The sequence below is a fragment of the Melozone crissalis genome, unplaced genomic scaffold (assembly GCF_028551555.1).
Source record: "Melozone crissalis strain CALT ecotype California unplaced genomic scaffold, PUWL_Pcris_2 ptg000068l_1, whole genome shotgun sequence".
Taxonomy (NCBI): Eukaryota; Metazoa; Chordata; class Aves; order Passeriformes; family Passerellidae; genus Melozone; species Melozone crissalis.
The window spans coordinates 11,232,641-11,448,014 of NW_026535846.1; the positions used below are offsets into that span (position 1 = coordinate 11,232,641).

At 39.9% G+C, this 215,374-nt stretch overlaps 3 protein-coding genes across 6 annotated transcripts; 2 read left to right on the top strand and 1 right to left on the bottom strand.

Moving 5' to 3' along the window:
* Positions 1-4,694: 4,694 nt before the first annotated feature.
* CHRDL1 (chordin like 1) lies at positions 4,695-42,693 on the top strand. 2 transcript variants are annotated; one of them, XM_054289663.1, is made up of 12 exons: positions 4,695-4,754; positions 7,564-7,709; positions 9,423-9,535; positions 13,434-13,527; positions 27,923-28,068; positions 28,823-28,916; positions 30,980-31,047; positions 32,133-32,307; positions 35,562-35,756; positions 37,454-37,621; positions 38,727-38,816; positions 40,088-42,693. In XM_054289663.1, the coding sequence occupies exons 2-12, from the start codon at positions 7,613-7,615 to the stop codon at positions 40,216-40,218; spliced, it is 1,371 nt and encodes a 456-aa protein (XP_054145638.1). In that variant the 5' UTR covers positions 4,695-4,754; positions 7,564-7,612; the 3' UTR covers positions 40,219-42,693. The 2 variants fall into 2 exon arrangements, with proteins under 2 accessions (XP_054145638.1, XP_054145639.1); XM_054289664.1 differs by having other exon boundaries at positions 37,457-37,621.
* A 35,004-nt stretch (positions 42,694-77,697) lies between these two features.
* On the top strand, positions 77,698-173,666 carry AMMECR1 (AMMECR nuclear protein 1). 2 transcript variants are annotated; one of them, XM_054289740.1, is made up of 7 exons: positions 77,698-77,869; positions 102,348-102,873; positions 135,753-135,863; positions 158,778-158,892; positions 165,488-165,578; positions 167,222-167,318; positions 170,454-173,666. In XM_054289740.1, the coding sequence occupies exons 1-7, from the start codon at positions 77,698-77,700 to the stop codon at positions 170,566-170,568; spliced, it is 1,227 nt and encodes a 408-aa protein (XP_054145715.1). In that variant the 3' UTR covers positions 170,569-173,666. The 2 variants fall into 2 exon arrangements, with proteins under 2 accessions (XP_054145715.1, XP_054145716.1); XM_054289741.1 differs by lacking the exons at positions 77,698-77,869; positions 135,753-135,863 and having other exon boundaries at positions 102,458-102,873.
* Positions 173,667-181,110: 7,444 nt separating this feature from the next.
* Positions 181,111-212,402, bottom strand: TMEM164 (transmembrane protein 164). Of its 2 annotated transcripts, none has more exons than XM_054289614.1 (7): positions 212,329-212,402; positions 211,576-212,130; positions 199,380-199,429; positions 197,780-197,846; positions 191,891-191,969; positions 182,615-182,715; positions 181,111-182,206 (listed from the first exon to the last, which is right to left on the bottom strand). In XM_054289614.1, the coding sequence occupies exons 2-7, from the start codon at positions 211,939-211,941 to the stop codon at positions 182,000-182,002; spliced, it is 870 nt and encodes a 289-aa protein (XP_054145589.1). In that variant the 5' UTR covers positions 211,942-212,130; positions 212,329-212,402; the 3' UTR covers positions 181,111-181,999. The 2 variants fall into 2 exon arrangements, with proteins under 2 accessions (XP_054145589.1, XP_054145588.1); XM_054289613.1 differs by lacking the exon at positions 212,329-212,402 and adding an exon at positions 212,260-212,311.
* Between the last annotated feature and the right edge of the window lie 2,972 nt (positions 212,403-215,374).

Here is a 215,374-nt window from a genome sequence, read left to right on the forward strand (position 1 = left end):
GGAAGTGAAAAGACAATGAAGGTGAAGCTGATCCCAGAACTCAGAATCCAGAACTAATCACTATAATCACTTATACAGATTCTTGATGTTGCTTTTCAATTGCTGAAAATAGTCTGATTTATGGATTTACACTTTTCTGGAAGCATTAATTGTGCTTCCTGCCCACAAAACACTGCCCATACAGGAATTATAGATGAAAGTTTGAACTGAAGATTTGAATTTGCTATTCATGTATCTCATGAATGTACCAAAGAACTCTATATTCCTACAAATTGTCTTGATGTTTTTTGACATGACAGATATGAGAGAGAATTACAGCATCATAATTACAGCTGCACACACACTGTGATGGTAATAGGTACCTTATAAATATCTGGGATAGATTAGATTAGATTAGATTAGATTAGAAACATTTGCAGATGAACACTTTGAGGAAATGATGAGCACATGCAAAATTCAGGAGGGCCTCATCTCTGAGTACATATATTTATTCTACACATTGGGATTCTCAACACCCCACCTAGCAAAGTGTCATTTACTCTAGGATGGAATGAAATACCCTGTGGTTGCCTTCTCCTGCATTTTCATTGCTGCTGGCAGGTTTTGTGAGTCTCTTCTCACTTGTGTATTTGGAAGTTAAATTTAAAGAGATATGTTTTATTTGCATTTTTTGACAGAACAATGAAAAACTTTCAGCTACTCTTCAGTCCCATCTGAATATATCCACAGCAAGGTAATGAGGAATTGGGCTGCAGTTTGACATTTTATGTAATGCCTGAATTGAAATCTCAGGCTCACTACATCTCTGTCTCACTGGCAAATAAATAAATTAATTTCTAGTGCTAGAGGACTGACAGCACACTGTGGATGAAGTCCATGCTACAGAAAAAACAGGAGGGTGGAGAATGCTCATGACCATCCTATGCCATAATCACAAAATCATGCACATCTGAAGCCCTTTTTGTTGGACAGTACATGTGAAGCCTGCTTGGTGAACATCCAGATTGTATTCCCAGTATGATAACTGGGGGGGCTGATCCAAACCACAAAAAGTAATTTAGAGATTTTTATAAAACCCTGGGAATAATTTTTAGCATATTAAGATACATTTTCCAAAGGACTTCACTGAATTTATGGGAATGCAGATATCAATGGATGCTCATCATTACACTAAGAATTTCCTTTCATACATTTTTAGAGTGAAAATTTGACCACAGATAAACAGAAGAAAAAAAATAGGGATATTGTGTCATGTGTCTAATATCTCTCAGAGCTCCATGTCTGTTGCAATTAAGAAAACTCCACATGGTGTGTAAACATGTTAGCATTGGCATGAATCTTTTAGCCTGTTTTTTTTTCCCCTCACAAGAACTGAGAAATAATAGCAGGATACCTTTATGCTGCTCAGTCACTGTGAGGCACAGCACAGGGACATGGACTTCTACTGGCAGTGTCACACTATTTATCTGCTTAATTTCCATTATCTTTAATGAGAATTGCATGGATAAATCTCTGTGCTTATAAAAACTTAGGGCATCCTTCAATCTTGATTGCTCGCTAGCAGGAGCAATTCTTTCCTGCCTGGACACCAGAATGCAGAGCATATTCAAGCAGTGAGTTCTGCTTGGCAGCATGAGGGGCAACCACAGTGGATGTAAAGCTTCTCCAGAGCTCTCTGTGTCACACATGTACAGCAGCCCTGAACTCCACAAGCTGCAGTAGGAGCCCACTGTGAGCACGAGCACAGAGCAAGGGCCTTGCTAAGTTGTGAGTGCTGTGTCAGCCCTGCCATGGGGCTGTGTTAGATGTGAGACAAGGCAAAGCATAACAGGCTGTGGTGACACACAAGGAGTAGTGGCTTGTGCTTGTCCTTCTTGGTGAGACTTGGCCAGAGCTGGGAGAAAAGGAACAGCCTGGGCATACGTGAAGCACTGCCAGGATCCAGGGGCACTGGCAACCTTGCCAGCTCAGAAGGGTCACTCACCAAGAGGCCACCTGTGAACATTCTGTTCATGCACAGTGTCCAGCATGTGCCACATTCTCCTGTGGCCTTACAACCACAACCCTTGCTGCAGCACAGTGCCATGGGAAGATGAAGGACAAGAAACAGATGCAGCCACTGTATGTGACCAAGAGAGATGTTCAGGCTGCACCTTCAGTCAAAAGTCCTCAGGGGTGTCCCAGCAACTGATGAACAGCTTGAGCAGCAGGACCAGGACTGGGAGTCAGACCAGAGCAGCCTGCCCTTGGAAGTCTGGGTTTCCACCAAGTTGCCAGTTCAGTGAGTCCCAAAACCTCAGTTGAGACAAAGGTTCTTTCAGCCAGTTCTCTACAACCTAAATCTGCCAGAATGGATAAAGAACTCCAGTTGAAATATCTTTATGTTCAACAAAGGTCTTGCACCTGAATTAGTATCTCCAGAGACCATCAGACAGCACCATTTTCTGAAACAGTCTTACAAAATGCAGTAGAAAGTGCTGGCATCTATAGCAACTTTCCCAAAGCACTCTTCAGGCCAAATAAGGAATTTATTTTCAAAGAATCCCTCTGCAAAAGAATTCAGGTCACACAGTCTATAGAAAATATTTTGCTTCTAATTACTACTACACTGACTAGGCATAAAGAGTACTGCAACAATTACTGTTGTCTTTGCACACACTGGACTTTGTATTAGCACAGAGAAGAAAATACATGGAGAAAAAATACATAGAGAACACTGACAGAGTTGGGTGGATTGTTCTGGAGGATGTCTCTGCAGTAAAACTGAGCTCTGCCCAGGCCCAAAGCTGCATTTACTAAAGTCATGTAGCTGCTATCAACCCAAACTATTAAACCTGTCTACAAAGACGTGTGGATTCCCACTCACCCAGATTTGCAATAGGGTCAGTTCAGTCACACATTTGAGTGTCTGTGTTATTCAGAGGCAATTTATCTCACAGGCTGAGCCTGTATGGTCTAACCCACCACAACACCTAAAGGAAAAACATTCCTACAGCCCCACAATTTGGAAGCACACACATGTGCTTAACTCTGCTCCATGAGCATGGATATCCCTGTGTGGGACTGGAGCTTGCACACAGCAGGTTCTCTGTTTTCATGTGCAAGTTACAATCAATACTTCTGATTCAGAGTTACCATTTCTTTCTCCGTTTCCCCATCCCTGTTTCCTACAGTGGCTGTCCCTAAACTATCAGTCTGCAGCCATAGGCATCACATTGGGAACTAAGAGCTTTAAGCAGTGGTTTTTCCTCAGGAACATGGGTTACTGCCTTTGCACAGCAAGACAGAGTGGCAGTGACACAGAAGTAGGCATGGAGCAGTGTTTTCAAAATGCTTAGCTCCAGAACTTTCTCTTTTCATTATTTAATATTAGAAGTAATAGAGTTGCATTTGACTGACACACAGCCTTGGCTGCTCTTAAAGTCACACTACAAAAGCCTTAGCAAGTCATCTATTCTTTCCTCATGCTAGTATAAGGTTTTACCATACACTGCACCTTCAGTGTTTTGTCCAGCTAAGGTACAATGGAAGAAACAAAAGTTCTGCTCAATTTTCAGCCTTCTGAAAATATCTACTAAGCCTGAGAGGTGTACGACCTCCCAGCAGTGCTTCCCAAACACCCTGGTCCCAAACTAGGGGAAATAGGTTGTAATTTGTTTCTCCACATGATGTCTTTTCATACCTCACCCTTTTTCTCAGATCATTTGTCAAGAGTTCACTGATCTCTTCTTATTAGTTACAGGGACTACAAGAAGACAGAAAAAGAATGTTTGACCAAGCATATAATGAGTCATGGGTTTAATTTAGTTCCACCAGAATCTCAATGTGACCTTGAAACCTTCTAACACAATAAATCAGACCAGAGGGTATCAGCAGAAGGTGTCTGGCAGATCCCAGTGGATACTAACTCCGTGGGGTCTGCTTCGGGGGGCATCCCGACTAGGAGAAGCCCATTAAAGAGCCGTCTCGGTGTGGAGCCTGCTCTCCACGAAAGCCACCCGTGGGGCTCTGCTCCCGCGGAGGAAAAGCGGACACGGTCACCCAACCCGAGCTCGTCGGAAGGCACCGGAGCATGGCCCCACCGCCGGGCGCGGGTCCCGCGGGCCGCGGCTGCTCCGCGGGCGGGAGGGCAGCCCAAAGGGCGGGCGGGCTTCGAGCCCCGCGTCCGGGGTCGCCCCTGTCCGCGGCCCCCCGTGGCGGAGCGGCTCCACCCCGGCCGTGTCAGTCACGCCGCTGTGCCGGGCCGGGCCGGGCGGCGGGCGCGGGGCGCGGGCGAGGAGGGGGCCGGGGCGGGGGCGGACCTGCTCACCCCGCCTCCCGCCGCCGCTCGCTGCCGCCGGGGCTGCGGGGCAGGACCCGCCGCCGAGCATCCTCCGGCCGCGGGGCCTCGCTGTGCTCCTCGCCGGGGCGGCAGGCGGTGGCAGGTGCCCCAGCCCGGGACCTTCCGGAGCGCCCACCCCGCAGCTCGGGCGTAGCGGATCCCTCCCTCTCCGCTCCCGTCCATCACTCGGGGGGTCGAGGGCTGGCGGCGGCAGGACCCCCTCCGCCCCCTGCTTGCCCCCCCCACTACCCAATCGAAGGGGCCACCTAAAAGCCGCGGGAGAAGATTATGGCAACGTGAGCGAGCAGCGGAGCCGCCTGGCCGGACCCCCCGTACCCGCGGAGCGGAGCGCGGAGCCGCGCGGTCGCCCCAGCCCGAGCGCTGTTCGCGGCGGTGTCCGAGCGGAGCGGAGCGGCCTCCAGCCCTGCCCCAGGTTTGTGAGCTTTGCTGTCCGAACGAGGCCCCGGGAAGGCGCGGTCCCGCTGCCGGAGCTACTGCCGAGGCCGCGGCACGGACAGCCCAGCGCGGGGACTCGACGTCTCCCGGGCGCTCCGTCTGTCCCGTTCCGCCGGTCCATGTCCCGCCGCCCCCTCGGGGCAGCGCCGGCACCTGGCCCGGCCCCGGGCAGGGGCAGCCCCGAGCCGAGCTCCCCTCCCGGCCCCGGGCGGGGCGGCGGGCGCTCCCCGGGCCGGCGACCACGGGGCGGCTGCTCTGTCAGAGCCGCGAGAGCGGAGCCCGCGGGGAGCCCCCGCCTGCGGCCACCTCCCGACGGCAGCGGGCGGACGCGCCGCGGGGATAAAGGCTCGGGAGGAGCGGAGGGACAGGGTTCAGAGTTCGCCTTGCGGGTGATGGAGGGAGCGCGGCCGTCGGGGCTGAGCTGTCTCCGCCGCTGCATCACCGCAGCCCCGGCCAGCTGCCCTCGGCACTGCCATTTTTGGATTTTGCGGGGTTTTTTCTCTAATCGTAAAACGTGGCGAGGCCGGATACCGCCTCTTGTAGTTAACAAGCCGGGCTCTTTGGAGGGAGAGGCGTTAAACAGAGCCCCTTCTGCTTTATTTCACTAAGTAATTAAAGTCATCCACGCTAAGTAAGGTGTGGATGACTTTAATTGTTTCTACAATGCAGAAAATACACCAATAATTAACAGGTTAATACTAACTGAGATTATTTAAATCCAGGAATATTTTTAGGACATTGCCTTTGGGGAAATAAAGGGAGTGTCCCAATAGTGAAAAGTATGTGTTTATATTTGGAGTAACAACAATGCAGAAATTAAAGAGAATTAAGAAAGACATCAAAAGTCTCCATCCCATTTCTGTTATTAACTCCTCCATCTCACATTACTGTGCAGCATTTCTAAAAACAAGCAGTCCAAGTTTTGTAATGTTCTTCCCTTTTCAAGACCTGACATTTAAAATGGGTCGATTTCTGAGCCTTTCTATTCCAGCTAACCAACCTAGCTAACAGATAAGGTGCTGTACGAAGGATAATTGTGCACCATTTATAATTATTGTCTGCTTAAGCAATCCCTAAGAAAGCTGAAATATTTAAACATTCACATTTCTGCTAGTCACAGTGATGTGCTACTGTTGTTCTGAATGCATGCATGATGTCCTGGGACTAAATTATGAGGTTTTAATGTTAAACAGGTTTTTAAAAGCATGTTTGGCTTCAAAAATGTCCTGTGTGATTTGAATATTGGAAAGAGAAAAATTACTTAAACCCTTCTTCTGAAATTGAAACATTATTCTCAACTTGCAAAATAAATGGAAAGTTATGTTTTGTTACTGAATAGGGACTTGCTTTAAAGAAGGGGTTTCTTTAAACATTTTCAGAGGCAATTTGCATTGTTTTGATTGAGCTTAACTGAGCACAGAGTAGTGGCACAGGTTTAGTTAGTTAAGGAAGATGTCCATTGTGGTTGTGGTTTGGGAATACAGAGAATTTTTGAACAATGAAGGTAATGAAGCCGCTGATAAAATCAGATCACACACCCTTTGTTACAGTATCCTAGGTCTCAACAGTCTTAACAGGAAGATCTTCATTTTGATGGCTTTTTAACTTACTGTTTAATTTCTTTTAAGTTATCCACCACTTTACTTATGCCTATGTAAATTATTATTTTTGCCTTGATTATCTGTAAGTTTGAACATATTTATATACAGTTCTGTTATTTACATGAAATCTGAAGAGGCCATATTAGTTTACAAAACAGACTGCTCATTTTTCCAATAGTGACTTTTTTTGGGGTTTTTAAGCTTCTGTAAAACTAATAGTGAATCCATATCAAGGCTTTTAAAATCATACCCAAATCTTTCCAACATTCTAAGTTATGGACAAGTGCACTCTGGGAAGATAACACTTTTGCAATGAATGTTTATAAGCATTGGAGCAGCAAAATAGTAGAATCTTAAGTTGGCTGGATTAAAAAAAAAATCTGCTTTAGTTAATTAGTTAATTATTTCCTTAAAATAATTCACTTGTTAAACCCTAGAAAAAGATAAACAGAATGGCACATGCAGCAAGTACAATACCAGCTCTGCACCACACAGAGAAGAATAAATTAAGCTTTGCTCCACATGCAGGATTTTGACATTAAAGATCCACAGGAATGAAGATGCCAAGTCATTCCCCCACTCTGCTCTCAGCTATCAAGGCAGCAGAAGGGTTAACTCTAGAAAAATTAATTCTACACAGTACCAGAACAATAGTGGTGGGGAGAGGGGCGAAGGGGAGAGCTGAATAGTGCTGGAAGCCTATTAGATGTGGTCAGGAGAACTCCCACTGCTGCAGCAGGGCCAGTGGCTCACCCTGAACAGGGATTTCCACAGGACCTGTACTCCAGGGACAACAAGGTTAACTTTAGGATGAAGCAAACATGTTGCAATTGACACCAAAGGTATCTCTAAAAGTGATGCTCTACAAGAACATAGCCCAAACCTGTTTCCTGGGAAAGAGAACTTTTGGGAATTTAGATTGCTTCCTTGCCAGATTGCTTTGAAATAAAATAAGGACATTTTTAGAAGGAATATCCAGTTTTCAGCTTTCATGAATAGGAATGTGGCCCTTTTTCCAAAAATTAAATTACCTGAAGGCAAAGCTGTTTCCATGAAAGGAAGATGCATGATAGAGATTTTTTTTTTTTTTTTTTTTTGTTCTGGCAGTTTAAGAATTCTGTGTGCTGGATGAAATAATTGAGTATCTTATAAGATTTTACTTTAATTAATATTTTTTCCCAACAGCTCAACATTCTCTTCTTGGAGGCTCTTTCTTTTCCTGTTGACGATAAAGATGGAAAGAAAGTGGATATTGGAGAATTTTCATTTTATCTTTTTTGGTGTGCTCTGTCTCCTTTTCATAGATGGAGGTAAACTAGAACAAGTAAAACGTAAGTAGACTTCAAACAAAGCTGTCACATTCACCTAAATTGGACATTTTCCTCCTATTTTCAGACTTGGTTCAGAAAAGAATGTCCCAAACCTTCTAACATTCTTCCTCCTTCTAATCCTGTATTTAGTGGAATCAGGCCACAGCTACACTTGGGGTACATTTTCCTGAAGCTGTACAGGTTATAGTGCATCATAAAGAACATAACACATCAGTTGGAAAATCTGTTTTATTTCAAATATCCTGAGTCAAGAGTGTGCTTAATTCTATTTAGTAACCTCTATAAACATATGACAGATTATCTGGATCTGTCCCATGTGTAAGACTATGGTGCTGAAGTTTTCAGCTAGTGTAAAGCTAGTCCAAGATTGTTCTGTTGTGTTGTAAAAACAACCTCAAATGAACTGGATTAGATTCTCAACATCCATTGAGAAAATTAAGAGTCTCTCTCTTAAAAAGCTGTCAAAAACTTGATGAGAAGAATTGAAAAGAATACAAACAAAATAAAGGGAGCATTTCTGTAAAGCCTGTCATCTGTGGGAGATGTTAACATATTTAAGAAATCATGGCAAGCAGGAATAGCTACCCAAATAAACCTAGGAGTTATTGACTGCTTCAGCCTTGTTAGTAGGTCTCTGGCATGCTCTCCCTACCTGCACAGGTTGGGTTTTGGCCTCCTTCTTACAAAAGACATTATTTGCCCTTAAAAATTTTTAGCCTCAGTATTAGCAGGTTCTGCTTCCAAGGAAGATGGGAGAAAAAAAAAGAGAATGAGTTTCAGAAAGGCCCTCTGCCCCACTGAACTCACAGAAAAACCATGTGCAGGAACCTTGTTCAAAGAAAGAACAGTGAGAAATTGCCAAACTCCAGCTGTCTGCTTTTTCACATCCTGTGTTCCATTTGTTATGCTCCTGTGTGAAGGGAAAACAGATCAGAGCTTCTACTAACAGTCCCTAGCTCTGGCTACTTTCTTCTAGCCCAGTGAATGTGAAGACTGTCCCTGGCTTGGATTAGCACATGGAAGATGGGTATGTTTTTAAGATATCCCGAAGTATCATCTATACTGTGGGTAATGAATTAAACTGTACTTGGATATCATTAAGATAACAGAAAGGAATTTCCACATGGAAGCACATGAGAAACACCCTTTTATTGTAGAGATCTGAGGTTTCAGTGTGAAACCATAGTGTGACAGGAAGGGATAGGACAATAATGTCTGACCTGTATGTGGATTTCTGCAAGTCTGTAACTGCAAGATCAGAAGTGCTTAGTGAACAAAAGATTTAAAATATTTTGAAAGCTGATGCATGAATTATTTCAGCATCTCTCTGTGGTACAACCTGGGATTTTCCTCAGTTGGACCAATTGCTTTGGTTTTGCAATGAAGAGATTTAGTTTCCTATAAGCCTGTTTGAGTGATCAGGCACTTAAATTTTCTTACCTAAACATGTGAAAGGATAAACTCACCTGTACAAAAGCCATTTAATCATCATTTCAGGAGTTGCAATTTTGGAAAAAAAAATGGGAGGCCATGCCATTTATTTTTGTTTGGAAGTTAAGTAAAAACAGCATGTGGAATTAAGGGTCTTTCTGTTCTGTAATTCTTCAGGAAAAGAAAAAGTAGTTTACAGAAAACTGCACATCTAAATATACTTCATAAAAATGGAATGGAAATTTTCATTCATAGCTCTTTCAATTTTTTACTGTTTTACAGATTCAGATACATACTGTGTGTTTCAAGATAAGAAATACCATGTAGGAGAAAGATGGCATCCTTATCTAGAACCGTATGGCCTTGTTTACTGCGTTAATTGTCTTTGCTCAGAGGTAGGACTGCTGAATTATTGATCCTACAACTCCTGCTTGCTTCATTGACTAGAATCCTTTCTCATGCAGCTAACATTTGACAAAGCCCAAACCTATTTTCACTAGTGGGTCGTGGTCAGGCTGCAGGAAATAGAGGCAGGTGGTCCTAGTGAAAGGAAAATATTAACAGAGAAGGCCAATACTGGCAAAAAATCCTTGCATAGCATAGACAAAACAACTCCTTAATTAGCAAGAAGCTTTGTGGATGCTGGGCATTACATCTCAACTGATCAGGCCCCACTACCTAAATATAATCCTTGCAGTTCCACCAATGTGGATGATTATGCTGAACCTGAATTTAGTACTTTGATCTATGTACACTGCCAACATCTTCCAGTCAAAGAATCTGCTGCCCTAAAGTGCTGAAGGAACAGGCTTAGATATCACTGTTAGTAAAAGTCAGTCAAAGAATGAGATAATGAAACATGAGAAAAGGTTGTGGGGAGCAGAGAGAATTGGATAGAACATGAAAGGGCTCCCATCAGTTGATGGCTGATGCAAAAACACAGCAGTCAGAGATCCCCACAGTATGTCAGATTCAGCTGGGAGGAGGCACAGAAATGAGGGCAGTTTATGTCCCTTAGAGTACTTTAAAATAAACAGTAAGGGATCTTAATCACTAACACATGAGACACTCCAGATGCTGAGTTCTGTCTGCTATATTTAATGAAGAATAAAGTATTCCTCGCTCTTTTCCCTCCCTGCAAGTGTAAAATATTGGGCCCCTGTGCAGCATTTGCTCTGAGGGAATCTGCTACTACAATTCAGTAGAGATGCACAAACAGTAGTCCCACAAGTTTAGCTGCAGAATGCAGCTGTGAGAGAAAAAACACTGTAGTAGGAAGGAAAGGAAAGTGTTTGTTTAGAGCAAAAAGGAGTTTCCACTCAACTTTTGCTGATGTATATGCCAAGTTGAAAACTCCCTCAGAGTTTGTGTGGAGTGAAACACTCATTAAATCACTGGAAGAATGTGTCATGGGTGGGGAAAAAATTAACTGTAAATCCTTGAGATCTGGATACAAATAAATGCTCAATGGTTTTTAGAGAGATGTTGGACAGTTTGGAGGGATGGGAAAGTGCCTGGTCAGCTCCTCTAGACAACAACATTGCTGGGACCCAGACACACCCACATACTATGAGACACCGAAAAACAGAGTCTGTTTTATTTTTTAACTTGGGTGTGGAAGACAAAGTGATAGTTCAGGGCAGCAGATTTAGTAAAGAAGGAAACTGCTTATGGTACTTTCCAGTACATGCAACTCAGAAGTGGACTGGACTTTATTCCCTTGTTTGCTATGTTTTACCTTTGGTGTGCCATGAGCATGCAAAATGTAACCTGGGATAATTTCAGCACTGAGGATGCTGAGGGATCTCTCAGATGTGACTCTTGTTGTCTAGAAGGAAGATGATTGCAAATAACAACTGTAGCATCCAACCACTCATTTGAGTTTTGTCCTGGCCAAAATCATGCCCTCAGAGCACTGATCTACCATGAAAGCTCCTGAAGCTTCATCAGTTTCATGAAGTTTCCTTCAGGAAACCCTCAACAATTTATAATTTTAGCAAAATAAAGGCATTAGAAAACATATTATGACATAGCACAAGCACAGGGCATAAACCTGACATATGACAGTGTAAAAGATGAAAGTGAAGTGTGCCACAGACAGCAAGTCAGAGAGATCTAAGTCAGAGATATGATTCCCTGGCAGGATCTGTAGAGAGTCTGATGCAGCAACTGATCCCCTTACACTGCAGAGAAAAGCAAAAAAATCCCCAGGGGTCTTTATGTCCAGTGTATCAAAATGTCTTTGCTGGCCACAGACACCGTGATCCACGTGATGTCTGCACAAAACAAGTCACATCAGCCAGGCAGCAGACAGAGATCTCTGCTCTGTCTCTAAACAGTCTGTCTGTCCATCCCCCCAGCACACACACTTCTGATGTTTAAGAAAAAGGCAAGGCAAATTAACTAAACAGAGGCCAAGTTATACAGCCTGGCACTAAAAAAAAAAGCTTTCCTGTTTTTGTGTGTGTATAGTATTGTATTTTTACAAGTTATAATTTACATACTTAAGCCAGAATAAAACTAAACATAATTCAGTGTTCTCACCCTGTTCCCCCTTCCTTTTACAACCCCTCCTCCCCTCCAGTTCATAGTGGAGCCTGTTGACTGTTACTGTCAAGTAAAATAGAGCACTCACAATTTGTCAGATCATTATTTTACTCCCTAAAATACAGTTTTTTAAAGCAGTTTTTTGCTGTGTTCACAGTCATATCTGCAGATCTCAGGCTGAATGACTGCTCTCCACCCTCAGCACTGCTAGCCCAGCTTTGGGAGAGAGATCATCCAACACTGTCTGGTACCTGATGCAGAAATGTGACCTTGGCCCTGGCTTAGAGAGACTGACCAGCACTTGGGTCGTGCTGTGGTGCTGGGGCTGTTCTCCCAGCTACCACTGTGAGTGCAGGTGTAAGATCAGTCTCACTAAGCACAGGATCAGGTAAAATGGCTCTGTCCTGAGGCACACAGTGGAGTCTGGCTGGCAGTGTGGAGCAGCAAAGTTGGCCTGCAGAATTTTATCACAGCTGACCATGCACAGCAAGTAAACATTCACCTCAGGAGATTCCACAGGACTTAAAATGAAAAAGAGTGAGGTCACAGAACAGGACAAGCCAGCAACATGGAGACAGGTCAGCAGGCAGTGCCAGCCCCTCTTCCACAGCAGTGCTTCACAGGCTCCCACGTCTGCTGGGCAAGCAGCTGTGCAGAGCAGGGATAGTCCCTGTTCTGTCAAGATCCTACAGTCTAAAATTTGCTCCTCTTCTACAAAATCAGTATATTTCATTTCAGTTCTTATTGGAAACAGATGGTGATAATCATGTTTAGTGTCTCTTTCCAAAGCAGATGCACAACTGTAGTTTGTGGCTAGCAATGATCTAACAGTAGGATTCCAGCCTGTGGTCTGCAGATATTTGTCAATGAATTATTTTGAAAGGGATGAATAGAAAAGCCTATACATCTGCTGTCTAGGGAACTCTGCACATCCACTGAAAACATTTCAGTGCTCCAGAAGGCATATGAAAATAAAGTAGGTTTAGTCCTGACACCACCTAAAACTACAGTCATAACTTAGTATCAATGTCCATGCTGAAAGATCTTTCTTGTTATAAATATGAGCAACTCAGAGGTAAATTAAGAGGATGAATTATAGATGGGAAATGGGAATTTGAAATGGATAGTCTTTTCTGGTTACAGACACTGGAGAATGAAAATTCCCTCTGTTTTAATTATAAATCAAACTTAGATGTGGTCAAATAGAATATTATGTTAATGACATGAATAATGAACCCTATTCCCAAGACTTAACTCATGTTTCTTAGAAAATGGCTACTTACCATCTGGGTTTTTTTGTCTACTGGGAAAGCAATAAAAGGAAAACAAAAGACTCTCCACAGTTTTCAGGAACAATTACAGATGCTATTGTCTCTTGTGGTCTTGAACTAACCCTCAGTAGGGGATATCTCAGAGATCTACCATTTATCCATGTCTTAGTTTTGGAAATGTAACTCCTAAGCATAATCTGCTCAAAAGAAAAAGACAAATGGAAAGAAAAAGAGAAATGGAGATCATTGCTGTCTATTTTTAGATACTTCCTCCAATTTTCAGGTTTTTAAGGATTTTTGACCTCCAGCATAAATTCAAAGGCAGTGGAAGTATCTGGGCATATCTCAGTGTGAGTGAAACCAGAATGTTGTAAAAAGGCTTTTAAAAAAAAAGTTTGGATGTAGAATAGAGAACACAGAAATTTGTAAGACAGTGCATTTCATTAAAATACTATGTACTATGTTCCATCTGCAGAATGGAAATGTTTTGTGCAGCAGAATAAGATGCCCAAGTCTACACTGTGCTTCCCCTGTGCATGTACCACAGCTGTGCTGCCCACGATGCCCAGGTAATTCATATTAGTGATAAATAGTCCTTTCTGAAATAGTTATTTAAAATGCTGAGTAACAGCAAAATTAAATATTTGTGCTGGAAAACCTTTGTGAAGTAAACATCCTCCGGTATCCATTCAGGTCATGAGAGGCTTGTCCTACAGTAAGTTACAGTATTTCCCATGGTGATTTTTATTTAGGAAATTAGAAGTATAGATTTTTGAAGGGATCAGGTAAGCTACCAAGTCCAATCCCTTACAATCCAGGCAGAAAGCAGCAGTCCTTTCAATGACTGTCCATTCCAGACTCCTTATCTCTAAACTCCATCACAATAAAACACCATCTCACAATTCCTAGGTTTCTGGTTTTGGTGCTTTTCATAAGAGCAGACCAAAATATATGGTTATTTGCAATGGCTGTCTGTTAACAAGCAAGTCAAAATTGCTTTGGCAAGTGTGCATTTGTATAGTGTCACTGTACAACCAGTCTGGCAACGTTTACCTTTTACATCTCAGGTCCAGGCATAGCTTCATAATTAGTAGAGACTGTTGTAAATCATAGAAGCAGTGCTGTGGAAGTTTATGACTATATAAATCCAATTGGATACTGTATAGTAAATTCTCCAGACTGTACATTTATTATATGCTCATTATTAAGAGCCACTGTATGAAAGAGACTAAGCAGGATCTTTCACAAGCCTGTTGCAGCATTCCCGACATGGCCTAATGGCTGGGAGATTGACCGGGGCTTTTCCCTAAATGCCTGTCTTAGTGGCACCCCACATTTCCAATTATAAAAGAGTATTCATGCAGCATCATAGAAAGGGGTTTTATTTGGCTTTCTCCAGAGTTAATTTGTCTGAGGAAAGCAGCTGTTCCCTGAGCACAGCCTGTCAGCAGGAGGCAGTAAGTGCACAAAGCCAGAGGGATGTGAGTGCACAAGAAGGTTCCTGTTCAGGTGGGATTGATGTGTTCACTGCACTTACTGGATAATAAATGGTATCCACACATCAGTTTTGGGTTGGATTCATCTGCCCTGACAATTGTTTACTCTCTCTATCAGATATGTGTATCAATATTTTGATCTAGGTATCCAGAATCCTTTTTTTTTAACCAGTGACAAGGAAGAACCATTTTGAGCTTATAACTCATCTGATGCTGTGATGCTGCTTTTGTGTCTAAGGATGAGATTGAGCCCATTCAACTTTAAATACAAGTCTTTGGAGTTGGAATGTCCAGTGGAATTTTCTTAAAACATCCATTGGAGTTTTCTCTATAATGGTCTACTATGTAGGAAAGAAAATTTCTAAGGCAAAATGCTTTCTTTGGCAAACTAGAACTTAGTAAAATAGTAAGGTGCTGGGAACACAAATCCCTCTTTTGTTTCCAGATCAAAAGAAGGACTGGTGTGCTGGTGTGCCCAAAATCTGGTCAGTTTTTCCAGCTAATCTAGGCTTCAGTTGGGAAGACAATAATCTAGATACCCTTTACAGCTGTTGGAAACATGAGGGTGATTCATCCTGTCACCCAGAATGAGAAGACTTTTTCCCAGGGAGACGCCTGTCACTCTCCACTGATTATTGAGGGAACACAGGAAAACTGGATGCTTACTTTTTGACAGCTTAAGTTAAATCACAAAAGTCCTATTCAATAATTGGCATTTTCAATCAGGAACTTTTTCTATTATTTTTTAGTATCTCTGTATTGTGTTTACTATAGAAACATAAATGCTTCTAGATTGATTGGTTTTGCTTGGCAATGAAATGTTTTGGCTTTTTTCTGTTCATCAGCTTGTAAATGTCATGATACCTATGAAGATTTTAAAACATGCCACAATGATCTAGTAAGGAAAAGTAAGGCCCCGTGTAAACTCTCATTTCCATTTTATCAAGTTTAGTTCTTCCTATTCATAGTCTTCAGCTGGAATTTTGTCCTCCATGTTTAAACTGATAAGTATGGAAAATTATTAGAATGAGTCTTTCTTGAATTGTGATCTATTATCTTCTCTTAGCTGTTCATAAAATCTGTTTTTAATCAATCTGCTATAAATGATGGGCCATTACATGCTAGCTGTGCACTATCTCATTAAAAATGTGAGTCCCACTAAGGTCTGTTTTTCCCCTGATTTAATCTGTAACAATGTTAGGTAAAAGAGAACCAGGAGTCTCCTGTGATTTCAGGGGTTATTTACATTCTGCTTTCTGCAGTGATTATGTGTATAATATTTGGTACTCTATCTTCAGTGGTAATTGTTCATGCCTGATCGAATAGGTATCTCAAGCATTCTTGCAGATCTTGTGCCAACTTTCCATTCCTATGTGTCCAGCATACAATGTCTTTTGTGCAACATCCCATGATATGCAGGAAATTCACTTCTCTGGTTTTCCTGGTTATTTTTTAATGAAATGTGTGAGAACTCTGGCCATTGGCCATCCATGTGAGTTTCTCTCATAAATGCTCATTATATTCTGTCACATATGGTTCCCCTCCATTTCTCAAGCTGCATTAGAGAAATGAGTAATGCTAGTCAGAGGGACCTGGGGCTCTTCTCTTGCCTCTCTGCAGGCCTTGTAGAGTGTAACTGCACAAATCACTGTCTCCTTATTTAATGAAGCAGAGGTAATGCCATGAGGCAGCATCTTGCATTGGACATTGAACTACTTAGCTACCTAAGTGAAGGAGCTGTTGAAAGGATTCCTTTGAGAAAAGTTGGCACTGCTCTCCCCCTGGAATTAATGTCTTCTGCATCCATAGTGACACTGGTCTCACTGACACAAAGAGATGCAGTGTTTGTATCCTGTCTCCCTGGCACCAGACATCATGAGTCTTAAGTAGTTTTCAGACATATGTTATGAAGGATCTTCTGCTTCCATCAGTGGTTCACCAGCTTCTACCACAGATTCCCTGCTAACCTTTCTTTTTAAAAATGTATTCTTTCTAGCATTGGCAAAATCCACACCTTGTTTCCTATACAGATCTAGGTGTTCCTTCCTTTTGCAGCTCTGAAAAGTATTTTACCATCTGAACTATATTCTTCTTATAATCACACATATGTAACCAAAAATCTAGGGTCACAGGAATTGAGGCTCTTTTTACACAACAGTGAGACTCAAAGGACATCACATGCTTCTGAGCTTGATCTCCTTCCTTCCACCTCAGGATGCTCCAGACATCAGAGGAGAGGGGATCTGTAGTCAGGGAGAGAATTCACCATCATTCTCAGATCTAGATCAGCTCATGACCTAAAGTGGACTTCGGAGCTTCTGCCTCCTGCCACGAAAATAAACTTCATGTCCAAGTTCTTTGGGCATTTAGCTGTGGCTGTCTTTTATGGCACTTCTATGGACAGTGCCTTCAAAGCTGGAGCATTTATTGTGGATTGTATCATTTCTACATTCAACAATTATAAATCAAAGTATTTGGAGTCTAGCTGAAGATCAAATATGTAAACCTAAGAAAAGCTTACATCAGAAGCAAAAATTCACAATTGCAGGATTCAGAAAAGGTTTCTACATTCCACTTGCTGGTTTGATTTCTCAGCAGATAAGGCTGCATGCTGATGTATGAATCAGCCCATCTGGCTCCAGTGTTTTCTAAGCTTGCTGCCCTGACTAAACACACTGCCTTCCAAGAACATTCATATTGCTAACATGTTTAAGTTTAAGCTCCTTTGGTACTATGGTTTTTCTTTATGAAATTCAAACCACTTTTCTGATGTACTTTTGTTCTTCTTTAGATACAGAAATGCAGGGTGTCACCTATATCCATAGCAGGTCTAAAGATGTACCAGATATGGTATCTCACAACAGTGGGCTGAGAACATCACCTGAAAATGAGTGAGGCTCTGTCTGCATGGTAGACAGCAGCATGACCCAGTAATACCTGAATCTTTGAAATGGCTATTTTAGATCCTGGGACAGTGCAGAACTCACTGCAAAACTTGCTGAAGAAGCAGGAAAAATGTGCCTGCCATGAGCTCAGTGCTACCTTCAGCAGTGCCTGAGCTGGTCCAGGCAACAGCCTACACTCTGCAGTATAGACAGACTCAGCATTGCAAGGTGCAGGGCATGTTGACCTGACAGACATTTTGTAAGTAAATACAGAACATGTGTGTAGTGCAGCACATCTTGCACTGAATTACAACCAAAATCTTCAACCCTTTCTGTTGGAATGCCCTGGTGGAGTGATTTTTCCATTGCAGAATACACACACATTAAACCATTTGGTGAAGAAGCTTTGGGTTCTCCCCACCTCATACACCAGAGCTCTCAGGCTTTTAGTTCTAACCTTCTTACCCTTCCATTCATGAACATTTTTGGCATGGAGGAAGGGATACTGTGCCCAGCTCTTCCATCCTCTATGCAACTCTGCTTGCTACCACCTACCCTTCTCATATCAGCAAGTGAGAGTCCTAACACTGGGTAGTTGTCAGATAGTTAAAGTTAACTTTTATTTGGAAGTAAATTTGTTTTAGAAATATAATGCTATAGGCATTCCAGGGAGACGTCTTTTTCTTATTGATATGTGCTTAGATAATTTTATTTGGTTTGTGATTTGCCTTTGTCACTACCTTCCTCAAGGAATGTTTGCTATCACAGCCAGATTGAGGTTATTGCTCATTTCCATTCTGCTTTTTTGACCATAATTTTTTAAAAAAAATCTATCTTTATATCAGCATCCAAAATGTATGTGAAAAAATACATATCTTCCCACATGGATGACAGAACTTCAATTCTTTGGACTGACATGATAGGATAGTATAAGCTGCTCAGAATTTTTCCAAGATAACTTCCAAGACCTTCAAAGAGACTTCAGAGAGGATTCAGAATGCACCAAAGCTTCATTTAATTTGTTTCCTCAGTGGTAGAGAGATTGGTGGATTCATATAATATTTTAACTTGAGAGCAGGAATTAAACTAGAGCAACCTAGAAAGTGTTTTATGAGCCCTTCAGAGTTTCTGGGCAATTGATAGGCAATTTTTTATGCAACTATAAAAGAAAACACAGGAAATTAATCTGCAGAAAATATATTAAAATGATGTGAAGAGCTTGACTATAGCCCTAGAAAGCTAAAACACAAGCAACAGCCTTTTGAATGTTTAAAGTGAAACTACATCTTTGCCTTGAATCTGGATGGAAGTTCATAGTGTCTAGATAGGGTGCTACTAGCTCCTTCAAGCAATGAATTTCATACACTTTCTACAGTCTGACCATATTAAAGACTAGCTGTGGTGATTAACTCCAAATTACCCTGGAGTTTTTAGAGCTTAACCTGGTCCTTAAAGTTATTTTAATGTAAAGCACTTTGTGGCTTAATATCCTTGACACCTGCACCTCCAAGAGGCACATATGGATTTTATTTAGAGCTGGTGTTTGCAGGTTTTGGATAGTGAACAACTTTTCAATCCACATTTATTGTCTGCCTCCACCACTACTTAACAGACAACATCATTGCACGGCTTTGGCTGTTTTTTAAAGGAACCTGAACACATCACTTTAATTTGTAATATTACAAATTTACAAAACAGATTTGTAATAATTTGGATTGTGATGCATGACTGAGGGAAAAGGCTAAATGCACATGGACTGAGGCTTGATCCACTTTCCACTGTAGTCAATCGACAGATTTCTATTAACTTTGTTTTTGGGCTCAGTCTTCTCTGAGAACAGATGCAGTTACTGATGATGATATGGTCCTTCTCTCTAGAAATCCTAAGGAATATGGTAGAAATATGAGGCAGAAGATGAAAGGGGAAACTGCCTTTTTGCTGTGCCACACAGAGTAGGTGTTTGGGCCAGGTTCCAAATCTATTTAGTTCAATGGACTTCAGATCAGACCTTGAGGTGACACGTTCGTGTAGAGTGGAAACAAAAGCAGAGGGAAGAAATTAGGCAAAAGAATTTTTAGTAGGAAAGAAATCCATTTGGTCTCATAGGCTGTGCTACAATTCCCCAAGCACCTCCAGCCACAAAGATTGTTTAAAATAATCCTAGCTGACCCCTAGAAGCTAACCCTGCACTGAAACAGTGTAACAGGTTTTCTCTGCCTGAGGTTCCTATATTTTCATGAGATGATCAATCAGGACTTAGTTCTGGTGATGAAGTAGCTCTAGAATATTTGTGTTTTACCCTACTTTTTTACCCTACTCGTGTGTAAAAAAGTCTCCTTTCAGCAGTTGGTGGTTTTGACCTTGAAACAGTCAATTTGCAGTAGCAGTTTATTCCCCCATGTGCTGCTGCTCTCTGGGCTCAGTTTAGATATCCAGCCCTGATCTGCTCTAGGGGCAAGTCTGGGGTACAGAACTGAGTTAAAGGTGCTGACAGGTTTCCTGCCTTTCCAAGGCAAAGGGATGCAAGAAGCTTTTACAGATACTGAGGAAAGTTTGGTAGATTGGAAAATTTCTGGGAAAAATGGAGCACATTTTATCCCAGGTCACCATGAAACTTGTGTTCCACAATGTCCCTCACTGCCTGTAAGACAGAGATTCCCTATGTACTCTGTTCTTTAGCACCTCTGCATTTGGCCCCTCTCACCAAGTAGCCCCAGCACAGCACCTCATACCCAAGTGGCCAAAATATGGTCATGGAACATTTCCTGCACTGAAGGTCATTTTGGGATGTGAACCACAGTGGCAGAATGAGGAAATCCATGTTCCCAGTTATCTGCTTCTTTGCACTGGCCTTTCTGGTACAAATGGGTACAGCAGACAAACCTTAATTGGATCTCTGAGTACAAAGCAAACCTACTGTTCTTACTGTACCTTACTTTCACTGGAACTGCAGGAAAATAGGCAAGTGCTCTGTGTTATATAAAGTACTACTATTTCTGCATGAAATGCACTGCATAAACACAGAAGAATATAATTTATGTGATCTTTTTTCCATATACACATAAGGATCTTTTTTTTAAAGAATATTTTAAAAATACAGTTTGGTTTGCACACATAGCATCAAGGTTAGTTCAATCAACAGAGTTTTTCCAGATTTATTCAACATAACTATGATGAAAATCTCACTGTCATTCTCCTAGCAAGCTGCATAATCTCTGCAGGATGCTTCCCTCACCTCTTTTAAGTCTTAGGCTGCTCTGTTTTGAATTTGTAAGGGTCAGATTATAAACACATATTTATTCCTCCTTTCCAAATATGTCTCATACTGAATAGCTGTTCCTTATATACAATAACCATATTCTGTTGTCTTGTGTGGAGGAGAGGGAACAGCCTAACATAGAGGATTTTTGCCTGGAGGCAGGCTTCTTTATCTTTTACTTCGAATGTTACTAGCACTTAGATTTCTCCAGGACTGGAAGAGCTTTGGCTGAGGAAGGACTCATTACCACTTTTTCAGAGCTCTGATTCCTTAGGTGGAAGTAGGCTAATTCAGACATTGTTAATCTGAGCAGCTCAACAACTGTTCACATCTTTGCATGCTTATCTAGCTGTCAAAGTGGCTGTTCCAGCAACCAGAAGAGGCACACAGCATTTTAAAAGCTGGGGAGAGGAGTTTAGCTCTGATCCTCTCACAAAGTGAATTTTGAAGTCCTTCCATTTACTCTGTGTTTTCCTCTTGTACGTCAGGGTGGCAGAGGATCCAAGCATGTTTCAACTGTCTGTGTAGTCAAAAGTAACTAGAAAAGTAAATTCATAGAGTCATAGAATGGCTTGGGTTAGAAGGAACCTTAAAGGTCTTCCAACCCCTGCCATGGGCAGGAACACCTTCCACTAGACCAGGCTGCACAAAGATCTGTCCAGCCTGACCTTGAACAGTCCCAGGGATGGGGCAGCCACAGCTTCTCTGGGCAGCCTGTGCCAGGGCTTTATCACCTCCACAGGAATTAATTTCTTCCTAATACCTAATCTAAACCAACTCTCCTTCAGTTTGAATCCACTTGCCATTCAGATTCTGCACATGAATAAGTTATCTCATTACTGTTATTCCAGACTGCTTCAGTATTTTGGGGCCTCCTAGAATTAATGTTTTGCAGTGGAGCATGAAGCCTATTTTGTGAGCCTTTAATGCTGCTATGAAAACCACTAAGAGACTTAGTACACAAAAATCATCCCTATATCTTTCTATGTGTACATTACCCTATAGAATAGGTTTTTTTTCTAGGGAAAAGACCTGGACTCCATGAAAGAGGAAAATTAACTATATTTTTTTAACAAAGAGACCTAGGGGTATGTGCAACTCTTACCTGAGCCAAGAGTTTTCCAAAAGCACATGTCAGGTAATGAAAGTACTGCCCACTTGTCTTGGGCAGTGTGTGTGCCTGAGCTGATTCAGGTTTCACAGAATTTTCAATATGCAAAATAGGAAGAAGTACTTTGATACTCAAGTCTGTTCCTCTCTGGCTTTAGAAATGCTTGTGGTCTGCACATTTCCAAGGATTGTGTTTTATTTCATAATTGCTCTTTATGTGTGGCTTCTGGTAATGGGTAACCTATAATTCTTAGGCAAATTTTAAGTTACAAGGAAAGTAATGCAGCCTTGCATGATGCTGTTACAACTTGAGGGGTACAGAAAGCAGCATGTGAGATCACTGGTCAGCTGGTGTCCAAGGACAGTTTCCTGCACCAGGATACAGCCCAGAGAGCTCTAGAGTCCCTGGTGAAACTAAACTGACACTTCCAATTGTGTACATTAAGTAGCAGAACTCACTGGGAATACTAGGAAATGTGCAGAAGAGATGTCAGTGTAAACAGTTGTCCCAGAGTTACAGCAGAATCCAATTGCTTCTCTACTGAATATGGTTCCAAAACAATCCTCAGTCTCTTGGTCTGTACACGCTTATGCTCTGTGTTGATTCAGAAAACATGTTTCATAAAATCCTCTCTGTATTCAAATTCGTAATCTATCATCTGTCTGCTTTAAAGAAAACCCAACAGACTATCTGCAAAACAGTTCCCAGTATGGTAAGTTTCTTAAGGCATTAGACCTTGTGATTAATTTCATATTGTTTAGCACTAGATTGTTTTTATAAGGGTGGTTAATAAAATAGACAAACTGTAAAACCCAAGCCAGGCTGGGCACTCAGCCTTTCTGCTGGACACTAAAAGCATATCTTTTTCATTAAATGACACTAGGTGATTCTGAATGTTGCAGTTTAAAAATAGTTTCTAAGTCAGCAAGCCAAGAGTCTGTAGGATTTTTAAAAAATGTTCTTTGCCAGATGTTCTGATACTAAAATAAGCAATAGTGAGAGTGTTAAGTACTAACACAAACGGACAGAATATAGGAGAAAGCACCTAATAGAATGCAATAAAACCCCACAGACCCTTGCTGAGGTGCTGAGCAGGGTCCCAGCAGACCCTGCTGAGGGTTAGGAGTGGCATGAGCTTTGCTTGTGCCTTCATTGGCCAATGAGTGCAGTCTCCATTTCAGGAGGACACTCACTTCAACCTGCAGGTCAGTACAGCCAAGCACAGTGACCGTCACAAAGCCAAGATGTCTCCTTGTCCCCAATGGCAAGGAGTGCCCAAAAGCAGCTGATTTTTTTGTCTTTCAGATGTCACCCATAAACACTTTACTGATTACCATGCCATGACTGTACTGATTCTAAGGTGGTTTTCCCAGTTTGTTAGGGAGTGTCCTAAATCGTTCATTAGTAATTTTACCTGTAACTCTTGTCTTTATCCAGAAGGATCCAAGTTCAGCACTTAATTGATTGTAGTAAGGCCTGGATCCTAAAGCCATTCCTCAAATAAGTCATCTCCCATTTCCCAAAAGGTTAGATTGCTCATAGCTGGTTACTGCTTTTTACTCTGCACATAAATACTTTTGCAGAAATTACCAATGTTTTAAACATCAGGAACTGCCCATGGAATTTGCCTAAGCCATTCAAGGGATTAGTAGCAAATAACTGTTGCTCTTCTGCTTTATATCCAAGTAAGGGTAAAGCATCTCAGGACCAAGTTTTTATAACAATCCAGGAAGGAATAGAATTGTAAACATAAAAAGCTGAAAGATGGTGTTTCCAAAACTGACTGTGAGCCATGTGATACACAATCTGTTTTTCCCAGAAGACTGGAAGGTCGGGTATGTGTACATTTTTGACTCTTCCCTCAAACCTTAGCCCTTGGACACCTCAAGTATGGGCAGAGCATCAGGAACCCAGACAGGCTTCCATGAAAAAATATGTGATTAGAACAGATTCCATTGAACCAGAAAATTTCCATAAAATTTCGGTGGTTTATGAAATTCATATCTAACACTGTTTTGTCAGACTATCAGGAAAGCACTGGTGCTGCAGTTCACTCTGAGGTAGCATCCTTTCATGGCAAAATTTTTGCCATAGTGTTTCTTTGCATGTTCTGTCAAATGAACCACAGTTCATGAAATCTGTGAACTATACCTGTATGCACTTCTAGTTCATAGTTGACTTTCACATCAAGTTTTACATCAGGTCTGAGTTGATACAAATCCTGTTTGTATTGATCAACAGTCAGCATTCAAGCACATATGTTGGCTGAATCCTGAAGGAAACCTTTCTATTGCCTTCATCAAGCCTGGAATTTACCCTGTGTGTATGGGGCATCAGTGAAAAACAGGCCAGGCAGACAAGCTGGACAGAACCCCATGTTTGGAAAAGAGGAATGTTTGGATATAAGGATTCAGGCATAGCTACTGTATTCTCCAGTTGCTTTTTAAAAAAGAATTGTTTTGAATATAATCCATTTTTGATACAGTTGTATTCTGTTGTCTGTTTGTAACATCTGAAGGATTTCTTCAGCCAGATTTAACCTCTAAAGTTACTTACAGGATAAATTGAAATCTATATCAGGTCATGTGAAGCCCAGGTTGTACATCTTGGCTCCTGCCATTACCTCATGCTAATGATGGTGATAAATCACTGCTGTCCATATTGCAGACTCATGGTCTTATCTTGATCACACTAAAATTGTAGGGAAATATAAGCATGGCCTCTCAACTTCTATACAGAAGTCTGAGCCCTTACAGAATAAATGCCAACCACAGAAACAGAGATATTTCCTTTACAATGATGCTATAACATCTTTACCCTATACATTGTACGTTGCTTCCACTGACATGCTAAGAATGCCAGGAAAAACCTTTAGATGGAACCAGTTAATTAAAAGGATTCACACAGATGGTTTGCCTGGTACTTTACAGAGGCAGCTAATTAAAGCAATGTTAGTCAGCACCATTAAAATGCCAGATAAAGCTTTGGGAACAGTCCTGATTAGCAAGCAAGGTTTACAAATAGAGCTTTGAGCAATGCAGCATATTTGCAGTTAATTAATCTGATTCTAACCTGTCTTTTCTAAGGCACAGAATAAGGTATGCTGATATCAGTATTAATGACCAAATTTTTCAAAGCTCAAACCTGGCACTTATTAAAACAATCCACAATGACTCTAATTTCACATTCTACAGGAGAATATGAAATCATGGGGGAATCTGAACTCCTCTAATTAGCCATGATTTAAAAAGCATTAGAAAAGAAACCAAGTCTGAGTTAAGAAAATCAGTCACACACCAGCAAAGTTAGACACAAAAAAATAAACAAATCTTCCTTGCAGCTCCAGGCAAATGCTGTGTTTGGAGAGGATCAGTTGTGCTCTTCAATATGCCATCTCCAATATATGACTGTATATATATTTTTTGCAATAACAAGTAATATGGTCTTGATCTGAAGACTTTTTAAGACCTCACTCTGTGCAATAATGAAATATGTCCAGTCACTTATTGTGCTAAAAGATGACCACATGGACAGGCCTGTGCATAGGACTTAAATCATGGTCTTATGTCCTGAATGGAGACTGACTTCTCTTACAATTATTTAATCAAATAAGACTTCAATTCCCTGAAAGGAGGTTGTAGTGAGGTGGGTGTCAATCTCAACTCCCAGGTAACAAGTGACAGGATGAGAGGAAATAGCCTCAAGTTGCATCAGGGCAAGTTTACATTAGGTATGTTTAGAATGTTTTGACAGACAGGGTTGTCAAGCACTGGAACAGACTGCCCAGGGAAGTGGTGGCATCCTCATCCTTGGAAGTGTTCAAAAAACATGTGGTTATGGCATTTGAGGACATGGTTTAGTGGTGATCATGGCGGTGGTACTAAGTTGAAAGTTGGACTTGATAATCTTAATGGTCCTTTCCAACCTTCATGATCCTGTGATTCTCTGGTTTAAAATAGCCATAGAAATTCATCCCAAATTCCAGACAGGCAGATGTAGATGTGTTTTGGGCTGCATGTAATGATTTAGCTGTCACAGGCCCACCTCTGTGATCAATTAAAAGAAATACAGATGAAAACAACTACCTAGTGCAGCTCTCTCTGCCACCATTTTCCAAGCAATAGGTTTCACCATCCTCCTTCCTTATTTTGAAGCCACAGTTTAAGGGCATTTGGTGATTTCCTACAGAACTGAGTGATGTGGCATATAACAAGATAAATCTGCAGTAAAATTTACTCCCTTCATCCAACACTCTGAAAAGTCATGGTGAGTCATTCAGGTGTTGGTCTTAGCAAATGTCAGACCACAAGCAGAACACACACTGCTTTTGGACAGGCATCCCACATGGGCACAGCAATGTCCTGCAGAGGCTCTGTGAACAGGGCCTTGTCTCCAGTCAAGGACCATCTGTGTTATCCTTTCATTTCTCCTCCCATTTTAATTTCTTTCCAGTCTTCTGCTCTTCCAGTTGCTCAAGGGGCAAGGGGATAACTAAAGGTTTGTCAGCCTTTCCTCCTGCTTTCCATGAGATGACTCTCAGAAAACCCAGGAAAGAGATTTAAGTTTTGGGAGGCATCCCAGTCCTGAAAAGTGCCTTTTAATCCATGTTTTCCAATATTTGGGCATAAATAGTAGCTGAATTTGTCAATTGAATTTTTTCCTGATGACTTTTGAAGGATTTCTTAATTAGAGCATACATCTTGCCATTCCAGACTGTGCATTACTAGCAAACCATACAGTAAGTCCAAAAGCAATGCATTTCTGTGCCAAACGCAGATGTTGTCAGGACTTTGTACTCTTTATAAGATTTTGGAAAGGTGTCATTTGACACTCTTGATTGCTTTGATATAATGATGAATCCAGTGTTTCACCTGTGGAAGTACAAATACCAAATGTGTCAGGCAGTGAAAGGTCAGGCAAGGAACCCTGACTAGCTGACTTCTGCCAGTCTCCTACAGAATGGACTTTGCTGACCCCATACACTCTCAAATACAGTAGTACATGTATGTTCCACAGACAGATTTCACATTACACATTTAAAGTGCTAATATTTGATGGATCAATGTTATTAATACATGCTTTTATGGAAAACTAAATGTGTTTAATGGCAGTGCATACCAGCAGAAAACTGCCTTTTCACTTGAGCTCACAGCAGAAAATTGTACATTCTGTGGTGTCATGGTTTCACAGAAAAATATCTCCAGGTTTATCTGATAGGTAATGAAAGGGACTGCAGGAAAACCTGAATATTCAGGTTTCTTTTACATGAAAGCCCAAACCCACTGATTGAAATTTCAGCTGCATTCCTAGAAATCTGCTGTGATTTGGGCTCCAGAGAACAAACACTCCACTGTTACTTCCACAGAGCCCCTGTTTGAAACGTCTTTTCCCATGCTGAGATGCTAAATTCATGTGAATATAAATATGTAGTGCCAAGTTCACTGCCCAAGCAGTATCAAGTAACTTACATTTCATGGTTAAAGTGTACTCCCTTTGCACAGTTTATCAACTGCTAAGAGCTAAACAATCTAGGGGATGTTTTAGCATAAGGTATGGATAGCTTTATGTCTTAGAAAAACATTTAACCCATGTGGTGCAGAACTCAATATGATCCTGAGCTGAAGCAGGAGGTTTCAGAGTTGAATTGATGCTGCCATATTGTGCACTTTGTCATATGCATCAAATTCTGCAAAGTTCTCTCATCTGTACATCTGACATTAAAATGAGAGTGCATTAGTGCGTGTCAGAGAAAAATCAACTTTTGGTTAGCTTTTGGCATCTGCTTTGACAAGTTTTGCCCGTTTTGAAAACAGCAGCAACAATGAATTGTGAAAGCCACTAGAAACAAATAGTACATGGCTCTCTCTTGGCAGTCCCATCATCATTACTGCTGCTCCTCTACCAAAAGGTTTGTGCCTGTGGATGGCCGGGAATGATCCATGCCCTGTGGCACACCTGAGACAGGGCCATTAGTGCTGGCCTTGCAGTTGGTTGTCAGCATCCTAGGATTAACTGGGACAGTCACCTCAAAGTGTCATTTACCAAGGTTCAGCAAGATAGTAGCATATCACTTGTACTTGGCAGTATCACAAAACTTGTTCTTCCACAATAAAGAGAAATGAGGGAGAAGGGAAGTTTTTCCTCTCCTGTATTTATGACATTGTGAATTTTCAAGAACATTTGCATGAAATGTTCCTTTCCCCTTGCTTCCAGAAGACTCCCTTTTCTCAGTAAGCAGCAAAATCACCGGGAAATCCTGTGAATACAATGGCACCACCTACCACCATGGAGAAATGTTTGTGGCTGAGGGCCTTTTCCAAAACAGGCAAGCAAACCAGTGTGCCCAGTGCAGCTGCTCAGTAAGTAACATGATTTGACAGATCCTGCTCTGTCTATGCTCCAGTTCTCCTTTGTAGAAGACATGACACTGAAATATAAGCAATGCATAGCAAAGGCTGGGAATTGAGAATTAATGATGAAACTCATGAGAGTGCTCAGAGCTGGTGAGAGTGTGCAGTACCTGGTAAATAAATGCCAGATGAAATCTTAAACACAGTGCACAATGCATACCCTGCATCTGCTATGACTGAGCTCACAGTGCACAGGCAGCAGGTAAAATACTGCTGCTTAGCATATATAGAATATTTCCCTTCAACCTAACTGGAAAATATAGCACTAAACCAATGACTGATTTAATTTAGACTGAGCTGATATGTAAAGAGCCCCAAGGCTGGGAGGGGACAGCATTGAGCTGGCACTGGGCCACAGAGCCATTCCTGAGATCTCACAATTCAAATCTAGTATATTTGAGCAGTCACCCAGTGACTCTTCAGAGCATGTCTGAACCAAAACATCCCTCTCAATTCAACCAGCTCTTCAGTATCAACTACTGGCAGCTCTCTGTTTCCTCTCATAACATCATAATCATATTCTTCATGAACTAATAATTGCATAGGCCAAGTACTGAACAGACTGTTCTAATCTAATATTCTGCTTTTTGCATAGAGTGTTATTTATGTAAACACAGATTTAAGCATGTCCGTAAAAAAAAGAATATACAGTACCAGACAATCAACAATTCCTTCTAAATTCCCTTTTGTATTTTACTGCCAGGAAGGAAATGTGTACTGTGGATTGAAGACTTGCCCCAAGTTAACTTGCTCTTTCCCAGTTTCTGTTCCAGAGTCCTGCTGTCCAGTTTGCAGAGGTACGTTCAAGCCCCGTCACAGGAGGACAGGCTCTGAACTTAGTCTTCCCCTTTCAGAGCCTTGTCTGTGCCCCAGCACTGTCAGTCAGGACACTTTCTCCAAGTTTCTCATTTAATTACAATCCAAGGCATGTTGGGAAATTACTCTGTGAGTGCCAGCAAGGTAACATTGCTATCTTTGTTTTCCTAAATTGAAACAAGGTGAGAATGCTCTGATGATAAAGTTGCATCCCCCCAATGAGGTAAATTAAGGCTTTAAATGATGTATTGAAGTAGCTGCCATTACTCTGTCTAGAGAAGCTTTGTAATAAAAAGATGAGTTTCTATTTGACAAGTTAGCAGACCTACTCAAGTTGTGGAAGACACGAGAATTTAAATTCAGAGGCAAAGGCAATTATTTGAATTTAAATTAGGTATCAGACAATACTCAAGTGACTTCAGTATTTTACTAGCAATTGCAATTTAGATCTTGTGGACACTTGATTCTAGGGGCCTTCCCAGCCTCTCTGAATGTCTAAACCTAACTGTCTGTCTAAAAGCCCAAAATGTCTGAGAATTTCTAAATGTATTTTATCTCACTATTAGTATTATGGCACTTGAACCACCACTTTCAGGGTATCCAAGCATCTATGGCCTGTTCTCAAAGCTGCAGATAAGCACTTACAGGTACCTATGCTTTTCAGAAGTGCCACTCAAAATATCAATGATGCCAGGATGCTTTGAATATCTCCCCTGCTTGCACCTTTGTGCTGCTTCATTCTTTTGATATTCTGCTTGTTTGAACTCAGTGCTATTGCATGGTAAAAATAAGGAGTATTATCTAGTTAGTTGTATACCTTTCCCTATGGTGCAAGAGCTGTGAAACACAAACCAGCATAGTCCCACAGCACCTGACGTGAGGAGTTGGCTGAGTGCACAAACTGAACCAAAAGCTCTGAGCAGTGGAGGGCTGAGCCAGCAGGAAGGTACTTGAGAGTGCATCAGTGCTAATAAAGCAGCAGGATGCAGAGAGAACTGTGTGCAGTTTGAAGGAATGAGTCTTGCACAGAAGCTGTGTAGTCCTGTCAGTGCAGCAGGGTGACAAAGCTGCTTCCTCTGGGGACCATGCAGTGGTGATTAACTTAGGTGTGGCACCATGGAGGAGCTGAGCTGATCTCTCAGGAGGGCAGTGATCTGTGCTGCATGAGCACATCACCTCAAACAGAACAAGGATGAGGGTCTCTCTGCAGTTCTCCTTGCACAGAGATTGTTCCTCATTCTTTGCTGCTTTGCCATGTTACTCCGCAGTATCTTTTCAAATCTTGAAACTTTTTGCCAGGCAAAATGCTTGTGAAGCCACCTGATCTCAAACAAGCAAAGTGATAGTTCTGTTCCCAGGAAGAAATACAGTGATATACTGGTTTAATTGTAATACACTGACAGTTAATTAAAGAAAATCCTTGTTAATTGTCTGATGTCAGTTACCAGGTAGTTATTTGAGCTGTATCTGAAACCAGCCTCTTCCAGTTACAAAAATCAATCTGACTTTCAAAGTATCAAACATAGCTATGCAGTAAACTGGCCTTACACTGGAGAAATCAGTCACATCATTCACAGTCACTAATGAGAAACCAGTTCATTAGCATTTCCATAGCAGGGCTGAGATTACATCAGATTATGCACTAGAGGCGACCCACTGTCTGCAGTGATCCAGGGCTTTTAAAATGTATTCTCCTGTCTACTGCTCTTATTTAAAAATGGTAAATGATCTCATAATCTACCTTGTCCTTTTCAATATGGCAGAAGCTCTTTTATCTCACTGCTGTGTTTTCTATGACATGCAAACCTAAACAAAATATTTGCAAAGATCCAGCACAGCTCACGGGGATGAAACTGTGAGTCAGTTTCTGCTCCCTGCATGGCCAAGTATATTACTATCAAAATATGCTGATTTTTGTATTCATTCCTTGCTACCCACTAGAACCTAATACAGCTGTAAAGCCAGGTGAGACTTTTCCCCTCTGTATCTCCCAAGGTGTTGCACAGTTACTCTTCTAATGGATACTGTTCTGCTTCATGTACAGGAGATGGAGAATTATCATGGGAACATTCTGATGGAGACATATTCCGGCAGCCAGCCAACAGGGAAGCTGTAAGTGGGACATACAGTTTAAAGACAGACTTTCTTGCTGTGCTGGGCATGGCAGTACATTGGGGAAAAATCAGAAAAGGATGATAAAGGGTCTGAATATCTACTGCTTCATTCTGGGCTCTGTGAATCTAGCCCAAAACAAGTTTCTTTCACTCAACCTGAATTCTTGAATAATGCTGAATTAGAGCAAGAGCTCCTGAAGTCTCTGGATTTATTTTTTTTCTGTATATGCTCTATAAGAATAAAATTTGACAGCATTGGTTTGCTATGCAAGAATTGCTTTTAAATAATAATTGCAAATACTTGCTTCCAGTTCACATACACACATATATTTACTATAGGGCTTCACTGTCTTTGGTGATAAAAGTATCCATTAACAACTTACTGCTCAAGAGATGATTTTTATAACATTTGGAGAGAATCTGTAGGGCTTTTAAGCATTAGGTGCACTACTTAAATACACGAACCAGCAGATCTTTGGGTGAGTGAGAAGAATCATGTCTATAAAATAAGTGTAGCCATGATATTTTCTGAAAAATCCTTTCCTTAGGATTTTTTCTCCTGAGAAGCTGAGATGCCTCAGGAACAAAATGTAAACAATGATTATCTGCTGCTGTGGAATGCAACCGATGGATCTGTGATTGGTCTCATGCGGTTGTTTCTAATTAATGGCCAATCACAGTCCAGCTGTCCAGACTCTCTGGTCAGTCACAAGCCTTTGTTATCATTCTTTTTCTATTCTTAGCTAGCCTTCTGAAGAAATCATTTCTTCTAATCTTTTAGCATAGTTTTAATATAATATATATCATAAAATAATAAATCAAGCCTTCTGAAACATGGAGTCAGATCCTCGTCTCTTCCCTCATCCTAAGACCCCTGCGAACACAGTCACAAATAAGGGCTGTAATATGAAACCTTCAGGCTCATGGGCATTTAGGAAAATGCTTCTCTGAAAAGAAGCAGTGTTTTTAGAAAACATGCTATGCACTACTACACCTACTTTTATCCAGCAGTACTCGTTCCCTACTCGTGCCCCTTGTTCATTGCAATGAGACATTGACTCTCCTCTCTCTCTCTGTCCCCAGAGACACTCCTACCCCCGCTCCCATTACGAGCAGGCAGGCAGCTCAGGCAGGCAGGCAGTGAACATGCCCCGGTTCCCCAGTGCCAGGAGCAACCGCGGGGTCCTGCCCGACCCCCAGCAGGCCTCGGGAACCATCGTCCAGATCGTCATCAACAACAAGCACCGGCACGGCCGAGGTAAGGACAGGCACTTCTGCCAGGATTGCTCTGGCTCAGGATCAGCCACCTAGAGCTCAAAAAGACCTCTCAAAATATACAGCAGGATCTTGAAAATTCGCACTGGTATTGAGAGATCCCATGCAAATGAGGGAGGCAAAAGCAATAAGCTATGGAGGATATGAAATTCCTTCTTGACTGAGATCAGGTCTGCCTATATGTACAACATTGCATTTCGCTCTGCAAAAGTAGTGTTGCTCTCTGAGTTGCTTTGTGGGATTGTGCCCCATAATTCTGAGAGCTCATGTGGTGGCTGCCAGGGAAGTGAGTGCTTTGTGTCACAAAGGACACCACAATGCCTTTAGATTCACTAACTTGTTCACACAGTGACTTGTCCTGGAAGAAATTGTGACTATTTTCTTTACACTCTCTCCTATTTTGTAACTTTTACAGCTGCAAACAGCTTATATTTCAACTGCCCTGCAAATCTCAGACCATAAAGCTTTGCCACAGTATCAGGCCTCCAAGACTTAGCAAATTATTCTCACGAAAGACAGTCTCATGTCTTCCCCCACCTTAACAAGTTTCCTGAGACAGTGGGATACAAGGGATATCTCCCTACTCTGTGACTAACACAAGAGGCAGAGTAGGCAGTTAGCCTGTACTGGATGCCCAAGCTGTAGAGAGGCAAATTTAACCAATGTAATGATTCTCAGTGTAAAGAATCTTTTAGTGCCTCCTTCTAATAGAATATAGGACATGCTACATTTTGGGGACAGCAGAATTCTAAGCCCATGTGACAAACCATATTCAATTCATGCTCCTCATGCACTAGAGGAAGGACAAAAATAAAGGGAAAATACCAGTTCACCAGTAAGTGGGACAGCAGGTTTTGTACACTAAAAAGGTTGGAATGCTCAGTTCCCACAGGGGGTGTACCTCTGTGAACAGAGGTCTGCAGGAACAGGCCTAGGAAGCTATAAAAGAAATAGCTGTAAAAACACATGCTCAGAAGAGCATCTATCCATAAATACCAGTCAGCATAGTTAGAAACTACCACAAAGAGTTAAAATCCCTTGTATTAGGGCCAACTAATCTTTTAAGGTATTAACTAACAGAAGGAATGTTGGCTATAGGATCTTTATTATCCACCTGAACAAGCATGAAAAAGCATTCAGATCATGCCAGTGTTTTATGGTGAATCTAGGAGCAGGAATCTCCACACAGTGCAATGTCTTTGACATGTAATTTGCACATGAAGACATCATCAAAGCAGTTTCTAACTGACTTGTTTCAGCAAATAAAGGACATACAGACGAGCAGCATATTTCTGGATGCAGTCTAACTTCAGACACTCACTGCCTGGAGAATGTCTGAGAGATCCCCATGATGGAAACAGGAATGCTGACCATGTGTTTTCTTTTGTTCCTGTGCAATTAACAAGTGTTTTAGTAATTAATGCACATGTCCCTTGAGACACATTTCAACAAGTTAAAGAACAAACTCACAGCTCTTCTGACATGCAAATACTGTGTGCTTGTGAGGATACAGATTTCTCATTCTGAGCATGAAGAGCACTAAAAACAGGAGAACTAGAAGTTATTTGCCAGTATTTGGCTTCTACTAGAGTCTTCATCTCCTGCCTCAGAGTATTTATTTAATTGTTCTGTGTCAAAAACCCCTTAAAAGACAGAGAGTATGTATCCATACAATGTCATATATTATCCCTTCATCTGTCAGGGACAGCTCAGAAGTATTTACGTCCATAAAGGATCTGGAGAACTCTGGCTGGGGGGAAAAGAAGTCCATGGAAGCATACAAATTAGCAATAGTATGGTATTTAAGCATGTAAGAAACCTGCTGAGCAGCTGAGTACTTACCAGTTTTTTCATTTCTAGTTCTTTCTCCCATGTTCTTAGTTTACAGATAAAACTTCACTTTTATTTGAGAAACAAAACTGTTTCCTATCTCTAAAAAAAATCCCATGTCTTAAAAAAATAGTTAAAAAGTAGCAAATTGCCAGCAAAATGATAGCATAAGCTCATGAAAGACATTGCAAAAAACACTCCCCATAAATCTCAGTAACTCACTAAAATATATAAACCAGTTGGTTACATCTGTTACCAGTTAGATATAAATTTCAGATTACAGATAAAATTTAAATTGCTTTTGAAAGTTACGGGCAAAATAGGAACATATTTTACAAATAAAAAACATTAATAAAAATGATGGCATATTAGAAGAATTGGAAATATTTACAACATATCCCAGCTCACTTTTGTTGCTTTTAGAAATCAGGCAGTGCCCTTTCTTTCACCTTGTTAGGATTAGTTTGCATTTTTCTTTGTGTTTATAAAATATTTAAAAAGAAAGAAGTAGGATTTATAGGACAAATGGAAACATGGTGTAAAGTGATTTAATTCCCATCAACTGCTGGGTGACCCAAAGTGGCTTCTACCAGCATGGATTTTTCCACTCTCTTTGTGTCAGCTGTATTTCTCTGAATCCCAGGGGCTCTGATGAATAAATATTCTGAAGTTCTTAGAAGCTTTTGGAATGAAATTTCAGTCCCTAATGAATCTTTTCAAGTTTTCTTGTGATTCCAAAAGCCAAATGAATTTATATTCCTATCGACATACATATTTCCACAAAGGAATTAAACTCCATTTTGCAAGTATTCTGTGTTTTTTTTCTGTGTGCTACATAGCAGAATTCTCATGTACTAGCAATAAAAGGCCCAGGTATCACTAATCCAGCCAGCTGATAGCATTGCTCTCACTGCAAAGGCTGTGTTCAGCAAATGGCTGGAGCTGTGCAGAGGACTCAAATGACATGAACCTGTTATCTCCAAATTCAATTCAAATGCAGCCAAAGCCACTGTAGCAAGCTGTGTCCTGTGTGTGGACTGAGAATACAAGGGGAAGAAGTGAGTTTTCTAAGCTGGTTAATGCATAACTGAAATGCATGAACTGGGGTGGAGGGAGCTAGTCAGACACTTGACCTTCACTGTTTTCCTCAAAACTTAATGGACTTCAGCAGAGTTGGCATCAAGGAAAAACTGCTCAGAAGAGGGTGACCACAGGCTCAGACTCATTTTAAATAAAGGAACTACAAGTTAAAATTAAAAAGCAGAGAAATGGACCTGAGATGCTAACAGATGATGTATAGAAAGACTACTTTAAACAATGAGCATGAATTAAATGAATATTTATAGACAGGTAGGAAGTGAACGTACCTTTTCCACTTGAACTTTTTCTTTCTCTTTTGTTCTGTAGTTTGTGTTTCAAATGGCAAAACATACTCACATGGTGAATCTTGGCATCCCAATCTCCGGGCCTTTGGAGTCGTAGAGTGTGTGTTGTGCACCTGCAACATCACCAAACAAGAATGTAAGAAAATTCACTGTCCAGAACAATATCCCTGCAAATACCCTCAGAAAGTAGAAGGAAAATGCTGTAAAGTCTGTCCAGGTAAAACAAAGTTGATCACAGACCACCTTTTTGCTGTGCATGTTAAAGGGCTTGGCTCAAGCCTCCTGACCACAAGCTCTGATGTGAACAGCAGCAGCAGCTGTGCCATGTTCCAGTGTGTGTGCAGGGGCCTCAGTGTGAGACAGGCAGAGCTGCCTGGCCACCTCTCCTCTTGCTGCTGCTCCTCACACAGGGGACATGCTGCTGGCACATGTCCTTAGCAGTCACTGCCTTTCTCTCTGCTGTTAACACAACTTCCTGATGCTCATTTCCAAAGAGAGTATTACAGAAATGTATACAGAAAGTTCATTACTGCCAAAAGACTCCCATCCTTCCCCCACTACAGTGCCAACAGAACCTTCAAATATTTTCCAGCTTCTAAAATCCACATGGAGATAACATCCTTTCTGCTTTTTAAAATGTACCAGAAGGATTCATAACTCTGATTGGTGTCAGTTACATAACTTAATCCTTAAAATAAATACTAACTTATCACAGCTTTAGTATTGTGTCTATGCTGCACTAATGATAAAACTTATGTAGACATTACTAAAATAAATGCTTACAGCTAGTGAAAAATCTCCTAAAAGGATTCTGCTGATGGTTTTGCCAAATGAAAAGCCACGTTTCATGCAATACAAATGGTAAAGGACTGTCCAGCTCCCTTATGTGCCTTTAAACAGTTCCCTTATGTACCCATTTCTGTGTTCTGGTGATGCACTGGGCAAGAATGCTCTGAGGGAATGAGCTGCTCAGCCACTGTAGAAACATTTGTAGAATGCACACTTCCCATCTTCTCCTGCTAGTCTTGCTTAGTGGGAAAAAACCACGATGCAGTGGCAGTAGGCAGCCAGGAGGTGTGTATCTGGGTCTTTTGGATACTTGTGAAGCAGAGATCCACAGATTTCATTGGAAGAACAGCCAACAAAGCCTGGATAGCAGGCTTCAATAGAAAAATTCATGGCAAAAAGGAGGTTACTGCCTTGGTTTTTGAGATCCTATGTACCCATTTTTAAGAAACCTGAACCTTTTCCTACAGTCTGTCTTGTACCTGTGGAGATGTATTAATTGTTAGGTGTTTCCACAAAAAGTGGTCTGAGCCTCTAAGTTGCATCATCTCTCTTATATTCCTGCCCAACTTTCAATTGCAAACAGAATAATTACAATTTCTACTCAGTCTCTACAACTTTACCAGGTGGGCAAGGGATAATGTGTGCTGTGGCTGGCTAAGGCTTGCACTGACCACGTGGCTGCTGCCAAGCAAAATGCAAACCTCATAGATTCTTTTCCTCAGCAAAACATTAATTTGAGTCTCTTCACTCTAACCAACCACCAATTTTCATTTAGTTCTTTTACTACCCTGAGATTTCTTACATAATTTCAAAATATGCTTGAAAAGTAGACAACAGGTTCAAGACTTGTGAGGAGTCTCCCAGACCACATTGTTGTACACAGCTCATTCCCTTAGGAAACTGGATTACAAGTATAAATACTGTCTTACCACCATGAACAGGCTACCAGAACGTGGCAGAACACTGTTAAGTGTCTGTGTTAACAGCTGGAGATGGATTTGTGTGGCCATACAAATGAACATTCTACTTTCAAACTAACCATTCTTGGCTATTGATGCCAAGTAAATTCTGGAGGACTTGATTATAGCTGTAGTATGTGCTCTGTCCTTTTTGTTTTTTAAACAGAAGATGTGCCAAGCCAAACCTTTGACAACAAAGATTACTTCTGTGGGAAAGAGACATTTCCTGTCTATGAATCCATTTTCACAGAGGAAGGAGAAACCATCAGGAAAATTGCAATAGAGATTGAAAAGCCACCTCAAATAGAAATACATGTGTGGACAATTAAAAAAGGTGAGTTGAGAAAGTTCTTTTTTTAAACAGTGTATCATCTTCCATTAAAATCCCAGGACAGTTTACAGATTTTAAGCATTTTGCTGTTCTTTTGGCTCTTTAGGATATCACTATTACACAACTTCCAACATACTCAAATATTTCTGTATAAAACTGATTAGAAACACACAAAGCTGTACTTCTGCTAACTCCTACCCTTCATTGGGAGCAAAAGCACAATGACAAATAGGTTTTCAGTATTACTCTGTGTAATTTATTGCAGGTAAAGGGATAGTAGGGTTTGAAACAAGTGCCTAGAGGCTCTTACGTAGGATGGACCAAAAAGCTTTCCATTGAAATTCGTCTGCCCTGTCTGCCATGTGATGATACACCCATGATGGTGCATATAGAATATGGGCAAAAGATGTGTTAAGGATGGAAACAATATCTTTTACTAGACTAACTGGTAAAATTAGAACAAAATAGAGAAGATTCAGAAGCCCAAGCACTACTGCAAATCATAAACTTTCAGTGTAATAAAAATTATCTCCACCTTCATAAAAATCATCCCTATCTACTTTAAGCAAAAAGCATATGATCCTCATGGGGAGCCCTCACACAGTGCACCCTTTTGCATGGAAATGATGCATCTCTAGATGCTTTAAGGAGAAAACCAAGGCCAAAGTGGGAGCAGAAAAGAAATCACAAAACACTGGGTGCTTCACAACTACCTTGTGTGTTAAAAAGCCACAAAGCCTAATAATGATTTGACAGTCATGTTGCCTGCTGGCTCAAAATGGTATCTGACTGCAGAATTTTTTATGCTGTTTTTTTCCAAGACACTGGGACTTTTGGCATCTGTTGTAATCTTGCATTTACTCATAATTAGGAAGGATTCGATGTTTTGGAAAAGAATTGGCTAATTCTCACACCCTTCACAAACTCGCTGCAATCCCAGCTTCACAGGAGAATAGTTTTACAGGGGAATAGCAAAAAAACAGAGGGATGGAGAAACAGAATTTAAAAAAGAATAGACTGAAAATTTTATAAAAAGGCAGGACAGCACTCCAGGTTTAGAACAATGGGCACATTCCAGTAACATGCACTTCTCATTTCTTTGCTGAAGGAATTCTGCATCACTTCTATGTTGAAAAATTGTCCAAGAGAGAATTTGAAGGACTTCCTTACTTCAAGTTGATAACAAGGACAACCCTTAGTAAGTAAAATTCTGACCTACTGAGGTTTCTACTCTCCATATAATTATAGCCATGAAAAACATTCTCTGTTACTCATCCCAGTCAAAGGGATGTACTGAGTTTTCCTCTAGTATATGATCACAGCATTTGATAAGTTGAGATTTAAGTAATCGAAGTATAGCAATTTAAAATATAGATACATATAACAGTAGTTCATGTACTTGCTGTCTTAGTCTCTTGTGTTTTGATAAAGTACAATATAGGATCTTTTCTGCCCATGCTAGAGTAAGTCTGAAATATTACTAATGTCAGCACAGCTGCAGAATTTGGATTTATTTATGTAACATGTCAAGTTACCCCAGTGTTTTAGAAAGTAATTTAGAAGGGAAAAAAATCAGATATTTTTAAAGGGGTTCTACATGCACTTATGTTGTGTTTGAAAGATTACTTTCCTATGTTCTTAACAACACCTTCATTATTAAAATATGTTTTGTGAAAGGACATGTACTACTTTACCACTCTTGATTCAATTTGTTTTTTTTATTTCATCCAGTTTGGGATTGTGACAGTAGTTAACAATTAGTAATTCAACTAATTTGCTAACTGAAATAGGATGCAGATATTTTTAATTCCTAGTTCTTTCATATTACAACTTGAAATTTTTTTGTATAACTTTTTCCCTAGTTAAAAAGTCTTTTCCCCAGAAATAATATATTCTTAATTGTTACAAACCTATTGAGATACAGATATGTTTTCATATAAAAAATTCCCTAGTTTTTTGTTGTCAGCCTTCCATAAGCTTGTAATTGTTATCTGCAAGGTATTCTAGTAGCCAGTATTATTCTAGTTACCAGGACAGCATGCATTTCTGTTACCACTATCATTAATGTGTAGAAATATTATTTTCCATCACACTTTGTATTAGGCACAGGTAGGAGGAGTTCACAGCACATGAAACATTTAGCTGTGTTGCTTCCCAGCTTTTAAATACTTTGGTTTACCAGGGTATCTAGTGTCATGAAATGGTTGAATAAATAGAGCCAACTTACAGGACTAGTTAATTAAAGAAAATAGTAATATTCTGATCCATATTTACTTTTTTAACAAAGTTATTTTGCATGGAATATGTTACATGGTTGTAAGATGCTTCGAATATTTTCCATGGGAGGATTGGACATTCCCTCTTTGACCATTGTGAATCAGTTGGTTTGCAGAGTGCTTGTAAATGTCTTCTGAGTCCCTGTGCCCTTTTCTAAGTCAATATCTGTCTCCTTTGTGTTTTTGTTTTCAGGCCAGTGGAAAATATTTAGCGAGGGAGAAGCTCAGATCAGCCAAATGTGTGAAAGCAGAGTGTGCAGGACTGAGCTCGAGGATTTGGTAAAGGTTTTGTACCTTGAAAAGTCTGAAAAGGGTCACTGTTAAGGGAGACAGCACTGAAGGGAAAAACACAAGAAAACTTCTGAAAACTTGGATCTGCAGCTGGACTGCAGGCTTATTTTGCTTAAGTCAGCAGTTGCCCTAAACCCCAAAACTATAATGCAGTAATTATTCACATCATGCACAGCAAATTTGCTGCTTTATGTGTAGTGGTCTGTGTCAACTGTTCAAATATCTCCTCCAAAAGACTAGAAGGCTCTGTGTTACTGGTGGGGGAAGGAGAAAGAAAGACTGTGCTTTCCTAGAGTTGCATTTCTTTACAAGTTAAAAAGAGAAAACAGAACATTTTTACTATTATTATTTGGCAAGTTATTCAAACTAATGAAAAGAAGGACACCTAATAAATGTGCAGGAGTTATGGAGAGCATTATATCCTGTCCTGATATACCATATCCTGTCCTGATATGGTATAATTCTCCTGAATTTATACCATTTCTGGTGTTGAAATGACTCATGCATTTCTTGTAGTAGTGGAGGAAAAATAGGAGTGATACAATGTTCATGTTGGAGACATAAAAACCAGATTTAAACTAACAGACTCCTTAGCAGCCTGCCTTTGGGATGATGTCTTGTAGTTGAGCAAACAAAGTCCATAAACTGAACAGCAGGTGTTAGTGGCAATCAATATATTTTTGTAGCAATTGGAGCAAATGTTGACTTTCAAGTGGTTTTCACTGTTTCTTCCACCCACTTCTCTAAAAGTGTTAGCTCCCTATAATAACCCTAATAACTTCATTCTTCTGGGCCCTATTTACACATGCTCTTGGCTGGTAAACCACTTTCTAAAGAGATGTGGCAGAAGGTGGTGAAGTACTTGCAGTATTTTCAAAACACCTAAACCATTAAAACGCATGATTAATAATGCCTTAAAAGTTGTGACAGAACTTAATTTATTTGTTCTGAGTTGTTGCAAACATAATCTTCATTTTTCTGAGGGTGACGTCTCAATTCTCATGTGTCAAGAATAGTTCTCTCCCATGACAAACAACAAACAGCTATAGGTTTGTAGAGCACAACAAGCAGCTGCTTGTTGTGACAACTGTTATCTTCTCAAATCTGAGAGATTCTGTTAAATTTAGTATAGCACATCTACAGTGTGTTTAAGAGAAGTGACTTTCATCTGCAGAGTAATTATAACAATTTGAAAACTATTTTCACCAAAATCCTGCACTGCCCTGTGGCTGCAATATTGGATTAAATCCCAAGATGCAAGTGACTCTGCCTGCTTTTGCTCCCATTTTCTACTCCACAAGCACAGGAATAGTGCTGTTCAAACACAAGCTAGGAAACAAAGCTTTATGGAAATGGCCTGAGCCAGGGGCTGGAGCTTCACAGGGAGTGAAATCAACAGTGACAGGAAGGATTTTGAGGTTTGTCATTCTGCCAGTGACAGCACTCAAGGGTGTCCACATTCCTAAAGGGATGAAATTGTGGGAAAGATTGGTGCTGAATGCCAAAAGCCCATTCAGGCAGAGCTTCACCATGGTGAGGGGATCCTTGGCTGGGGCAGCAGACCCTGGCAGCCTCCATCAGCAGTGCAGGCCTCAGGACCAGGCTTCTCCATGGCACCCAGGGCCTGGCCATGCTGTGTGTGTGAGTGGGATGCAGAGCTTCTCAACAAAGAGGAGCAAGTGAGAAGAATAGACATGAAGGTGAAGGAAAGGCTGAAGAGAATTAGGAGAAAACATCCAGGGTGATGTCAGGACCACCCTGCTGCCCCTAGGGCTGGACAGAGAGCAGATGAGATTTGGGCATACAGGCCATTTGAAAGTGCAGCAAGTTGAAATGCAGGAACACCTGGCTAAGAGAAATCCTCTATCACTGTTCATGAAAAGAAGAACTAAGTGAACTGTCCTGCCACCTTTCCAGGGGACTGATACTTCCACAAGTCCTGTCCTGGTGTTGGAAAGGGGTGTAGCATATCTAAATAAAGGCCCTAAGACCTCACTGCACCAGAGCTGCAGTGTAACTGTAGAAGAAGCAGTTTGGCATGAGAAGCACTGATTGCACATGGCAACTACTGGGTTGAAATGTGCTGCAGGACTGTAAAATGTTGTTATAAATCTTTAGGAAGAGGTTCTGAGGAATTGTAGTGTTCTGGTGAGAAGACCAGCAGTTGATTTCTCACCTAACAGGCATTGTCTGTTTGTAGCAGTAGCTGGTGGCAAAAGACTAAGTGGAAAGTGTACAGTGTTTGTAATTTTTTTATAAGGATGGCAACCTGCTTTTTTGGATTTGTGACAGGACTGGTGGAATCGAGATTGTGTATTTATTTTATAATAAACACTTCTTAAGAAAAGCAAAAAACAATCATAAGCATCATTTAGTAAAATGCAGTGTTGTGTTTTTCCGGTTTCTGGTCACTAAAGAGAACAAAATACACAGTGTCATGTTTTGCATTCTCTTCATGAGATGTATGTCTGTTACAGTACTTATTTATGTACTTGTTGTATCACTTTGACCTGGTTTGATAAATTAATAAACTCTGAAGTTGATAATAAAATAAAATGGTTTGCCTAGGGTGCTGTTTGTTCAAGGTGTTTGGTTTCAGCTCCCTGTTTGCAGGTGGCTGCTGGCACCTCAAGGTCTGAAGCCATGTGCCCAGCTGGGTGCTGTGCATGACTGCCTGCTGTGAAATCAATACTGAGATATGGAAGATGCAGACTGGAAAATACCCAATTTAATTCAGCTTCCACCTACCCAGCTGGATTAAAGCATTGACACCCATATATGGAAAACAACCTAAGAAGAAATCAAGCATAGCCAACTGAGAGAACAGTACAGGACTTACTGCTTTCTGGGCAAAACATATTCTGAAGCTCATAATAATTGAGGGAATGTTGATGGAATCAATATGTGCTAATGCCTAAAAATGAGATGTTTTTCAGAAAAATAAAGGAAAAAAATGTACATGGCTAGCAGTGTTAACTAAACTGGAGAATGTCAGCCTTGGCAAAGATGAGTGTTCAAAGTTAATCACTTTAAATCAGTGGGTACATCAAATCTGAAATCCAGAATATCTCTGAAAATTTCTAATGAAACTCATTGTTGTTATTTCATCACACCCTACAGGTGTATATTCATTTTGGCCATCTTTTCACTTTAGAAGAAGTCTGTTAGGAGAATGCTTTCCATGAGAACACACTCCAGGCACATGGGCCTGCTCTGTGTCCTAACTCCATCAGGGGCATTCACCTTCCTACTAGCTGAAGACTGAAAGTCATCAACTGTCAGGGTTGCACAGCTGCATCCCCATTGAATGTATTCTCTTGATTTCATAACATCCAAATGCTTTTTAGCAGCACACTAAATTTTATTGCTCACTTCACTTCTATCCCCTTCTCACGTACCAGGGTCATCTCTGGCTCCACATGACTCCACAGGTCAGGAGGGGCTGGATATGGAGGCAGGGACCCTATTCACTGCTGTGTTCTTCTGAATACTGTGAAATATACCCACACAAGTACAAGAGAAACAATGTGTCAGCCTAACTAACACTCTCCTCTTCCTACAGTATTCATTTAAAAAAAGGTCAAAGCATTTCACAATTCAGATGATGACTCCTTCCAAAATAATTGATAGCACATGAAGTATTTGCGTAATGTTGGTGTGCTCTAGTGCCTATTGTGTTATCCATCTAAGATAAAAGCCAAGATTTTAGTGATTTATTGAGGGAGGGGTGAAAATTGACAAAGTTAATTCTTATTTCCATTTATTACTTCTGTCAGAGGTTTAAAAAATGTCTCCATCTTTTGATCTGAGGTTTTGGACTGTTTTACTTTTTGGGTAAAGTATGTCTGCAGCTACATGAGTATATGAGTATGAACCCACAACCCTCCCTTCTCACATAACACCAACCCAACCATGAGCAAGAATGCAAAGCATCCAAAGCAAAAACAAGTAATTGATCTTAACCCTGCAAAACAGTTTTTAATGTAGACCCACTGGATGATAGTTCATTCAGTAAATGCAGTGAGCCTGATTGCACTACCACTTAAAGTGAAAAAAATCCCAGTCTGTCCTCAAGTGACCTCAGCTCAAGAGACAGAGACAGTACATCACACAAAGCATAACATGTGGCTAACTACTACAAACAACACCCATAGCTAGTTATCTCTCCACCAAGATCAAACCTATCTCCTATAGATTTACATTCCTCTTTCTCTCTGCTTTGTTCCAGGATCACACCACCACAAAATTAGGTGTGTTAAGGCCACAAAAAATTAAAACTGTATTCTATTCCCACTGATGGAAACAGCAAAAATCCCAGTCTCTTTTAAAAGGGGTCATACAGACACATACTGTAGTGGCATTAAACCCACTGCAGTGTACTCTAGAAATTCATGTGTACCAAAGTTACATTTTATACTTTTCACAGATTCCCAGTCACTTCATGTTCCCTGGACAGAACTGCTGTTCTAGCCTGATTCTCCCCAGCTCAGTTCTCTCCTCTGCCAACAGCTAGGATGGGACAATGAATTTGAGTTCTAATTATAGAGGTATAAATAGAAGTCTAGTGATGCTTAAGGTTTATATACTGGGGTATTTTTGTTCCACATCTCTAAAAGGGAAGAGCCAGACTTCCCAGCTAACACATCCAGCTTGACATTAACATGGCATTTATTTTCATTTCCTGTACTGAAGTGTTGGGCAGTGTGGCCAGCTTTTATGCTGCTAAATGCAGTTTGTGGTAGCTGCAGCTCAACAGAGACTGAAATAGTTTCTACACAAACTTTTCTTAGTGTACTTAGGGTGGAATGGGAAGTGTTCTAGAAACATCAAACAAGAATAGTGAGCTCTTGGGCCAGCTTTTTCCTTAGTGAAATAAAAAGACATTATGTAGAAGTATTTATAGTTATGGCTGCATAGCTATCCATAACCTAATAGACAACAGTCACCAACTAATCAATCTTCACAAAGGTCTTTCTAGAAAAAGGAAGATTAGACTTTAAATGTGGTTATTTAGTTAACCAAAAAAATATTCATGGAGACACATATACTACTCCAAGTGATGATATGTTCCACAAAGCTGAGTTTTCATATCTGAGATCATGTTTTCAATTCTGTGCTATTAGAAAATATTTCCTTGCTTTGAGTGCCATGTTATAAATCCACATAAGCCAAGTCTCACAAAATCTTTGGGTTTAGATTTAGCCAGGCAGTGGCATCCTTTCAAAAATGGTTCAATGACAACATTAAAAAGCATTGGGGGATGTTTACAATCAGAACTGATTATCCACTAAGTTTAACTTCATTTATATTAATGCAAACCAGGTGTAAAATTATGTAGCCAAATCCTACCAGTAGCCCTTCTCACTCACTTCACACTATGTAAATTATGATAAGAAAGTAAAAAAAGAATAAAAAGAACAAAAAAAGAGTGATTTTGAGCTTCAGCAAATGTGCCAGAATTCTGGAAAGAAAACTCCTGCTGCTTTTTTGTTTGAAAGACTAAGTTTATAAATTATGGATTATTTTCACAAACAAAACAAAAAGAAAAGTAGGTTTTCTTATTAATTTGGCCTACAGTCTCTTTTATTTTGCAATCATAAGCAACTGAAAGATTCTATTGATAATAATGGTCAAAGCCCACAGAGACTTAAGAACTTACACCAGCTTTTTCCACCCTGATTTTTCTTCTTACTTCAAAGTCAGACATCTTTTAGAGACCTTTATAAACTGATGAGTCCCTGCTGAAGAGACTGGGCTCTTCCCATGACATCAGCCTATAACAAGCTCCCAATGTCTTTATAGTCTGCATGTGTTGGGAATTATTTACCCCATGTAAATGATGTCCATGATGAGATCACTCTTATTAAGACAAAACTATCATAACCACTGTGCTCATGATGATTGCAGCTCACATTAATGCATTGAGTGTCTAGGAAAATATACTTTTCAAGCAAGAAGTTAAGCAAACCCCAGAGAAATAAGGAGCAGAGAAACTCCTGACAGCTGCAAAAATGCATTTGAATACTGAACATTGCAATCTGCAGGTCTTTTTCCTGGCCTCTCCACCAAGCAGTGCATTTCTTAAGAGACTTTTTTTTTTTTTTTTGCTGTGATTAAAATATTGAAAGGAGCTTCTGCTACAGCAGTACCTCCAGAATAAAGCTCCAGCAAAATCTATCTGCTGGAAGACTTTCAAAGCCAAGAATTCACTAAAAGGCAAATGGGGTTTCCAATTCTTAGATTACACAGCTCAAATATAGCAGAAACTCACTGCCTGTCACTGTTCCCTTAAAATACATTTCTCCATAAATCTACATAATAGTCTTGAAGGATTTTGTGAAGTTCAAGTAGAAAAAGATACATCAAGTAGTATTTCAAAGGAAATTATTAGATAAAATTCTGTGCAAATCTGTCTATTCACACATTAGAGGGACATCTGACCCAACAAAGGAAGGAGCACTTCAATCTGGACAGATGGCACAAAAAATTAGGGAAAATATTACATTGTCTGTTGTAACTGTAAAGGAGAAAGACTTTTCTCATCTTCTCGTTCTCATTTTAAAAATTGCAGTTTTCAGAGACATTGCAAATCATTAATTGCTCTCCCGAAGCTGTTGAACAACTTGTGAAATCTTAATAGATTTCCAAACAGAGGTTCCCAGGAGACTGCTTAGCCCAGAGGATCAGTAAAGAGAGTAGAGCAGTTGTCACTTTGAGTTTTACTTCAGGGCAGTGGGCTGAACCCAGCAGACTAACTTTTATTTCCATCTCAGAAATCACATCCAAAGACCTTGCTTGTACAAAAAGATTGCTCTGGTCTAGTACCTGAAAGGGAGTCAAGATGAACCCCAGGATCTCTTCTGGGGCTGCCTCCAGCAGCCTTAAAGCCACTGCTACTGTTCTACCATATGTTGCCAAACATATTTTAACAAAAAAAAAAAAAAGTCAAAACCATAGACTGCTCCCTGGCATCAAAATAACCTGATTTCTATCAGATGTCACCTCTCTACCAGCTTCCCTCCAGTCCCAGAGCTAGGGACATCTATTCCACTGTGAAAAAAATCTGGTAAATCAAGATTTTGTGACCCAAAAAAGCACAAGAGCCAAAATCTGCTTCCTAAGAACTTTTGGTGACCCTGCTTGGAGAAACTCTGTAAAATTCCATCTCTGCTGCCTGGGAACTCACAAAAGATCCTGGCCCATTTCTAAAAAAAGCTTGTGAAAAGTCAGTCTGCCCCTGCCAACAGCACAACTATTATGGTCAGTAATTGCCATCTGAGAGAGAATCCCAAAAGAAAGCTGGCAATTAATTTTAGGAGAGCTCAGAATGATGTAATGTTTGACAATAAGCTTTTGAGTTAAAACAGGTAGTCCAGTAAGTTGAAAGTGAATTCAAATAAAATATTTTATAGATCAAAGGGTTTTTCTTTCTGACAAACTTTCAGGTGCCTCATAAACTCTTCAATTTGAAGATCTGACTGCTGCATAAGAGATAGCAAACTTGGGGAGGAAATGAGAAAATTTAACATAACGCCTTCAAAATGAACTTTTAAGTAAGTTAAAACAGATTTTGTGCTCTTTTTTTCACCTTTAATGCTGCCCTATAAGCTAACTACTTTGGATCTGCTTAGGTCTTTTTTCTCCATTATAAAAACTCAGTAACTCCTCACTGGAAACACGTCATCTTCCATTATCCTAATACAATTTATTTTTCCGAAATAATAAATAAAATAGGGTAAAATCAAGCTTAAGGTAATGATGGAACTCTTTTATGAAGTGAATTGGTGCTGTCTGTGCCAATACTGTCTGTTTAGTCACAGCCTAACATTTTAATTATGTATATAGCTAAGGATTTGCTTGCATTGGCTTAATTATTCTGCATGATAATATGAACAAAGGGCCTCTGTTAAAGTAATCAACAAGAATTTTAGCTGGCTGAGTTTCCTCAAATGTTCCAAGAGCAATGAAAGATCTGATCATTAAGCATTTACTGCCCCTGAGAGCTATTTTAAACCTGTTCCCTTCATATCACAGCTGGCCTCAAATTCTTTTTATCTGAAAGCCCTAGTGAGACAGAACAAAAGAATGTTTCTCATTTGCAGTGAGCTGTCTGTGTCATCTGTGTGATGTTCACTAGCAGGAGATGTCTATCTTAATGAGCTTTTGGCCAGGAACAGCGCTGCCACTTTCTAACTTTTGTCCAGTTCACAGGGCTCCTGATGCAGGGTGCTCTGGATGTGTTAGAATTGTAAATGAGCCCCAGAAGTGCACATTGCCCAAGGATCCCACAGTGACAATTAAGCAATAGTCTCTGCTCTTGGGGGCCTCTGCTGCTAGATAATTGACCCCCCAGATAATTGACCCTGACGGGAGCTATGCAGAGAACCCACGCTGAAGGTGAGGGCGCACAACAGAAGTGAAGGTTCGTTATCTTTCAATGAAAAGCAAGTTAGCACCAACAGCAACTGGGTTTTAAAGGACCAAAGGGTTAAAGCTTTTGCTTTTTGAAGGATTTACCATTAATTTCTCCTTTGCCCAACAGAACCTGACTGTTTTGAAATACACCCTATTTTGGTGGGTCCCAGGAATCAGATAAATGGTAGCCAAGTAAACACTCTGAGCCTACCCACACGTATGGAAAAAGAGAGTCCAAGAATCCTAAAAGTTGTATAGAGTAAGACACAATAATAGTAATGACACATGTCTTGGTTTAAAAGCTAAACTACTATAGTAGTAGTACTCTAGCTAGCTGAGGCAGAGAAGTTCCCAAACTGTGGCTTTTCTTGTTCTTGGAACTGTTTAACCCTGTTCTGGACTGAAAACCCAGGAAAACACCAGGAGTTCACACCTGTGGGCCACAAGAGCCTGGGATGAGGCATTTGCCAGCACAGGAGGCATTGATAAGGGACTGAGCAAGCTGAGCTACACCCCATGACAAGGACTTTCTGAATTTGCCATCTCTTCAGAACAGTGAGAGGTTTTATTGTTTAATATTATTTACATTTTTTATGCTTTTCTGCCAGGAAATCTTTTCCTGAACCAGCTGGGCAAGGGGCTGCTTAAATCTGCCTTCTAGAGAGACTCCTTTGGAAGTTTCCTCCCATATTTGCCTTAAACCAGGACACCATGTCACCACTACAGCTAATTCAATCTCAAGTTCACTGTGGATCAATTTTATATTTCTCCTATTGAGTACAGATTACTCCTGCATCTGTGTTCTTGTTTGGCACTCAGCCTGTTGTGCAGCCCAGCAGCCTCAGCCCTATTCCATCCACCCTCATTCCCTGCCCTATCACTCCTGCTAACAGGCCTTATCATTTTCCCCGGGTTTATCATTTCTCCCTGCTTTTCAGTTCCTCTGCCCCTCAGACTGCAATGCACATTCCTTCTCAAACATCTTATTTATGCAGTTGACCATTTCAGTGAAAAGGCAGTGGTGATGGATGGTCTTTTTGAATAAACTTGTGCCAATAAGAATGAGCATAGCTGAAGGGAGAAAGTGTGGTGTCACACTGTACAGTGGGGAGGCACCAGTCCCACAGGCCTGTCCTGCTGCTCAGGAGAGTGGCTCGAGGTGACAGTTACACTGTTAACAAGCTACGTCATTAAATGAGGTGATAATAAATATGTATTTTTCAATTCCCACTCATTAAAAAAGTCAAAGCCTTTCCAGAGCTGACTATTCCCAGGATCCTACTTGCTTCATCTATATTCTAGTCCAGTCCCTGAAGGTTTTCCCTTACCTAATCTGCATTTTTCCTCATTATTTTCTCCTTCCACAAATTCAATTAGTTTTGGCCACCAACTCAGAAATGCCAAAGGCTATAGGAGAACAGTGTGGGGTTTTTTGTCTCATCTGATTGGCAAGGGCTGCTGTTAAAAAGCCTGAAAAATAAAAGAAGAAATAAAATGAGGCAAAACAATGAAACTCCTACAATGCACCTGTGGTTTTAGAGAGCTGGCTGTTTGTAAGGCTGTAGTCTGCCTTCCTCAAATCTGCCTTTTTGAGACATTAATATTCACTCCTGATAGGAGATGGTGGCACAGTTCCTCTGTAGCATGAACCTGATTTCCAAACATACTTCCCCCACCACAGCCATTAGAGTGGACTATGAAGTATTCACAGTCGCACAAGTGGTCACAACAGAAAAAACTATTCCCTGCACTGTTCACAAATGCCAATACATCTGGCACAGTAATGGAATGATGGCCTGGGGAGAAGGGCAGATATCTGCCAGTCCTACCATAAGAGCTATACTGGGTCAAGCCCCAGATTTCACAATTCATGTTTCACTATTGTCAAGCAGATGATACCCAGCACATGCTGAAAAAAAAAAAAAAAAAACAAGACATCTCAGACTTCATTGTGGTCTCCAAAAATGCAAGTCCCAGCATCTATCTGGATCATTGGATTTCATTTGGGGATCCAAAATTATCTATGGAGCTCTGTAAACATCAGAACATCACCAGAAAATGCACAGAGAAGTATCTTCTCATACCACCCATTTCTTTGGCTTGCAAATTTCAAAAAATGTTGACCAATGGAAGAGTTTTCCCACTGAAGTTATTTTTATGCAATTCAAAATCATTTATTAATCCTGGCATCTGAAAATACAGCTCTGTATTAGATATGTTTTTAGATATTAGATACATACAGCTCTGCATTATATTTGTTATTAGATTTTTATTCAGAACCAATTATAGAATTAATCACCTTTGATTTGGGAGGAAGAACAATTCCAGTTCTCTATAGTATGGATTTGCCTCAGTACATAGGAAAAGCCAGCCAGAGAATCCCCAGGACAACAGGTATGGATGTGATATAAGCATCTCCCTAAATTCAAGTCAAACAATTTCTACCAGGAGCTATGTACACCCCGAGATCCTAACAAAACTGTTCCTTTCTCCTTCCTTGATCTAGAGAATAGCAGCAAATTCAAAACTGGTAAAAAAGAAAATATCTTCTGCCAGCAGTCTTCAAAACCACTGTGGCAGGAGACCACACACAGGAATCCAGAGTGTTAAAAATAGATTAGAAACTTATGTGAATAAGAAAACCAATATTTAAACCCCTAATCATTTTTACAATGTGACAGCAAGAAAGAAGAAAATCTGAACTGATTTCTGGCACTAGCCAGTGTTAGCATTCTGGCATCAGTTTCCATACACAGATCTACCAGAATAGAAACAACTACCATTAAAACAGTTTTAAAAAAATAAACTTGCTTTCACTACAGATAATAACACTTCTCCCCACCCTGAAAAAACATCCATTTATTTGTCAAGTCAGGAAAAAGGGTCATGATAGTTTTCATAAAATTTGGACGATTTTCAGCCCAGCTCCAATGACAAATGACAGCTGAGAGCCTTAAAGTTCTTAAAGTGTAGGAGGAAGGGAGAGCTCTACACTGAGGGATTCATGCTTTCCTGTATGTGCATCTCTGTATTATTTCTATTTTACATGTTTATAAAAGAATTTATACACGTAGATCTCCATTCCTTAATTTATGCCAGTTTTAAGGAAAGTTTTATCTCTGTCTCTCCTGCCTGCCCTTCCAGTTCTCTCTTAATGCCTTGACCATCTGTGTTAATTTCTGAAAAAGCCCCAACTGCAGTTTTCTGACAAGAAAAAGAAAAAGATGTGGTTTTGAGAAATATTCTTCATTCTGCCTTTCTCCCCTTAGCCCTGTTTTCTTACTGCCCTGTTTTTGGCTGGGGTAGAGTTAATTTTCTCCATAGTAGCTGGTATGAAGCTGTGGTTTGGATTTCTGCTGGAAACAATGTTGATAATTCAGGGATGTTTTCCTTATTGCTGAGCAGTGCTGACACACAGTCAAGGCCTTTTCTGTTCCACACCAGCAAGGGGCTGGGGGTGCACAAGGAGCTGGGAGGAGACAGGGCCGGGGCAGCTGCCCCCAACTGACCCAAGGGATATCCCAGACCAAACGGCACCATATAAACTGGGGGGAAGAAGTAAGAGGGGCAAAACACACCCACACCTGAGCTGCCTGCTTGTGTGTAATGCTTACAGACTAATGGACTCTGGGCTGCAATGACCTGCAAGAACTAATTATTGGAAGCCAACCGTATACCAAAGTTGTGAACATATCTACCAGTGCAAAATGCAGCCTCTTCTGAGGGAGCATGTTGAGTAGCACAAGGCAGAAGCATTGCCTGCCATGCATGTAAGCAGGATCCTTTCTGGCCAAATGGTTTGTTTCAGAGTTGGAAGATGGTGGCTACACAGTTCATTTATGGACTGTTCGAATAGCTGCTCAATCTAGCTGTGAGATTCTACCCACAATTTCCTCCTAAGTGAAAAGAAGACCTCCATCAAGCATGGTTAGATCCACTCCATCCAGCCTTAACAAAGTTTCAGGGCACAGTAAGCACAACAACGTTTGCAGGGGTTTTGTCCTACACTTTCAAACTGGGATCTGGTTGTGCAGATTCAGTCACCAGGCGGAAAACTCAGAGTACTTGTTCTTTAAAAAGTAATATTTCCCTGGTATCTAAAACTAGACACCCAAAGAATAAATAAATCTGCAGCGCTAATAATCAACTTCCTAATTTCACTAGTAGCAGCTTTTGCAAGGATAATTTAATTCTTCTGTTTCATCTAGGACTGCAGCTTGTAAACTCCTTTGAGGATCCCTACCAGGAATTCATCAGCATGAAGGATATATACTTGGAAGATCATAATCAAGTCAATCAAGGGGAGAAATTCAAAAGCTTTGCCACTAAAGGAGTCAAACATAAAAGCCTCCCTGAGGGGGGTAGAGGTTTATGTACCATGCCTGGCCTATGTTAAGAAAATTAAAACTTGTTTCACAACATAAAAGAACCAAAGTGTCAAGTCACTAAAACCAGTTTCCAGTACAGATGCCCTGTTTGAGACTGGTTTATGAGGGAAATACAAATTTATAATGCATTTAAAGAAACACAACTGACAAAATCATAACTAAGGGATATATACAAGGCAGACAGCACGTAACATAAATTAAACAAGGACAATTTAAATGCCATTTAGCAGCCATCCATGTTGTTATAACGAAGAACACTTCTATTTATGTCCATGGCAAACTTCTTACTATTTTCAAAGGAAATGTTTGCAGAGTGGATTCTTCTAAGTATCTGTCTAACATAAGAGGTGAAGTTTGCTCTTATTATTTCCCAGAATCTTTTCAGATACAGTAGCAGTGCTTGAGAAAGGGAATCCAGACTGCTGCTGGGGAATGTGTGTCAATTGATGGAAAATGGGTTTGGGTTTGTTGCTTTTTGGTTCTGTTGCATAAGGTGATTCTCCTCTTCCACCCACTCAGCAATTATGTTTTGAAAGCCTGCATATATAAGGTGACACATGTTCTAAATACATCATTCAGAGAAGGATGGGAAGAAGTCAGTTTTCTGAAGAAGGGTGTCAGTGTTCTCCAGGAGAGAACAGGTTATAAACTGATTGTTATGAGGCACAATTCAAAAAAACAAGGTATCATTTTTCCTTGCATGTAAAAATGATAATCCACTAATCCCTCTGAAACTGTGTCATTTAGAGGATCCAGTAGAAATTAAATAGAAATGTGACTGTATAACTAGGTAAACATTTTGTTGCCTCCAAGAAGAGCCATAAAGAATCTGGTGGGTATTTTTCAAAGCTGCCTTAGGGAAAGGATGTCTAATCCCCATTAAAATTAACAGAAACCGGCTCCTCAAACCCAGTCAGTGGCTTTGAAGAATGAGCTCTGTAGGGTAATGCACAGTATCAAAGAGCAGGGATGAGTTTTGTGGCTCCCTCCATCACATGGGAGTCACCTGTAGTTTTGTCTGAATGAAAAGGAAGTGGGGGGAAGGAAGAAAAAAACAACAGCAATAGTAACAGTAACAACAACAACAGCAATAATAATGATAGAGATTGAACTAAAAGGCCAGATAGAAATTCCCAATGGACTTGAATAAATTCAAACATTGTGGAAGATTTTATAATGGTAACTGGAATTGTCTGACTGAACTCAAGACTCAGATCTGTTTTGGTATGATGATACAATTTAGCAAATCATTATTGGAAGAACAGTGACCTGTTTGAAAGTTTGCTCATTTTCTTATTTGAATCTCTTAAGGTTAAAGACAAGCTATTAAACAGTCATTAGAAAGAAAAACATTCAAATCTGAATGTAAATGGTGAGAACTTCCAGCTATCCAAATGACAGACACATTAAGGTCCCTTCCAATCCAACCCATTCTATGACTCAATAACAAAATTTAGAGATAGCAACTTATAAAATTATAAAAGGAAAATGATTAATGCAGAACAGCAATTTCCAGAACTTACAGGCACAGGACATAGTTGAAAAAAGGTTAATTTGATTTACTGAATATTTACTGAAATATTAAGTAAGTGAATAAAAATATCAACAGTTTCAACAAAAATATCATTTATTTAGGTGGGATTCCCAAAAAATACACTGATAATCAGCATCAGCAGCACATTTGCCTCTCTCCCTGAATCCACCTGCAGCAGCCTTTGTCAGCACTGAGAAACCCAGGCCTGATTTGAAAAAACTTCAACACTGCTGCAGCCAGCTCTCCCAGCCCCACAGAGAGATTTAAAATGAACTTGAACTTAAAAATCACATGCTATTACTTTTTTTTTAATGGTAAAAACTGTCCTCTGGAAAGACTCCCACAACAAAAGAAAAAATGACTTGCTTTGAGATTATGTACAAAATCTTTTTCTTTTAGCCTCTTTCAGTATTTGGAGGTGGTGTTTGCTGCAATGCAGAAAAACACACAGGAGTTGAAATGAGAACTTTGACATTAAGTTTTCCTTTCAACTAAACAGATCCTGCCTTCCAAACAACTCACACTTGGTTAGGAGCTTTTCACTCTGCTTCTCTCCTGACCTCTGGCTTAAGGGGTTTTATTTCTACTGAGTAAAACGAGAGTGGGTCCATTCTTAGGTGCCAAATTAGGGTGAAAATCACCACAAAAACATCAATAATGCTTAACATTACCAGAAGTAAATTAAGTCTAACTAAACAAGCCATGGCAAACAGAGTAAACTCACACTCTAGGGTGGACTTTCACACAGAAGGCAGCTATAAACTGAGTGTGGCCTGCAAATCCATCAGCCCCCTGCCTCTACCTAATGAGACTCTTTTCTTTATTGCATTTTTACAGACTTATAAAAGCAGCATAGGATGGATTATATGGGCTGTCTGTCTACTCTGTCCATCTGTGGCTCTATTGGTGTTCACTCCCATAGACAGGATAGTACCTGGCAGGGGTTGGAACTTAAAGAAATACAGAGGTGATTGAGAGACTTCTAAAAAATAACAAAACAACAACAGACATACAGCCACTTCCCCAGTAAAACACTGATTCCAACAATACCAGTTTGTAACAAGCACTGTAAAATCAATATGAGTCAACAGGAAAACTTCTCTACAAATGCAGCACAACACTTCAATAGCCTTTGTGTGAGATCCATGTGAATGTCAGTCCTAATTCACGTTAAAAACACAGACAATTTCTCAGAACTCTAAATGGAACATAATTATTTTAAAAAAACAGGTCATGTCTATTTGGATAGACTTATTTCAAAGTTCTAGGATAATGACTTCATTTAATATGCATTACACAAGACATTTTTGGAGCTATTCCCATAGAATCAAAGCCTTCCTGTCCACGTAACTCAATTTTGTGATTCTTTATTTTGTCAGTGTTGCTGTAAACAATGTGCTGCCCATGGCAGGGAGGGGAAAGGAGAGATTTCTTTAAGGAAAAGTAGTCATCCCTGCTCAGAATTCTGTAGTTACATTTACCAGCTGCATAAGTGTTCTGATAAACTGCCAAAAAGGGTCACTATAAAGCAACACTCCTTTAAAGTTTTAATCCTTATTAAAGGAAATTATCTGGAGTCTCTCCAGAAACATTTTGAGGGGGAGAAAGGGGCAAAAGCTTCCTCAGAAGATCAAATGTTGTTGATTATAAATTCATTACCAGCATAACTGCTAACTTCAGTAAATTAACAAGGAACTTTTATTATATCCAATCAAGCTCTTGTTAAAGATAACAAGTTCTTTTCATTCCTCATACATTTGTGTAACAGTCACTTTTCTGGAACTCATCAAAGTTTGTTGCAAATCCATGTGAAAGTACCACTCTCTCTTTTAACTCCTTAAAAATAATAATAAAACCTTATGATCACAGTGAAAATGCACTGGTTACATTAAAATATTTCAAAATAAAAGATTGGTAATTACAGAGAAATCTGCCCCAGTACCAGCAAAGAGACTGATATTGCACAGCAGAAGCGTCCTAAAATGATAAGTATTTCACACTTGTTTTTTATTGTTTTGTTCACACAGAAGAAGCTTAGTTAAACAGTCTTTTTAGGAAATCTGAGAGTGCAACAAAGATCCATTATGGTTTCATTTTAGAGAAGGCATTCACTCAAATACTAATTGCTAAAAAGCTATTTTACATAATCAGTTCAACCATATTATTATGTTAAGAATCTTGTCTTTATCAAATAACCAAAACTGGGAGGGAAGAATGTTTGGCTTTGAAGCTTTTCACTAATAATACATTTTACAGCAAGTTAAGTATTTTCTAAAAAGATAACTACTTCAAAAGCAAATATCTTGGTGACAGGCTGTTGCACTGAGATCCCTTTCTTACATGCCATGCTCTAAATACATATTTTTCATCCATTTCATTTGTCTGCTGTCCAAGTTTACCAGTGATGAAAGAAACCTTTCTGGAAACTATTTAAGAAAGTTCCAATGCCCACTGAAATCAATGTCTAGACTGGATTAGTCTAATATGAGAATTTTTCTAAAAACTTAAAATTATCCCTACAATTAAGCACGATAAAAGCACACAAAATTGATGAGAATCATTTTTAAAAGGGCAATGCAAACCATTTTTCTCAGTCCCTCTTCTCTAGCAGTACTAAAAGAAAATAAAATCTAATGCATAAACCATGCATTTTTACATAGGTCAGCTAAAAATCTGACTAATTCACAGTAATGTATTTCCACAATTGTAAATGTTTTTTCTGACAATCAATCAGTCACTTATTGCTTCTTACTAATATGCTCAAAGCCCTTTGTTCCAACAAGCCAAGTAGGAGCTTTTACTGAAAGTGTACTTCTTTTGTTTATTTCTTTTCCATTTCTGTTGGCCAGAATGAAATAGTGATGCACAGAGAAGCTGAACATGAAGATGGACATTTCTTCTCCTCCCAGTAGGACACAAGTTGTATCTAGGCAGCTTTCCATTGTCTGATATCCCAGCATAGGAGTGTCTGAAAATCATCTGCAGCAGCACAGTCCAAAAGTCAAGAGGTGAAGGAGAGAGAGCAGCCACCTGCAGTCTTTATTTCTGCATAATAACAAATACATTCAACTTAAAATGTTCTTGGTCAACTCTGTCATCCTGTAACTATCATGTAATGTATCCCTCCTTCAAAGTAGTCTAAGGTTCATTGGCTCTGATTAGATGAAAACAGTCATCGCTACTAACTAACACTATGTAATGAGATGATGGAAGGCTGATGAAGCAGCACAGTGGTTTGCAGCATAAGCCCTCATTTGACTCAGCAGAGTCAGTGCTCAATGCTGTCACTGATTTTCTGCAGAGTCTCAAGCAAGTCACTTCATTTTTGTGACACCCTTATGCTGTGCAGAACAAGAAAGGAAGGGTTCTGGCATACTGCTGCTGCTTTGGGGCTGGTTTGGCCCTTGCTCTCAGCCAAGGTCTCTCAGCTACCTCAGGACATGAACAGCGCAGCTTTTTCCTTGGAGCCAAAGTGCCACAGCACAGTACATCTTGTGTTTGCCCTCCTATCCTGGCTTGTTTCTCTGTAGAGTCTGTTGATGCCACTTTGGTGACAGGACAAGAGGACATGGCCTCAAGCTGTTCCAGGGATGTTCAGGAGGGACATCAGGAGGAATTTCTTCATACAAAGAGTTGTAAAGCATTGAAGTGGGCTGCCCATGGAGATGGTGGAGTCACCATCCCTGGCAGTGCTCAAGAAATGACTGGACATGGCACTTAGTGCCATGGTCTAGATGACAAGGTAATGATCAGTCCAAGACTAGACTCTGTGATCTCAGAGGTCTTTTCCAACCTCAGTGACTCAGTGATTCTGTGATACATGAGTAACCCAAGCTGTCTACTTGGACAATGGCAGGTACAAGGACAATTCACCTAGGTACAGGAGGAGAGAAAAGTCCTGGATACAATGTGGGATTTAAGAGGTGAAAACTGGTGTCCCATATACACCCCAGTGTCCTACATTTTTTACTGAACTGGAAAGTTGTAGCTCAAACTGAACTGAACTGTGTTGTCCCAGTGTTTCTGGAAGATGTGGCTTCCTTGCAGAACCAGGACACAACGTGCTGCTCTGTCACCACAGCACTGGCTCTCTCCCACTCAGGGGTTCTCTGCAAAATACATCAAGGCAATACCTGTATTCACTAAGATGGTCCTTGCCCCGGTCCTAGGGTGACTTTATGATGCTGGTATCCCCAATTATCTATTCTGTTTCTGCTGGATATTAAGTTCTGCACCTTTCAGACCAGTTCCAAGAGTGAAGGGGGGCAGAAGAAGCACACAGTTTGTCTGCAGAAACTGCACCTGCTCCCACACGTTCCTGCTCCTGGACTGCGCTGTCTGCAGCCCAGACAGACAGTGGGACTGTCCTTTGCTTTTTAGTTAGGTTTCTTAGCTATCTGAGGCAAAGAAGTTCCCCAAACTGTGGCTTTTCTTGTTCTTAGAACTGTTTAACCCTGTTCTGGACTGAAAACTCAGGAAAACACCAGGAGCTCACACCTGGGGGCCACCAGGGCCTGGGATGAGGCATTTGCCAGCACAGGAGGGACTGATAAGGGACTGAGCCAGCTGACCTACACCCCACGACACTCCACGACAAGGACTTCCTGAATTTCCCATCTCTTCAGAACAGTGAGAAGTTTTATTGTTTAATATTTCTTTTTTTAATGCTTGTGAATACTTTTTTGTTAAATAAAGAGGTTTTTTTCCACCTTTCTCCAAGGAAATATTTTCCTGAACCAGTTGGGGGAAGGGTCGCTTGAATCTGCTTTCTAGAGAGACCCCTTTGAAAGTTTCCTTCCAAATTTGCCCTAATCAAGGACACCACCCAAGGATGCATAGTCACAGTGTGATCTAGGAAGGATAAAAACAGCAGATACCTAAGAAAAGACAAAGAAGTTGTCTTTTCAAAAGAAAAGAACCTGTTCAGAAAAGACGAAGAATTTATGATGCAAGAGAAATTGCAGAGAAAGAAAACAAAGTGGACTTGGTTCACAAAAATCTCTCATAAACAATCACAACAATAAATTGGCTCTGTGTGCCAGAAACTGCCACAAATTAGCTATCATTCTTCTTTATATGTGTTTAAGCAAATCTGCTGTAATCTAAGTTTGATGGTACATAATCCGCAACACCAAGAAAATTCAGTCAGCCTTCCCTTCAGAAGCAGACTCTTGCTCTAGCAGCAGCCCAGGTTCACAGGTGTTCTCCTTGGCTCAGGGATTTTTCCATTCTTTGAAGCAGGCAAAATGTCAGGAAAGCTACTCTGCCACAGTTAGCACATAAAGAAATACCTTGAAGACTTTTCTCTCAGCAGCAGAGAGAAAGAAACACTAAGAATATCTGGGGAATTCTCCAAACAAAAGACAACATAAAGATTTGCTTGTGTATTAAAAGCTTTAAAATGCAACAGCCTATGAACAGAAAATATTAAAAAATTAATTATATATAAGACAGGTAACAACACCCATACATGCATTTTCTTCTTTGGACCATAGATTTATTGGCTGATGCAGGTTACATATGTATTCTACACCTTGTACAATTCAGAAGCAACAATCTCTGCCAATGATATTTATCATGTGTTGAAATGATGATTGAAATTTGAACATTTAAAACTGCAAAATGACCTTAATAGGTAGGGGGAAATGTTTCATTCTAGTACAAACAGCAATTACACATCATTAGATATAAGCTAAAGCTTCTACATTTCTTTTTTCTCTTGTCTTTGCTTGCTTTGTTTCTGCACTTTCATCCCATAAATTCATTGGTCAAATTAGTCACTGTTATCTGTTTTAATAATAATTTCATAATTAACCAAATGGAAAAAAAAAAACCACCAAACCAGAATGTTTCTAATTCCCTAAAACCCAGGTCTTACCCACCCACTCCAACATCTGCAGATGGTAAGCACAGTCTGTCTCTTCTTTAATATCAATAATGTTAGCTGCTAATATCTACATACAATAATCTTTTGATCTATACTGGGACTACTTGTCTGGCCCAGTTCTGCACTCATTGCTCAGGCAAAGCTAACTTGAATCAAAGAGAACTTAGTTCAATTAAAGGCTAAAGGAAAGAGTTTTTACTTTGCTCTTGGCAGTAAGTGCACTGGAAGAGTCCCATAAAACACAGTAGTGTTATGGGGATATTTGCCTTTGCATTCAGCAGCTGCAAGAAGGTGTCTCAACTCTGTGAGTCAGACCTGTTTCAGTAAAGCAACTCATGGAAATATATGAACAGATTTTTTTGTGGAGCCAACAGGTTTTAGTAGGAACTGGTTATGTTCTGCTAGAGTATCTCTTACAATTTTAGAATTTTAGAAAGGACATAATTAAGCAGCAATAAAGTGTGAGAGATACTGAGGACTTTCAGTCTCAAGCATTTAAAAAACAAGTCAAATGCAAATACACTTTTTCATTGACTTTGGACTTTTTAAAACAGATTTGAAGTCTTTGAGGTTTGTGTTTCTGAGTTTTTCTCACAAGGGGCTAGAGAACATTTTTTGAAAACCAAGATGCTTGCAGAATCAAATTATTCTAGGAGCTGAGGCTCTAGGAAAAAAAAATTACTGAAAATCATCAAAAAGCCATTAGCTATTTCTGTTAGGTAGGTAGTTTAGGGACCTAGTTCCCTCCACAGATGTTCTTTTGAGGAATGTTGCTGCAACCATTCCAGACAAAAGAGATGCAAGAAAATTTGGGGTTTTGTGACCAGAGTGGTGATTGCATACATGCACTGAAGGCTGAGCAGACTGTATTTCACCAGTTGATGGTTATTCCCAGGACGTGCAATTAAAATGCAGCTGTTCATTAGGAAAATGATACACTATTCTTGCATAAGTAAGGTGTGTAGTGAGCAAATAAAGGGGTCATTTTTGGTCCAAAACCAGTATCTGAATAAATGCTGGATGGGAGATTTGATATACAATTTGACAATAAGCAATAAAGAGGCAAGGCTTGTACCAAAAGCAACAACAAACTTTTGAAAGCTGAAAACATGACTTGGAAAACATCTTCAAAAATACTTTCAATAGACAAGAAAGATCAACATTAGCAACACTTGTAGTGAATTTATCTAGTTAAAGCATCACATAATTCTAGGAACTTTTCTTTCTTGAAATAAATACCAGCCCAAATGGCAGCCGATCTGGTTGTTAGCTAAAATAGGAAAAGAAAACCACTTGCTGCTATGCTCTTTATTCATCTTATTCATCACTGACTCACATTCCTCTAAGCATTTGTACCTGGGGGAAGACATCCCCATGTTTGCAGCCTGGTATTAGCAAATTCTGAAAGGGTGCTATATAATCAAAACTTCACAAAACCTGGTCACACAGGATACTCTGTTCACAGGACACAAGTGGCCCTTCTCCTAAGATCTGTGGATTTATCCACAAGTAAGCCCTTTCCAGTCTGGGTTCCCTCACCAAGGTAGCAGGTGTGTTTATGCGTTCTTCATTAAAACTTTTTTTGACTCTGTAATTCAAATATCCATCAGTATGTTTAGAGAGGAAAGATTGTTCAATACATACACTCTCTTACAATCTGTGATAATCACAGCTCACATGCTACAATGAAATCCATTTGAAGGCAGCAAAACAAGAACTTTAGAAACCATCAGTCACCTGCATCTTACATTGACTTCAGTATATTTTGCAGGCACTCATTTCAAATTATGACTTTCTTCACGTCACAACTCCAGTCAGCCAGAGTGTCTTCTCTTTTGAGTGCTTTTGAAAAACACATTGAAAAAGCATGTTCCTTCCTCCTTTATAGTGAATGGATTCTTTGAGGAAATGGGAGTATTAACTGTGATACAGCTACCCTTTTTGTCAAATTCTTTCACAAAGAGATCACTGCTTCTGGGACCCACAGGCCCACATATTATTCACAGACCACACACTGGGAGGAGATGCATTGACCTCAGGTCTGTTACATCACCATTAGTGTTACTCCACCCAGGATCTGAATAGTTCATTTGGATGAAGTGTCAGAAGTTATCAAGAGCAGCCATGAACTTGGGCTGATTCAGTTTTGAAGGCCTAAACAGTGCTCAAGGAGCCAGAGAGGCCAAATTTTCCATAGTTCTTCTAGTGTTTTGGTGGTATTGTTTTGATTTTTTTAAATTCGTATTACAGATTCCCCACTTTATTGCTCAGTCCCAAGGAAACAAGAGAAAACTTTCATCTGTACCCATTTATCTTCTCTGTCATTTAGGAGAATCATACAAACATCCCTTCTGGATGACAAGGCCTCCTGAATTCTACAAGCTGGCTGTGAGCAAAGGCCACAGTCTCCAGGGCCAGACCACAGGGCTCTCCTTTTGTACAGCTGAAGAAACACAGAGCAAGTGAGAAATGCCCAAGGATTCCTTCCCCTGACACAGGGGATCCTTTGGGTGGGTGGATGACAGGGTAACCTGCTTTACTTAATAAATGCACATCCTTCCCAGAAGGGGCTTGTCAGGAGTTTTAAGCAACTAAATGGATTGGGAGAAGACATAATAATGTAAAAACTTTTTGGGCAGCAGAATAAAGGACTACAGCCCAGCCTTGAATGTGTGCTAAATTAGACTAAAAGACAGAATCTTATTAAGCCTGAGGGAATAGAGAGAGACCAAGCTTCCATGTCCTTCCTTCTTCTGATGTACTGAGCATAACCCCAGCAAGAGAGAGAACTGGGCTTTTGGGTTTTCATTTCTCAGTCTACTTAGCCTTCCATGTGCCCATAGGACAAAGGGTAACAGAGAGGGTTAATGGCTTCACTACAGTTGACTGGTGTTAAAGCCGGGGCAGATGTGGGTTTTAATTAGAAAGCAGCTGCACATACATAAACCACAGCAATCTTAATCCAGAGAGTGACAGCGTGAATACAGACCTCTTGCAAAAGCACATACCTTTAATCTGCATTTGTCTTTGCTTTTGTGGGAAGGGTTTCAGCAGAATTCTATCCTCATAGGAGAGAAAAGGAAAAAGTACCCATATGTGTAAAAATCAGAAAAGGGCACTTAAAATGTAAACAGAAAAGAATAGAAATAGATCAAGTACCTCAGCAGCAAAAGAGAATATTAAGTTTTCCATTACCTTTCACAGAATTTATCTCTCTTGCTCTGAGCACAGCTCCAGCTGTTCCCAGGGCTTTCCCTTGAGTATTGATTATGGACATCCTGTAAGCCCCCCACAAACTGGTAATTATATCTAGAATTGAGCCTTTTAGGAATTCAGGTACCAAATTTGCTAGGAATACTGCCAAGGAGGAGGAGGAAATAATGAACATCAAATTTACTCTGCTAATTTTTACCATGGTCCACTGGGTTGAATGTGGATGTTTCCTTGTTGGGAAGCAGGTCAGTGCAGAAGAAGCAGTGCTGCTGGACAAGCCAGGTGCTGCACACTCCTTTCCCTGCAGGCAGCAGCAAAACTGTGCACAGCAAAACCCAGCATAAAAACTGTGTCACCTACTGAGGCCCAGAAGTCCATGAAGTCTGAAGCCCACAGGCTTGCTCAGGCTGTGTTTAAGGATATGCCCAAGTACTCCAGACAGGACGTCTGGCACTTCTCCATATCCACTCCATATCCACACAGGAGTGTTCATGGCTTGCCCCATCATATGCTCTGCACATCCAGTGTCAAGGGGTGCAATGCACTTCATGCTGTCAGCTCCACTCAGCTCTTAATGGATCTGAAGGTAGAGAGTGGTTAAGCTGGGAAGTTTTATATCTCAGCATATACTACAGGAAAACATTTCCCTTTCTGTCTTGAGTGATGGTCCACATGCAGTCTTACTCTATGGATGCTTACTATCCTTTGACATTCCCACTCCACCAGTGTAAAATACTTGGATGAGAAGTCCCTGGCCCTCAAAAAGAAATAGACAGAGCAGGGGGCAAGCCTCAATTCTGTCAAGAACTGCAACAGCCTCAAAAGCTTCTGTATTAGGACCTTGGGTACTGGCACAACCTGTGGATGTGTGGAGAGAGGAATGCACACTGGAGCAGGTTTGCTGGCAAGGCTTGTGACCCCATGGAAAACCCATGGGGGAGTAGCCTGTTCCTGAAGGAATTTATCCCTTGGGAAGGATCACACTGGTGCAGTTTGTGAAAAACTGCAGTTCATGGGAAGGATCCATGCTGGGAGAAGTCCTCACCATCATTAAAAAAAAAACCAAACAAACAAAAAAAAAACAAAACCCAAAAAACCGCCAGAGGGAAATCTTGTGTGGGTTCTATACAATGTCTAGGCAACACTGCCTTATTCCTAAATCCACATTGGAGTCCATCACTTGAGTAACCCTGGAACACATACACTGACAGCACGACCTCGAGTAGCCCTGGTACACATACACTGCCAGCATGACCTTCAGCTGACAGATGAGAGCAGTCCTGTCCTGAGTCTTGGACTCTGTTTAAAATTCACCAGTGATTCACTGCCAAAAGACAGCTCACTTCTGGCCTGGTTCAGTGGGGAGGCCACTCAGGCCCTGAAGCTGCCTGGGTAACACAGGTGCCAAAGCAACCCATGATATGACACAGAGGGGCAAGAGGGGAAATACCTAGTAGTAACTCCAATATTAACTCTTTTCATTTTCCAGCTGTAATAAGGTGCCTATGTATCCATATGTAACCACACTAATGAAGGGTCTGATTTCTAGGACCACTGAGTCTCCTGCTGTTTCTGTGGAAAATTCTATATAGAAATCTAGTCTTACAAGGGACTAAAAATGCATTTGCCCAGGTGAAGTCAGGCCACTGTTCTTAACAAGGACATCTTGATATTTTGGTTTCCATATCAAAACAGCTGGGGATGGTGTAAGGCTGATCAGCAAACTGAAGTGGGATTACAACATAAACCCAATATTAATTGTATATGCAAAATCCAAGGCTGGTAACCTTTTATGTGGAGACTGTGCAAATAATAATAAAGGGGAAAAGCTCCAGAGCAACCTGACAGATATTCTTTGCTGCAGCCACTTGGGGGATGAGAAACAGGAGAGAACAGCTATTCCTTTGATAGACTGATAGGCTGAAATAATTCACGATTACAAATTTTAAAATTCCACACAAACATTTCCATATACAGCTCTAACACAGGAAATCTTGGAATCATACAATGGTTTGGATTGGGAGGGACCTTAAAGACCATCTTGTTTCAACCCCCCTGCCATGGGTAGGGACATCTTTCACTAGACCAGCTTATTCAGGCCCTATCCAGCCTGGCCTTGAACATTTCCGGGGTTGGGGCATCCACAGCTTCTCTGGGCAACCTGTTCCAGTGCCTCACCACCCTCACAGGGAAGATTTTTCACCTAATATCTAATCTGAACTTACTTCCTTTCAGTTTGAATTCATTCCCCTTTGTCCTGTTACTCCAGGCCCTTGTATTTACAGTCCCTCTCCATCTCTCCTGGGGACTCCCTTCAGGCACAGGAAGGCCACAATTCGGTCACTCCAAGGCCTCTTCTTGAGGCTGAACAGTCCCAATTCTCTCAGCCTTTCCTCACAGGTCAGGTGTTCCATTCCTCTGATCATCTTTGGTGGCCTCTGCTGGATTCAGTTCAACAGGTCCATGTCCTTGCTGTGCTGGGGTCCCCAGAGCTGGGTGCAGCACTACAGGTGGGGTCTCACCAGAGCTGGGCAGAGGGGCAGAATCCCTTCCATCCCCTGCTGCCCACAGGGCTCTGAATGCACCCAGGACACGTTTGGCTTTCTGCACTGTGAGTGCCTGTGGCTGGCTCATGTCCAGCAGCCCCCCCAGCCTAAATTGATACCAGGGGTTATCCTGACCCAGGTACAGCACCAGAACTTGGTCTTATTAAACCTCATGAGATTTCCACGGGCCACTTCTCAAGCTTGTCCACATCCCTCTGGATGACATCCCATCCTATAAGTGTGTCAACCACATCACTCAGCTTGGTGTCATCTGCAATCTGGAGTATGATTGTGGATTTCATGGATTTGGAATTCCTGATGACATTGTTACTGAGATTAACAAATCTTCAGAAAGACAGATGAATCTGAAAATACTGATCACCCACACAGTCCTTAACTGGACCACTGCTTAAGGAAGGTTATGATTTGTTCCCATTTAATCTGTGGATATGTACCACATTTCCTTAATTCCCCAACATCCCAGTGGTGGCTGCTGGCATTTCTGTGCACAGAAAAGTAACTAGTAAAGTATTTAATATATTGCAGCTTCTTCAATTCAACCTAGCTGCAGAAAATAGCCATTTTCTCTGTCGGTGCTTCTGGGACCAATTGCTGGGAGACCTCAGAAGCAGCACAGGAGCTACCAGCACAGAGTGAATAATCTCTGAGTGAATTGCAGTGCCTCCTAATGAAATCTTTCTACCCCAATATTCAGCTATAAAATAAAGTGCTGCAGTAATTTCCTAACCTCCATATTATGCTGCAGCTACTTTTTCATGTATCTTCTTTTGTACAAAGCATGTTGAAGTGGGGAGTGATGTGAAGGTCAGATTTGTTTTGGAAAAGCCCAAAAGCTCTTTCTGCTGTTATTAGGAGAGCTGTGAGAAGGCCCAGTGGCAATGATATGTAGATAAACATCTGCATTCCTTACATACCACAATCATTTTTGCTTCAAGCAGAACTTCACACTTCCAGTGCTAAGCAGACTGTGTATCTGCCCACTAGACATCCAAATGCTCTCTTCCCCATTTGGTGTCAGGTATCCGTTTGATAATTTGCTTTTGCATTATGAAGAGCTATGACTGATTCAGTGATCCTCTAGATTTGTAAAAGCTCTCTTGCATGCTGAGCAAACACTTAGTCCTTTTACAATACTGTAGGAGCTGATTCTTTAGTAAAAAACATTCCACTACTGTACAGTCGCATTGCAAAGATCCTCAACTATTTTATGCACTGCCTACTCAAAAAATAAATAAAGATTGAATTTCATTCCTGAGCCCAGGATCCTCTTGCACTATACAAATGTAAGTATTTAATTTGGCTTCCCTGTTTATGTTAGTTTGTTTTAGTTGCTCTGTGTCTTACTCAAACACAAGAATGCAGTGTAATTTGACTTACTCAGAACTGTGTGTCTTTGGCTGCTTTTTGCTTCACAGTAAAAAAACCCCAGGTTTTAAAGAAGGTCTAAAAGTGTTTTTTGTTCTTTAGTTGTGAAACTAAAAACTAGACAAACAACCAAAAGAAATTTAATACCGAGAGCCTGCAAATAAAGGCATAGACTTAAAAAATGAACTGTTTGTAGTACTGGGGAAAGGAAGCAGATTGCCAGCCTGCAGAGACTGTTGCTCCCCCCTGCAGAAAGATGTTGGAGGTTAGAACAGTGCAGTACCCACTCCAAAACTCCCTTGCCAGCATAAATCAGTTTATGGCAGGTACAGGGGACAACAGGACAAAGCTACATAACAGTGATGGGGGAACTTTCCCTGGGAAAGTTTATTCTAACCCAAGAGATCTGCGAAGTACCAAAAAGCTGTTCCAGCTCTCACTGTAGGAAATGGGAGGAAATGGAGCTGCTAGCTGTAGAAGGAACTGCCACAGGTCATAGGAGGTTGTCTCAGCACAGCAGCACTCACACCCAGCAGCAGGACTGACAATCCCAGTCACTGAGTCAATTAGGTTGGAAAAGACTTCCAAGATAATCAAGTTCAACTTTGGATTGATCACTATTTTGCCAACTAGACCATGGCACTAAGTGCCATGTCCAGCTGTTTCTTAAACATGGTGATTTCACCACCTCCATGGGCAGCCCACTCCAATGCTTTACAACTCTTTGTATGAAGAAATTCCTCCTGATGTCCAACCTGAACCATCCTGGTGCTGCTAGAAGCCATGTCCTCTTGTTCTGTCACTTTCTGCCTGGGAGAAGAGGCCAACCCCTACCTGTTTACAACCTCTTTTCTCAGATCATCACAGATCTCAAAGGCATCAGTAGAGCTTAAAGATGCAGGGAAAGCATCTGGGACAATATGGAAGAAACTTTGTGACTGGTGCTACTTCTGGAATCTTCACTTAGATCCATATTAGTTTACAAGTACGTAAAATTTCCCTAAAAAGACATTGAGGATTCTCCTATGAAATGTGGTTTTTCTGGCACGGTAAACTTAAGCAATTGCTCACATCCAGGTCCACATCATGCTGGAGAGCTGACAGCTTTTCAGTGCAAAGTGCACGGTCAGGGTCAGGGCTGGAATGTGAAGCTCAGCCCTTCCCAGACTCAGGGAGTGTCCCTGAGAGCCAGCCTAGCTGAGGGAAGCTTAGGGCAGCCCTGTAGATGCTTCTGCCTATTTCTGTGGATTATGTTAAATGAATAACAACCAAATCAAAATAAATCTCCACAGGAGACTGAAAGCAGCAGGATCTAGTGCAATTAGTCAAATAATCAGAAGTAGCTCCCAATTTGGAGATGTTCTTAGTTTTTAGATGCCTGAGAAATATGTACCACATAGAAGCCCCATTTGCCATATTTTAAAACACTGATTTTCTTATGCCGACTTCTACACCTCAAAGAGCTCTATCTAGCCATAAAAAGCTGAAGAATTTTACTGAAATTGCTGTAGTTTCAGATATTTACATTTCATAATAGTTTAGAAATGAAAATTGGGTCGTAAAAGTATTTGAAATTAAAATTTATTCTGAGTATTGTTCTAATGATTGGTTGTTTATGAGCACTGTGCAAAAAACTGATTCTATATTCAGTTTTAAAGTGCATGTACAGCAAGCATTACATTAGCAAAATAAGGAATAGTCAAAGAGGAGGAACATAAAGCAGAGGCACACCCTTCTGAGACAGAATGCAAAGCAACACCCATGAGTAATAAATAATTGTTCACAAATTTTATACCATACAGTTTTCTGTTTCAGGGGATAATACATGAATATTTTGCAGATGCCATATACAGGGGGAGTGGAAACTCTTGTAGTAAATAAAATAAATTATGAAACAGTTCTTAAAAATCTCATAATTTCTTTACTTATGTTAGCTGTTGCAACTGGAAGAGTGACCAAGTCAACCGTCTCTTAAGCATTTATGAAGAGCCAAAAAGAAACTCAAGAAATGTGGACACATGAATGTTAACATCACTGAGACAGAAATCAAAGTAGAAATAGGGGTTTCTTAATTAAATATTGATAATAAAACTAAGAAGCCACCAATATTCTTGAAAAGTACCCCGTTTAAACTCAGAGAGGTTACACTCACAGACCTTAAGGTCTCATACTCTTATTATTTATCCCAGGCTGCCCTCTAGCAACGAAAACCAGTGCACAGCATTCATGAAGGGTTTTCTCATAACACAAGTTGGTTTTCCCTTTCAAAAAATGTTTGCTATTTGCCTCTGCTTTAATCTGCATTTTAAAGCTCTTACTTGGTAATTTTTCCCTTTAGTTTAATAGAAACAGCAAAATTGGCTACTTAATTGCAATAAACATATTTGGAGACAGCAAGTGTTTTATAAAGAGATATATATGTACATATATATGTATGACAGATGTTTGCTCCATTAGACCACCTTAATCCCTGCTGCATTATCAGGGAATCTGGTTCCAGCCTTTTCTTACTCAGTGCAAACTGCACTGTATGGAAAGCAGTCTAGTGCTGGTGGACTCCACAGTGGTTCTCCACATCTCCAAAACCTGGCAGGATCTTATAATTTTTTCTAGCACATTTTGTACAACTTTTAGGGTATATTCCAGTCCAAGATTGGAACTATAAACCCCCAGCACACTAGACCACACTCATGGGGTCTGACACATCCCAACCCATTTTGCCCCTCCCACACCTTTCCCTGCAAAAATTATGATCACCGTCTGCTGCTAACTCAATCTACCTGGAAATTAATATGCCAATAAAATACATAGTCATTGAATTAAAATAAACTCTTATTTTTTAAGGGAAGTCATAGAACAAATAGTTGTTGCTACGTTTCTTCTTTGGCTTGATAAAATATATGAAAATTCCCAAGCCCTGTGTTGATATTCAGGCCCTAGGCTAGGAAGGCATTGCAGAACATATTAATCTCTAAGCCACCTTGAATAGAAGTCAGTAAGAGTTAAAGACAGGCTTACAGACCTTTCCAAGTGCCTGATCTAAACTGGAGTTAAGATTCTGGTCTCTAATTGAGTTGAAAACCACTGCAAAAGGGCTTCATTTAGAAAATCTTGTTCAAATTAAAAGTAATCCAAACTGGCTCCAGTCCTAAACTGGCAACATAGTTAAATATTCTGATTAAATAGCTTCTATGATTACAAACAATAAATCATCACAAGTTTTCTGTTAAAAGAAAAAAAAAAAAAAAGAGTATCTGAGGGAAAGTACCAAAAATGCTGACAAAACAACAAAGGTGAGCTGGCAGCTGGGCTACAGGAGGCTCTTCAGTTACCTGCTAGACCAAACTGTTCTTTGAAATGATGCACAGTTGGAAAGTTATAGCAAAGTAAAGGTCAGACGTCAACAGATACATAATTCAAAAGGCAAAGAAATTTGTATTTTACAGAGTATACTCCCTAAGGACTCAGCAAAAGATCACTGCTGTCATATTAAGCTGAGGAAACACTGAGGAAGACATCAGTAAGATGCATTTGGCTCGCTGCTTCTCTCCCTGCCACTACCCCAAGCGGCATTAGCTGCCACAGCTATAGCACCCAGAGGCTGGGGGACTCGAGATAGCCAAAGTCACCTGCATGTCCTTCTTCCCCTCCTTCCTTTCAGCATCTTTTGTGGACAGCTGAAGTGGAGGGGTTACGACTACCAGGATAGCACTTTGCACTAGAATATCTCAGCTGTGTGTTGGAGGAGGCTTTTGTGCTGCCCAAATGGGACAGCAAGGTTGATCATTACATATCCAACATTAAATAAACATATGAGGGGTGAAGGCATGGTAATGTATCTGTCTCATGGACAGTAGTGTACTTACACTTCCTTTTAGAGTAAACTGCTGCTTTGCATCTACTGTGAACTTCATATTAAACTCAAAGCATTTCCACTGACCTTTCCCCCATAAATTTAAACCTTGGGAGCGGTTTATACGCTATTGAAAAGCATGTTGCAGTAGTGGAAAAATATGTTACATGGAACAAATCAGTAGGTTAAAGCCTCCACTCTATTTTTCCAAAGAAATACTCTTTTCCATTAACCATGGGACTGGAATCCTGTACCACAGTCTTTCAGGCTGATTATGTGGAACTGCTTTTAAATATTACTTTTGAATTTCTCTTTTTAACTAACCAGTGGGACATTCTTAAAATGGTATTCTTAAAATACCATCAAATTATTTCTCTTGAATAATATAAATAATGACACTTCTTCAAATGTTCTTACCCACACCCAATTTTCTGAGAATTACATCCACTAGGGATTCACACTGGATAATTTTTCAGTGTGTTATAACCAATAATTGTCAAATAGCACAGTTAAATCTTAAATAGGATTCTACCGGCCTCAAGCAAAATTCTTCCTGAAGTCATGAGAAATATTTCTTGAGAAAAGACCAAGGGCTAAAACTATTGAAGTAAAGAATAATTTTATGAAGCCCTGCTGGCCAGTTTACACATTAGATAAACTGGTGTTCAAACAGAGGTTATTTGGACAGGAATAGAAAAACTTTAACAATTAGACCTTATTCAGCTACTGCAAAATCTCATCTCTGGAAATCAAAATTTGCATATATACAGGGACATAAGAAAGTCCTAGTATGAAAAAACTTATGAAAATTAAATTGATTCAAAATAATGGTTAAATATAGTCCTAATAGTCCTGAATGAAGTCCTACTGCAATGCATACTTATCTTCAGGTACATGCTTCAGTTCTTTCCTGATTCAAGATATTAAAGAACACAAAGTTTTCTATTAACATTACTTTCTAAACTGAGAAATACAAAACTTCAAGAAGACCTGTAGCCACAGATGTTTGACAGTCATAGGAAAAGCAGCATGAGCTGATAAAAATACTGCTTCTACAGAGAAATCAGATGCAGAATAAAGTGCTCCAAATGACAGAAAAGGTAGCAAGGAGTCTCTGAGGTAAACAATGGTACACACCGTGAAACCTCAATTTCTAACACTGCATTTTATTCCTCTTAGTTTGTCTTTTTTTCTTATTCATAAAAACACTACCCTATCTCAAAAGCCTAATATCAAACTGCTTTGCTATGCATACTTTCCCAGGATATGTAGATAGTCTGACTGCAGGCAGCAGAGATATAAAAAGCATGTTTAAAGAAGAAGGACCTCTAAGCCATCTTAGAAGAGAATCACTGCATGGAAACAGATAATGATGGTGAGAGAAGGGAAAGGCAATGCAGCAGCTGCAATAGCCAATTTTTCCCACAGATAAAATATCAGACAGAATGACACTGATGGGCTTCAGGCTGTAGCTGACTTTTAATGGAACCTTTCCTGATTGGTACACTTCAGAGTAAAATCAAGTTCAACAACAAAGCCTTAACTCTTGTCACAGAAGTCTGTGCATTAGAAACTGGGTTAATCACAACTCTGAAATAAAGATTCTTTCATTGTGTAGCTCATCTCAAGAAAGGATGTATCAATTACAAAACTTTCCTTCCTCACACATCTGAAATGTGTAAGTTGAGAAATAATTACTTGGATTTATACTACCCAATGGAGTAGAACAGGACTACTTTGCTCAGTATTTTCACTACCATTTGGAATAAAATTTTTGGTAATGGGTGTTGTTAGTATTCAGGAGTAGGTTGCTATGGAGTATTCTAGTTTGTCCTATTGTACATATAAAACTGAACAAATACAGTAAGGCCAAATTGAACATTTCATAGAATGCAGATAAGTGTGGATTTGATGGTTGCTAATAGCAATTTCTTAATATAGTCTCTCACTTTGCTATGGCAAACCTGCAATTCTTGGGCCAGGCAGATGCAGAATGTATCAAATTAGTACCTTAGGGCAAGGAATACAATGGGATGTTTCATTATAAACTCAGGGAAGCAAATTGCATCCTTGACATACTCTGCTTCCAGACATTGCTGAGGCAATTGATAATTCTTTACGTCTCATGTGAGGATCACCAGAAGAAATCTCTGGAACTAGTCATTAATCAAACAAAAGCATAACACAGAGCTAAAATTTTCGAAATGGTGCCAAAAGCGTTTGTGGAAATTTGTAATGACAACTGATGAGAAACTCAATGCCTAGAGGGAGGGAGGGTTGTGGCTTTCCTCTGGTTTCATTTAGGTTTTTTAAATTTTGTTTTTTACTGATTGCTACAGAATTGTTACAGGGAAAATCTTCCAGTCAAGCCTTTGTAGAAAATAAAATCCATTTTACAAACAGTTTCTATTATACTGGCAATTTTCCTGTAGTTACAGAGAATGAGATTTATCCATTCCAACAATAGGTTTCCAACTAAAGAAGAAAACCAAAATATAAGGCAACAGAATGGGTCTGGAATAGAGTAGGGTGGGATGAGCCACAATCAGAATGCACTTGGCAAGAGAAAAAGGTATTAAATTGGCTTTAAAACACAAAGGAGAATGTCCCAGATAGTAGGGCAAAAGGCAAAAAATAGGAGAGAAAAAATGAATGAAGAAACTCTGGTAGATAGCAACGACTGCCTGGGTCTAATTAGCCTTAGCTAAAATGGGAGAAATATATTCTAACAAGCCCTTGTGAATCAGCTGGCAGGTGAAAGACCTCACTTCACTCGTTCCTGCCATAAAGTGATATATTTTGCACATTTTGTACACTGCCTAGAGAAACAGGGCTAGCTATGGGACACTACAACATGAAAAAAGACAGTTGCAGTAATCAAGGCCATTAGCCTCAGATTTCCCTATGCTACCAAACCTGGATCCTTACTGTTCCAACAACCCAGACAGATACAGTCTTCAAGGCACTAATACTTACTCTGATGATACTCCCTAGTCTTTTCTTTTTAATTCCAAGTTAATTCAGGTAAATTCATCCTTAAAGTTTTCATGCTGCAGTGTCAGCTACAGTGCTTTTTCTCTTCCCACTGATTTTACCAGGGCTGGCATTCAAAGCCTAATTTCAAATTACGGTGACAGCTTCGGATAATGCAAAGTGTCATTTTTGCACCAGCTCTATCATTGAGATAAAAAGATAATTATCTGCCAATCCACTGGAAATCCTCCCACTTCAGTGATTTATATGTGCCAGACAATTTTGAAATTCATGTTACAAAGAGCTCCTTAAAAAAAAGAGACTACCTCATAAGAAAAACAATTGGTGACATCCTGCCTAGTGAAGCTCAACAAGTTCCTGTAATGGAATTCCCATTTACACCCACACCAGTCTGGTGACTCAACTGCACTGGTGGAAACAAGAATTTCTTTCTACACATCAACCAGCACTTACAGGCAAAGACTCTCACACATTCCTGGATGCTCCAATCCAAACCCTGATGTGCAGACAGACACAACCAGAGATGATTTATGGATCACACTAGAGTCAGGGTAGGCACACAGATAAATCAGTCCTGGTAGGACAGCACCAGTTCCAGGTACTTTGCCACTTCTTTCCAGGGAAATGAAAGACAAAAGCCACAAAAGTTTACACTAGGTGTTCAGGCAAAACTGAACTCATATGGTATTAAAGCGACTGAGATGAAGAAAAGAACAAGAACATTCAAACATTTAACTCTCAGGAGCACATTTAGATAATTTAGAGGAATCATGACCTAAAGCATCATGCTTAGGTGTATTTTCTCCATGCATCTATTGGATAAGAAACGTTAGCATTACGGTCATAAGGACAATGAATGTATGCTAATACCTTTGTTTCCATGCCAAACCATCCATCTGGTCTCTGCTCAGAATTCTGTCACACTCCTTTCTTTTCACTTTGTCCTATGCTATATTTAAGTCAAAAATACAAAACTATGCATTAGCACATACATGTAATTTATGATCTAGACTCTCAGAGTTAATAAAATTCACAATAACAGAGAGAGAATGACTTTGAATACTAAGTTTCCAATTGTTCGAGATGTAGCACTGCTTTCTTGTGTTTGTTGTGTTATTGTGTTGCATTAGCAACCTCTTCATAACAAGAAAAGACAAAGCATTTGAATTAATTACCTCATCATCAGGGGGGAAAAGAATTTCATTTTTTAATGCATAGTTCATTCATCTGCTAACACACGAGACACTAATATTGCCTCATGCTGATATATCACTAGCACCACCATGCCTGATAAGTTACCTACTAGTCATCATTACTACTGGATTTAGGTTTCATTATTTTATTATAAAGATGCCTACAAAGTCTTTTTTATTATCACTTGCTGCTTCAAATATGGGAACAGAAGTTTGCATTAGAAGTTTTTGGGAGATTAGTAATCAGACTTCCTGCACTCACCATGAAATTTATGTGATATATTTATAAATTTACACTAGATGTGTGTAAGTGCTTCCTGCCTGTTGTCTGAGAGTGAATGCTGCAACATGAGTCATAATTATTAAGGCCATAGTTTATGATATTCTACTTTTCCTTTTGGTCAGCAGAAGTACTTTAGAAAGGCCCTGCTGGGGTAATTCATCTGTATTTATACAGATGAAATGACCAGCCTGCTTCAGGGATTGTCTCCTCTTCTAGTTTCTAGGAGAACATTTATGATTGGATCAGTTAGAACTGAGGACAGATGAAAAGACCTGATAATGGGCCTTTTTCCCCAAAACACCTACAAAAGGAACCTTCATAGTGGGGCATTCTCAGCTGCCCTTGTACATGTGCAACTTAAATGGCCATTTATTGTCACAAGACAAATGCTTATCTCCTCAGCCCCAGAGAATGTCATTATGTGTGTGAAACTACAGCTATCAGTATATATGAAATACATTCACATATTCATGGCATCTTCAAGATAAAGTGCTCAGACACTCTTAAGTACAGCTTCATTGCATCCAGCAGACAGTCCTACCATGATGATGAAGTGATTACACACCATTATGTTTGAAGCATAGTAAATATTTTGTTCTCCCTATGAGTCCGTTATTCTTTTGCACATATCAAAAAACTGATGTTAAACCAAAAGCACATCCTGAATTAATGGCGATATTCAGCTCTTAACTCAGATGCACAATTGCTTTCCAAAGAAGTAGCTTCTCATAATCCAGTCCCATGAGGCTCGAATCTAACCCAGTTACAGTACTGAAACCTTTTCCCTTTTCAGTGTCAGCACAAAGAAAGCTGGGGACTAGCTCCTACTCCATGCTCTGGCAGCTTTAATACTGGCCTAAGTAGGTTACTGAGGGTTACTTTTGGCACTGCTTGGGAAACTTAACTGATGTCAAGCCAATGTACCCCACATTCTGCCAACTGCTTCTTGTTCTCTTCTAAATCAAGGAAGTACCATTAAAAGTGCCAGGGAGAAAGCTGAGGACTGGGATAAAGCACATTATGCTCTAGCGACCTGTGTAAGCACAAGGGATCCACAGGGAGCACTTACAGACCAGAACAACCTGGAGTAGCTACTGCAATTTGTTCTGGGCACCATATAGAGATGCCATTGTCTCCTCCAAGACTGTGCCAAATACTCTGGCAAATCTTGACATTTTGTCCTTAAGTCACTGTTTGCAGAAAAATTCCTAAATGTTGTGTTTGCCTTCCTGCCTCCATCCATCCATCCATCCATCCATCCATCCATCCATCCATCCATCCATTCATCCCTCAAAACTTTATCTGAAATCCCTTTCACCCTGTGGAACCACAAACAACTTTAAGTGAGTATTTAGCTTATACCCTACACCAGCCTGAGCTTTCCAGAAGTCAGAGATCTGCAAAACCTCAGCTTCCCTTACTGCTATGAAATTTTGGAAATAGGGCACTGTTACAAAATATTGTCAATACATTACAGGTGAAAGAAGGTTTTTTTGGATCATATTTCCTTTCCCATCTGATATTGAAGAACTTTTTTCCACTCTGAACTCTTAAGGGTTAACTGGCATTGGGTGGAGGAGGGGGAAATCAGAGGTCAGCTCATGTTCTGATATCAGTGAACTCACAAGTTACTCCTTAAGCATGTGGTTTCATCCCAGGTTCTTCCTGCCAGCAATTTCTCACTTTAATCATACACCCACAGCAACCCAGATCTTTAAATTCAGCAATTCTTTCTCAGGTTTCAGCAAGTCATTGGCAGCCTGAGCTATTTTTGGGATATTTTCTCTACTGCAGATGCAGCTTAGGAAAACGCAGGGAGCATGCTAAAGACCTGCAGCTATTTGCCTTGTACAATTTGCTCATTTCTCTTTATTTCTCTGTTTTCCTGCACTCATCACTTAAAGGACAACCTTTCTTGCAAACAAAATCCCTGGAGCCTGATTAGAGGGACTGAAGGCTCCCAGACACGGATTGCCTGCCAGCCACAGCACGGTAAGGACATGGACACTTTTGGCTAGCCTTGCATTGCAGCTTTTTAAGCTTTGCTGAATGTTTATTTGTGTCCATCGCTTCCAAATCAACACTGCTGGCATGGCAGGCAGTCTCCAGCTCCCGGGCTCCATTTTCATTCCCTAAAATCCTCAGCACTTGTAAGTAACACATTTATACTCACCGTCTCTTTGTGTGTTTTAGAAATCAATGACTGACACTAATTTTGATCAGTTCTAGGGGTTTGGGATTTTTCTTTACATTTTACTATCTTTTGGACATCTGTGATTTGCAATCCTGATTGAAACTGTGGATATTTTATTGCCTGATCTTCCCTGTTGAAGGTATATTGTTAATTTTGGTACTTAGCTCAGCAAATTATTCAAATCAGGGAATGGTTTTATGTATGGTAGATGGAAATGTTATAAAAAAGCCCTGCTCCTGATGATTTACAGCTTTATACACTGCCTTCCTGTCTTGTGCTCTGGCTCTGCTTTAACACCTTGAGGCTGCTGGAGCAGTACACTAACACTACAAAGGAATTGACAGCATAAAACCAATGCAGCAGCCAGAGCTTTACTAAAAATGACTCAATTTTATCATGCAGTTATTTTATTTGCTCACAGAAATGCACCAAGTAACCCTTGCAAGAATGGTGGAATTTCAATCTATTAATGTACTTTGGATTTAGTAGATTCAGGATCAGGCTCTGAAGGTGGTATTTTTATTTCTAAAAGTCTCTTAACAATTTTGAGGCAATTTCTATTATATTATCAATGTTGCTTTGAACATAAGGCTGACACCTGAGCCTGGGTCTCTCATGCAGCTTGTGAGTCTGCCTCAGTTTCACTGAAATCCCTGATACTAAACTAGCTGAATGATAAATAGGTATCAATTCTTTAATCTTCAGTTCAATTTTATACCAAATCCCAAATGTTAGTACTCAGGTTGCTTGAAATCTTGAGATTCAGCACATTTCTCAGAGACCACAGGAGGAAAGATGGATGTGTCTTAGTAAAAGTTAGCAAAGTACTCAATTATTTACTGTTAACAGAGAAATTGTTATGTCATTAGGCAAGTTACAGAGCACACATGTAAAGCTAGATCACGCATTTCTCTCTCAAAAACCCAATGTTGCTCTCAGCACAAACAGAAGTCAGGTGAAGGAAGTTTCACCAACAGGACAGGTCTGTGCAGAATTGAATCTTTTGGGAATTCAGTGAGATAAACCCAATACAGGAATTATACCTGTACAGACAACCATTCAAGTGGTGCTCGTTGGGACTCATTTTAGAAAATGCTGTCCTAAATTGTGCCACTGATAAAAATTATTATTAAAAAGACAATGCTTGTTATCACAAGATGTGCAGAAAGGAAATAATCTGAATAATGAAAAAACAGATGACACATAACTGTTTCTTTTGAAAACAAACAGTTGCGTACAGGAATTCTCTGGAAATTTAAAACCTTGTCTTTGTTAGAGGAGAAATATGGACCATAAAGATTAGCAACTCTCCAGACCTTCCCCACTGAGCATACACTCTTACTATGTTAATACACTCGTTTTTTGGCATGCATATATACCAAATCAGGCACACACAAGATACTAAAAATTACTTTACTCTATAAATGAACTAATTTATAATTCAGCAGCAGCACTGCATAACTCGCACTTGATGATCCTTGCCTAGAAACCAGAACATAAAAAAGACTAATGGATATCAATAACAGCAAAGGCTGAAGTGGAACCCATGATGTAAAGAAACACTTGTTTTAGAGTCAGAATATGAGTCAAAACTTGGTTATTCCTCAGAATATCACAGAAGTGGGTCCCTCTAATTTTAGTGACATTTTCAGACACACTAAAGCTGCAACACGATACTGTACATCAACACAGCCATGGTAATTGGCCAGTTATATTCCATTCAGCTTGCTTGGTTTTTTCAAGTTTACACTATAATTTGAGCTTAAAAATCAGTATAGAAAAGGTTACTTGGTCCTGTACTACTCTGCAATTGGCTAGACTAAAAGCACCCATCATTTCAATGGCCCCACTGACATGCAGTAACTTACTACACTGCAACAATCTGATCAGATGGCTGAGCCCTTCATTAAAATTGAAGGGACAGTTTAATTTTTCCTGTCTGTCACTTTGCACCAAATTAATTCTATTAAATCCAGTTGAGGGACTGCATTGAAAGAGGAATCATCAACAAAGAGTGAATAGTAAAAGTTCCTCAAGGACTGGGTCTGAATTTTAATAGTCATACAGAGCAGGGCTCTGCAACAAAAAACTGACAAATTTAGTGGTGTGCTGGTGTATGTTGGGAGGCAGCATCGGTTTAGAGGAGGAATAACACAGAATTGCAGTAATAAGACAAAATGTAGTAGGAAATGAAGGTCTCATTGGAGGCAGGAATAAGCAGCCAAGGGGCAGCTGAGGTGAGAGGCTGCAGACCTGCATGTGAGGAGGCAGGAAGCCCTTGCTTGGGCAGCCCTTGCAGCTGGGCATTGTCTTCTTGGAGCTCTTGAGTCCTGGCAGCACCAGCACTCCCCAGCCCTCTCCCAGATGGCAACAGCAGGATGAGAATGCCCTGCAGCCTGTTTCTCTTGAATCCTCCCATCTTCATTTCTTCCCACATCATCCCACAGCTGGAGTAGGCCTTGGCCCACTTCTGGATCTCACTTCAACCTAAACCTGAGCCTAATAAGAGTTAGAGAAGCACCAGGGTAATAAGGGCTGCTTGGGAAGGCTCAGAGAGAGGCTACAGGGCCTGGACAGCAGGGTGGAAGTAGCAGAGGAATGAATGGAGACATCCTGGAGGACTGTGCAAAGAGACAGGGAGACAAACAGAAGTGCAGCTGCTTCCACCTAACACTCTGAGTGTAAAGCAGCCAAGAAAAAGACAAAACCATATTAAAGTACACCATTAAAGATAGAGATACTAGAGACAGTACAGCACTGATGGCATCCTATAAGTATGGGTCAGTCCCTAATTAAAACATCAGATAGTTTCTGTCACTCACAACACAGAAAGATCAATGTGTATCATAACAATGAGGCAGGAGTATGAAAGCTATTGGTAAAGACATCATCATGGAGATTAATTATTTAAGATGTATGAAAATGTTGGCCCAAGAACAAACAGATATAAATCAAACATAGCAATTAGAATTTGGAGAATACAATGAAGCAGTGAGATGGGAGCAAGAAACCTAATTATCATGTTTTTATGATGAAAAATGATCAACTACCAAAAGCAATGTCTGTTTCTGCAAGTTGCTGCAACATTATAATTGCTCCTGGACTGTTTCTAGGTCACTGCCATACATGTTAATTTAAGTAAGATACAAATCAGTCTCAGGGTGTGATGAATGGATAGGTGCCATAACTTACTTTAGCAATGTTGCTCCTTTTGACATCGCTTCTCTCTCTGTACAAAGATTAAGATAACAAATGCAGTAACATCAGCCTCTTTCAGATACTCAAATAAAACTAGCACTTAAAGAAGAATGAATGGAGCAATCTTGGCAGCTGTTGAAATTCTGAAGAATCTTGGAAATCTGTTATGAGACTGCATAGATTAGGGTACTTTGAATGTATTTTCAGTGTAAATAAGAACCAAAAATTAACTTCCAGGTTAAGTTTTTCCTCTATTTTTTGAAAACCAAGTTGATTTGACCATTGTAATTAATGTTACACGAATTTCCATGATAATGCTTTCTAGGCTGCAAGTTAAATATAATCCCTGATACCACCTTTTGGCATTTCTAGACATTGGCTTCAATTAAACATAGCTGCAATGGATTCCTTAGCTGTCCCCATCAAATATGTCAACCCTTTAGTCAGTTCTCATGGATATTTCTATAATCTTGCTGACGCTTGATTGACTTTTGTTTTACTACATATAATGATCAAGCTAGCAATCATAAGAAAGAGAATCACTAGCAAAGGCACACAGAAGTTATATTTATAATTGAAAGTCCAAGTCACTAAGGCAAGTCACTGGCAGATACTAATGATATACAGCAGCTCCTAAATCCAACTTACACAACTTATTATGCAACATATTTTCCTCTGCCATGTCCTGTTGGTAACTGAAGCCACTAACTTTATCTAAAGCTAGATAAAATATAAAAAACTCAAAGAATATGATATATCCATGCAGGAATGGTCTACTAAATATAAATACTACTTCTATCAAGGATAGAAAATGCAAGTAAAATTTGGCTCTCATTACCCTGCCTCACATTGATCCCTAAATCTTTTATGTTATGACTGTCTTTTTTGAGGCCAGACACAGTATTAACCTGTCAGTACTCAAAATTTGAAAGTTTTATGTTTGGCAAATAAAAACAAAAGGTCTCAGTCAGGAGGGAGGAAAGAGACTACTATCCTTAAGTATAAGAAAGCCTTCAGATAAGATATTGATCCAATCATATTTATGTCTAATAATTTCATCATTTTAGAGATAGATGGAAACAAACAATATCTCAGTCTTGCAGAGCATGCTGACATCACATAGCCCCCAGTTTTAGTTCTTTAATGTAGTTTGTCTGTGCTGGTGTTATTAATAGACACACTAAAATGGGAACTTCGCCCTGGCTCAGCTTTGACTCACTGCATGGCCTTGGGCATCACATAACCTCTGTCTCCAGTTCTCTATCTGCATAATGCATTTGTCTGTCTAGTGACTTTGCAGAGTCATGGGTCAAATAAATGAGTCACTTGACAGAATTTCTAAATTGAAATACACTGGCTTCTCTTCTGCACTTTTATAATATATTTCCCTGAATTTTACCATAAACTCACCTTTTTCATAAAGATAACAAAGTGTTTAAATAAACAGAAAGAAGAACTATTTAACACTTCCAAATGAAAACCTCCTTGAACTAAAAGAATGGAACCACAGCCACATAAGACAGCTTGTCATCTCACAGCCCAAAACACCTTTATGTGAGGCTTTATATAAAGTTCTTTACTGTCCAGGGGAGAGGGAAGAAAGAAGGAAGCCTAATTTCACACCATGCAAAGAAATAGCAGAATACACAGCTAGTAAAATGTACACTGCAAGTATGGTCTGGGCATAACAGATGGAAGAATATATCAACCAAACTCCTTTATTACACTGGCAGTCAAAAGATCTGGTGTTTTTTTTTTTAATCTAAACTGTTTCTGAGTGCAAGAGAGTCATATTCATTTGACTGCACCAGAAGACAGAAATCCTCCATGTGGCTGAGATGACTTGCCCACAGCTAATCAAGTTAGTTATATGCTTAGTTAATTTTTTTGCTTGTTGTCCATTGAAACTAATCAAATTTTCTGTAGAAAATATCTTCTCTGCTGCAGTTCTAATCCTTTGTGTCTCAAGGAAAGAAAAAAATCCTTCTACCAAGGCAGCCCCTGAGGGGACTTTTAAGGCACTGACATGCAATACTCAGATGTTCATTTGTTTGTAAGGGAGTCTAACCTAGATGCAAAACTGAATTACAGAGTCATCTGGCATTACTTTAAAATGCAAAAACGGACAAAGCAAATGCATTAATTATCAAAAGTTGAAAAGTTCACCACTGATTATTGCTTCAGTGGATGCTGCATCTTTACAAAGCCCAGACATCCAGTGAACAACTGATGTCTCATTAGATACAAGCAATTGTATCTTTCAAGGTGGTGTTCTTGGATGCTCACTCATCCGTTGCTGTCTTGTTTTTTCTTATGACTTGGTTAATTCTGGTTGGATTAGGGTTGAGATCAAAAAGGGGTCTTACATAAAGGAATACTCATAATCTAGGATGCACAAGGCATACACTGACCAGTGTTGCTGTACTGAGCAAGCAGTGAAGTGTTCCCAAAGTCAGTCCCTTTCAGCTCTGCTAACCAGGAGCATGGATCTCATGATAGCACAGCTACCAGAGAATGGTAAATGCCATTCCATGGCCAATTATATCCCTACAGAGCAGTGTGAAAAAAATAATGTATTGCCCAAATATATGTAGATAAATCTGTATGCACGATAGGTTCCTGGTCTTGGAAGTACCTTGTCCATTCCACAAGAAAAAAGAATTCAGAACTCCAACCTAATTCATAGCTCGTGTCCTCATGGAACTTGGCAACAGCACAAAGAATAAAAAAACCTCTAAAGCTGATCTAATCACTAATAATGACATAATTAATATGACATAACTAGAAATTTATGATAGATCTAGTCTGACAATGCTATTTGAGGACAACAGGTCAAATGAGGATGCAAAAAAACCAAGGTCTAATTCATTCCCAGTGTAAATTGGCAGTATTCCCTTTGACTTCAATGACAGATTTACTTGTTCACTCCAGCTCTAATTTTTAGTCAGCATCTTCCCAATATTTATGATTGAGTTGTACCAGCCTAAAAAGTACTCACTTTTAAATCCAAAGCAAGAACCTCCAGAGAGTGGGAAAGGCATATTTTTATATAATGGCCTTCATTTAGATAGTACATTTATGTTTATTTTTACTAGAATAACTTTCCCATATAAAGAAAAAAATTATTAAGAAAAAATTAACAAACTTCAGAGGCACAGCAGCAAGAGCCAGTCTAAAATATCTATGTGGCTCTTTTATGTCCAGATAACAAAAAAGTAACACCCAAGGAAGAAAGAAGGAATCATTGAAATAGACAATAATGAGAATTAATGAACAAGCAGATACATGTAGATACACATCTTGTATTGTTTAAGCAGCAATGAGAAATTCAAACATTAAACCAGAAAGAGATGTTTCTATGTTCTTGTTTTGTGGAAAATGGGATTTTTGTTTTCATTGTGACACAGCTATTTGAGAGTTTCAAAACAGCAAATCTTGGTGAGGAAGGGAAATTTTGAGTTGTGCTAAATGAACTACTTGAGTCATGTTAGTGTGTAAATTGCAGTAAAACACAGACAGATATTCCATCCTCCTTCAGCTCAAATGGTATCAGCAATGAGGCCAGAGGATCAGTACTAGCTCACAGTCAACCCAAAATTATTGCCACAGAAAATTCTTGATTCTGGAGAAAACACTTCACCATAGGTTGGACTGTGATTTTAAAGTATATATTTAAATTCTTCACTGTATTACCAGAGGGATTTTGCCACAGCATAGCCTGAAGTAAAAATGAAGAGAGAACTGAGGCAGCCAAGTGGTCCATTATGTCTTCTCATAAGACAAAACAGTGAATCATTTATGATAAGTTCAATCAGCAAAACCACTTTAAAACCACTGGTTTTAAAGCTTATCTAGAAATACATTTTTAATGTGGTTATTGATTTAGCATTTAATGATGGTTGATTAAAAGATGAGGTTGCCCAACATCTGTATCCATTACTATTAAAAGATAAGTGTTGAGGACTTGGGATAGGTGCTGTTTACTGACTTCCACATATTGCATAAATATCATGGCCATGCCTCAATGACTCAGGTCAGAGTGTGTTGCTCAAAACTCTGTACAAATGTCAAGCAAGCAAAATTCCTGATTCAGTATTTTATATATAAAATATAAAGAAGAAACGTAAGTTTTATAAAAGCACAGGACTTGAATGGCAGTTTCTGAGCTGCCAGGTTACTTTCAATATTGATCAACTAAATTTTCATCCAGGGTAACTTGCTTCACATCAAAAAGGAAAGAAATGAACTGGGCTCCATTGTCTAAATGGCACTGCGAGCTTTTGCCACTAGAGTGTGTCAAGGCATTTGTGAGGAATAAACCTCTTCACGTGCTCTATCATTCAATTCAAACTATTACCAGGGCCCTGGACAAAGACAAGTAGCTTGAATGTACCATTTATTTTTCTGATTTCCTGCTTGACTGCTAGAACTTGTCTTAAAGATTATACTACTAAGAAAAGGTCTCACCTCATTAGTCTGCTTATGTTGTGCACAGGGATTTTATATGGATACTGAACACAGGCATCCAGAAACAGTCCAGCCAATTTTAGGATCCATTACACTGTGCCTATATTTTCAGTTCAATGTCAATGCAACATCCCTTCCAGGCTAAGACTCTTACTTTGATGCAGTACAATAACCCTGCTATTTTGTATTGAAAAGTCAGCACTGCCAGTCAATGTATGTAAATCTGTCCTTTCCTGCTTCTCTCTCTGCTGGATGCAGTTGCACTAAAATTGGGGTGGGGGGGGCGAGGGGGAGAGGAAAGGGGAAGGGGAGCCCACACATCTATACAAAAACTGCTGAAAATATACTGAAAATCTGTGCTGAGAATAGAGATGCTCCAGCATATTTAAAAAATCAGTTTGAAGAGAAACTATAAAAGCCCCTCTCTTTGATAGTAAAAAAAATCAGAACAGTTAAAATTAGAAATGCGTAGGCATAAAGCATTTCCAGGATCAAACAGAGTATGTTGAAATGTACACATTTGGTAATGCTAAAAATCAGGATCTGCCTCCATACTTTTCTGAATCAAGGTTTGTCCCCTTCTCCATCTGTAAAACTGCACTGACAGCACTCTCTCTCTTTTTGCTCACTTTTGTCTCTTCAGATTGCAAACTCTTATTAGCTGTTTTGACTACAGAAGTTCTTAGTAGAAGCTTTTCACTAACCATAATGTCATCTCCATGCTGAAGATTTTAGCTACTAGACCAACCCTAATAGCTTTTCTCTGAAAGACATTAAAAGCAAAACAAAAACCAAACATCCAAACAACTACCTATAAGAGATAGGAATCCCATACCCAATCTGTGGTCATTTACATGCTCAAGTGATGTTGTGAATGGAGACACTTGATTTCATCATCTGCTTTACTTCTCCTAGGAAAGGTCTGATAAGCTTTTTTGGAAGACTGCAGCAGCTTTCTGAGCTTCCAGAGGTTGACACTGTTAGAGTGACAATGATTGAGCAAAACAGCTTCTGAAATCCTTAAGCATTCACCCAAGTCAGCCATAGAGAGTCAATGGGAGAAGAACCACAGATCAGAAGATTCTGCCTTTGAATTGCCCAGACCTGCCTGAGAAAACGAGAGTCTGATAGGGCATCTGGAGTTCTCATCACCTGCTCTGTAAATTTAGATGAAAATTTTGAACATCATATCTATTTGAATTGAACTGGTGGCTGACAAGAGAACAAGGAACAGGAAAGAAAAGAATAGGAACACAAAGTAGAAGGGAAAGATCTATGACCAGGTCTCTTTTACTCAGTATATGCTGAGCTAATGATGCCTCATGCAGGTATCCCGCAATCACACTAGAATTAAGAGATCCTGCTTTTCATGAATAGCCTGCTGAAATCATAGATCCCTACCCACTGTATTTTTGTCCCAAGGATTCAGAGTACAGCACAGGCAGAGCAGGCAGCAAGGCACAAGGTCCAGCACTGGCACAGTACAGGGAGGAGCTACACCCTCATACACTGACAGTCACCTGAAAACACACAGGTCACCTGAAAACTCCCAGGACAGTGTCTCGTGAAGATTTCATAAACAGAATTGAGCAAGTGAAGTTTCTTCCAGTTCAATAACAAAATGAAAAGGCAGCGAAAAGGAAGCACAAAACTCAGTTTATACAGAACGCACAAAATACTTTCCTTTTTTTTTTAAACAAAAACCCAGTAATTTCCATTTGAGGTAAATCTGAAATATTACATCTAATTAAAAATAAAATGTTTTGTGACTTTTTTTAAAAATACACATATTTTACTATTCAATTTATATTAACTTGGAAGTGGAAAATGGTATTTTCATTTCAAAAGATGAAAAACTTTATTTTCAGCATGTTATTTCCTTTAAAAACTAAGAAAATGTTTCATATTTTTTCTATATTTCAGTTTAAATAATTTTATCTCAACCTAATCTCAAAAATGATCCCAGTCTTTTCAAACATCTGTTATTCTAATTTAAAATTTAAAAATAATTCAAAGTTTTTGTCCACCTCTATTCATAAATTTAAGCAGCATTTACCTCTATTTATAAAGGCATGAATAATCAAGCATCATTTTGGCCCTAGAATCTTGGGAAAGGAAATACTCAAGAGCCTTTCTAAAACACCTTTCCATTTCCCACCACTGTGTCCCTAGCTGATATTCCTTGTATCCTCATGCAGCAGTAGCTCTACCTTCACTGTGGTGAGCCCTTGTGAAATGTTTTCTAGAATTAGAGTGTGAAGGCTGGAGAGTGAACTTGCTGCTTTTATAAAAAGAGAAGAACACCCAGGAGAAGGTATTTAAATTATGTCCTGAGGCAGAATGAAGTTGATTTATGTCAGGGATTATTTTTATCTCTCCAGTCAGCTAGAAGTTATGCAGCAAAGCCTGCAGAGGCACAGCCATGCAGCATGGCCTGTACCACACTCTGGCAGCGCTAGGAAGCCAAGCCAGCTCAGCAGCAGGCGGAGCTGTGCCCTTGCGAGCCCTTGGCACGGCCCTGCGGGAAGGGCTTCCCCTGCCGAGCTGCCAGGGCTGCTCCCTGCTCAGAGGAGCCCTCTGCAGCACCCGGGCACTGCAAACCAGTCTGCACCCTCCGAGTGTCACAGCACCTGGGCACTGCAAACCAGTCTGAACCTGCACATTGTCACAGCACCTGGGCACTGCAAACCAGTCTGCACCCTCAGATTGTCATAGCAGCTGGGCACTGCAAGCCACACTGCACCCACACATTGTCACAGCACCTGGGCACTGCAAGCCACACTGCACCCACACATTGTCACAGCACCTGGGCACTGCAAACCAGTCTGCACCCTCAGATTGTCACAGCACCTGGGCACTGCAAACCAGTCTGCACCCTCAGATTGTCACAGCACCTGGGCCCTGCAAACCAGTCTGCACTCACACAATGTCACAGCACCTGGGCACTGCAAACCACACTGAACCCTCAGATTGTCACAGCAGCTCTGGACACTCTTGGGTTTGGCTCCTGCACCTACCACTGCACTCATGTCCTGGCATACTGATGAGGGAAAAATGGGATGGTTATGATGGATCCCAAACCCTGTTCTTCAGTCACATCTCTAATCTGTGCTGAGAGCAGGTGATTTGAACCATGGACACCAGAGACCCTTCTCCTTCCTTCCTTTTTCTGGTCTGGCTCTGACACACAAGTGAATAGATTCTTCCATGCCTGAGACCTCAGTTCAAAGTGCATGACCTTTCCATTGATTGCAGAAATCCTTGCATAGAACTCCAACCAAGTATCCCTGCAGAATATCATTAGGAAAACAAAGCAAACCCCCACAGCTGTGAAATTACCTCTGGAGGAGAAATGTCTACTTCCTTAAGATTTTTTTTCTCTGAAAAAGGCAGCATATTTACTGAGTTTTTAACATGTAGATAGATGCATGTATGCAGTTGTCTGAAAGCACATGATCTAAAACACTAAATCTCTGCATTTAATTTTCATGTGTAGGGAAGGAAAATCAGTAAAAATTTTGAATAAATAAATTCTAGTTTTTGGACTAAAAAATGAAAGTAAAAATTTCCAGGAGGCTTGCTATAATAAATAAATTACTTGGATTTAAAATTCTCTTGCAGTGTTTGAAATTAAAACATTGCATCACATTTCCAGTGCTTACCAGCAAGAACAAATTCATTATAAACTAACATATAACTACATTTTCTTCTACCACTGGTGATCAAGCAGCAATGTGCAAGGTCATAAATAAGAAATGTAAATGAATTTGTATGTTAATAAATGTAATTATGGATCTATCTGAATTTTAATCACCTAATGAATGTAACTCCTAAATTACACAGGGAAAGAAACTAATTGGATTCTTTGTATCTTTTCTGTTGTGGCTACAAATAGTGTATTGTACATTTCCAAGCACTGAAAAAGGGCAATGCTGTGCACAAGGAAGGAGTTCCATCCAGAGGCCAGCAAGTAGCTTGAACTTTATGATGTGCAATTATTTATCTTTTTTTTTATTTTCCTTTTTTTAAGTAGAAATAGCGCATTTTAAGAGACATCCCCCCATCCTTTGAAACAAATAAAACTGAGGATCAGCGAGCTATGTCATAAAGAAAAAGACAATTATCAAAACAGTATCTAAAAGGAATAGCTTAGAGCTACTCACATACTTCAATCTCTTTAAAATGTCAAACAGCACATCTTCACAAGAGCTAAGAAGTGATCTTACACTACTTAATACAGAGTAGAGATGCAGTGGATATATGTGTTTTCCTAATAAACTTGTCTCTGAGTTCTCAACATTATGAATCAGAGCAGCCAAAAGCACTGCATGGGGTATTGCAAAATTAAAAATAAATTTTAAAATTCCTTACATGTTTTCTGCTAAATATACAGAATGTATATATATTACACTCACAAGCTTTATTCCTTTCTGGGCATGAAGGTTTATGTCAACATTACTTGAAAGTGGAACAGAAAGCTTATAGTATATTACAGATATAATAGATATAAATAAGGTTCTGTCAATTAAAATCCAAAAATTCATATAAGTCCCATATTATATTTGGTAATTTTTTCTGCGATGAGAAGAATCTCATGCAATTATTACGACATAATGACATCTAATAAAGCAGATGAAATTTGCACAGCAGTTTGCAAGTAACAGAACTATTTTTTAATCTCCATCTGACATAAACAAAGCTGATAATAGCAAATATTCTGGTGAATAAATTATTAGGAATTACACCTAATTTTGGTACCAAAATGAAATGTCAGAACATTCCAGCAGTAGAAAAATGCAATTTGAGTGAGGTTTGTCTCTAGAACATTCCAGCAGTAGAAAAATGCAATTTGAGTGAGGTTTGTCTCTAGCAGTAGAATAACAGGCTGAGGTCAGTTTAAAGAAATGTTTGAAATGCAGTGTGTTACTAGTATTTCAACCACTGCCAATTACATTTACTTACTATAATTATTGTTTCATAAAATTTAGAACAAGCATGTTTTGCTATCTGCTGCAAGATACCATACCACAAATTGAGGGGATTCAGATTAAGACTTGTCTTATTGTAAGTACATTCGGAAGCCTAGACTTTAATCTTTATAAATTATTCATATCTCCTCACAACTGTACCTGTTTCCTTTAAAAAATAACCTTGTATGGATTTTCCCTTTCTTCTCAGAGATGGCTGTTCCTCTGACTATCTTAGTCAGGACTCACCCGTTCCAAGAACCAACTCTTTCTACCTTTCCTTTCTTAATTTTCCAAAAGGAATCCTAGTGACCCCAGTTCTCTGATGTTGAAAGAAGTGTCTAATTTTACAGCTTTCTACAAATTTAACGAATTCCCTTTTTCCACAGAAGGGTGGTGCAACAGGCCACTCTGTTTCACCTAACAAATTACAAGCAAACATTGGAATAGCTTATATGCAACCAAATGTGGTGGTAATGAACAGAAACCTACCTGATAAGGTATGTCATGCCAATTTTTTGCACACTGATGTTGGATGAGGACCAGCAGTGGCCTTGTGAGGGAGCATATGGTCGGAGAAGTCATGACGTGATAGTGACTTGTGTGATTTATCCAACATTTTGAAAGCAAACTGTCTTACCTTTAAAGTGGCTACAGTAAGATAATATAATCTGACTTTTATAAATAAAAAGTACATACACTTTCCCTTTTCATCATTTGGAGAACTATCACAGCATTTCTCTTATTGTGCCCTTGTTTATAATAATGATTACCTCAAATATTGACAACCATATATACATTATAATATTAAAGGCTGTATAAACAAATAACTATCTTTCTGACAGAAGGCAAATGTTTTAAAATAGAAACTTTAAAAGTTTTATAAGCAATAGATTCATAATGTATCATCTTGGAAAAAAGCCAGAACAAACCCACCAAACAAAAAACCTTCAAACAAATGTCCAAACTTGGATTTATCTATCAAGGAAAAAGAGCTGTACGTAGCATAATTAGCAGTCATGGCTTATCTCCTTAATTATCTCCCAATTCCTTGAAATGTAGGCTCATGTATGATGTGACTGTATGAATACAAGAGTTCATACCCCTCACTTCATCCATCACAGAACAGCTTTCCTGCATTGCCCTCATGAGGCCCATAAGAATTGAAGGTCTGCATTAAGGCAATAATCCTAATCAAAGCACATTCTTCACCCAGCAGTTCACTGGGCTCAGGAAGGAGTCAGTCTCCCTGATGCACAATTAGTTTCTCTGATACACATTTTGTTTTTATCTATTTGATTTAGGTTGGGTATTTCTCACGTCCCTCTGAAGCATCAGCTCAGCCCTATTGTCTGGACATACATCCAAACTCTATCCACACAGATCAAATCAGAAGTTAAATCAGACAGAACCAAGACTTTTAAAATGAAAAGAAATGTAATTCAGCAGTGCATAAATAATATTCTTCCATTGGCAGTGATGCAATTTCTAAAGCTCATCTGGTAATTCTTGTTCCAAAGCAGAAGGACATAATTTTATCTTCATTTAACAGTTTCTCAAATAATTGCCCACATTCTTCCATGAGCTTAGTATAGTACAAATGGTTTTTCTGATATTTTGATTAATTTTTCCCAGTAGTAACAACTAAATAATTGGACTAGGAAAGTACATTATTATCTTACAGAATTCTGTTACGGTTAATAAATTTCTAATCTTCATGACCATTTTCATGACTCTGCAGCATGTCCCTCACCCTCCACAATCCTGAGACCCTTCCTTCCCTACTTCCTCCCTGCTCTGCACTTTTTGGTTTTACAGCACTTTTTCTCAATCCCACAGCCTAGGTGTCTCATGGAATCCACCCAATGGCAGACTGCAGCTTCAGACCTCTGAGCAAAATAAAATATGAGCACATCTGATGTGGCTTTTTTCCCCTCCTGATCAGCATGACAACATAGTCAATGGCAACACAATTGTGTTAGAGACTTGGCTGTTGCTAAGGAGAAGGGAGCTTGGGAAAATGTGGGAGCAATGTTACTTTAAAATCTGCATGTACACAAGGTCTTTCATACATCTCCTTACCTCTATAGTGGGAAAAGGAATATGGCATTATAGCCATGATGTTAATATGTCTCATATGGCATTGTTTCTCTACTCCTTGGATAACCAAGGAGGGCTACCCATGGGGTCAATATTTATACAGATGATAACTATCTTCTTCACTCCATCAATGTTATTTAGATCTATGTAAAATTTGGGGGCACAAGAATTTTGCATCTCCTTGGTGCTGACAGCACTTAGAACAGCCTTAACTTGGTCTACTTCTTATCCTTTTCTGTTTATGTCCTTGGTGCAGGGAGTACAAAGAAAAGGATTTTACTTATCCCCTTCTCTTCCCCTGCAAGTTCTCTATGCTGTTCTCTTGACTTTGTCCTCAGAATCTCTTATTTCCCTCTCTGCCTGGCAGACAAGGCAACCTTTTGGACCCTGTGCTATTAGTGTCATCACAGGGCAGAGCAGAGGTTCCATTCATGTTTCCTGACTGGCTGTGAGCTGTATGCTAATGTGACAGCCTGGCAAGTATTTGAGAATGTCACTTCTAGCAAAATAACTGTCCTGAATGGTATTTATCATATATAAAACCACATATATATCAACAAAAAACCCCAACAAAATTCAACTCTAATACATATTTCAAATGAGATGCCCACAGGCACTTACAACATGAGTACATGTCAGTAGCCATATGTGCTGTAATCCTCCTCTTTATACATAGACCCAGCATAATCCTTTCATGCACCATGTATCTAATCTGTATTCTCTGCTTTGGAAGCAAGATTAATCTCAAACTTTCAGAATTAATTCAAAGGCATTAACTAGCTTTCAAATCTTCATTATTTTGGCAACCAAGCAGTTAAACAATGTGGCAAATGACCAAATAATTTCTGGTACCACTTCATTTCAGGTTCTTTAAAGCCCTGCAGCTGAACCACAGCTGGGTTAATACAAGGTTTTATCTTTTGGGGGAATGTTACTTTTAAATGCTTAATAATTATGAATTCATTTCCCATTTTTTTATAAGCAGGGGATCATAATGAACTCATTTGTTATTCATGTGAATGTCAAATGTGTTCCCATGGGAGTTTTATTCTAATTCACTATTAGTTAGTGGACTCATAAAATAAAATGTTATCCATTTTTTACTTTGAGCATGTAATGCTTGGTAATTGTTCATCAAAGGGCAAATGTAATATTTTCCTTTGATAACTTTCATTCTGATTTAACTAGAAAGAGAACTAGTTTTAGAGTAAGGGTACCTCTAGAAAAAGAAGTAGATTTGATAAGCTGTGAGCCTTCCATTTAAAATGCAATGAATGAGATTATCATAAGCTGGTATTTTAAAAAGCAGATGTATTATACCATAAGTGTGCATGTCTGAACTACATGGATTTAGCATAACAAGACAAGCCACATCCAACATATATTGTTTAATGATAGTTCACTGAAAGACATATTTCAGTATTCCACAGCAGTTTACAGGCAGCTTTTCTATTGCAATAGAAAATTTAGAGGTGAGAGACTTACAGGTCATGGCAGAATCTGAATGTGATGACACTGGACAGCTGGACTTTGACCTGTGAAAACAACCACAAAGTAAGCAATAGAAAAACAGAGAACTCAAATTCTTATGTGATTTTTTTAAGAGTTAAACACATAGGATTTTTTATTAAATTATTTTCAAATTTCTTCTATATCCCTAATGTAAATGGAGCATTAGTTGGAAAGACCTACCCCATGTACAGATAGCCCTGAAATATTTCAGTGCCTTAGATCTGACATGCTGTGCTAGTCAGATCAGTCTCCACAACTGTGTCACAGGGATACTTCCAATCTTGAAATGCTCTTCAGAAATGCTAATCAAAACAAGTGAATTATTATTGAGATGCAGTTTCAAGGGAGATGGTAATAAACCCAGAATCTCATTTATAATTGGAGCCTGTAGATCAAAAAACTTATACATTTACTTGAAAATACACAATGAGAGATGTTCTCTTTTTTTCCACTTGAAGTAACAAGGATATGTTTTTTGGTATTAGGAATGGAAATATTAGTTTCCTCAAATCATATGTACGGTATTTAAATCAAAATATGTTATTATTGTGCAATCTATGGCAGTCAATAGATTATTAGAATATTAACTATGAAGAAACCACTGAGAAAAACAAACATGCAAATCAAAGCTCAGACATGTCTTGATTATCACAGATATTTCTAGATGTTGAAAACTGTAACTTCACCTTTTATAATATTTAGCAGGAAACATAATAAGCAACAGTGTTTCCTGAATGCTATGACCTCCTTCATAGTTTAAGAAATAGTATTTGTATTAATTTTCTAAAATATGTTTTACTTCATTTAAATAATGATCATGTTAAAAAAGAAAAGGTCTACTTCTACTTGCTGTAATGGCAGACTGAGTTATATGGATAGTGTGAAAAAGGAATATCAGAATTAGTGAATGGAAAGAGAGGTAACACTTTTGAAGCTTGCATGTTTACCAGCTGCTTTTTACTCAAAATTAATGCAATATGTTTATTTTATACATTAAACAACTATGACAGAAATTATCACCACCAGCAGGCAGCCTGAAGGCCCTTCCCTAGAGTGAGAATACAAATGTGGGAGATAAGAAAAATGGGAAGACATAAAGTTTAGTGGGGATGGCTATTGATCCAGGAAAATATCACTTTCCTTGAAAACAGAGGATAGCTCAGGAGACCTAGAAACTGAGAAATCATTCATCAATTTACAAGGGGACCTGCCAGTTTAAAAGGCCTGGGTTTGAACTCACCATTCTGTAACAGTGAAATTCTATTTACCTCGCTGGAGTAATTTGATTTATACATGTCTGAAAGGAAAACTGACTATTGTAACAGAAAGAATGAGAAAATATATTGGAGAACATGAATTCTACAGAAAGAAAGCAATAAAACTAATGAAAATGTAACTATGAATAAGTCAGGCACTGAATTCCACCAGTTCCAACAGATCCAATTTTATTCAGAAACTTGCAGAAGTTGGGGTTCAGGATTGCAAGTCCCCTCCATAAAGATACCAGAGCTAGGATTTGGTGCTCATGAGTTGTTTGGCTTTTCCTACCCACTTGAAAGAAAAGAAGAATTTGCAGGGCTGAATAAGTAAAAGCAGATAGGGGTGAGGGTGAGCCTCAGCCACACTGGTGGTGCCAGTGAGGAAAGGAACAACTGCAATGACAAGGGCTTTTCCAGAGCCCTGCTGGCTTTTTGCCACAGAGGGTAACAGCTGCTCTTAACTAACACTCCATTTACAGCAAGTCTCTTTTAAGACAATATATTCAGTGGTTTTAGCAGTTCATAGTGCTGAAGGACCAGCACCTTTATGGCAAAACACTGGCATTTGTCAGTTTTTACTTTGCACAGAAAAAGAGAGAAGTGCAACAAAGTGACATAAGTGGTGATTTTATCAAACCAGTCACAGAAAGGAGGATCAACATATCATTCAGGGTGACATGTACAGATCAGAACTTGAAGGTATAAGGGTAAGTAATTTAGGCATTCAGTATAAAAAAATGCTGATATTCTAGGGAGAAAAGAAAAAAAATACAGTTGAGAAATAGTAATGTATTACAATAACAAAGATGGAAAAATACTTGAGTGTCCTGCTTGCATATTTTTAGAAGCTGCAATAGTCTGCTAATGAACACACTTTCAAAACAACAGCTAAAATATTATACTAGAAGAAACTAAACCCATCCAATATCAAGTGACTAGATGTTTCCACCTGGAACAGTGGAAGCAGTCCTTGACCATCTTAAGAATCAGAGATTCTTTTATAGAACTGAGAATGATAAAGGGCAGCAGAAGGATTTGCTGAGTTTTCACTGCTCACAAAGATTAAAGAAAAAAGTTCTTCAGTCTCTGGAGGAAAGAACAGTATATCTCATTTCTTTGAAAGGAACAGAGAGATGACAGCTTCAATGCTATCTGAACTGTGTAAAATACCAGAGCAAGGGAGCATGAACCTGAGCTAAGAACTGGACATTAGAGGAATGGAGGGGGAATTCCTTAACACCAAAAGCTAGATAACATGTGCAAAAAGATAGCAAAAGCAGCAGCCAGAAGAAATCAAATCATTTCATGAGAAAATTAAAATAGCACCTGAAAAAGGAAGTCCAACATAGTCTCATATCAAAAGGAAGATCAGAATTTATGCCTGTTGGCTTCCTTACACTGGAGCATTTCTGTCATCCTCATCAATTAACATAATTAATAATAAATTGCTATTGTTAACATTCACCCCTTTTCTGAAATTGCTGCTCCTTGCATTAACTTAATTTATAGGAAAGTTTCATATTGGTATTTTTACATGAGATACAAAATCAAGTGCTGGCCCCTTGGGATGGCTAAAGGAATAAGCAGGCTTGTAATTGTGGAATCCTGATCAGATTTTAATTCTTAGCATACCATCACCATGCATTTTATATTCCTAATCCACTCATACACTTGGAAATTAATGATTATATTTTTTCCTAATACACCTCAATTGTTGTGCCCTAGTTGACTGTTGCTGAGGTTCATCGGTGGTGTCTGTATAACTGCACTGGATAAACAGACACTGATATTGTTCTAATTGACTTACAACTCTTAAAGCTCTCACTCTTCAGAACTGAGAAATGCTATTAATACAAAAGGTTCTCCACAGCAGTGGCAAACATTTTGTGAAGGAGACTAACTACAAACAGCCATGTCAAAAAATATATCCTAAGGCTTATTATTAATGTATCAGCTAGCATAAATCACTGTAGCTTCACTGACCTCAATGCAGCCATGGTGAATTCATATTGAGAATACAGCTACATAAGCTACATCTCCTTTTATCACTGTACAATGGAAAAATACATTGAGAAGGATAGGATATGGTATTAACATAATATTTGAGGAACATTGCAGCTCATAGAATTAGTTGAAAAGAATTCCATTAAAAAGCTTCTACTAGTCTCACCTTCCATTTATTACAACTGCTTTGAACTTTAGGTTTTTAATTAAATAATTTTTCTGACTCCATTGACACACTTAATGCTTTTATCTCTAGTTCAGAAACTGTTCAGTCCTAGATTATTTACTTTGACAAATAACATTTTAGAATGCATGGTTATTGTTTGCTTTACTTGTTTGTTTTGGAGGGTTTATTTGGTGGGGTGTTTGTTTGTTTTGCTGTGGATTTTTTTAATGCCCAAACTAATGCCCAGTTTTACAGTGCAAGCTCAGATGGTTTTAACAGGACCAAACTCTAAATTCACATTGGAGTGAAAAATGCCTGTAAAACAATGTGAATTTTAAAATAATACAGATTGGATTCACAGTACAGTAAAATTATAACATAGTCCAAAATATGACACAGGACCAGAATTCCAGTAAAAATACATGTGAGGACCTTTTGTCTGCTGGCTGTTATCACGTCCGGAGATGATTTTTTGTACAAGATTTTTTAGAATAAACTTCAATAGGGGTTTGATATATGGAACAATAGCAGGATATGGCCTCTAAATGGTAGGAACAATTGCTGTTCTCAGACATGTGCAAGTTAACTTTCATTAGCTTTGTTAGATTTTGTGCACACTTTCTGGCCTAGATTCAGGGCTGCATCTAATTTCTCCTGGGGACAGCTGAGGCACTGAGTGTAAGTGAAGAACAGAAACTATTCTGTCTAAGCAGAATATACTGAGGAAAACTCACATGAGCCTCAAGAGTGTGACAGACCAGTTTGGGAATAATGTGAGAAAGTAATACAAGCAAACCCACTTTCTTTCCAGCTACACCCTTGATGCCTTGTAGGCTGCAGAGCAAAGGAAGAGTTGCCTAGACTGGCTCTACAATGGGTGGAAACTCTTCAGACCAAAGGAATTTTTAGCATGTAAATCTTCCAGTTTTATGGCAGGCCCACCCAAAAAAAAGCTCATTAGGATGGGAAAATAGATAAGATTTAATTTTGGAAGATGTATGTACAGACTTTTCTCTAGAATAGTAACTAACAACTCCATAGACATACTAGCTGTTTATATAGCTCAATTTTCGAAGGGATTTTTTTTTACAGAATTATTTGTAGTATAATATTTCCTTCAGTTCTCAGAAAGTGGAATATTCTATATTTTGAAAAGAGGACTTTCTATTTCCCTTTCCTTCATTGTTTGGCTCTGACTTTTCTACAGTCCCAAGCATAAATGAATTTCCTTCCCATTCAAGGGCCTTTATCTTTCCTCGACTGGTTTTCTTTACCTATTATTTAAAATTCAAGTATTTCTGTGATTTCTGACAGTTTCCCCATAAATATGTGAAATGCTGCTTTAGGCTGCATCTTCTAATTTTTAACAGGCACTGCTTCAGCTGCCCAAAGCCATTAATTCTCAATTTTGTGTAGCCACTCCAAGAGATCAACACAGATTTTTGCGTTGCCCTCTGATAAACCAGACTCGAGAATTGATTTGGCTGAAAAATAATTGATGGAAAAGAGTGTTTTTATACTTGATCTTCTGGCTCACATCTGCACAAACAGCTGCATGAACACATCAGAATGGGTGGGGCAGGAAAGAGAACAATTAGCTGAGGTAGAACTGCTTAAACCAACAATTACTACTCCTGCAGAAGTGCACATGGAGCCAAACAGCCTAAATGTGCTATTTTAAGTACCCTTTTAAATCCCTCACCTGTTCCAGAGCCTATTAAAAGAATTGATACTAATAAGGCAAGGATTATATCACTCCTGCTTACTGATGGAGCCAAATTTTGGCTCATTGTTTCCTTGTTCTGGTTGATTTGTCTTCTAATTAGATTGTAGGAAACATAATGGGGAAACATAAATGATCTTTTGGCCCACTTAACAACAATCTGACTTCTACTACAGTCAGTGCAAATTTTACCTCAGATTCAAAAGCAATTAGATTGTGTCTGTCAGGATATAATTTCCCCCAGATACTTATAATTCTGATTATTTTGTTTAAGAAGGGCAATCCTTCAGAGTAGCGTCACATCACTGAGAAATATATTTCTGCAAATAATTCTGTGTTTACTATAATAACTTACAGCTCTTTTCAAGTATAATAACCTGCACTTTTTAATTAAAACATTAATTTTAATCTGCTACTTGTAACAAGTGACTTTACTGAAATCACTGCGGCTTTAGAACAAGGTGAGCAATAGTGCTAAACAGCTGCAGTCATAAAGGAGAGCTACATCACTCCTAAATTGCATTGACCTAATTGCACAAGCATTCTGATTCTGTTGGTACTGCTGAAGAGTTTGTTTTTCATGCAGAGTTCATTTGGGACACTTGACTCCATGAGGCACAGCACTGTCATCAACCAACAGGAAAGAATCTGCTAAAGTTAGCAGAGCATAGAAGTACATTCAGGGTTTCTTGTAGTAAGAAATGTTAAAGTCTGATACTTTACTGCAGCAAAGGACGAATGAAACACATGCTGCTATTAACCGAAGCCATATTATCCAAAGAATAAATGCTCCTTCAAATAGAAATGGAAAATTTCCATTGAGCTATGAAGAACATTTTGTGAGGCTGCAGTTCTCTCTACTTCAAGATATCTGATAACAGAATTCTGTCTTCCTGATTCCACTAGTTTCCACAGCTGTGTTTGTATATTTGTTGTTGTCTTTACCTAGACAGTTGGTATGCATTATATGCACTAAGGTAAAGTAAGAGCACAACTATAGGCAAATACAGCAGAGAACATCACCTTTTCCCAGAAGTGGAAAAAGGAAGGTTTTTCTAATGATTAAGTAATACACTTAGTTTACCCTTTCATTCAGGGACCATTTGCAATATAATATGTTATCAAAAAGTTATCACTATTTATTATCAGTAGTCTTGATTTTGCATAAGGATATCAGTCCTAGCTCTGAGCCTTACAATGAATCTTCCAAATATCTGTTGCAGTGGAGTGAACAATTAATCTTTCTGTCTGAATTGTAAGCTTTTGCAATTACAATATTTGAATATTTTTATAAATATTGGTGTTAAATAATATAGGATGTTAAAAAAAAAGAGAAAAAGACAGAATTCAATACCTGGAGAAACTATTTTCCCAAAAGCAACAGAAGGTGTCACTGCTAACTGATTTTAAACAAATGAATCCCTCAGTAGAAAACACTGTCTTTGTTTTGAAAGAAACTTCAACATTGTTTGGGAAGGTAATTGGGTTCCCTTCTCAAGTATTCGCCAGCTCCAAACATAAACATTACATTTAAAAATGGAAAAGACTGCTTCACACCATCTAATTCTCCTTTCTGTTTGCTATTATTCCCTGCAGCTGTTTTACTTCAGGCTATGAATCACAGTCAAAGCAAGAGGAGTTTACCCAGTATTTGGACAGAAACCTCCAAAGGGCCTTTTAACCCATTAGTATAGGAGATCTAGTAATTTCAGAAACATAATTTAAGATGCTGCGAAAATTAATATGAGGATGCTGGAGAAACCATTTCCATCAAGAAATGTAAAACTGAGTCTCCAAGTAGTTTGAAACTGAAATCTTTCTGTATATTTCATTTCAGCTTCTGTAACGGCTGTCTGTGTAAACTTGTGATATTATTTTAACTCTGTGTGGCAGTCCTCACCCCCTTGTCTTCCTTGATACTGTAGTGTTGCTAGTCTATGTTAAACAGCTGTTACAGCCCATGCCAGAGATGGCTGCATAACACTGACGGGTGAGGTGTTATTTTCTAAATATACTTAGAGATTTTGAAGTACTTTGTGGCTGCTTGCAAGTCTCTCCATTCACAGACATCTACATGTGAGGCTAATGTAAAACAGTAATATAAAACACATTTCCTCTCCTTAATAAGCTTAATTTTTGGTTTCTGGAGAACAGCAGAACTCACATCCTTTTTCCTCTGGACTTCCCTTCCCTAGAGGTCCCTGCCGGGCTGCCCGCGCCCAGCGCCGTGGTCTCACCGGGTCATGGCTGCTGGCTCTGCAGCTGCGGGCCTATGCTCCGAGCTGCTATTTACTGGCTGGGAATTGCCAAAGCTGTAATTAAAAAAAGATATATTTTTTATTTATATACATATAAAGCCCGTGGCTTTTAGCCATCACGATTGCATGCTTAATAGCGGCATCCAAGCACTCTCTCCAGGCTCCCAGCCTGGCGGCTCCAACACAGCCCTCTCCTTCTCTTCCCCAGAGAAAGGCATTTCAGGTCACTTGAATTATTTAGCGGGGTGTTTTTAACCATCTCAAGGGCTTTGCTCCTGCCGTGCGGCGCCTGCAGAGCTCGGGTTTGTGGGTTTATTTTATTTTTTTATTTCTTTTTTTTTAGCACGCGAGGTGGAGTTGCTCCACTTCCCTGGCAGAAGGAGGAGATAAAGCGCGGGGGGAAGGCGAGAGGGGCGGCTTGGCGTGTGGAGGGGAGGGGAAAGGCCGCCACACCTGCGGGCCGCGCTGCCCCCTCAGGCCCGGCCCTGGCCGCCGGGGCCGCTCACCGGCTCGCTCTAACGCAGCTCTCTCTGTCTCTTCTTCCTCCCCCGCTCCCCCGCCGATCCTCCTCTCCCTCCCGCTCCTCATTCATCCTCCCCTCTCCCGCCCCCTCCCCGTGCAGGCGAAGCGGGCGCGGCAGGAGGCGGAGCGGGCCGCCGCACGTCCCCCGGCCGGCCGGCCGGCCCCCCCGCCATGGGTCGGAAGCGCTGCGTGGGGGGAGACGGCTCCAAGATGGCGGCGGGTTGCTGCGGGGTGAAGAAGCAGAAACTCTCCAGCTCCCCTCCCTCGGGCTCGGGCGGCCCGGGTGGCGGCGGCGGCGGCTCCCACTGCGGCGGGGCGGCGGCGGCGGGGGGCGAGCCGGGGGCGCTGCCCCCGCCGGGGGGCCCCCGCCTGAACGGCATCGGGGGGCTGGCGGGGGGCGCCGCCGGCTGCGCCCTGTCCCCGCCGCTGCCGCCCAGCTGCGGCGGGGGCCCCGCCGGCCTCTCCCCGCCGGCCTCCTCGCTGCTCGCCTCCCCCGGCTCCGGCGGGCCCGGCTGCAGGAAGATGGTGGTGTCGGCCGAGATGTGCTGCTTCTGCTTCGATGTGCTTTACTGTCACCTGTACGGATACCAGCCCCCGCGGAGCCCCCGCTTCACCAACGACCCATAGTGAGTATCGGCGCGACCGCCCGCGTGGGCGCCTCGTGCGCGCCCGTCCCGCCCGGCTCCCCCCCGGCCGGGCTCCCTCCCTCACTCCCTCCCCGCCGGCTCCCGCCTCCCGCCCGGCACCTTCCCCGCTGCCGCCGCCCGGCCGCTGTCCTCGCCTGGCCCCACGCCTGTCCCCGGGCCCGGCCCGCGGGCGCCCCCGCTCCCCGGGAGCCGCGCTGCCCTCCCGCGCCGGGCTCGCCCCGGGGAGCGCCGCGCTGCCCGCCGGCTCCATGACTCCTCCCCGGCCCCTCTCGGCCCGTCGCTCCCGGGGCTCGCTGGTGACATCTCCCCCGTGATCCCTCACACCTCTAGCAGCGCCCTGCTCCGAGCGGCCGCCTTTGTGGCAGGCTCCGCGGGCAGTGCCCTCTCCCCGCTCGTGGTCTGTGTTCAGCAGCCCTCGAGTAGCTCCCTCCTCGCTCAGTTTCACCAGTTGTCCTTACTGGGACCCCTCCACTAGGCAGCCTCTCGCTGTCCGTGTGTTCGGCGTGAGGGCGGGCCTCTCCTTCACCAGTGCTGGATGGTGAGTACCCAGTGTAAGAGCCCTGTGTGCGAGTCCTGGATTTGTGAACACTGGTGTACCTGTACATTCCCCGTGCCAGGCACTTGTAACGCTACTTTGGTCTCATACCGTTCAGAGTCCTTGCTTTGTAATGACTCGTGAAGATCACCCAGTGTTAGACATCCCGAGTCCCTGAGTAATCCACCACATCAAATTCCCAGAGTTTTGAACAGATCACATAAACACCTGTTACTCCCATCCTCCCTCTGCCTCCCAAGCTTCCTTGCAAGAGTGTCCAACAAGGGCCTGTTTTATTCCCATCCCTGGCCACTCTTGTTCAGTGTTTGTCTTGAACCCTGTGCCACACTGCCTTCAGAAGTGACCTGCCAGGACCGTCTTGCCCAGCATGTCAGCACCTGCAGCCTGCCTGTGCTGGGGAGCCGGGCATGCTGCTGCAGATAAGCTCAGACACTTCAGGGAGTAACTTCTCTCTGACAGGAAGTTCCTTCCTCTCAGCCGGGATGAGTTACCGAGTTGCTGCATGATCCAAGTCCGTTTGATTGCAGAGTTAACGCAAGGGGTTGTTGAAATTGAGTTTCCGCTGTTTTACTTTGCTTTTAAATGGAACTGAGCTCATGTGGTGAATTTCCAAGCTCCAGCTGAGACTCGACTGTGTTGGTCCACCAGAGTGCATGTCACTTTTTTCCTATTATGTATAGCATGACTATCAAGTTTGTGAGAACCTGTGCTTTCTCAGTCTTTAATGAGTACAGATTTTCTGTGTATGTCCTGGACCCTCGTGCACCTTCACCAGTGCAAACAGTTATTGTGCAGTCTGTGTTTCATTAATGAGATGTAGTGTATGCTTCTTGGTGTTTAAAAATGTATTGATAATCTTATTTGTAGTCCTTGCTGTTCTAACACCCAGGATCTATACATCTCTTGCATACTTTCAGCTGCTGTCATGACAACCCAGCTCTGTGGATTCCTACTTAACCTGCCACCCCAGCAAGTCTTCCCTATATGCTCTTCATAACTCCTATGTGATTTCATCAGAGTACCAATAATGAAAGGAGGGCAGGGAGACTCCACTGTGAGTTTCTTTACCCAGGTCTTTTGCAAATCCATGTCTGTCCTTTTGTAGATACCAACTGTTCAGCAACTGCTGCTCTCAGTAGCCATTTTACTGTGCATTGTCCTGTGTCTGTTCTCCATCCCAGACCACTATAGGTTGCAACATCAGCTTTGTGCTGTTTCACTTTTTCATTGCTGTAAGAGAGTTGAATTTTGTCTGTCTCTGTAACAATATTACATTGGTGTTACGCTTTTCTATCTGTGTTGTAGAATGATTTCTTGAACAGATTAGTTCTGCTGTCTGTTTTATTACTGGAGGAAACTGATGCAGGGGTGAAGACTTCAGCACTAAAATGTTTTCCAGTAAGCACTTTGATTCCTCTTAGTAAGCGGTAAATCAATTTAATTTTTTCCCCCTGCTTCTTACTTTAACAACAACACAATTGCAAACTAAGTAAAATTATTTGAATTTTTCTGAAATTCATGTGTTCTTCAGATTTAGTTGCTAGACCTGGTGAAAAGTTGTTGCATCAACTTCTGAAATTTTTGACTTCAGAAAGTGGCACTGTCATTAAAATTAGTACTGTAATTTCTGATTATTCCCATGCTTGTGCCAGCATGCATGGCTGTATAGATCAGGAAATGATCTAACAATAATTTTATATTTTTCCCCAATTGGTTGCAGAGTTTGGTTCTCTCTGGATCATTGCATGGCTTCACAAACATTTGTGCCTGCACAATTGTGAGGTAGGAATAAGCAGACAGATGGCAGAACTGCTGCTTTCAGCAGCCTTGTGAGCTGATTATGTTTGTGCAGTTGGGGATGCAAGTTTGAAAAAGTTGTTCAGTATTACATGTAAAATTATAGGTCGGTGAATAAATTGCTCTTGCTAAGTGTTCAGAGGCAGCATGATTTCTAGCATTCACAAGATTTGCAGGCAGTCTTAGTGATAACTGGGTAACTCACAAAGATTAGATGTTGGCTTTGAAGCTGGGTTCCATCCTGTACAGCAAAAAAATCCTGAATGAGAGCTGGTGTTTTTCAGTGAATGGGTATTGCAGCTTTCTGCCTCAAGTTCATTTGGAGGTTTTGTCTATGGACTGATATATGTGGTCAAAGAGCAGTGGCCTAAAATAAGGGTTTGTAGGTAAATGATAGAGTTATTTTTTAAAGTGATGTTAATTACAGGGAGGATGAAAGACCTGTGAGCAGGTGTCCTCACACAAACATGATTCATATTCCTTGCAGGTCTTTGAACAATGAAACTGGGCATGATCAAAGAAAAGCAGGTGGCTGAATCACTTGGACAAGGGGTTCTGGCATGATGTCTTTGGAACAAAACCTGCTTGTGACACCTCTGGATTTTTTCTCATGCCAAGATGAGGACAGCATCAGGGCAGCAAATTCAAGGCAGTAGGAATGAGCTGAAAAGCTTGTTTTGAAAGGGTGTGGGTTTTGAACTCCAGGGCAGCCCATACATGGATGAAACAGTTGGCATTTTCCTATCTCTGGAGTTCCTGAAGCACAGAGAATAGGGTGTGGAGGGTATTGCTGGGGAGGTGTTGGGTTGGAGGGGGTGGTGACTCATGGAGTTAAAAGAAGATAGCTGGAAGACATTGAATATCTCCAGCAGTGTTTTGTTGAGAATAGGCTGAGCAAGTTCTTTCAGCCATAACTTCCTCTCCTCTTGTTGCCTCCATGGATCTGTTAGCATTTTATTCTGTCTCTCTTAATTGAAGAACTTTCTCATACCTTTATTTCACTTCACTTTTGGTTGCACTCTAAGCCACCCTTGCCCTCTTCACAGGATGTGTCCTGCAGGGCCTGTACCTGGCTTCCACCAGTGTGATGGCTCTCACACTACAGGTTCAGAAGGCATGTAGAGATTACCCTGGCAGTGTGAACACTGATACAAAATTTGAAAATTGCTGACCCAGACAAAATTGTCTCTAGGACAAAGTGTTGTTTAGATGTTGATTTTGAGACTCAGTTTCATGAGTAAAACTACAGGACACGGAACTTGTCCATAGAAATGAATTGTAAGGGAATGCAGGAAGAATTGTAAAAGCATTTTAACCTACTCATTTATGGAGAATGAAAACTGAGTAGCCTTTTTTACCTTTCTGACAAGTAACTTCTATCCCTTTTGCTTTTCTGGTTTGGTCTTGTGCAATACACAAGATGGGCCATTATGATTAGTGGAAACAATATTGTGTCCTGCCTTCTGTTGTGAAAGTGGAAAGGAGGTGTCTACCAGTGTGAAGGGGCTCAAGGTTTACACTACTGCTCACTGCTGTTTTCCTTCTAGTAGGAAAATGTTTGAGTGGAAGTGCAAGAAGGTTGTGACAAGAGAGGGAGGGTAAGTGTGTGAAGAGGAGTTCAGTTGAAGCTGTGCTGTGGGGAGTGAGGAGGACTTTTTTCTTAGAATCTCACATCTCTGCTGCCTGTAATGATTTCCCTTGGCACACAGAAATAATCTTTCTGAGTTTTTGTCCTGCACAGTGTCTGCTTCAAGCTCTTCATCTTGCCTACTTAATTTTAATATCAACATCTTTGTGGAGAAGACATTGTCTGGCAGTCCATCAGGTTAACTTTTTTGTCAGTTGTTTGCTTTTTGTAGTCTCTTCTTGAAGGTTTTGGCTAGTGAGCAGGATTATTTTAGTGGTGCCCACCTGTATTGACACAATGTGTAAGGGGAATCATCTGTTCTGCCCCTGACATCTGGTACTTGGTAACCAAGAACACGGGTTTGCACCTGGAATGAGAGTTGGGGCCTGTGCCCTGCTTCCCACCTGTCTGAAGAGCTCCTTGGAAGTTGTGTTCAAATGCCTAGATGAAGACTGGCTCACATCTTCCTCATCTCAGAGGTCTGTGCTGGAGGCAGTGGGTGGTTCCTGTAGCTGAGCTCTGTACCTGTGGTGGTTCTGAGGCTTTGGGGAAGCTGACAGCCCTGTGTGCATGAGGAGGTATTGCTGGCTACCACACTCTTTGCTAGGAATAATCTCTATGGTTTGACCATCTTCTGTGATTGATGACCTCTGGATTAAAATATTGTCCAGGTGATAGCCAATTTGGAGCTGAAGACTTAGCTCAGAAATTTATCTGTTCCTTTCTTCGTTGATGACTTGTGGTGTTTTGCAGCAGCTGTCTGGCTACAGGACAGAGGTGCAGCCATGTTGATGTCCCTTATTTTAGTATTTCATTGTGTTTTCAAGTCTAAGATTTGTTAAATTACATAATCTGAAAGGGTATGGGGTAGCACTACTACACTGCCTTAATATTTTGTTAGTGAAGTTTGGAAACATTTCAATTCAATACTGTTTAGAAATACAGAGTTAGCTAGTCTTGTGCCCATTAGTTTCCTCACTCAAAGACTTTTAAGTTGTGATTCTGCTCAAAATGAATACAACTTAAACTTGTGGTAAAGAGCCAGTTCCAGGGTTACTGGAATTCAGGACTTCTCCTTAGTTGCTGTGTCTTGGTAAAGTGTTGGTAATGGTGGAGAATTGCTGGTAATTTAGATTGAAATAGCTCAGCATCTTCAAGTACAGCCCCAAAGCTGATTTTCTTGCAGTGTTTGCTGTCCAGTGCTTTCTAGTAAGGCATTGAAGAGAGATGAGACTTGTCTGTAGGTGTGTACATATGCACACATACATGTGAATAAAAATGTTATGGCTTGCAGTTGATAGGATTTCATGCTTTTCTCAGTTTCTTGTTTCTTGGCTGCAGCCTGACCTCCAGCTTTAGTCTCTACAACTTACTGTAATGTTGGAACCTTGCACTTAACTCCTTGCTTGCTTTGGTATATGCTTCTTTACAAGCTTTTCTTTGAAACTTTATCTGGAAACTTAGAATTTCGTGTTGTCTTAAAAAACCCAGCAGTGTTCTTTCTCTGCAATCCCTACACAGAGCTGAGCTGTACCTATTGTCATTACTGCTCTTGATGCCAGGAGTATGAAATTTTGTTGTTTCTCTGCAGGACTTGGTTGTATGACAGTGGAAACTTACACTGTTTTGTGGCAGACTCAGTAATAATTTATATTTATTGTTACATTCCAATATTACACAACAGCTATAATGATTGTTTGGTCATGGCCAAAGATCAACAAGGAAACACACAGGGAAGTGTTCTTTCAAGTCTGTGTGTCTGTCTGACTTCATTCTGGTTTTCATATGCATGTCATGTGGATTTGTCTAAGGTTCAGTATTTTCTTCTGAATTAATAGGGTGTATTGGTCTTTACTGTTGAAGGTTAAATGTTGGAAAATGAAGTAGAAGTTCTTTCAGAGTGGCATTATGTGGTAGATGCTTTGAAAATATAGTACAGTAGAGAATGTGTATTTTGGCTGGCATTGGCAGTGCTCAGCAGGGAATTCCCAGCATATTTGAAAGCAGATCTGGTGAATGCAACTTGGTGCAGCAAAGGGGCAGAAGGGATAGGGTTGCATGGCTTCAAAAAGAAGTTGCCTTTGCCAGTAGGTTCATCCTCTGATATGACTGGAGAACTGGGAAAATAATGCTATGATAAACTCCAAATTAGGTTATCTGTAATTTGAGGACGTTTTCCTTCATAAGGTCACTTTAGTGAGCTGTTCTTACATGCAGATGAGGTAGTTTCTATTAATACAGGAAATCAAATCATTGGCAGTCTTAAGGACAGACCCTGGTTTTGTTTCTTTAGCTAAAAGCAGTCACCACAAAGTCATTCTAAGTGCTCTGATTCTCTGCAGTACTAGTTCTGTGGAAGTTAATTGTTCTCATACTCCTTGTAGGGTGAAGAGGAGTCAGGAACAGCCTCTCCTTGTGCCATCAGTCTGGTCATTCATTTTTATTGCCTCCTTTGCTTTAGTTACGTTTCTGTTGTTTGTCATATTTTCTTTATTCAATTCGGTGCTTTATGTTCCTGCTAAAGATTTTCATGGAAATTCAAATTTTAACGTTGTTTTTGACATTTAAACTCTCTGACTGTCGGAAAAATGTATTTTTGTGTCTAGATTGTTTACTTCGCACATCTAACTTAAGTATTTTTTTGCGAGAAATTGTTGAAACATTAATGATTTAGGAATGTGGGTATTTTATTTGGAAGTGCTGAAAGAATATGCAGTTCTGCTTTCTCTTCAGTTGTGAGTTAAATATAATAGTAATGTTATCTAGCACTGAATAGTAAACCAAGAGAAATTGAATGTTGGCCCTTTTTGGTTGCAGACAGTTAAGAGATACCAGGAAATAAAAGTTAGGAACCCTCAGCTAGCTCATTTTGCTTAGTTTACAGGTCTAGACTGTGACCAGCTAATGAATGAAATGTAGTCTTTAGTTTTTTGTTCTCTCAAAACTCATGCCATAATTAATGGAGCAAGCTCAGTATGTTAAGCTATCTGTTTTTGCATTAAGTAACTGTTTACAGTTAAGTGCAGGTTTTCCATAGCATCAAATTATTGTCTTCAGAAATAGAAGTACTAGTTGTCTGATATATTTCATATACTGGTAGTTTGTGGCAAGAGTCTCCATGGAAGGCAGGAAGTATGCAGATTATTTGAAAATAATGGTAGACTCACCAGAGTTTGGCCAATACAGAAACTGTTGCTAGGCTGGAGGCCAAAACAAGTCCAGTCAGGCCCTGACCCTCGTTAGCAAAGCATTATGAAAATGCTTGACTTTTTTTATGATGTTTATGCTCCTAAGGAGTGGGTTATTAAGATTGATACTCAGCTTAGCATTGCAAAGTTTGCATTTAAGTAACAAGATGGGGCGGTTCTGCTGTGGTTAATTGACAAATTCTCAGAAACATGTCCTGGATAACAAAGCATGCTGGGAGTGCAGTGGCTCTCAAATGGAATATGGCTGTTGAGCCGGTCCTAGTGCTGCATTTCTCACTGTGTGATAGTACTGTGGTATATGCTGACTGACCAAAAGCTGGGCAGTTTATCAGTCCAGCCCTATAAACAAGTCAGCATCTTTCCTGGACTACTTGTATGACCTTCTAAAAAGCCCTTCATTTTCATGACTGGGGTGTTGGCTGAAGCAGTCAATGTAAAGAGCTTCATTTCTGAAGGCACACCTTCCTGTTCCATTGGTCAGAAACATATTTGCTGAGATCTTTTTTTTTTTCCTTTGTGTGGTCCCCTAACAGACTGCACCTCTCTGTCCATGCCTTACCAGGATATACCTGAAGTTTTTGTAGTGTGACTGGGCTTTGATAACTTCCTGGAAGGCAGTGCTTGTTGTGAGTACGTGGATATTGCTTTGCCACACTAAGTACTTGCAGCCAGGGTTATTAAAGTGCTAATTTCATGAGAATGACATCTTATGGAATGCAGAACAGCTCCATGGAGTTGTAGCAAGGTCACCGGGACAGCAGCCATATCAAGATCTGTATGTCTTCCCAGAGCACTCTTGTGTTACAAAGATGGAGTTCTCACAATCCTTAATGGTATATAAAATCTCACTTTATGCTTTTCTTTCCATTAGCTTGAAATCTGTGGCACCTTTGGCAAAGTTGAACCTTGGGCTGCAGTGGTTGTAATATATGTGCCATAGACATATTCCTGTAATTTATCTTTTGTCCCTCTGCCACCAGAGATGTCTCCCCTCCAGGCTTTGTTGGCAACCATGGGTTCTGGCATCTGGGAGGCTGCTTTATTTACTGAGTGGTACTGGGGGCCATGTTTGAGACAGAAGAGAGAGGAAGAGAAGGATCCTTGTCATAAGTTTTTATCTTTAGCATCAGTAATGCTTCTGCTTTATCTTTTCTGAAAGTTAAAACACTTTCCCTGTTTTCCATATGGCACTCTGTACAGAGATAAGACTTCTATGGGTGAAGCTCAAGAATTCATGAGTTCTAGCTGTATTATTAAGGTATAAAAAAGTGTTTGATTCTCACTGGTGGACACCAGTGTGGGCCTGTGTAAATCTGTTTGCTTCCAGCCTCTTTTTCTAGGTGACTGTAAGAATATAAGAATTGGGTGCCACACTATTTTCCTTACTCAGTAAGTGAGCACAAGGGTAACTTCAGCTTACAAGGAATGGCAAGATTACAAGGCTGTTCTTTTCTGTATAACTAAACTTGCTGAAAGATTGACTTTTGGGAAAGATGATGTGCTAGGCAGAGGTCCCTTGTAAGGACCTTTAGGAGGAAGAAAAAACCTATTTTTCCAGTCTTCAGTACTTTATTTGACTGCCACATTAAGTAGGCAAAGAAAGTGCTGCACCAATCTTCTCTTAAGTAGTGTTTCTGCAGAGAGAATGCTGGGGGCTGAGCACATGGTTGAAAAACCCACAGACAAGGTGCAGTGAGGAAAGAAGCCTCTTCAAAGAGTGCTGCAGTGCCTGAAGGGAGGTGACTAACTGCACTTGAAACATCTACTAAGCATTGGGGGAGCAAAAATTTGTGCAGTGCAAGCCACTGCACAAATTAAAAACTGCCAGCCAAGCAGTAGAAGGCAAGTGCTTTTGGTACAGTGTTACAAGCAGTGATCCAAACTCTGAAGAACCAAATGGTAATGTAGTATTAAAACTGATCCCTAATTAAGATGCTGATAGAATGCAAAGTTGTAGTAATAAGGCTCACTCTTCATTAAGAAATAGGAGTAGGGTTCTGGCTCTGATTCAGCTCAACTAAAATTGAAAAATAAACAGGTAGAGAAGAGGCAGGCGGCAGAAATCTCGCATGGAATATTTCCCACCATAGTACCTGAATTCCTCTAAAATACAGAAATTAAATTTGAGACAGTATATGATTGGGGCTATTCATTGGGAAGGAACACTGGATAAACCCAAGCATTAAAAATGAAGTGTTATAAAGAAGGCTAAGTGGAACACAAATTACCTTTTTCTTAATTCACAGGAAAAAGGTTGAAGTGAAACAAGTATTCCTGTGTACGTTTAACCACTGTGGTCTCTTTTCACCTCAAGGTTGAATTATTGCAGATTGCTGTGCTTGGACAGCTTGAGCTTTTAAGGTAGAAGATTTGAGCCACTGCAAAAAGTAGCTTCCAGCAGTACCTCTCTTTGGGAGAATATGAAATCCGTGCTTCAGGTTGTTTGGTGCCAGCTGCTTCTTTTTTTTCCCTTTTTTTCCTTTTGCATGATTCCAAGGTGTTAAGTTCCTTCACATATGTAATGTAAATGTCTTGGAATAACCTACTCAAAGACTGCCTACTACCCTTTGCCATCCTGCTAATTTAAGTATGCTTTCTTTTTTAAATGTGTTGAGATGCTCAGCAGCAAGAGGTTGTTCTGAGCTGAAATAGTTAAGCTAGACAGGGTAGATGAAGATAGAGGAACATGACAAGCACACTACTGCTACAATGTGAGATATTAATTACTCTTTCTCTGACCAGTGGTCATATAAATGTATGGATGACAGATATACATCCAATAGTTAGACAACAGAAACATTATACACTTTCTTGGTTGTCATTTTATGTATAATGTTTAATAGAAATTGCTCTGGAGGGGAAAACTAGGCCAGTTCAGAGTGGTCTCTGACATCTTGGCACTATATTTTAGAGGGTTGGAGATGCCAGAAATTTCTTGGAACAGGCCATTGCAGAGAGATCAGTAATGTTCAGATGGTTCCACTGGAAAGACCTCTTCTTGTTTTCAAGTGATTTGATAAGTCAAAAAAAGAGAGAAACGTACATAAAAACACTGACTGGCTGTTGGACCTCTGAGTGTTTCTGGGGCTTTGCAGGTTCTGTCCAACTTCTCTGTATCCAATTTATTAGAGCAGGCAAGTGGGACTTAAGGATGAATCACTGCAGTGGTGTTTGGAAGGGTTGTGTTTTGTTCCTGGCCTTGTGATTATGGTGGACAAACCTGAATGAGGTCTTCAATCATTCTACCTTGTGTTCTTAATGTAAAAAATAAGGCACCTCAACCTACTTTTCTTTGTCAAGTTAGTATAGAGAGAAATTGGCTGTTATTGCAGTTGTTCTTACCCTTGACTGGATTATCCTGCCAAGAAGCACTCCAGACTCAGCTCAGGATATTTTTGCCTAAATTGGCAACTTGGAGGCATGCACTTTTTTTTTTTCCTTTTTTTCCTTCTTTTCCTTTTTTTAAACTGTAATCTACTATATCTAAAATGAATCACAGTTGTATTCATGTTAGCTTGACTCCTTTAAAGGCTATTCTTGCTTCTCAAATAAGCCACAGAATTTGCAATGATTTTTTTTTTTTTCAGAATAGTTTTTTTCATTTGGGATTCTCATAGTCACAGTATCCTCCTTCATAGTTTAGGGTACTGTTCCTTAGTGATCCTTTAGTGATCCTTTCCCTGAGAATAGTTCAGACAGTTTTAAGTCTGCTAATGCAAGCTGAAGACAAGACCTTCTGAAAATCATACTGCATCTTGTGTTCTGTTCAAGTTGTGTGAACACCATTGTTTATGGACATTTTGGAGCTATGAAGAAGGAAGGTATGGTTACACATTCCCTGCCCTGCTAGAGCCACTGAGTTATGGTTGTGTAGAGAGACAAGATCTCTTGATTTTACTGAGTGTTGAAAGTGGAGATGAGCAGAAAGGAAAGGTAGGGTGGCAAGGAAGTACAAGCAGTGACTGTATAATGATACTTCCCTAAATATTTTTCTAGTCTTCAGGAACTAGTAGTTTGGGACATTGGGAGCCAGAAGTGATGTCTTTCACCAGTAGCTCTCCCTAACACCCCACCCACCCAACTAGCAATGAGTAGATTATAAATGAAGTTTTATGGAGATGAAGTTGGAAGGAAGATGAGAATGTTTTGCAGGAATGGTTGAATTACTTCAGGGGCTATACTTTTAGAAATTGAATGAAAATCAGTATTTTTTAAAACAATGCCATGTACTTCAGGAGTACATAAAAACTGCTTCTGTAAGTTAGGAGTTTTTTCTGTCCTTAATAGTTTTCTGGTATTACCAGTTGACTGTCAGATTGCTTAGCTTTCATTATTCTATAGATACATATATAAAAGGCAAGTGGCTATTTCAAAGAGTAATTATAAGTAAGAATAGAAAAGTATTAAATACAGTTTTTAAAGGGAGTGGCTGAGAGCTTTCTTGTAAAAGTTTATGGTTCTGCTGCTCTCAGGAGAAAGACATCTTGTGTTTGCAAAGCAGGGCAGCCAGAGTGCTTGAAAGTGTGAAATGAGCTTTCAAAGGAAGATGAGAAGGGCTGGGCTGCTTTAGAGGATCAGAACAATCACTAAAAGGTACAAAATTTGATTGAGAGGAGGTCTGTATGTATATGTGTGTATACATACTGCTCTGTACATACATATGTCTTTGTGAGTGCATATGTATGTGTGTATAGGAAAATAAAGACAAAGGGACACAAATTAACTCTTTAAACCAAATGCCACTACTGCTAGAAGAACAAAAGGTTATTAAAAGACTGTGAATTCATTTTGGATTTAGTGTGGAAGATTTCCACTTTCTAGAGTAATGTGGCATTATTGTAACCAGTAATAGGATTACAGGAGGGAAGCAATCCAAATACTTTAGATAGATCTTGATTACTTTATGATAAGATATATGTGACACATTGCCTTCAGTAGTAAGCTTCCTAGATTTGATAGTTTAGAAGGTCCTTCTGAGTTCATTGGAGTGGACTTGGGCTTTAGGCATCAGTGTGGCATTTTACCTTCTCATGGGTCCCCATGGAGGGGGACGGATAGATGGCATTAATCCTGGTCCTTGGCTGTTTCTGCTTTGGTAATATGTTCTAGATTGAGAAATCTTCTGGTGATGAAATTTTCAAGAAGGAAGACAGTAATTTTGCCATTGAAAGTCTCATGTTATTAAGATAACATGACAAAGCTGGTCTTCTCAGTATTATCTTATTGTCTTTATTACTTGCCTGAAAATTCCTCTTTTGTTTATTTTAATTTACTCTGGCAATCATTGCCAAGTTGTTTATGTCCTTGTGTGCAGCCATGGTAGTTAGTAATGATCCACTGATACTCCTGACGTGAAGTTAAGTGCTGTCACCATTGAGTTCTGTATCTGAATATGGGGATAAGTCGCAGTTTTAAACTGTGCCTTTTCTTGTATAAGAAAGATTGATTTTGGAGAATAGTGATGATAGACGAAGTTTATTTAATCTCTGAGGACTGTTAGGTGATCTGTCTTTAGGCAGCTTCTGACAGAACTTGGTTTTGAGCAGACTGCTTGTTTCACTGAGTTCAGAGATGCCCAAGTTGGTGCTCTCTAACCTGGTTGGGTCTAGCACCATTACTAACTTACTTAGTGGGGGTTGTTCTCTAATAAATTGTTTTGCTTTGACGGAGAAACTTTTACCTTTCTTTCCAGCCTGCATTTGTTTTGGGTAAGATTTATGACTTTCTTGAGGTGGAGATGAATAGAAGCAAACATTGGTCAATAACAGGGCTCTGTGGAGGTAATGAATTTGGAGAATGTTATGTGTATAAATAATTTTTCACTAAATTGGAACTGAACTATAACTCTGCTATTGTTCATGTTGAACAGGGAATGGGGTATTGGTTTTCTGAACACAGTATCTTTTGCTCTTAATAAAAATGGTTGCCAAAATAAAACTCAAGGAAAGGATTCAAATGGCAAACAAAGTATATATTAAGCAGTAATGTTTTTTGGAGTAGTTATTCTGGAGACTTTACTGCTTGACTTCAGCCACCTAATAAAATGGATTTTTATTTGCACACCATTTCATGGCAAGAAAGAAATGGAGCAGTGTAGGAGCAGTTTCTGTGCAAGGGAATAACAGGGAGCTGAAGAGACAGGCTCACCCTGAGGTGTCAGGGAAAGTTGTGGCCTCCATATTTACATTGAAATGTCAGAAGATTTCGAGTTGAAGGACTTGAAACTGTGATATGTGAAGGACTTTTAAAGCAAAGCTGCAATTTGGTGGGTTGTTTGTGGTTTTTTTTTTTTTTTTAAACCAAGATAACAATAAAGTGGTATAGTAGGTGATCATTGCTTCTGGAGCTGGTAACATGGCTGTTTATCAGTGGTTTTATATGATCATCCTGCTGTTCCTCCTCATCTCAGTTTAGGTTTCCCCCATCAGCTGAAGTATGCCCACTGCCACTTGTGTTTTAGGCTTGGATGCAGTTGAGGGAGAGGCAGCCTCTGTGGAGCTAAAGCTGGAAATGATGATCAGAGGGAGTCTGGCTTCACACCATGAGGGGGAACGTGGCACCCCCTCATTGTGACCTGGCACAGAGCTGAGTGCTCCTCGTGAGGTGGATGCTGTGCAGTGGCTGTGTCTGAGCAAAGTCCAGTGTGTAAATCCATGCTTTAGTTTTCAGTAAACCTTGCTGATCACAGTGTAGACCCACCTTTCCCAGGTCACTGAAAGAAAAATTGGTGCCAGATTTGAGGTTGCAGCCTGAGGTCAGGGAGCAAGGTGCCACAATAGTGGAATTATTCTGCCTTGGAAGAGGTGAAAATTGGAGATCTGACACCTTGAAGCATTGCAGTGAGAAGTCCAAAAAGGAACAATTTGGACCTCTGTGTTTTCAAGGGATTTATAGTGTTTTTCATAGACGTTTAAAAGCAATCTACTCTTACCTGTTGGTTCAAAAAAAAAGAAATAGGCAGTAGGGTGGTTGAATGTTTAGGTTTTTTGGAGTAAAGATAAATCTTCAGTGGTTTGACCTTTAGAAACTCCATTGATTAGCCAATATACAGATTTAATAACAACAAAGTAATGCTCATCTTTAGAGCAGTGATTTGGTCTGCAACTGTTTTATTTTAGCTAATTCCTAGAATGATTGAATCATTGTTTTATGGGATCTGCTCATAGGTGGTGAGTTGGTTTGGGGCTTTTTGGTAGTATACGAAATACCTGTTTTTAACAAAACTAGAAAATTTATATTCAATTAAACACTACACGTATTTTTGTGCCATAGTTGTAGGATAAAGTATTTTCAGAGAACTCCAAGTACTAATTTGAAAGTCTCTATATATACTTTGGTGGTGTGCAGTGTAGTTGTATTTTGTGTTAGCTTTAGAAATGTCATTTTCAAGGTTAGTTTGAAGATGTCATTAGCTTTCTGCTTTCAAAAATGCCTAGTGAACAAAACCAAAACATGAGCACACAGATTTTGATGTGTCAAAATTAAAATGCACTCTGGTTGTTTTCCAGAGTTTTCAGTCTGATAGGATGATTTTTAAAATTCAGCTTTGACATTTGAAGGGATATCAGAGAAGGTTTCTCTACATAGTTATGAGAGACTATTTCCATCTCATGCAATGTTTGAGACAGTATTTAATTTTAGAAAGAAGTGTTTAAGCTTTGTTGTGAAAACATTGTAGTGTCTTTGAGATTAATTCTGAGTCTTTCAGAATTTTATTTTTCTTTAGTCATGTTAGTGTTGAATAGCTGACTATCTCATACAGTGTATTTGTGTCCTGCAGGCCACTGCAATGACATTATAGAACTGGAGTGCAGTTTCCCAATCTGACTTCACTCGCATACCAGGACTACTGCAGGCATAATTAATGCTCTGACTAAAGTTTGCTGGTTTGGGGAGGTAATGTGGGTTAAATGCAGCCTTTGAATGAGACTCCATGTCCAGGGCAAACAAAACATCCTCATACATGTGCCCCACACCCTCCCTTGAACTACTTGCATTGATCATGCTGGCTGTGCTGTTTCTGCTTGATAAGTCAGCAGTAGATACTCTGCTGCTTTTTGTTAGGTCATTTTTTTGCTGAGTTTTAAGACTTTTTTGCTGAGTCTTTCAGCATGCTAAATGCCAGAGCTGGCTTAAGGGATAGGATCTTCCCATGTGGTCTGGGAAGATGGGACCCTTGCAACCAGCCAGTATTAATTTTAGGCTGACAAGAACTGTAGCTCAAGTTGTTTTAAGCTGGATTTGTCTTCTGCTCTGAGAATGTAAATGCTCTCCTGGTTGACACTGTGAGCCCACTGCTGTACCTAGCAGTGCTAAAGATTACAGTGAAGGGAATTTTTCTTTTGGTGGATTCATTTCAATGACTTTTCCTAGCTTTTGGCATGTTGAGCAGGTAGGTTGGTGCCTGCAAGTACATCCAGAAGCTGTGGAAGAAAAAGCAATCACAAAACAGATTTCTTTTTGTGATTCTGCTGTTAACAGCATTGCCAGTTGTTTGCCCTACATCTAATTCCCCAGTCATCAGAACAAAGCTTACAGCTAGAATATAAGACTAAACAGGGATTTTTTTCCCCTTGTTGAGTTCATCTGGGTACATCACAGTGCTTTCATGTACATAGTTGCAAACACTGCAATGTACAGGCAAACCTTTGGATCCTGATTTTAAGATAGTGAAGGAGTCTGCAATATGTAGCAGAACCATGTGCAGGCTCTCACAGAACCTCTTGAGACCATTTTGGGTGGCTGAGGATTACATTTACAAGTAGATTTTTTTCCAAATAGTCCTGATGGATTGCTTCCACAAGGCTGTCTGGTGTTTAGCCCAGTAACTCAATGGATCCAACAGATGGGTGCTCTAATTTAGAGAGATATATGAATATCCCAGCACCAGCATGGGGGAGAAGTATTGTGGCCTTGGTAGGATTTTCTCTCAGAGAAGCTGTGTGTACTCTTTCCAGCAGACTGGTTGTCTGTGCTCAGTGATCTGATCTGCTGCTACTTTGCAGGGACGGAAATTGTGTTTGATTTTCTGTAGTGTCAGTCCCTTTAGAGTCTTTAGTCTGCTCTGGAATTACATTGACAACCTGTTGCCCAGCAGTTCCTCAGTGTCAGGTTTGGAACTGTCCTGACACTGAACTATGTCTGACTTGTCTGTTCAGCCAAATGCTTCCCCTGTGCTTAATTCCAGTTTACCTCATCCCTCTGACCTATATACTATGAAGATAGGTGTGAATGTCTCCCCAGTTGCTTCACTGGTAAATGGTGGGAATAGTGTTCCACTGAGCTTCTCTACACTGGTGTTGTCAATCCTCTGTCCTTTTCTCATTTTGGTCTGCAGGAGACCCCCCCTGGTTTTTCTAGTTGGTTTCCTGCTTTTGATGTAGTTAAGTAACTTTGCAAGGTGCTACCCAAACATGTTAAGTTCTATTTCCTGTTTATTTTGACCTACATTATATATTCTAATGTCTTCTGTTCTCATTGAAGCTGACTTCTCAGATTTGCTTCCTAACCTCCCCATTTAATCATGCAGTATGTAGGCTTTTATTGCAGGGACTGATGTATTCCTTTGACTGCTCTTGTTTTGCTTCCAACTGTGAGGAGTTTTTACTTGATCTCCTCACACAGAATTTTGTCTGCTTTTTTTTTTTTTTTTTTGTAATTTTTTCCCCTCTCATCAGGGTTGTGTGGTTTTGGGTTGGTTTTTTTGTTTGGGTTATTTCTGAGGGGAAACAGGTTTGAGAGGTTTGCTAATTACTTTTTTTTACACTCTTCCCTTAACATTAATTATCCATGTGCCAATAGTTTTTTGTGTCACTGTATTCAGCTGTGATGTCGAAATACAATTGCATTGCAGGCACAGTCACATAGCAGCATTCTTATCCTTTAACTAGGTCTTGTGTACTGCTAAAAACTATGCCAAAAATGGGATCTTTTCATGTAGGTCCTAGCACTAATTTTCAATGTAGAAATCATTAATTGGGGGAAAAAAAAAATCTGTTTGCCATTGTAATGAGTCACAGGCTTCACTTTACATCAGGAGATTTCAGTTGCCCATTGTTATTACCTTTCTTAAAGTTGAAACTCTGGAACCTTCCTGAACTGGTAGTGTAGTTGATCATGCATCTTTATTACTTGATAGTGTGACTTCTAGCATAAGAAGTTAATTGGACTTCTCCTCTCCTGTAACACTTTATGCCATTAAATGTTTATTTAACCTTCACAGACTGTGCCATTCCCCACCTGCCTGTTGTTTGTTGCTCCTGTTGGAATTGCTGAGTAAGCTGGCAGGCTCTCAGCATTATCCTGTTTTGGTTTGTCCTCCTTCCACCAGATCATGGAAATCCTTGTTACTTTGAGGGTGTCAGGTAAGGCCAACTATTTGGGCTTCCCATGTGTTACTTATGAAATTTCTAGCAGTAGTGGAGAAGTGTTTGTAAGTTCCAAAACTCTTATTAGCATGCCAGTCTGGCTGACTCTGGCATGACTAATGTGCGTGCTTAACAAGTTCTTCCTGTTCCCATCATGCCTGAATCCTGGCTGCCTGTATCACTGACTTCCTTTCTCAGCCTCACATGTGCATCTGGCAGCACTTAAGAAAGTAAAACCATGGAAATCCTGAGTGTAATGCTTCTGTCCATCAGCCTGAGTTTACTTTCCAGAGAATCCATCCTGTGATTCCATACACTGCTGTTACTAGTGTGGATTCAGTGGACTACTGGTTGTTTAGTTGGGCGTTTTTTTGTTTTGTTTTGTTGATTTTTTGCTGAATCACCAAGTAGTCACTGCTCAGTGTAGAAGCCCTGTGAGTTTGCTGCCTTTCCATCTGCTGGCTGCTGTGCCAGCAGTTGTCAGATGTCACAAATACAGCAAGCTGTGTGTTGAGTAAAGTTATCTGATAACCACACCTGCTTCTTCCCAGTCCTGAGTCTGTCTACTCCAAGGAGGATTCCCGTGTCAACAGGAAGCAGAGGGTGGATTGTTCCAGAGATTACCTCTGATCCATCCTAGGTGCACATGAATGCTAGAGGTGGCAGAAGGCATGATGAGGCATGGAAGAGAAAACAAGGAGGCAACACAAGAGCGTTTTTCAATGGTATTGCTTGTTATCTATTATAAAACTTCAGTGAGGTTCAAATGAGGTAATGGGCTTTTTAAAACATTTTAGATTTGTTCCCTCATTATGAAGGCATATCCCTAAAATTGTTAGTCTTCAAACAGGAAAAAAAAAAAATGCGTTTTTGGGAAACAAAATTGCAGACAGCGTCTCTTTACTTTTTTGAGCTTGTATTTGGTAAAAGACTGTGAAAGAACTGATGTTCCCAATGAGGATCTGCTTTATTAGTGTGCCAGGGACTGCCAGTGGAAGATTCTGCTGGAAGAATGTAACAGGGAAAGCCTGTAAAGATGCTTCTGTATCCTCCAGGAATTTTCTTTACTAGAACTGGTGTGTTTGTGTTTATGGGTTGTCTAATTGTATGGCTGGTGATAGAATGTGGTAACCAGTATACTTGCTCAGAAAATGGTGCTCTGTTATCTTGGATGTCTGAAAGTAACCAAGTCATATATATTGCCTGCTTAAAATTGTAGCCTCAGTACTGGCTCTGTGTATTACTGCATCTTTGTGTCACTAACTGCAGTGTATTCTCTTCCAAAGGGATCAGGGACCAGTCACCTGGCTTATTGCTAACACACCTCTCTGTTGCCTGAGTTCTTAGTGTGTTCTTTTTCAAGGTTAGCATGGTCATGTTTACCTCATGACCAGTTTTGTTCTGCCTTGTGTGTTGCATAATCTGCTAAAGCAATGTCTGAAAGCTCCTCTGCTTTTTCCAGCAGTATAGTCTGTCCTCATGAAAGTAATTACCTCTCTTTAATAATCTTACTGCTGTTTGCTGTTGTTTAAGCTGTACTGCATGTGTTTCTTCTTGTGAGATGCAAATGTGATCTCATTGCCCTTTTTTACTGCCCCTTTTCCCTCTCCTCTTTTTGAGCTGACATCCCTGTGCATGCCCCCACACAGTGAAACAGAGGAGAGAAACACACTTGGTCTAGGCTAAACTGGAAAAAGGAGAGAGATATTTTTAACCAAATCAGTTCTCCTATCACACGTGTTCATTGCAGAGCAAGAGAGTTCATGGCTGCCTGGGGATGGGAGGTTACAGTGAGTCTGTATTTATTTAAGCAACAGCTCTGGACTTTACTGTTACTCAACCCTTGATGCAGTCATTAGTGATTTAAGGGGTGGGAAGACAATGAGACATCATCCAGTACATCTGAAAGCATGATATCATGTGTTCTGTACCTATGCTGTCTTCCTTAAAAGCACCCAGTTTCCATAGATTTTCAAACCAGGGAGAGCTCTGTGATTTTGAATCATCTTTGTCCGTCTTAAAAGTGCTGCCTTTTGTTACATCTTTATCAAAAATATAAATTCCATTTGGCTCTAATTCCAGCCCTGTATTTAGACTATCTTAAAAGTGTCACCTCATTGCTTAAATTACATGGCAAAGTTCTGTACAAACAGTGCAGTCTAGAATGCATTGATTCAATAGTAATTAATTTATTCCAGCTGTTGGGTTAGTGAAGTCTGAATTAGAGGGCAAATTCAGATTCTTCTGAGGCTTGTTTTTTTGCTCCTCTTGCATTATTGTGAGCTTCTTGAAACCACTTCCAAAATTATTGAATGTTTACTAAATTTTCAAAGTTAAAGATTTGGAAAATAAATTCTAAAAACCTGAAAGTAAATGCTAAGGTATCATCTTGTTTGTTTCCTTGTGTTTCAAGTTTCCTGCAAGCTACTGTTATGCAGTGGACTTTAAAATAAGTAATTTAAAATAAGAAGGAGCAATTGTTTTAAAGGAATAATTTTGAAAGTTTGGCTGAACTGCAGTCTCTCCTGTCAGCTGACACCTTGGCATATAAGTTTTGTAATATATTACTGCTATAAAAAATCCTGTAGCTTTAATTTTTTCCTTAGGTTTCTTTAAATATTTCTCAATCTTTTGAACCAAATTCCACTTAAGCAGAAAACTCCTGTGTGTTAATTTCTCACAGGCTTGGCAAATTCTAAGTTATTGGCATAAATTGTTTGTTCATCTGTTTATGTTGTGCCCTTAGGTGCTTCTGTCTCAGCATGCATCATGCATTTGGCAACTAACAGAAAGCATTTTAAAGGTCCAAATGGATGCCTTTATGACTATACCTAGTGTCTTGTTTGTATGAAGTGTCTGAACTTAATTAAGAAGATTATTTTCCAAAAGAAATTGCATACATTGCATTGCCTTCTTCCACTCACTGATCTAATATTTTGAATGAAGAGTGTGTCTCATAGTTAGCTGAAATTCATTAAAACATAACTCATGATTAGTCTGTAGCAGGAGAAGCCCAGATATACCTCTAATAAAATTTTGTGTGACCTTTTATTAACTCTAACTCCTGATTTTCCATTAATGGCTTGAGTAACTCCTTCAAGTAATATTTCAGCAGAACAAACAAAACAGTTTGTGAAAATCCAGTGGACCCTGGCAATTTGGGTAAAACTGGCAAGTCTAATCAGAGTGAAAAATTCATTATCTTCACTGGCAGTGAGAACAGACTCTGTTTTAAGGTAGTCTGTGTAGACTCTGAAGGTAGGAGTAATTTGTTAAGGTGCTGTCTGAACTCTATGCAAAACAATGTTTGCTGGCTCCTGGCTTGTAGCAAATATGCAGCAGCTCCTTGTGAGCATGGAATTGTTTTCTCTCTTCAAAGAATGGAAATAATGCTGTGTCACAAAGCTTCCAGACTTTTAGTGCTTGGAGAATGCTTTTTCGCTGTCAAATTTCAAAACTAATTTTATGCCTGCATCATTCTGCTAGTGATAGAAGGGGAAACATACCAGGTCCTCAAAACTAATGTTTGCTGCATCCTTGCTAGTGACTTCTAAGGAAATAAAAATACAGGAGCTGGAGCTATTCTTACCAGATTTCTTTAGCAGTCTTTTATGGGGTAGAAGTTCTGGGGATCTTGCACAGCTTTCTAAAACTTGTTTCATGTGGTGTTCTTCAAACATGTGGGCTTGGATACATTCATGGAATTTTAGGAAAGTTTTCTGCTGCATCCTTTCAAAGCATTAATTGTGAAAAAGTTACTATGGAAAGGAAAATACTTCCAGTGGAAATATTTTGTCTCAGTTCCAGTCAGTACCTAGAGTGATCCCACACCATACCTGAGATCTTTGATGGTCCTGAAATTGCTTCAACTTTGACTTGCAAAGCATCCAGCTATGTTACTAGGCTGACTGTTCTGCCCTTTAACATGCTTTTCTTTGACATGACAATCTCAAATTCAGGACTGTTTGGTCCTTCTGGAGAGGAGACTCCATAGTGTTGCTTTGGATAAGTAGTGCCAGTCCTTGATAAGTTGGAGACGTGTCAGTTTGTTAATGGGTACATGTGTTTGAGCTCATCTTCAGATATAAGAGCTGCTTGTGGTTTGAAGTTGCCACTTTCTTTGAAACTTGGGTGGGGAGGTGACTTTGGCTGGAACCTATCTACCTTGAAAAACTTCAACTGTAGCCAGAGTTTCTTGATAAGTGTCTTCCTGGTGTTTCTATTAAGAACTACTTACTGGGAACATAAAATAATGTCATGTTGTCTGAGGAATGAGAGAGGTGGAAATACCAGCTTTGTTTTATGAATAGTTTTTCTTAACAAACCAGGAGTTTGTGCATAGTCTGAAGTTAGTTTGATTTGATTAAAAGGAGTATAATGGATGACTGCTCATAAAGGTATCAAGGAAACAAAAGTATATTTCTTCAGAACATTTTAAAATGTCCCAAAGAAAGTCATAATTAGGTGACTGCAGATTTTGAAGTAATAATTTTAATAACTTGTAAAGACACTGAATTGATTTATTAACTTCATAAAGTCTGATTTTTCTGCTCTGGTTAATAATTGTGCAATTGAGGAAAAAGAATTGCTTAAGTAGGTCAGAGCATAAATGTGAAGAATTCTATAATGTGTACATATATTGTTGCATAATTTTATTAAATATTGCAAATTATGGTGCCTTAATAACCTGGAATGTGGTGGCACTTGTTCTTGGGTACTTTTGACAGTAGAGCAGAATTTTATCTGGAGTTACAGTCCTTACCCAGGATGTGTTTAATAAGCATGTGTACTGTCTGGAGAGATTAGGCATTACTTTGGTAAGAGAAGTTCCAAAGAACCTGAAAGTCTGCATTTCAGAATTCAAACCCCACTTTCTCATAACCTTTTGCTGATTTTTTTGGGGGATCATGCTGAATGCTCCAGAAGTTTTAATCAAAATGAAGGTTCCAGAATTTATGGAGCAAATAGAGACTTATTAGTGAGGGTTGAGGACTTTCTCCCTGACTAGTAATGGGCATGTGGAGTGCAAGAACTTGAGTATTACATGATTTCTTCCTCCCCACCCTTTTTAAAAAGTGGTTGCAAAGGGAGATTTAAGTATGAAAAAGATAGAGGGAGGTCAGAAATGGAAGAGGAAATTAAGGGTGTGGGGGTAGGGAAAGAAAGCCTAAAAACACATGGAATACAGAAATGAAGCACAATGAGCAGAAGAATGAGTTCTGAAGTGTGATGAGTTTAGAGTATGATGGAGGCAGGAGTGCACGTTTATTCTGTAGCACCTGGTCACATCTCAAATTGTGTGAGGATGATAATGTTCATCAGAGGAGTGTTACATGTTAATGGCTTTGTTACAAAACAGTGTACAGTTCAGCAGTTCCTGATCTAGTGCTTAATAAGAGCCAGAATCATCTAGGCCATTCTATCTGCTCTCCCACATATGGCACTGTGCTGCTCAGATAAACATGCTCCCCTGGAAATAGTCAAGGGATGTCTGTCTTCAAGCTGCATTGCTCCAGACCTGTGCTGAGAGACTTGTAGGCACCTTTAATGAAAGGAATATTTATGGAACAATAAGCCTTTTTAAAAAGCAAAGCTGATTAATCACTGTCTTTTAATTTTTTGGTGTTGACGTAGGGATGGTTGGTTGGTTCTGAAGAGCAGGTTTGTGTGTTTATCCTGCTGGTCAGGACTTGGATAGGATTAGCAGAAGTTTACAAGATCGAAGGCTAAACCTGGCTAGTCAGAGGTAAATATGGCAGAGCAAGGGATCATGGTGTGCATGATCACAGGCAGTGCTGTGAAAATGCCCTGGTGAGGAGCCTCGGCATCACAAGTGCTGTGATGTAAAGGGGCTGTAACCCTTTGTCCCATTCTGGTAGCTCTAGTCTACATTGTTAGCTTCTGTTATTTAAAATTAAGAGACATGTTCTTCATCACATTTAGAGGAAAGTGAAAAACTCTTCTCTTTCACCACAGCTCCTTCACTTCTGTAGTCTTTTGAGGAGCACTGAATTTTCCATTTTATTCTTCCTTGCTCTTTGATTCCTCCTATCTGCTCTCTAATCATGTCCTCCCCTCCCTGTTTTGTGTGGGTGCCGGCTTCATGCCACTGTTCTTCATCATTGCAAAGAATAATTTCAATTTGAAATGACTAATAGTTTCCCTGTTGCATGGATGATTCTGACAAGAAATAGTAAACATACAGGCTGTGCTAACATGAATGTTGCTAAGATCAGCAGCCAAGGAGCTGGAATAACCTTGTGATACTGCATTGGCTAATACTTGGGTCATACTTGGAAAGCTTTCTTCACAGCTGTATGGGTTAGAAATATTCCTAAGGCTTGATTTATTTATTTTTTAATTTAAAAATCTCTTGTAAGTTGAATAACATAGCCATATCTATATGTATCCCTTCTGGCCTAGCTGCAGAGGATCTCTGTTGGATACTTATTTTAACTTGATCTTAATTTCTTGGGGATACAAATGGCTTTAGTGACTAAAATACAGCCCTAGGCTTTGATGCTGTAAAGCTACTCAATTCTAGATTACTTCAGTTAATGGGTTAGCATCTTTCCAGATGTATAAACCTGATACCTGCTGATGGAGGTATAAAACAGCTTGATGATCTTGGAATTTGTGGTAGAAAAGAGCTGTGGTTGGAAGATTGTTAAGTGTTGTAATTTGAAGCAGTCTGAGCTGATGAACTGGTGTTTCTTCTTGGTTAGTGTGTGCATACTCAGCTGTGTGACACATCAGTCCCTTGTACAAACACAGGGTATACCCATTTGAAGTTGTAATGTTGGGAATTAGGGGAAGATAAACATTCCTTTTTAGAGGACAATTCAAGTGTCCTACCTTAAAACAATTTATATGGGCCCAAAGATTCAGTAACTCTGAGCAATGAAATGAGTAATTAATTCACCTGTAAGGCAGATGCCATCCTGAGGAATTTCCAGGTGTGCCTGTAGGACTGCAGACCTTAAGTGACTGTACTGCCCTGAGAAATATCACTGTGGAGAATGTCATGATTCTGAAGGTTGTTTCTTGAAAGTGCAGTCTGAGTAACTGTGGATATTCAAACTTCTTTTAGCAATGCTTGATAAGCTATGCATAACCAATGTGTGTGATTTCTGAGGCACTTTGGGTTTTGTTACATGTAAATATGCATTTTAGCAAAGTGAACAGCAAACTTAGGAACATATGTCATAGAAACTTAATTTGTATCATGAACTTGAGGGGTTGTCTTCTGAGAGTTAAAGGGAGAAGGTACAAAATAATGACTTTTTCATTTGTTTTGTTGGTCATGTCTGACTGAGCATTTAGTCTGAGCATACCTACAATTTCTTGTGATCACCCTATAAATTGTTGCTTGTACCCTCTCTTACCTGGCATGCTGCCCCTGTTGCCTGAGCTCGTGTAATAGAGTGTAAAAGAAGAGCAGCTCTGATGCTGCAGCTGAAGGAGCAGACACAGACTCTAGCTGTATTTGTGAATTTATGTCCTTTTTGTCCGTTTTTAATGTGACCTTAATTAAGGTGTTGTAGGTTCACTTTAGAAAATGTCCTATGAGGCAGCAGTCCTTTTATTTTTAACCCTGATTATACTCTTGTTTAAACTAGATATTCTTAAAATAGTAGCTGCTTTCTGACCTTCCTTAAGATTAGCTGCTTAGATAAGCAGAACTTACAAATTCACACCTAGCAGCTCAGGTTTGAGGCTGATCTCTCAGGGCACACGATCATTTCAGGAAAATCACCAAATATACTAAGTGGTTTACATGCCTAAGGAAATCAGCCTCTAAGTGTTGATTTCTGAAATACAGTAGTTGGAAGAGTTGCTCATTTAGTCCTGAGAATGACTGAAAGAATATGCTGTACCCTCAGAAGTAATAAATAACCTTTTCAGTAATTGTATAGTATTTTAAATTTGAAAATTGCAATTGTGACTTCTGAAGCCAGCAGGTTGTGAGTGTCTTTGGGTCACCATGCATTGATCATCACATCATTGGCAGAAATGACCCTTCTTCATTGACTAAGTGTGTTAAGGAGTAGTGCAATGCAGACTGTTTTTAAGAAGCTCAGCATGTTTCCCACATGGAAACAAAATGTTATCATGGAATAAATTTCCTTCTGTTTAGGGAAATCCATTATTGTTGTGCTCCAGTCTTTGTGGATTTTGCTGGAAAAAAATTTGCTGTCCTAGAAAGTTGAGGTTTCTTACATATATGTGATTTGACACAGGCAGGGGAATGGGTTTGAGACTTTACTCAGTAGCTAATTCTTTTTTTGATTGTGTAAAACTAATCAAGCAAATTGTGCTGTTAACAGCTTGTGTCAAAATATGTGTTAAGTGTCACTGTAGTGAAAAAACCCCAACTTTTTGTTTGCAGCTAGCCCAAAAGGCTCTTTAGAGCCTTTCAGAACAGGAAAATTTGTCTTTCAGAACAGGAAAAATATAATATATGAGCTTCTCTAAATTTTCACTTTAGAATGTTTTTTGAACTTGAGATGAAGAAACTGGTTTCTGTTCTGGATTCAGAAAAAGTTGAAGAGCACCTTGAACCTCAAGAAAGCTATTCAGTCTTCTGTTCCTTGAAGCAATAAGTTATTTTTTCTGATCCTTGAAATATGGTTAATACTACATATCTCTCTTTCTCTACTCAATTCTGCAATAGTGCTACATAAAAGGAAACATACAGAACTATAATATGAATGTGGGTTTTTCAGATTATTTTTTACTATGGGATTTTTAATGACAGTTCTCTCCCACAGTTTTACACACAGTTTCATGTGTGAATTGTCCCTTTGTTCTCTTACCTTGCATCATACAAAATTAGAAAAGGAGTCTGCAGTGAACATCAGGAGGCCATTTAATCTTTTCTCTTGTTAAAGGATGGAATCAAATATATTTACAGCTTTCCTAACAGTAGCAAGTTTTTGGAGGCCTTTGAGGATACACTGGTAATGGCAGCTGTACATCCTCCAAGGTAGTCAATCCCAACATTCATGTTTCTTACCATTAGGACTTCCTTTAATTGAATATCTTACTGTGTGGGTTTCTCAGCATCTTCTGTTGCCAGATGTTCCCTTAAGTTTCTGAGTAGCTGGCAAACAATTTCCTTGTCTTACTCTTTCTTCTCACAAATGATTTTGTGAGAAGAGTGGCAGTTTTCCCTTTATACTCATTTATATTCATGCATTGCAAATTGATTGTCTTAGTTGTGCCTCTTCTTGTGCTTTGCTGTTTTTCTGTCTGTCTTATCCAATTTTTCCTAGTAGATGTGTTGCTGTGATTGTCAGTCTTTATGCACTTGAACCTTTTTCCTTTGAGGAAGGAGCTTTGGGCTCCTGTGAGAAGCTACTGCCTTCCTTTTCTTGCTTCTCTCAGCTTCTAGAAAACTATATGTATTAATTGTCTACATTTTCCAAATTCTGCCTTTATAAATGTGGATGGAAGGCTATTGCTGTTCTTATTCTCCTTTGGAGATTCATGAACTCCTGTCTTGACTTTCTTGTGTCTTAGCAGACTTTTTCTGGAATATATCTGGTGAGCTAAAATGTTCTTGCTTTGTGTGCTTGTATATAAAATGTCCTTGCCCCACTTTGTGTGCTTGTATGATGATGACTGTTTGAGAAAGACAGCAGATGTTTTTGTGGTTGTTGACCAGCTCTGTGGTTTTATCCACCAAGTTTCCCCTTTCATCACAAACCAGGCACTCCCAGCATGCCTCAGAGGTGTGCAGGTGCCCTTGATAAACTGTTGTGGGAGGTGCTGCCTCCTTCACTCCTGAGCTGTATTCTCTGATATGGAGTAATGAGAGTTAATTCATGGAATTGTGACATCTGGAAATGTCCCAGCCTGGAGAGTGCTGGAGTTGGGTGCATCAGTTACAGGAGGGAGGCTGCTCTCTGTGCCTCCAGACAGGGCTGGCACTGCACCTCTACAGGAGGGGTCACAGCAGACTGTCCCAGTGACAGACTGGAATTCCTTTCCCTCCAGATGCTTCTAGTTGGAAACAGTATTACGTGAAGGTTTAGTGTTATTAGGAGGTGTAGCATGATCACAAATAAGACAGAGTAAGCTTCATGTGAAACAATATAAATTCTAAAATTTCTGGAGCTGGGGAGCAGTAGCTCATTCACTTGTGTGAAACAAAAAGGAAAATGCTGGCAGTGCACTTTGCTTGTTCCAAGTGCCTCCTGGGAGTGTGAGAGCTTGGAGATCCTCAGAGCTGAAGTGGAAGCACTCTGCTCTTACAAAGGGATGAGTGTGCAGCTTTTCCAAGTGTCAGATCCTCCAGCTCTGGGTGTCAAGTGACATGAGGGCTGTGGAGGCTGTCTTACCTTCTGTGGTTATAAGAGGTAGTGGTTAAAGAACTGTAATTAAAGTCTCTGTCTAAATATCATTTTACCTCCCAGTTCATCAAGTTAAATCCTTTTCATTTCAAAGTCCTCCAAGTTTTTTATTACTTGGAAGTCTTCAAATGAAACAAACATTTCTCACTCATCTTTTATGAAAGTAAAGAAATTTCTTTATCTGTTACCCTTTCTTTCCCCTGTTCTTCTCACCTTCCCCTCCTTTCTTTTTCTCCATCTCCACAACAAGGAAGAGAAACTTTTTATACTGGTGGTGCCAGGACAAGACCAGTTTATTCATGGTTCTTGCTTTCTCTCCCACACCCGAACTTTAAGGATCCCTTCACTTTTTTGGTAAATAAGAGGCAGCTTGTATCTAGTGCTGCTTTGTATTGAAAGAAGATATTTTTAACAGTGCATTCTGCATGATGTCAGTGTAAGTTATTGGCATGATGACTCTTAACTGTGGTAGCTGACTGCTAAAATAGCTTGCAGACTTCTGCTTTCAGTCTAAATATTTTCAGTAACATATAGCAACAGGTGAGTAATTGGTTTAGGCGATTTTGGCTGTAAAGCATTCATTACCAGTGCCCTAAGCACACTTTTTAAGCATGATGTATCAGAGACTGCTCTGATACTTGCTTTCAGTGTTTAGATAGGGTTATACATTGTGGCCTCCATGGGGATTGTACTAGTTCTCCAGGAGTTGTAACAGATTAATGCTCTGGTGAAGTATAGGGCTGTGCTAGTTTTTTCATTAATGAGAGGGGTATAATAGCTGGAGTCTGACATGGGCAGCACTCATTGGGTGACCCAGGCACATGGGCTTCAGCCACACATTTTCTGGCTTGCCTATAAGGTCACTGTTCAGGGTGTTGGATGTGTTTTAGAATCTGGCAAGGAGACAGACTGTGTATGTATGCCCCTTTTCATAACATGCCCTTTTTATAACAAGTTGTATATAAGGAAGTAATATCAGTTTAAACTCAACTGTGTTGCAGTGGTCTCTTTAATTCAATATTGCCACTGGAAGGAAAAAACAATATACATGATCAGCTGATTTTCATGGGGTAGTGCCTGACAACCTCTATAGCAAATATCTGAAACAGTTCCTGCTAGTTAGATTAGAGCTAGGCAAGTCTTTTTGATCAATAGCAAGTCATGCAATGTCTGGATTATGAGCCTTTAGATTGCTTGTGAATTTGCTGTGGCACCTGTAAATAGTTTTGGATACAAATACTTTTTCAGTGTCTGGCTCTCAAACAAAAAAATCAAAATGTAGATCCTTATGAAAGCAGATTCATTGTCATGTTTACAGGGGCTTCAGAGAGTCTGGATTTGTTCTCTTCTTCTGTTCCCTTATGGTTTGAAACACCTTCCACCATCTTTCAGCCACTGATACTTGGTGGCGTTCAGCAGAACTCCTTTTAACACTGTCAGCAGCATGTTAGAGGTTCCTGGCACCACAACGAGAAGCTGAACAAATAAATTTCCGAGTCTGGTGGTTCAAGATAGCTCACTCCCAAGCTTGGAGCTGTTTTGTTTTTATGTTTAATCCTTAACTGAGTAAGAGAACTGCTTAAGGCTGGTTATTAGAACACTTCCCAGGGAAGTGCAAAGTCTGGTTTTGTGAATATTTTTTTCTTTAAACTAACAAACAACAACATCTGGAGCTTTCTGACTACATCAAGAGGGAACCAGACAGAAAGGTGAGAGCACTCCACCCAGTATGCTCTTTGATTCCTGTGGGATATGTGGCTTCAAAGTTCCTTAGGCAAAAAGAAAACTGATCTCCAGGATGCCATGCATATCCTTGCTGTACGTCCTTGGAGAACAAGAAATCTAAGCATCTGCAACCTTTGCTGCTTCTTACTAAAGATTTTTAGATCTAACAATGTGTTGCTCAAAAAACTCTTGGTTTTATTTTAAGAAAAACAGGTAACAGATGAAATTTTTTTTCAAGTTGAAAATGAGCAGATTTACTTAGCTGCTTTTGACATCAATGTCTCTAGAGTTTGGGGCTTCAGCATTAAATTTGCAGTTATGTCAGATAGCAAGTTTATTTGTGGGTTATTGGCTTTAGAACACAACAAAAGAATTGCAGCCTTGAGGAAGATTTGCTGGCAGCTGAAGCCAAGGATGCCAATAAAAAGCTAAATAACATCACTAGTAAGAAAAATACTATTTTTTCCCATAGCTTGTCTAGCTTCTGTGAGCAGGTTTTCTGTGGTCTTTGTTTAGTGTAAGACTAGAAATGCTCTCTGAAGATTTTGCATTAGGCTGTAAGAGTTAGTAGCAGTCAGTGTTCCTCGTTCAGAGATGGAAGCATCGATTCAAGTGCAAGACCTTCCTCTGTAATTCTGTCTGCAGTTCCAAACATGGATGTTCAAGAGGGCAAATTTAAACTGGAAAAAAGTGTAGAGAAGAGATGTGATGGTCAGAATGGAAAGGTTCTCTTTGAGAGGAAACTGAATGAGCACATCCCACTCAGCTCAGCAAAGTGAAGTCTGAAGAGGCATGTGAATTATTTCTATAAATACTTTGGGGAATAATAACCAGGAAGGGAAAGAACTATTTAAACTAAAGGACAATGTTGGCACAAGAATAGATAGGTACAAGCTGGCTGGGAAAACATTTTGGCAGGAAATTGGAATGTTTTCAGAGGTTCTGAACTTCAGCAAAGTTTTGAGGCAAGCTTCAGATTTTTCATTTTGGGGATTTTGTCTCCATTATTTCTACTGCTGACAGTAGAACGTGGATCATTTATGAACAGAATTATATAATTATTCCTTACAATAGCAGGAGCCCTGAAGGTCTCTTTCAGCCTTATTTCTTGAATTTTAAGAGTTAGAATCGTCTTGGGTCACTGACTGTTCTGAACCTGTGGTCCATATTACACTTTGAAGACAACTGTGATGGTAATTGGGTAATTCTGTTCAGTAGGCTTAGATTTCCTGTGTAGACATCTTCATACCTTTAGTGGCTCCTGGGGAGCAGTACAGAAGTTGAAAGGTTGGCAAAACATCTTTAGTCAGACTTTGTGTTGTATGGTAATAATGGCTACCAGTGTTGCTTGATTTACCAACTCAGTTGGAACAGTATGTTTATACTCCTACTACCAGTAGTACAAAAATATATGTATATAACTTACAATTTGTCTTGTACTCATTGACAAGGACCTTCAAAGTGTATGCAACTGTTTCAGTGCTATTTGACCAACAGTGAAGTTCTCTGGTCTTCTCTTGTCCTTTTAAAGTAGCAGTAATGAGGCACCTTAGAAGAAATTCAGTTTTGACAGGAAAGTAAATATGTATATGTTTCCTTGACATACAGCCCTCCACTAAGTGTATTACAGCTAATAAATCTCATAATCCAAAGATAAAGGTCAAGAGAATAATCCTAAAGTCCATTTTGAGTCTTACTCGTGCTTATTTCTGTTCAAGGGGAGAGGTTGTTTTCAGTGCCATTACAATTTAATAATTTTTTTGGTACCATTAAGGGTGGCTGGGATACCTTTCTTTAAAATGTAGTGAAATGCCAGTTGTTGATCTGAATGGAAAATAGTGCAATAACCCACATTTTATTAAATGTTTGGTAATGGGCTCTTTTGGCTTTATGCTTTTCAGTACTTACTAAACAACTTTTTAAAAAGGGAGGGGGTGGCAGTAGAAAAGAAATAAAAGGAAATCCAAAAGAAAACTATGACTTCAGCTTCCTCTTTTATTCATTGTCATTGAAAGAAGGGAACTTGTCCAGCTCAGTCAAGTGAGGAGGAAGTTGCTGTACCAGCAGGTGATAACAGATTTTAACAAGTTAGGAGAGGACTGGGTGCTGCTGTGTTAGTGCTGCAGACTGAGCATATCCTTTTCTGCCATCACAGAACACGTATCTTGTGCCACACCAGATAAAGGAGATGATGTGGAAGGAGAAAAGGGATATGGGCTGTTCCTTGAGAGTCCCAAAGTGCACCCATCCCTGTGTATGGACCCCAGGAGAGTTACACCCATCCCTGCTACACTGTGCAGTGCTGCAGGGACTGATCTCATATAATACAGTGCACTCTTCTCTATGTAATGCACTTTGATTTGTCACCTTTCTAGAAAAAGAGTAAATTTTACATGCTTTTCTTCTTGAAACATCCCTGTTCATCTCAGTATTAGAAATCTTTGTGAGGGTTGGTATCCAGATGCCATATGCTCTCTCTTGAGAAATCTTTAGTGCAGTTTTCTCTTGCTTGTGTTTTGATTAATGCAGTTCTCTAGAACTGCAAGGAAGGGTTTGGTCCCCAATACTGTATGGTTCTCCTCTTTCTGATTAATTTAGTGGATGAATTGGTTTGTTATTAGTATTTCTTTGTAACTATCATGGTCATGTGTTAAACTTAGATTTTGCTCTACTTCTGGTAATTTTTGATATTTTTAAATGCTAACTTGGGATTCATGGAGAAAATATCCTTTCCTCTGGTCGTTCTTTAAGTTTAGAGGGTGTTCCTAAATTTTGTTGTCTTCTAAAAATTTCTATTTCTAGCCAGCAGTATTAGGACCAAAGTATTTGTGTTCAGGAGCATGGATGGCTAGTGTGGCAGGGGTATTTTTCTCTTCCATAAAGGGTTTCTTATATACAGATCTCTAAGGTGAGGCTTTTCCCATTGATAGGAGAAGGTTAATGGGTAAGGTACACTGAGCATATTGGATCTGTTGCCAGGCAGTTTCATTCTGTCCCTAAACTATTCCAGTAATCTTATTTTCTATCATATCACACGAACAATGTTTCTAGAACAGTCAAAAGAATTACAAAGGACATTTCTCACTGTTGTGTCCTGTTCAGATACAGTAATTTTCAAGATTTGCCCCCTGTTGTCTGAAATGGAAGGGCACTGTTCTGAAGTTTCACACCAGCTGTCAAACTGCTCCTGTGATCACGTGTCTCTTTTCCTCCCTACCACAGCCCACTGTTTGTAACGTGGAAGATCGGTCGAGATAAGCGATTGCGAGGATGCATAGGTACTTTTTCTGCCATGAACCTGCATTCAGGACTCAGGGAGTACACACTTACTAGGTAAGAATTTGTTTTCTGTAGCCTTGACTTAAATATTTAACTAGTCTGTTGAGGAGATGATAGGTGTGCTTTGGTTTGTTTTGGGTTTTTTGGCTGTGTCACTGTACGGGTCAGTGAAAACCTGTGTCTCCTTTTGATGCTGAGAGTAATGTGTGGATATTTGACTGCTAGTGTCACGAGGCCATGCTTGCAGTTAAAAACCATAAGTTGAGCCTATTCTCATTTTATTGGTCTGTAAACTACTCTCCAGTAACTTGTTATAACTGATTATTATGGTATTTTTCCAGTGTTGAGACAAATTTTAACCTTAGTAGTTAATGTCAGGCCAGAAGACCAGAAAGTCAGATTTGGGGATTATCCTATTCACACTTCTAAAACAGCAGGTATTCTCACCTCTTCTCCATCAGGTGCTTCCAATCAGCTGCAGTTAATTTAATGCTACAAATTTCCATTACATGTTACTCTTCAGATACATCCCAGCCCCTGAGTGGGAAGCTTCTGGATGAGGGAGGTAAGTGATGATAATCCTTCACTCCCTGGCAGCATAATCTTCATGTTTTGATCTACACCTAAATTCATTCACCTTAATATTGTTCCATTTCCTTTGCATAGAGTGAAAACTAATAAGTTTATCACTAGAGCTAGTAGCAAGCTTTCTACTTGTTTTTCTAAGAGTTTTCTTAAGTTTATTCTCTAAAGAATCAATGGAATTGTGTTCCTTTCAGCTACAATAGACTTTATTGTGCTTTAAAGTAGAAGCTGCATTCTGGCATGTGTAGACCTCTAAAATTGTCATCACTTAAAATAATTAGTGCTTCCAGATCACTTTAGATTTGAGGTTTTTGTCCATTACAGGATCTTCCTCTTTGCTGTTAAAATACCTTGTCCATTCTGGCATTAAATAATATTAGAATGGGAGATGTTCTTTCTTACCTGTCTCCCTAGTTAGTTGCAACCTGAAGTTCATTTCATGCTTCTCTGCTGAGCTTGAAGAAGATAACTGCTCATCTCCTGGAGCCCTGACAAACTTCTGAAAGACCTGGTTACCTTTATTGTGTTCAGTTTATTTATTATGCACTCTGGAATGTTTCTGCTTGTGTCCTTTAAAACCTCAGCATTCAAAATGGTCGGTGAGAAGAACCTTTTAATAAATTCAAAGCAATTTCTTTGTTGAGGGTTAAAAAGCCTAAAATCTTAATGATCATTAGTGAGCCAAACTGAATGAAAACCAACCATTCCCCTTTACTGGGGAGTGTTTCATTTAGGTGTATGCTTTACAGTGCCTGATCAAGAGCAATGAGCTTGTAGAGAAAATTTCCCCCTGAGGCTAGGAATAAGGTGATAGCTCAAGAAAACAGTTTTTGTTCCTCATAGATTTTTCCATTCTCACAAATCAGACAGGGCTGTACACTTAAATACCTTTAAAATTGGTTATGTGATTCCTGACTGCATTCTGTGAAAGCTGAAGTCAAAATACATGAAAAGTGGTGAAAATTAAAGGGAACTGAAATAATTTCAGTGCAGTATTTACAGGATGGCCACATGCTGTGGAAGTTTATACTAGGCTATTTAGAGGACAGATCAGTAATTTTCAAGATGAGGAAAATGGAACTACATACAAACCTATTTAAAAAAAAAACCTTCAGAAGAACATAAGTTGCTTTAAAATAAAATATAACATTTAGTGCATATTGGATTTTGTTACCTTTCATGGTAAATCTTTTTTATGCTTATGGTACCTAAAATGTTTCCAGGTTGCTTTATTTTTTTAAATAACAACCAAACTTCAAATATGATCACTGAAATGTAGAGTTTATATGTGAATGTACAAAAAAGGTGTTCCCTTCTATCAGTCATGTAAAAAAGAAATAGAGGGTTACCTGTGATTAGTTTCCTTCTTGTGGTCAGTCTTTTCAACTGTGGGGCTTCCAGAAGAGAGCATTTGAGAATAAAAGAAGCACCATTGAAATGTCCATGGGCGTTGAGAGTTTGGAGCTCAATGGGCCTCCCTAGGAAGGATTAGAAACTAGGACATTGTACCTTGCTCCAGCAGTATCTGGGCAATAGGCTGCTGCAGAAGACATGGCAATTCCTGAAAGGGAAAAACTTATTCAGGAAAGGCAGAAATTAATCAACAAAGTAGGTAGAATGAGAATGGGCTTTACTACAGAAAGTGGAATTTGACCAAAACTTTCAATTGACAATGCAGTCAGATGACTGCTGACTTTATTTTCCTTTGACACTTTTCAAAAGGGAGGCACTTTCCATCAGTTATTTTGAAGATACATTGTGGATAAACAGAACCAGGTTGTTTGTCTAATTAATTAATTTTTACTCTTTTCAGTGCCTTCTGTGTAATTGTGGCCCAGCTTTCAGTCAGTAAAATGGCAAAAAGAACAGCTGTTTTTGAATGCTCTGGTGCTTAGCAATCAAAATATCCACAATTGCCTTCACACATAATTTTATTGCAAATATGCTGAATAGTCCTTAGGATCACAGTAAATAAATTTTGTTATTTCTAGTGATCTCTGGCTGTATATCATATCCAATGTGTAGCATACACGTCTCTATCTGCATACAGGAGTGTAGTTCCTTTGAAGCAGCATAATGATAGTTCATCTAGAATCTGGAGTGAACAATTTGTTTCTTGGGACACCCCCACCCTTCACTTTTTTGGGTCTGGAACCAGAATTGCTGGTGATCTGTGACCATTTTGAGCTCTGTAGGTTGTTGTGCTGATATTGCCAGTATGTTCTAAACAGGAAATTTATGTGGAATGATTCATCGTTAATTGGATGCATCTGCCTAAGTTCTGAGCAGGGATGAGAATACCCATAGTTAAAAAAACTATTACTGCATTCCTTATAAAGTCTACATGTTAAATTCAATTTTCTCTGCAGTTATATCAGTGAAACACAGGGGAAAGGATGTGTATTATTAAAATCTTCTAGAGAACTTTATGGAGAGAGAGGTTCAGATTTGGTGATTTGTATTTTATTTTACTAGGAGGTAAACCATGTCCAAATGTTCTACAGTTGAATATTACATTTTTAGAATGAAGAAATTTTACCATGGCTAAAATAGTCCTTTAGACTGAATGTGTTAAATTGACTATCCCACCTGAATTCATTAAAAAAACCAATCCAGATTATGAAAAATACCTTATGTTTTACAGCTCCTTCAAGAAAATACTCTGAACTTGGAAGCAGGTTACCACAGAATTTCATAACAGGTTGATAAATTACTTTTTCATGTATTCTGTACAGCACTAAGACTTAGGTTTTAGCACTAAAGATTTATCTCCTGATTTTACAAACTTGAGATATTGAACAAAATGGTTTCAGTTCTTTATTTTAGTTTTAGTTTCTAATCTATTTCATAGAATTTGACGTAATATTTTATGCCTATTGGATGTAAAAGTATAGGTACATAAATTTCTAGCTCTGTGTTGTTTTAGCCCATCAAGGCTAGAATGTGCATCTGGGGAGGGAGGTAGTAGAGAACAGGCGGGTGAAGGGAGATGTTACATGACAGAGTCTGCTGTCCCAGAAGAAAGTAAAGAGACATTGGAGGACTCCAAGGCTTAAGTGTAATAACCTGATGGCTGAAAACTGGGTTTAACCCTCCTTCCTTTAACTAGCATAGACCTGTCTCTACTGACTGTCTCATGTAATCAGTTTTTTTGTTGTGTGTTCTACTTACCACTCCACCTGAGGGAAATAGGACTGCTGACACTCAGCTTAGATGTGGCTGATCAGCAAAAGAAAACAAAGAGAAGCTGGGGATGAGAAGTGCAAGAGGGAAGGAAATGAAACCTACAACCCAACTTTGTCATAACTGAATTTGGGTGTACATTCCATATGAGGATTTGGCTACTGCTGTCCTTGTCAGCAATGTCAAGAGTCAGTCCTTGTTGCTGCAATACTGCTTGCTCTCTGTCAAAAACACTAACCCTTTCTTCCTATTCCAGATATTACGATCTAACTATAAAATAGCAGTACAGCAAGCTAATTTAAGGGGTGAAATTGAAAAATATTTAAAAACTGATCACATTAAGATTGATGCTGGCTGTACTTGCTAAAGACTAGTGACAAGTTTTTGTACAGACAGGACAACTTCCTTCATGTATTTAGTTGAGTTTACTACTCTAACCCTGTAATCAGTCCCACAGAGCAATGCTAACTTCTCAAAACCTTTACTGCCAAGCAGTGTTGCTGTGGGTGTAGGTAGTCATTACCATTGATCCAGGGCAAAGCATATTCATTCATCTGACTGCAATTTTTTGAACTGCAGAGTTGGGGGAATTAGGTGGTTTTGACACTTGTCGTGGCCTTCATTGTTGACAGAAGTCATAGGTTGAAATAATTTGTGCAAATAACATCTCATGTAATATTTGATAGTATATTGTTGCTTCTGTGTTGCCCACTGATAGTACTTTGCAGGCTGTCTTACTTTTGGCTTTGATTTACAGTATACCACTGCTGAAAGTTGGCTTTTTAAAATTCTGTTAATACACTGTCTGGTGGCCATCAGTGGAAAAATGTCTGGTAATTGTGAGATGAAGCTTACATTATCACACTTGTAATTAAACTCTGTAGAGAGCAGTGTAGGTTCATGACAGCCTGCACTCACCAGGGTTATGCTGTTCTTCTGTATTAAATATTGTGTTTAAAGTCAGGGAGCTTCCTTTCCATTTGTATGTGCCTGCGAAAAGCAGGTGCCTGCTGGTCTCTGAGTTCTCAGGGTTGCCTTACTGAGGAAGAGGGCACAGATCTCCAAGTGAGAAGGGATGCTTAGGGCCATATGTGCTGACCTGGTTCTGTGTCCAGTTGAGTGAACAGGCAACCACTGTGTACCACAGAGCATGTGAGAAGCCAGTGGCAGTAGCCCTCTGGAATGAGTAACTCCCACCTCCCACTTAACAGCAAGTTGTAGTCATGAAGGGTAAAATTTTTAGTGGGGGTTCCACCTATAAAATCCACTAAGTTTTAAGAACAAACATGCCCCACATGCTGACAACCCTTTTGGTGAAAAAATGCTTCCTAATAGCCAGTCTATTTCAGGTAGAGAGCAGTAAGGTCTCCCCTGAGCCTCTTCTTCTCCAGGCTAAACATCTCCAGTATAAGCATCTCTCAGTCACACCATCTCATTCCCTTACTGCAGTACAAGCTTCTGTAGGAGTGATTTCAGAGCATCCTGCATTCCTGGGGTGGTAGGAAGTGGGGTGCCAAACTGACACTTAAGAGGGTGTACTGAGTGCTTTTCCCTCAGACCAAGGATGGGGGCTTCCTGGCTTAAGAGGAGTTCAAGAATGCTGAACAGGTTGCAGGACTGCTGTTCTGCTAATTTGGGTCCAGCCAGGTTGCTGGTTGACACTGTTGCTGTGACATGGGCATCACCCAGTGCCCAGTGTAAGGCAGGTTCTGCCAGGCAACAGCAGAGAGAAGGGTTTATTCTCATCCCTTTGTAGCAATTTCATGTCACTGGAACTCCTTAGGAAAAGAAAGGGATGTCTGAGCCAAAGCTGTGTTGGAAAGCCATTTGGAAATATATAAATACTGAACACATTTATTACATACACATGTCGATTCATATATAGCATATAGTATATAGCATATTTGTGTTCTGAGTCAGAACTGGGCTGAAGAATATTAAGGCAGTTCAGCATTCAACTTCACATTACAAATTAGAAGATGTATATAGATATGTGTAATTTATGATGGTGTCGCCCTCCAGAGATATTAATAATGTTGTATCTTAGAACTCCTTTTTGTTTTCAAAAATGGTTTTGTTAAAATATAAAATTGAGGTATTAGCACTGTGATCTTGAAGTTTTACTGATTACCTCTGTTGAAATTGTGGTAAAATTATTTTAACATATAGATATTTTGTAATTTTCGTACTGGCTCATGGATTTGCCTGCCGTATCATCTGTATATAGATGAGATTTTGCTGAAACTTGGAGCCTTTCATGTTTCTAAATTTTATCCAAGCCAATAAAAGCTAGTTGCTTTGAGTCTGCCTGTAGACACTGACTTTACAAAAACAAGCACTTTAATTTGGATAAATCCTTAGATTTGTTCTAGTGGAATATATGTTTATTAGTAAAATGGTTTGTGATGTAAACCCACAATAACAGAAAGTCCAGATGAAGTATATAAATCTGAATTTATTGAGCCAGACTTAGTTACTGTGTGTGAGTCAGTTCAGTAAATAGGTCTGTAATGATTTTGTGCACACAGTGCCAGGTTGTTACTGCAGGGATCTGTTGTTTAACAGAGCTGTTTGCTGCCTTCTCTCAAAGGGCAAAACTGAATACCATACTGCCTCTTTAAGTGGAAAAAAACCCCAAATTTTTGTTTTAATGATGGGTTAAATGCTTCTTCTTATTTTGTTAGGAAGGAAAATCTTGTTTAGAAGAGAGGAGCATGCCCTAGGGAATACATGGTTTTTGCATATTGCATGTGTTGAGAATGTAATCATTCTGCCTTAATTTTTTTATTTATTTAAAAACAAACAAGCAAAACAAAACTAAAAACACTGGTTTTGTAATTGTTACTTTATTATTCCTGAGAAAAACCTTGCTAGACCCTTGGACCTAATGGTAGATGAGTCTGTTTCCTTAGCAACACTGCTTGAAAGAAAGCAAAGGAAAATGCCACAAATGGAAGGACAGTCCTTAGATTATTATCTTTATGAAAGGAGGAGAGCATAATGATGCTCTCCCAAAGCTTTTTCAATAGAACCAGGGTTATCAAATATTGATAACCATTTTACTGTTTTGCTGGGAAAACTGAATTATAGAATATGAATGCTTTGGCACAGGAGAATGCATTGCTATGTTTTGTAGAGTGAACTTACTCTTGGAATTGACTGTTTATGAAAGGAATGTGAAAATCAAGGAAAAATAAAGTTTATAATTAAAAATTACTACAGAATTGCCATATCTATATAAAATGGCTCAATGAAGTTTAGAGGGGGTTTTGCTGAGACAAACTTACTGTCATAAGTTTGAGGTCTCAGCAGTAGAATTTGGTGTAACTAAGGAAATGGCCACATTTGAAATACTTATTTCATCTTCTTATTTAAAAGACATGCATTAAAAATTGGGAGTTTCAAAAATGTACTTTTATAAAATGCATGCTTAGAAAAAGATATGCTCAAGCAAGATAACTTTCATTAGTTAATGTAACTTGTGGTATTTGGAATAAATCAGATGTTGCTGGAATTTGATTGAACTGGTGCTACCCAGCAGTTACTCAGACTTTTCAGATGGGTTTCAGGGAGGAGCCATCTCATTTGTGACTCCAGTCTTTCCCATGATGATCTTGCATTTCATGTTCTTCCTACAGTCTCCAATTATGTGAACAAAATTATGTATGACCTGTAAGTTCAAAGACAGAGTTCTTGTTGAGTTGAAACACTAGTTTGGTTCTAAGTCAGATATTTATTTGTCCTTGGATATTACTTGACAGAAGTGTTTGGGAGGGAGGGTGGGGGTCGGGGAACTGGCCACCCTGGCTTTCCTAAGAAAGCTCTGTCGTGCCATGACTTGCTTTTCCTTTACTAGTACGGGTAGTTGTTGGTACTTTCATGGGTTTTAGTCAACTTTTTAATCTCTTTATATGATAGTCTTAAGGGGAGGATAGTCAAAACATTGCCTAAAAGTCTTTTATAACAACATTTGCTTTGAGACTTGGTGACTTACTGATTTGTGAAGTGCTGCAGAGGTGCGCTGAGCTATGGGCCAGTGCTGCACAACACAAGACAGGACTGTGCTCACAGTAGGCAGAGGCATAGGTGGAGGAGTCTCAGAGCACTAACATTGTAAAGAAAGGATTTGTCTATTTGGAAACAGGACAGAATGGAAAAAGTTGGCAGAGAAGTTACCTGCTTGTGGGTGAGTTTTTCTCTGTCTGTTCTCAGCTCAGCAGTTGTTAATTTTTAATATAGAGCAAGGGATGTTTTCCACAACTTTTTTGTGAGGGTCGTGAAACATCCCACTGCACAGACTGGCCAGTGCTTATATGTAATAAATATGAGACATCTCAAGTAGGACTCTGGGAATTGAGGTGCAGCTGTGGTATATTACATAGCTTGCCCAGTAGAAGTACACTTGGGCTCAAGGAACTGTTTTTTACTGAAATCTGATGTTTCAATACCAGTTAGCAGAGATTAGGCAAGGTCACAGGAAAAAGAATTGTCTCATGCTTACAAGCTGTTAAAATCTTTAAACTCTGCAGCTTTGTGTGGGAGGCACTGTGGGAAAGGAGTCTCTATTAAAGTCTTCAGTCTGTCAGCACCTCCTCCATTTAGGTGTTTTCTGATGCTTCCTTTTAAGACTATAAAGAAGAAATAACACAAACTGGGTGTGGGGAACTGGGCTCCAAAAGCCCTTGTTATCCCTGTTCATTTTGACACAAAGGTCTTGAAGCTTTTGAAATTGTTTTTTACCATTTTCCATAGACCAGAGTAATGAGAGTTAAAATGGTCTTGTAAACTGTAGCAGTGTTTTCTGGAATTTTTAAATAGTACTGACAGATACCTGTTTCTAAAATTTGTTCCTGTTGACACCAGGAAGAAAGAAGTTATGTCCTTTACAAGAGCTGTGCAGTTAAGATGGAGGAAAAGCTCTTGGAAGAAGAAGAAATAGCCTATCCACTGCTTGGAAGTCTACAGGCAGCCATATAAATGCTGAAGAATGTCTGAAGACATCTGAAGTTAAGCACATTTCTGAGGTAGTCCTAAAGTCTTAGAGGCCCAATGACTGCACTGTTTCAGCTTATATCTTGTGTATTTGTGAGCAGGTGATCACAGAGTGGGGAGGGAGAAACAACACACAGGGAAGTCTTGAAAGACTTCTTGAACTTCAGAGTTTACAAGTGACTGGAGCTTTACTCCATTTCATCTCCAATTCATTGTAGGGGTATATATACTTACCTGAAAATAACCAGGTTTTTCTTTTCTAACATTAATTTAAAAATATATTAGGAACAGAAGCACTCCAGGTTTGTCTATTTTCTTTGAATTGCAGATGCACTTTTCAGATTCTGCCATTTTCAACCATACTCCTTAGAAAAATGTATGGAGTGCTATACATACTCTAAATGAGTGTATATTTGTGATAGCCTTTACTTTAGAAACAAACTGAATGTACTTTGTTTATTTTTTTTAGCTCTGTAAATAACTGTGTGTTGATGCAGTTCACAAAGCATCAAATGCTGTGAAGGTATGTAAATAAACCATTACCTAGGAATATTTGTTGTATAACCAAAAAATATTTCCAATCTCAAAGATTCCTACCTTTGAGTTTTCAAGACTTTTAATTAAAACTTTTCTAAATATAGTTATAATTTACATGTGGAGAATAGCTTTTGATCATGGTGAAGAAGAGCTTTTTTTTGGCCATCAGTACAAATTTCTGTAGGACTGGTAACACTCAGTTCTTCAGGCAAGGATATTTTCTGTGGGGGAATGGTGACATGTGCCTGTGTCGTAAATATAATACGTAGGCTACAGAGTGTCAGCTCACATGCTTAAATTTAGGTTCCCTGTTCTAGTGCAATGCTATAATCTTTATTTCTTAGTGCAGATTACTTGCATTAAAGGGTCAGTTGTCAGGCAAGCAGTCTCTCAGGTTGGAGAAGTACAGTATATAAATAACTCCCACAAGAACTTGGGGAAGTGGTGCAGATGTTAAGAAATGCTCTGCTGAGCCTGGGTACAGCTCCTGGGAACTTCTCATCTGTCAGAAGCTGCAACCCCAGCTTCGGTGAAAGAGCCCTTTGTGATCCTGGCAATTACTAACAGTTGTGGTTTAAGTCTGTATATTAAATCAGATATTGCAAACTTTTACCAGCAAGGAATGGTGACTTTTTATTTTTACTGTATTTTCCAGTTCATTGGGATTCCTTTAGTTCTCATTTTACAGGGGAAAAGAAGAAAAGCTCCTGGTTTGTTTTTTTTTTTTTAACAGTACAGCTTTCTGGTACTTCTAGTTCACGTAATTGTATGAATGCTGTAATACCACAAACTGAAATAGGTGTCAAACTTCTTGTAACAGGCAATTAATTTGCTACTTTAGATAACCAGCCTAATTGTGAGTAACATTCTCAGTGCTTTACTGATAAATAAAAGGCAGATTAGAAATACATTCACACTGGTACATTCAAATGGTATTTCTTACTTCAGGAGACTCTTAATTTCTTTCATTTAATTGCTAAAGTGAATAATGTAGAATAAAAATTATTTAGCATGTAATAAAAGGTTAAGCAAGTATTTTCTTTAAATATTGGCTTATATCCCATTAAACTGAAGCATCAATGTAAAGCCAAAATATAATGTGACTCAATTGTAGAAATGTTGAAAGAGATATGTCTGTATGGAAAAAAAATATGTTCTGTGTGCATATGTGTATGTATTTAATAGCTTCAGTTCTTGTTGAATTAGAGTTAAAAGAGCTGCTTGTGTTATCTCTAAGCCAGTTACTTCCAGGTATTGTTAAAGCCCCATATGTAATGTGTTCGTTTGGCCATGAAGAAAAAATGCTTGTTATATAAGTGAACACAAAGAAGGAAAAGGAGAAATGTAATTTTAAAGTAATTGGGAGGTCATTGTAACCTTGGTTCTACACCAGGGCATCACTGCTTTTCACCAGAAATATTTTACATGCTCTGTCAAGAAATTGATGCTGGTTTTGTTTCTGTTCCAGAAACTTCTGCACGATTTGCAAGCTGGTTAGCTGGCCCTTTCTCATCTGTGCTGAGGATGCATTCTGCAGTTTGCTCACTTAGCTACAGAGAGGCTTTTTTCCTTTGACCTAGACTGCTAATCCCTCATTGCAAAGAGCAGCAGCTGTGCTTTGTCTGTGGAGGTCTCTGCACCGCATGCAGCCTCGTTTGCCAGAGCCACCCCTCTTTGTGTGCTCAGCTTTTTCAATCACTGAAAGGGTGGCTTTCTGGTTTGTTGCTCAGAAAACCCTCTTCAGGTTTGTGGAAGTCTACAATGCATATTCTTTTTTTTCCCAAAAATGAATTTCCAAGTGCTGTTACGTATGATTTCACAAGTCTGTGTTTGACTAAAGCATTCCTGACATTGAGGAGATGAAACATTTCATGAGTCGCTTTTTAAAAAGGTGATAATCTATTTCCATTTAAATATTAGCTACTTTAGATAGATGTGTTGAATTGTACCTCTAATGGTATGATTATGACTAAACCAATATTTTGTGTGTCCCCACTGTATCCTCATTTAACATTGAATAGTTGGGCTTCAGCTGATCTTGGTACAAGTCCCATAGTTAAACATATGTGGCAATGCAAGATGGTTGTGGTAGTTAAAAGCTGAATGGACACATGGACAGAACAATCCTTTCCTGGTTTAGGCTTTACTGCGGTGGATGGCAAAACTCTACTCCCTTCAAGGCAGAAGAATTTGGTCTGTAGTTTCTCTAAGAAAATGTGATTTAAATGCATTCCTTGAATACTTGAGTTAAGTTTCTGAGGCTACAGGCAGATGTAGCCTAACCTGGACCTTTGCCTTTATTTCAGAACTTCTTTTTCATTCCACTTCAGCTGTTTTTATTTGCTACTCAAAACCTGGTTTAGAGTGAAAAACATATACAGAGTGGCAGCTGGCAGACTTGGAACTGAATGTACTGTTTAGCTGAGCTTGCAAGCATTCTATTGCTTGGGCATCTTGACCTTAGATAAGAGGGGTTTGTGAGTGCCCCATCCAGGCAGTTCTGTAAGCTGAGTAGGTTGCAGGTGGTACAGAACGTGCCACCCCAAGTAGACAGAATTGTGACAGGAATCTGGAAGGAATAAAAGGATGAAATCGTGACCCACTCTCATGAGTGAGAGAGAAGTGGCAGAGCTGCTAAAAGGAGAATAAGAAGATGGCTTACAGACAACTTCTTTGTGTGTGGAAGGTAGAGGGAGGGAAATGCAGGATGCAAAGCTTCCAGAAATATAGAATGTGTTTATGTATCTAAAACATACTCTATTCATAGCTTGATCTGATAATGAGATTTATATATGAAATAAAAACCTGCACACCTACAAAATGAACAGAAAAAATCCTTTTTTGTTGCCTTAAACAGGAATTAAGTTCTGTTGATGCAGCAGTTCTGATGGCTGCATTCTAGAATAGCATCATGATAGCAGGAGCAAGTGCCTAGAAACCAAAAGTCTCATGAAGTAAGGAGAGACCATTTCTTTCCCTGAGGTCTTGTTACATGTGATGTGCCACAAGGGACTCATCTTGTGCTTATCTTTTACTGTATTTATAAAAACACAGAATTAGTAAGATGCTATGAGCTCATTTATCATCCTCTACACTGACAACACTCAGATCTGCATCCCTCTGCAGATGTACTTGCAGGATGTGTAAGAGATTGTTTAGCTAAAAACCAGTTGGTTTGAACATAATCCAAGTTGAGTTGTGATACTGATGGAACACATCTTGGGAAACAAGCCAGGATATTATCCTGTGTTCTGTATTTTGAGTGGTTGTATTCCAGTCTGTAAGGCAGTGTGGACCTTGGGTTACTCTCAGTCTGTGTTGAAGAATTTCAAGGTTGGATCCTTTTTATTTCTTAGACTATATTTACTGATGCCTTCATATTTCAACATGTTTTCTTGTCTTAAGCTTTTTCTATGAACCATTTACTGCAACACCTCATGTAAGAAAATACGATTGAGCAACCTGCTCTGGTGGAAAGTGTCTCTGCCCACAACAGGGGGTTGGAATTAAATGATCTTTAAGGTCACTTCCAGAGCTAATCTGTGATTCTGCAATATTTGTCCTTCTGAATTGATTTACTTCATAATCTAGCATACCTTTTGCTTTCCTTATATTTAATTTGTCCACTGTGATTTTAGAGTCCTGATAGAAAAACAGTTTCAGTGTTTGTGGCAAACAGTACTGAAACTGAGCAATAAAGGTTCAACCATCATATTTTTACATAAAAATACAGAGTTTCTGGTGATAGAAGAAATATTGAGAGAATGAAGTACTCTTTTGTTCTAGAATCTCAGCAGCATAATTTAAAAAGACCCTTTTTTTTTACAAGCTGCAGGAATTTGAAGATGTAAATGTTTACATTATCTTCCTGTATTTATATATAACTACATTGCTGACACATTTAGAAATGTTTTTCTGTATGTACATAAGATGAGGTCTTTTCAAAGTTCATAATAAATTAAAAATACCTCATTAATTTGTTCTTTTATAAAATTGTGGCTTGAATGCAGCTTTAGAGGGAGAGCAATATTTTGTGAATTGCTTAAATGAGAGTTGAACTCAGCTATTATGTGGCCTCAAAGATTTTGTCTTGACTTCAGTATCTGTTTTTTGGTAAAATAATGATCTTAGTTCAATATTGAGAGATGTGCTGGAGATGTAAAGAATTCTAGAGATTTCTTTTTATGTTCCTAGAGATTTGAGTGCTTAATGTTGCTCAAGCTGCGTGGTTCTAAGTGTAATTGAGCAGTTCATTTTTGTTCATTATCTAAACTTTGCCATCTGCTGGAAAGCCTTTTAGTGACATTATAATTTAGTCCAGTTGGAGCTCAATTAAGGTTTTCTGACTAGTCTGTTATCATGTATTCACCAAACAAAAGCCTACACACCAAACCCTGGTCAGTTTTGTTGCTCAGTTTTTAAACAAGCGTCTGGAATCACTGTGACAAGCCTGCTGTGTTATGCTGGGAGAACATTTCAAGTGCTGTGGATTTAGTTTTTATGTAGCAAACGAAGACATTTCTGGAAATTGACACCTTTCAGCTTCCTGAATGTTTATGACACAAACTGTCAAACATTTTTGAATTCCATTGTCATTTATCCCAGCAGGATGTATGGTGCAGGGACAGGTGAGGGACAATACAGAAGTACAGGAAAAGGCAGAAAAGAAAATACATTATCAATACAGCAAAAGGCAGAAAAGAAGCTGCTCCCAATGAAGAAACTCCTGTGTAGAGCTGCTGAGCTGATGTTCCCTTGTGGTCAGGAGATGTTTGGGGTCTGTGTTGAGCAATTCGCAGCGCAGGCAGCTGTGGGGTGGTGGATGTCCCAAACTGCCTCGTGGTGTTCCTGCAGGATGGATTGGATGGAACAAGCAATTGCAGCTCTCCACCTGCACCTGGGAGTGCACAGTAACTGCTCACTCTGGGCTCTTGTGTGCTCCAAGCTGCCCCTCTCTCACTGCCCTGTGTGATGGGAAGATTTTGAATTTAGTACACCTCTGTCAGGGTGTAGCTCTGAGCTGTTACTGAAGCTTTGCTGTGTCTTGAAGTTAACATAATTGAAGATTTATTTTTTTCCTGTTGTAATAGGGTATATTGTATAGTAATGCAAAATGATACCTTGTGCCCTGCAGGATTAAAACTGTGAGAAAAAAATGGAGTCTTTACCTTATTTGGCCTTTTGAAAGGCCAGTAAGTCCTTTAGAACCACAGAAGCACTGTAGTGTAAGATTTCTGGTTTCAGGAAACAGGAAGTTAAAGCCACAGAAACTTGACTCTTATGAATGTAATCAGGAACCTACAATATCACTTTGTGGATCTTAATTTTAACTGAACCTTTTGATGGGAGCAGGTTGCAAGTGCTCTGACTGTAGTGATCATGCTTTTCCACTTGAAGTCCATAGCAGCACCTACACAGAATTCTCCTAAACTTTAAGAACCTATCCATACAAGCCTTTGTTGTTTCCCTGATACTTTATGTCAGAAAGAAGGAGAAATTAATTTCAGGCATCATGTCCACACAGTGTAACATCTTCATGGCATAATGATGGACTGGGTTTGTTTGGAAAAATCCAGCATGATAGAATATTTCTGTGGATAGTTATCAGAGCAGTAGAAAAACACGTATTTGTTTCATTCTACTAAAAAGCCCTGAATTTATGGGAGTGTTGGTTTTTAGAGCTTCATGCTTGTAAGCTTGCTTTTCTTAAAAGAAATTTTGTAATGGTGAGTCAGTGAGGAGTTGGAGTTTTCATCTGCTATGTACCAAGGCTGACAGACCCAGCTGAAGAGCCAGCAGCAGTGAAACCCCCAGGAGTTTCAGCCCATGGTCACTGGGCAGGGGCACATGAGCTCTGTGTCCTATCAGGTACTCACAGTGACTGCAGAGTCCTTGAGCAGCATCTCACACCTTGTCAGTCCCTCTGTTTGCTCAGGACTGGATCTATACTGTGTAGCCAGAATAAGAAATCAAATAAGGATTTGTCTGGAAATTTTAAGTACGCCTAGAAATATTCTTTAAAAGCTTTTTTTGATTTATACAGCTGGTGGACTTTTTTATGGAAAAACAAGGGCCCAGAAGCTTACCAGCAATACCAGTATGGTTTGATTTTTAATTGTGGGTATGGTTTCCACAATACATCTGTGTACATAAAAATACTCTTGAAGCCATTAAATAAGGAGAATGTATAGACAGCTAATTTTTGGAGCTGCTGGCTGTCTGAAATAGAGACCTAATTGTCTTATGTAGCTAACATAGGTTGCCTTTTCTGATGAGCTTTTCTAAATGCTTAATTTATATACATGCTCTGATTTCTCTTAAAAGGAATGGTATTTTTTCAAAGCTAAAATAACTCTCTAAAATAGAGAGCAGGTTTTTCCTTCTTCCTCTTAAGTTACATGTCTGATTCCAGACAGATTGGGAAAAGAGAGTCCTTCTGGCATACTTCACTTCTGTGGAGTAAAAAAATAAATCAATTGATTCAAGAGCCAGAATGCCAGATCAGTATTTTATTTGTCCCATCTGGAATGCTGTTGCTGTTACCTGCTGCACTGTTCTGATAAAATCAGCTGAGAACTTCAGAGATGTACCTCTGTGCCACACAACAAGTGTGTATTTCTTTTTTTATCCTCTGACTACCACTTAGCAGCATAATGTGCAGGAAATATAAATGTTGTTCTTTCCCATTCTGTCTCCCAAATGTAAGGGAGGCTTCAGGAAAAACACGTCATTCACAGTTGTTTTGTTTCCTGGAAATTTTTCCAGCCTGACCCAAAAAAAGAGCAACAATATAAATAAATGCTTTTTGCTTGCATTCAAGTGATTTGATGTTGTGTTTAAATTACTCCTTGAAATCTCCATTTAAATTGGCAAAATTCTGCTGGTCATAAATAAAAGTGAGTAGTAGGGTGACCTGTGGGTTTTGTTGGGCTGTCTGGTGGCTTATGCTGACAGCTAGGAGGATTGTATCCATAATAATTTCTACTTTCTGCAGTAGAGCGCACACTGCCCTGCTTTTCTGGCTTAAAAATTAATTGCATGTCGTGACTTGGAAGCTGTTAGTTTTCTCTGGTCTCTGCCAAACCAAGCTGAGAGCTGATTTTCATTAGGAAAATACTGGTGGTCTGCTTAAGTGTTCCTTAATTTCTTCCTCTTGAAGTTACTCAATGAAGAAGTAGAAATCTGAACTAAGTTCACTGCTCAGTAACCCAGCAGTGGAACAATAAATACTGTCTTTTTTTTTGTTCTGAAACCCTGGCACCAAGTGTCTCTTGCTGTTGTCTTTTCTTTACTGTTCCCTAAAACCCAGTGAGTTTGCCACTCATTAATTTAAGGAGGTTTTGAACTAATTGAAGTACAATATCTCAGCCCTTTGGGCTGAATTCATTGACAAAGGGCCATTTCTTTGTTAAATACATCTTCAAATGTAATTCTACTAAGCTTAGTTGGCTCAGTGAAAAAAATTGCAAAGTCTCTCAGGGTTACCTTTATTGAGCTAAATAAAGAGCTGGTAGGATTTAAGTCTCTTCCCTACCATCTGAAAGTAGTGCCAAGGTACTGTTTATCAGAAGAGAGTAATAATTTGTAAAATAAGATCTTTAGCCTACTTTTCATATGTGTGCTGATGATATTTGAAGAATTGTTTAGATGCCATAAAGTTGTGGTTTAGTTTAACTGTGTTCAATATCAGAAACTGGTTAAGAAAAAAATTATTACTATAGAGTGAACTAAAAAAGTAATAGAAAATTAATTTTTCTATTAAATTTCTATTTAAATTGGATTAAATTTATCAGTTCTGTTTGATTAGGCTTTTGGGAGCTACATTTATACAGGATAGGCTGAGCAGACTGAAAGAGAGGCTGTCATAAAAAGTAGATTTTTAGGAATCAGAGATCTTGGTTTCTGTTCTCAATTCTGTCGCTGACTCAGTGTAAGCCTCCTAAATTGCATGAGTTACTTAATGTCTCTGCCTCATTCACACTTCCTATAAAAGTGAGTATTGCTTACATCATGCCCAGTGTTTGACAGCTTCCTTTGCATCTCCTCCTCCCGTGTCATGTTTAAACCTTTGAAGTCATTTCCAGCAATGTACAGAACTGTTTCCAGCTTTATCTAAACTCTGTCCAGTATAAGTCTGTAGATGTGACTATCCCCAAAAAAGAGCTTTAATGGGAAATTTCACTGTTAATGTTTGTTGTTGAATAACAATGAGTAAAACACTAGGAATTTAATTCATTTAATGCCACCATTCATCTGCATCAAAATCCTTTTTTACTATTCTTGATGCTTATATGCTATCAGACTTCTTTAAAGGATCTTTTTAATTCAATCACAAGGATTTTGAGGCATTTCTTAACAGAGTAATTAAACTCCACTGCTACTTATTTCTCTAATTTGTGTTCTACTGTTTGTTACCCATCTGCCATATCACATGTAAGAGCCCTAGGTTCTCAAAGACTGAAGCTGACTTTTCTTTTTAAGGCATTTTTATAGCCTACAGAAGTTATGGATGGAGAACACAATGTATTTCGTTTTGGTTCACCTGCACATACTATCATTTCAGGTTGTTCTAAGAGCTTCTGTAGTGATATTTTATAGAAAACAAGATGTAGTCTTAAGGAACATAAATATGTAAGGAATATATTTTTTTCCAAATCATCATGCTGTTTGTCACAGCAACTCATACTTCAAACAATTCCCTTTTCTTTTTATACTTTCAGTGTCTTTGAAGTGTTTGCAAGCTTTCCTGTATCCCATATACAAAGACGAGTGGTCCTTGGAAAATGAAATTACTGATAAACATTCCCTATAGCCAAATAAACTTCATTTGAAGAAAAGCTGAGATTTGTATAGTACGCCTCAGCTGAAGAAAAACTGATAGTTGAGTAACACTTTGTTTTGGCTTTTTTCCTAACTGGCAATTACTTGATCTTAGGACATCCAGGGCTGCATAAATATTTAACTAGAAAGGCCATGCATATGCGTGCATGCATCTGGTATCTAAAAATAGTTTTCCTTGAACAGGATTCAATTCTGACTTTTTACATGGAGCAGACTCTGTGTGGAAAAATGAATGCCCTTTTATTGGCCAGCTAGAATTCCCCTTGCTTGGCACTACCTCTTTTCAGTACTATGTACTTCCATTTAGTCAGCAGCAATATATGTAATCTATTTCTGGGCATGAAGGAATAAAGAACAGATGGTCTAGGAAATGCTTTTACAATTATTGGGCTTTTTCTTTAAAAGTAGTTTTGAATGCCACCTAATTTTTCCAACTTCTTTTGCTGACTATTTCCAATTACCCTTCCTTAATTCTAAGTTTAACATAAAAATTGTGGAGTAAATATTTTTTAAATGTGGTATTTAACATGCCAGATTTCGTTCATTTTTCTAACAGAAGAATTCTAAGGCTATAAATGTACAGACACATACAAATTCTCCTGTGCCAGATAAGAATGTTGATGACCCACAGTTACATGGTGACTTTTTTTATTCTGAGTTCAGACCAGTGACAAGCTTTTGAGGAAAGCAGGCATTGCCTTGTCTTGTTTTGTGCTTGCTGGGAGTTGGTTACCAACAGGCACATGGCAAGTGCAGTGACATGGCAGGTGAGGCCCAGGTCTGAATTTCCATCCATTGATGTTTGTGTAGTGGCTGAGTTGGATGGTAAGGGCTAAACTGCTGCCTGTAGAAACTGTTTCTCTTTAGTGCCCAAACAGGAATGGCAAAAGTAAAAGCTCATGCAAGGATTTTTTTCCTTGCTGACTGCATTGACGTCTGCTGACACTTCTGAGAGTGATGCCAGTCTGTCAACTATTGACAGCTGAGACTTGTATAAAGTGAAAGCTGCCCTTGAGGAACCACTGGGCACCATCCACTTCTTCCACTGGCCCCATCAGAACAGTCATAGGTGGTGATTTCTTCACTACCCACAGAGATGAAGTTTAAACTCAAGGACTGTGGCTGAGTTCTGAAGAGAATCATGTCTAATGCCATATGTCTCCTGCTAGCCAGGCATTGGGAAATGCAAAAATGAAAGCAGTTCATCTGTGAAGAGGTTTTACTAAGCTAGTGTGCTTTTAGGCTTTGCAAAGGTATCTGGAACTTACTGTAGAGTTTGGACCATGGTAGCAATAATAGAATGCTTGAGAAGATGACTGGTATTCTAACTGTGATATAGAGCATGATAAAACAGGTCCTGGTTTTTTAGTAGTATGTGATGTCCAAACTCATTAGGAAAAGGTTGCAAAGTTTTAAGATAGTTCTTCTAAAGCTGGCACCTGGTAAAATTTTTGTTTCATAAATTTTGTTAGGAGACAGTATTTCATGTGTAGCTAATCAGTATATGCTTTCTTGTTGGCATTTCCCTTCAGTAGCTTTTATTCCAGTTCCTGATTGTCAACACAAGTTTCTCCAGGTAAATTTATGTTTTACTTATGAAACAACAGAGGCAAAGCTGTTTTGAAAGCTGGAAAGGGTCTGAAGAGAAGCCAAGGAGGATTAAAATCACAGCAATATCTTTGTAGAGTAGTCACAGTGGTGTCAGAGGCTGTTACTCAAATCTCTGGTCTTACTCTGCCTCACTTACCTCCAGCAGCAGGAGTTTTGAGGCAGGATCTGTGCACCAGTGTCTGTAGCTGTGGAGGTGTTGAGGAGAAATTTTCCAGCATGCTGTACAGATGGAATAGCACCTGGCAGTTCAGCAGGAGTTAGTTATAATTGAAATGGCTCCATCATTTGATAGCAATATTTTAGTTCTTGTGAGGTGGTTACATGAAGACAGGGTATTTGTGCCAGTGTCATTGCTGAAGAAGGGAGCAAGGCAGCTGAGCTGGGCACTGCATGGCACTGCTTTCTCTGGAACTGAACCACTTGGCTGCCTCTGTGTGCCTGAGGCTTTTTCACCTTTGTGAGCCTTCCTGCTCCCACTGTTCACTTGAAAGTTTCATATCTCAGCTTTTTATCAGTGTTTATATATGTCATTGTTTCAAATTATTAGCTCACCATTTAGGTGGGGTAGCTGAGCTGGAGTGTCCTGCACAGGGCCAGGAGCTGATGATCCTGATGTGCCCCTTCCAGTTTAGGATATTCTGTGGTTCTGTGAGACATGGCTTACACGAGCATGGGATGGGGTTTGTTTCTGCACAACTTGAAGAATGTTAAATTACAGATGGTTTATCATCTAGCAATGCCAGTGCAGCAGATCTTCAGTGAGTGGGAATTTGCTGGAGACTTCTGCTGCTACCTTTGTGGGGATCAGGCTTACATCCACAGCACACAGACAACCTTTGCCTCAAAAAGTTGAAATTTACAGTAGATTTTGGCAGCTATAGGAGTTGGAATTCAAAGACAAACTCCTAGTACCAAGTTGTGCAAAAAAGAAAAAAAATCTTTTGAAGGTTTTAAATTCTTGCATTAGGGAAAATGTTTTGCTTGGTAAGGTGGTTGCATAAATTTCAAGAAACAGATGTAAAGTAATATTAACAGTATCTGTGCCTACAATTGTTTGTGAGGATAACTGAATTTGTTGTTTGTTGATGAAATAATGCTTGTCTGTCTCAGTGCTTCTCACTAGAGTGTTCACATAGATTGGTTATATGACAGGAGACCTCAGGGAAATGAGCCATCTGCAAATAAGCAAACCTGTAGTAGCAATGTATTTGAAGAGGATATGGGGTTCCAATAATAAATTTTTATTAAAATGGGGAGTAAAATGTTATAAGTGTGTATACATGAACTTACAAAATGAAATTCAGTAGAGCTTTAAAGTACAGTGATCCCATCTCTGACTCAAAATACCTAAGCTATAAATAACTGGATTCCTAGAGAGTGTTCTAGGAAGGTACCCCTGGACATTTGCTGTGACCATGTTCTTGTACTCACTCATTTTGCCAGCTGCTCTTGGTAAGGACTTAATACTAGATAGACTTAAAGCTAGATGGACTTTTGGTTTGAGCTGTCCCTGTGTTCTGAGTGCTCCCCCTTTCATGTATGTATGTTTATTTATTTTCACCACCATGTGGGGGGATTGGAAAGCTGAATTAGGTTATTGATATTTTGGGATGTTGTTGGTATGCTGTGGCTATAGGAGTTATTTCTGATGTTGCTCTGAACACCAGAGAGCAGAGGATGGTAACTCTGCCTGGTTCCAGCAGTTTCAAAGCTGGCCTGGAAAATCCCATCAGCATTACCTGCTTTTGATACATCTTCAGTGGAAGTCATTAGTTATATATCATAGGCTTTTTGCTTTAAATCTCTTTAATGTTCCCAGTTCCTCACAGGTCTGTGTAGAAAAGGACTTTGGAGTCCTGAATTTCAATACTATGTTGTATTTCATAATATCTGCAATAAAAAAATTACTTTCACCCCCCACCACAGAATAATGTAGGTTCTCTCTTTAACTCTGTTTATGGTATTAGTTCTTGATGGGAAACCATTTCTGATTATGCATATGATGATTTCCTTTAGTTAAACTTTACACGTTGTGGTTTTTTTCTCGCGTGTCCCTACGTGGTCTGATGCAATGAAGTTCTGTTGCTCTTTATAAAAAACGGTGAATTCTGGTGCAAAGCCTGTGGCCATTATTCTAGCACCTTGGCCATGGCTGTGATTACATCAGGTAAGGGGCAGCCACTGGCGCCAGGCCAAGGAAAACGATTAAGAGCAATCTAATTGTTAGATGAAACAATGAGACAGGTGAAGAGCTCGGTAGTATTTCAGTAAGTCTCTTAAATTCTCTTTACTCCTCCAAAAGCTCAGTTAGCAGATCGCTGTTTTTGCAGGAGATGGGCATGTTTGTATTCACATCATATTTCAAAGCTTAAGAGAATAAAAGATTGAGATGCCATCCTCACAGTAACCTCCCTTTGCCAATTTAACTGGTTCTTAACCAAACTTATGCAGGTAGGTTTTACAAGTGTTCTTACTCATGTGTTGCTTGCTGTGTGTTTGCAGGCTTGCTGGCCTGTGCACAGGTAGCTCCCTCAGTGTGGGTTTTACCCCAGTAGGTCTGTCTGTCTGTAGAATGGTATGTCATCCATGGATTAGCTGTTTGCAAGCTTCCCTGTGACTAATCATGACATCTGCTTTGCAGAACTTCAAGTCCTGTAGGTTTACAGGTCTGTAGAGCCCTTGGATGTTTTCACCTTTTTATATTCACCTTTGCTAGTAAGCATGAATGTTAGTCGTCTTTTTTAGAAAATATTCTGCTTGTTTGGAATTTTTTTTTCACTGAATAACTAAGTTCTACAGTTTCATTACGGTATTAAGTGTTTGATCACTGCAGGCTATAGAACTTGCCCCCGTCACTTTGTGTTGAGAAGTTTAATCCTTTTTGAAAGGGATTTACAAGTTGCAAGTGGAGGAGGTACTGCTTTTGTAACTTTTTTTAAAAGCTTTCTACTGCTGTAATAATAAGATTGTCACAGTAGCAAAGCCAGTTCAGGAAGGAATGACCCTCAGAACATCATCTGATTGGCCAGCCAAGAACCAAAACAAATGTCTAAGGAAAAAGCTGGAAATGTTGATCAGAGAGTATGTTACACTGGTGACTGGGTAATCAAACTGGTCACCATTTCATCAGGATTTTTTTTTCTCCTTTATACTCTTCAGATTAGATCCTTGAAATGTAAAAAAAAAAAATCCTTTGAAATTCTGTTTTGTCTTCAACAGTGCCCTTAAAGATAGTCGTTTCCCCCCAATGACGAGGGATGAGCTGCCACGGCTTTTCTGCTCAGTGTCTCTACTCACTAACTTTGAAGATGTGTGTGACTACATGGATTGGGAGGTAAGAACATCAGATATCTTTCATGAAAATGAACATCTGTAGCTGAAGTAACACTGTTCAAATGATCTGCATATATTAGTGAAGCTGTCACTGTTTGTACTCTGTACACATGGGTATGTGCATAGATTCAAAAGACACTTTTTGATAAAACTGTTGTCACCTCAAGAGTCTGAGCCATGCAAATGGAATAAAGTTGTGTTTTTGCCCACAAAGACGCTCAGAGTGGTCTGCATGGGAGTCTTGATGTCTAAGACTCCATCAAGGAAGGTGTTGTCTGAGCAAGGCTGTCCTGAGGTCTCATTTGCAGCATCTACCTGGTAGATCAGTCCCTTGGCTCTGGAAAGGGCTATTCCAGTATGGAAGTTAACAGTCTGATGTGTACTTCCAGAAACAAAATTCACAAAATTGCAGTCCCAGAACAAGCTGCTTCATTTAGCTTGTAGAGACCTTCATCTTCCCCCAAACTTGATTTACTTGCAGAGTGAGTGTCCTGCACAGCCCTCCCAAGGCCTTTGTGCAGTGAGGCCACAGAAATCACTGCTCTCATGCTGCTTACGCATGGAGCTGAATCTGCTCTAATTGCCAGGTTCTAGGAAACCTGCATGCATCCTCTTGGAACAGCAGCCTTAAAGAGATTGAAAAGCACATGCTGACGTGTGTATGACAGTGTATGCTGATGGAAGTGTTAGTCTGTAATGTTCTTTACCCAAATTATTTAGCATTAGATGCTTGCAGAAAACAAGGTACTTGACTTAAGATGAACTGCTCATCTCGGTCATCATGTTGCATTCCTCATTTCTCTTTGAATCTGTTTTTGAGTGGACATATAAAAAATTTTGAAATTGTCATAGAATTGCAGACATTATAATGCCAGAGACACCACAAAAGCTACAGTATTTGCCTTTAATAATAACTTATCCTGACTAAATATTTAGAACTTCTTAGGAGAAAAGAGACTTTCTGTTGTATTTAGAGATAAAAAATGTACATTCAAGAGCTTTTCCTTAGAGAAAAGCTGAAAGCAAAGCCCGAATTCAAAAATCCACTTTCCCTTGGAAAGACTGGTTTTACCTTTGTTCCTTGGGCAACTGCTGATTCATAACTAATAGGAAAAAAAGAGGCTTTTACTTTCTATGCACTTTCTATATTTTTCTGCAGAACTTGTGGGACTTTAACAACAGTGTAAGTAAGCATAGTGCTGAACTCTAGTGTTTCTGAATTCTGATTGATCTTATGGATTCTTACAGTTGTTCTTATTGGAAACCCCTGACTTACAAGGGAAGAATGCAGGGGTCAAAAATATAAAAGGCTTTGTGTTGCTTAGTTGCTCTCTCCTATTTCATTTAAGGTTTTCTAGTGATGAGTTGTTAAAACCCTTCATAAATTCCTACAATTGTAAGAAATGGTCCCAAACTTGGTTTCCATACAAAAGGATCCAGAGGAGGAGGGTGACATATAAATATGAGATTATAAAATTTGTGGTTGTTAGTCCTTAAAAGAGTGATTCATCACTGTGTGTGCCTGGCAGTGGGATAGCTTATGTCACCCATGTGTCTTTTAAGAGAGCTGCAGTTACGCAATATTAATGGCAAAAGGACATTTCAGGATGTCTAGAGTATGATGTAAAGGGTCTGCATCTGTCATCTGTCATGCTGGGATCATCCTGAAAAACATCAGCCTAGGTAGGAGTCCCTGCTTTTGTAGGTGTGCTACTGATGATCTTGTGGGAGACAGGTCAGCAATTTGCTGACACAGGTCACAATATTTCAAAATTACCAATTCAGACAAGTCAGTGCTTGGAGAGACTTGGAGACAATGTCATCTGAAGTCAGGAGTGAAGCTGTCTGAGACAGCTCAGGAGTGTCTTCTCTGTGCTGAAGCAGAGTGATGGATGTTTTCTCACATTAAAAAATTACCTTCCCAAACAAAATAAATGAATATTTCAGCTGTAAAAAGCAATGTGAAACCCTTTAGTGGCAGAAACTTCCATCAAGTAAACAGAGATTCACACAGAGATCTGTGTGAGTTCACTGCTGTTAGTTCCCACATGACTTCTCATATGACTGCATTTTCATCTTTTATAAAAGTAATTAGAGGAAAGTACACATCTTTAAAGGACCACTTCAATGCCATGTTCACAAGGATGCTTCCTGAAATACAACTTAGCATTCTTGCATACCTGTGACTTTGTCTGAGTTGCAGTGCTGAGCAGATGTAGGGCTTGGAAAGGAACACTGGGAGTGTAAGAGCTGCATCTCCAGTTCTGCTTCTCAGAGCCCATGACAGACCAGTGTGGCCCAGGTGCTGCTGGGATGGAGCTGCACAGTTGCACAGCCTTTCCACCTCAGAGAAATGGACAGCAGGAAAAACTCAAAGATGTGGGGGTTTTTGGTGATACTACTGCTCTTTTATTAAAGATGAGACAGCAAAGGACTAGTTACAAGACAAGTCATAAACACCATTTATTTTTAAACATGTGCTATTGACAGCAGTCATTCCTTCCCTACATGAACTAATTCAGAACTGCTGATTCTGATCCTCTCCTCATTTTTTATTAGGAGATCCTAAAGCATTGCAATTGTATGTAATTATAACAAAGAACTTTTTTGCTAGACTAGAGCAGTAGCTCTTCCTTAAAATACCTTGAGAGAGCTCTTGGCCCCAACGTTGCTGTTCTTCAGTCAAGTAAAATCTGCAGAATTGTACATGCTGTCTTGATACAAAAGGCCTTTAACCTGTGTGCACTGGTTTAAATATTAACTTAAATAGCTGTAGCCAATAATGTTGCCTGAAAGGCAGCTTTTCATTGTTGACAAAGTGGGTATATTCAAGAGTTGTGGAAGTTCTTTCCTGCCTGCAAGTGCAGCAACACCAGTGGCTCTCAGCTTCTGTTCTGTAGAACTGAGAAGAAAGTCTGGATATCAGTATGTTATTCTCTTTGGACAATATTCAGTGATTCCATGTATGTGAATGAATGATTATGCTTGACATGAAGTAGAGAACAAAGCTCCTGAGGAGTCTTTTTCCCCTGTTGTTAAATCAGAACATAGTATTTAGATGCTACTAAAGATGGTCAGAAAGAAGCCAGCATATTTACTGCAAATGTGGGGCTAAAAAGCTGTGGAGTTGAGCTAATGCCAAGTGGGATCAGCTTCAAGAAAGTAGCAATAGTCACTTAATCTGAAGGTTTGCATTTCCAAAACATTTGTGTACTGCTATTTCCATAGTATTAGTCAGGTAAATAAAGGGGAAAGTTACTGTTCTGTGGTATCACAAGGAATACTGTGCAAGTTCTAGGTCAGCTTTTTTTGTTGGAAAAAAAGGAAAAAAGCTTTTTTCTAGTTTGGTGCAGAGACTGAGCTGGCAAAAGAAAGGCTATCCCTAACCCAGAGCAGGGTGTCACAGTGCCACTGGCACGTGGGCACGGGCTGTGCAGGAGGCCTGGGGTGCAGAACACAGAAAGGGAGTGGGCAAAAGGAACAGGCAGATGCTTGTTCCTGTCACCAAGGGGGTGTTGCACTGCTCCAGCTCTGGAGCATTCCATGTGGATTCTCTGTAACAGGCTCTTTGTTACCTGCTTTAATGTATTTCTGAACAACTGGTTTACAATTAATTAATCTTAAACTAATTAGTGGTGATTGCATGCAAATAGCTTACAGATTTCAGTGCAGTAGATATAAGCGAGCAGAACCATTATTTGGATGATAATTTACTCCACAGAGGAGTCCACAGAAACTGAAATGTCAACAAGGCCTGATGTTGAGGTGCTTATCCAAATTCCCCATGGACAGTCTAATGAGAATAATGTTATTTCTTCCTCTCAGTGTGGTTGGAGAGTCAGTCCAAAAGGAACAAATTAATCAACTGTTTTTGGAGCCTTGGGGCAGAACAGTCCATCAGGAGAGGTGCTTCAGCTTTGCTGTCAGAGGAGGCTTTGGAACCATTTTTTCTTAGATATATAAAGAGAGAGGTATTGTGGGCAGTAATCTGGCTAGTGCCTTTGGCACCTGGCAAAACAATAAATATGACATGTACATGTTTTCTCTTATCCCAAGGTGTATGGGAGTAAAGAATAATGTGTATAAATGAATATGAATGTGTTTAAATACACAACAAAGTCTTAAGTTTTGTAAAGGTAATTTCAGAAGTAAAATAATGTAGTTTAATGCAATCCTTAGATGTAATGAAAGATCTATTAATTTAATTGATATTGTCACAGAACCTAATTTTAGATGGCCTCTGGCCACTTACACAACTGATCAGATAGAACACAGTATTTCATGCTCTAAAACTCCATAGAAATATTTCTGTTGTCAGGGATTGTTTTTTGCCTGTCTCTCTCCTTATCTTGCTTTCCTCTCCCAATAGCAACAATTTAAATAGGTTCCTATCCACGTGGGAGGCTGAAGCAGCAATTGTGTGGTCCCTTTTCAGCTGCAGAGGTACCTGTAGGCATTTGTTTCCCTAATGAATGGTAATAGGTGAGGCAGAACTCCAGCTCTGTCTGCACAAGATTGGTTTGTTTTTCTAAACTTCACAGACAGCTGCTGCTGTTCTGCAGAATGCTGCCTGTAGTGCATCAGTATTTTTAGTCTGAGCAGCAGACCTGAGGCTGTGTAGGAAGGTGTTTGCTGGTCCTGGTAGCAGGGCAGCTAATGCCGTCCACAGACCCAGCCCCTACCTCCCATCTTGGAGAGGGCTATTTTGGGAAATCTCACAAAAGTTTGCATCAGTTGAACACCAGTCTCTTGAGGAAAATAAATTCCACACTGTGCCCATGCCAGTCTTAGTGTGGATCATTTTTACTTTGTGTGTGGCTTCCATTTATTTAACTCAAGCCTGCTAGCTGGAATTGAACAATGAAAAGCTGTTTGTCCTGCCCAGCTACACAGTTGGAATTCATGCTCCACAGGATGCTATGAAATTCTCCCCTGCTGTACATCCCTTTTTCTACAGACATGGGCCTAAAAGTCCATTAAATTGGTTAATGGGAACCATCCAGAGCATTGATGCAACTTGAATGTTGCATCATACTTCAATGCATCACTAAGTGCTCCTGGTTATTATGCAAAGCATTGTGTAGCATTTAGAATCTTATATTCTGCAGGATTTAAAGGTGTGCAAACCCTGGAAATATTTAATCTTACACAGTTACAAAATCACCAGCTGCAGAAACTTACTGGTTTGGGCATTAACTCTGTAGGCTGTTTTCAGCTTCTAACAATTTCATTTTACTTTCAGGCCTTTGGGCTTATAATTGTATCTTCTGAGTAAACAGATTTAATCTCTCTGGTGATTATACAAATCAATGTAATGAAAGTTGGGGTTTAGGAATGTTTGGTAATGAAATAATATGTTAAAAGTTGCAGTGAATTAAATTTGTTAGTCACAAAGTTACATTTTTCCTATTTATGAACAGTGTTAGATTCATAGGGAAGAATGGTTATGGCCATGGCCAACTACAAGGGACTCTTCCTCCCATTTCCCCTGCTCATATCATATATAAAGAGTGAAAAGTTTAAAAATCAAAGTCTTAATATAAGCAAATATGTTAATTGAAGAAGTGGTAGAGCTTTGTAAATATTCCTTGTTTGGTTTTTGACTTCCCTGCAGTTATGATAAAGTAAGTAAATTGTTACTGGATAAAATTTTACAGCATTTTTCAATTAAACTTGTGTCCTCAAGGATGTGCCACACCAAACAACGTGATATCCTTTTAAAACATTGACTCATTTTCACATGCAGCGTTGAGATTCAAATGGAAATAACATCTTGGTTATGTGGGCATAAAAATGTCCATCTAATAATGCTTTGTGTTTGTGCACAGAATTCAAAAGCAGCTGAAAACCTTCTGGCAATGGAATATCTTTTATGGCCTGATCCCAGTGCAGGTACTCTCCACAGAATTACTGTAACCTGAAAACAGGGGCCTTAAACAATGCCCTGGAAATGTGCCCAGCCTCTTGGTTCTTTTTCTCCCAATATTTTTGGCATTTTGATTTTTATCTGCATCCAACTCTTTGGTATTAGTAATACTGGTTTCTGTGCTGTCATTTTGTCACCTTGCAGTTCTTAGTAGGTCAGAAACAGGAGTTTGAGGCTGGGTACTTTGTAATATTTCCATTTCCTCCTCATACATGAGGTAAAATTTTGATGGCTCCAGGCTCGAGTCCATAGTGTGACAAATCTTTGATTGTTCAGTTGCTGCTTTGAACAAAATTAATGCTCTTAATTGAAGCCCCATTAGATTTGGCAGCTATTTTGCCTGCAGATTATAGCTGGTGACCAGGTGATTTTATCAGCAACAACAATGGTGACAGTGTCAGAGGAGACAGAACAACTTTAGCTCCTCAGCTGGATTTCCTCCAGCCCAGGAATGAAGCTCTGTGGTGAGGAGCAGAGGAACATCCTGTGTACCTGTGCTGCTGCTGAGCTTTCATGGCAGTAAGTGAACACCTCTCCAAAGCAAGCCACCCGCTGCAGGGCCTCCTCCTTGAAACTCTGTGAAATGCTGTTAACCACTGTTCTGGGTTTCACCATGCCAGTTCCCAGGCTGTCTCTGTGTGATGTACTAATGGGTGCCAATCTCTTGCAGGTGGGTGTGCATGGCATTAGAATAGAGTTCATCAACGAGAAAGGATCAAAGCGCACGGCCACCTACCTGCCCGAGGTTGCCAAGGAGCAAGGTCATTGTTGCACTTTATTTCCTATGATCTGGTGAAGAGTTTAACATTCCTGTAAATCTAAAATGCAGTGTTTGACCTTGCACTGATGTGACATGATGGAGCAGTGTTTAATTGTAAGAAGACTCGTATATGAAATGCCAATTACATGCCTGTGTCAGTCTCCTAGTGGGCTTCAGTAAACTGTAGCTGATTTTTGAGCCAGTCATAAATGCATGGAGCTGTAGAGAAATAAAATGTGGAGGAATGGTACAGTGCAGTCAGTCAGGCCAACAGCTGTTAAAAGCTGCCAATTTTTGTGTGGCTGCTAGGCTGGGATATGAGGGAGATGCAGAAGCTCTGTTTAGCATTGGGATGGCTGGGCAGTTATCTTAATCATTATTTATTCCTGAATTCCTGATGATCAAGTTGTTTTTCAGTTAGGTACTTTCTGCTAATTCATGTTACAAACACTGACTTCCCAGGGTTTTTAATGGATGGAAGGAAAGTATTTTCAATATGGAAGTACAAAAGAATGTTGTTAAAAGTCCTTTTAAGAGAGGCACAGACTTAAGTTTGTGAATTTAAAAAACTAGAGTAGATTTTGTTGAACGGTCTTTTTCTGACTCTGAACACTCCCTTTTTTTTTATTTCCAAGGTTGATAGTGTGTCTCAATTGTTTATAGTTTGTATTTCTGCTGCTTTTTTTTTACCTTTTTATATATAAGTTTATCTACAAAGAGTTCAGCTGATACCTTTACCAAGAATTCTTTTTAATTGATAATTCTGTTTCCAGATAGTCTCATAAAAGTCTAGGAGTATTCTAAGCTTTTTTTAAAATTCAGGAATTGTGGAGGAAATGTGTCTAAATTTATGAGTAGTTTTAGTAGACCATGAATTGCAATCTGATTCTTTAAAATCTCCAGAACTACTTATTTGAATTTTGTATGTGCTCAATTCTACTGTGTTTTTTGCAGGTTTTTTAATGTAACAGTGTGACTAATTATTGTGTCTTTAGGAAATAATATGTCTAACAGCTATTTATAATATGAGAGTCTTTTAAATAAATAGGAGGTTTGGGATAGCATGAAGATTTTATTGAGCACAGTAATGAATCTGTATTTTAAATCCATTGCTTCTTGCATTATCTAGACACCTATAATATATAGTTGTTCTAAAGTCAGCCATATCTCTGTAAAGTAAGGTGATGTTTATGAAGAAGTCTGATTTCAAGTTCTCTTCACATGTTCAACTAATTATTATTTTAAATATTATACATAAGTTTAGTTTTCCATATTGTTATAACCATTTATAACGTCAGAAGTGGCTGTGATACATGATCATACCAGAATGCTTTGGAAAAGTTTTTTTGTTTTGTATCACACACCCATTTTAGGACATTTGGGTAGAGTAGGTTCACTTTTAATGTATTTCAGCTATGAGATGAGAAATATATGTTGTTTGTAGAGTGAGCTGTGTGTGTAAAGAAATCCTGAATGTGGTATTTCCTTCAGCTGTCCTGAAGTAGGGAAGAATGTTTTGGTTTATCCCAGATGCCAGCAGAGCCCTTGCACCCCCAACAGCACCACACACTGTACTGTGCTTTTGCAATATCTCTTCCTATTGCTTCATTTCTCACTAATTTGTGCTACTGTGAAATTCAACAGGATGGGACCACATTCAAACCATAGATTCCTTGTTGAGGAAAGGAGGCTACAAAGCTCCAATTACTAATGAATTCAGGAAAACAATAAAGCTAACCAGGTATGCACTGGGATACCACACACAGCCCTGTTCTTGTAATGCTCCTTCCTGGTAAGTGCTCCTGCAGATGTAATGGTGAACTCCCCTGGATGTGACATTCATGGTTCCTTTGTTCCCCAAGAGCAGTGCAGGCTTAGAAGAGGCTCTGCACAGGGATGAGTGAATCCCCTAAGCAGGAGTGAGGGCTGCCTGTTCAGTACCATGGCCTGTCAGTTCCTGCAGATCTGGGCTGATAACTCTGCATGTTCACAGCTGGTTTAGCTCTGCCTTCTCACAGAGGGATTTCTGGCTGTGGTGGGTGTTCAGAGCTGTGGTTAACAGGGATTACTTGCTCTTGTTGGATTTGTTTGGGCAGATGGTGCATGGTGGGGCTGCTGCTGCATTGCCATGGAGGCCCCTCAGAGCTCTGCATCCTCAGAGAAACCTCTGGGTTATGTCCTGTGCAGTGCAGGTTTCCCTAATCCTGAGGTGTGAGACATGCAAGCCATGCACTGCTTCCACAGCCAGTGTTCTAGTGAAACTGTGTCAGGGTATTCCCAGGAGTGGGGACAAGACTTTAATATTTTATTTCATACCAGTTTAGTTTGGTTTTTCTTGAGGTTCTTGAGGGCCCCTTAGTGTGTGGCAGCCAAGGTATTTCAGAATTAGCAGCAAAAACTCTGCCCATAATATTGTCCTTAGGTTGTGGAGGGTAGAGGAGTCTGTATGAATGTCTGTAGGAATGGTTTAAAGCTATTTATTTCTATAAGCCTGCAGTGTAAAATGACTGCTGAACTCGTTATTTAGTCATGCATGGAGAAATAGGATTTTTTAAAATCTTAGGTTATAAGGAAATTTTGACCATTTGTCTTCTTCAAGGAGATAAAAATTTTGGGTCTCAATGAATGTTTGGAATTCTGGATTCTTATAGGAACCTAACTACTGTGGAGTAGCTCTAAGTAATGGAAACATTTTATTCTGAAGGTTAAAGTAGGGAGGAAGGATTTACAGAAGCCAGCTGAATTTCCAAGTGCAGAGCCCCAGTCTCCTTTTAATTCATTCCAGCTGTACACCTTGTTATCTTATTTTCAAAAAGTGTATCTGGAGATAGCTGAGGGCAAGAGTAATAATGCAATGGATCATTTCTGTGCACCTCAGCAAATAAGGAGCATATTTTTTCATTAAACAAAAATTCTGTATAGCACACGTTTTCTTCCTGCTGCATGATTTTGCTTGGAGCGATGGCATGGAACACAAAACCAAACAAAAAACACCTAAAGTTCACCCCACTCCTCCCAAAAAACCCCACAAAAAGCCTTATGTTTAGTGTAATTAAGTTCACAACAATGAAACTGCTACTACAGTCAATTGCCTGATAAGTGAAATGAGCAAACCATAATTTCTTTCAACATATCAGAAAAAGGGGTTTTTTGACTGCTTTACTTGCTTAAAATCTCAGATAACTGCTGACAGATTAGACAGCATTATTAAAATACTAATTGTTTTCCAGCATTAGACAACCTGTTGTAGAACCTCATTTTAATAATTTATTGTCATACATGAAAATGTCTACTGGAGGAGTGAATAAGGGTCTTTAACTTCTTTTTCAAGTCTTCTGAATTAAAGTAAACATCTTGTGTGTGAAGAAAGCTTTAGGCTGATCCTGAGTCTGTCACTCCCTTCAGGTTCACACCCAGCAGTTCTGGGCCATGGTTTGAAAGAGAGTTGAACAGTGGCACAGAGGCACTCAGAGCAGTCAGAGGGGTCTGGAATGCAGAGCTCAGCAGCTGGGGATGCAGAGCTGTGCAGGGGCTGTGCAGTGCCCCTGATGTCTGTCACTGTCACCTGCAGAGCCCCTCCTTGTGTCCCATGGGGGGAGTTCCATTCACTGGTGCCATGTACCATCCACAGATTCCAGAGGAGCTGCTGCTTTCTCTGCAAGGCCCAGCAGCCACTGGTGCCTTGTGTTCCTCACTGTCAGACAATACTGATGCAGAATATATATACACAGACAACACTGCATTCAGAATATTTGTTGTTGTCAGGACCTGGATTCTGCTTTTAGTTACCAGGAGTTGGGCAGTGTTCTTGTGGGCCCATTCTCCATTATTTCTCAACTGACTTGGGAGGCAGGAGAGGTCCCAGTGGAGTGGGAGCTGGCAGATGATGTTCCATTTGGGAGAAGGGAGGTCCTTGTTATTACATGCCTGCTGGTCTCACGTCAGTGCCCGGTAAAATTATTTTGGTGCCTCTCTGTGAGGACATCAGCTTTAGGGTGTGATGAAAGTGACCAGCAATGGTGAAAGGCCTCAAGGGCAAGACTCAGGAGGAGTAGCTGAATATGTTTTGGTCAGTTTGGAGAGGGCTGAGAAAGATCTCACTGGGGTCTACAGGTTCCTTGAGGGGGCAGTGGAACAGAGCTGCTTATCTCCTCTTTCAGGTGACTAGCAATAGAATGTGAGGGAAGGAATGAAGCTGCCTCAGGGGAAGTTCAGGCTGGACATTAGGGAAATATTCTTTACTGAGAAGGTGGTCAGGCACTGGAACAAGCTGTCCAGGGTCATGGCATCCAGCCTGTTGAGGCCAGGGGTGTCTGAACAATGCTTTTCACCATATGGTTTAGTTTTAGGTAGTTGCGTGAGGAGCAGGGAGTTGGACTCGCTGTTCATGATGGGTCCCTTCCAACTGGAGATATTCTGTGGTTCTAGTCTAAAAAGAATGTAACTATATTTAATGTAGCTGGGATAATTTTAAAAGCAGAATTTGGCAGACAGTCGATACTGATTGTTTAAAAACAGCCCAAAAATCTATAGTGCTTGTTTATGTTTTTTCCTACTATATTTTTGTAGAGGGTTGGCTGAAGCTACAGTACATCCTCTATTCCCTCTAGCTCAACCAGCATAGTAGCCAACCATTTTTAACAATTCTGTTTGCTTAAAGTATTTTTTCATAAGCAATTACATTGTGATTTGTCACATGATTCAGGAAATGACCCTGGCATTTGTGGCAGTTCCCTTGTGCAGCTGAAGTCAGTCTTAATCCCAGCATCAGAAGTACAGAGCTCTTACCACTAAACAAAGCAGCAGTGCAGCATTTCTGGTGCTACTTGCAGCTTCCTGGTAACAGTTCCTGAACTGGCTCTCTGCTCTTTGCCAGGTACCGCAGTGAGAAGATGACGATGAGCTACACAGAGTACCTTGCCCATCGTCAGCATCATCACTTCCAGAATGGTATTGGGCACCCCCTTCCACCATACAACCATTATTCCTGACACTGAGCCGCATGACCAGTCACTGGACCTCTCTGCAGACCTCTTCCCAGGAGACCCTGCCCCTTCTTGGTCTAGCTATCTCTATTACTGTACCATTTTATGATGATAGTTTCCGTTGCCATGTTGAGGCTCCTTGGTTGGTTCAGCTCATCGTGGCAACGGGAGGGAAAACTGCATTACTACAAAGATCCCATACCTTTTTCTTATTGATTCACTGCAGATTTTTTTGCAGCATATACCCTTGGATTTTTTATGAAAATTTAAATTTCTACTTCATTAACATTGAATTATATCAATCAAGGCTTTCTGTAACTGTGGATGGAAGGAAGAGTTTAAGGATTGAAGTTAGGGATGCTTTGCTTAGCAAGAAGGCATTCATGGCTTTTGCATTAATGGGTGTGATAGGGAATGAAACATATCAGATTCAGGTATTGAAGTAGACAATGAATTGCATTTTCATAACATTCTTAATGACGTTGTGTGTACAATATCTCACCTTCACAGTAAAGATTCCATGTAGCTCTATACAGGATCTCCAGATCCAGCACAAACAGCCGGAGCACCAAGGCTGACATGCAAAATGCTTTTTTGGGATGAAGAGAAGCGACTCATGTACAGCGAGAGGTGATGTTAACATGGCAGCATTTTCAGAATCAAGTGGCCTAAATGATTTGGGCACAATCCAACCCAGGACCCTTTTGTGTCCCATCCTGTGCTGGGAATCACAGGCAGCCCAGGCCTGTCAGGAGTAGTCACGAGAATGCATTCGTAATGAGACGATGCCTTTGTGATGACTCAAATTAGGAGTGACATTTGTGTCCTAAAAACAGATTGGTGAGTAGCAGATGTCGTATTAGGAAGGAAATGAATTTAGATTTTAGTGCCTTTGACTATAACATAATTATATACTTATATATAAAATTCATAGAAAACATATACTTCAGACATTTTAGCAAACCCTGTTGAGGGTGCTCTGGCATCAGGGTTTTGGACACTTTTTTTCTCTTTAAAGTGAGATTTACTTTTTTTTATTTTTATTAGCAAACTTATTTTGGAAAAGAGAAATCCCTGTTCTGTTCTTCATCTGCTTTTGAACTTACTGAATTTTATCAAGTCTTGAATAGTTGGATCAAGTTAACTTTTGCTTAATAAAAGAAAAAAACTTGTGAGAGAGCCAGGACAAGTATGCCATAATGTTACATGTTTTCATCTATTGCAGGAATAGTGCTTGAGAGCTGTAAGTACTGTGTAATAATTCTGATCCCCCTCCACACGGTAGAAGAAAGAAAATCGATTGGAACTTTTTCCTGCTGTAAAAATAGGATTTAGTTAAAAGGTATGTGTGGTCTGTTTGCAAGGCCAGTTGATGGCAGGAGCTCACTGCTTCCTCCTGTGCCTGCAGAACTCCCACTGCTGCCTGTTGCAGCACAGGCTGCCTGTTACAGAAAAGACCTTCCTAATCTGAGTGAGTAAACCACAGTAAGCAGAAATTCCAGTTACTTTGAATAATGAATGTTTGTAAATACATAGATATATAAAAATCAAATAGATAAAATTCAGTTTAAAAAAAAATTGGATTAACTGTAAAAGTGTTTCAATAGGGTTTCAAAGTCGGATAAGGATAAATTATGCTCATCCCTTATGTGAGGTTAGGTCTGCCACTTAATTTCTATGGAGGTTCTTGTAGAAGGTCTTTGGTATTCCTTCATCCACAGCATTTATGTCCAAATATTACCACTTTCAGTTGCGATGCCTTAATTTTTAAGCAGAGGGCCTGAAATTTCAGGAGCCAAGAGATGCCAGCCAGAAGCTGCAAAAATGAGTAAATGTTTATACAGAGGCTATTTTGGATGATACTGTTGTCTTGTTTCTACTTGGGGAACACTTTTAGATGAATTAGTCTTCAAGTGGAAATGTGAACAAGTGGCTACCTGATAGAGTTGTGTTGGTTTTTTTTCTTGCCCTTATAGGGAACCTGAGCACAAACTGAATCATTCTGCTGCGAAAAAAAGTCATCCAACCCCATCTTTATCTGTCATCTCGTTACAGCTCGCTCGTGCTTCTGCATGAGCTCATTGTTAGAAGTTTTTTAAAAAGATCTATTATATATAAAAATATATATGTATTGAAAGGTGCTAATCAACCTCAAGAAGGTCACGTGACTGGTCATGCGGATCTAAAATCATATCAGATTTTTTAAGAAATCTTCGATATATGCAGATGTTATACAGAATTTCTTACCAGTGTAATAATGATATACTGATGAATAAACAATCCTGCAGGATTTTAAGGACAAGGTCAGCAATACTTCCCACCATGGCTTGGGGGAGAAAAGGATAGTTTTGTCTCCTTTTTGTATACAGCATAATGCACAATGCATTTTTGTCTATCTCTTAGTAGCTGTTGCTTAAAAATATAGTTAAGGGTGTTATACAAACTGTAAAGGTGTGCTTTTGAACCGAGCTCATGCCAGACCCTACTGGACCAGAGTTTTGTATCACTAATTTAAAAACTGTTACAGAGTCTGTGGTCAATCAGATTGTATGATTTTTTTTTTTTTTAAGATTGGAATAATCAGTCTACCTACAGTGTTTCTAGGGCACCTACCTCCTCAGCACATTGTGCTGAACTGCTGCAGATTGTTTCTCTGTAATTGTGGGATTCTTTGTACCAAACGTGCAGCTCACTGTGACATGCACTGGCACAGCACAGGTCTGTTTGCTTAAAGCTAATCAGCAACTGCTCTCACAAATGTCATTCCCTCCTAGTTACATTTAGTAGCTTTTAGCTGCATTGTTGGGGTTAGCTACAGATTTGTTTTTCATTTGGGGTACTTTATAGAAATTAAGGTACAACCAAGTAGCTTATTTCACTGTTTGTTAAGTTGAAATGCTGATTTTTTTTTTTTTTTTTTAATGAGCACTACTCAGTTTGCCTTATTCCATTGAAGAGATTGTTGGGTTTTTTTGGGGTTTTTTTCATTCTCTTGCCTAATGTTCCTAAAAACTCTGTTCTGTAAACTGAGTTAGACAACCAAACCATAGACTTGACACGAAGCTGTTACTCGGTGATGCTTCAAGTGTCCTCCCCGCTGCCACCGCGGCGGCTGCTGCTCCGGCAGGGGGGGACGCTCCGGTCCTGACCTCAGCCCCGCTCTGGAACCAAGGTGGGCACAGCCCTGGCACACCTGGAGTTTGTATATGGACCTCTACTTGTCTCAACTGTGCGGGTTTTTAAAACTGTTGTCTGGAGTAGGTTACATCTCTTACGTGTGTTAGATCGAACCAAAGAAGCCTCCAGCCATGCCCAAATGCTGCTCCTAAAGCCTGCCTTCCAGTCCTTACAAAATCCCTGCAGGATTAAATGTGTTAACTTTTTTATTTTTGTACAGTTTCTAACTGATTTTTGCTAGTGATGTTAATTGAATTAAGTTTATTTGGGGAGTCTGAGTATCTCCTCCATTTAAATAAACTGGTGACTTTCATTTTATGTTAAAAAAAAAAAAGTTAAAAAAAAAAAAAGAGAAACCCAAAGTGTGCCTCTCAGATTTAAGGGTTTCTGGTTACATTTATTCTTAAGACCAGCAATGATTCTTTATATACAAAGATATGTTTTCCTCATTTTTTATTACTGTTAAAGAAAAAAAATAAAAAAGAAAAACCTCTTTCTTTGCTCTGGACTCAGTAATTGCGCTGGTACATAAACGCACTGAGAAAACAAACTTTTGTTTGAAACTTTTGTAACAACTTATGACTGTTTTTATATATCAAAGTTGATTCTTTTCAAGATATTTGGATCTAGTTTCTAAGTTATTTTAGTGTTTTATATGTTACAAAAAAAAAAACAAACTTACTTTAAATTGTTCACCAGCATCTTGAGTTATCTTCAATGCCATGGTGATACACAGTGGGCTTAGAGCTACCTGGAGTAGCTTGTAAGGCCTCAGTCTTTTCCTTCCCTCCTTAGCAACTCAATTGATTACAGTAATATCACAGATTACCTGAACCCCCTTCCTTTATAACTAGATCCTTCTTCCTTCCACATTTAATTGCTATTAGTGTGAAGAAACTGTTGAAATGGGCATTTTAATATAAGTACGGCTTAAAAAGAGAAAAATGAGGAAAAAGAAAAAAAAATGCTAGAAGGTTATCTGTGGGTCTGTGAGATATGGCTGTGGAAAGATATTGTAGTAGTTTTAACACTATTGTTATTACCTTTTAAATCATTTACCCAATAAAATAAGGAAAAAGAATCACCATTTCTTTTTATGTTTCTCTGCTTAAGTGTGTTGCTTGGTCAGTGTTTTTATTGAAGCATTTGTACCTGGTGTTAATGTCAAAGGCTAATGGTGTGTTAGAAGTATTTTCCTGTCTTGTCTGCTGTAGGAACAAACTGGAGAAAGGTACGTGCACTAAACACTCCCAGTGAAATCACCATTTATATCAGCTACATCAGTTATTTATCAGTATATTCAGCAGTATTTATATCAATTGCCAGTTCAGTTTTTTACTTCTTGTCTAACTTTACACATGGAATTCTGCCCAGGCCTGAGCTCCCTCCTGTGAAGCAGAAATGCTTTTGAAGCAAAACTTCTTTGCAGAACCAACTATACTGGTGTCAGCAACACAGCACTGGTACCCCTCAACAGCCAGACTGTTCAACAGAACCTTGTGCCAGTGTGTGTTGAAGAACCTCTGTCAAAGCAACAGCACAGCTGGTGCCAAAACTGAGTTGGAGAACTTTGGTCCCTCAGCCAAATTCTTGGTGCACTGAGACACTTTCTACTGAGTCTGAGGTAGAGGGAGCATATTTCCCCGGTAGGATAATTCCTGAGACAAAGCATTCCATCTCCCTGGAACTCAGCTCTGAGTTTGGAAGGGCTTTTGTTTGCCTCATGCTCTATTAAAAGCCTTGCTGGCTGTAGCTGTAGTGCCTTTGAAAGCAGAGCAATAGAATCCATGTAACCTTTGGATGTTGAAGTCTTGATGCAGCCATTCCTTCACGTGCTCTGAAACTGTGATTTAGGAGAGTAACAAACATCTGAAAGGAAACCTGCCTGGGTAAATACTAAACCAGTGATGGAAGCTTGGCTCACAGATTTGGTAAAATTCAGTGTAAAACCTACACTAAACCTAGTCTAAAACCCCAAGGCCATTGAAAGGCAGAGCTAATTACCACTTCCTACAATAAGTTTCCACTTTTCTCACTGCTTTAGCTCTCCAGTTCCCATGCTGTAAAAATCAAACCAAGCCAGTAGCAGATGTAGAAACTCACTTATTCTTACATATTTGTTGGTATTAAACAATAAAAGGCTGATTTCCAATTAGTTACAGAGGGCTGCTGACAGTAATCAGCAGTGCCTGCAATGGGAAATTGCTTGCTTGGTTCAACTCAGGCTGCCATACAGCACTCCACACTGGATTTCTACTTAAGCTGTTTCCTCAGTCTTTGTACTCTTCCAGAGAAATTAAGCTGGAAAATTGATTCTTTTCCCCAGCCACATGAAAAATTGAATCCTCTGCAATGGATATATAATAACACAGGGTGGGCACATCCAGTATGTTTTTTTTCCAAGAACAGTATTTGCCAAGAACTGAACACAAGGCAATAACCTGCTTGTCTGAGATGTACTGGGTCACAAGAATACATTTAACTATGCTGTAATCATGTTTATTGCAGCCAGAAGCATTTGCAAAATACATTATAACTGCTTTGCCATCCTGTGATGTGAGGCTGAGTGCAGTCCCACAGCAGCTTTCTGAACAAAGGTGTGAGCTGAAAACTTCTGTATATGTTTTCACATCTTCTGCTAAAGTGCTGTGAAATGGGAATTACAGGACGTTGCCCAGGCTGGGGTAGGAACAGTGAGGAAGCCTGGAAAAAGGATCCTTGGGCTGCAACAGCTCCCTGAGCTCTGCACCTGAAAGACAAGGACAGGTCCTATTTAAACAGTGATTAAAGGATTTATAGCCTGCAATGAGCTCTGCCAGTAAACTGCTCTTGACTGACAGGTAACAGGCAAAAGTCAGACTGAACTGCTTAGGATTCCAGAAATCCCAGTACCCACTGTGTTCCCAGGAACTGCTGTGTGCAAGGCAGACAACATCAGATTGTTTCAGACAGGAGCCTCCATCTTCTTACCTGATTTATAAGGAGCTAATATTAATGTGCCTCTGTGATTCTTACCTAGTTATACAAAATCCTAAGCAAGACAGACTCAGCCATGGCACAACTAGAATGATAACAAAACTATCCAGTATCCCGTAAAATGCATTTATTTGTTTTAATTTCAAGGTTTAACAACTATTTGCCCAATGATCTGGACTTAGGGCACAACAACAAAAAAAGCCCACCAGAGCAAAATACAAAAACAAGTACACAAATTACCCCTCATTTGTAAATGTTACCTCATAACCAAAGTTAAGCACATTAAAAAGTTTACAAAATTTATAACACTTACAAATTATTCAGACCTAACAGCATATGTGGCAGTTGAGCCCATCCACATCCATCCTTGCCCTTTCCAACCCCTTCTGTGCCTGGATGATGCCATGCTGGGACTGGAGTGTGGGGAAAGCCCTGCAGGCCCCTGGTGCTCCAGCCCAGCCCCTGGCACAGGATGGTCAGGGACAGTGGGGTGTGCTCACTGCTCTGCCTGCTGTGTCCTCTGCAGCATTGGGATAATGACTCAGGAAATGCAGAAAGAGTTTTTAAAAGTACAAAATTGACCCTGAATAAAAATAAAATTATTTATAAAACAGCTTGGCTTTGACTAAGTTACACCAGCAGCTGCAAGAGAAATTTACAGCAATATCACTTGAAGTACAAGGTCACAAAAATCAACAGATTTGTTATGAGTCCTGTCACTGTAGAACTGAAAACACCAAGCTGACCTGCCTGCCTGCAGAAACCTCCCACCAGGGCTGACATGTACCCTTTTCCTGGGTTTTGGCTTTTTCAGAGCTTTGTTAACTGTAAGGATGAATTTAATTGCTAACGATCCACCTAGAGTGAAACAATTGTCACACTGAAGAAAACACCACAACTCTATTTTCCATAAGCTATGGATAGAAAACAAATTCAAAACAAATGCTTCTGGTTTAGATGCAAGACTTAGGACATAGAAGTACAGTCAGTTAACAGTTGCAAATAGCCATTTCTGAAAAATACAATTGAACTTTATAAAATTATCTCAAATATACAAGAATATCAAAACTCTGTGGCCAGAAACAGAAACCTACTCTTAGGTACTCTCTGACCTCAAGGTTTGACTGGACTGCAAATGGACTGACTTTTCTTCAAGCACACATAAGTTTAGCTTAGGGCAGCATCAGAACTAAGAAGCTGAACCAAAACCAGCTCCAGGTGTGTGTTCATAGACTGTGGCTTTTCATCAATGTACAAACACATGGGCAAGAGCTATTTGTTAGCACCTCTCAAAAGAAACAAAGCAAATTCTTCTTTGGTGCTTAAAAGAGGAAGTTGAACAAACAGATCCAGCTCAGGCACTGTACAGTGTCTGGGATCCTGGACAGCTGCAGCCATGGCAGGAGGTGGTGGGGGCAGAAATGTTACTGGTTTGGAGAGCTACTTACTGCAATGCTGCATTAACAAACCCATCAGTAAACAGGTTTATTATACAAAATAATGCTGCATTCATGGGTACACTTGGAGGGAAATGCAGCCAGTGGCAGCTGGAGCAATGAGTTTGTTTCTTTTGAAATGCCTACAATACCAACAGTTGGAGGGCTCTGTTCAGACCCTTCACCCATAGCAGCATCTCTGAAGGCCAGGCAGTGGCACTGCACAAGAATTTTTTGGAGTATTCTGGCCAGCAAATGAAGTTGCTCTGGGGTGAGATTTTACACTGAACTTCAGCTGCTGAAGTTCCCAGTGCCATGACACATCTGGGCACGTGTGACAGGAGCCCCAGGACAGCCCTTTCAATTGCACTGCACTGCAGCACTGTAAAACCTCATCACCAGGCACTGGGCAACAGCTTCAAGTTATCTTGACATGGACTGAGTGTGTAACTCCCCAGGAGAGAATGCAATTGCCTCCCAAGAACAGCATTACACTTTTGCTTTCATTTCCAGCATAAATAGGCATAAAGCAACCAAAGAAATCTGTATAATGTAACTGCCTATAAAATAAACCATTCAGGGAAAAGAAGAATCAGCCTGTGCCAGGGAAAACAACAAATAAGTGCTATAGAGATGAAGCACTCTGCTTTCCCATTTCCTGCACATATGGCAAGCTCTGGCTAATGCATATTCCCAGCAGATACCAGAGATAGGTGAGGAATGAAGGATGTGAAGTTCCACAATTGCTTCAGAAGTTTTTCCCTTTTCTGCTCCCATTCTGACCTGTCCTTCCCCTTCTGTGGAGCCTGTCTCAGCTACACTGATGCAGTTTTGAGTGCTGGGTCATCATAAATCTACATAAAGTTCTAAAAGCCTTCAAAGAAGGGCATGGGGAAGCAGGGAATAATTGTAAGTTTTGGGCCTGCCACTACAGGAAAGACACTGAGGCTCTGGAGCACACCCAAAGCAAAGCATTGGAGCTGGGGAAGGGTCTGGAGCACACATCTAAGGAATGGCTGAGGCTTTAGCCTGGGGAAAAGGAGGCTCAGGGTGGACCTGTCACTCTGCAACTGCCTGAAGGGAGGGTGGGGGTCAGCCTCTTGTGCCAGGAAATAAGCAACATGACAAGAGGAAACAGCCTCGAGTGGCACCAGGGAAGGTTTAAATTGGACTTTGTGAAAAATTTCTTCCCCAGAAGGGTTATCAAGCCTTGAACAGGCTGCAGTGGAGTCCCCAACCCTGGAGGGGTTTAAAAGATGTGTAGGTGTGGCACCTGGGGATAAGGGTAAATGGTGGGCTCAGCAGTGCTGGGTTAATGCTTGGTTTGATGAACTCACAGGTTTTCTCCAACCTAAATGATTCTGTTCTAACTCAGCCAGCCTCACTGATAGTGCACAACAACAAATAAGCAACAGCTTATATTCAAAAGGTGAAGGTTGGACTGCCTGCCTTCCCACCTGACTCCAGCTGCACCATTTGATTCCTTCACTGCAGCTCCAGTACTTCTAAAATCCTTACTGAGAGCAGGAGTTGGTTACCTCTCTACTTTTTTGCTTTGTTCAGCGAGACATTTTCTCAGCTTAAATTGGTACAAAAGATTCAACAAGCTCCAGAACGTGCCCACACGAGGTTTAGAAGGACAGTCCAAGCCCCACTGGCTCTGATGAGCAGCTCCAGCAGCAAACCCCATGTGGTGAAATTACAGCTGGAATTTCTGTGTGACTCAAAACAACCGGAGCAGCATAAGAGGGAAAAGCACAGGTGGGCCCAGGGAGGGAGGGCAGGGGCAAGCACTCCCAGCAGCTCTGCACCAGGAATCCCTTTGCACTGCCCAGGGATGGCCCTGGCAGCTCTGCTCACATTCCTGCTACTGAATTTTAAGTCAACCAGAAGAGCTTGCAAATTCTGCTTTCCAAGCACAGAGCCTGCACTGGGTGAGACACCTGAGCTCATTTAAATGCTCCTGCAGTTTTAATTGACCAGAGGCAGTCAATGGTGGCAAACAGCAGCTGCTTTGTACTTGTTTGGAATGCCCTGAAGCAGATGATTACAGATAGGAAATGCTATAGTTTAAAAAAGGAAAACAGAAAAGGCTCCTACTTAGAGAAGTGTTTCCAGTAACTACAATATCCTGGCAGGAAAAAGAAAGGGAAGATTGTAAAAAAAAAAAAAGGCAATTAAAACAAAAACCCATAAACCATGAGTTAAGCAAATAAAGCAAATAATAATGCTAAGTAGTATTTGCAAAATTTGTTTAAAGTCCTTCTATTGTAATACTAACACCAGCTGTATATGCCTGAGGGACAGTTTAGGTACATGCTGCATGTTCTCAAGTTGTGAGCATACAGTATATTCTTATATATACACACAGCAAGGCATGGAAAATGCCAGAAATCAATTTGTAAATCAGAATATGGGACAATGTATTTCTGATTGAGGTGAACTTTTTTCAATCACATGGAGTAAAAATATTTGAAGTAGCCATTTGTTCCCTCACAAAATAATTTTTTGCTTTCTTAAGAAAAAAAAAGTCAACTTACTTTTGCTTCCTGAGGTATAAATATCTGTACCTTAACTTCAGCACATACCTTCAGGTGATCCAGCTGGAGGAGGTATGATGGTTTTGGTTTATCTTAAAAATCACAGCTTTGACAACACAATTAATCTATAAATTCCCCCAAACTTCTGTACAAGAAAAATCTGCAGTCCTGAAACACAACAGTCTGCACAATGGACTCAGAATTCTGGAAGAACACAGTCAGGATTTTCTCTCTTTCTGCCCAATGGTTGCTCCTCCTGCAAAATTTGAGCAGAGTTGATCATTCTGCCCATCCGGTTCTCCAAAAGACATTGATGGGCCATGCTACTAAAGTGGAACATGCCCTTTGCAGTAGAGGCCTGCACTGATCTGACATTCCTTTTTATACCTGTATTTTAAAATCAATACACATGATCTGGTCAGTGAAGATCAGCACAGACAAAGCAGGAATGTTTCAAAAGCTACTAAATATAAAAAAAAACCCTGATGTTTACATTGGACTTGGTATCTCCACTCCTTCTCCAGTATAAGGTAAGTGAAAAAAACCCATTTTGTTCTAAGTCAGGACAGAACAGTGGATGCAATATCTTATCATGGCCTATACATAACATGGTCTTTTGAAATTATTTCAACATTTTTTTTTCCCCTTGCCAAAATAAAAGCATCTCCAAAGCATCATGATGAGACTTCACTAGATAGGTACTTACCCACTGCAGCTTAGAAATTAAGTAGTTGATTAGTATTTTTAATGAGTTATTGTTCCCCAACATTTTCAACCAGCTTTAAGAAAATACAGTAGAAGCTCACTGTTTTGCACTTCTGATTGGAAGATTGTGTGCATGATTTCCTGTGACCATTTTGGAACATTCAAGCTTTAAGAGTTAAGCCAGGAGATGCAGTCCAGCTTGTTGGTTCACACCAGTGGAGTGCTACAATTCAGCATTATTTCCTGCCCTAGAAGTGTACAATTCTTTAATGGAAAATGAGTCAAAATGAGGTAGCACTGCCACTCTCTCTGCTGGAATGTGGACAGGTCCTGGCCTAATTTTAAATGGTGGCTTAGCAAGATTCTACTGTAATCTATACAAAATGTATAAAACATGAACCTTCCCCAAAATAAGGCCACTAATTTTGCCATTGGCAATAGGCAGTGAGAAATAGCAGGTAAAAAAACCTCACTTCATTACAGAGGTGTTTTTGAGGCAAAAAACTGGGGGAAGAAGTAGAAAGACATTGTCCTCTCATCCCCCCCTCCTTGTTTTCCAGTATATCTCTGCTTCCTGTATGAACTGCTCTGTGGGGAGACATTTCAGTCTATTTTCTTAGCTGGGAGTCCAAGCAAGTCCATGCTCCATTTGAGGGTGGGGACAGCACTGTGAAACAGCAGGATTATGAGCTTCCCATGAGTCATGGTCATGACAGTCTGATGTCCAGATGCCCAGATTCGGTACCAGGGCCCATAAAAAGGATCTGAGATGGCTGGGCACAGCATGTTGTTCAAATTCACCTCTGTTACCTGAGGAAGCAACAATAAATTTATCAATTAAGAATATTTTTATCTTGCACTGATTGACCTAAAAACAGTGAAAATTTAGAAAATTACCAAAATAATCAAAAATGTTCAAGTGACACATTTGCTCAACACAAGTAGGGCAGCTTTCAGAAAAAAAGCAGATCCCAATTCCATTGTGTATTTAATAAATGGATTTATGCAGGTACATAACCAATCTATGAACTATTTTATTAGTACTTGCAAGATATAAGATACAAATGCTCATATCATGCAATTTGCATACAAGCAGCCATATCAAAAAATTTGCATGCAAGTAGTCTTATCCATGTAGATCTGCACACTCAAACTACTCAGTGTTTTTACTCTGAATGTACTTGCAGACTATCCATTTATTAACCTGGCTTTACTTACCAGTCCCAGGATCTGCAGGATGCTAAAATGATACACAAACATGAACCCCGTGGATAAAAGAGCCCACCAGAAATTGCAGAGCGGTTCAGGGGTGTAGATACCTTGGAGAGAAAGGAAAACATTCATGGTCACTGCACTGCTGTGCCCACCACACTCCCAATGCATAATCCTCTCTCTCCTGCATGGCAGGACATCTGCCTTGAGCTGATAACCTCCTCAATACCATTAGAGTAATTAATATCTGAGAGCTTTATTTCTTACCTGAAGCATCCTGATCAGCTTCTTCCCTCCTCCTTGCCAGCAGTGAGATGCACAATATGTTACCTCACTAAATCTATTTTTCACCATCAATGATTTTTATTTCATTCTTCCTTCTACCACAGAAGTAATAAATGCAATAATGGTGTACAATAAATCTTTTTAAAAATCAGGTTATTTATACTTAAACACCTGCTTCTTGCAGGGATTATGATTTCAGCATGCACAGACTTAGGCAGCAGCAGGTCCTGCACAGCCTTCATTAGAGCACAGCTTAATTGTCATTTCCTAATTTTATGGTTAACAACTATTGAAAAGGAACTTGCACCAATAGTGCCAAGGAACAGAAAAGCTGTATCAGGTGGTCAATCCCTTAATGACAGGCTGTGCTTTTAAATGAAAGCTGCTGTGGGGATATTTTCAGATATACACTACAAACAGTTTTATAATCAGTAGATATCACAGATACTGTAAAATACTTTTTCCCTTGAAATGAAGTAGCAGATATATTATTCCAACCTTTCTCTATTATTCCAACCCTCTCAAAACCAGGCTTTACTGACAAAACACTATGTTCCCTGATCTAGAATGTACCAAGGGAATCAGATTTAATAAAAGTACTCATAGATACAAGACTATCTTGGGAATCAAATATTCAAATTTCATATGGTAAGAACAAAACCAGTTTACAGAGTTCTCTAGACTCTTACTAGCAGACATGAAAATTGCACTGTAAGCTATGTGGGAAAATATTATTTTCCTTATGACTTTAATAACAGCCTCAGAACACGAAGGAAAGGTGCACAATGTCACGCTGTTTGGCTGCTGTAAGAGTTTCAGAGGATTATAAAAATACACTGGCAATTTTTATCTGCCTTTATCTGCTCTCTGATCCATTAGATATTATTAAATACTGGAACATGTATCCAGTACTCAAAGGACAGCTTAGAGCACAGACTGCAATATTGGTACTGGCCTTGGCTGGCCAGCACACTCAGTAATCACCAGGAAGCAATGAAACCCTTCAGCATGCACTGCACCAGGCTACTGGGAACTTAAATAACTCCACATGCAGAGCAGCTACCACAGCACCCACCAGACCACAGCTGCTAGGAAATCTTCATTTATCTCTATCATATTTATATTGATGGAGGTATAGTATAATTATTATAATAATATATTTTTATATCACATATAATATACATTATAGTTACATTATACAAAATACATTATACACTATTTTATATAATATAAAATATTATATATTTTTTATATATCCATTATATATATAATATATATTATATATATCTCCATAATATTTATCTCCATCACCCTGTGGAGATAAATACAAGTAACTGCTGTGACCACATCACTGTTTAATGCTGGATCCCAGCTCAGGTTTAAGGTCTCTAGAGCAATGCTTCCTCAAGCTCTGTGGCCCTTTCAAAATTATTTTCTGTATAGTTTCCTTCCATAATTTGTACCCATCATGCCAGTTCAAATTGATTTTGCATTAGCTACCTGAAATAAGTTCAATTAAATCGCATTTTGTGAGTGCTACAGATTCAAAACCACCTACAAGCTGTTGTCTAAAACTGCACATCCACTCCCAAGAACACTCGGGGAGTCCATGACACATTTGGGCACAGGAGCTACTTGGAAAGCACAGGGCAGCTTGGAAGGCTTAGACAGTGGGAAGGTGAAGGCCAGAAGTGCATGAACAGCAAGTAAAACCAAAGGGAAAAGAGAATTCTACAGGAATCACTTTGAGTTCTGCAGGTAAAGGGAAAAAATTCCCAACAGTAATTCTTGGGATGCACTTGCAAGTGTGAGCGGAGCTGGCATCCTCTTTAGGAAACAGTACAGAAGTCTTGACTTAGACAGCAATGATATTCATTGAACTCCATGGCCTGAAAACATCAGACAGGTGACACCACCTTGAATATGGTTTTTCATTACAGAGAGAAGAGGAGCAGGAGGAATGAGCCTTGGTGTCAGAGTGCAGGAGATCATGGCTCTATTTTTGGCTGCACCAACTTTAGGTGACCTGGTCAAGCTTTAGAGAAACTCTTTGTACTCCCTCCTCTGCTGTAAGGAAAACACTGCTTGACTTGCAAAATTTATTTATATTGTCCTTGCAGTTTTAGGTGCATGTTTAACCTAGATACAAAACACAACATGAAATTTAAATAAGGTATCAAAGCAGCTCCTGGGAACTGGCTGAGCACTGCTAAACCAAATTAGGTTTCTGTTGGCAGTTGCCTGTGTTATTTCAAAAGTATTTGACAAAGCCTGGTGAGTCGAAAGGGGTGAGCACCCAGGAAAGCTAAAATACAGACACCTCCACATCCAGGTGACTTACAGGGCAGGTAGGGGATAAATGCCAATACAGACAAGTGACCCCAGCTATAAAATGAGACTGGAGGGAGACAGCAGTCATTAGAAGACTAAGGAAATTTCACAAGATGACAACACAGATCCATGGCACAATTTGGCTTTGAACCCAGGCTTCCAGTCTAATCAGGGAATGGGATTTCAGAGGTCCCTTAGCAGAGCTGTTCAGGTTCCCCCAGCAAGGAATTTCCCTCTGCTACATCCTTGCTCTGTTGCAAAATTAAAAAAAAAATACATCAGCAACTTTTGCTCTCGACAGATTTTTGGTCTTGCTTCCTACTAAAAATATCCCTCCTTATTAAACTTTGGAATCCTGAAAATAATGGTGTGATTTTCAGCAGTGGCACTATTTGGACATCAAAGGACAAAAAGAAAACACTGACCTCCACACAAAAACATTTTGGAGCACTCTAGATTCCACAGTGTGCTTTGGAAAACTAATTTTAAATTCATACCTGGGATATTTTCTGTACATTTCTCATTATATAAATACCCACTATAGATTTTATTACTCTACAGCCCTGCTATTCAGTGGATTGCTGTTTAATGGAGCAGTGTGGTCTGTTTTCCATAGTACAGTCTGTTAAAAGAAAAACACAAACAGGAAAATTGAGAGCCAGCTGAGTGGCTGTTTGAAGGGCCTCTGTTGGCTTTGGCAAAAGCTACTTGCTGCTTGCATAGGAAATCAATTTCAATGGGTGGGAGCAGAGAGTTTCTCTCTGTTTATGAAGGATCATGGGCAGTTCTTATACATGAAGCACTTACAGAAATGCAGTCCAAGTGCCAGTCTGGCCCTGATCTCATTCTCAAAAACACTCATTCCCCAGACAGCTGAGACCATTCCCAGCTGGGGCCATCCAGGTAGGCTGCATGTTTGCTGCTGTGTTGAAATTTAAATCAGTTTAAATCACACTCCATTACTTCAGTAGCACTGATATGAAGGATCCCATATAGACTGAACAGAGTTTTGGGTTCTTCATCTGCTTCTAAACAAGACTTTGTTGACATTGAATATGCCAAATTGATCATTTTGCCATCTAGGAAATGGAAGCATGGCTTTAAAAAACTGAAGATCAGCAAAGAGATGGCATTTTTACACTGTTCCCTCCCCACAATGTGCTTGTTCAAATGTTCTTATGAACTATTATTTTCATTTAAAATTCTCAATACCCAGGCTTCTGAAAATTTGAACCCAACTTAATAGAAAGCAATACTCCTTTTGTGTTTCTGTGAAAACATAATGCAGGAGAAAATTACTCCTCTGTTTGAATTAGAGAATTAGAATCTAAATATAGTACCAATTTTTAATTTAGTAGGGTTTAAAATAATCTCTTTAATGTCTTGCTTTCATTCCCACTACATTTGATGGAGCTTTATGAGTTTTCCAGTGCTGCACACTCTCTTTCAGTTGTCTTACAATTATAAGTAGACCTGCTTAATCCAAAACTCAGAGCAACTATTACAATTCTTTCATTTTCAAGCTTACAAAAATGTGTGGGCAAATTTAGTTTCCTTTTATTTCCCTTGATCAGAGGGTTAATTCCAGTTGAGTGGCCTATTGAGCTAGCCTGGAGATAAAACTTCCTTTCCAGGGGAAAACAGGAAAAAAAATGTTTTCAAGAGGTTGATCCTGAAATCCATGTTTCCCCTACAGCTGTTCTGACTCCATGTGTAGGTTTCAAACTAGTGCCTTATGCCAGGAGGTTTCTGTTTCCCCTCAGTGCCAGCTACTTTCATCAGAACCAGCTCAGACAGAGCTCTTCCAGTACCTGCTTCTCTCAGGAATCATTTTTTATATTCCCTAGAGCAGCAGCAGTAACTCTTCCTCTACCTTCATATAGTAACAGTTCTTCCAGATACTGGCACCTGCCCTTCTGAATTTCTCCATCTCCTGGAGAGATATTTCATTTTTCAAACTAACTGTAACTGCCCAGTGCATAAAGCTCAGAGGGTCTCAGGACAGGGACACATCTCCTCCTCTTCCTCTTCATCTCTCTTAAATCATCAAACAAGATTATTCTCGAATATTCAAGCTACAGGAGAGGCTGCAGCCAGAGTAACAGCACACAAGGTGCCACGGCACAAGCACAGCTCAACAGCAAACCACACATTTATGCCTAATACAGGGCATTCAGCAGGTAGAGAAATCTGCAATAGAACATGGAATTGCAGAAGCAGAGTAGGGAAATAACATGCAAGAGTCTATAGGCCTCTAAGTAATTCAGTTTTAGCAAAACAGCTGTATCACACATTATCAAGTATTTCAATAAAGATCAAGATGGACTAGATTTACGACGGCCCTTAGTATATCAAAATATGAAGTGATATTTCTCCTGGATTACTACTAAAGGTATATAATAAAGCCTGCTGGATAACTCCTTTAGAAAGCTAAGGAAAGAATTAGCTAAAGGCAGGGAAGTGCCACAAAGTGGGAAAGTGGCTGACAGAGGGTGCAACAGCTAAAAAAAAGGTCTTTAAATATGGTCCTAACAGCCAATGGAAAACACAACTTGAGTGTTTTAATTGCACTTTCTTAATTTACAACCAAAGGGAAAATGATCCTTTCATGTGTACTTGGTATCTGTGTGCTGCATCTGCCAAGCCCAGGCCGTGCTGAGGTCAGGAGCGCTCCGGGCTCTGAGGGAGCCGCCGGCGCTGACTGCTCTGCCCGGCTGCCGAGCACAGCAGGGGCATCCTCCGTGAGAAGGGAGAAAAGGAAAATAAAATCAACAGCTTCAACTGACTGTGTGACAATGCCACAGAGCTTCTCTTCTGGTGCCACCTCTGAGAACAGACCAACAAAGGAAAGGGCTTTGGGACTTCAGTCAGACACCGGCTCTTCTCTGCTTATATACACCACTTGCCTGAGAAGAAAATTCTGCTCCTATTGCCAGCACACAACTCATTTATTTAGCGCCAAATCGGCCCTTCAGACACACGGGGGCTGCGCACAGGGCTGCCAGGCCCTCACAAGGCCATCACGGCCCAGCCGGGCCCGGCTCGCCTCAGCGAGGGCATTTCCTGAGCCCGCACCGGGAGCTCCCTCACGGCGCCGGGCACAGCGCCGCCTGCCGGCCGTGCTGCGCAGCGCAGCCCCCCGACACCAGCGCCGGGCCCGCCCGCAGCTGCCGGACAGGCCCGACAGACCGGCCCGCAGCTGCAGGACAGGCCTGCAGGACAGACAGACCGGCCCTGCAGGACAGACAGGCCCCCAGCTGCCGGACAGACAGGCCCGACAGACCTGCAGGACAGACAGACCGGCCCTGCAGGACAGACAGGCCCCCAGCTGCCGGACAGACAGACAGGCCCGACAGACCCCCTGCCCGACAGACTCTCAGTATCACTCCCTGCAGCCACAGAATCCCAAACACCTCATCAGCAACAGCATCTTCTACCTACTGCAGTTTATTAACTCAAATAAATAACACTGGAGATATCAAAACACAGGGCAGATTATCTCCTGAGCTCTAGGGAGCTGCTACAAATTCACTCTTATTTCAGTCTGATGTGGAATAATGTAATTTAGGATATCGTTTGATCACTGCACTAAGGAAATAACAATTCCGCCTTGATTAACTTTCAATATGATTTGATGTTCTGAAATAAGGTGCACACCTGACCTTGTCAAATCCATTGCAGAACCTAACCAAACAAGCTTAAGAGAGTCAGAAACAAGACCCATCATCATCAGTCTCTAAACCTGAAGTAGTGCAAGCTAGATTTCTTTTCTGTTATCTTAAGAATACACAGTTTAAGAACTTAGCAGTCCTGACCCCACTGAAGGTCTCTCAGAGTCTCACTTCTTAAGGACAAGAGAAAACAGTGACCTGCCAGGTCTGGTTCAAATGCTCCAGCAGTTTCTGGAATGCTGTGTCTCGCTCAGATGCATGCTGCAATTTTGGGAGGCAGGTGACACAAAGTGAGATTCATCCAGTAAAATACAAGTGCCAACTGCAGATACACTTCATGTAAGAACTGACTTGGGGTAGGAATCTTGTGTGCTGGCTTGTTACATCCACACTACATCTATTTTGCATGAGAGCCTCTTAGTGCTGCCAAGAAAGATGAGCCATGGTGTAAAAGCATTTCATTTGTCTAGCCTGGCATGCATGCTATGTATACATGCATATATGCACTTAGGAAGAAAATACATTAAGAAGGGGAAGTATGGAAATTTATATTCACTCAGTACAGAGAGGAATGAGAGGGAAGAGGAGTTTTTAATCCCCAAAAAGGATCCATGTCCTTGAGCTCCAGTGAGTTCCCTGTGCAACACTGAATGCTGAGCTCCAAACTCCTCTCTCATCCACGTGCTGCTGAGTGTGGCAAAGCCCCCCTCTTACAAGGTCAGGAAGGACATGAAGGTTGCCAGTGCAGCATGACCAGTCTGCACCACTGTAATAAGTAGCAGGAAAAGACAGAAAATAAATTACTACAGCCCTTGCTTACTGTCACCAGTTTCCTTTCAAAGAGGAAACACTTCAGCAGGCAGCTGGATGTGTGTGCATGGCTGGTGCAATACCTGATTAGAGTATTACAAGCAAACTTGAGGGTGCAGTTCTCTACAGCCTGAGCCTGAAATCCACTCTGCTTCAGGTGTTCTGCTCACCCTATCTTTGAGAAACATTTGGGTCCTATTAAGGTCACCAATAATTTAGTCAGATTCCCAATAAAACTGAAGTAGTATATTTTTCCAAATACAATCCGTTCCTTTTCATTTTTTTCAATTTTCCACCCTTCGATTACTTCTCTCAATCATAATCTACAGATTCACTGATGGAAATTTCTATTTACAATACTGAAATCAAGCTTCATGCTGATCAATGTCAGTGATGAAAAAGCAATTTTCACAAGATACAGAACTCATGACAAAGGCCTGTGTGACCTACTCAGAAGGTACTTAAACAGAGGTGCTAGTGAAATTACAGAAATAACATTAACAAATATTTTAGGCTACATAATTTTTCCACCAAAAATGATCCATTATGTCACCTGTGGCAGGAGTTCATGGGTGTTTTGTTAATTACAGCCAGTCAGGTGATGAGGAGCCAAGCGGATAAGAAATGGAGCAGTTTTTAGTTAAACACCCAGAGCAATCTCAATTGACAGCTTCAGCCAACAAAGTTCTTTCAGCAATTCCACTGCCATCACGTGAACGTTAGATGGCAGCAAATACCTGTACATAAACACAGTGCAGGGCTTCAGAATACTGAGCCAGGGTGACGAGTGTCCAACATCAAACCCTTCACACTGCAAATCCAGTTCTTGTCAGTCCCAGGTCCTGAAGAACCCTGAGAACCTCTACTGCAAAACAAACAAAAAGCCAAACCACCAAAAGTGTTCTTAAAAGAACACATCGAGCATCATCCAAGGCCAAGCCTTTTCAAAGCAAAGGACTGTCTTAAAGTGACCTTAGATGGGAACTCCAAGGCCACCAAGTGATTTATTGACATCATAAGAGCTTTGTCACTACCTACAGTTCACTGCATGACTGCTGACGTTTTCTGCCCCTTTGCTCCTCCTGCAAAGATTATGAGTTTGTGTAACTCCTACAACTACCCTGTACTTTGGCATTATTTGCCAGAATTTTAGCCTGTCAAGGGTGGATTAAAATTAAAACATGGCTGGTATATTTCCCTGATAAAAAAAAGAAACAGAATCATCTTTTTAAGTACAAGACTTCACTTTTCCTTTGAATAATTTTTCTTAATTTCACTCAGTAGGTGACAGTGCAATCAGGTCACTGCAACACAAAGGTTACAGTGAAATAGGGTGAAGGATTGTAAGTGACCACTGGTATAAAACACAATGGATTCAGCAGGAAGGAAGAGCCTGACTGCATCCCATTGCTTGACATCACATCCCCAGGGCTTTCATTAAAGGCTACTGAACATGTGGATCACAAATGATCGTATTTTATGTCCTGGATGGAACAATCCAGCTCTGCTAGAAAATGCAGCTAGAGGCATGTCAGCACTAGAGGGGGGCAGAGCACCACACCAGCTGAATGTACAGTGCATGCCCTTGGAGGATCCACAAAAAAAAAAAATCTGGAAAAATCACTGGCCAGGGAAACAATTTAGGATTCCCAGACTTACTGAGCTGTTATGGCATAAGTGAATGCAAGACAGCAATATTGTTAGAAGAGATAAGCAATCTAGTTCATTTCAGTGATACATGTCACTACATTCCACTGGAGCTTCAGAATTTCTGAGATTTATCTAACTAGACAACTAATTTTTTTAGCTTATTTGGAGTTCAGTAATTTTCAAGAGACATCCAAGAAGGCAAAAATCTTACAAATACATCCCACCAACAACTGAGAATATTGCAAGATGGCAGAGATGCTGCTCAAGAAGACAATGCACATTGTACAAATACATTCTAAATACTCCTTCAGGCAAAAGAAAAGACCATTTTTAAAATTTTTTGTTTCGTGCCTGACACAACCCATTACCTGGGTTAAAACTCCAACATTAGAACACTAGAACATCAGGAACTATAAATTAAAAACAGAGAAAATTGGTTTAAAAAGTGTAAGAATAAAACTGTTGTTATGCAGTAAGCACAGTGTTCTCATTCCCTAGGACCAGTTCAATCCATGGGGAGTAAATGCCTACCTACCTCCTTTGTGCAGCAGATAGATGGGCACAACATAGAGCATCACATGCTGGATGTAATAAATCTCTGTTTCAAATGGAAGCTGTGGAATAAGGAAAATACTTGTAAGTATTTTTCATCATTAACAACCAAGTTCCAAGGAACAATTCTCTTTCCAACCCATGACAATGCTTTCAGTTCAGTTATCACCTATGTATAATAACAAACATTAATGGTCAGTGCCATGAAAGTGCAGCTGACTGTACCCATTCCATCCCCCTTAACACAAATACAGCACTTCCAGTAGGTAATTCCCAAAATTAGCCAGAAGCACAACAAAGGAGGAGTAACATAAGGTTGCTCTTCCCCTTTCTTTGCTAGCATGAATTACCAATAACAATGCAAACCACTTAAACAATTAAATCAGAAATTATGCACACCCCCACAGCATAGAAGTATTTTTAGAAAGAGAAGATACTTGCCACCTTGTGAGAGAATTCCATAAATGAGGTCTTTTATATATAAAAGTATGTATATATATATAAAAGTAATGTAAGAGGCCTGTGCAAAAAAATCAAAAGACTTGATTTAAAGCAACCTGCATGCATGTACGGAACTGCTAAGCTTGACCAAATATAAATTAAAATATAAAATGACCAGTCATTTATTGGTTTTAAAGACAAGCTGCAAATTATGTTTAAGCAAGTTACCAGTTAATAGTGAATCAGGTATTTCTCACCTGCTGCCAACTTTTGGGAAATTACAATTAGTAATTTGTGTGTTTATTTGAATGAGTGCAACTTCTCTTCTAAGAAGTCAGACGCCTAAAATAATACTAAAAATAACTTCAACCATATCTCAGTGTTTGAGCCTCCTAATCCAGACCCAACTATTTCTAGCTCTTTATCACTTAGAAAAGGGGATGCACTGTATTTGAAAGTTACTCCCATCTATAAGTACCTTAGCCTATATCTATTTATTACACTAAAGCAGCACATTTAAAACTGAACAGAACTGAAGAGTAGTAGAAAACACTCAAAAATTCAGAATTCAGCTTTTTACTGCATCTGACTTACAGTGCTGAAAAGCCACACTGTTGTGTTATTTTTCTAAATTGAAAATTGGACAATACCACAAGTATGAAATCTCATGGGAATAATGAAAAACCTTGGTTCAAATGCAGACTCATTCTGTCATTGTCCAGCCAGAAGAATTCAGACACGGGACCTACCACTGTGGCTTGTGTGTTGGGAAGCAGGGAGTGGGGAGAAAAGCCTTCCTTTTCTGTGACTCTTCTGAGACACTGAAGTCACAGCCTTGAAACTGAAACATTACAGAAATTTCTACATCAACAGAAGAGAGGTTGAAAGAGAGTTTGATTTTCTTGCTAACCAGTAGTCAAACAGTTGGTAAATAACACAGTTATTTACCAACAGTTGGTAAATCTTTTAAATTCACCTACAGTTCTTGTATCTTATTTTGAACATAGAAGATTCTAAAACCAACAACTGGATTTTGCTAGTCCTGGCATTCACCCACTGGACACTGTTTGTGTCCTGATGGCACCCTCCAAGGTGCTCAGCCAGCTCCTGCAGGGACTAAGCTGAACCAGCCCTCCCATACAATCTGTTGGGTTATTTCATTCCAAGTATTCTGTACCAAAACAAACACAATCAAGGTAACTATGCAAAAGCAAGAACTTAATGAAAATTGTGAGGTTTCCTAAATCTGAACCTTTCCTACTGTCCTTCATTGAACAAGACAGAGAGCAAAGTGAGGGAATTCAAATTGTTTGAGATGGGGCTAAAGCAGAAATCCTAACTGGAGAAAAAACTGTACCTCTCCCACTTCAGAAACAATTGCTGCTGATATAAACACCACAACATGAGGCACTCACTCCTGCCAAGGAGCATTCTCCATTTATCTGTGGTGTCAAAAGGGCTTCCACAGCCGTGGAGTTGTGAGGATCTGTTACACAAACACTGTGCTGGGACACTCCTGAGAACAGAGTAACAGTTGTTATGCTGCAGTAGTGCTGACAGTATTTTTTTGTGTGTAAAACAAAACATCTTTTTCCCACTGTAAAAGACGGCTTGTTCTGAAGCCTGGCTGATTCTGCAAGTGCATTTCCTGCTGTAGAGCTGCAGAGCTGCTGTACAACCAAGCACTCAAGTTGTACAGCCAGGCTACAACAAACACAAAAAGCAAGCACTGAGCAACTAACTCACCTGCATCTTGTGCCTTGTCTACAAACAGTTTTATCAATAAAAGCATAAGCACCTCTCACATGTGAGGAGAAACTGGAAATGAAGACAAGGCACAAGGGATCGCCCATCAATCAAGGATTTCAAGAATCTCTTTGTGAAAACAAGTAAGACTTCATGTTCTAACTTAAACCAGCTACTGCCCAAAGAGCACAATGAGATCTTTCCATGCACTGAATTCAGCTTTAGAAAAATCTCTTCAAGGCAGCAGTTGAGTGGAGCTCAGAAGTCAGATATTTTGAGTTCACCCCAAGAGAGTATGGACATAATACAGATTTAGATTAAACATTCAGACACAGCAGCTGGTTTTCAGTAGGCTCACAGGCTGACACTTTGCTCTGGTTTCTGACAATAGCACTCCACTCTCTGTTAATTATTTATACCCTGCCTCAAGCACTGCACTGTGCAAGAGCACCTCCTCCATCATTCTCTACAAAGACTGCAGAGTGTGGCAGAAAAAGAATAGAAGGGACTCAACTCTCAGATTCTGGTCTTTCCTGTAGGACACCCAGAACAGCCTAAAAAACACCAAACTGTACTGTACCAGCCACCTTCTTAGACATTATCAGTAAATGACACACTCATACCATTTTAATGCACACAGCATGTACATGTGCCCAAATGTGCACAAACTTTGGCTTTATCACCTACCAGCCACCATCTCTCAGAGCCCCCACTGCTCCTGTTGTTTTCCCTGTGTCAATCAGATTAAGCCAGTTTAGAGATGACAATGTGCTACCAAACCTATTCCATTCTGCTGTGCAGGCACAGCCATTACAGGCCAACTATTGAGTGCAGTGAATTATTTCTCTAACAATCAGCAGCAATACAGCAGCCAATGATTGGAGCATACACAGAAAATACTCAAAGTCCTGCTCAGAGTATGATTCTACTCCTAACACAGGTTTAGAATGTGGATCTCTCAGGCCAAATAGTTCTAATAATAGAATACAGCAGCTTCTGGAAACATTACAAGTGCACCATCTCAGCCATGTGAGCTGATACCCAAGTATCCAACATTTTTGGGACATGTCCTGTTTTTTACTTTATCTATATGAACATTTTCAGGACATCAGCTTGCAAAAAAATCCCCATTTTTAAGCCAGTGGAAAGACCTTTCTTTAAAATTTGATTAATACAACATGAAAGCTCCAGCAGACCCAGTTACTGTCCAAACAGTCTGAATCTTTGTGGCAGTCAGATGAATTTACATGCACAGCCAGGTTATCAGGACCTACACTGTGTGCCATAGAACATAAATACAGAGTAAAAAGAAATCTTTCTACTCTGGTGTATCCTCTTAAACCTTGCTGGATCCCTTTTGGGAGCTTAACAAACCAATTCCCTCAGCATCTTCTTCTCCTTTATTTCTGAAGGGATAAGAAGAACTCACAAAAGCACTGACTGGACAAGAAACAGTTTTATCTTTTTATCCAATGTCTATCCCAAAGCACAGAGTTTAATTTCATCAGTACATGGCAAATAATGTAGCAAATAACTGCAATGTTTGGGTGCCAAACAAATACAAGTGGGTGCATCTGTTGCCTAAGTCTGTTAACTGTTGGCACCTCAACCTCATGCCAAGGCAGGAAAATATTTTCTTGGAAAGAACAGAATAGACTGACCTCATCTTTCAGGCTACATTTTTTGAACAGCATCCCAGGTGCCTGTTATAGTCTAACAAGATTTTTAACTGCATTATTTAGCATAGTCTGACTGAAAGATTAAAATAAAAGAAGGTAGAAACTTCCTAATGTAGTTTCAGTGAATATGTCAAATCTCCATTTTCATTGGCAATACACTACTATTTTAAAAGAATTTTGAAATTACTGAGGTTCTAAAAAAACAACAAAAAAAATTAAGAGATACATTAGAAGAAAATGGAAACCATTAAATTCTGCCAGAAGTTCCACTTCAGGATAACTGAACAGTGAAGCATATTTCCAAAAATATATTTGCATTTCATTAAGTAATGTAATTGCTAGCAAAAACACATGACCCTAACAGACTCTGCCACAAAATGTAAGAGGTGTTCTGGAAATTACTTTGAACAAATCAACACAACCCAAATCCTGATACCCACTGAAACATCCATCATCTGCTGAAGCAATGATTGTCTCTCATTCTGAATGACTGAATCAAAAGTTTTTCACTTAGGTGTTAAAAAACCAGAGCAGCCAGCTTAGAAAAAGAGATTTTTTAATTCCCAGTAGGTTTTAGGAGACATTTCCTGTTTCAGGACAATGTTGGTGTTAAAACCACAGTGAGAGTTGTGGAGCAGAATGTGTGTCTGCCATGAGAGAGTCTGGATCAAGGCAGTGCTGTACAACATCACCCACATATCCTGTGCCAGAAGAAACATGGAAAAGTGAAAAGCCTGGCAAGCAGCAGTTAGGCCAAAAATATCTTAAGTTGTAATTATTCCAAAAATATTTACTTTTGGACAGTATCTTTTGGCTACTCTGTTCCAAATTACAGGAACAATTTTATAAGTAGTCTGTATCTTTCTTGTTTAATCACCACTGCCCTAATATAAATGAGATCTGTGATAATGGCAGAGAAAATACAAGCTGATAATTTATTAAATACTTCAGCATCTTTTCTTTCAAAGGTTACCCAGACCAATTTTGTCATGCCTAAGATTATATATACTTAAAAACTAGATGGCTTTAAATATAAAATAAGAGTTTTCCTTATCAGGAAAAGAACATTTGTTTTATTAATTTGTTGCCTCTTCAATGGTATCAAGTTTTAATAAAATGTAATTGCAAACTGCACATAAGCATAAGTTTATACTCCATCTTATTTAGACAGTCAAGACTTGCAAGTGGAGATCAACCAACAATATCTGAAATGGAGTCTGAAGCCCACAACCATTTTGGTAATAATATTAGTTCACCCTTTATTATGGATGTAGTTTGCTTAAATTTAAAGTACTCATATCTGTCTTAAAACAGACATTAAAATAGCTGCAACAACAGATTTTTGCAGATAAATCATATGAAAAAAATTAGAAGTATGTAGTCATACATACATATACACCCCCTCTACATATGCATGGAGAACAGCTCTTAAAATAATCCTCAAAACTACTTCATTCAACTCACACTCAAAATAGCTTTTTTTTACCTTTAAATCTCAATAGGTTTAAGAATCTCACTAGGAACACCAACAGGCTAATTTTTTTGTCCAGGAGACTGAAGTTTTACAACAGATTTGAAAACTTGTATGTGAAAAAAAAATCTGCTGTGCCTAATCTTGGGGGAGAGGGAATGACAGCCAACAACAACATTTGGCATTTTCCAGCCTGAGGAATCTTACATTTACAGAGCTTGAAATGTCTGAAATGGAATTTTGACCACAGGCCACAAGGCTAACCTGTGAAAGCCTCTTTCAAAGCCATCAAGTTTTCCCTCCATTAGTGGCTAGAATGGAGCTAGCACTCAATACAGCAGTGCTCTCTTCTCATACCATGTTATAAACATCCCAAAATCCAAGATTGCTATTTTGGCTCCACTGTAGTGACCAGGAGTCTACAGCCTGGTAAAATGAACTTTAAAAGGCCAAGCAAAGCAAACATCTGACATCTCTCCAAAGATAACCTTTTAGAAAGGAATCAAAAGGAGAAGGAAACCCACAGTACACTCACCAGGCGTGTATTAACCACAGGAAACAGCAATGCTAAGAGGGCCCCATTCAGCATATGCATCTGCAACCTTAGAAAAGAGATGAGATATTATTTTCACACATGGAAATAAAATGAAATAATAATATTTTCATGTCTTTTATGTAGTATCTCTTCAATAAAAGAGCAAGACACTTAAAAAATTATTTAGGCTTGAATTTTAATTAAGTCATTGTTAAATGCAATAAAACTGGACAAAACTCTATCTTTAAATACACACTTAAAGAATTTCCTAAAGTAGGACTGCTTTCTATAATGAGCTTTGGATTCCTAGAAAGCCTGGGCTGCCCATAATCCTGTTCATGATGCAAGCTGCTAAATAGTTGGAATTCTGCTGTTCATTTGTCTTGCAGAGCTTAATATAGCATCTCTGATAAAGGGTTTTACTCCTCTTTAATGCTGTGCATGCACAGCTTCAAAGAAGCGTTAAGAATTTGAAAGAAGTCCCTTAAATAAAATAATTACATTTATCAAAATGCAACAGCAAGTCCTAAGCAAAGCATAATGCAGGAAAGTATTATACTCCATAATTTCTATGGTTTTCAGCCATCTTTTTTCTGAACTACTGTTGGATCACAGGAACAGAAAATTGGTATCAGAACTGTTTCAGTCTATTTACATCAGACACAAACTAAAGAATAAACTGTCTCCCACCACTGTCTTTCAAACTCCTAGGAATTTAAAAGTAACTTGAGGGAGGAAAAGGTACTACAGTTTTAAAACAGATTTTCAAATATAATTTATATGCTGTCAGGGTGTTAGAAAATAGATATACCCACTCTGAAAAACAACAAATATTGTGGCCTTTGCTTTACAACTGGTCTTTAGCAAATACTTCCTGGACAGGGAACATACTTTTCATACTCTCCAGGACAGAGATGCTAATGCAGAGTCTTTGTTCAGCATAATCCCTGCAGAAATAAGGAACAGCAGGGAAAAGGTGCAGGAGGACTGTCTAAGGCATTCCCCCAGCACCATTTTTGCCTGGACTAAGACAAGGAAGAGCAGAGTTTAATGCCACGGTGGCAGCTCCAGCCAGTGCCAAGAACCAGTGCCCAGGAAATCCCTGACCCTCCCCTCAACACCCTGGCTGCACCCTCAGCTGCACCCTGGGCTCTGCTGCTGCAGAAGTTAGTAACAACAGGCAGGCTTTTAGAAAAGACTGCACAGATCTGAGAAATACCCAACCAAGCCAGAGAGAATTTGCTTTGCCTATTTAACTTTACCTATCCACAATTCTGAAATCAGACCCAGACTGCCTGCACAGCTTCCAGCAAGGCCCAGTTACAATTTCTACTGAGGATGGTAAAAATGACACAAATTATAGTAGCTCATACATTAATCTGCATTAATCCACTGTTACTGAGCTAATTCCTGTTTATCAGCAAGGTCAATCCCACCAACACACAAGAAGCAAGGAGAAGGGGCCCAACACCCTGATTTAAGCCCTGACCTTTTCAAAATGTCATTTTTCAATCCAGCCAATATGCCTTCATATTTTATAAATTAACTTCTGAAATGCATTGTACAAGTGGACAGAAATACAGTAAGGAAGAGATAATACCTGAAGAGAATCATTGCAGTCCGACATGGGGGACAGGCAAGAAGAAAAATCTGAAATGTTAGAAACAAATTTAAATTAATGGCAGTGACCTCTTTTAGAATCCATTTTATAAATCTTTCCTGCTCAGTTCTGTATGTCACAAATAATTTCTTGCCAGAAGATGTGTTTTACAGCAGAGCAGGAAAAGATTTAAAGTCTCTAACTAATCAAAAGGTCTCCCATACCTAAATAAAAAAAGATTTAAACAGTAGGAGCAGCACTGAGGGTTCAGCTTCTGACAGTGCCCATGAAACCAGTCAAAGTCTAGCCAGTTATTATTGGCATTATAAAAGGTCTCTCATGAACCAGATTACTGTATCACCAATCAGTTGAGGTCCTTGCTGTGCTAAATATCAGCATTTACAACATCACCATTGTCCTTCCCTTCACCAGTGCCAAAACCTCACACAGTAACTTCATATAAACAAGTCTTGCTCTAGATATGAGGAGATTACTACATAAATATTCAGTAATAAAAATTCTTTTTTTTTATGTTGCCCACTACTGCAAAGAAGAAACTCTAATTTACTCTTCAGTATTTCAGCAAAATCTGGATCTCAGTTTTTACTGCTGTTCCTAAAATAAACTCACAATACCTTATTTCACTGACAACCAACAAAACAGATTATCACTGAACTGAGTGAGAACACTTGGAGAGTATGTCTGCTTTGTGATGTCAGATTGGACAATTCACCAAATGTGTTTCTTTCAAGCATTGCAGGGTTAGGAAGAGGCCTCCAATGGATACTGACATTAATCACTACCAGACCATGCACTTGCAGCAATAGAAGAAATGTTCAAATCTGGATCATCCTACTGAGCCCCTTCATACACAAGGGGCTTCCTGTCATTACTACACAAATCAATGTACACATTCCAAATATTTTATTTGCAGGTCAAGTTCCCAATAGACAGACATCTGATATTTTCCATTCAAGTCTCAACAACAGCTTAGAACACAGCACACACTCAAATTGTTTTTCCCAAGTCACACAACGCTCTAACAAAGTGAGAGTAAGAGAGGCAGCAATTAAATTTAATGGAATCTATCCTCAAGACATTTTCTCAGTGAATGCTGTTAAAATCCAATCAGTTTCTCTGAAGTCTTGCATTTAAAAAGCAAGCAATTTCAACTCATTAGGGCAGGTTAAGGAGGAAGAGAACACAACAGGTTCATGATTAGAATCACTAATGGATGTTTTCCTGTGCTAAGGGAAACAAAGAAGAAAAAAGTACATGCCAGAAAAATCTTATGAGAGCTCTGTATATCACCTTGCATGCAAGACCAGTACAGCTTCTGGGAAAAGTATCTAACACTTATTATGCTTCATTATTCCATTGTTGCATATTTTGTAATAAACTTTGTTTACTAACTAAAGTTCCTTGAATTGTGGACTATATTTTCCCTTCTTTGGAGACCATAAATATCTTGTACAGCTCTTCTGTGAAAAGTATTTTCTCACATGCAACCTGTGTGCAGAGTCAAACTTCTTAAACTCTTCATGTTGCGTGTTAGCAAACAGAGATATGATATCCAGAGACTCATCAGTTCATCTGGAGTTTTAAATTTGATTACTTTATCATTTGCTTAAATTGAGAAATTCAACAGGAGATTTATGTTGAAGCATGGTTAATATTTCCATGAAACAAATTCTGCTCTTCCAAGGGAGAATTCAATTTCTTTTTATCTCCTACATCTTAAAAAAGAACAAAACCAAAAAAAAAAAAACAAATTAAAAAATCTCAACCCTATAAACTGATCTTCTTCTCTGCATGCACAAAATAAACAAACTATAAATATGTCTCAATGACATTAGACCCTTCTTTTTCTAACACCCTGCAGAGTACTCCAACTACTGCATGGTAGAGCAGAAGCTACAATCTGAGTTTGAGCACTGCCTGAATCCCAGCACTGAGGACTAAAACAGCTCCCATTTCAAAGGATGGCAGTGTTACAAGGACTGAGATGGACATCCCAATTTAACTCACTTCACTGCCATGGAGACAGGCAAAGAGAACACGATTCACAGCTGATTATTTTTACTTCAACTCCACTGAAAGAAAGAGTTTCAGACCCTGTTAAGGGGGAAACCAAATATTTAACTTTTTTAAGCATGAAAATCCCTCTTTTAAAGGGATCTTTCAGAAAACAAGCCTGGCTTCCATTTTTCATGGCAGCAGAGAAATCATTACCAGAATTTTTATGCTAAAAGTTTAGGATCATGGAAGAGATTTTCAAATGCTTCATCTTTAGCAGCTTATTATCAACACTTTCTCTCTACATAAGTAGATACTTGCCATGATAAACAAATCTCAACTTCTTAAAGGGAAATTTTAAAGGGCACACTTGCATCTGATTTTTCAAAGATCTGTATAAAAAGTGTCATTACTCAGCTCAGAGTATCAGCAGTCTTAAATACACAGTTCACAGCACACAAGCCCATAAGCCCCAACACAAGTGTTCCCACACTGATCCCATAATCCCACTACTTTTCAGTGTCATATTAGAAATCCAGTCCTTTGCCTTGCAGGGGGAACAGTTCTGTTGCACACAGCAAAGAACCCTGAGTCAAACCAGCAGCAGGGCTGTGCAGAGCTCCAGCCTCTGCTCTCCTGCAGACCTGCTGAGTTTTGAGGCACTGCAGGGCTCCAGCAGGCACAGGCAGTGGGTATGGTAAAGCACAGGGAAGTTCTCCTTGCCCAAGGCAGGATAACTCAACTCTCAATTTAGATAACACTAGGAAACAAGTTCATGTCCCCCCTTCTTCAGTCACCTGTTATATTTTCACCTTACAAATGAAAGAAGAACAATAGAATTAGCCCAAAATAGACAAAATTAGCTATTTTGGATGGGAAAAATTAACTACAAAATATACATTGTCTGATAGGTTGAATTATGAACATAGTTCTGACCACTGCCTTTCCTTCCCACGCTCAAAAAAAAAAGTTACAAAACATTTTCCACACAGAGATTAATATCTGTAAAAAACTGAGGCTAATGGGTGCAAGAGAAAGAGGAAGTACAAAATTGCATTTCCTGAATGCCACACACAAAGATAAGAAGTCCTAGATGGGGGCAATACTGAGAGACAGGATGGCTGAAGAAGCAGAGGACCAGAACATTCTACAACTCTTCTCAGGCAGCAAATTGCAGAGAATCTCCTAACTCTGGTTAATCCACAGAAGTTCACTTCAACCTTGAGGATGATGAAAATGAAAAATCAGAAATTCTGTCACTATACTTTGCAAGACTATAAGTACAATTATCCATCCCCTTGGGAAATGTTTCTGGCATGAGGAAGTACATGGCCAGCCCTGCCTTGCACAAGCCCAGAGACAAAGGTCACACCACCACAGACAATGGATCAGCAGGGTTGGAGATCTGGGGACTGCAGTGTCCAGCACAGCACCAATTAATTATTCCTTCCTTGAGACAGGAGCTTAGGGCACTGACCTCAGGGCTGGTCTGAACTAATGCAGGACTGGGCTGCAAATCATTTCTGGCATGTCAAGCATTATATGTGCTGCAATTATCCCATTAATTTGGAGATATTAGTGGGTTTGATTCTTTTTTTCTAGATTAATATAGAAATAGTTTTATTCAAGAAACCTATTTTAGAGTTTGCATATCTGGACTTCAGCAGTGGGTAAGTGCACCAGTTTAAAGAGGTGGAAAAAAGTGCACAAACCATCAAACATAGCTGATTTCCTATTCTACATTTAACTGTACCGCTAGATTGAAAAATAATTAATACAAAAATAAAAATCATATCTGTGGTTTGACAAGTTCAGACTGCTAAATCGGGGGGGGGGGGGAAGATACCAAAAGATGTTACATTCTAATTGCTAAATAGGAGCAAGTTTAATGTATTTCATATTTTAGCATAAAAACCACTGCTGCCTCAGTGCAGCTGTCAGGCAGGTTCAGGGATTCATGTGCCCTATGTTAATCTAGTGCCAAGGACACTCATGATTCAAAGCAAGACTGCTGACAGAGCATTAAGAAATACTACAATAAAAGCAGTTTATGTGTCACATAAAGCAGATTCTGGAATAAGCTGCCTGTCCCAGGTTCCATCCCCAGCTCCCCAGTTCTGCCCAGGGATGGAAGAAGTGCAGCCAGCTGAACAGCTTCCATCCTCTACAATCTGATGTACTGTACATGATCCATGTCCACTGGGACATTCTAGGTTAGCCTCCCCTTCCACATTAGTTTGTTTAATCAGCAAACCCATATTCACCTTCTTCCCTTTTAGAGTCTTAGGTGAAAGATTTCTAGACTGGTCATAGTTCAGGATTAATTATTAACACATGTCTCAGGTCCCTCTATGAGTGCATTAGCATTAGCTATCACACCCTAGGAATTGAGGTCACTGAAGTTACACCTCACTAGAGGTCACTAAAGTTACTTTTCCTTTTTCTCTAACTACTATCTGCACCAGCCCTTCACCAGTAGTGGGTTACTTCATTCCCCATTCTTAAATCAGTGCTTAAACAAAACCTGACAATTAAAAACATATCGGAGATAAAAGAACAAAGAGGCTGAATTTAAAAAAAAAAACAATTCTAATGCCAATTTCTTAAGAAAATTTTATTTAAACTGAATTTAGATTAAGTTGCATCTCTCTCTGTCAGCGACACATGAGTTCACAAGAAGATTGTCACATGCATATTCACTTTTGTTAGTTTTACCCCTGAGAAGGATGTTTTCTATTGGTTTTCTACAAAAGCAAAATCATTGTAGAAAAGCCCTGCTCTACTCTGCCCTGAGTCACCAACACCTTTTCTTGTCACAGTTGGAAATTGCTCATTTTGTAGGATTTTACAGCAGAAATCTTTACTCTTTAAAAACACAAGCCAGTAAGTAACTAATAGCCAACTTTTACTACAGCCAACTCTTACCAATGAAATAGTACCACAATCTACAAAAAGCTACAGCATACAACACTGCATTCCTGATCACTTAAGTTGGCATTTCACTAACCAACAAAGTATTACAATGCAAACCATTAAATTTGCTTGACACTAATTACTTGGCCATCTGAATAAACAAACCCTCAGCACCTCAATGAAAGCCCTGAGGAAGTGCCACCAGAAATGTGAGTCCCATTACACTCTGCAGGTTTCGCATTCCTGGCACAGGATTTGTTCCTGGTGAGCACTGACAGGGTTCAAACTGCTGCAGGGGATGTGGCTGCTGTAAAACCCCTTCAGAAAAACTCCACAGCTGGGATTGCCAACACTGACAGCAAACAAGGGTTCTGAGACTGGAAACCATGAGATGAAGGACATCCCAGTCCCTGGAATTTAAGGTGTCCAGTGTGGTTACTGCTGCTGTTTTCATTCACCACTCCACTGAAATCCTATGAGATGTAGGATTTATTTTTTGCCTGTTTCAGGCAGCTACTCATGAAATATCAGTTTAAGTTACCAGCAAACAACCTACATGATGTGTGAAACTGCCAAATAGGATAAAAAAAATCCATCCTAAAAATATATTGCAGCCAACAGCAATACATCATAACACTGGATAGTACACTGAAAGGTCTGTTCTGGAAAAAAAATCTAAACAGAAGAAGAAAAAAGAAACAAAAAAGAGGCCTTTATCTCCCTAATATCTTGTTCAAACTACACATGTCACACTTTGAATGATATTTGCTTTAAACCTGTGATGATCTCATCAAAACAAACCAATATCTGGTTACCTAATCATTCATCTAGTGGCCTTTAGATGATAACACTCTGTAAATATTTGGGGTCAGAGAAAGCTAAGCTTTTTCATCCACAGTTTCAGATAATGCAGTTCCTACTCCTGCTTAGAGAGCAAGATATCCATTGTCAACTCCCCACTTTTTATGTTCTTTTCTCCTAAGAATATTCAGAATAAATGAGAGCATTATCTAAGAATGAATTACAGAATGAAGCACATCAGTATTTCCAAATTCTAGCAACTTCAAAACAAAGGCTTAACTCCAGTTCTTGAACTAGAACATCCACTACACCATGACGTATTCCTGTGGTCCCTGGCACCTGCACTAAAGCTTAGGATAAAGCATCACTGGCCAAATCTTGTTTAAATTAAAAAGGCTGGTCCATAATCACTTCAAACAAAGAAAACTGAATCACAGCCTTAGATCACATTTGCTATCCTCTTTGTACTAAACAAAAAATTACTTTTATTTCTGGCTAAGAAACCCTGCCTTGCCTCATACTAATGTTTTCCCATTTCTCTGCTATAAGCTGGAATTCACTAAAAGTAAACACAATGGGGAAACAAAGTATAAACAGTGTTAAAGCTATCACAGAAAATCTTTTCCTCAGTCCTATATGTAATTATTACAATAATTGCAGTATCAGTAAAAGCCTCTAAACTGCAGTTGATTGTGTTTTTTAAATACAACAAAATCATTGTTTATAATTAAACTAATTAAGACAAAAGTACCAATTAAGAAAAACCTGCCAGTTCTGGGAACCAGGGGCAGCTTAAGCTATCCAAGCATGTCCTGGTGCTCTGAAGGCCAGACCAATGGTTCTCTGCAGACTGGGGGTACAGGAGCTGATGGATTCTCCCTGTGCTGTCACTCCCTGGCTGTGTCCCTGAGGCTGCTCTCATCCTCCTGGAAGGAAAATGCACTCCTTTGCAAGAAATGAGCCTTGCCACCAAGAAACACTGGTGCTGTCAGTGCTTTAATTCTTCTTCATCTGCCCTTTCTCACCACACAGCAGCATGAATTTCCTCTCTAGCCATCAGCTGTAAGAAAAAGCATCACAAGTTAACTTGCAGCTGTAAAAAGAAAAAAGAAAGACTTATGTTCAAAAGAAAGTCTCTGTTCATAGACTTACACTTTGAAAAATGCATATATTTTCATAAGAAATTGTGTCCCTTTAATTTTAATTCAAGGTTTTGAACAGCTAGAATATAAAAAAAAAAAATACACACTTTAACTGATTCTTCCAAATATTACAAAGCATATAGGAACCATGTATGCAAATTAAAAGGGGGAAAAAGGGAGTAAGTAAGTAATTACCTAGATATATTTTGCTACATATTCCCAAATGATGCAGAATTCAGTCAAGCTATGTTTATTATGTAATTTCTGAAAACAACCCATTGTTTCAGAAAACAGCAACATCTTTTGCAGAGGACAGAAAGGATCCAGGTCTCTAAAGAAGCCAGAACTGGAAATAATGAACACAGAATTTAGTATTTACTGAGCTGCAGATGCACTTAGCACTCACTTTATTTATGCAAACATCAGACCAAAATCACCAGGTGAAATCTATCCTTCTTTCCACCTATTGCTTCCCTTTTACATTTACTTTTCTTTGCCTAAAAAAAAATCACCAAAGCAATAACCCAGCAAAACAGATGTTTCCTAAAAACACACTTTTCTTTATTCCAAACAAATGTCAGTCCTTAACTGGCTGAAGTGGAATAATTCAGTGAAAAACTGGACAAGAATTACAATAACTAACTAGCTGAAATTTACCATTGAGAAATTATTTTTGCAAAACTGTTTCTAGAATAAAATAGAATTACAAAATTTATTTTAAGATTGGTATTAAAGCACCAATTTTGGTTTTAAGATTGGTATTAAAGCTTCCAATTCTGGAAGAAGGCCTAGATATACTAAAATCAAGTTCAAAATCCAAAACAGTTTACAAGAACAAGTGGCTGTACCTATAATTTTAGGATTAGGCTGCAGTCATGTTTCTGCTACTTCCTTAAGGTTTCAATAAAATTATGCACATACCATTTTAATTTCTACAGACTGGTCAGTCATAACCTGCAGTGTTTAATACTGAAGATCTTTTAAAAAAGGAAAGCATTATAATAATCACATAATTATTATTATTAGTAGTAGTAGTAGTATTCATGCTGGAAAGGACCTTTTAAGCTTACTTCACTCTACCAGTATTACCTACAACCTCTGCTTTAGATCGCTTTTTCCTTACTTTTTTCTTTTTTTGGTTACAAGTTTCTCCTTTGCAATACAGACTAATTTTAGCCCAGGCTCCTGTCTACACCTAATTTTAATTGCCTGTTGACTCCAGCTGGGTGTCTTCAGCACATCAAGAGACACCTGTGTTTACTCATTTGCATTAAGTTACCTTGATTGTCAAATTACAAACTGGGGGTGCAGGAGCAAATTATGTAAAACAAGGTTTTGATATAAATTCTAACTGCTCCTTCACTAAACGTGAAACAAAGAATTGCTACATGAACACAAGGGTTTTGGCTGAAAAGTAACATCTGAGGTTACAATGTCAGATGTAACCAAAAGTATGTATTCTATTGCCAGCTGTTAAAACCAGGTGGGGCAGAGTTGTTCATCTCCTCCAAGCCCCATCCTCCCTCCAGGGGGACATTTAGGGCCATTGGGTCTCAGTGCATGATTGATACAGTTACATCATCCCAGTGGGAGATGCTCCACCTGGGGGAGGAGCCAAGCATTCCTACCTGGATATAATCTGAAATTTGGAACACCAGAGCAGCCTTTTCTCACTGGATTCCCAGAGGAATCCCATCTACACCACCACTGGACCCTCAGAGGAAAACCACACACTTCTACAGCCTCGCTGCTCCAACAGAACCACACCTGTCACTGCAGGAGCACTGCAGCCACCTTAACTGCACTGCTACCAACACCCTGACCCACAAGGTGTCAGGCTGTATCCTGACTCTGTCACTGGTTTTGTACTACTGCATTTATTTCAATTTTCCTATTAAGTTGTAGTTCTGACTTGGGATCTGTCACTGGTTTTCTTTCAAACTAGTACAAGTATAGTTTAAAGAATACAGAACAGATAAAGAAAATTGGTTAGAAATCATCTGGTTTGACATTGCAAAGATTGAAATTTTCGTTTCACCTCACTAAAGCAATGCTCATAGACAGGGACACAACGCTTAATTCTCAACAAGCACAAGACCTGGCTGCTGCTCAAGGTCTCCTTCACAAAGCTTTTAAAGAAATCAATAGTGCTGTACTTGGCTCTCGAGGAAATCTTCCCTCTCACACTGCTCAATCACAAACTTTAAACATTTCCTTCACATAGCCAATTTCAATATCACAATTATGTCCTCTAAAATACTAGAAAGGATTAATGTCTTGAAAATATAACACCTGGTTCCTTGAACATATGCTGATTTTTGTTTCCTGCAATGGAAAGGCAAAGGTTTTGAACAGCCTGGGGATTTAATATTTCCCTTTTATGTCAGGTCTGCAGCAGCACTGGTCCAATTTGAATCTGATACCAGTCCTAAAAGGAGAGTGGTTTGTGGCTTTTGTTTTCTAACAGAGGTATTCAAATAATTTTCACAAAGACCATTTTTTATGTAAAGATAGAGTTCACTACGAATTCCTTCACAGACTTCTCCCCTTGCTGCACAAACAGTCCCCATCCCCACCCCACAGCTGGCAGAGAAACCACACCAGTTTCCATTCACCTTTGTTACAAAATATATATCATTTTTTAAGACTAAAAGGATTTCTCTCTCAATGCTGCTGCATGCATGACACTAGTGAAGAAACACCCTTCTTCCTCCAAAAGCTAAGCAAGAAGCCAAAACCCAGAACAGGAAATGAGTGCCACAGCTTCTAGTAATTCAAGCAGATGACAGGGTGGCAACAAATTCTAGGAAGCTGATTAGCCATGAGACCTGTTGAGGCAGTTAAAAACATTCATTTGATCAACACTTCATCCCTGCAATGACACATCCAAACTAGTTCTTTCCACTTATGAAAAGATTTGAACACAGGTTGGCATGATAGGCAAAAAGCAGACACCTGGTCAGAACAGACTCATTTCTAAAACTCAGCAGCCATTGTATTACACACCCAAATGCACACACACCTAGCTTCCATTTTACTTTGATCTCAGTTCAGTCTTAGGTCTTTTAAGAGCAGGAATTTTGCTTTTATTCAGGGAGAATCTGAAGCATAATTTTGAGTTTCAAATATTTTTGGCTCAGAGCCCAGAGTATTTGTTGCTGAGGTGAAACAGTCTCAGCTGAAGAAAATGAAAACAGAAACAGAGTGAAAGAAGAGACCTTTATCAACAGCTACTGTTGGCTTCCCTTTGAAGTGATCTTGATTGTTGTAGCACATTTCATCTCTTCACCTTCTACTTTGTTCATGCTATTATTTAGACACAGCAGCATTATGTACACACTACTGCAAGAAGAGAAGTGAAGGGCAAATATATTTTCATATATTTCATCTTACAAATCTGTTGCCCTCAGCAAATTCAGGCCAGGAAAACAATGTTTTCCAACTATGCATTACTTGTCTGCTGGTGAAGGTCATTGACAATCTTTGGCTCTAACTCTCTTTGTCTGCTGAAAGCCATTGGTTTTGCCATTATTTTCTTTCTCTACATTAAGCCTAATTTCTAATTTCTAATGCATCTTTTTGAGGATGAAAGGGCATGACTTCCACATTTTGCCAATATGCTCACCCTCTCAATTTCACAAATGCTGGAACACCATTTCTAGTGAGTAATTAGCTAGGATTACTTTTAAAACTTCACAATTAGTCAAAAAGAGATTCAGAAATGGCAATGCCTGACTACAGAGCTTAACTGTCAATAGACTCCATCTCCCTTTCAGGAGGCACCATTGAAAGGGGTGAACAGAACTGGCTGTCCCAGGTCTGTGAAACATTCAGCTGAATACTTATTGTTAACATCATAACATACAGACAACTAAACTCCCACTAAATCCTACTGAGGCTATATTTAGCCTCACCTCTTTTCCAGAGAATTAATAGGAAAACTTTCCAGTTATCATTGTGCACTGCCTAGAAAGGAAATGTGGCCATATTAATTTATTTTAATTATTTCTACATAGTCCTTGCATACCTTCACCTCAGTACTGACTGGCTGATTTCACAACAATCCTTTATCACTTCACGGGAAGGAAGTGTCCTATGCTGTAAATTACTGAGCAAACACTGCATCACAGCCTAGGAATTTATATAACCTACTACTTCGTTCTGGAACTGTAAATTGATTGCTGTAAAAGTCTTGAATATTGCTGTATCAGCTTGTCCCCCTGCCCTTGAAATAAAACTCATCTCTCAAACCACTGGAACAATCAGAAAAGATATTTCCCTGCCTTTTAGGAAATGCTCTCCAGATGTGAATACAACAACAGGCTAGATCTGATTCAGCCCAGATCACCTCACATACTGCAATAGGAGACCCAGAATGTCATTGATCTGATTTTCATCTGTTATTGATCTTAGACAGACATTGCTGTCATGGCAACTTTCATAAAAGCCTTTTTGACATTCTTCGCTTAATTCTTGACCTTGAATTTTTTAAGCCATTCAGTGCTGAGGGTATAAAATTAGTGAAATAATAATATTTTTGATATCTCCAACACTCCATAACAAGCTCAGCAAAACTGATAGTTAAGTACATGCACAGAAATATTAACAAACACAGCTTATAAGCTTTAGATAGCCCAGTTCAGTAACAGTTTGTCTATGTATCCATTATTTTGAAATCTACACAAACTGCAAAGTATTACACATCAACAACCATGCCCCAAGTGATAAAAGGAAATGGATTACCCACACATGTTAGGCCACATCAGTTTGTTCACCCCAAATATGAGAAACAGGTAACACCTGTTTCTTTACTATTCAGCCTCTAAAATTAGAAAGGTAAACCAACAGTATCTGCACAATGAGTAATTTGTTTCTCCAACACCTTCACAAAATAGAATCACACCCCTAGAAGGCACTTGCTTGAAAAAGCTGCATGTAAATTACATAGCTGGTGTTGCATTTAATCTTGTTTTCATTAGATTTGGTGCAAATTTTAGCACTGCTGCCAGTCCGAACAGCACCTTCTATTCTTGAACAAGGATCAGGTGAAGGCAAGTGATGAGAAAGCCTTAATCATCTACACTTTCAACCAGAGATCTGGACATTAGTTATAGCTACAATTTCACCTTTTCATCTGACTTGGGTTTTTTGATACCTTTTGATTCAATTGACCCAAAACTTATGTTTTAAAATATTTATATCATTCTTGGCATTTGTATTTTTGCTAGGCACTTTTGTTCCACAAACCAACTATGGGGGCAAAAATACTGTTTTGCAAGTACATCACAAAAGCAAACTTCCAGGTGACCCTGCACGAGCCTTACCTGCATCATGGTGACCACGTGGCAGGGATTCAGGAGGTAAATGACAGTCCTGGTGGCGAACTTGAACCCCACCTCCAGCCCAAAGATGAGGCAGAGCAGCACCAGCAGCACGTTCTTGCCCAGGCTCTCCCGCTTAGTCTGGGGCTGCTGCAGCAGATTCTCCAGCTCCTGGACGTGCTGCTGCCTCAGCTTCCACAGGGACACGAGGATCTCCACGGTGCCCACACTGAGGAACACCAAACTCTCCAGCAGGCGCTGCTGGCCGGAGAGAAAGGCGGCGCATTCCGGCCCTCCATTGCCGGCAAAGCTGGGGTCCACCCCGCCGTACATCCAGTCCAGGAGGTTGTGGAGGCTGTAGCGAGACATGGCGGGGACCTCTTCTCCAGGAGCAGGTAGGAGCAAGACGGAATCAAAGCCAAAACACTGCCGGGCTGACGAAACGCTGCCGCTGCAGCCCCTCCTTACGAGGCTCCGTGAGAAGCGGGCAGCTCCGCTCGGGGCACGGGCACCTCTTCCCTTGCCTTCCGCTGCCCGGAGAGTCCCGCACGCAGCAGCCTGAGGGGAGCAGAGGCCGCAGCTGCACGGAGCCCGCCAGCTCCAGACCCCCTCCCCGGGACCCTCCTCTCCCCGCCGGCTCTGCCGCCCGCCGCTCGCCTTTCGCTCCCCGATCTGAGCTGCCCTTACCCGCGGCCAGCGCCGTCTGCGGCCCCCTCAGCCCGCCCCGCCGTCCCTGCGCATCCGCGGGCGCGGTACCTCCGCGGGCGGGCGGGTGTCAGGGAGCGGCAGGCCCGGCGCCCCCGGCCATGGCGCCGGCGAGGGACGGGAAGGAGGAAGCACCGCTGCGCTCGGCGGCACGGCCGAGACTCCGGGCCCGAGCGGGCGGGCCGCTCCCCGCGGCTGGCCCGGCCCTTGCCCGGCGCCGCAGCATCACCCCACCGACGTGCCTGACTCACGCCGAAAAATGGACGAGTCCCCCGAATTGGCTGCGTCCGGCCGCCTGCTCCTCCCTCCCGCACGGCTGCGCCCGCCTCCCTCCGCCGCCGCTCCCTCGGCGGGTGCGCGCTCCCCGCGCCCGGTCCCTCCCGCCTGTGGCCGCTGATTTCGCCCAGCCGCCCCCCTTCCTCCTTCTCCTCCTCCTCCTCGCCCCCTCAGTGCCACAGGCCGGGAGGGCGGCAAGGAACAGGCACAGCTCTGCACGCCCGTCAGCGCCGTCCTGTTCACCGAGCCGATCGCAGCGACCTTACCTCGATAAACGAGTTTTTCAAGTGCCATTGCAGCAGATACAGGTAGGTCGGCCGAAGGACAAACCCGAGCGGGGCTCCAGCTCAGCTCCGGTGTGACATGGGCAGGTGCCCACAGCCAGGTGTGCCCAGTGTCACACACAGGTGTCCCCAGCCAGTTGTGCCCAATGTCACACACAGGTCTCCCCAGCCAGGTGTGCCCAGTGTCACACACAGCCAGGTGTGCCCAGTGTCACACACAGGTGCTCCCAGCCAGGTGTGCCCCCTGTCACACACAGGTGCTCCCAGCCAGGTGTGCCCAGTGTCACACACAGCCAGGTGTGCCCAGTGTCACACACAGGTGTCCCCAGCCAGGTGTGCCCAGTGTCACACACAGCCAGGTGTGCCCAGTGTCACACACAGGGGTCCCCAGCCAGGTGTGCCCAGTGTCTCACATAGAGCACAGACCCCACCTGTCTCAGTGCTCAGACTGTTTACTGCCATGTGTGCCCTGTGCAGCAGAGCATGGATTTGGTGCCTGGTTTGTAGCATTGTGAAGAGGTTGTATTGCAAATATGTAACTCTGTCTGAAAGGCAAAGGTCTGTGGGGATCCGGAGAGAGTAGCAGGTTGAGGGGATATTTTCAAGGCAGTCAGAGCCAGGTCATCCCCTGAGAGCTGCCTCCTAAAAATTTTATTTCACATTACCTGCATGCAGCACGTTGCTCTCCCCATCCTGATTATTTCAGGGCTTTCCTTCTGCACAGGACAGCATTAGGACAGCACCATCACTGGCCAAACTGCTGAGCCTGATTAATTGAAAATAAAAGCTTAGTTCCACAAATAAGTTTGAAAAGACCAGTTAGATATCAATATTGGCTGAGTCAAAGGGATTTCTATATAGACACAGCAGCAGCAGCACCTGGTCTGTAAAGCTGGAGGCTGTATGTCACTGCCACTGCTGTGGAAGAAATTACTCCCTTTTGGGGAGAGAAGGGATCCCACCAGGCTTTTCCAAAATCTTCAAGGACTCCTTTCCACAATTTGAGCTTAATAAGAATTCTACAAAGTGCTGGTTTTTCAGTCACTGGTGATTGATTAAAACCCCTATTGTTGATCTAAACCTGCAGCACAATGTTCCTGTAAATTCCTGCCCCATTAACCAGACACACACATACCTGCAACACACGCATACTGCGCTACCCTGCTTCACAGCCTGAATTCTCAAAACAAGCAGTTCAGCACTAACACCAATATTTGCCAGTTTTCTTCTTCCTCTATTTCTAAGCTGTAGGGTTACTGTTCAAAAAGATACTCTATTTCTAAAACACACGATTACTGCTCACAAAGCACAGAGTGTTTTCTCTTAGGGGTCTGCCAATGAACAACCTGGGACAGATCTCTCCTTTCCACTCCCTCAGTCACATACAACAGGACAGCTACTGCAGCTGGAAGCAATCCCAGGCAGTTTTACACCTTGTCTCTGCATTTCAGTCTCTCACCTTTGGCAGTGTCTGGGGTATGCGTCTCTGACTTCTTTCCTGAGCTTATCTTTGGTGAAGTGAAAAACCCTGGTATTTCAGATGAAGTGATTTCTTTAGAATATGGCCTAGCCTCAAGTATATGAAGGCTTGGTTGGGTGATTTGGGTTTGCTGTGTTTTTTTCAGAGATTGCCAGTGAAGAATAACTGGCTGAAAACGTGAAAGTGGGCAGCATTTTGCTCACAAAAACCAGAGTGTTTGCAAAATGACAGCTTGTTGTCCATTAAAGAGGAAGGAAAGAGCACAGCTAAATAAAGACAAAAGTCATGAAAGCTAAAGATTTAAGCAATCAATAGTTAAGAGCTCACAGGAAGGAAGTTTAAAGAGAGGAGTTAAGAAAAGCAATAATGCTTTAGAAAATAATTCAAAGGGCCATTTATCCCAATTGTGAGTAGAACAGAAATAGCAGTAAGCTGAGCTTGGCCACATCATGAGGTCTCTATTGACCTTAAGCACATGAAGAAAATACAAAGGAAGATGGGTCAAATCACTAAGAATAAGAAAGAAGCACTAAAAAAGGTACTGCTGCAAAACCATTTAACTGTCAAAAGCTACCAGATAAAAACTGCTCTTTACATATATTTGTACTAAGAAAGACATAGAGAAATTATTAACCCCCTACTCAACAGAGAAAAAATCTATCAACAAATTATGAAGACAACTAAAGGGATTGGTGTCTGTTGTATTGGACTTACAAAAAAGACCAAGCACAAGCTGATAGTTGGGACTGGTGATGCTGAGAACAAAATTATCTCAGCCCAGAGTAGGTAAAGAACAGATAAGGAGCACACAAATGAACCAAATGTTTTCAGTTTGAGACAAATGAACCAAATGTTTTCAGTTTGAGTCTAGAGAATGTGATTGAAAGACAGTTGAAGAATTAAGAAGGTGAATGAGATGGTGGAAAAACAGAAGAGGCAACTGTACATTGCTGTTATCAGAGGGGATGGAGCCAGAGAAATACAGCTCAATTTGAGTGAGACTAACTAAAATTCATTAAAAAATCCTTGGACAAATAAACCTCACAAACTATTATTA

Bases quoted from the DNA above. Each gene is read 5' to 3' on its own strand.
- CHRDL1 (XM_054289663.1), top strand. From the start codon at position 7,613: ATGGAAAGAAAGTGGATATTGGAGAATTTTCATTTTATCTTTTTTGGT. The intron at 28,917-30,979 runs GTACGTTCAAGC...CTTCATGTACAG, and splicing joins CTGCTGTCCAGTTTGCAGAG to GAGATGGAGAATTATCATGG. The intron at 37,622-38,726 runs GTGAGTTGAGAA...TCTTTGCTGAAG, and splicing joins TGTGTGGACAATTAAAAAAG to GAATTCTGCATCACTTCTAT.
- AMMECR1 (XM_054289740.1), top strand. From the start codon at position 77,698: ATGCTAAAGACCTGCAGCTATTTGCCTTGTACAATTTGCTCATTTCTC. The intron at 102,874-135,752 runs GTGAGTATCGGC...TCCCTACCACAG, and splicing joins CGCTTCACCAACGACCCATA to CCCACTGTTTGTAACGTGGA. The intron at 135,864-158,777 runs GTAAGAATTTGT...TGTCTTCAACAG, and splicing joins AGGGAGTACACACTTACTAG to TGCCCTTAAAGATAGTCGTT.
- TMEM164 (XM_054289614.1), bottom strand. From the start codon at position 211,941: ATGTCTCGCTACAGCCTCCACAACCTCCTGGACTGGATGTACGGCGGG. The intron at 182,716-191,890 runs GTAGGTAGGCAT...TTTCTCTCCAAG, and splicing joins CTATCTGCTGCACAAAGGAG to GTATCTACACCCCTGAACCG. The intron at 182,207-182,614 runs GTAAGTAAAGCC...TTGCTTCCTCAG, and splicing joins TCCTGCAGATCCTGGGACTG to GTAACAGAGGTGAATTTGAA.